The sequence below is a fragment of the Sinohyriopsis cumingii genome, chromosome 17 (genome assembly GCF_028554795.1).
Source record: "Sinohyriopsis cumingii isolate HCF-2022 chromosome 17, ASM2855479v2, whole genome shotgun sequence".
Lineage (NCBI taxonomy): Eukaryota > Metazoa > Mollusca > Bivalvia > Unionida > Unionidae > Sinohyriopsis > Sinohyriopsis cumingii.
In genome coordinates this window covers 1,494,328-1,716,939 of record NC_142977.1, presented here as the reverse complement: position 1 = coordinate 1,716,939, position 222,612 = coordinate 1,494,328, and the positions used below count along the sequence as shown (strand labels likewise).

At 37.4% G+C, this 222,612-nt stretch overlaps 1 protein-coding gene across 1 annotated transcript; it reads left to right on the top strand.

The window, feature by feature from the left end:
- The first annotated feature begins 55,108 nt into the window (after positions 1-55,108).
- On the top strand, positions 55,109-218,073 carry LOC149777643 (scavenger receptor cysteine-rich domain-containing protein DMBT1-like). The gene is made up of 48 exons (XM_089938703.1): positions 55,109-55,485; positions 84,405-84,561; positions 87,320-87,492; positions 90,412-90,568; positions 94,025-94,200; positions 96,657-96,816; positions 101,457-101,626; positions 105,204-105,360; positions 110,069-110,241; positions 112,589-112,742; positions 113,889-114,058; positions 115,360-115,519; positions 118,075-118,247; positions 121,637-121,787; positions 124,085-124,257; positions 126,991-127,138; positions 128,555-128,727; positions 130,484-130,643; positions 133,404-133,576; positions 134,526-134,682; positions 135,274-135,443; positions 136,477-136,636; positions 137,068-137,231; positions 138,942-139,098; positions 143,901-144,073; positions 147,933-148,089; positions 152,343-152,512; positions 154,075-154,231; positions 155,896-156,065; positions 157,241-157,394; positions 159,334-159,506; positions 162,704-162,854; positions 166,501-166,673; positions 168,155-168,356; positions 176,544-176,716; positions 179,120-179,356; positions 181,058-181,226; positions 182,320-182,447; positions 184,230-184,389; positions 185,290-185,399; positions 187,342-187,470; positions 190,457-190,648; positions 192,471-192,713; positions 200,186-200,389; positions 201,749-201,934; positions 207,272-207,463; positions 208,369-208,516; positions 214,789-218,073. Exons 1-48 carry the CDS (start codon positions 55,380-55,382, stop codon positions 214,898-214,900), a joined length of 7,935 nt encoding a protein of 2,644 aa, XP_089794829.1. The 5' UTR covers positions 55,109-55,379; the 3' UTR covers positions 214,901-218,073.
- Positions 218,074-222,612: the final 4,539 nt, after the last annotated feature.

Here is a 222,612-nt window from a genome sequence, read left to right as displayed (position 1 = left end):
AAATCGTGGGACACTCTACGTACAAGAAAAATTAACATGGGAATAAATCGTGGGACAATCTACGTACAAGGGAATTTAACATGGGAATAAATCGTGGGACACACTACGTACAAGGGGAATTTAACATGGGAATAAATCGTGGGTCACTTTACGTACAAAGGGAATTTAACATGGGATTTTTTTAAAAAATTTTTTAAAAAAGGGTAGGCAATGGAAAGGCTATCTCTTTTCGAGATATATGGCTGGCCCTGAAAAGGGCCTTTGGTTTATGTTAATATGCCCTTAACATAAAGGGCATTTGCGACATCTTCTTTTCCTCAAACTTCGTCTTACAGCAGGGCCATACATCAGAGTCCTCTTGAGGCAACCTTGTCTCTCTATATAGACTCTTCTTATCCACAGGCTGCTGTTGGTCCTGTGGACAACGGTCCACTTGGATCGGACATACATGAGCATGTCCGTCCTGAACATCATTGTTGACACAAGGGTTGAAGATTCAACGTCTGTCCACATGTTGAGACTCCGAGAATAGGTGAATCAATGCAGTGAACGGCGCTTATTTATAGGTACAGGAAGGATTGAAACGGATTGAGTTCATTCACCAATCCGAACACGCGTTACAGAATTCAGTCAGCTCGCATCCAATCCGAAGAGTGCAGTCTGTGACGTCACGTAGTCTATATAGATTCGCTAGCGCTTGTGTGCATTCAATCTATGCGACAGTGATTCAACATGACGGAAACTCAGAAAACGATCCATTGGGGTGCACCAGCAGGGGAGACTGCCCAAGGGAACTCGGACTTACTTTCAGAAGAGGTGAATTGGGATTTTGTGGATTTTCTCTCCTCGTAAGAATTTGTTCCGGAACCTTCGTTACCTTCTTCATTACCGCAAGTGGAGAATTTTAGACAGAGACAGAAAGAAGAATTGGAGAAATTTATACAACGACAAAAGGAAGCGGAACAGGCTTTTCTCCTACAGCAACAGCAACAAGAAGAAGAGGTAAGGAAAAAACAACAGCAAGAAGAAGTAGCAGCAAAGAAACAAGAGGGTGAAAATCAAACGGTCACGGTACTGTTGGACATTTTAGCGGAGTTAAGAAGTCTGAAACAAATGTATCAGACTTCTTTATCACGACCGAAGAGAATACGACCTTCCCGAGCTAAACACGTCAACCCTGTGACTAAGCCTACCGTACCACCCTTAGTGATTTCAACCCAATCATTATCATCATCATCATCAACATTACGCAGTCCAGAAGTAGGCCTTGGCCGTGGCAAAGGCATAAGGCAGTTAAAGTTGATTGCTTAAACTCACCCTTTCACCATGAAGAAAAAAGGACCTTTTCAGGGCCACCCACATTTCTCGAAAAGAAATACAATTTCAATTTGCCAATAACTCAAAAAAAAAACCCCACCCATTTTACCCTTATAGTACGTGTCTGTGTATGAGTGCGTGAGTGTAGCTTCTTATTTTAAAATCACAACTCAAAGACACTTACCTTTTATCATTCATTTATTCTTTTCTCCATTTTTTACAATCCAATTCACAACACAACACTTTAATAAAAAGTTCATTGACTTCTTCTTTCTCCTTGTTTACTCTCTCTGTTTTTTAAATTTCTTCACCGTCTTTTCCTCATTTTCTTCCCTTCTTCTTTTCTTCTTCTCCTGTTTCTTTGCCTCTTGTAAATAGAATTGTCTTTTTTCTTCCTCTTCTTTCTCTGAAGAATCCATCTCTTCTTCCGAAGAATCCCTCTCTTCTTCTGAAGAATCCTTCTTTTCTTCTGACTCCTCTTGTTTCTTTTTTGGGCAATCTGGAGACCAATGTCCTTTTTCTTGACAATAATAACAGGTATCTTGACTTTTGTCTTTTAGTCCCTGTTTTTGTTCGTTTTTGACGGTCTGGACACTCTGAAGACCAATGCCCTTTCTTCTGACAGATATAGCAAGTATCTTGACTTTTATCTCGAAAGGAAGGAGAGTAGTCCGTAGGCTGGTCTGAAGAGAATTTTCTAATGACCCCTCGCAAAGCTCTGACGAAACGTTCCATCTGGTTAGTCTCTTCCATCGTTGTGCTCGGCTTGAGAGTGAAATGAATAGTGAAAGGATAAGACACACACCCTTTTATATACGCTGGTCTGCTATGACTATAAAGTAGCTTATGGTGTTTGAACTTGAGTCATTTGACTTTTTGCTTTCAAGATGAAACGATCCCATTCATTCGAGAAGAAAGAAGAAGAAAGTAAGAGGCAGAAACGTGATCTATCGCCTCGTACCAGGGCTGAAATCTTGGCACAAATTCATGCCAGTGATTTTGAAGAGGACATGAGTGAACCAGAATCCGAACCCTCTAAACCAAGTTCACCACCCTTAGTCAACCCTGAAAAGTACTATTCCATTCGAGAGACGGAAAAGCGCTCCTCTAGAAAATTTAGAACCACGGCTTACAAATACACAGTGAAGTTTAAAGATTTCAAGGCTGAAGTGCCGTTAGAGAAAGCAGAAGTGTTCATCACTGAGGTGTGGGATTCTTTGCTCACTGCACTCAAGCGACAATGTCAACCCAAAGAAGACGATCGCTTGAGACTTTCCATACAACACGACGGTTTGAAATCCCCTGTTTGGATCGAGTTTAGCACCCCTGCAGAATTGACTGCTTCCAAAGTCATGGACAAGATTCAACACGTACAACAATCTAATGATCAGTTTGACATCACCGATGGTAAAGCCACACTGGACATGACCCACGTCTCTCCTCCTCAAGGGACTGGACGCAAAAAGATGTTATTGGTGGACGACCTTCGCAACACCAAAACGAGTCTCGTCCGAATTAACAACCCTCATGACCAGATGTGTTTAGCCCGTGCCATCGTGGTGGGACGAACCTATGCCAACAAGAACGACACGGTAGAATGGAAAAGAACCTGGAACACTATTCAACGTTCCGACCGAGCCAAACAACGAAACGAAGCAGAACTCCTGTTACAACAAGCCGGACTGTCCAAAGACACACCCTGTGGCATTCCTGAGATGCAAAAATTGCAAGATGTCCTAGCTCCACGATACACCTTGAAAGTGCACCCTCAAGAAATGCGCGGACCTCTATTGTTTCGAGGCCAAGATTTTAAGGACGGAAAAAACATTCATGTTTATCATCACGATGACCATTTCGATACCATTACCAGTATCACCGGATTCCTAGTATACGGTTATTACTGTGAGAAATGTGACCATGGTTATAACAATCGAGAGCAACACAAGCATTGTGGATCGAAATGCACAGGATGTTTGGCCTCTTCACCCTGTCTGAGCGAAGAACCAGTGCCTTGTTCCACTTGTCTGCGCACGTTTGTCAGCCCTACCTGTTACCAACAACATTTGAAGACGCAAGGTTCACAGAAAAAATGCGCTTGTCAACTCCTGAGATTGTGCTCTACGTGTGAACAAGTCATACGTACCAATAATACCAAGGCACACGTATGTTCAGGAAAGAAAAAATGTCACATTTGTCACCACATCGTGGATTTGGAACACGAATGCTACGTGCAAAAATACCAACCCCCACCAGAGAAAGAGGACGGTCACAAGAAGAAAGGCAATTTCATCTTTTTCGATTTCGAATGCATGCAAGAGACTGGCATTCACATTCCTAATTTCTGCGTGGCTCATCGAGCGTGCGAGAAGTGTATTCAAGAACCTATCTTCAGTCATTGCCCTCACTGCAGCAAAATTCCTGGAGGGCGTGAAAAAATCTTTCGGGGACCAAACACGTTAGCCGATTTTGCCCAATGGGTCTTAGACCCCGTCGACAAGACGTGGAGCCAAGAGGACATTGAACGTTACGGAGATTGTCATCGTCATGCCACGGTGATGGCTCACACCGGATACGATGGACAGTTTCTTCTCAGATACTATACGGAACAAGGCACCGAGCGTCCTAAAGTGACTTTGAACGGAGCCAAAATCATTTTCATGCAAGTGGGACAAGTACAGTTTAAAGATTCGATGAGTTATTTGGCCATGCCTTTGAGTCGAATGCCTAAAACGTTTGGAATGACAGAAATGGCTAAAGGGTACTTTCCACACTTTTTCAATACGGAAGCCAATCAACACGCCGTTCTACCCCATTTGCCCGAGGCTCACTATTACGACCCCGACAACATGCGTACCGAACAACGAGAAGCTTTCTACGCTTGGTACCAGATTCACGCCTCGGACCCTTTCGACTTTCAGGAAGAAATGCTAAAGTATTGTCGTTCCGACGTGGACATTTTACGGCGTTGCTGTGGAAAATTTCGAGAACTGTTCATGGAACACGGAGGGGTCGATCCTTTGAAAGAAGCTTGCACCATTGCCAAAGCGTGTTCCTTAGTGTACCGCCAACGATTCATGCCTGAAAACACCGTGGCTGTCATCAGTCCTCAAACGACCCACTTTGTCAAACGTCAATACTCGGTCAAAGCCCTACGTTGGTTACATTACTTGTGCGACAAGGAAGACAAGTGGATTCAACATGCCCGCAACGGAGGGAGCGAAAAGACCATCGGAACGTATTCGGTCGATGGCTGGGACTTAGAAAACCCCAAGATCGTGTACGAGTTTAACGGTTGCTTATTTCACGGATGTCCCGTCTGTTACCCTGACCGTGGCACTAAAAATCAGTTTTTGCAACGAACCATGGAAGACTTGTACCAGGACACTTGTCAGCGGCGCCTAAAGTTATAACAGGAAGGATACCAAGTGGTGGAAATGTGGGAACACGAGTACGATCACCGTATGAAAACCGATCCCGAGTTTAAATGCCTCGTGGAAAGTTACCAGTTCATGGACCCGCTGAACCCGAGGGATAGTTTGTACGGAGGAAGGACCAATGCCACCTGTTTGCTGTACCAAGCCGACGAAGAGAAAGGAGAAGAAATCAAATACTTGGACGTGTGTTCGCTGTATCCCTACGTGTGCAAATATTGTCGCTTTCCTGTAGGGCACCCGCAATTGTTCACGGAACACATCGACCTGAAAAACATTCGACAATACGAAGGCTTGATCAAGTGTAAAGTTTTGCCTCCCACGAACCTATACCATCCCGTCTTACCTCACCATTGTCAAGGCAAACTGATGTTTCCCTTGTGCCGTACTTGTGCCGAAACGTGCAACCAAGACCAACCTTGTCAGCACAGCCAGGAAGAACGGGCCTTGACGGGAACCTGGGTCAGCGTAGAATTGTTCAAAGCTCTGGACATGGGATACCAACTGTTAGAAGTGTACGAAATTTGCCACTTTCCCAAGACACAACAATACCACAAGGGTGACCCTACTCAGAAAGGCATTTTCGCAGACTACGTGGATGCCTTTTTGAAACTGAAGCAAGAAGCCAGCGGCTATCCGTCCTGGTGTCACACTCCCGAAGACCAAATACAATTCAAAGAGAAATACTACGAACAAGAAGGCATCGCTTTAGACCACATCGAGAAAAACGAAGGCAGGCGATCGTTTGCCAAAGTGATGTTAAATTGCTTGTGGGGTAAAATGGCACAACGACCGTGTTTACCCAAGACGGAATATTTGACAGAACCTTCCCGCTACTTCCAAATGATTCACGACAAAACCAAATACATGAAACACGTGGACGTCGTTCGAGAGAATTTGATCTTGGTCAATTACGAAGAAGATCTGGACTTTGTACAAGACGACCCTTTTGGAAATGTCATCATTGCGGCTTACGTGACAGCCCATGCTCGCTTAAAATTGTACGAAGCTTTAGAACTGTTAGAAGAACGCGTCCTGTACTTTGACACGGACAGTTGCATTTACATCCATCACCCGATTCAACATCACCCTAACATCGAAGGAGACCGTTTAGGAGCCTGGACAGACGAGCATCCCGACGACAAGATTCTAAGTTTCGTCAGTGGTGGTCCCAAAAATTACGGCTACGAATACCGGGACAAACAAGGAGAAGTGCACACGACATGCAAAGTGAAAGGACTGACTCTGAATTATCGTACCAGTCGAGTGGTCAACTTTGGGGTATTGAAAGAAGCCTTGCAATCGGGAGAGGATGGAAACTTTAAAGTGACCACTCACCAACCTAACAAGATTGTACGTTTACCCACTCACCACATCGTCAGTCGACCCTTGGAAAAAGTCTATCAAATTGTATACCAGAAGCGAGTGCGACTTCCCAATCATTTCACCTTACCGTACGGTCACGTCGGTATTGGTCTGTATATAAAAAAGGAACCCTAGGCAAGATCGATAGTTCATTGCGACTACCAAGACCGAGCGAACAAGATGAATACTTTGAAAGAGACATCGTTCCAGTTTGGGGATTGTAAAAAAGTTGTATCTTCCTCTAGTGTGACTAATATTGGATGGATAAGACCCAGGCATTGCGACGGAAAATGTCCGGAAGGAAACTGCGATTGTCCATGTGGTTACCATTGTAATTGCGTAACGGAGTTTGCAGACGAGTGCGATTGTGAGCCTTGCGATGTGTACGATGCTGTACGTTGTGACCTGAGCGATGCCGTAAAGCATCATGGGAACTTTAGTGTCCCTACCCCTATCATGGAAAGCGATGCTGTGCGTGTCAAACCTGTGGGATGCGAAAGTGATGCCGCTCGTCCTCTTGGACATTTTACAGGGTTTCGTTTTAAAGGGGAATGTTCACCTTCACGTCTACCCCCCTACGGATGTCATCCAGCCCTGAGCAAACTCCTGCCCATGTCATTCAATCCTCATCGAAACGAACCTGTGAAAGACGAATATTCGTTCCCTGTGCGTTTGTCGGAATACTGCGACTTTGAAAATCGTCTTCAATCGTTCAAAGGAAAATGGCCTAAGTATCTGGGAGGACCGACTCCCGAAGAATTAGCCAGAGCCGGATTTTTCTACTTGGGCGAAGGAGATAAAGTCAAGTGCTTCAGTTGCGGTGTGTCACTTCACCACTGGGAACCGCAAGATTCGGCCTACGTTGAACATGCTCGATGGTCACCGAATTGTCATTACTTACCTTTAGTGGGACCGAGACATTGAAATAACTTCTTACCATAATAATCTGTTCATGAATACTTTACAAGAGAACATTCGTGCTTTGCCTGTGGAGTTGAGAGAACGCATTTACCGAGAGCTGGTCAAAATACAAGTGAAACGTAAAGAACAATTGCATCCGTTACGTCACCGGTGTTTGAACCACTGGTACCTTCAGGCTATACAAGGACTGATTGAGTTGAAAGTGTTCCATTGGACAGACATTGATCAACGACCTCCTGGTTATAAAAAGGAATGGTTTGGTATTGACGATTCTATCTACTACATTGTAAACGTACTGCATCGAATTCCAGAGGAAGAGTTAACGAATTACCAACATCTTTCACGCAATGTCAACTTAGTGAAAGAGGAAACTTCTGAACGAATTGTAATGTGTAGATTAGTGGTGAAACGATTTAGATTCGACAATGAATTAAAACCATGTTTGTGCAAACAGTACATTTCTTGTGTCAGACCAAAGAGGATTTAGTATGACCTATTCATGGATACTTTACAAGAGAACATTCGTGCTTTGCCTGTGGAGTTGAGAGAACGCATTTACCGAGAGCTGGTCAAAATACAAGTCAAACGTAAAGAACAATTGCATCCGATACGTCACCAGATCTTTAACCACTGGTACCTGAATGGTATAAGAGAACTGATTCGTCAGAAATTCTTTCAATGGTCAGACCTTGTTCAAAACTTTGAGGTCGCTAATGATCGACATGTTCATGATTATGGTTACTTCGAGACTCACCTACAGCAATACATTGAGGAAGACAAGTTAAAGGATTACCAACATATTTTACGTGGAATCTGCTTAGCGGAAGAGGAAACACCTAATCGAACTCTGACGTTTCGGTTACAGTATGCAAGATTTAGATTCCCTACTGGAGAACGAAGATCTCTGGCTAGAAAGTACGTGTATTGCATCCGAAAAAAAGAGAATATAAAAACAGGCTGCCATGCCACGGTTTATGTCACATGTCATCCAACAGATTCCGTGGAAGGAACTCAATGACCATATTCAAACCGTGGATCATTACCATCGATTATTACAAGAACTGTATCCATTCAATTTGGGACGACAAGTGGTGTGTGTCTTAGTGACTTGTTTTCTGGGATTTCGTTTACCAGCCGATTCTTTGTGGACTCTTTACGATCGGTACTTACCACCTCCATGGCCTTAAATGGTCACGAAAAACTCCTTTTGCTCAAAGCCTTGCGGTTTCATCTGGATACTTCTCGACCTCAACAGGAAAAAAAGATTCGTCAACTTTTAGCTACCCAAGACGTGTATGACGATGTGTGTGTAGCTTGTGACTTACACCCTCATTGGACAGATGTTCGTGACTGGAAAAAGGGGGGTTTTGAGGCTTGGACCCAAGAAGTGGCCCAGCATGCACAAGAGTTGTTCAAGGAAAAAAGTTACTTTTCAACCTGTGTTAGTGACGGTGCCAGAAGAACCCGTCACCGAGAACAACCACTCGCTTCAGGACAGGACTGTCATGGACATTCCTGAAAGGTCATTCCGGGAGGACACTTGTGTGACAATACCTCATGTAGAGACTGTAAGAACATTACACACTGTCCCTAGGACATCTTGGTTACCCAAAACATGTTGTACAGACACTTGTTTATATTCCACTTTGATCGCTTTGCTGTGTTTTATATTCCTGTACATCACTATTTGGGTTGTATGTATTTTTGTCTTTCGTGTTCATATTTGAAACATTCAATAAACGTGTTCTGAAAAAAGTATATAAACTCTTGTCTTGTTTGTTTTTCGTGTCACAAGTGACATTTCTCACACCATGGCTACCTCTGCTGTCTCTGCTCCCTCTTCCTCTACTGTCAAAGTCATCGACGAACACTTAGATCGTGCCAGTTGGGAGGCTTTGTATCTTCGCCATCCCTTTAACATGCTCATTGCTGGACCTAGCGGTTCAGGCAAAACCGAATTCGTCAAACGTTTGATCGAACATAAACATCATTTGATCGATCGGCCACCTCAACGGATCGTGTGGTGTTACAAAGAGTGGCAATCGGCGTACAGCCTTTTGCGAGAAAGTCAAGGCGATTCCATCGTGTTTGTGGAAGGCATTCCTAAAGAAGACGACGGCATCGTCTCTGACTCCCGTCAAACCCATTAGGTCATTTTCGACGACATGTTAGGAGAAGACGAAGAAGAAATTAAATTGTGGTTCACGCGCAAAGGGCATCACCGTAATGCCAGTGTCGTTTACATCACCCAAAATTTGTTTCAACAAAGTAAAGCCCATCGCACCATCAGTCTCAATGCACATTACGTGGTCTTGTTTAAAAGCCCTCGAGATAAATCGCAAGTGCAAGTCTTAGCCAAACAGTTAGGAACGCCTTGGCTGACTCAGGCGTACGACGATGCCACTCAAACGCCACACGCCTATTTACTCGTCGATTTGAAACCTACCACTCCCGAGGATTTGCGATTTCGTACCCACTTGTTTCACCACTGGTGCCAAGACGGAGGGCCTGTCCTGTACACGTCTCCGTCCTCGACTTCATTTCACTCCCCATCAAAAAATCTATAAAAACCTCAGACCCTTTTTCGTCTGTCTCACACTCAGTGCGAACATGACGTCCCTTCAGTCGCATCTACCCGTCAAATTGATTCGTGCCTTGTATGGCATCAGTCGAGAAAAAGATCCACAAACACGAGCTCGTGTCTTAGAAGCTAGTCTCAAAGAAGTCTTACGATGGTTTACGGTGACGGCACGTCAATTACTCCAAGGAATCATTCAGATTCCTCATCAAACCAAACGCTTTTTCGATCGAAACAAAGTCGCTTTGGTCCAACTGGCCGATCCCCGCATTGACACTCAAACCAAAAAACAAATCATTTTGAAACCTGGAGGGAGCGGTACTCTAGGAGGGGTCATCATTCGCTCACTCTTAAGATGGGATCCTAATGCCCCCAAAGTTATCCCTAAGACAAAAGTTCAACGAAGCCCCAAGAAGAAAAAGAAAAAGACCAAGTCCCCAAGAAGAATAACTTCTCCAGTGGCAGGACCCTCCTCTTACCAGACACCACCCCGAAAAAAGAAAAGAAGCCCCCAGAAAAAGAAACAGAGAAAAAGTCCTCAGAAAAAGAAAAGTCCACAGAAGAAAACTAGTCGCAAGAGAGGCACTGCGGCCAGGACGCAACCTTACACTCGCAAACCACGACCTGCCACAGCGGTGACTGTGTCTCCGACAGCCTCACGTTTATCCACTTCTCCGTTGATGTCACCAGGAACTGAAGAGTACTTGGAGACGTTAATCACACCAAGAACTTCTCCGTTGATGACCCCCAAAAGAACTTCCCCAGTGGCAGGACCTTTCAATTTAGCGGCAGTGGCTGCTGCTCACAAATTACCTTCTCCCAAAATCAAAGTCCATGAAAGATCGGGCATGTTACAAAGTTTACTGGATTTGTCCAAGCAAGAACTGACTCGATTTAGTCCGTTACGTACCCCTGCACGACGTGTCATGCCTGTCATGAAGTTGATACGCCGTAAAGACAATCAGTGGCGACGCGTTCCAGTATAAAAAAGGCCTGTGACCAAGTAGGGTATCAGTGTTCTTTTGGTGCTCCTAAAGACTCAAAGATGTCACCCTCCAGAAAACCCCAAGGAAAGAAAAGGAAAGGACTGCCACCACGTTTAGCCAAACATGGGGACCTGTTATCTGTCCTGTCCAAAGCTTCTCCACCCCTACGAAAAAAACTCATTCAAACGGCCTCCAAAGAGGTCATCGATACCGTGTGCGAATGTTGTTTGAACGTTTTGAAAGGCACGACCCTTTGTCCAAACACCAGAAACAATGCTTAGGCAAACATCGTCACGTTCTTCGCCAAATGGTTCAAAAGAAAATTCCCATTCGTCAAAAAAAGATGTTGGTTCCACGTGGAGGCATTTTGCCTCTCTTGTTAGGCCCCATACTGAAAGGAGTCTTGGGAACCATGTTGGGAGGACTGATGGGAGCAAGATAAAAAGGCCTTCGAAAGTCCCAAGATCTCAGAATCGACCCCTGACAACCCCATGGAAGGACGAAAACTAGCTTTAGTGCCTTACAAACGATGGATGGAATACCATCGGTGGCAAGAACAACGCACCCCGCATTTACCTCCCAATCCCAATTTGAGCGAGATGTCCCAGTTACAACACGAATTGCAGTCCTTGATGGATCGCCAAGATTTGTCCGAAACAGAAAAATCGCAAAAGTACGGTCAACTCTTGCAACGACTGCAACTCTTTCACCAGAAAGCTTTAGACGAAACAGCTTTACCCACTCTAAAAGATTTTAAGACCTTGATGAAAAGTCCAGCACCATCATCATCATTACCACCACTACCATCCCCAAGGGTCACCAGAGATGCTACCCCACAAAGACCTGAGGAAGAAGAGATGCGCGAAGTGTTTCAAACACCGTCAGCAGCTCCCATTTCGAGTAAGATTGCAGCATCCTTGTTGACCCCGTCCCCTACACCCCAACGAGAAGAAATGAAAGCTTGGGTTAAAAAGATGATGTCCACGCCTCCTTCGACAGAAGTGAAAAAGAAAGAAGGGAAACTAGAAGCGAAAAAAGAAAAGAAGACCAAAGCCATTCCATTGCCACCACCACTACCACCACTACCTTCGACTTCTACTCCCGTAGCCCATCGGACACGTAAATCCGTTTCCAAACCACCCTTTCGACCCACACAAAGTAGCATCACCGAAGAGTGGGTGACTTATTAACACGCCAACACAAAATAAAAAATGGAAAAAGTCTTAGCCAGCATTTACTACGATCCCTCACATCCTGCAGGTTACGCAGGAGTTCAAAAATTGTATCGTGCTGCCAAAACTCGACTGAAAAGTCTCCGTTTACCTCAAGTGCAACGATGGTTACAAGAACAAGCTACCTACACTTTACACAAACCCATTCGACGCAAGTTTGCCAGAAGTCGCACTCGAGTGGAAGGCATCGATCATCAATGGCAAGCCGATTTAGCCGATGTCTCTCATTTGGCCAGCTACAATCGTGGCTACAAATATTTGTTTTGTGTCATCGACGTCTTTTCCAAATTTGCCTGGGTCGTGCCCTTGACTTCCAAATCGAGCAGCGAGTTAGTGCGAGCCCTGCAACGGGTGTTGAAACAAAGCGGTCGTCACCCTCTTCGATGGCAAACGGACAAAGGCACCGAATTTCTGAACCAAGCTTTCCAAAAAGAATTAAAGAAACGTGACATTCATTTTTTTACCACCGAGAATCCCGAAACCAAAGCCAGCATCGTGGAACGTTTTCAACGCACTTTGAAAGAACGCATGTGGAAATATTTTACGCATCACCACACTCTGAAGTACATCGACATCTTACCGCACCTGGTGCAAGCGTACAACCAATCTTACCATCGAAGCATCGGACGTGCCCCGCAAGACGTGACTCCCGACAACGAAGTGTTGGTGTTTGAGCGTCTGTTTGGTACGTCCCCGACGAGGGCTGTCCCCAAGAAAAGTGGAGAGTTGGCCGTAGGAGATTGGGTACGCATTGGCAAAACCAAACGCACTTTCGACAAAGGTTACTTACCTAACTGGACGACCGAACTGTTTCGCGTCACTGGACGAGTACATGGCCGTCATCCTGCCGTCTATAAATTGGAAGACATGAACGGAGAAGTACTCAAAGGAACGTTTCATTTGCCCGAGTTACAACGTGTCACCAAAAAAGAAGACGACGTGTACGACATCGAAAGCATTCTCGAACGCAGAACCCGTAAAGTGGGCAAACGACGTGTCAAAGAAGTCAAAGTACGTTGGAAAGGATATCCACCCAGTTTCGATTCTTGGATCGACGCTTCGCAAGTCATCGACTATAAAAAGAAGTGACCATCATGCCCTTTCACACAGCAGACGCAGCTACGTCGACCAGTCCTTCTTCCCCTAGTTCTTCTGTGCAAGATTTACAAAAACAACCCTTGTGGGTGTGGTGTGGAGAACGTGTGCCTAAAACGCAAATCGTCTTTTTCTGCCAAATCTTCGTGGTGTATTGTGTCATCGGGGCAGCCATTGCCAATTTGAGTTTGCAACAAGGAGACAAACAATTGTGGACCAATTTATTGAGCAGTTGCATCGGTTACCTGCTTCCCAATCCCTCCCTGAAATTCTCCTCGAACGGGAACGTTGTGTCCAGTGCCAGTGTCAGTCACCAGTCCAACCACAACCACAACCCCATATTGGGCGGAGACACGCCTCTGACGTCCAGTAATAACCCCTCGGACAGCCACAGAACTCTGGAATTATGAGTCACGAAAACCAATTTTACTTAACCTTACCCAGTGACAGTTCCATGGAGGTGTTTCCCCACAACAAGTTGTGCTGTTACACAGCCAAATTACCTCAAGCCATCCCGTTAGATCACGAAGCCCATTGGGAAGTGGCTTTGGTAGAAATGATTCACCCTACACAAATCCAAAACATCACTGAAACGCAAAACACTTTTGAGGTGGAAATCATGAGCGAACAATTACAAAACTACATGAATGACATCGGGTTTTCAGGGATCATAAGACCAGCCAACAATCCAGCCTTCAAAATCTACACCTTGAAAATTCCAGCAGGGTTTTATTTTAGTGGCCAACATTTGGTGGACACTATTGTGGACAGGTTCGAGTTCGCCTTTGGCAAAGCCCTGAACAAACTAACTAAACGTGTCACCCTGGAGTACCATAAAGTGGCTCGTCGTTTACTGATGAAATTTCCGGATACCCAAACGATGTCCATCAGTTTCAATCGTGACTTGTTTGATATTTTAGGTGGAGACACAAAAATGGCTCAAAATCCGAAGATCAACAGCAATATGGATTTTTACAAGTATTTTCGTTCCCCGGTAGAACTGAACCAAGGACTGAATTTGATGTTCGTATATTCCGATGTGGTGGAATACAACGTGGTGGGACACACCTCCGTACCGTTACTGCATGTCATTCCTTTCAAAGTGGATTCTGCCACGAACACTGACGAGGAAGGTGGAAACACTTACCACGTCCACCGCGAATTTGTCCATCCTCACTATTTGCCGGTCAGTAAGTCGTATTTGGACACGGTCAACATTACTATAAAAGGAGATCTGGGACAAAATATTCCATTCACCAAAGGAAAAGTCACGGTGAAACTCCATTTTCGAAAACGGTTCTCTCACGATTCGTAAGTAAGTCATGTATCCAGTGTACCAAGGGGTGGCTCGACAGCGAGGACACGGTTTAGGAGACATGTTAAAATCGGCCTTTCGTTCGGTGGCCCCGGTGTTGAAACCGATGGTGACACGCGGATTGAACGCCTTGAAAGATGCGGCACTGACGCAAGGCAAAGAATTTCTCCAAAATGTCATCATCGACAAACAAAACCCTAAAGAAGCCTTCATGAGGGCAGGCAAAAATGTCTTGCTGCAAACGGGCAAAGACATTTTAGGCCGACGAGAGACACCTATAAATGCCCTGCACGCTACCGAGTCAGGCATTCAGCAAGGACAAGGCAGAAAGAGACGACGAAGAAAACACCCTTTCACCAGACTTCAAGCTAGAAAGGCCAAGAAAAGAAGAACCGTTCGAGACATAGACGTTTTCGATTATTGAGACACAGAAAAAAAATGATGCACCGAGAGTCTTGCGCCTGTTCCAAGACGGAACTGGATCTGTTTGCCATGCCCCCCACCATGATGACCATGCAAGAATCCCAATGGGTGGAATTTCATCCCGTCTCCTCATTGACCGATTCCGCTCCCATCGAGTTTGAAATCAAAGGACAGCCCGAAGATTACATCGATCTGAATAGCAGTTACTTGTACCTGAAAGTCAAAGTTCTAGATAAGGATAATGGTACAGTAGAAGACACTGAGAATATAGCTCCCGTCAACAATTTCATGCATTCCTTGTTCAGCTCAGTGGACTTGTACTTGAATAACAAACTAGTCAGCAGTAGCATGGATACTTACCCTTACCGTGCCTACCTGGAAAATCTCTTGACGTACGGAATAGATGCCAAGGATACTCATCTCAATGCTTGTGTGCTGTGGGAACCTGACGAAGCGAATGAGTTTGACACATTAAAAAAAGACAATGACGGCTTTGTGGAAAGACAAAAGAAAATCCTAGGTGGAAAGAGTTTAGAACTGATGGATCGTTTGCATTTGGACATGTGGTTGCAAGAGAAATATTTGCTGAACGGGGTCAATATCCGCTTGAGACTGAATCGCAGCAGTACCGCTTTCCATTTGTTGGCTGATGAAACTGCTACTAAGAATGGCAATCCTAAAAGCAAAATCGAGGAGGCCAAACTCTACGTACGACGCGTGGAAGTGTTACCCAAAGTGGGTAACGACATCAGTCAAACGTTGAGCAGAACGACCGCCAAGTATCCCATACGACGCGTGGAAGTGAAAACTTTCACCATTCCCAAGGGACAGCGATCCATGATCGAAGATCATCTGTTCCAAGGACAGCTACCCAAACGTTTAATCCTTGGTATCGTCGAGAATTCAGCCTTCAACGGAGCCTTCGATCAAAATCCTTTCTACTTTAAACACTTTGACGTGTCCAAGATCGAAGTCAGTCGCGATGGCAAGACCTTGTGTACCCGACCTTTCGAACCTGACTTTGTCAACAACAATTACTTGAGATCGTACTTGTCCCTGTACGAAGCCACCGGCCAGTTAGGAACCAATACCAGTCACGGTATCACGTACGACGATTACGCAAAAGGCTATGCTTTGTGGGCTTTCGATTTCACTCCAGACCAAGGCAGCGACGAGGGACATTTCCACCCTATAAAATCTGGCCAGATTCGTGTGGAACTTCAGTTTGCAAATCCTCTGCCAGCAACAGTGAACGTCATCCTGTATGCAGAATTCGATAATACGATAGAAATCAACAGTTTGAGAGAAGTCATTCTAGATTACTAGAAACCATGGAAGACTGTTATCCCTCTTTACCTAGTGGAGAAACTTTGGAGATGGAATGTGAGGAGACCGTGGAAAAAGAAGAATCCCAAGACAAAGACGAAGAAGATATCATAATGAAGTCAAGATGGCCAGAACAAGAAGCCCATTTAGTCTCCTGTTTTGCCAAACACTTGGTCGACAAAATGACGGAATTGATCAAGAAAAATTGTTATGGATGTCAAAACGATCATCCCAGTCAAATTCAACACGATAAATGCCTGATGTTGAGTCAAGAAGAAAAATTGAACGAGTATCTGGACGAAGCTTGGAGTCTCATCTCGGACAAAGACGTGTTGCACCAGTGGTATAAAGACTTGCGTGAACATTCTTGTCCACCATTAACCATTCAAGAGATCCATCGTATCGAAGCTCTCCTGAATCAGAGTGAGGAAACAGAACGAATAACCGTTTATTCGTCAGACATTTTCAAGCAAAAAGTCAGGATCGAATTGACGACTTATTATTACCTGTGAAGAAGAAAAAAACCACACAAATGGATACCTGGGAACTTTATTACCTTTTGAACCACAGTTCGTATACGGCTTCTTGGAATCCTGTCGTCTGTGCTAAAGATGAACTCCCTCATCGCAAACCTCAAGACCATCAAGCTTACGTGATCAACACGGACGACAGTCATCTCCCAGGAACCCACTGGGTAGCCGTCTACTTTCCTCAAGAAGGCTGTGTGGAATATTTCGATTCGTACGGATTGCCCCCTTTGGAAGACGATATCATCGACTTTATGAGAAGAAATGCTCAAACCACCCGATTCAATAATGTGAAATTACAAGGCACAGATTCCTTGGTGTGTGGACAGTACTGTGTGTATTTTCTGCATCATCGCAGCCTGGGCTATTCCTTAGAACATTTAGTGACTCATTTCGATCCTCGTTCTTCTGCTAGAAACGATGTGAAAGTAGATCGATGGTTTTGTGACCATTATGCTTATCTTTTGTCTCAAGCTAGGAAACGTAGTGTCCATCAATGGCCTAATGATTTCCAACAGTGGAAATCACGATTTCATTCACAACGTTGTCAGCCCTGTTTAAAGTAGTTTGTATTTGAAGAAAAAAATGTTTGTGATTTGAAAAAGATTGCTTGATGTTATAGTGTTGGATTATTGTTAAAAAATGTTAGAGTTGTTGTTTAGTGTTAAGTGATTTTTGAATAAAAAATGTTGTGTTTTGAAAAAATGCTTTTGTGGTTTGTTTAGCTATAAGAATGTTGGATTGATGCTCTTTCATTTCTTACTATCCCTCTCATGAACGTTGCGGCTCGAAAACCGTGTGGGATGTTTTCCTTCACGTCCGCGCTTTGACTTTAAGAACCGGGGTTGTTTCCAGTCTAACCATCCATTGTCGACTCATCCTCCTAAGAAGATGTGCTCCAAACTAGCTAAACTCAACGAAGCCTACGTGAATTTGCATAGGGTCAGACACAGTCTGATACCGAAGCCAGAAGAAATAGAGAATGTGAGAATGTTAAAAATCACTGAAGACCTGATAGAAGAGCTCTTCAGAGAAGAAATGAACAGGGAAAAAGAAGAATGGACAGAGAAGTACAGACTTCAGAGACAGCAGCAACAGAAGCAACAACAGCAACAACAGCAGCAGCAACCTGAAGCTGACAGAGGCTTTGTCGATTGCCGTATCGACACTAAAGAGTTCTTCTTCTCTTTTCGAAGAAGCAGACCTATCGCCAGAAAGTCTATCCTCAGAGGACATCGCATTCTTAGAAACTAAAAAAAGAATGCCATAGCAAACAAAAAAACAGCCCTTTTCAGGGCTACCCAATACTCTAGAAAAGAAATAACGATCGATTTGCCAATGTGTGTATGTAGAGTAGTGTGAAAATAAACACTAACTCTTTTTGAAAAAATGTGACGGTATGTGTTTGTAAGTGATAAAGTAGGTTGGTGTGAATAGTAGATTAAAATGATGTTTGGTTTTTTTTTTTTGGGCTGTTTGAGGTGTATATTTGGGGTTAGATTGGATTGCTTTGCGTATGTGGATAGTCTATTGAAGTGATTTATAAAAAAATTTTACAATAGTGATGGGTAGCATAAAAAAGTGAGTGAGTGTTTCTTTTAAGTCCGCGCGTTGTTTTGGGTCATGATCTAGGTAAGATCAATTTTATGTTATTAGGGGGATGTTTTCCATCACGTCCGCGCTTTCACTATAAATTGAAACTCGCTGGGCAGTCTAGCTACCCTTGTTGATTGATCAACACAGCCAGAAGAATGAATAGCAGAATAGTGAAACTGTTAGAACTCCAGATGCACCTGGAATATGCCAGGCGCATAGTAAACGAACTATCAGCGGAGGCTATAGTAGAAGAAGCAAGAGTAAAGAAGGAAGATAAGGAGAGAAGAGAGAGGGAAGAAGAGGAAAAGAAAAGAGAAGAGAGGATGTCGTTCAATATTCCCGAGACAGAGGATTGGGGTGTTGAAGCGAATCATCCTCCCTCTGCGCTCCCCAAAAGAAAGGTGAAAGAAGACTGGGGAAGAAGATGCGTGTGCGGCGCCAGGCCAGGAAGGTGCAACCATTAGATAGGTGCATCAGGAGTTCAAAAAAACAGCCCTTTTAAGGGCTACCCAATACTCTAGAAAAGAAATGACTAATAATTTGCCAATGTGTGTAGGTAGAGTAGTGTGAAAATAAACACTAACTCTTTATTAATAGTGGAAGTGTATGTGTTTGTGTGTTTGTGTTAGTAAGAGCTGAGGTATGTTTGTGTGAATAGTAGATTATGGATTTCTTAGCGTATGTGAAGAGTATAGTTAGGGTTTTATTATATGAAAAAAGTAGGGGGATGTTTTCCTTCACGTCCGCGCGTTGTTGGGTCATGATCTAGGTAAGATCCATTTTATGTTTTTAGGGGGATGTTTTCCTTCACGTTCGCGCTTTCACTATAAGAACCCACAGTGTTCGTCGTTCAAACCATTCTGCAAAGAATAAAAAGAAGATGGCGTCAAACCAAATGGACAAAATACAAACCTTGCAAGACGTTTTAGACAACTTAGGAATAATGGAACAGATGCTAATAAGACTGGTTGAAGACCATTATTCCTATACTCCCCATCGTATAAAGATGGAAATTAACAACTTAAGAAAAGCAAAGGACAAGATTAGTGGTGTGATGAAGGAAATAAAGGAGGAGAAGGAGGATGAAGAGGAAAAGATAAGAATAAGAACATGGAACGAAAAAATTGAAAAAGAAGAAGAAAATGAGAAGAGGAAGAAAGAAGAAGAGGAGGAAGAGAAGAAAGAAGAGGAGGAGAAAAAAAAGAAGAGAAAGAGTGTTGGAGATAAAATAAGAAGTTGGTGGAGGAAAAGAAGAAATTAGAAGCAGAAGAAAACCCAAAGGCCCTTTTCAGGGCCCCCATATTTCTCGAAAAGAGATAGCCTTTCCATTGCCTACCCTTTTTTAAAAAAATTTAAAAAAAAAAAATCCCATGTTAAATTCCCCTTGTCCGTAGATTGTCCCACGATTTATTCCCATGTTAAATTCCCCTTGTACGTAGATAGTCCCACGATTTATTCCCATGTTAAATTCCCTTGTACGTAGATTGTCCCACGATTTATTCCCATGTTAATTCCCCTTGTACGTAGAGTGTCCCACGATTTTTCGCCATGTTAAATTTCCATTGTACGTAGAGTGTCCCAAGGGGTTCTGTAATGCTAATTCCCATTGTACGTAGGGTATCCCCCTTCACTACTGATATGTTAGGAAGTAGGAAATTTAACAGACTCGTTAGATTTGAACTAATTGCACAGGTGGTTAACACATTATTGGTACCTTTTATTGTCCATTAGCAAAAACGGGACTTGATTTGAAATAAGTACGGGCTGGCGTTTTGGTGAGTACTTAACATCCATGGCTGTCTTGCTGAGCACCTTTTTCCTCCTTTACCACGCTCGGACAGAAAAATGAGTGTGTGGTGAGACAATTCCCACTCATGTTTAAAGTCTTTCAGTCAGGTTGGTAAGGACTAGTTAGTCCTACACCAGAGTGGCTAAATTTAAAAATAGTCTGTGAGTACATAAAAGCCTAGGGGATGAGGCTCTCTTTCCTTCCCCAGGAGTAATTAAAAATCACGCGGTGCGTTATTAAACCAGTGATACATGCTCCATTAGAGCGAAAATCACTTTAATTCAAGTAAGCAGGCAAGCAAGTTCGGGTACCGTCTCTAGCACTCTTGATGACACCAACTGTCTGGGTTATTTTCTTTCTTGCAAGCCCCTATGTTCCACTTCTGTTTGTGATAATAACTTGTGATACTTCACATTTTCTAAAGTAGAAATCTTTACAAGCCGTACAAAATACAAAACTTATATGACTTTGGCTTTTGACACTTGCACAGACTCTTCACTTTATAAGTGTCACGAGAAAATTGTATATCCAATTTTTACCATTTTCAAAAACACGCACACACTTGCAGCTTGACCAGAAATATGTATATCTTGTTTTGTGGATAAGTCACAGACAAGTCCAAGCATATATAGGTGGTTATGAACGTTAGGAATATCCCCTCCTTTTTTCAGAAATATCAAAGCTTGTATGTGCATTTTCCCTTTTCCACTCTATATTAGTGCTTAGATTTGTTCCAAAAAAAAAAAAAAGAAAAGAAAAAAGAAACGAAATAATTTTGAAGAAAAAGAAACAACTGAATTTTGAATTCAGGTTTCTCTCTGTTTATAATTTTTTTTTTTTCAAGTTGACGGTGCATGACAGAGTACATTCGCCTACCATTCCAAAGTGAGAGGCATTTCTTCACATGTTATTGCCTTTGTTAAATTCGGTTTCATTGGTTAGTTATCGTTAATCTTTAATTTTTTTCATGCATTTCTTTTTGATAGAAGATTTAAGGCTTTCTATTGTTGTAACGGTATTTATGTTGTTTGGTCTGTTGATGAAATTATCTATAGCAAAGTGCTTAAGATTTTTTCAGTTTTTTTATTATTTCAAGCCCTACAAAAGGAGACCAAGTTTGTCTTCAAAGACGATTGAAACTCTAAATTACACGGGCGTGAAGGAAAACATCGTTGTGTTTAATCTAATCATGCTTGCCGTATCTCTTTGTGTTTTGGAGGTCATATTTCTTCTTAAGTAAATACACGCATCAATAGACAGACAGATTGGGTCATCATCCTTGAGTTTCACTGTACTTTCGGTTCTTTACTTCATACAAACCCCAAATTTATTAGTTTGAAAAAGAAAAGATAACATGCCCCTCAATACTGTAACACGTCTGTTCTGACTCTACCGATGTGAGTGTTTATGTCGAAATGTTTAAGTGAGATATAAAAAAATGGTTAGCTTGAAAACGCGAACCAATACTGTGACGCTCAGTATTTTGATGTGGTAAGAGGAAATGGTACAACACACACAAAGAGGGCTTGTAAGTTCACATTTCAGTCTGTCTGCACTGTAATGGTAACAACGCAAGAACATAGGGATTATTATGCCACACAGCCCTAGAACAAAACAATGCATCACCCGTTGTAAGCCATTTCATTGGCTATACTTATTTTCTTACCGCGTTCGCTTCGAATTGACTTAAGTAGCTATTCAGACAGTGACGAGAATGGCCATGCTTTACTGGGTCTATCCTATAGGCGATTTATATAAAAAATATTTTAAAAAATTAAACTAATGCACGAACAATCGTACCATGGGCGATCCCATGGAAATTGTGTCCGTCTTATTGCAAAATACATCAACATTTAATTTAACCGTGCAGATCGCTAGAACAAACCTCTGATAATATACATTTTGAAAAGTGTTGTGTGACACGGATCGCCATTGTCGCTTGGTGTCTGCTTTCTTGTTCGAAAAGAGATCGTTTCGTCTTGACTATAAAAATCTAATTTGCCTAAGTTTTACGCACTACTTGAACTCACACATTTACGTTGTAGGTGTAAGCCGTCGTTCTCAGTTTTCTGGAAGTTCGTTTTTGCGTTTCTCAGATGTGATACTATTTTTTATGGACCGGACGAAATTTCTTTTGGCGTGAATCGGGACTCGTGGTTTTGTGTCATAATTGGAGAGCATTGATTAAAGCTCAGTTATGTCGTCTTCGAAATCGCTGACACGGATTTGAACTAAAACTTCAGGTTTTGTGTGAGGCGATACGGTACTTCATTGCTTTTTACTTCCTCAATGAAATCGTTTCATCTTATTGCAAAATTACATTTGACTAGGTTTCATACGCAGCAGGTCCATGTATATAAGGAGAGTGTCTTAGCGTCAGAGTATTCATTCCGCTCTCAAACGATCAAGAAGATGGAAGAGTCAGCACAGATCGACCTGCTGGTCAAATATTTGCTAAAAGTCATACGAAAGCATAATTCACATGCGAAAGTGGCAACAAAACTTACTCTTTTGGTCGTTGATTTGATGAAAGTCATACGAAAGTGTGTAAGTGCTAATGAAGTTTGCTATATCTGCAAAGGTAAATGGGTATTTGTCTCCAGAATACCTGCTTCGTCTAAGAAAGAGAGACAAAAGTCAAGATACCTAATATCGTTGTCAGGAGAAAGGACACTGGAATTCAGAGTGCCCTACGAGAAAAGAGAAGAAACAAAAACAAGACGAAACAGAGAAGAGGGATTCAGAAGAAGAAGAAATTGAAGATGATGAAGAACTTGTGTCAGTAAAAACATGGAAATGGAAAAATTGACAATGTGAGCCGATGCGTTGGCCCTGATGTGAAATTACATACTACTTTTTAAATGAGAATAGACCAGAAAGAAAACGTAAGTGTCTCTTGGTCTTGACATTGTATAATAAGGATGGCGTGTTTTGTTTTTACTCACACTTTATGAAATTGTGCTCTTTCACCTCTCTCTATCCCTCTGGATCATGTTTTAGTTAGAATTGAAATGGAAGGATGTTTTCCTTCACGCACGCTCTTTAGGCATGCAAGTCCGTAAACAATAGTCAGTCTATTCGTCCATCATTTTGTGTCTTGATGTTTCCTAAATCACACACTGATGCCATAAAATAAAGGGTTAAATGGGTTTTGTAGTGTTGGGAGTGGGGGTGGGTGGGGTGTAGGTGTTTGGCAGAGTTGGTCATTGCAGGTGAGGGCTTAGGTGCTTTCAAAAAACTTTTTCTTCTTCACTCTGTGTTGATGGAATATAATGGGTTATTTTCTTCACTCTCTGTTGATAGTATATATAAAGGGTTATTTCTTCACTGCGTGTGGATAGTGTATAATGGTTTTCTTCTTCTTCCCTCTGTGGTGTGCGTGTGTGTGTGTGTGTGTGTGTGTTCGCGTACGTTGTGTAGATCGCATATTTGGTTGTTTTTCTTCTTCTTCCTCCCGAGTGTGGATAGTATATTTGCGGTTTGTATGCGTTAGCGACGTTGTGTGGATAGTATATTTGGGGTTTGTATGCGTTCGCGTACGTTTGTGTGGATAGTTTATTTGGGGTTTGTATTATCTCCCTTCTGTGTTGATAGTGTATTTGGGGTTTGTATGCGTTCGCGTACGTTTGTGTGGATAGTTTATTTGGGGATTGTATTATCTCCCTTCTGTGTTGATAGTGTATTTGGGGTTTGTATGCGTTCGCGTACGTTTGTGTGGATAGTTTATTTGGGGTTTGTATTATCTCCCTTCTGTGTTAATAGTATATTTGGGGTTTGTTTTTTCCTCTTCCCTCTGTGTGTGTGTGTGTGTGTGTGTGTGTGTGTGTTCGCGTACGTTATGTAGATCGTATATTTGGTTGTTTTTTCTTCTTCCTCCCGAGTGTGGATAGCATATTTGGAGTTTGTATGCGTTAGCGACGTTGTGTGGATAGTATATTTTGGGTTTGTATGCGTTCGCGTACGTTTGTGTGGATAGTTTATTTGGGGTTTGTATTATCTCCTTCTGTCTTGATAGTATATTTGGGGTTTGTATGCGTTCGCGTACGTTTGTGTGGATAGTTTATTTGGGGTTTGTATTATCTCCCTTCTGTGTTGATAGTATATTTGGGGTTTGTTTTTTCCTCTTCCCTCTGTGTGTGTGTGTGTGTGTGTGTGTGTGTGTTCGCGTACGTTGTGTAGATCGTATATTTGGTTGTTTTTTCTTCTTCCTCCCGAGTGTGGATAGCATATTTGGAGTTTGCATGCGTTAGCGGCGTTGTGTGGATAGTATATTTTGGGTTTGTATGCGTTCGCGTACGTTTGTGTGGATAGTTTATTTGGGGTTTGTATTATCTCCTTCTGTGTTGATAGTATATTTGGGGTTTGTATGCGTTCGCGTACGTTTGTGTGGATAGTTTATTTGGGGTTTGTATTATCTCCCTTCTGTGTTGATAGTATATTTGGGGTTTGTTTTTTCCTCTTCCCTCTGTGTGTGTGTGTGTGTGTGTGTGTGTGTGTTCGCGTACGTTGTGTAGATCGTATATTTGGTTGTTTTTTCTTCTTCCTCCCGAGTGTGGATAGCATATTTGGAGTTTGCATGCGTTAGCGGCGTTGTTTGGATAGTATATTTTGGGTTTGTATGCGTTCGCGTACGTTTGTGTGGATAGTTTATTTGGGGTTTGTATTATCTCCTTCTGTCTTGATAGTATATTTGGGGTTTGTATGTGTTCGCGTACGTTTGTGTGGATAGTTTATTTGGGGTTTGTATTATCTCCCTTCTGTGTTGATAGTATATTTGGGGTTTGTTTTTTCCTCTTCCCTCTGTGTGTGTGTGTGTGTGTGTGTGTGTGTGTGTGTGTGTGTATGTGTGTGTGTTCGCGTACGTTGTATAGATCGTATATTTGGTTGTTTTTTTCTTCCTCCCGAGTGTGGATAGTATATTTGGGGTTTGTTTTTTCCTCTTCCCTCTGTGTGTGTGTGTGTGTGTGAGTCTGCGCGCGTATGTTGTGTGTGTGTGTGTGTGTGTGTGTGTGTGTGTGTGTATGTTTGTTCGCGTACGTTGTGTAGATCGTATATTTGGTTGTTTTTTTTTCTTCCTCCCGAGTGTGGATAGTATATTTTGGGGTTTGGTTTTTTCCTCTTCCCTCTGTGTGTGTGTGTGTGTGTGTGTGTGTGTGAGTCTGCGCGCATATGTTGTGTGTGTGTGTGTGTGTGTGTGAGATCGCGTACGTTGTGTAGATCGTATATTTGGTTGTTTTATTTTCTTCCTCCCGAGTGTGGATAGTATATTTTGGGGTTTGTTTTTTCCTCTTCCCTCTGTGTGTGTGTGTGTGTGTGTGTGTGTGTGTGAGTCTGCGCGCGTATGTTGTGTGTGTGTGTGTGTGTGTGTGTATTGGTCTCTGTTTGTCCCTATGAAACTCACTTTATCCCTATCAGATACACTCTACCTACCTACCTACAGTAGCGCGTATTCAGGTCAGCCACTTGTAACACTGTTGCCGTTTATCCCCTAGTGTTCAGTACAGTGACGTCACTGACGCTGGAAATTTTGAGACTATAAATATCGACTTGGGGATTTCAACATTTTGTAGCTATACATATATACTAGAATTCATAAACAGGTACGTCTCTCAAGCTGAGGCTATAAAAAGATAGTGGGATTTTCCAAAGGAAAAACCCACAAGTTGGAGCTATAAATAGATAGTGGGATTTCATAGGAATTTCAGCTGATTATAGATACATAGGTATTTATTCACGATCGTCACAGAAGTTGATATTGTAAGTAGTTACTAATTTTATCCATTTTAGTCTAAACCATTGTAACTTAATTTTCGGGGATATGTTTATTTTCCTTTAAATTCTGGGACAATTTCGTCATTTTAGCGTTACTTTTAGTCACATCCATTTTGTCGTTGAGCATTTCCTTGATTATAGCTGTTTATAGCATCATTACAATTATGCAAATTTTTGAACACCCCAGCAAGATTTCAGGTATTGGTAATGCTTTATATATAAATCTCACGCTTGTACTAGTGTATGTATGTTTCTGTCTCTGTTGTGTTTGACCCTCTACCATCATTGTCCCTAGACAATCCCACCATGTTCAATTCCCCTTGACGCTATACAGACCCACCATGTTCAATTTCCGTATGTTCAATTCCCCTTGTCCCTAGACAGACCCAAACTCTATTCCCATGTTAATTTCCCCTTGTCCCTAGACAGACCCAAACTCTGTGTTAAATTCCCATTGTCCCTAGAGTTGCCCACGATTTTTCGCCATGTTAAATTCCCCTTGTACGTAGAGTGTCCCACGATTTTTCGCCATGTTAAATTTCCATTGTACGTAGAGTGTCCCAGGGGTCCCTGTAATGCTAATTCCCATTGTACGTAGGGTATCCCACTTAACTACTTACCTGGACCTGAATGATATTGGTGGTTATCTCAAATCCACCATAGATGAGATACTGAGTTCATGCTATCACTACTTATCACGGAAATGCCATATTGATGTGTAGTTTTTACCCAAAGATTTATTATGTTGCCTTGAAACGTTTTTTGCTGTTGATGCTTCCAAAAGAAAAGTCATATCAAAAGGTTTCGCCAGAAAATTTCTGATGGTCTTTAGTTTGTCATAAATATAAATGGCACTGATTTGATCTCCTATATAACTGTCATAGGTGTCATTTTAAAACTACTGTTGCTACATCACCTGGGTAAATGGTCCTATCACATGGTTTTAAGTCCTGAGATGAGGCGAGATCAGAGGAGTCACCATCGACTAAAAGAGGGATATGCCCATTGGGAGAACATCTCTGACGACATTGTATATCAACCAATAGTCAAAACACTGGAAGATGGAGATCCGTAAAAACCTTATGTGAGCTGCTGTTAACCAAATATAAAGGCCATTGTGGGTGGAGATGATGCCGAACAAAAGAGTATGAAATTGAAACACCTCCAGACCCTGACAAACCTGGAGGTATCACTTTTATGGATGGGGAGATGAAGGTATACTTCCTGCACATCTGTGGAGACCACCCAGTTGTAGGGTCGTGTGGCATTCATGCTCGAGGCGAAAACATCCTCCTTGAATTGTTCTTCCTAAAATATTCGTTACAGTGAAACACTGATGACGAAAGTTTCAGCCTTTTTTTCAGCTCCTAAAGTTCCTTTTTCAACTCGAAAGGATCCGGAAATAGAAACCCGGAGTTTGTTTATTTCCCCACACTTTTGATTGCTCTCTTTCACATAAATGCATGTACATATTCCTATAGATGAACCAGTTTGTACTGATGAAAGAAACTAAATGTCTGTGATAGACGAAGATGTTACTGGCATCCTTTCTTTAAAGGGATACGGATACAAACATATTCAGTCATGCATGACAATGACATGCCCTCTGAACCTTTGAGAAGAGATCTAGTTCGAGCATCTATTGGGTACTGTGGAGAGGAAGACTAAGTAGAAGAGGATGATGCAACTCTCTTAGCTTGATTTGAACACTCGACTTTCCGCGTCCGAGGCGAACGCTCTAACCCCTTAAGCCACCTGAGTGGTCTTCAACGGACTTGGAGTCACGACCAGGAACTGGTGTTGCTGGTCCCTAATCATGTGGCTTTCATTGGAGATGGGACCAACTGTTGTTTCTTCCTCGTGTAATATGGCCCTCAAAAGGTTCTTGTGTGGTCCAGCTTTACTTTACACGTCTCCAAGGCAACATCCTGCGGTGGTGGAGAACGAAGCATGCATGCTTGGACGTTTTCAGCACAGCCTCGGGCAAGCGCCACAGCAACGCTGGAGAATACAATTGCTCCAAGAGGCTAAAGGAGGCAGCCGAAAGAGATTGCTTTTTAGAGGTGATCATAATTAGGCTTCGAGCCTTACACTCCAAGGCCTTCGTTGCTTTATCGATTGACGAAGCCAGGTCCCAGCCAGTATTCCCTTTTGGGACGCTCCGATCAAGAGTCCATAAGAACCTGGAAGGAGGGGGGTGGGGCAGGTATAAAGGGTCATGCAGGGGAATAAACCCGATAAATGGAGGCAGAGACCAGCAGCCGAAATGTAGCAGAGGGGACATACGCCCCTTCTGTTGCCTGACAGACTCTTACTCTGGCAAAACTTCTGTGCGAGATTCCAGAATATGGTAGAGTGCTGGAGCAGCAAAAGATATGAACCGGAGTGGGTCATTGAAAGCCTCTCCAAATTGAAGAAAATCCTAATGTCATTAGTACCAGAGAGTTTTGGACACATGTGGGTGGGAAAAACGTCCCGACTTCCTGCTCTTCCAACACGCGAATGGACAAGGTGGGACAGAACATGTATGCAACGGCGGCACGATTTACCCAAATACACCCAAATACTGCTCAGATATACCAAATACTGTCCAAATATACTCAAATACACCCAATTACTGCCCAAATAATCTCAAATACTGTAAAAAAACAAGCACGTGATACATTTAAAACTAAGGTGATTTTTAAATTCATTGCAAAGTTAAATTCTGGGTTAAAATGAAATGCGCTAAATTACTAAAGCAATTAGAAAATCTTTGTACGAAGCGTAACGAACGTCTCCAATTACCATTTGCTTGGAGATTATTGACAGAGTCCGGGACGACATATACGTCCCTAAATTGCATACTTAATTACAGATATATATATTCTAGAATGGTGTTAATTTTTATTTGTGGGCACACCTTCGACATTTAGATATAATTAGCTATTGACATCGAGGTTGTCCTCCCTCCATGGTTCTTTGTTTGAAACATTCAAAGGCTTCTATGTGTTCGTGTTCCCACCCTCTGATATTTATGTGCTGTTTTTTTCCCCGTAAGCAATCAAAAGAAAGTTTGAAAAGAAAATGTATTTATACGATTGTTTTTGTTGCGATGGTTTCTCTTAATTTGCTACTTTATTGGATGAGTCATTCTCTGAGGTTCCTGTGTATACAGGCCCATTATTTCCTCCTATTCCAATACTTGATAGCTTTATTCTGTAAAATTAATAACTTACTATATGCTCTGTACAATCACCCATTGACATATATGTCTGTGGATAATTACATAAGATGACTCTATTTCCAGTGATCGTGGCCAACGATCTTCCATGTTTGCTATGTATATGCTGTTTTGTCTGCTATATAGTTTCTGTGTCTGGACTGGCCTTTGTGTGGTCAGATTTTGTATGTTAGTTATTCGATGTTTATTTCTCCTAGAAAAGATACAGTATCTGACCACACACACACACACACACACACATATGTATATATATATATATATATATATATATATATATATATATATATATATATATATATATATATATATATATATATATATATATAAAGTTAAATGATTAAAAACACAAACACGTACATTGTGTGACCAGTTTCGCTTAATTGCTTCAGCAGACTATATATATATATATATATATATATATATATATATATATATATATATATATATATATATATATATATATATATATATATATATATATAATGCAGAAAATTTATTCTAAATCTGAAAGAAAGATGTGATCAATTAGAGCAATCTCGGTCACAGAAGTAAACACGTACAAAGACACGCATAGGAGATTCAAAAAGGTTATTGGATGGTATTGTACTGGACTGTTTTCTTTAGCATAGCTTGTTAAGAATTTGCTACACATTTGTCTACCCGGGACTACGAACGAGGACTCTGCTTTTTAAGTCTCACAATTTTGAATTTAATACCTATCGGTAGTAGTGAAGGGGGATCTTATAGGGTCTATGGGATTTATCATTAAAAACACCCTTGGGAACATATAGGGTCTATGTAAATTTAACATGGAGAAAAATCGTGGGAACATATAGGGTCTATGGGAATTAACATGGACAAAAACCCTGGGACAATATAGGGTCTATGGGAATTAACATGGCCAAAAACCCTGGGACAATATAGGGTCTATGTAAATTTAACATGGCCAAAAACCCCTTGGGACTGTATAGGGTCTATGTAAAATTGAAACAGGGAGGGTCTCTATTTTTTTTAAAAATAAAATAAAAAAAAAAATAAAAAAAGGGGTAGGCAATGGAAAGACTATCTCTTTTCGAGAAATATGGCTGGCCCTGAAAAGGGCCTTTGGGTTTTCTTCTTCTGCTTCTAAGTTCTTCTTTTCCTCCACCAACTTCTTATTTTATCTCCAACACTCTTTCTCTTCTTTTTTTTTCTCCTCCTCTTCTTTCTTCTCTTCCTCCTCTTCTTTCTTCCTCTTCTCATTTTCTTCTTCTTTTTCAACTTTTTCGTTCCATGTTCTTATTCTTATCTTTTCCTCTTCATCCTCCTTCTCCTCCTTTATTTCCTTCATCACACCACTGATCATGTCCTTTGCTTTTCTTAAGTTGTTAATTTCCATTTTTACTCTATGCGGACTATAAGAATAGTGGTCTTCAACGAGTCGTACGAGCATTTGTTCTATCATGCCCAAATTGTCAAGGACGTCTTGCAATGATTGAAATTTATCCAGGTGGTTTGAAGCCATCTTCTATTTAGAATGGTTTGAACGACGAATACTGTGGGTTCTTATACTTAAAGCGCGTACGTGAAGGAAAACATCCCCCTAAAAACATAAAATCGATCTTACCTAGATCATGACCAAACAACGCGCGGACGTGAAGGAAAACATCCCCCTACTTTTTCATTTCATATAATATAACCCAAACTACACTCTCCACATTTGTTAAGAAACAATAAAGAAACCCATAATCTACTATTTGCACAAACTTACCTTTACTCTTACAAACACAAAACACACAAACACATACTCTCACACTATCTTAAAAAAGAGTTAGTGTTTATATACACACTACTCTACCTACACACATTGGCAAATTAATAGTTATTTCTTTTCTAGAGTATTGGGTAGCCCTTAAAAGGGCTGTTGGTTTTTTTTGAACTCCTGATGCACCTATCTAATGGTTGCACCTTCCTGGCCTGGCGCCACACACGCATCTTCTTCCCCAGTCTTCTTTCACCTTTCTTCTGGGGAGCGCAGAGGGAGGATGATTCGCTTCAACACCCCAATCCTCTGTCTCCGGAATATTGAACGACATCCTCTCTTCTCTTTTCTTTTCCTCTTCTTCCCTCTCTCTTCTCTCCTCCTCTTCTTTCTTCATTCTTGCTTCTTCTATGATAGCCTCCGCTGATAGTTCGTTTACTATGCGCCTGGCATATTCCAGGTGCATCTGGAGTTCTAACAGTTTCACTATTCTGCTATTCATTCTTCTGGCTGTGTTGGTCAATCAATACGTGTAGCTAGACTGCCCAGCGAGTTTCAATTTATAGTGAAAGCGCGGACATGATGGAAAACATCCCCCTAAAAACATAAAATTGATCTTACCTAGATCATGACCAAAAAACAACAACAACGCGCGGACTTAAAATAAACACTCACTCACTTTTTTATGCTACCCATCACTATTGTAAATTTTTTTATAAATCACTTCAATAGACTATCCACATACGCAAAGCAATCCAATCTAACTCCAAATATACACCTCAAAACCCCAAAAAAACATTATTTTAATCTACTATCCTCACCAACTTACGTTAGCTCTTACAAACACACAAACACATACCCTCACATTTTTTTATAAAAGAGTTAGTGTTTATTTTCACACTACTCTACCTACTCACATTGGCAAATTAATAGTTATTTCTTTTCTAGAGTATTGGGTAGCCCTGAAAAGGGCTGTTTTTTTGTTTGCTATGGCATTCTTTTTTAGTTTCTAAGAATGCGATGTCCTCTGAGGATAGACTTTCTGGCGATAGGTCTGCTTCTTCGGAAAGAGAAGAAGAACTCTTTGGTGTCGATACGGCAATCGACAAAGCCTCTGTCAGCTTCAGGTTGATGCTGTTGTTGTTGCTGCTGTTGTTGATGTTGCTGCTGTTGCTGTTGTCTCTGAAGTCTGTACTTCTCTGTCCATTCTTCTTTTTCCCTGTTCATTTCTTCTCTGAAGAGCTCTTCTATCAGGTCTTCAGTGATTTTTAACATTCTCACATTCTCTATTTCTTCTGGCTTCGGTATCAGACTGTGTTTGACCCTATGCAAATTCACGTAGGCTTCGTTGAGCTTAGCTAGTTTGGAGCACATCTTCGTAGGAGGATGAGTCGACAATGGATGGTCAGACTGGGAACAAACCGGTTCTTAAAGTCAAAGCGCGGACGTGAAGGAAAACATCCCCCACACGGTTTTTTCGAGCCGCAACGTTCATGAGAGGGATAGTAAGAAATGAAAGAGCATCAATCCAACATTCTTATAGCTAAACAAAAGACAAAAGCATTTTTTCAAAACACAACATTTTTTATTCAAAAATCACTTAACACTAAACAACAACTCTAACATTTTTAACAATAATCCAACACTATAAAAATCAAACAATTTTTTTCAAATCACAAACATTTTTTTCTCAATTAACCATCTACTTTAAACAGGGCTGACAACGTTGTGAATGAAATTGTGATTTCCACTGTTGGAAATCATTAGGCCATTGATGGACACTACGTTTCCTAGCTTGAGACAAAAGATAAGCATAATGGTCACAAAACCATCGATCTACTTTCACATCATTTCTAGCAGAAGAACGAGGATCGAAATGAGTCACTAAATGTTCTAAGGAATAGCCCAGGCTGCGATGATGCAGAAAATACACACAGTACTGTCCACACACCAAAGAATCTGTGCCTTGTAATTTCACGTTATTGAATCGGGTAGTCTGAGCATTTCTTCTCATAAAGTCGATGATATCGTCTTCCAAAGGGGGCAATCCGTTCGAATCGAAATATTCCACACATCCTTCTTGAGGAAAGTAGACGGCTACCCAGTGGGTTCCTGGGAGATGACTGTCGTCCGTGTTGATCAAGTAAGCTAGATGGTCTTTAGGTTTGCGATGAGGGAGTTCATCTTTAGCACAGACGACAGGATTCCAAGAAGCCGTATACGAACTGTGGTTCAAAAGGTAATAAAGTTCCCAGGTATCCATTGATTTGTGTGTGGTTTTTTCTTCTTCTTCACAGGTAATAATAAGTCGTCAATTCGATCCTGACTTTTTGCTTGAAAATGTCTGACGAATAAACGGTTATTCGTTCTGTTTCCTCACTCTGATTCAGGAGAGCTTCGATACGATGGATCTCTTGAGTGGTTAATGGTGGACAAGAATGTTCACGCAAGTCTTTATACCACTGATGCAACACGTCTTTGTTCGAGATGAGACTCCAAGCTTCGTCCAGATACTCGTCCAATTTTTCTTCTTGACTCAACATCAGGCATTTATCGTGTTGAATTTGACTGGGATGATCGTTTTGACATCCATAACAATTTTTCTTGATCAATTCCGTCATTTTGTCGACCAAGTGTTTGGCAAAACAGGAGACTAAATGGGCTTCTTGTTCTGGCCATCTCGACTTCATCATGATCACTTCTTCTTTTTCCACGGTCTCCTCACATTTCATGTCCAAAGTTTCTCCACTAGGTAAAGAGGGATAACAGTCTTCCATGGCTTCTAGTAATCTAGAATGACTTCTCTCAAACTGTTGATTTCTATGGTATTATCGAATTCTGCATACAGGAGGACGTTCACCGTTTCATCAGGGATTCGGTTTGCAAATTGAATTTCCACACGAATCTGGCCGGATTTTATAGGGTGGAAATGTCCCTCGTCGCTGCCTTGGTCTGGAGTGAAATCGAAAGCCCACAAAGCATAGCCTCCTGCATAATCGTCGTACGTAATGCCGTGACTGGTGTTGGTCCCTAACTGTCCCGTGGCTTCGTACAGGGACAAATACGATCTCAAGTAATTGTTCTGGGTAAAGTTAGGCTCGAAAGGTCGGGTACACAAGGTCTTGCCATCGCGACTGACTTCGATCTTGGACACGCCAAAGTGTCGAAAGTTGAAAGGATTTTTATCGACAGCTCCGTTGAAGGCTGTATTCTCGACGATACCAAGGATCAAACGTTTGGGTAGCTGTCCTTGGAACAGATGATCTTCGATCATAGATCGCTGTCCCCTAGGAATGGTGAAGGTTTTCACTTCCACTCGTCGGATCGGATACTTGGCGGTCGTTCTGCTCAACGTCTGACTGATGTCGTTACCTACTTTAGGTAACACTTCCACACGTCGCACGTAGAGTCTGGCTTCTTGGATGACAGTTTTGTAATCGTTAGTATTAGACAACAGATGGAAAGCGGCACTGCTGCGATTCAGTCTCAAGCGGACATCCACTTCGTTCAGCAAATACTTTTCTTGCAACCACATGTCCAAATGTAAACGATCCATCAGTTCTAAACTACGACTTAGTGCAATTTTCTTTCTTCGTTCTATGAATCCCGATAAATTTTGAGCATCCCCATCAATTGTAGTGCTGTCGAACTTTGCACCTAATGCGTCAGGCTTCCATACCACGCAAGCATCCAGATGAGTGTTTTTGGCTTCTTTTCCGTACGTCAAGAGATTTTCCAGGTACGCTCGGTAAGGGTAAGTATCCATGCTGCTGCTGACAAGTTTGTTATTTAAATACAAGTCCACTCCACTGAACAAGGAATGCATGAAATTGTTGACGGGAGCTACTCTGGACGTATCAATGAGAGGGTCACCGTCCACTTCGGTTACTTTGACTTTCAAGTACAAATAACTGCTATTCAGATCGATGTAATCTTCGGGCTGTCCTTTGATTTCAAACTCGATGGGAGCGGAATCGGTCAATGAGGAGACGGGATGAAATTCCACCCACTGGGATTCTTGCATGGTCATCATGGTGGGGGGCATGGCAAACATATCCAGTTCCGTCTTGGAACAAGCGCAAGACTCTCGGTGCATCATATTTTTGTTGCTGTGTCTCAATAATCGAAAACGTCTAAGTCTCGAACGGTTCTTCTTTTCTTGGCCTTTCTAGCTTGAAGTCTGGTGAAAGGGTGTTTTTTCCGTCGTCGTCTCTTTCTGCCTTGTCCTTGCTGAATGCCTGATTCGGTAGCGTGCAGGGCATTTATAGGTGTGTCTCGTCGGCCCAAAATGTCTTTGCCCGTTTGCAGCAAGACATTTTTGCCTGCCCTCATGAAGGCTTCTTTAGGGTTTTGTTTGTCGATGATGACATTTTGGAGAAATTCTTTGCCTTGCGTCAGTGCCGCATCTTTCAAGGCGTGCAATCCGCGTGTCACCATCGGTTTCAACACCGGGACCACCGAACGAAAGGCCGATTTTAACATGTCTCCTAAGCCGTGTCCTCGCTGTCGAGCAACCCTTTGGTACACTGGATACATGACTTACTTACGAGTCGTGAGAGAACCGTTTTTGAAAATGGAGTTTCACCGTGACTTTTCCTTTGGTGAATGGAATATTTTGTCCCAAATCTCCTTTTATAGCAATGTTGACCGTGTCCAAATACGACTTGCTGACAGGCAAATAATGAGGATGGACAAATTCGCGGTGGACGTGGTAAGTGTTTCCACCTTCCTGGTCACTGGCCGTGGTATTATCCACTTTGAAAGGAATGACACGCAGTAACGGTACAGAGGTGTGTCCCACCACGTTATACTCCACCACATCGGAGTACACGAACATTAAATTAAGTCCTTGATTCAGTTCTACAGGGAATCGAAAATACTTGTAAAATTCCGTATTGCTGTTGATCTTCGGATTAAAAAGCCATGTTTGTGTCTCCACCTAAAATATCAAACAAGTCACGATTAAAACTGATGGACAACGTTTGGGTATCCTGAAATTTCATCAGTAAGCGACGAGCCACTTTATGGTACTCCAGGGTGACACTTTTTTTGGCTCTGTTCAGGGCTTTGGCAAAGGCGAACTCGAACCTGTCCGCAATAGTGTCCACCAAATGTTGGCCGCTAAAATAAAACCCTGGTGGAATTTTCACGGTGTAGATTTTGAAGGCTGGATTGCTGGTGGATGTTGTTGTGATCCCTGAAAACCCGATGTCAGTCATGGCTTCTTGTAATTGTTGGTTCAGGATTTCGACCTCAAAAAAGTTTTGAGTTTCAGTGATGTTTTTGATTTGTGTAGGGTGAATCATTTCTACTAAAGCCACTTCCCAATGGGCTTCGTGATCTAAGGGGATGGCTTGAGGTAATTTGGCCGTGTAACAGCACAACGTGTTGTGGGGAAACACCTCCATGGAACTGTCACTGGGTAAGGTTAAGTAAAATTGGTTTTGGTGACTCATAATTCCAGAGTTCTGTGGCTCTCCGAGGGGTTACTGGACGTCAGAGGCGTGTCTCCGTCTAAAATGGGGTTCTGATTGTGGTTGGAGTGGTGTCACACACTGGCACTGGACACAAGGTTCCCGTGGTTCCCGTTCGAGGAGAATTTCAGGGAGGGATTGGGAAGCAGGTAACCGATGCAACTGCTCAATAAAATGGTCCACAATTGTTTGTCTCCTTGTTGCAAACTCAAATTGGCAATGGCTGCCCCGATGACACAATACACCACGAAGATTTGGCAGAAAAAGACGATTTGCGTTTTAGGCACACGTTCTCCACACCACACCCACAAGGGTTGTTTTTGTAAATCTTGCACAGAAGAACTAGGGGAAGAAGGAGTGGTCGACGTAGCTGCGTCTGCTGTGTGAAAGGGCATGATGGTCACTTCTTCTTTTTATAGTCGATGACTTGCGAAGCGTCGATCCAAGAATCGAAACTGGGTGGATATCCTTTCCAACGTACTTTGACTTCTTTGACACGTCGTTTGCCCACTTTACGGGTTCTGCGTTCGAGAATGCTTTCGATGTCGTACACGTCGTCTTCTTTTTTGGTGACACGTTGTAACTCGGGCAAATAAAACTTTCCTTTGAGTACTTCTCCGTTCATGTCTTCCAATTTATAGACGGCAGGATGACGGCCATGCACTCGTCCAGTGACGCGAAACAATTCGGTCGTCCAGTTAGGTAAGTAACCTTTGTCGAAAGTGCGTTTGGTTTTGCCAATGCGCACCCAATCTCCTACGGCCAACTCTCCACTTTTCTTGGGGACAGCCCTCGTCGGGGACGTACCGAACAGACGCTCAAACACCAACACTTCGTTCTCGAGAGTCACGTCTTGCGGGGCACGTCCGATGCTTCGATGGTAAGATTGGTTGTACGCTTGCACCAGGTGTGGTAAGATGTCGATGTACTTCAGAGTGTGGTGATGCGTAAAATATTTCCACATGCGTTCTTTCAAAGTGCGTTGAAAACGTTCCACGATGCTGGCTTGGTTTCGGGATTCTCGGTGGTAAAAAAACGAATGTCACGTTTCTTTAATTCTTTTTGGAAAGCTTGGTTCAGAAATTCGGTGCCTTTGTCCGTTTGCCATCGAAGAGGGTGACGACCGCTTTGTTTCAACACCCGTTGCAGGGCTCGCACTAACTCGCTGCTCGATTTGGAAGTCAAGGGCACGACCCAGGCAAATTTGGAAAAGACGTCGATGACACAAAACAAAGATTTGTAGTCACGATTGTAGCTGGCCAAATGAGAGACATCGGCTAAATCGGCTTGCCATTGATGATCGATGCCTTCCACTCGGGTGCGACTTCTGGCAAACTTGCGTCGAATGGGTTTATGTAAAGTGTAGGTAGCTTGTTCTTGTAACCATCGTTGCACTTGAAGTAAACGGAGACTTTTCAGTTGCGTTTTGGCAGCACGATACAATTTTTGAAGTCCTGCGTAACCTGCAGGATGCGAGGGATCGTAGTAAATGCTGGCTAAGACTTTTTCCATTTTTTTTGTGTGTTAATAAGTCACCCACTCTTCGGTGATGCTACTTTGGGTGGGACGAAAGGGTGGTTTGGAAACGGATTTACGTGTCCGATGGGCTACGGGAGTAGAAGTCGAAGGTAGTGGTGGTGGAGGTGGAGGTGGCAATGGGATGGCTTTGGTTTTCTTTTCTTTTTTCGCTTCTGGTTTCCCTTCTTTCTTTTTCACTTCTGTCGAAGGTGGCGTGGACATCATCTTTTTAACCCAAGCTTTCATTTCTTCTCGTTGGGGTGTGGGGGACGGGGTCAACAAGGATGCTGAAATCTTACTCGAAATGGGAGCTGCTGACGGTGTTTGAAACACTTCGCGCATCTCTTCTTCCTCAGGTCTTTGTGGGGTAGCATCTCTGGTGACCCTTGGGGATGGTAGTGGTGGTGGTAATGATGATGATGGTGCTGCACTTTTCATCAAGGTCTTAAAATCTTTCAGAGTGGGTAAAGCTGTTTCGTCTAAAGCTTTCTGGTGAAAGAGTTGCAGTCTTTGCAAGAGTTGACCGTACTTTTTCGATTTTTCTGTTTCGGACAAATCTTGGCGATCCATCAAGGATTGCAATTCGTGTTGTAACTGGGACATCTCGCTCAAATTGGGATTGGGAGGTAAATGCGGGGTGCGTTGTTCTTGCCACCGATGGTATTCCATCCATCGTTTGTAAGGCACTAAAGCTAGTTTTCGTCCTTCCATGGGGTTGTCAGCGGTCGATTCTGAGATCTTGGAACTTCCGAGGCCTTTTTATCTTGCTCCCACCAGTCCTCCCAACATGGTTCCCAAGACTCCTTTCAGTATGGGGCCTAACAAGAGAGGTAAAATGCCTCCACGTTGGATCAACATCTTCTTTTTTTGACGAATGGGAATTTTCTTTCGAACCATTTGGCGAAGAACGTGACGATGTTTTCCTAAGCATTGTTTCTGGTGTTTGGACAAAGGGATCGTGCCTTTCAAAACGTTCAAACAACATTCGCACACGGTATCGATGACCTCTTTGGAGGCCGTTTGAATGAGTTTTTTTCGTAGGGGTGAAGAAGCTTTGGACAGGACAGATAACATGTCCCCATGTTTAGCTAAACGTGGTGGCAGTCCTTTTCTTTTCTTTCCTTGGGGTTTTCTGGAGGGTGACATTTTTGCTTGTGGGTTCCGGGACATTCACCGAACAGACACTAACGTCGATGACTTAACGCACACCCTTTTATCCTTTTTTTTTGGGACTATCGCTTTGTCATAAAGGTGACAATGTTTTTCCCAAAATCGCCAAGGAATCCTCCCCTTTGTTGACGCCTCTTTTTCTTGGAACGACTGTGTCTTTTCTTAGGGTAATGTCGATGCTTGGCTAAGCGCTTTGTCGGATGACGCGTCTGCCTTTGTCTCTTTCTTTTGTGGCTTCTTGGAGGTGACATCTTTTACAAGTTCACTGATACCCCGACTTGGTCACAGGCTCTTTTTATACTGGAACGCGTCGCCACTGATTGTCTTTACGTTTTATCAGTTTGAGGACAGGCATGACACGTCGTGCAGGGGTACGCAGCGGACTAAATCGAGCCAGTTCTTGCTTGGACAAATCCAGTAAACTTTGTAACATGCCCGATCTTTCTTGGACTTTGATTTTGGGAGAAGGTACTTTGTGAGCAGCAGCCACTGCCACTAAATTGGAGGGTCCTGCCACTGGGGAAGTTCTTTTGGGGGTCATCAACGGAGATGTTCTTGGTGTGATCAACGTCTTCAAGTACTCTTCAGTTCTGGGTGTCATCAACGGAGAAGTGGATGAACGTGAGGATGCCGGAGACGCAGTCACTGCCGTGGCAGGTCGTGGTTTGCGAGTGTAAGGTTGCGTCCTGGCCGAAGTGCCTCTCTTGCGACTAGTTTTCTTCTGTGGACTTTTCTTTTTCTGGGGACTTTTTCTCTGTTTCTTTTTCTGGGGGCTTCTTTTCTTTTTCCGGGGTGGTGGTGTCTGGTAAGAGGAGGGTCCTGCCACTGGAGAAGTTATTCTTCGTGGGGACCTGGTCTTTTTCTTTTTCTTCTTGGGGCTTCGTTGGACTTTTGTCTTGGGGATAACTTTGGGGGCATTAGGATCCCATCTTAAGAGTGAGCGAATGATGACCCCTCCTAGAGTACCGCTCCCTCCAGGTTTCAAAATGATTTGTTTTTTGGTTTGAGTGTCAATGCGGGGATCGGCCAGTTGGACCAAAGCGACTTTGTTTCGATCGAAAAAGCGTTTGGTTTGATGAGGAATCTGAATGATTCCTTGGAGTAATTGACGTGCCGTCACCGTGAACCATCGTAAGACTTCTTTGAGACTAGCTTCTAAGACACGGGCTCGTGTTTGTGGATTTTTTTCTCGACTGATGCCATACAAGGCACGAATCAATTTGACGGGAAGATGCGACTGAAGGGACGTCATGTTCACACTGTGTGAGACAGACGAAAAAGGGTCTGAGGTTTTTATAGATTTTTTGATGGGGAGTGAAATGAAGTCGAGGACGGAGACGTGTACAGGACAGGCCCTCCGTGGTGAAACAAGTGGGTACGAAATCGCAAATCCTCGGGGGTCGTAGGTTTCAAATCGACGAGTAAATAGGCGTGTGGCGTTTGAGTGACATCGTCGTACGCCTGAGTCAGCCAAGGCGTTCCTAACTGTTTGGCTAAGACTTGCACTTGCGATTTATCTCGAGGGCTTTTAAACAAGACCACGTAATGCGCATTGAGACTGATGGTGCGATGGGCTTTACTTTGTTGAAACAAATTTTGGGTGATGTAAATGACACTGGCATTACGGTGATGCCCTTTGCGCGTGAACCACAATTTAATTTCTTCTTCGTCTTCTCCTAACATGTCGTCGAAAATGACCTAATGGGTTTGACGGGAGTCAGAGACGATGCCGTCGTCTTCTTTAGGAATGCCTTCCACAAACACGATGGAATCGCCTTGACTTTCTCGCAAGAGGCTGTACGCCGATTGCCACTCTTTGTAACACCACACGATCCGTTGAGGGGGTCGATCGATCAAATGATGTTTATGTTCGATCAAACGTTTGACGAATTCGGTTTTGCCTGAACCGCTAGGTCCAGCAATGAGCATGTTAAAGGGATGGCGAAGATACAAAGCCTCCCAACTGGCACGATCTAAGTGTTCGTCGATGACTTTGACAGTAGAGGAAGAGGGAGCAGAGACAGTAGAGGTAGCCATGGTGTGAGAAATGTCACTTGTGACACGAAAACGAACAAGACAAGAGTTTATATACTTTTTCAGAACACGTTTATTGAATGTTTTTTTTTAAACATGAATACGAAAGACAAAAATACATAAAAGCCAAAGGTTTAAGTACAAGGATAAAAGGCACATGATAACTATGAACGTGGAATAAACACAAGTGTCTGTACAACATGTTTTGGGTAATGTTCTAACCAGTTCTATAGTAGGGGGTAAGGTCACACAAGTGTCCTCCCGAAAGGGTCTTTCAGGTCTATCCACGACAGTCCTGTCCTGGGTGACGGGTTCTTCTGGCACCGTCACTAACACGGGTTGAAAAGTAACTTTTTTCCTTGAACAACTCTCGTGCATACTGGGCCACTTCTTGGGTCCAAGCCTCAAAATCCCATTCTTTCCAGGCACGGACATCTGTCCAATGGGGATGTAAGTCACAAGCTACACACACATCGTCATACACGTCTTGGGTAGCTAAAAGTTGACGAATCTTTTTTTCCCGTAGAGGTCGAGAAGTATCCAGATGAAAACGCAAGGCTTTGAGCAAAAGGAGTTTTTCGTGACCATTTAAGGCCATGGAGGTGGTAAGTACTGATCGTAAAGAGTCCACAAAGAATCGGCTGGTAAACGAAATCCCAAAAAACAAGTCACTAAGACACACACCACTTGTCGTCCCAAATTGAATGGATACAGTTCTTGTAATAATCGATGGTAATGATCCACGGTTTGAATATGGTCATTGAGTTCCTTCCACGGAATCTGTTGGATGACATGTGACATAAGTCGTGGCATGGCAGCCTGTTTTTATAGTCTCTTTGTTTCGGAAACAATACACGTACTTTCTAGCCAGAGATCTTCGTTCTACAGTAGGGAATCTAAATCTTGCATACTGTAACCGAAACTTCAGAGTTCGTTTAGAAGTTTCCTCTTCCTCTAAGTAGATTCCACGTAAAATATGTTGATAATCCTTTAACTTGTCTTCCTCAATGTATTGCTGTAGGTGAATCTCGAAGTAACCAAAATAATGAACATTTCGATCATTCACTAACTCAAAGTGTTGAACAAGGTCTGACCACTGAAACAATTTCTGACGAATCAGTTCTCTTATACCATTCAGGTACCAGTGGTTAAAGATCTGGTGACGTAACGGATGCAATTGTTCTTTACGTTTGACTTGTATTTTCACCAGCTCTCGGTAAATCCTTTCTCTCAATTCCACAGGCAAAGCACGAATGTTCTCTAGCAAAGTATCCATGAATAGGTCTTACTAAATCCTCTTTGGTCTGACACAAGAAATGTACTATTTGCACAAACATGGTTTTACTTCAGTGTCGAATTTAAATCGTTGAGTCACTAATCTACACATTACAATTCGTTCAGAAGTTTCCTCTTTCACTAAGTTGACATTGTGTTCAAGATGTTGGTAATTCGTTAACTCTTCCTCTGGAATTCGATGCAGTACGTTTACAATGATGTAGGTAGAATCGTCCATACCAAACCAATCCTTTTTAAAACTAGAGGATCGTTGATCAATGTCTGTCCGATGGAACACTTTCAATTGAATCAATCCTTGTATAGCCTTCAGGTACCAGTGGTTCAAACACCGGTGACGTAACGGATGCAATTGTTCTTTACGTTTCACTTGTATTTTGACCAGCTCTCGGTAAATGCGTTCTCTCAACTCCACAGGCAAAGCACGAATGTTCTCTTGTAAAGTATCCATGAACAGATTATTATGGTAAGAAGTTAATTCAATGTCTCGGTCCCACTAAAGGTAAGTAATGACAATTCGATGACCATCGAGCATGTTCTACGTAGGCCGAATCTTGCGGTTCCCAGTGGTGAAGTGACACACCGCAACTGAAGCACTTGACTTTATCTCCTTCGCCCAAGTAGAAAAATCCGGCTCTGGCTAATTCTTCGGGGGTCGGTCCTCCCAGATACTTAGGCCATTTTCCTTTGAACGATTGAAGACGATTTTCAAAGTCACAGTATTCCGACAAACGCACAGGAAACGAATATTCGTTTTTCACAGGTTCGTTTCGATGAGGGTTGGGTGACAGGAACAGGAGTTTGCTCAGGGCTGGATGACATCCGTAGGTGGGTAGACGTGAAGGTGAACATTCCCCTTTAAACCCGGTAAAATGTCTAAGAGGACGAGCGGCATCGCTTTCGCATCCCTCAGGTTTGACACGCACAGCATCACTTTCCATGACAGGGGTAGTGAGAACAAAGTTCCCATGATGCTTTACGGCATCGCTCAGGTCACAACGTACAGCATCGTACCCATCGCAAGGCTCACAATCGCACTCGTCTGCAAACTCCGTTACGCAATTACAATGGTAACCACATGGACAATCGCAGTTTCCTTCCGGACATTTTCCGTCGCAATGCATGGGTCTTATCCATCCAATATTAGTCACACTAGAGGAAGATACAACTTTTTTACAATCCCCAAACTGGAACGATGTCTCTTTCAAAGTATTCATCTTGTTCATTCGGTCTTGGTAGTCACAATGAACTATCGATCTTGACCATAGCCCCCTTTTTATACTAGTCGCAATGCAGTCTCCAGCTTGTACATCTTTCCTTTTTTACGTTTTTTATGTCTTGTTTCGGAAGGTACCGTCTCTAAGGTACCGTCAACATTGTACCGTAGTGTGATGGGTGGAAAGGCCATAGAAAGGTAAGGGCAGTGCGGAGACCATCGAGTATGTTCCAGAATAGCTGAATCTTTATAGATACATAGATCCATTCGTAACTTCAGTCCGCAAGCGAAACACTGTACCTCGTATCCCAATCCTGACTCAGGTCCCAAGTAGACAAATCCTGTTCTAGCTAAAACATGCGAAGAAGGTAATCCTTCCCTATCCGTAGGCCATTTCTGAAATGTGTCCAATCGACGGGCACAATCACAATAGTCAGGTAAGAAGACTGGAAAATGGTAGGGTTTGAACTTGGAGTTCTCATCGGGTTTCTCACTCGATTCTTGCTGTGGCGAAGTCATCTTTCTTGTGGGTGGCTATCCTCTTACAACCAATGTTTTATACCAACGTGTCCATACGGTAAGGTGAAATGATTGGGAAGTCGCACTCGCTTCTGGTACACGATTTGATAGACTTTTTCCAAAGGTCGACTGACGATGTGATGAGTGGGTAAACGTACAATCTTGTTCGGTTGATAGGTGGTCACTTTAAAGTTTCCATCCTCTCCCGATTGCAAGGCTTCTTTCAATACCCCAAAGTTGACCACTCGACTGGTACGATAATTCAGAGTCAGTCCTTTCACTTTGCACGTCGTGTGCACTTCTCCTTGTTTGTCACGGTATTCGTAGCCGTAATTTTTGGGACCGCCACTGACGAAACTTAGAATCTTGTCGTCGGGATGCTCGTCTGTCCAGGCTCCTAAACGGTCTCCTTCGATGTTAGGGTGATGTTGAATCGGGTGATGGATGTAAATGCAACTGTCCGTGTCAAAGTACAGGACGCGTTCTTCTAACAGTTCTAAAGCTTCGTACAATTTTAAGCGAGCATGGGCTGTCACGTAAGCCGCAATGATGACATTTCCAAAAGGGTCGTCTTGTACAAAGTCCAGATCTTCTTCGTAATTGACCAAGATTAAATTCTCTCGAACGACGTCCACGTGTTTCATGTATTTGGTTTTGTCGTGAATCATCTGGAAGTAGCGGGAAGGTTCTGTCAAATATTCCGTCTTGGGTAAACACGGTCGTTGTGCCATTTTACCCCACAAGCAATTTAACATCACTTTGGCAAACGATCGCCTGCCTTCGTTTTTCTCGATGTGGTCTAAAGTGATGCCTTCTTGTTCGTAGTATTTCTCTTTGAATTGTATTTGGTCTTCGGGAGTGTGACACCAGGAAGGATAGCCGCTGGCTTCTTGCTTCAGTTTCAAAAAGGCATCCACGTAGTCTGCGAAAACGCCTTTCTGCGTGGGGTCACCCTTGTGGTATTGTTGTGTCTTGGGAAAGTGACAAATTTCGTACACTTCTAACAGTTGGTATCCCATGTCCAGAGCTTTGAACAATTCCACGCTGACCCAGGTTTCCGTCAAGGCACGTTCTTCCTGGCTGTGATGGCAAGGTTGGTCTTGGTTGCACGTTTCGGCACAAGTACGGCACAAGGGAAACATCAGTTTGCCTTGACAATGGTGAGGTAAGACGGGATGGTATAGGTTCGTGGGAGGCAAAACTTTGCACTTGATCAAGCCTTCGTATTGTCGAATGTTGACCAGGTCGATGTGTTCCGTCAGCAATTGCGGGTGCCCTACAGGAAAGCGACAATATTTGCACACGTAGGGATACAGCGAACACACGTCCAAGTATTTGATTTCTTCTCCTTTCTCTTCGTCGGCTTGGTACAGCAAACAGGTGGCATTGGTCCTTCCTCCGTACAAACTATCCCTCGGGTACAGCGGGTCCATGAACTGGTAACTTTCCACGAGGCGTTTAAACTCGGGATCGGTTTTCATACTGTGATCGTACTCGTGTTCCCACATTTCCACCACTTGGTATCCTTCCTGTTCCAACTTTAGGCGTCGCTGACAAGTGTCCTGGTACAAGTCTTCCATGGTTCGTTGTAAAAACTGATTTTTAGTGCCACGGTCAGGGTAACAGACGGGACATCCGTGAAATAAGCAACCGTTAAACTCGTACACGATCTTGGGGTTTTCTAAGTCCCAGCCATCGACCGAATACGTTCCGATGGTCTTTTCGCCCCCTCCGTTGCGGGCATGCTGAATCCACTTGTCTTCCTTATCGCACAAGTAATGTAACCAACGTAGGGCTTTGACCGAGTATTGACGTTTGACATAGTTGGTCGTTTGAGGACTGATGACAGCCACGGTGTTTTCAGGCATGAATCGTTGTCGATACACTAAGGAACACGCTTTGGCAATGGTGCAAGTTTCTTTCAAAGGATCGACCCCTCCGTGTTCCATGAACAGTTCTCGAAATTTTCCACAGCAACGCCGTAAAATGTCCACGTCGGAACGACAATACTTTAGCATTTCTTCCTGAAAGTCGAAAGGGTTCGAAGCGTGAGCCTGGTACCAAGCGTAGAAAGCTTCTCGTTGTTCGGTACGCATGTTGTCGGGGTCGTAATAGTGAGCCTCGGGCAAATGGGGTAGAACGGCGTGTTGATTGGCTTCCGTATTGAAAAAGTGTGGAAAGTACCCTTTAACCATTTCTGTCATTCCAAACGTTTTAGGCATTCGACTCAAAGGCATGGCCAAATAGCTCATCGAATCTTTAAACTGTACTTGTCCCACTTGCATGAAAATGATTTTGGCTCCGTTCAAAGTCACTTTAGGACGCTCGGTGCCTTGTTCCGTATAGTACCTCAAAAGAAACTGTCCATCGTATCCGGAGAAATTGTGAGCCATCGCCGTGGCATGACGATGACAATCTCCGTAACGTTCGATGTCCTCTTGGCTCCACGTCTTGTCGACGGGGTCTAAGACCCATTGGGCAAAATCGGCTAACGTGTTTGGTCCCCGAAAGATTTTTTCACGCCCTCCAGGAATCTTGCTGCAGAGAGGGCAATGACTGAAGATAGGTTCTTGAATGCACTTCTCGCACGCTCGGTGAGCCACGCAGAAATTAGGAATGTGAATGCCAGTCTCTTGCCTGCATTCGAAATCGAAAAAGATGAAATTGCCTTTCTTCTTGTGACCGTCCTCTTTCTCTGGTGGGGGTTGGTATTTTTGCACGTAACATTGGTGTTCCAAGTCCACGATGTGGTGACAAATGTGACATTTTTTCTTTCCTGAACATACGTGTGCCTTGGTATTATTGATACGTATGACTTGTTCACACGTAGGGCACAATCTCAGGAGTTGACAAGCACATTTCTTCTGTGAACCTTGCGTTTTCAGATGTTGTTGGTAACAGGTAGGGCTGACAAACGTACGCAGATAAGTTGAACAAGGCACTGGTTCTTCGCTCAGACAGGGTGAAGAGGCCAAACATCCTGAGCATTTCGATCCACAATGCTTGTGTTGCTCTCGATTATTATAACCATGGTCACATTTCTCACAGTAATAACCGTATCCCAGGAATCCGGTGATACTGGTAATGGTATCGAAATGGTCATCGTGATGATAAACGTGAATGTATTTTCCGTCCTTAAAATCTTGCCCTCGAAACAACAAAGACCCGCGCACTTCTTGAGGGTACACTTTCAAGGTGTATCGTGGAGCTAGGGCATCTTGCAATTTTTGCATCTCAGGAATGCCACAGGGTGTGTCTTTGGACATGCCAGCTTGTCGTAACAGGAGTTCTGCTTCACCTCGTTGTTTGGCTCGGTCCGATTGTCGAATGTTCTCCCAGTCTCTTTTCCATTCTACCGTGTCGTTCTTGTTGGCATAGGTTCGTCCCACCACGATGGCACGGGCTAAACACATCTGGTCATGAGGATTGTGAATTTGGACAAGGCTACGCTTAATGCTGCGAAGGTCATTCACCAATAACATCTTTTTGCGTCCGGTTCCTTGAGGAGGAGAGACGTGGGTCATGTCCAATGTGGCTTTTCCATCAGTGATGTCAAACTGGTCATTAGATTGTTGCACGTGTTGAATCTTGTCCATGACTTTGGAAGCGGTCAATTCTGCAGGGGTGCTAAACTCGATCCAAACAGGGGATTTCAAACCGTCGTGTTGTATGGAAAGTCTCAAGCGATCGTCTTCTTTGGGTTGACATTGTCGCTTGAGTGCAGTGAGCAGAGAATCCCACACTCCGGTGATGAACCCTTCTGCTTTCTCTAACGGTACTTCGGACTTGAAATCTTTAAACTTCACCGTGTATTTGTAAGCCGTGGTTCTAAATTTTCTAGAGGAGCGCTTTTCCGTCTCTCGAATGGAATAGTATTTTTCAGGGTTGACTAAGGGTGGTGAACTTGGTTTAGAGGGTTCTGATTCTGGTTCACTCATGTCCTCTTCAAAATCACTGGCATGAATTTGTGCCAAGATTTCAGCCCTGGTACGAGGCGATAGATCCCGTTTCTGCCTCTTACTTTCTTTTTCTGTTTCTTTCTTCTCGAATGAATTAGATCGTTTCATCTTGAAAGCAAAAAGTCAAATGACTCAAGTTCAAACACCATGAGCTACTTTATAGTCATAGCAGACCAGCGTATATAAAAGGGTGTGTGTCTTATCCTTTCACTATTCATTTCACTCTCAAGCCGAGCACAACGATGGAAGAGACTAACCAGATGGAACGTTTCGTCAGAGCTTTGCGAGGGGTCATTAGAAAATTCTCTTCAGACCAGCCTACGGACTACTCTCCTTCCTTTAGAGATAAAAGTCAAGATACTTGCTATATCTGCCAGAAGAAAGGGCATTGGTCTTCAGAGTGTCCAGACCGTCAAAAAAGAACAAAAACAGGGGCTAAAAAAGACAAAAGTCAAGATACCTGTTATTATTGTAAAGAAAAAGGACATTGGTCTCCAGATTGCCCAAAAAAGAAACAAGAGGAGTCAGAAGAAAAGAAGGATTCTTCAGAAGAAGAGAGGGATTCTTCAGAAGAAGAGAGGGATTCTTCAGAGGAAGAAAGCAGACAGGTGAAGAAAAAGAAACAGGAGAAGAAAAGAAGAAGGGAAGAAAGTGAGGAGGAAGAAGAGGAAAAGAGTGTGACAGTGAAGAAATTCAAAAAACAGAGAGACTAAAAAAGGAGAAAGAAGAAGTCAATGAACTTTCAATTAAAGTGTTGTGTTGTGAATTGGATTGTAAAAAATGGATAAAAGAATAAATGAATGATATAAGGTAAGAGTCTTTGAGTTTTGATTTTAAAATAAGAAGCTACACTCACGCACTTATACAAAGACACGTACTATAGGGTAAAATGGGTGGGTTATTTTTTTTTGAGTTATTGGCAAATTGAAATTGTATTTCTTTTCGAGATATGTGGGTGGCCCTGAAAAGGGCCTTTTTTCTTTATGATGTAGGGGTGAGTTTAAGCAATCAACTTTAACTGCCTTATGCCTTTGCCACGGCCAAGGCCTACTTCTGGACTGCGTAATGTTGATGATGATGATAATGATTGGGTTGAAATCACTAAGGGTGGTACGGTAGGCTTAGTCACAGGGTTGACGTGTTTAGCTCGGGAAGGTCGTATTCTCTTCGGTCGTGATAAAGAAGTCTGATACATTTGTTTCAGACTTCTTAACTCCGCTAAAATGTCCAACAGTACCGTGACCGTTTGATTTTCACCCTCTTGTTTCTTTGCTGCTACTTCTTCTTGCTGTTGTTTTTTTCTTACCTCTTCTTCTTGTTGCTGTTGCTGTAGGAGAAAAGCCTGTTCCGCTTCCTTTTGTCGTTGTATAAATTTCTCCAATTTTTCTTTCTGTCTCTGTCTAAAATTCTCCACTTGCGGTAATGAAGAAGGTAACGAAGGTTCCGGAACAAATTCTTGCGAGGAGAGAAAATCCACAAAATCCCAATTCACCTCTTCTGAAAGTAAGTCCGGGTTCCCTTGGGCGGTCTCCCCTGCTGGTGCACCCCATTGGATCGTTTTCTGAGTTTCCGTCATGTTGAATCACTGTCGCATAGATTGACTGCACACAAGCGCTAGCGAATCTATATAGACTACGTGACGTCACAGACTGCTCTCTTCGGATTGGATGCCGGCTGACTGAATTCTGTAACGCGTGTTAGGATTGGTGAATGAACTCAATCCGTTTCAATCCTTTCTGTCCCTATAAATAAGCGCAGTTCACTGCATTGATTCACCTATTGTCGGAGCCTCAACATGTGGACAGACGTTGAATCTTCAACCCTTGTGTCAACAATGATGTTCAGGACGGACATGCTCATGTATGTCCGATCCAAGTGGACCGTTGTCCACAGGACCAGCAGCAGCCTGTGGATAAGAAGAGTCTATATAGAGAGACAAGGTTGCCTCAAGAGGACTCTGATGTATGGCCCTGCTGTAAGACGAAGTTTGAGGACAAGAAGATGTCGCAAATGCCCTTTATGTTAAGGGCATATTAACATAAACGAAAGGCCCTTTTCAGGGCCAGCCATATTTCTCGAAAAGAGATAGTCTTTCCATTGCCTACCCCTTTTTTTATTTTATTTTTTATTTTATTTTTTAAAAAAATAGAGACCCTCCCTGTTTCAATTTTACATAGACCCTATACAGTCCCAAGGGGATTTTGGCCATGTTAAATTTACATAGACCCTATATTGTCCCAGGGTTTTTGGCCATGTTAATTCCCATAGACCCTATATTGTCCCAGGGTTTTTGTCCATGTTAATTCCCATAGACCCTATATGTTCCCACGATTTTTCTCCATGTTAAATTTACATAGACCCTATATGTTCCCAAGGGTGTTTTTAATGATAAATCCCATAGACCCTATAAGATCCCCCTTCACTACTATCGGTTTTGTTGTTGTTGTTGTAGGGTTTAACGCCATTTTTCAGCACACGATAGGCTATACATGGCGGCCAGTATTGTTGTTGTTATTGGGTTTAACGCCATTTTTCAGCACACGATAGGCTATACATGGCGGCCAGTATTAATGGTGGAGGAAGAACCAGGGAAAACCCCAGAAAGAACCACCGACCCACGAGAAGCTACTGACAAGCTTTCTCACATACCCACATTGGCTGAATCCGAGACTCGAACCCACGCAGACAGAGGTGAGATGGCAGTGATCCGTAACGGAGAGCGCGTTAGACCACTCGGCTACTCGGGGCCCCTTCGGCCAGTATTAATGGTGGAGAAAGAACCCGGAAAAACCCCGGAAAGAATCACCGACCCACGAGAAGCCTATCGGTTTTACATGCATGAAAGTACTTTTGATTTCCCAATGCAAATTATTTAGCTATTAATAGATGAATCCACAATTCATTTTAAGATGTGGTGTAAGTATAAAGAGATGACAAATGAAAAAACTGATAAAGAATATCAAAACTCTTTATTGTTTACATATAAATAAAGTTAAAAAAAAGAGATTAAAATCTCTTTAATTCTTTTCTTTTAACATTTACACATAGCACTAACATGAGAAAGATAAAGAGATAAAAAAGATATAATAGATTTAGTTTAATTTTCTTTTATTTAATCTAAATACGAAGCATATACAATTTATATACAAATCAGTCCACAAATGTGCGCTGCCCGTCCCAAGAGTTTTAGAGTCAACATCATGGCTTTTCAACGAGTATAATGGTGAGGCTTTCTCACAAGACGATTTTGCCAAACCAACAGCATGGGACAGCTTAAATTTTAAATATTTGTTGTTGAAAATCATTTGAACTGTCTTTGTAGTGCCGCAACGGTAACTGAGGTAGCGCGTATGTATTTGGCTACTTGCGATTGTAACACGCGATAACACGTGCCAATCTGATAACAGTAGCACTTCACTACCCTATACCTTAAAATGTTGCATCAACAGTAAACAGTTTTTATTTATATAAATTCAATATCTTTGTATGTCTTATTAATTCTCTCAACAATTAATTATATACGTTTAGAATGTTACACGAGGAATTTTCATGGTCAGTACGAAAAAAGGAGAGAAAAGTGATTTCCCCATTTGCAAATATTTAAATAAGTAGAGAAAAGAACTATAAGGATCAACATATAGACAAATCAAACATTTCTAAGTCCTTATTTTGGATCAACTGTAAATATTTTCTAGCATTGTAAATATATAACGTCTCCGCGCCGCCTTTGCGCGTTTAGTTTTTCTAGTACTTATCATATGTACATATAAAATATATACTCACAATGAACTTTCTGCAGATGTTTCAAATAACATAAAAAAAATTACAAATAATGATGATATTCCATTGTTTTAACAAACTGCCATATTGAATATTTAACATAATTCATTACAATGTTCGGTTCAAATATATAATAATTTCCGAGCAAATGGTAATTGGAAATGTTCGTTACTTTTCGTACAAAGAATTTCTAATTGCTTTAGTATTTTAACGTATTTCATTCTGACCCAGAACTTAACTTTGCAATGAATTAAAAAAAAATCGTAGTAAATGTATCAGGAGCTTGTTTCTGGTCAGTATTTGAGAGTATTTCGGTAAATATAAAATATATAACGTCTCCGCGCCGCCTTTGCGCGTTTAGTTTTTCTAGTATTTATCATATGTACATATAAAATATATACTCACAATGAACTTTCTGCAGATGTTTCAAATAACATAAAAAAAATTACAAATAATGATGATATTCCATTGTTTTAACAAACTGCCATATTGAATATTTAACATAATTCATTACAATGTTCGGTTCAAATATATAATAATTTCCGAGCAAATGGTAATTGGAAATGTTCGTTACTTTTCGTACAAAGAATTTCTAATTGCTTTAGTATTTTAACGTATTTCATTCTGACCCAGAACTTAACTTTGCAATGAATTAAAAAAAAATCGTAGTAAATGTATCAGGAGCTTGTTTCTGGTCAGTATTTGAGAGTATTTCGGTATATTTTGGGCAGTATTTGGGTGTATTTGGATTTGGGTGTATTTGGGCAGTATTTGGGTGTATTTGGGCAGTATTTTGGTATATTTGGGCAGTATTTGGGTAAATCGTGCCACCCTGGATCCAGAATGAGATAGGAAGACATGACGCAACATGCTTTTCTGGGAACTTATTTGAGTCCACCAGAATGGAAAGGACATTGTCATCCTGAACAAGCTACTGAAGGGACACAGGTCTGTCGTCCCCGACTTCCCCTTTTGTCGATGGGGACTTATAAATAGGTAGTTTTCGTCCCTTTAACATCTCCCCTGGAAGGGGTGGGATTTGCAGGAAAATGGGACCAACGCTTCTAGTTGTCGTTCTAGACGAATGATATCATTGGCCCCTTCTTGTCTGTCATGGATGATAGGGTCTGAGATGAACAGCAGACTGTAATTCCATAAATACAAAATTCACAACCTCCTGAATGAAGAGCCACTTTGCGGTACACACGCTAGATGCTAAAACCGATTGGCAAAAACATTACTATACCGAATAAAATAATTTATTACCATACATTCCATTTTGTTTTTTGACTTATTTTAAGTAAACAAAAATGAGTATGGTAAATTTTGTTTATTTATCAGCTGAAAATGCAAGTAGCAACTTTTGAACCAATGACTTTGCACTCTGAATGTGTGCGCCTCGAAGAAACTCTTCAGTTTATAGGTTATGAAAATAAATGTCCATGGGATCATAAGTGAGTAGGGCTTTGCAAACACGTTTTTCTTAAGAGGAATAGGATTCTGCGAGCTGATACAGGCTATACGTACTTCAGCATCTATCACCGTTCTCATGTTGATGAAGTGAACGTTTCTTAGAGTTACATATATCCCTAGTTACCGGCAATCTTTAAGCACGCGCATCTTTGTCCGACCAGGCAAACGTTAGCGTAATTCTTACGTTTACGACTTGGAACTTCCGTTTGCGATGCATTGTTAAATAGAAAAAGAATACAAATGTAACAGGAGTAAAAATGGGTAACATATTGTGGCTGAATGTCTTCATGGCGGGAATAGCTGCTAGAAACGAGGTCATGTTTCAAAGGGAGTCTTTTAAAGTTACTAACCTGGTCACTTTCATAGTGTCTAGTTTCAAAACCGATCATGTCAGTAATCTAAGGAACTTTTGCCAGTATATCACTTTTTACCCTCTGGCTATTGTTTGTTTGTTTTTCAACATTAAGCTTGTGTCAGGCACCAGTTGAGTAAAGTAGGAGAAATAATAGGAAACAGTAGCATTTTCAGCAACTAAGCTTTTCGCGGTTTGCTCGGATGATGCCACAACGTAGACCTGTTAATGGCAACAATATTTAAAGACTCGTACAATTGTACAATTTATGGTTTGCGACGACTCATATATTTAAGTTACATTTTCAGATATAGTTGATCATAGGCAACATTGTACTCGAAACTTACTAACCATTGCATATACTCCATTTATACACAGAGCGTCGTGAATGGAAATAGTGGCATATATAACTGGCAAGTGAAATTCCATTAATTAAGAGTGTATCAAGTTTTGAGCGATTGTAATTTTCTTTAAAAATATATTATGTTCTCTCTGAGTCAGAAAGCTTTACGGGAACCTCTAAAACGTTGTTTGCTGCACTAATAAAGGTACACGTTGTTCGGGACCACTCCGATGGCCTAGTGGTTAGAGCGTCCGCCTCAGATGAGCGAGGTCGTGGGTTCGAACCCCGGCAGAGTCATACCAAAGACTTACAAAAATGGTACTAACAGCTACCTCGCTTGGCGCTCAGCATTAAGAGGATAGTGTTAGGACTGGTCAGCCTGGTGTGAGTATACTGGGTGGGATATCATGCTACGTGTCAGCGGCACGATGCCCCAGTGCTAGACATTACTATAAACTGCCACACTGCAGACATCGTAGCGATATGACTGAAAAATTTTTAAAGCTACGTTAAAAATCCTAATCACACACACACACACACACACGCACACACACTTCATCCTGATGTTGTCCCCATACATTTCTTTGCCTGTCAAGGTCCATTAAATAAGAGTGTATCAAGTTTTTAGCGATTGTTTTTTTTTCTTTAAAAGTCTATTATGTTCTCGCCAAGTCAATAAGCTTTACCGGAGCCTCTATTTGCTGCACTAATAAAGGTACACATTCTTCGGTCCACTTCATCCTGATGTTGTCCCCGTATATTCATTGGCCTGTCACACCTAACGCATGCTTTAACATTGCAAGAATGACTGTTTAGGGCTAACTTAACCATATATAAGATTGTGTATACAAAATAAGAGCTTTTTCATACATTTCTAAAGACCTGTTGTACTTTTATGTTTATTCAAGATAAAAGGGACTTTTTTGTCAGTTAGAAAACCAAACTGTTGGTTCGTTGACAGATACAAATTAAAATGTCGGGGTTGGGTGGGGTGGGGGTCTCGTAGAACTTAAATTCATTACAAAAGAATGTTTTGTGATATGTTACCTATGATTGACCATCTGTCCAGTATTGAAACATAATTATGCTTAAAGGAGAATCAGAGGAGTTATTACGTTATAGATAACTAAGTACCGATGGAACGTCGAAACAAAAATGGCGACTGTTTAAGATATGCGTGATGTAATGAAGGCTGATATCTAATCCTTAAACTTTGATCATAAATGTAGATGATTGAGGAGTTTCAGTGCCTGTCCGTACCCGTGAATGTTCAACCATTCACCTGTCTCTAGTTGCTTGTTATCTTCAGTCCAATGTATCTCGGTGCGGTCACAGGAAGGGGTGTGTGTCTCGGAAGCTGACTTAGACAGTTGATGTCCGAGAGCTTTCTTGATCGGCTGGACAGTTTGTGAAGGAGTCACTTTGCTTACTATAAAGTATCGTGTTAGATGCTGTCGTTCTAAGATACATACTATTTTCACCTCAGCATCAGAGTGGTAAAAAATACGCCAAGAATAACAGGGGATTAAGCCAGTGTCAGATCTGAATTCACCCCGGTAGTGGGAGGGGTATTGGACTTGAGTTTTGAAAACTGGACAGCTGTAATTAAAGATGATTTTGACTATGAAGATGGGCAGCATATTTGTCTTTGGAAGACTGCATATATTTCATATTTTATTAATGTTAGTTTTATTGGATTCCACGCCATTGATATTAGGTAAGTTACGATTTAACATCAAGCCCAATCAATACACACGCCTTCTTTTAAAACATTTATTTCTCCATTGCACCTAAGATGGATGCAATTTTCTTAATAATAATAATAATAACAATAATAATAATAATTTGCTCATGTATCATTTGGAATATGATTTTATATTAGTACTGTTCCTATATCTTCTCACCTTTCAAACTTCATGGATTAATTACATTTCAGTGGTGGGAAAAAAAGCAACAACGATAACCAAAAAGAACTCTTGTCGTGAATGGAATGTTACAATATTTGTCCATTTTCCCAGTTTGATACTTGTTCAAAGTATTTTTTATGTTGTAAACTTTTATCATTTTGTAGTTCTTATTAAAATTAAAAGAATGAAATCCCATGTAACAAAATCAACAATCTTCCCGAATTTAAACCGGTTTACCAGTCTGTAATCACAAAAGAAAAAGAAAGGACGTACTTTCAAAGCTACTCAAAAATGGATTTCGATTTATCTCAACTCATATGTTAATGTATATAAAATTTCGAATACTGAAGTTTTTATTTTCTTTCGAACATAGTATCTTCTAATTTCAATGAAATGTTATTTTAATAAAGGTCCTCTTCTAGCACACAACTACTAACCCCTCCCCCCCCCCCCCATATCCTGCCTGGACTGATTTTGTGCAATGTTAAGGTTGACATATTCATGATACTTTAATTAAAGGAGAAAGAGAATTACATGTATAAAAATTACACAACCAGCAAGATGCTGTTTTCGTCGTTCGCTTGTTTAATACTTCGATGGAGGAAAAAAATTGCTAAATAGAAACAACCAAAGGAGACAGACTAGCCCACAACAGTGAAATGGACCGTAACTCACTCAGAAACTTTATTATAATACTTGCGAACATGGTAAACTTGTCGAACAAGCAAACTCCTCTTGGTGCAATATTCCTGTGAGCTACTAAAGATGCATCCTAGCAACCATCGTACAACCTTGTTGTTTTAATTCAGTTTCTTTAATCGAATGTACGAATATCTACAGCCGAATATAATGTAGACTGTGTACAGTAATTAGGTTTTTATGTGAGTTTGTTCTTGTCTCATTTGGATAATCATCCAGCGTAACTTTGTGCCCGAAATGAATAGTACAGTGTGTGTGTGTGTCTATATATATATATATAAATAAATAAATATATATATATATATATATATATATATATATATATATATATATATATATATATATATATATATATATATATATATGTGTGTGTGTGTGTGTGTGTGTGTGTGTGTGTGTGTGTTTGCGGTTTAAGGCACCCATTGCTTTGCCTGCCGTGCACTTCAGATATGTGTGTGTGTGTGTGTGTGTGTGTGTGTGCGGTTAAGGATACCCGTTGCTTTGCCTGCCGTACACTTCAGATAACGAAGATAATATGCGATTCGCATTTTCAAACGATTTAGAGATGTTCATAAAGGACACCTTGAAATAAAGGACATATTTAGAAACCCATTTGCAAAATAAAATCACATGTTTTGTCTCTTTTAAGGACACGTGTTCCCTCACCCCCACCTCCCAAAATGAAAAAGAAAAATGGTGGTCTTTTTAGTTCTCCCTGTAGACATAATCTACTGCATTTTACCCACCAATTACAATTTCTTAATTTCAGATTTGACTAAACATGAAACATTCTCGGTTGTATGATTTTTGTACTTAAATTTGTTTTTCAAACACAAACCACCGTATTGTACAACACTTATAATTCTTTTCGGAATCCTCATTATCCTAATCAATCTCCTGATAAAGTTTCTCTTCTGAAAACTGAACTCTTCTTCAAACGTAGATTTTCCAAAATTCCTCGATAAGAAATTATTGATTCAGTAAGATAACTCTTGATAAGATGCGTGTATCATGTACTAGTAAGTTGATAAACTGTGATTATTGGTACCACACCGAGAAGTAACCGTGAACTTGTCCCTGATTAAGTTTACTGGTAAACAAATATGACAAGTGGCAGGTTCGTATCAAATCCACATTCACAGCCCTAATTCATCTATAATCCATTGTGCTATCTACATATGTATGTGTTTCTTAGCAATTCTTATTCATTTTAGAACCTGAATCAAACGTTCGCGTGAGTGATGATGATGCGTGAGTGAAGCTGTGTGTTTGTTCGCTTATGTTCAAAAACAATACATAATGGAATTCTGTAAAGTATATTTTTCTTTTCATTAAAATTTAGTACACTAACTAGGACACAAATTATTGGTTTGACTTACGGTGTCCTTGTACCAACATTTCAAGTTTGATACATGTGCTCCCGATCGTAACTGTCCCAGTCGTTGAAAATCACTGAATTTTCACTGTTTTCGCACTTTAAACTTCTTTCATTGAATGGAAGCAATCAATGAGTAACATTAAATATATTTGTTTGAAAGTGGTATGGGTTTTATTTATTTTCTCTGAAAGGGGGTTTGAGTGAGAAGAGGAATGTAATTTTTTCGAGCAAGAATATTTTATTTTTTCAGACTTCAGAGTAATTTAGTAATCATTTTCTTTTTTAACTGATACTGTTGTTTTAAAAAATGAGAGAAGAATGTATTTTTAACAATTTGGAGGCCGGACATTTTCTTAACAAAACATATATAACAACCCCAGGAACCGAACATTGAATGGTCGTCCCCTCAATGGCTAAATATAGATATTATGAAACTATCAGTATCGTAAGTTTCTTCGTGTCATCGTTTCATATAAAAATATTTGTTAAATATCGAATGCTGTACATGGACTGTCCTTTTGGGGTAAAGGCTGCATGCTACTTTCCATTTCATGATAAAATACGCTAATTTACTTTTATATTAGAATCATGTTTAAACATGTTTAAAAACGTAATCCTTTTCATAATTCAATCAGTCCAAGAAAAAATGGTCCAACTTAGAATTTATTCCGTCGCTGGTGGTTTTCGTTTGCGCAGAAAAAATGTTATAGAATATATTGTTATCGATTAACGTTTAAATAAAAGTTATGGTAGTTATTCATATTTTTAAATACAAAAAATTTATACTTTATTGATGTTTTCTATAGTCTGATAAATGAAACATTGCAAATATTGCATTTTCTATCTGTCACATCAGCAACTACATCACTTTACCTTTAAAAATAAGCATAGTTAAATTTAATCAATTATACGTATTTTAGAGGTTTTTGCGATGCAATATCATTTTGAAAGCTAAAAAAAACCATTTTCATTCACTATGTATGTTTTTTTTTTTTTTTAATTTTGTTTCAGTTTTATTTTTGTCACAGAATAACCTATAACATCCATAACATTTTTCTGTTGGTTGCTTAACAATTTTACCGTTACTAATTAAGAACTAATTAAGAAAATGTTTATGTACTACATGTTAATACTTACAAAGTAAACTCTTGTCTTCTAAACAGTTATTTTGATCGGATTTCGTTCAAAACATTTAAATACTTGACGTTAAGCTCTGACATTTAAAAATATATTTTCGAAAACGCAATTTTCAAATAAAAACGGTCTATTTGTGGCAAGTTTTGCATAATTGTCCATATGAGGCAGCAAAAACTGTCGATACATTATAAATATTCGTGAAATGATTCAAAGAGAAATAAAAAATATTAGTGTTGATATAAAAAATATAACTTCCGTAATGTATAATATACAATGAGCAATGTGAACTTCGTTACCACAGAAATGGACCTTTTGGTCTTCATCCGCCATTATTTTCATATTTGAAGGCTGAGTATGGCTATTTATCTGAAAACTTAGAAATTGTCAATTTTTCTGAGCTTTATAATTCTTTTTTTAATTTTGACCATTTTCCTGGAATTAGATGATTTTCACAACTTGGACCATTTTCCTGGAATTGGGTGATTTTCACAACTTGAACCATTTTCCTGGAATTGGTGATTCTGGCATCATTTTAAGGGTTTATTGTCGTATTTTTTTTTAATCAAACCACTGTTAAAATTTGTACATGCATTTTCAAACTTGCCTTATTAAGATTAAACTTAGTTTTATTGACCTACCAGCAGTAGGTTGTACCCCATATGCTACGGTAGGTATAAATCCTATGAAAATAATTCATCAGTTAAAAATAAATAACTTGGAAATCCAAGTAATCTAAAGCCTTGGGCTTTGAAAAACAAAACAATATTGGGTTAGGGGTTTTTTCTTCTTTTATTTTCTTTTTTTTTGTTGTTTTTTTTTTTTGTTGCTTTTCTTTTAAATAAAAAGTGCATCCCCGCGCTCCCCGTTTCAACCTAAATCGTCGGGGTCAAAGTCAGTTGCCTATATAACTTCGTCTTGTCATGATTATTAAATGAATGAATGTTATATGATGAGATCTCAAACGTTTTCAAGCTGTGTCTCAGAGGCCGATTATGTGTGGGTGGGGACAGATCCCCGGGGTCAATGTCAGTTGCATGTGTAACGTAAGATTAGTCTGGATCAGACTAGTTTATAAGCTGTGACCCAGGGACCAAGTTCTTGATGGTACTTGTAGACACCTGGGCATCAGTAGTGAAGGGGGTCACCCTACGGACAATGGGAATTAGCATTACAGGGACCCCTGGGTCACTCTACGGACAATGGAAATTTAACATGGCGAAAAATCGTGGGTCACTCTACGGACAAGGGGAATTTAACATGGGAATAAATCGTGGGTCACTCTACGGACAAGGGGAATTTAACATGGGAATAAATCGTGGGTCACTCTACGGACAAGGGGAATTTAACATGGCAATAAATCGTGGGTCACTCTACGGACAAGGGGAATTTAACATGGGATTTTTTTTAAAAATTTTTTTTAAAAAAAGGGGTAGGCAATTCAAAGACTATCTCTTTTCGAGAAATATGGCTGGCCCTGAAAAGGGCCTTTGGGTTTTATGTTAATGTATTCATTAACATAAATGGCACCGCATTGGTCTTCTTCTTGTCCTTAGGCTGCGTCTTACTGTTGGTCCGTACATCAGCACTCTTTTCAGGCATCCTTGTCTTTCGACGTAGATCCTACGTATCCACAGGCTGGTGTTGGTCCTGTGGACAACGGTCCACTTCGATCGGACATACATGAGCAAGTCTGTCCGAAACATCATGGAAGACACAAGGGTGGATGACTCAACTGTAGTCCACATCTTGAAGCGACGAGAACAGGTGAATCAATGCATTGAACGGCGCTTATTTATAGGCGGAGGAAAGATTGAAACGGATTGAGTTCATTTACCAATCCTAACACGCGTTACAGAATTCAGTCAGCTCGCATCCAATCCGAAGAGAGCAGTCTGTGACGTCACGTAGTCTATTTAGATTCGCTAGCGCTTGTGTGCAGTCAATCTATGCGACAGTGATTCAACATGACGGAAACTCAGAAAACGATCCATTGGGGTGCACCAGCAGGGGAGACTGCCCAAGGGAACTCCGACTTACTTTCAGAAGAGGTGAATTGGGATTTTGTGGATTTTCTCTCCTCGCAAGAATTTGTTCCGGAACCTTCGTTACCTTCTTCATTACCGCAAGTGGAAAATTTTAGACAGAGACAGAAAGAAGAATTGGAGAAATTTATACAACGACAAAAGGAAGCGGAACAGGCTTTTCTTCTACAGCAACAGCAACAAGAAGAAGAGGTAAGAAAAAAACAACAGCAGCAACAGCAAGAAGAAGTAGCAGCAAAGAAACAAGAGGGTGAAAATCAAACGGTTACGGTACTGTTGGACATTTTAGCGGAGTTAAGAAGTCTGAAACAAATGTATCAGACTTCTTTATCACGACCGAAGAGAATACGACCTTCCCGAGCTAAACACGTCAACCCTGTGACTAAGCCTACCGTACCACCCTTAGTGATTTCAACCCAATCATTATCATCATCATCAACATTACGCAGTCCAGAAGTAGGCCTTGGCCGTGGCAAAGGCATAAGGCAGTTAAAGTTGATTGCTTAAACTCACCCCTTCACCATGAAGAAAAAGGCCCTTTTCAGGGCCACCCACATTTCTCGAAAAGAAATACAATTTCAATTTGCCACTAACTCAAAAAACTCACCCATTTTACCCTTATGATACGTGTCTGTGTATGAGTGCGTGAGTGTAGCTTCTTATTTTAAAATCACAACTCAAAGACACTTACCTTATATCATTCATTTATTCTTTTCTCCATTTTTTACAATCCAATTCACAATTCACAACACAACACTTTAATGAAAAGTTCATTGATTTCTTCTTTTCTCCTTGTTTAGTCTCTCGGTTTTTTGAATTTCTTCACCGTCACACTCTTTTCCTCTTCTTCCTCCTCGCTTTCTTCCCTTCTTCTTTTTTTCTCCTGTTTCTTTTTCTTCACCTGTCTTCTTTCTTCGTCAGAAGAATCCCTCTCTTCCTCTGAACAATCCCTCTCTTCTTCTGAAGAATTCCTCTTTTCTTCTGACTCCTCTTGTTTCTTTTTTGGGCAATCTGGAGACCAATGTCCTTTTTCTTTACAATAATAACAGGTATCTTGACTTTTGTCTCTGTTATCCCCTGTTTTTTTTCTTTTTTGACGGTCTGGACACTCTGAAGACCAATGCCCTTTCTTTTGACAGATATAGCAAGTATCTTGACTTTTATCTCTAAAGGAAGGAGAGTAGTCCGTAGGCTGGTCTGAAGAGAATTTTCTAATGACCCCTCGCAAAGCTCTGACGAAACGTTCCATCTGGTCAGTCTCTTCCATCGTTGTGCTTGGTTTGAGAGTGAAATGAATAGTGAAAGGACAAGACAAGACACACACCCTTTTATAAACGCTGGTTTGCTATGACTATAAAGTAGTTTATGGTGTTTGAACTTGAGTCATTTGACTTTTTGCTTTCAAGATGAAACGATCCCATTCATTCGAGAAGAAAGAAGAAGAAAGTAAGAGGCAGAAACGTGATCTATCGCCTCGTACCAGGGCTGAAATCTTGGCACAAATTCATGCCAGTGATTTTGAAGAGGACATGAGTGAACCAGAATCCGAACCCTCTAAACCAAGTTCACCACCCTTAGTCAACCCTGAAAAGTACTATTCCATTCGAGAGACGGAAAAGCGCTCCTCTAGAAAATTTAGAACCACGGCTTACAAATACACTGTGAAGTTTAAAGATTTCAAGGCTGAAGTGCCGTTAGAGAAAGCAGAAGTGTTCATCACCGAGGTGTGGGATTCTTTGCTCACTTCACTCAAGCAGCAATGTCAACCCAAAGAAGACGATCGCTTGAGACTTTCCATACAACACGACGGTTTGAAATCCCCTGTTTGGATCGAGTTTAGCACCCCTGCAGAATTGACTGCTTCCAAAGTCATGGACAAGATTCAACACGTACAACAATCTAATGATCAGTTTGACATCACCGATGGTAAAGCCACACTGGACATGACCCACGTCTCTCCTCCTCAAGGGACAGGACGCAAAAAGATGTTATTGGTGGACGACCTTCGCAACACCAAAACGAGTCTCGTCCGAATTAACAACCCTCATGACCAGATGTGTTTAGCCCGTGCCATCGTGGTGGGACGAACCTATGCCAACAAGAACGACACGGTAGAATGGAAAAGAACCTGGGACACTATTCAACGTTCCGACCGAGCCAAACAACGAAATGAAGCAGAACTCCTGTTACAACAAGCCGGATTGCCCAAAGACACACCCTGTGGCATTCCAGAGATGCAAAAATTGCAAGATGCCCTAGCTCCACGATACACCTTGAAAGTGCACCCTCAAGAAGTGCGCGGACCTCTGTTGTTTCGAGGCCAAGACTTTAAGGACGGAAAATACATTCACCTTTATCATCACGATGACCATTTCGATACCATTACCAGTATCACTGGATTCCTGAGATATGTTTATTATTGTGAGAAATGTGACCATGGTTGTAATAATCGAGAGCAACACAAACATTGTGGATGGAAATGCTCAGGATGTTTGGCCTCTCCACCCTGTCTGAGCGAAGAACCAGTGCCTTGTTCCACTTGTCTGCGCACGTTTGTCAGCCCTAAATGTTACCAACAACATTTGAAGACGCAAGGTTCACAGCATAAATGTGCTTGTCAACTGCTGAGATTGTGCCCTACGTGTGAACAAGTCATACGTACCAATAATACCAAGGCACACGTATGTTCAGGAAAGAAAAAATGTCACATTTGTCACCACATCGTGGACTTGGAACACCAATGTTACGTGCAAAAATACCAACCCCCAGAGAAAGAGGACGGTCACAAGAAGAAAGGCAATTTCATCTTTTTCGATTTCGAATGCATGCAAGAGACTGGCATTCACATCCCTAATTTCTGCGTGGCTCATCGAGCGTGCGAGAAGTGCATTCAAGAACCTATCTTCAGTCATTGTCCTCACTGCAGCAAGATTCCTGGAGGGCGTGAAAAAATCTTTCGGGGACCAAACACGTTAGCCGATTTTGCCCAATGGGTCTTAGACCCCGTCGACAAGACGTGGAGCCAAGAGGACATCGAACGTTACGGAGATTGTCATCGTCATGCCACGGTGATGGCTCACAATTTCTCCGGATACGATGGACAGTTTCTTTTGAGATACTATACGGAACAAGGCACCGAGCGTCCTAAAGTGACTTTGAACGGAGCCAAAATCATTTTCATGCAAGTGGGACAAGTACAGTTTAAAGATTCGATGAGTTACTTGGCCATGCCTTTGAGTCGAATGCCTAAAACGTTTGGAATGACGGAAATGGCTAAAGGGTACTTTCCACACTTTTTCAATACGGAAGCCAATCAACATTCCGTTCTACCCCATTTACCCGAGGCTCACTATTACGACCCCGACAACATGCGTACCGAACAACGAGAAGCTTTCTACGCTTGGTACCAGGCTCATGCCTCGGACCCCTTCGACTTTCAGGAAGAAATGTTAAAGTATTGTCGTTCCGACGTGGACATTTTACGACGTTGCTGTGGAAAATTTCGAGAACTGTTCATGGAACACGGAGGGGTCGATCCTTTGAAAGAAGCTTGCACCATTGCCAAAGCGTGTTCCTTAGTGTACCGCCAACGATTCATGCCTGAAAAGACCGTGGCTGTCATCAGTCCTCAAACGACCCACTATGTCAAGCGTCAATACTCGGTCAAAGCCCTACGTTGGTTACATTACTTGTGCGACAAGGAAGACAAGTGGATTCAGCATGCCCGCAACGGAGGGGGCGAAAAGACCATCGGAACGTATTCGGTCGATGGCTGGGACTTAGAAAACCCCAAGATCGTGTACGAGTTTAACGGTTGCTTATTTCACGGATGTCCCGTCTGTTACCCTGACCGTGGTACTAAAAATCAGTTTTTGCAACGAACCATGGAAGACTTGTACCAGGACACTTGTCAGCGACGCCTAAAGTTAGAACAGGAAGGATACCAAGTGGTGGAAATGTGGGAACACGAGTACGATCACCGTATGAAAACCGATCCCGAGTTTAAGCGCCTCGTGGAAAGTTACCAGTTCGTGGACCCGCTGAACCCGAGGGATAGTTTGTACGGAGGAAGGACCAATGCCACCTGTTTGCTGTACCAAGCCGACGAAGAGAAAGGAGAAGAAATCAAATACTTGGACGTGTGTTCGCTGTATCCCTACGTGTGCAAATATTGTCGTTTTCCCGTAGGGCACCCACAATTGTTGACGGAACACATCGACCTGAAAAACATTCGACAATACGAAGGCTTGATCAAGTGCAAAGTTTTGCCTCCCACCAACCTCTACCATCCCGTCTTACCTCACCATTGTCAAGGCAAACTGATGTTTCCCTTGTGCCGTACTTGTGCCGAAACGTGCAACCAAGACCAACCTTGTCAACACACCCAGGAAGAACGTGCCTTGACGGGAACCTGGGTCAGCGTAGAATTGTTCAAAGCTCTGGACATGGGATACCAACTGTTAGAAGTGTACGAAATTTGCCACTTTCCCAAGACACAACAGTATCGCAAGGGTGATCCCAGTCAGAAAGGCATTTTCGCAGACTACGTGGATGCCTTTTTGAAACTGAAGCAAGAAGCCAGTGGCTATCCTTCCTGGTGTCACACTCCCGAAGACCAAATACAATTCAAAGAGAAATACTACGAACAAGAAGGCATCACTTTAGACCACATCGAGAAAAACGAAGGCAGGCGATCGTTTGCCAAAGTGATGTTAAATTGCTTGTGGGGTAAAATGGCACAACGACCGTGTTTACCCAAGACGGAATATTTGACAGAACCTTCCCGCTACTTCCAGATGATTCACGACAAAACCAAATACATGAAACACGTGGACGTCGTTCGAGAGAATTTGATCTTGGTCAATTACGAAGAAGATCTGGACTTTGTACAAGACGACCCTTTTGGAAATGTCATCATTGCGGCTTACGTGACAGCCCATGCTCGCTTAAAATTGTACGAAGCTTTAGAACTGTTAGAAGAACGCGTCCTGTACTTTGACACGGACAGTTGCATTTACATCCATCACCCGATTCAACATCACCCTGACATCGAAGGAGACCGTTTAGGAGCCTGGACCGACGAGCATCCCGACGACAAGATTCTAAATTTCGTTAGTGGCGGTCCCAAAAATTACGGCTACGAATACCGGGACAAACAAGGAGAAGTGCACACGACGTGCAAAGTGAAAGGACTGACTCTGAATTATCGTACCAGTCGAGTGGTCAACTTTGGGGTATTGAAAGAAGCCTTGCAATCGGGAGAGGATGGAAACTTTAAAGTGACCACCTATCAACCGAACAAGATTGTACGTTTACCTACTCACCACATCGTCAGTCGACCTTTGGAAAAAGTCTATCAAATCGTGTACCAGAAGCGAGTTCGACTTCCCAATCATTTCACCTTACCGTATGGACACGTTGGTATAAAACATTGGTTGTAAGAGGATAGCCACCCACCAGAAAGATGACTTCGCCACAGCAAGAATCGAGTGAGAAACCCGATGAGAACTCCAAGTTCAAACCCTACCATTTTCCAGTCTTCTTACCTGACTATTGTGATTGTGCCCGTCGATTGGACACGTTTCAGAAATGGCCTACGGATAGGGAAGGATTACCTTCTTCGCATGTTTTAGCTAGAACAGGATTTGTCTACTTGGGACCTGAGTCAGGATTGGGATACGAGGTACAGTGTTTCGCTTGCGGAATGAAGTTACGAATGGATCTATGTATCTATAAAGATTCAGCTATTCTGGAACATACTCGATGGTCTCCGCACTGCCCTTACCTTTCTATGGCCTTTCCACCCATTACACTACGGTACAATGTTGACGGTACCTTAGAGACGGTACCTTCCGAAACAAGACATAAAAAACGTAAAAAAGGAAAGATGTACAAACTGGAGACTGCATTGCGACTAGTATAAAAAAGGGGCTATGGTCAAGATCGATAGTTCATTGTGACTACCAAGACCGAGCGAACAAGATGAATACTTTGAAAAAGACATCGTTCCAGTTTGGGGATTGTAAAAAAGTTGTATCTTCCTCTAGTGTGACTAATACTGGATGGATAAGACCCATGCATTGCGACGGAAAATGTCCGGAAGGAAACTGCGATTGTCCATGTGGTTACCATTGTAATTGCGTAACGGAGTTTGCAGACGAGTGCGATTGTGAGCCTTGCGATGGGACCGATGCTGCACGTTGTGACCTGAGCGATGCCGTAAAGCATCATGGGAACTTTGTTTTCACTGCCCCTGTCATGGAAAGTGATGCTGTGCGTGTCAAACCTGAGGGATGCGAAAGCGATGCCGCTCGTCCTCTTAGACATTTTACCGGGTTTAAAGGGGAATGTTCACCTTCACGTCTACCCCCCTACGGATGTCATCCAGCCCTGAGCAAACTCCTGTTCATGTCACCCAACCCTTATCGAAACGAACCTGTGAAAGACGAATATTCGTTTCCTGTGCGTTTGTCGGAATACTGCGACTTTGAAAATCGTCTTCAATCGTTCAAAGGAAAATGGCCAAAGTATCTGGGAGGACCGACCCCCGAAGAATTAGCCAGAGCCGGATTTTTCTACTTGGGCGAAGGAGATAAAGTCAAGTGCTTCAGTTGCGGTGTGTCACTTCACCACTGGGAACCGCAAGATTCGGCCTACGTAGAACATGCTCGATGGTCACCGAATTGTCATTACTTACCTTTAGTGGGACCGAGACATTGAAGAAACTTTTTACCATAATAATCTGTTCATGGATACTTTACAAGAGAACATTCGTGCTTTGCCTGTGGAGTTGAGAGAACGCATTTATCGAGAGCTGGTCAAAATACAAGTGAAACGTAAAGAACAATTGCATCCGTTACGTCACCGGTGTTTGAACCACTGGTACCTTCAGGCTATACAAGGACTGATTGAGTTGAAAGTGTTCCATTGGACAGACATTGATCAACGACCTCCTGGTTATAAAAAGGAATGGTTTGGTATTGACGATTCTATCTACTACATTGTAAACGTACTGCATCGAATTCCAGAGGAAGAGTTAACGAATTACCAACATCTTTCACGCAATGTCAACTTGGTGAAAGAGGAAACTTCTGAACGAATTGTAATGTGTAGATTAGTGACTCAACGATTTAAATTCGACACTGAAGTGAAACCATGTTTGTGCAAAGAGTACATTTCTTGTGTCAGACCAAAGAGGATTTAGTATGACCTATTCATGGATACTTTACAAGAGAACATTCGTGCTTTGCCTGTGGAGTTGAGAGAAAGGATTTACCGAGAGCTGGTCAAAATACAAGTGAAACGTAAAGAACAATTGCATCCGATACGTCACCAGATCTTTAACCACTGGTACTTGAATGGTATAAGAGAACTGATTCGTCAGAAATTCTTTCAATGGTCAGACATTGTTCAAAACTTTGAGGTCGCTAATGATCGACATGTTCATGATTATGGTTACTTCGAGATTCACTTAGTGCAATGCATTGAGGAAGACAAGTTAAAGGATTACCAACATATTTTACGTGGAATCTACTTAGAGGAAGAGGAAACACCTAAACGAACTCTCACGTTTCGGTTACAGTATGCAAGATTTAGATTCCCTACTGGAGAACGAAGATCTCTGGCTAGAAAGTACGTCTATTGCATCCGAAAAAAAGAGAATATAAAAAGAGGCTGCCATGCCACGGTTTATGTCACATGTCATCCAACAGATTCCGTGGAAGGAACTCAATGACCTATTCATGGATACTTTACAAGAGAACATTCGTGCTTTGCCTGTGGAGTTGAGAGAAAGGATTTACCGAGAGCTGGTGAAAATACAAGTGAAACGTAAAGAACAATTGCATCCGTTACGTCACCAGATCTTTAACCACTGGTACCTGAAGGGTATAAGAGGACTGATTCGTCAGAAATTTTTTCACTGGTCAGACCTTGTTGAATACTTTCAGTATATGAATGATGATGGGCTAGACGTTCGTAATTTTGGTTACTTGGAGATTCACTTACTGCAACGTATTGAGGAAGACGAGTTAAAGGATTACCAACATTTGTTACATGGAATCTGCTTAGAAAAAGACGAAACATCTAGACAAACTCTGACGTTTCAGTTACAGTATGTAACATTTAAATTCCCTACTGGAGAACGAACGTGTTTGGTTAGAAATTACCTTTATTGCTTCCGAAACAAAGACACTATAAAATCAAGTTGTCATGCCACGGATTATGTCACATATCATTCAACAGATTCCGTGGAAGGAACTCAATGACCATATTCAAACCGTGGATCATTACCATCAATTATTACAAGAACTATATCCATTCAATTTGGGACGACAAGTGGTGTGTGTCTTAGTGACTTGTTTTCTGGGATTTCGTTTACCAGCCGATTCCTTGTGGACTCTTTACGATCAGTACTTACCACCTCCATGGCCTTAAATGGTCACGAAAAACTCCTTTTGCTCAAAGCCTTGCGTTTTCAGCTGGATACTTCTCGACCTCAACAGGAAAAAAAGATTCGTCAACTTTTAGCGACCCAAGACGTGTATGACGATGTGTGTGTAGCTTGTGACTTACACCCTCATTGGACAGATGTTCGTGATTGGAAAAAGGGGGGTTTTGAGGTTTGGACCCAAGAAGTGGCCCAGTATGCACAAGAGTTGTTCAAGGAAAAAAGTTACTTTTCAACCTGTGTTAGTGACGGTGCCAGAAGAACCCGTCACCGAGAACAACCACTCGCTTCAGGACAGGACTGTCATGGACATTCCTGAAAGGTCATTCCGGGAGGACACTTGTGTGACAATACCTCATGTAGAGACTGTAAGAACATTACACACTGTCCCTAGGACATCTTGGTTAACCAAAACATGTTGTACAGACACTTGTTTATATTCCACTTTGATCGCTTTGCTGTGTTTTATATTCCTGTACATCACTATTTGGGTTGTATGTATTTTTGTCTTTCGTGTTCATATTTGAAACATTCAATAAACGTGTTCTGAAAAAGTATATAAACTCTTGTCTTGTTTGTTTTCGTGTCACAAGTGACATTTCTCACACTATGGCTACCTCTGCTGTCTCTGCTCCCTCTTCCTCTACTGTCAAAGTCATCGACGAACACTTAGATCGTGCCAGTTGGGAGGCTTTGTATCTTCGCCATCCCTTTAACATGCTCATTGCTGGACCTAGCGGTTCGGGCAAAACCGAATTCGTCAAACGTTTGATCGAACATAAACATCATTTGATCGATCGACCCCCTCAACGGATCGTGTGGTGTTACAAAGAGTGGCAATCGGCGTACAGCCTCTTGCGAGAAAGTCAAGGCGATTCCATCGTGTTTGTGGAAGGCATTCCTAAAGAAGACGACGGCATCGTCTCTGACTCCCGTCTAACCCATTTGGTCATTTTCGACGACATGTTAGGAGAAGACGAAGAAGAAATTAAATTGTGGTTTACGCGCAAAGGGCATCACCGTAATGCCAGTGTCGTTTACATCACCCAAAATTTGTTTCAACAAAGTAAAGCCCATCGCACCATCAGTCTCAATGCGCATTACGTGGTCTTGTTTAAAAGCCCTCGAGATAAATCGCAAGTGCAAGTCTTAGCCAAACAGTTAGGAACGCCTTGGCTGACTCAGGCGTACGACGATGCCACTCAAACGCCACACGCCTATTTACTCGTCGATTTGAAACCTACGACCCCCGAGGATTTGCGATTTCGTACCCACTTGTTTCACCACTGGTGCCAAGACGGAGGACCTGTCCTGTACACGTCTCCGTCCTCGACTTCATTTCACTCCTCCCATGAAAAAAATCTATAAAAACCTCAGACCCTTTTTCGTCTGTCTCACACAGTGTGAACATGACGTCCCTTCAGTCACATCTTCCCGTCAAATTGATTCGTGCCTTGTATGGCATCAGCCGAGAAAAAGATCCACAAACACGAGCCCGTGTCTTAGAAGCTAGTCTCAAAGAAGTCTTACGATGGTTCACGGTGACGGCACGTCAATTACTCCAAGGAATCATTCAGATTCCTCATCAAACCCAACGCTTTTTCGATCGAAACAAAGTTGCTTTGGTCCAACTGGCCGATCCCCGCATCGACACTCAAACCAAAAAACAAATCATTTTGAAACCTGGAGGGAGCGGTACTCTAGGAGGGGTCATCATTCGCTCACTCTTAAGATGGGATCCTAATGCCCCCAAAGTTATCCCCAAGACAAAAGTCCAACGAAGCCCCAAGAAGAAAAAGAAAAAGACCAGGTCCCCAAGAATAACTTCTCCAGTGGCGGGACCCTCCTCTTACCAGACACCACCACCATCACCCCGGAAAAAGAAAAGAAGCCCCAAGAAAAAGAAACAGAGAAAAAGTCCTCAAAAAAAGAAAAGTCCACAGAAGAAAACTATTCGCAAGAGAGGCACTTCGGCCAGGACGCAACCTTACACTCGCAAGCCACGACCTGCCACAACGTCTCCGGCAGCCTCACGTTTGTCCACTTCTCCGTTGATGTCACCAGGAACTGAAGAGTACTTGGAGACGTTGATTACACCAAGAACTTCTCCGTTGATGACCCCCAAAAGAACTTCCCCAGTGGCAGGACCTTCCCATTTAGCGGCAGTGGCTGCTGCTCACAAAGTACCTTCTCCCAAAATCAAAGTTCAAGAAAGATCGGGCATGTTACAAAGTTTACTGGATTTGTCCAAGCAAGAACTGGCTCGATTTAGTCCGTTACGTACCCCTGCACGACGTGTCATGCCTGTCCTCAAACTGATACGCCGTAAAGACAATCAGTGGCGACGCGTTCCAGTATTAAAAGACCTGTGACCAAGTCGGGGGTATCAGTGAACTTGTAAAAGATGTCACCTCCAAGAAGCCACAAAAGAAAGAGACAAAGGCAGACGCGTCATCCGACAAAGCGCTTAGCCAAGCATCAACGTTACCCTAAAAAAAGACACAGTCGTTCCAAGAAAAAGAGGCGTCAACAAAGGGGAGGATTCCTTGGCGATTTTCGGAAAAACATTGTCACCTTTATGACAAAGCGATAGTCCCAGAAAAAAAGATAAAAGGGTGTGCGTTAAGTCATCGACGTTAGTGTCTGTTCGGTGAATGTCCCGGAACCCACAAGCAAAAATGTCACCCTCCAGAAAACCCCAAGGAAAAAAAAGGAAAGGACTGCCACCACGTTTAGCCAAACATGGGGACCTGTTATCTGTCCTGTCCAAAGCTTCTCCACCCCTACGAAAAAAACTCATTCAAACGGCCTCCAAAGAGGTCATCGATACCGTGTGCGAATGTTGTTTGAACGTTTTGAAAGGCACGATCCCTTTGTCCAAACACCAGAAACAATGCTTAGGCAAACATCGTCACGTTCTTCGGAAAATGGTTCAAAAGAAAATTCCCATTCGTCAAAAAAAGAAGATGTTGGTCCAACGTGGAGGCATTTTACCTCTCTTGTTAGGCCCCATACTAAAAGGAGTCTTGGGAACCATGTTGGGAGGACTGATGGGAGCAAGATAAAAAGGCCTTCGGAAGTCCCAAGATCTCAGAATTCATCCCTGACAACCCCATGGAAGGACGAAAACTAGCTTTAGTGCCTTACAAACGATGGATGGAATACCATCGGTGGCAAGAACAACGCACCCCGCATTTACCTCCCAATCCCAATTTGAGCGAGATGTCCCAGTTACAACACGAATTGCAATCCTTGATGGATCGCCAAGATTTGTCCGAAACAGAAAAATCGCAAAAGTACGGTCAACTCTTGCAACGACTGCAACTCTTTCACCAGAAAGCTTTAGACGAAACAGCTTTACCCACTCTAAAAGATTTTAAGACCTTGATGAAAAGTCCAGCACCATCATTACCACCACCACTGCCACTACCATCCCCAAGGGTTACCAGAGATGCTACCCCACAAAGACCTGAGGAAGAAGAGATGCGCGAAGTGTTTCAAACACCGTCAGCAGCTCCCATTTCGAGTAAGATTGCAGGATCCTTGTTGACCCCGTCCCCCACACCCCAACGAGAAGAAATGAAAGCTTGGGTTAAAAAGATGATGTCCACGCCTTCTTCGACAGAAGTGAAAAAGAAAGAAGGGAAACCAGAAGTGAAAAAAGAAAAGAAAACCAAAGTCATTCCATTGCCACCTCCACCTCCACCACCACTACCTTCGACTTCTACTCCCGTAGCCCATCGGACACGTAAATCCGTTTCCAAACCACCCTTTCGTCCCACTCAAAGTAGCATCACCGAAGAGTGGGTGACTTATTAACACACAAAATAAAAAAATGGAAAAAGTCTTAGCCAGCATTTACTACGATCCCTCGCATCCTGCAGGTTACGCAGGGGTTCAAAAATTGTATCGTGCTGCCAAAACGCGGCTGAAAAGTCTCCGTTTACCTCAAGTGCAACGATGGTTACAAGAACAAGCTACCTACACTTTACACAAACCCATTCGACGCAAGTTTGCCAGAAGTCGCACCCGAGTGGAAGGCATCGATCATCAATGGCAAGCCGATTTAGCCGATGTCTCTCACTTGGCCAGCTACAATCGTGGTTACAAATATTTGTTTTGTGTCATCGACGTCTTTTCCAAATTTGCCTGGGTCGTACCCTTGACATCCAAATCGAGCAGCGAGTTAGTGCGAGCCCTGCAACGAGTGCTGAAACAAAGCGGTCGTCACCCTCTTCGATGGCAAACGGACAAAGGCACCGAATTTCTGAACCAAGCTTTCCAAAAAGAATTAAAGAAACGTGACATTCATTTTTTTACCACCGAGAATCCCGAAACCAAAGCCAGCATCGTGGAACGTTTTCAACGCACTTTGAAAGAACGCATGTGGAAATATTTTACGCATCACCACACTCTGAAGTACATCGACATCTTACCGCACCTGGTGCAAGCATACAACCAATCTTACCATCGAAGCATCGGACGTGCCCCGCAAGACGTGACTCCCGACAACGAAGTGTTGGTGTTTGAGCGCCTGTTCGGTACGTCCCCGACGAGGGCTGTCCCCAAGAAAAGTGGAGAGTTGGCCGTAGGAGATTGGGTGCGCATTGGCAAAACCAAACGCACTTTCGACAAAGGTTACTTACCTAACTGGACGACCGAATTGTTTCGCGTCACTGGACGAGTGCATGGCCGTCATCCTACCGTCTATAAATTGGAAGACATGAACGGAGAAATACTCAAAGGAACGTTTTATTTGCCCGAGTTACAACGTGTCACCAAAAAAGAAGACGACGTGTACGACATCGAAAGCATTCTCGAACGCAGAACCCGTAAAGTGGGCAAACGACGTGTCAAAGAAGTCAAAGTACGTTGGAAAGGATATCCACCCAGTTTCGATTCTTGGATCGACGCTTCGCAAGTCATCGACTATAAAAAGAAGTGACCATCATGCCCTTTCACACAGCAGCAGACGCAGCTACGTCGACCAGTCCTTCTTCCCCTAGTTCTTCTGTGCAAGATTTACAAAAACAACCCTTGTGGGTGTGGTGTGGAGAACGTGTGCCTAAAACGCAAATCGTCTTTTTCTGCCAAATCTTCGTGGTGTATTGTGTCATCGGGGCAGCCATCGCCAATTTGAGTTTGCAACAAGGAGACAAACAATTGTGGACCATTTTATTGAGCAGTTGCATCGGTTACCTGCTTCCCAATCCCTCCCTGAAATTCTCCTCGAACGGGAACGTTGTGTCCAGTGCCAGTGCCAGTCACCAGTCCAACCACAATCAGAACCCCATTTTGGGCGGAGACACACCTCTGACATCCACTAATATTCCCTCGGACAGCCACAGAACTCTGGAATTATGAGTCACCAAAACCAATTTTACTTAACCTTACCCAGTGACAGTTCCATGGAGGTGTTTCCCCACAACACGTTGTGCTGTTACACGGCCAAATTACCTCAAGCCATCCCCTTAGATCACGAAGCCCATTGGGAAGTGGGTTTAGTAGAAATGATTCACCCGACCCAAGTCCTCAATGTCCTTCCCAATCAAAATTTTTTTGATGTGGAAGTTCATGACGAGCAATTGCAACAGGAGTTGGATAAGAAAGTCAACTATGACAAGAAAACTCGTGCACAAAATTTCACCACCTATCACTTGTTCATTCCCCCAGGGTATTATTTTAGTGGTCAACATTTGGTCAACACCATAGCCACCAGGTTTAATGGTGTGTTTGGGAAAGCTTTGGAGAATGTCAACAAAAGTGTCACCATGGAGTACCACAAAGTAGCTCGTCGCTTCTCGATGAAATTTGAGCGGAGTAAAATCATGTCCATTTTATTTTGTCCTGAATTGTTTGACATGTTGGGCGGAGACATGAACCTGAGAATGACCATACTCAAGAACAACGAATTACCCATCGTTTACGACAACGAGTCTTTTAGCAAGTTATTTCGTAGCCCAGTAGAACTGAACCAAGGACTGAATTTGATGTTCGTGTACTCCGATGTGGTGGAATACAACGTGGTGGGACACACCTCCGTACCGTTACTGCGTGTCATTCCTTTCAAAGTGGATTCTGCCGCGAACGCTGACGAGGAAGGTGGAAACACTTACCACGTTCACCGCGAATTTGTCCATCCTCATTATTTGCCGGTCAGCAAGTCGTATTTGGACACGGTCAACATTACTATAAAAGGAGATCTGGGACAAAATATTCCATTCACCAAAGGAAAAGTCACGGTGAAACTCCATTTTCGAAAACGGTTTTCTCACGAATCGTAAGTAAGTCATGTATCCAGTGTACCAAGGGGTTGCACGACAGCGAGGACACGGTTTAGGAGACATGTTAAAATCGGCCTTTCGTTCGGTGGCCCCGGTGTTGAAACCGATGGTGACACGCGGATTGCACGCCTTGAAAGATGCGGCACTGACACAAGGCAAAGAATTTCTCCAAAACGTCATCATCGACAAACAAAACCCTAAAGAAGCCTTCATGAGGGCAGGCAAAAATGTCTTGCTGCAAACGGGTAAAGACATTTTGGGCCGACGAGACACACCTATAAATGCCCTGCACGTTACCGAGTCAGGCATTCAGCAAGGACAAGGCAGAAAGAGACGACGAAGAAAACACCCTTTCACCAGACTTCAAGCTAGAAAAGCCAAGAAAAGAAGAACCGTTCGAGACTTAGACGTTTTCGATTATTGAGACACAGCAACAAAAAAATGATGCACCGAGAGTCTTGCGCTTGTTCCAAGACGGAACTGGATATGTTTGCCATGCCCCCCACCATGATGACGATGCAAGAATCCCAGTGGGTGGAATTTCATCCCGTCTCCTCATTGACTGATTCCGCTCCCATCGAGTTTGAAATCAAAGGACAGCCCGAAGATTACATCGATCTGAATAGTAGTTACCTATACTTGAAAGTGAAAGTAACCGAAGCGAACAACACTAACATAGACGCTGATGAAGCAGTAGCTCCCGTCAACAATTTCATGCATTCCTTGTTCAGCGAAGTGGATTTGTACTTGAATAACAAACTGGTCAGCAGCAGCATGGATACTTACCCTTATCGAGCCTACCTGGAAAATCTCTTGACGTACGGAAAAGAAGCCAAGAACACTCATCTGGATGCTTGCGTGGTATGGAAACCTGACCAGGCGAATAAGTTCAACGGCATTACACTTGCTGGGGATGCTTCAAATCCAACGGGATTTGTAGAACGACAAAAGAAAATTGCTGGAAGTCGTAGTTTAGAACTAACGGATCGCTTGCATTTGGACATGTGGTTACAAGAAAAGTATTTGCTAAACGGGGTAGATATCCGCCTGAGACTGAATCGGAGCAGTGTCGCTTTCCATTTGATGGCTGCTGCTGATGCCACTTACAAAACCAAAATCGAAGAAGCCAGACTCTACGTGCGACGTGTGGAAGTGCTGCCTAAAGTAGGTAACGAAATCAGTCAGACGTTGAGCAGAACGAACGCCAAGTATCCCATACGACGTGTGGAAGTGAAAACCTTCACCATTCCTGCTGGACAGCGATCCATGATCGAAGATCATCTGTTCCAAGGACAGTTACCCAAGCGTTTGATTGTTGGTATCGTCAAGAATTCAGCTTTCAATGGAGCCTACCATGAAAATCCTTTCTACTTTAATCATTACAATGTGTCCAAGATTGAAGTCAGTCGAGATGGCAAGACCTTGTGTACCCGACCCTTTGAGCCTAACTTTGGTGCCGCAAAGAATTATTTGAGATCGTACTTGTCCCTGTACGAAGCTACCGGACAGTTAGGAACCAACACCAGTCACGGCATTACGTACGAAGATTATGCAGGAGGCTACGCTTTGTGGGCTTTCGATTTCACTCCAGACCAAGGCAGCGACGAGGGACATTTCCACCCTATAAAATCTGGCCAGATTCGTGTGGAAATTCAGTTTGCAGAAGCTTTACGTGCAGATAATACGGTGAACGTCATCCTGTATGCAGAATTTGACAATACGATAGAAATCAACAGTTTGAGAGAAGTCATTCTAGATTACTAGAAGCCATGGAAGACTGTTATCCCTCTTTACCTAGTGAAGAAACTTTGGACATGAAATGTGAGGAGACCGTGGAAGGAGAATCCCAAGACAAAGACGAAGAAATTGTCATGATGAAGTCGAGATGGCCAGAACAAGAAGCCCATTTAGTCTCCTGTTTTGCCAAACACTTGGTCGACAAAATGACGGAATTGATCAAGAAAAATTGTTATGGATGTCAAAACGATCATCCCAGTCAAATTCAACACGATAAATGCCTGATGTTGAGTCAAGAAGAAAAATTGGACGAGTATCTGGACGAAGCTTGGAGTCTCATCTCAAACAAAGACGTGTTGCACCAGTGGTATAAAGACTTGCGTGAACATTCTTGTCCAGCATTAACCACTCAAGAGATCCATCGTATCGAAACTCTCCTGAATCAAAGTGAGGAAACAGAACGAATAACCGTTTATTCGTCAGACATTTTCAAGCAAAAAGTCAGGATCGAATTGACGACTTATTATTACCTGTGAAGAAGAAAAAACACACAAATCAATGGATACCTGGGAACTTTATTACCTTTTGAACCATAGTTCGTATACGGCTTCTTGGAATCCTGTCGTCTGTGCTAAAGATGAACTCCCTCATCGCAAACCTAAAGACCATCAAGCTTACGTGATCAACACGGACGAAAGTCATCTCCCAGGAACCCACTGGGTAGCCGTCTACTTTCCTCAAGAAGGATGTGTGGAATATTTCGATTCGTACGGATTGCCCCCTTTGGAAGACGATATCATCGACTTTATGAGAAGAAATGCTCAAACCACCCGATTCAATAACGTGAAATTACAAGGCACAGATTCCTTGGTGTGTGGACAGTACTGTGTGTATTTTCTGCATCATCGCAGCCTGGGCTATTCCTTAGAACATTTAGTGACTCATTTTGATCCTCGTTCTTCTGCTAGAAACGATGTGAAAGTAGATCGATGGTTTTGTGACCATTATGCTTATCTTTTGTCTCAAGCTAGGAAACGTAGTGTCCATCAATGGCCTAATGATTTCCAACAGTGGAAATCACAATTTCATTCACAACGTTGTCAGCCCTGTTTAAAGTAGATAGTTAATTGAGAAAAAAGTGTTTGTGATTTGAAAAAAATTGTTTGATGTTATCATGTTGGATTATTGTTAAAAATGTTGATGTTTAGTGTTAAGTGATTTTTAGAATAAAAAATGTTGTGTTTAGAAAAAAATGCCTTTGTGGTTTGTTTAGCTATAAGAATGTTGGATTGATGCTCTTTCATTTCTTACTATCCCTCTCATGAACGTTGCGGCTCGAAAACCGTGTGGGATGTTTTCCTTCACGTCCGCGCTTTCACTTTAAGAACCGGGGTTGTTTCCAGTCTAGCCATCCATTGTCGACTCATCCTCCTAAGAAGATGTGCTCCAAACTAGCTAAGCTCAACGAAGCCTACGTGAATTTGCATAGGGTCAGACACAGTCTGATACCGAAACCAGAAGAAATAGAGAATGTGAGAATGTTAAAAATCACTGAAGACCTGATAGAAGAGCTCTTCAGAGAAGAAATGAACAGGGAGAAAGAAGAATGGACAGAGAAGTACAGACTTCAGAGACAGCAGCAACAGCAGCAACAACAGCAACAGCAGCAGCAACCTGAAGCTGACAGAGGCTTTGTCGATTGTCGTATCGACACCAAAGAATTCTTCTTCTCTTTCCGAAGAAGCAGACCTATTGCCAGAAAGTCTATCCTCAGAGGACATCGCATTCTTAGAAACTGAAAAAAGAATGCCATAGCAAAACAAAAAACAGCCCTTTTCAGGGCTACCCAATACTCTAGAAAAGAAATAACTATTAATTTGCCAATGTGTAGGTAGAGTAGTGTGAAAATAAACAGTAACTCTCTCTTAAAAATGTGAGGGTATGTGTTGGTGTGATTGTGTTTGTAAGTGATAAAGTAGGTTGGTGTGGATAGTAGATTAAAATGATGTTTGTTTTTTGGGCTGTTTGAGATGTATATTTTGGGTTAGATTGGATTACTTTGAGTATGTGGATAGTCTATTGAAGTGATGGGTAGCATAAAAAAGTGAGCGAGTGTTTCTTTTAGGTCGGCGCGTTGTTGTTGTTTTTTGGTCATGATCTAGGTAAGATCAATTTTATGTTATTAGGGGATGTTTTCCATCACGTCCGCGCTTTCACTATAAATTGAAACTCGTTCGGCAGTCCAGCTACCCTTGTTGATTGATCAACAGTAAAAATGAGCAACAGACTGACTAAATTGATGGAACTTCAGATGCATCTGGAGTATGCCAGATACCTATTGAACAAGCTGACTGCGGAGACCCTTGTGGAAGAAGTGAGAATAGAACAAGAGGAGAAGGAGAGAAAAATGAAAGAAGAGAATGAAAGAAAGAGAGCTGAACCACAATCACAACAAAGACAAAGAAGACAGAGGGAAGAAGAAGTGTTAACTATTCCGCAAACGGAGGAGTGGGATAGTGAAGCCAATCACCCACCGTCTGCTCTTCAAACAAGTCATGTGAATTGGACTAATGATTGGAGTAGACGTTGTGTCTGTGGTGCCAGACCCGGAAGGTGCCACCATTAACCAGGGGTCTCTGAAGTTTTAAAAAAAACAGCCCTTTTCAGGGCTACCCAATACTCAAGAAAAGAAATAACCATCAATTTGCCAATGTGTAGGTAGAGTAGTGTGAATATAAACACTAACTCTTTTATAAAAATGTGAGAGTATGTGTTTGTGTGTTTGTGTTAGTAAGAGTAAAGGTATGTTAGTGAGAATAGTAGATTATGGGTTTCTTTATTGTTTCTAAGCAAATGTGTTGGGTTATATTATATGAAATGAAAAAGTAGGGGGATGTTTTCCTTCACGTAGGCGCGTTGTTCGGTCATGATCTAGGTAAGATCCATTGTATGTTTTTAGGGGGGTGTTTTCCTTCACGTACGCGCTTTAAGTATAAGAACCCACGGTATTCGTCGTTCAAACCATTCTACATAGAAGATGGCTTCAAACCACCTGGATAAGTTTCAATCATTGCAAGACGTCCTTGACAATTTGGGCATGATAGAACAAATGCTCGTAGGACTAGTTGAAGACCACTATTCTTATAGTCCGCATAGAGTAAAAATGGAAATTAACAACTTAAGAAAAGCAAAGGAGAAGATTAGTGGTGTGATGAAGGAAATAAAGGAGGAGAAGGAGGATGAAGAGGAAAAGATAAGAATAAGAACATGGAACGAAAAAATTGAAAAAGAAGAAGAAAATGAGAAGAGGAAGAAAGAAGAGGAGGAAGAGAAGAAAGAAGAAGAGGAGGAGAAAAAAAAGAAAGAAAAGAAGAGAAAGAGTGTTGGAGATAAAATAAGAAGTTGGTGGAGGAAAAGAAGAAATTAGAAGCAGAAGAAGACAACCCAAAGGCCCTTTTCAGGGCCAGCCATATTTCTCGAAAAGAGATAGTCTTTGAATTGCCTACCCTTTTTTTAAAAAAAATTTTTAAAAAAAATCCCATGTTAAATTCCCCTTGTCCGTAGAGTGACCCACGATTTATTGCCATGTTAAATTCCCCTTGTCCGTAGAGTGACCCACGATTTATTCCCATGTTAAATTCCCCTTGTCCGTAGAGTGACCCACGATTTATTCCCATGTTAAATTCCCCTTGTCCGTAGAGTGACCCACGATTTTTCGCCATGTTAAATTTCCATTGTCCGTAGAGTGACCCAGGGGTCCCTGTAATGCTAATTCCCATTGTCCGTAGGGTGACCCCCTTCACTACTGGCATCGAAGAGTCGGGGTCAGGGTTAGGGTTAAGGTCCAGACTAAAATTTTATTGACATTTGGGTCATTGATGACATATGCCAATTGTGAGACGGAAACATTTAACTAATGAGTTATTTGGAAATTATGTAAAATCACCTCAACAAGTCAACCTCTTACCCCCTCCTTTCCGAGGGTAGGGGTAGATTGGGGTGATACAAAGTTTTGCACCAAATTTACACTATTACACTATACACCAACGGGACTAGCTTTGGTTCAACATTCATATGTTAAGTATTTAAGGTGCCGAGGAGTTAAATAATGTTACACGCGCACGTGCGGACAGACCCACTGTAATTTTCTCTATGATAGATATTCCCGCAAACTATTGCTCACGTACGGGTACTGTAATTGTCTGTCGTAGCTATTCTTTCAATCATTGTTCATATACGTGTACTGTAATGTTCACTATGTTAGATGTTCACTCCGACTATTGCTAATATAGGTGTACCGTAATGTTCTTTGTTATTAGACATTCACTCCGACTATTGCTTATATACGTGTACTGTAACTTTATCTGTGGTAGCTATTCCCTCAGTCTGTTACTCATGTACGATTACTGCAATTTTCTGTATGGTAGATATTCACTCAAACTGTTGTTCATATGTTGGAACCGTAATTTTCTCACTGATAGCCGCTTACTTAAATGGCAATGTACTGTATCCAAGCTGAGAACTTTCTTAAACTGCATGTACTGTATCCAGGCTATGAACTTTCTTAAATGGCATGTACTGTATCCAGGCTGAGAGTTTACTATATGGCATGCACTGTATCCAGGCTGAGAGTTTACTTATATGGCATGTACTGTATCCAGGCTGAGAGTTTACTATATGGCATGCACTGTATCCAGGCTGAGAGTTTACTTATATGGCATGTACTGTATTCAGGCTGAGAGTTTACTTGTATGGCATGCACTGTATCCAGGCTGAGAGTTTACTTATATGGCATGTACTGTATTCAGGCTGAGAGTTTACTTGTATGGCATGCACTGTACCCAGGCTGAGAGTTTACTTATATGGCATGTACTGTATCCAGGCTGAGAGTTTACTATATGGCATGCACTGTATCCAGGCTGAGAGTTTACTTATATGGCGTGTACTGTATCCAGGCTGAGAGTTTACTTATGTGGCATGTACTGTATCCAGGCTGAGTGTTTACTTACATGGCATGTACTGTATCCAGGCTGAGAACTTATTTATATGGCATGTACTGTATCCAGGCTGAGATCTTACTTATATGGAATGTACTATATCCAGGCTGAGAACTTTCTGAAATAGCATATGCTAGATACAGACTAGAAGTTCCCATTGCACTTTCAGTCAGTTGATTCCTGTGAGTGTTCTACTTGTAATCACCAGTTCACAGGTCTGAACTTCGTTCTGACATTGTGTTTCAAATACCTTTCAACAAGGCACTTTGCTTTCTATATATGGAAAAACTGAGATACTCAATTTTTGCACATCAAAATTTTCAAACAAAATAACAGAAAGGGATGTGTAGGTGATATTACTACTTACATAGATTCATCAATCACCAGTGCCAGTTGTTTTAGAAGAATTTAGCCTTCCCTTGAGTGGCTACCTACTGGAACCAGTGCCAGTAAATGCCGGATATTTTAGTAGAAGTTAGCCTTCCTTGAATGTTTTCCTACTGGAATCAGCTTCCGTAAAATACAGTGACATACTTCCGTAAATTTCAGCATGGAGTCTTCCCTTGAATTGTCACCTGCTGGAACCAGTTTCCATAAGAATCAAAGACAACTTCCAGCACTGAATTTTTCAAATTTGCCATGTATCAAAATAGATGAAATACAAATAAAAACCAGAATATTATATTTGAAGAATGATTGTGTGTATTTATGTTTATCTTTTGTCAGAAAATTTTAATGCCACACATAGATGCAAAATATTTCTTGATAGTTCAAAAATTTGCCAAGGGACAATTTTGTTGAGTACCAGAGTGAAAGTTAAAGTAGATGTAACTGTGTGACCCAGGGTAGACTGGTAGACCTACCTGGACAGCTAGATTATAGTAGTAAGTTAATGATGTCACAGTCTGTTCTCATTATATTGTTATAATTCACGTGGCCACATTGATTCATATCAAGTTACAGAACAGACTTTCTGGCTGCAAAGTCATCATTGAAAACAGTGATCAATCATCTGAAATTTCAAAACTGTTTTAAATTACCGTTGATGTTGATTTGGGTTTTGTTTGGTGCTTTATGTCAGAGCAACACAAGTAGGTTATTTAGCAGCAAGTCATTTGGAGTGCCTTGCTTGGGGACACACCATGATAGCCGACCCAGGCTGATCCAATGATTAGATTCGAAACCGCACCTTCTCGGTTGCGAGTCCAGTACACTAACCAAAGCCCTAAGAATGAATACAGTAATCGCACACCCTAAACTAGACCATGTAACAAAGCCCTAAGAATGAATACAGTAACCAGGAGTTTAATGGGTTTTGAAAAAAATGTTTATAGTACATGAATGTGCTTTCTTCAGAATGTAAATTACTTTTAGTTTTAACATATATACCACTGACACTCTTAAAAAAAATTATACACTGAAATATGTGACTTGATAAAAAAAGTAATGAAACTAAATTAAAAAATAATTGATTGCAATGAAAACATTCGTATAATTTAATAAATTAGTGAGCTCAAAAGAACAACTGTAATTGTATAAAAATGTCCATATGCAATTGTAATTTAATTACGTATATTCATGCTTATGAGTCCACCTGCAGACAAAGATCCCGATCTTCCATCACATAATGCGCAGGCTGAGCGAGGTTTGCGTTCTACTGAATATTCCTAACAAACTGGACAAATCCTGATTAACCAGCGCAATGTGCAACGGCAGATCTGGGTCTGTTCAGTTTGCAGTGAACTCGAGTTATAATTAAGTATAGACGTTAATTGACCCTATGGTCTGCTACGAGTAATATTTCTCCATTATCATAAAAAGTTATTTTGTTTCTGAGGAGAAACCTCGGCAATAATTGTATCAATAAATGAGAAACATCTCAGTTTGTACATGTACGAGTTTACTTATATTTTCCACTTGCATTCATACATAGCTGGTATAATATAATTTTCCCAATAATTTTTCGTTGATACAATCGAAGCATGCAGATGAATATGTTTTTACAGGTCAAAACCAGAATCCTATGGTAAGGCTGTCAGGAGGATCAAGGCAATCTCAAGGTCGCGTGGAGGTCTATTTTAATGGATCATGGGGGACAGTGTGTGACGATAGCTTTGATAACAATGCTGCCACAGTGGTGTGTCGGATGCTTGGTTACACAGGGTAAGCACACACACACACACACACACACACACACACATTTTGTATAATGTCTGATATCAATTTAATCTGTTGTTACCTGTACTTGCACGTTTCCTCCGGCAAAAGTGAACATGACGAACCTTTACCTCGATACTGTTTTCTCTAGATGCACAACGAACAAGACTTAAATGCAAGTACTTCAAATTAGCCCTTTTTCATTTTAATAAAGATAACAATATTTTTGACTCCATATGGAGAATCGCTGCTTCTCACAATGTATCAAAGTTCTTGGTGGCAAGTTTGTTTTAGTCCAACATTAATAGTATTAGGACTCGTGATGACTCTCCAGTACACCGTTACCTTGATAAATCGCACCCTGATACCTCCAGTACACCGCTACCTTAATAAGTCGCACCCTGATACATCCAGTACACCGCTACCTTGATAATTTGTACCCTGATACACCCAGTACACCGCTACATTAATAAGTCGCACCCTGATACTTCAGTACACCGCTACCTTGATAATTTGTACCCTGATACCTCAGTACACCGCTACATTAATAAGTCGCACCCTGATACTTCAGTACACCGCTACCTTGATAATTTGTACCCTGATATCTCCAGTACAGTATGTTGGCACTTAAGATTTGTCGCCTTCAATTGTCGGAGAAACTCAAAAGTTACATAAAAGGATCAATCTGCACAGTTCTGATTGGATGACAAAGAAATTGTACAGAAGTCCAGTTGCAGAACATATCTTTTCCCGTGGCCACACATTCAATGATGTAACACTTACTGCAATTGTTCATAACCCCAACTAGAGTTCTGAAACCAGGAAAGAAAAGGAATCTTACTGGATACGCCGCCTTAGAACATTGAACCCAAGCAGTTTAAACCAAGAATACTAGAAAAAGACAGCTACGCACAAGTAAAATCATGATGTTTTTGCAGCCGGTAGATTTTCATTTAAATAATTCTTTCAATTGCATATTAATAACCCAATAACCTATAATTACTACTAATACAATGAAATATCTGGGGTATAATTTGCTGTTACGCAAATTTACATAAAACGACAGATGGAGATAAGGCCTATCGATTTATAGGTCAATATAAAATATTTTTAAGCATCAGCATGAACTTGCAGCCAACTAGTTGAAACAAAAACTTTCAAGCTTTTATTTCTGTAGAAACAGTCATGTAAAATTTGTAACCTCAACGAGAGAGAGAGAGAGAGAGAGGTGTCAAAATCTTGTTTCCTAGAACTTTTCCTTTATTCCATTCATATGTGAAACGTGTTACTAACTCGAAACCATAATTTTACCTTCTTCCTTAGGTCGTCCTAATAATACATTTGCTAGGCTGGGCATTGCATTTAAGCGCATTTTATCGTGATAAGTCAGGGTTTAAAGTCAATCTGATTGAAAATCAGATAACCACTGTCCTACGTGAAGATCTGACGACGACCGCTCAAGGGTCATGTACTGGTGACCTTTGAATTAGCTAATAGAAATGCAGCTTTTAAAAAACTGAAAGTTAATCAAATCGATCGGTACACATGCTCTTCATCCACAGTGCTCCGTCTCCACACGCGATGATATAAGACTTAAACTGATTGGTTGATAAAATTGGCGATTATGGTAATATCATAAGTTACCAAACACAAACCCTAAGCGGTTGCTGTCAGATCTTCATGTATAACAGTATAACAGTGGATATCTGATTTCAGTCAGACTGGGTCGAAAGTTAACCTTAGGGCCTAATAATTATGCGAAATACCTCCCTCCAGCCCGTACGGTTGAGGTTCCATATCTCATCTCCGCTACGGTAGCCTGACTGGTCTCGGTATGAAGGGACGAAAACGTACACAGACACGATTTTACTTATTTCTGCATTTCCTATCATTACTCTTCTGACTGTCCTGTCACTTCCGTCTTTACTTTATCTTTGAACACGCACCACCCGCTGCTTAATAGTCCAGTGTGACTGCGTCAACGTATTTATAGATAGAAGGCGAGTTGGCTAAAACGTGAAGCTGTTGATGTATCAAGTTTAGTCATTTAAAAATAACATTTATTTTTTGTTAAAAATAATATTATGTTTATGTTTGATTATTAAAACACTGATGAAATACTATTAAAATACTAAAACTTTCCCAAGTTTACTTCACCAGTTGTATAACATCAGACAGCAACCTCGAAGATAGGTTACAGTCGAAAATCGGTTACAGCTTCCTTAGCGCAGATACAGTATTATGTTTTTTTAGAAGATAAAGATTGGATAAAATGATTCCTTCTATTAATAATAGACCTGGATATGTCCTTTTATTTGATGAGTATACCTTATAAGAATGATTTCAACACCTTATTTTGTTATGTGTATAACTTTAAAAAATGATTGAGACACCTTATATTTGATATGCATACCTTATAAAATGATTGAGACACCTTATATTTGATATGCATACCTTATAAAATGATTGAGACACCTTATATTTGATATGCATACCTTATAAAATGATTGAGACACCTTATATTTGATATGCATACCTTATAAAATGATTGAGACACCTTATATTTGATATGCATACCTTATAAAATGATTTCAACACCTTTTATTTGATACTTATACCTAACAAGAATGATTTATGTTTTGATTATTATAGTTTGCAGTTATAGCTTATGGGGATATTAATCTTTTCAAATGAAATTATGTCATGAGTATTTCTCAACATTTTCTTGATTGATAGCTTAGAAAAAGCATATTCCACATTTCAGGAATTTATTTGTAGCCAGGACAGATGGCTTTTTCGGTGCTGGGTCTGGATCAATTGTGTTAGATGATGTAACATGTAATGGGAATGAAACCAGTATAGTAAACTGTCGTCACAACCCTTGGGGTCAAAACAACTGTGGCCATAATGAAGATGTGGGAGTTGACTGTCAACCGAGTGAGTAGAATGTTACATATAGATAATACAAACTGTGATGCTAATGTAGCACAGATAGTACCAAATGCTAATATAGTACAGTTACTACCAAATGCTAATGTAGCACAGATAGTACCAAATGCTAATATATTACAGTTACTACCAAATGCTAATGTAGTACACATAGTACCAAATGCTAATGTATTACAGATAGTACCAAATGCTAATGTATTACAGTTACTACCAAATGCTAATGTAGTACACATAGTACCAAATGCTAATGTAATACAAATAGAACCAAATGTTAATGTAGCACAGATAGTACCAAATGCTAATGTGGTACAGATAGAACAAAATGCTGATATAGTACAGATAGTACCAAATGCTAATGTAGTACAGATAGTACCAAATGCTAATGTAATACAAATAAAACCAAATGCTAATGTAGTACAGTTACTACCAAATGCTAATGTATTACAGATAGTACCAAATGCTAATGTAGTACAGTTACTACCAAATGCTAATGTAGTACAGATAGTACCAAATGCTAATGTAATACAAATAGAACCAAATGTTAATGTAGCACAGATAGTACCAAATGCTAATGTGGTACAGATAGAACAAAATGCTGATATAGTACAGATAGTACCAAATGCTAATGTGGTACAGATAGTACCAAATGCTAATGTAATACAAATAGAACCAAATGTTAATGTAGCACAGATAGTACCAAATGCTAATGTGGTACAAATAGAACAAAATGCTAATATAGTACAGATAGTACCAAATGCTAATGTGGTACAGATAGAACAAAATGCTGATATAGTACAGATAGTACCAAATGCTAATGTAATACAGATAGCACCAAATGTTAATGTAGTACAGATAGTACCAAATGCTAATGTATTACATATAGTACCAAATGCTAATGTAATGCAAATAGAACCAAATGCTAATGTGGTACAGATAGTACCAAATGCTAATGTAGTACAGATAGTACCAAATTCTGATGTAATACAGATAGTACCAAATGCTGATGTAATACAGATAGTACCAAATGCTACTGTAGTACAGATAGTACCAAATGCTAACTTAATACAGATAGTACCAAATGCTAATGTAGTACAGATAGTACCAAATACTAATCTAGTACAGATAGTACCAAATGCTAATTTATTACAGATAGTACCAAATGCCAATGTAGTACAGACAGAACAAAATGCTGATCTAGTACAGATATTACCAAATGCTGATGTAGTACAGATAGTACCAAATGCTAATGTAGTACATATATTATCAAATGCTAATGTAGTACAGATAGTATCAAAGGCTAATGTAGTACAGATGGTACCAAATGCTAATGTAGTACATATAGTACCAAATTCTTGTGAATATGGAGACAGTAAGGAGTCAGAAAGGAAGGAAAGTAAGAAAAGAGAAAAGAAAGAAAATGTAGAAGAGAGCAGAAGATAATATAGTAAATTTATTTAAATGTCATTCCTTAATATTTCTTTCTTATCTGACATCCTTTCTTGCAAATTGACAGTGTTATATTGTCCATGATATGATATGTAGATGTTTTTGCATTTTTAGATACAATCTGTGCCTTATGTTTTATATTTCCTTATGTTTTATATTTCCCAAAGTCTTGTCTTTGAACAATGGAACTTAAGGTTGAATGTTTGCCTATGGATCGTGACAATCTAATCCACAAGCTCCTGTAGTGTGAAAATATTCTTAGTTGTTTCCTTTAGTTTCCCCGTAGTGTTTCTACTATTGATGTGTCAGCTGGGCAAATTGGACTGGAACTTTTGTTTCCCTTTAGTGTTTCTGCTATTGATATGTCAGCTGGGCAAATTGGACTGGAAATTTTGTTTCCCCTTATTGTTTCTACTATTGATGTGTCAACTGGGAAAATTGGACTGGAAAGTTTGTTTCCCCTTAGTGTTTCTACTATTGATGTGTCAGCTGGGCAAATTGGACTGGAAATTTTGTTTCCCCTTAGTGTTTTTACTATTGATGTGTCAGCTGGGCAAATTGGACTGGAATGTTTGTTTCCCCTTAGCGTTTCTACTATTGATGTGTCAGATGGGCAAATTGGACTGGAAATTTTGTTTCCCCTTAGTGTTTCTACTATTGATGTGTTAAATGGGCAAATTGGACTGGAAATTTTGTTTCCCCTTAGTGTTTCTACTATTGATGTGTCAAATGGGCAAATTGGACTGGACATTTTGTTTCCCCTTAGTGTTTCTACTATTGATGTGTCAAATGGGCAAATTGGACTGGAAATTTTGTTTCCCCTTAGTGTTTCTACTATTGATGTGTCAGATGGGCAAATTGGACTGGAAATTTTGTTTCCCCTTAGTGTTTCTACTATTGATGTGTCAACTGGGCAAATTGGACTGGAAATTTTGTTTCCCCTTAGTGTTTCTACTATTGATATGTCAGCTGGGCAAATTGGACTGGAAATTTTATTTCCCCTTAGTGTTTCTACTATTGATATGTCAGCTGGGCAAATTGGACTGGAACTTTTGTTTCCCCTTAGTGTTTCTACTATTGATATGTCAACTGGGCAAATTGGACTGGAACTTTTGTTTCCCCTTAGTGTTTCTACTATTGATATGTCAACTGGGCAAATTGGACTGGAACTTTTGTTTCACAAGGGTAGCTGTTCCCTTCATTGTTATCCCTCTGATGGTAAATTAAGCTGAATCCAAAAAATAGATCAAGCATCCATTGATTGATTAGGTGATTTAAACCAGGAATTTTAATTCTCCAAGTTTGACTCTGCACTCATCAAGTGTTAACAGAGTAGTAGCACTTAATCAGAGATCCTACCTGTTTGATTGGGACTTGAATAAAGTGGAGTTTAAACTAAGGGTTCCAAATGACAATGGTGTTGTGGTCATCACATGTTAAATAGCAAAATTTCATTCACAGATTTAGATGCCCAGGTTCCTGTCAGACTGGTTAATGGTTCTAGTGGGTCAGAGGGGCGTGTGGAGGTCCAACATGGAGGACTGTGGGGCACAGTCTGTGATGATGAATGGGATGATAAAGCTGCCTCAGTCGTATGCCGTCAGCTGCAATTCAGCAAGTATGTGGAAAAATAGCCTGTATTCTACACTAATGATAAATTATACAGTATGGTAGTGTCAGGATGTTGTTTTGGCTGTAGCCTTTCATAGTTCTACACTGATGATAAATTATCGACTTTGGTAGGGTCAGGATTTTGTCATGGCTGTAGCCTTTCATGGTTCTACACTAATGATAAATTATACAGTATGGTAGGGTCAGGATGTTGTCATGGCTGTAGCCTTTCATGGTTCTACACTGATGATAAATTATACAGTATGGTAGGGTCAGGATGTTGTCATGGCTGGAGTTTTTCATGGTTCTACACTGATGATAAATTATACAGTAAGGTACGGTATGGATGTTGTCATGGCTGTAACCTTTCATGGTTCTACACTGATGATAAATTGTACAGTATGGTAGGGTCAGGATGTTGTCATGGCTGTAGCCTTTCATGGTTCTACACTGATGATAAATTATACAGTATGGTAGGGTCAGGATATTGTCATGGCTGTAGCCTTTCATGGTTCTACACTGATGATAAATTATACAGTATGGTAGGGTCAGGATGTTGTCATGGCTGTAACCTTTATGGTTCTACACTGATGATAAATTATACAGTATGGTAGTGTCAGGATGTTGTCATGGCTGTAGCCTTTCATGGTTTGATTTTGAGTTCTACCAGTCAATAAGAGCCTATGCAATTGCCTGTTGTCATTTGTAAATCATCTGTCTACTAGCTCAAGTTTTATAACTCAAACAATTGGAAAGATTGCTTTGAAACTTGACACACATTCATTCCACACAAGTCTAGTTGGTTATAAATGAAAATGTTGACCCTTCGACATCTAGTATAATAGCTGTCTTTAAAATGATCTTATCAATGCTTCTGTTTGAATGTAATGTCATGTAAAATTTGTTTTCATTAAAAGACTTCTTATGATTTCAGTTTGGTCCTAAGTAACAATGCCACTGATCTGACATCCAGTATGGCTGTTGTGGTGGCCATCTTGAAAAATCTTGCTGTTGCTAGTTATTGTTTTCACCAAAGACTTCAAATAGTGTCTTGGTTTTTCTAAATGAAAATGGTTCACTGGAAAATTATATGTAAATATGTCAAAGGACACATAATGTTTCCAATGCATACTGGTTTGTGACATTTAAATTAAAAACAAGTTTGTTAACTCCTAAACCACAACATTTATTTGAGTATCATTATTAAATCAATTAGGGTAGATAACCCATTTATGCAAAGTATACCTCATTAACTTATTCATAAAAGTTCAGCAGGACTCATTAACTGCACTTGCATTCATGCTATCTTGGTAAATGACAACATCACACTGGAAACTTTAGATATTGGTTTATTATAAATTCCTGTCAAAGTGCTTGTCAGATTGTTGGCAGTTCTATAACTTCTTGTGACATTGGTTGCCATATTATTGATGATTCTGTTTATTATAAATTCCTATCACAGTGATTGTCAAATCAGTAGTGGTTCTGATTATTAGAAATTCCAGTCAAAGTGGTTGCCAAATCAGCAGTGATTCTGTTTATTATAAATTCCTGTCACTGTGCTTGCCAGATCAGTTGTGATTCTTTCTGTTAGAAATTTATACCACAGTGGTTGCCAAATCAGTGATAATTCTGTTTATTATAAATTCCTGTCACAGTGGCTGCTAAATCAAGATGGATTCTGTTTCCAAATAGAAAGTTATTCAACTATATTATTTTCTCTCATAAAAAAATCCATTGTAAATAATCAAGTTGTGATGTCTTGTTGTACAATTTTTCTATTAAACACTTGTCTGGATTTTGATTGTATTTTTTTGAATTATAGCTTTAAATGAAGTTTTTAAATTTGTTTTGTCTATGGTCGTAAACTCAGTGAAAGATAAAAAAAACCCAACAAGTTTCAGAAAATTCAACAAATGATTATTTTCCCTAGCATAGAGGGTGAAAACTTAAAAGGGACTTACAGTATTGTGAACTGAATTCCAAGTTGTCCTTAAAATGTTCTATTACAAGTCCAAAAGTATAGAGTTTTCTGATTGAGTTCCAGTATTTAATGTGCTGATGTTCCCACAGTCTTGATATATCAAAATGGTATGATTCAGAAATGTCCTTGAATGAACTCACAATAATACCAAAATAGTTATTTGATCCCAAATGTCAATGATCACTTTGTAATTCCAATGAATAATTGTAATTCTTCTCAAATTGTATCTGAACACCACTGAACTGGTTCCACGAGACTGGTGTTAAATTAATAATTAATAATTCTGCTGATGACAACCTTTATGTTAAAAACTAACACACAGTAAGAGGAGCCAGATGTGGGTCATTTTCCATTCAAATGTCTAAACAAGGTCAGGTCTATTTCTTTAAATGTTAACAACAACCTGACAAACCATGTTTTTATCCAAGGAAATGCAACTCAAATCCAAGTAAACATGTTGCTTACAAATTTTCATTGTACTAAAATATAATCTACAATCATGGACACAAATTAGCTATGTAATATCTTGTTTACAAATGAGCCTTACATCCTACAATCATGGACAAAAGTGAAACACATTGCATAGATATACAAAACAAATTCTTCTAAAGAAATAATTTTTACACATTATTTAAGCTTGGAGATCATCTGTCTTTACAGTGTTTATTGTCATTTTCATCATAAACATTTTGCTGATTAATTATCTTAGGATAAATTTATTTAGTTCTTGACATGTTAACAGTTTTGATTTTTTCATGTGACTGAACTTTGTGGGTGGCTTGTGCTTGGGGTTAAGAAAGAATCTTATTGATTTCAGGGTCAGAAGTTCAAAGGTCAAGTTCACTGTGCCTAGAAGAAAAAGGGTTCTGCACAATAATTCTAGTTCTCCACTATATACAATAACCAGACTTTGTGAATGCACATGGTATAAGGAAGACACCTATTAATTTTAAGTTAAAATGGTCAATGGTCAAGACCACTAACTGAACAAGAAATATGGTTTCTGCACAATAACTCTATTTCTGCACCATCTGCAGTAATTTTGGAATAAAGAGGTCAAAGGTGAAGATTACTGGGATAGAAAGAATAAGAATAGTTTCTGCAAAACAAAATTAGCTACGCATCACATACAATGACCAAACTGTGTGCATTGCTTGGAACTTGGGATAAGGAAGAAGCCAAGTAATATGAGTTGGGGTGGTGAAAAGATCAAATGTCACAGTCACTGAAAGAAGAAAAGTTGCTTCCCCGCAATAATAGTTTTACATCACAGACTTGGAAGAATGTTGTGGATGTCTTGCACTTCGGGTATGGATGAAGTCTTTTGATTTTGGGGTCAAAGGGTAAAAGGTCAAGGTCATTGTAACTGAAAGAAAAATGGTTTCAGCACAAAATATAAGTTATCTACACATGGTAAATTTAATATTGGGTAGGTATGTAATATACTGTTTACAGTACTCTTCTTTTGTTTTGAAACAGTGTTGTTGCAATTCCACTTGGAAATGGTTACTATGGAGCAGGAAGTGGTAATATTTGGCTGGATGATGTGAAATGTCAGGGAGGGGAGGCAGGTCTAGGAGCATGCGCTCACAAACCCTGGGGTCAGAGTAACTGTGCCCACACAGAAGATGCTGGTGTGATGTGCTTACCAAACTGTGAGTACTTTGTGTGTGATTATTGAAAATTAGATTTAAAAAAAAAAGTGAAATCATCTTCCAAACTGTGAGTGTTTTGTTAGAAATGGCTCTTAAGAATTTCCTGACAGACATTTTCTGTCAATCTTTTATTTATATTCACTTTCCAGTGCTCAGAGTTGCAAGTAAAATGATGACATTGCAACTGAAAATTATCTTCTCTCTTAAATACATAAACTAATCATATTAACTCTCGGATTTTACCCCCCACCCCCTTCAGTACTCCCTAAATAATCTTCATATTTTCCAGCCATATAAATATTGAAAATAGTAATTAGGGAAGGATGCCATAAAAATTACTTCCAACAAAGCAGTAGCCACTTAGCAAAATCAGTTTCCATTAGGTGGCTGCCAAGTTACTGATTATTGACAAAGTCACTGCGGCAAAGGTACTGATTATTGACAAAGTCACTGCGGCAAAGATACTGATTATTGACAAAGTCACTGTGGCAAAGATACTGATTATTGACAGTCACTGCGGCAAAGGTACTGATTATTGACAAAGTCACTGTGGCAAAGATACTGATTATTGACAGTCACTGCGGCAAAGATACTGATTATTGACAAAGTCACTGTGGCAAGATACTGATTTTTGACAAAGTCACTGCGGCAAAGATACTGATTATTGACAAAGTCACTGCGGCAAAGATACTGATTATTGACAAAGTCACTGCGGCAAAGATACTGATTATTGACAAAGTCTCTGTGGCAAGATACTGATTATTGACAAAGTCACTGCAGCAAAGATACTGATTATTGACAAAGTCACTGTGGCAAGATACTGATTATTGACAAAGTCACTGCAGCAAAGATACTGATTATTGACAAAGTCACTGTGGCAAAGGTACTGATTATTGACAAAGTCACTGCAGCAAAGATACTGATTATTGACAAAGTCACTGCGGTAAAGGTACTGATTATTGACAAAGTCACTGCAGCAAAGATATTGATTATTGACAAAGTCACTGCGGTAAAGATATTGAGACACAGATATTGCAGAAGTTAATATAACCTCTCATAAAATTGATCATCAGGTATTTTAAGCAACATGAGAACTGGTTAGAAATGTAGAAATATGCAATTATTAAACTTTTTTTTGTGGATGAACATGAATTTTATCAAGCAGCAGAACTCCTATGGATTACCATGAAGTGGAGATCAACATGATGGGCTACTGGTTTGTAAAATTTACCATGAAGTGGACATCAACATGATGGGCTACTGGTTTGTAAAATTTACCATGAAGTCGAGATCAACATGAAGGGCTACTGGTTTGTAAAATTTACCATGAAGTGGAAATCAAAATTATGGGCTGCTGGTTTGTAAAATTTACCATGAAGTGGAGATCAAAACGATGGGCTACTGGTTTGTAAAATTTACCATGAAGTGGAGATCAAATTTATGGGCTACTGGTTTGTAAAATTTACCATGAAGTGGAGATCAAAATGATGGGCTACTGGTTTGTAAAATTTACCATGAAGTGGAGATCAAAATTATGGGCTACTGGTTTGTAAAATTTACCATGAAGTCGAGATCAACATGATGGGCTACTGGTTTGTAAAATTTACCATGAAGTGGAGATCAAAATGATGGGCTACTGGTTTGTAAAATTTACCATGAAGTGGAAATCAAAATGATGGGCTACTGGTTTGTAAAATTTACCATGAAGTGGAGATCAAAATGATGGGCTACTGGTTTGTAAAATTTACCATGAAGTGAGATCAAAATGATGGGCTGCTGGTTTGTAATATTTACCATGAAGTGGAGATCAAAATGATGGGCTACTGGTTTGTAAGATTTACCATGAAGTGGAGATCAAAATGATGGGCTACTGTTTGTAAAATTTACCATGAAGTGGATATCAAAATGATGGGCTACTGGTTTGTAAAATTTACCATGAAGTGGAGATCAAAATGATGGGCTACTGGTTTGTAAAATTTACCATGAAGTGGAAATCAAAATGATGGGCTACTTTTTGTAAAATTTCATTATTCACTGAAATGTAGCTCCATAACTGTTTCAGTAAATGATGGTCTATAATTGCTTGCTTCATTAAACGATGTTGTTCAAAACATTGAAATTAAACTTGCTTTACAATAATAAAAAAGAAACTTTGCTGCATGATGCCACAAAATAGGTCGCAATGTCACATGCAAGTCATCATGACATCATAGTACAATGATGAATTGTCACAAGTCATTCAATGTAATAATTTGTTTTATTATTTTATTCTGTATTGTCTTTTATTCAGCTACAATGTATGTTTAGTATAGTGTAGTATAATAAAGTATAGTGTAGTGTGGTGTATTGCATACATTGTATGTGTAGTATATTTTAGTATAGTGTAGTGTGGTGTATTGCATACATTCTATTTTAAGTTGTTAGGAGACCAGTTAGAATTCTAATTTTTTTTTCAGCTGGAGGGGTTCAAAATGTGGTTGTGAGGTTGACCGGAGGATTGGATACTTTCCAGGGTCGAGTGGAAATCAATGTCTTCAACCGATGGGGAACAATCTGTGATGATGGGTTTGACGATAGGGAGGCCACAGTCATCTGCAGGATGCTAAATCATCCTAGGTAACAACCTGTAATTATCCATGTGTAATGCTAAATCATCCTAGGTAACTGTAATTATCCATATGTAATGCTAAATCATCCTAGGTAACAACCTGTAATTATCAATGTGAAAGGCTCCAGAATCATCCCATGCAATAGCCAGTAATTACTGCTGATATGTAATGCTTATAAATCGTTCTCATTAATTACCTGTATGTAACTATCATAAATCATCCTAGGTAATAACTTATAGTTTACCCATATGTAATGCTCATAATTGTCATAGACTGTCACCTATAATTACCTGTATGCAATTTGCGAAACTCGCCAAAAAATCCTGCGAGCTGATAGGACCAGTAAAATAAAAATACTACTTTTCCTGTTCATAACCAACTGGTCCTACATTTTGTCACACAAGAAGACAAACTGTAGTAAATGACTCCATGTTAAATGCAGATAGGCATGAATATAACCCTTTGATATTTAAATAATGAAGAAAACACAAAATGAGATATTTATGTCATGTGTCAGATTTATTAAACTTGATTAAATTCAGCAGAACTATTTGCTGACCAGGGCAACTATTTACTGACCAGGGCAACTGTTTGCTGACCAGGGCAGTGATGATTACTGTCCAGCTGATCCATGCATAACTCATCTAGAAGTTGGACATCGTAATTAAACCACTGATGACCAATCTGACCAGTCAGAATAAGAATTTTGGTCCTCATCCATCGACTCATTATCAATGACAGTATTAGAACTTGTCTCAGCCTCCAAAGATGAGTTTGTGTACAATTCTGCTCATGAAATTAAGTCTGCAGAAAGAGGAGTTCCAGCAGTGGATCACTGGAACTAGATTAAATCCATCCATATCAGTAGCTTAGTGAATTTTTTCATCATTGTCTTGAAATTGATAATAACCTATAGTTACCAATGTGTAACATTCATAAACCATCCTTGGTCATAAGTTATGATTACCCATGTCCTGTGTTCATAAATTATCCTAGGTGACAAACACAGTCATTGCAGTAATTACCCATGTGTAGTACTCATAAATCATCCTAGAATATGGCCTATAATTACCTGTGTATAATGGTAATAATAATTCATCCAGGGTATAGCCTATAATTACCAGTGTATAATGGTAATAATAATTCATCCAAGGTATAGCATATAATTACCCATGTATAATGGTAATAATAATTCATCCAAGGTATAGCCTATAATTACCCATGTATAATGGTAATAATAATTCATCCAAGGTATAGCATATAATTACCCGTGTATAATGGTAATAATAATTCATCCAGGGTATAGCCTATAATTACCTGTGTATAATGGTAATAATAATTCATCCAAGGTATAGCCTATAATTACATGTGTGTAATGCTCATAAATCATCCTAGAATATAGCCTATAATTACCCGTGTATAATGGTAATAATAATTCATCCAAGGTATAGCCTATAATTACCCGTGTATAATGGTAATAATAATTCATCCAAGGTATAGTCTATAATTACCTGGGTATAATGGTAATAATAATTCATCCAAGGTATAGCCTATAATTACCCATGTATAATGGTAATAATAATTCATCCAAGGTATAGCCTATAATTATATGTGTGTAATGCTCATAAATCATCCTTGGTGATAAACTACAATTACCATGGGAATATTCATACGTCATCCTGGGTAATAAACTATAATTACCCAAAGATAATGTTCATAAATTATTTTAGGAGAAACCTATCATTACTTATAGGTAAACCGCTCCGGTGGCCTAGTGGTTAGAGTGTCCGCCTCGGATGCAGGAGGTCGTGGGTTCGATCCCCGGCCGAGTCATACCAAAGACTTACAAAAACGGTACTAACAGCTGCCTTGCTTGGCGCTCAGCATTAAGAGGTTAGTGTTAGGACTGGTCGGCCCGGTGTCAGGATCATGTGACTGGGTGGGACATCATGCTACATGTCTGCGGCATGATGCCCCAGTGCTAGACATCACTATAAACTGCCACATTGCAGACATCGTAGCGATATGACTGAAAAATTGTTAAAGCTATGTTAAAAATCCAAATCATATCACATCACATCACTTATAGGTAAAGGTAAAATATCATGGCAGATTCTAACCCCTAATTGTGTGTAATGCTGATAGACTGCAAACATTGTAAACCATGCTCGTTGCATAGTTCATCTTTTAGGAGATCTGGGTTCATGCTGTTTGCTTGTAAGCCTTGTTCTTTGACGTGGCATAGTTCATTTGTTAGGAGATTCGGGTTCACACTGTTTGTTTGCAATCAGAAGCAGAATTAACAGCATACAGCCTGACCTTTTAACAACATACAGCATGGCCTTCTCCCAGCATACAGCTTGATCTTCTACTAGCATACAGCTGGATCTTCTTCCAGCATACAGCTGGATCTTCTACCAGCATACATCCTGACTTTCTACCAACATACAGCAAGGCCTTCTGCTAACATACAGCTGGACCTTCTACCAGATTACAGCAGTAAATTCTACTAACATACAGCTGGACCTTCTACCAACATACAGCCTGACATTCTACCAACATACAGCATGACCTTATTCTAGCATACAGCTTAACCTTCTACCAACATACAGCCTGACCTTCTACCATTATACAGCAAGGCCTTCTGCTAGCATACAGCATGACCTTCTACTAGCATACAGCTGGACATTCTACAAGCATACAGTTCGACCTTCTACCAACATACAGCAATGCCTTCTGCTACCATACAGCTTGACCATCTGCCTTCATACAGCTAGATCTTATACCAGCACACAGCCTGGCCTTCCAACAACATACACCCTAACATTCTACTAGCATACAGCCTGGCCTTCTACTAGCATACAGCCTGACCTTATACCAGCATACAGCCTGACCTTATACCAGCACACAGCCTGACCTTCCAACAACATACACCCTACTAGCATACAGCCTGGCCTTCTACTAGCATACAGCCTGACCTTATTCCAGCATACAGCCTGACCTTATAACAGCATACAGCCTGACCTTATAACAGCATACAGTCTGACCTTCTGCCTGCTCATTATGTAATGTCTTATCTGGATCTATGCTTTGTACAGGTTGTATGGATTGTATCCTAACACTGGATCTATCATGTATACAGTTTGTATGGATTTTATTCTAACACTTGATCTATGCTGTGTATAGTTTGTATGGATTGTATTCTAACACTTGATCTATTCTGTGTATAGTTTGTATGTATTGTACCCTAACACTGGATCTATGCTGTGTACAGTTTGTATGTATTGTACCCTAACAATGGAGCTATGCTGTGTACAGTTTGTATGGATTGTATCCTAACACTGGATCTATGCTGTGTACAGTTTGTATGGATTGAATCCTAAGACCAGATCTATCCAGTATACATTTTGTATGGATTGTATCCTAACACTGGATCTTTCATGTGTATAGTTGGTTGTAAATTGTACCCAAACTCTTGATCTGTACTGTATACAGTTGTTATAGGTTGTATCCTAATCCTAACCATGGATGTATGCTGTATACAGTTGGTTGTGGATTGTACCCAAATCCTAATCATGGATGTATGTTGTATACAGTTGGTTGTGGATTGTACCCTAATCACGACCTTGCATGTATGCTGTATACAGTTGGTTGTGGGTTGTACCCTAATCCTGACCATGCATGTATGCTGTATACAGTTGGTTGTGGATTCTACTTTAATCATTACTCTGGATCTCTCCAGTGTTCAGTTGGGTGTGGATCATACCCTAAACCTAAGCAAGGATGTATCATGGGTACAGCTGGTGTGAGTTGTACCCTAACCTTTGATCTATAATGTGTTCAGTTGGGTGTGGATCATACCCTAACCCTAACCCAGGATGTATCGTGTACACAGCTGGTGTGGGTTGTACCCTAACCATTGATCTATCATGTGTACAGTTGGGTGTTGATTTTACCTTAACTTACCTTAACTCTGACCCAGGATGCATCATGTGTACAGTTTGGTGAGGATTGTACCCTAACCCTGGATCTACCCTGTGTACAGTTGGGTGTAGTATTGTATGGTTACTGATCATATAGTTTGTTGCAAGAGAACATTTGCTCTGACATTGAAGATTTTGCAAACAGGTTAAAATTTGGTGGTTCAGAATCTTTACAGAGTATTTATTACAAGCTTTATGACCTTTTAATAACATGAAATAGTTGTTAGGTGTATGGCATGTTTTTGTGTTGTAAATTATTTTATTAGTTACTATTAGCATGTTGATGCTGTTAGTCTCCATGACAATGAGTGGTAATGGTGGAGTCATGCAATGCTTTATGTTTAAAAATCAAAAGTAACATTTTTGTGAATTGTTCTATTTTCATGGCCATAATTTTTCTTGGTTTTGCAAAACAAATGTAGCTATATTTTGGTTTATACTTTAATTTACTTATGTGGTGCAGACAGAACATACATACCAAAAGATGGTTTTTTCATTATGTTGGATATTTTAACTAAATCCATGAACAAATTGGTAGCCAATGAATGAAACTGAATCCACAGTGTTTGGCTATCAGTTAGAAAACTTATATCACTTTGACTCTAATAGATTTGCACATTCATCACAGTTACTTGGAGAAAAACATGTTTTTTTATATTTATAGAGGAGGTCATGTGCTGCAAGGAACAAGTTATGCAGGTGGGACAGGACCAATTTGGTTGGATGATATGGAGTGTATGGGAAATGAGACAGATGTTCGGCAGTGTGTTCACAAGCCCTGGGGTGTTAACAACTGTGGTCATAGTGAAGATGTAGCAGTACAGTGTTTAACAGGTAGTCCTTACTGTTTTATGTGCCATAAAAACAGCTAACCTAGCATGCAAGTCTTTTTCTGGTTGATCATATCTGTGGTTAGTTAGACCATAGTCATGCATATCTGTGGTTAGTTAGACCATGGTCAATCATGTCTGTGGTTAGTTAGACCATGGTCAATCATATCTGTGGTTAGTTAGACCATAGTCAATCATATCTGTGGTTAGTTAGACCATGGTCAGTCATATCTGTGGTTAGTTAGACCATAGTCAATCATATCTGTGGTTAGTTAGACCATAGTCAATCATATCTGTGGTTAGTTAGACCATAGTCAATCATATCTGTAGTTAGTTAGACCATTCTTGTTTTTACACATAAAAGGACATGAAAATATCCTTATTCATTTTACTTTGCAACACTTATCCTCTAACATTTAAGTGTTTTCAAAAAGAAGACAATTTGTCATCTTTGTTGCCAGATATAAACTCTAGTATATAAATGTAGTACTGATAAATCTGATGTCACTGATGATACTAATATTTCACTGTTATTTTTAATGTGACACTGATAGAACTAATATGTCACTGATAATACTAATATTTCACTGTTATTTTAATATGACACTGATAGAACTAATATGTCACTGATAATACTAATGTCACTGAAAATACTGATATGACACAGTCAATACCAATATGTCACTGATAGAACTAATATATCACTGATGATACTAATATGTTACTGTTGGAACTAATAATTCACTGTTAATACTAACATGTCACTGATAATACTAACATGTCACTGATATTACTAGTGTGTCACCAAAAATACCGATATGACACTGATATTACCAATATTTCATTTGTATTTTTATATGTCACTGATAATACTAATATGCTACTGGCATTTATAATATGTAACTGATTATTAATACTGATATGTCACTGGTAATACTAATATATTGCTGGTAATATCAGATATGCCTGCATTCTCAATTTTGCAGAAGTTTGAAGAACAATTTTAGTAAAAATTTTATATTGCAAAATATTCTGATTAAATTCTGGGAAATTATATTTTTAGGGATATAATTTTTAACAGGTTCTTTTTATATGGACATGGTAGGAAGTAATGTACTTTGTCACCAAAAGGATAGATTGGTACATAATATTGACTTTGTTAAAAAAAGAGAATGGAGTTCACAATAAAAAACTTTTATTAGACTGCAAATGGTTAAAAAAATGTTGGCAGAGATGAAGAGTAAGGATTTAATTTAATTTATGAGGAAAACTAATGTTTCTGGCCAAAAATGAAGGAATCCGAGGTTCTGGAAAATACGCCATTTTTTTCTCATTGCATCCGAACTAATACTAATTTTGTGTTACGTTACGTGTTTAGGCTCGAATAAACAGTAACACAGAAAGAGTGAAAACAACAAGCTTTTTCAAATTTAACAAATAATTTATTTTTCTGGAAAATTCTGTAAAAATGAAAAAAACAGAGAAGAACTTAACGGTTTCAAGAATTAAATCCTAAAATAATCTAAGAATATACCACAAATTAAATTGCAAAAGTCCTAGTAATAAATGTTCTGATAATTTCAAATTCAAATCCTGATGTAAAATCCAAGATAAATGACGATGACATATGTTGTAGTCAGTCCTGTGCTTATCTACAGTTCCTTGTAGAAATACAAATAACGGCACTCCGGTGTTGGAAATCCAAATTAAATTTGTAAACAATGTCTTTCCAAAATTTCTGTGTGAGCACTCCTCAAAATATTTCCAGAGAATAAAGAATTAATCCTTTTGAAATCCAACTGATGTGAAGAAATATTATAGCTCAAGTCTGGCTATAACAAATTAACTTGACATCAGTATGAAAAGCCCAAAACTGAGAAATCTCTCTCAAAACAAAGATTATATTTTATCATAAGACGCAGTTTCAGAATTCCCCCAAGTTGAAAATTGGGGGGGGTCACATGATCATGTTTATATCACATACACAGAATATGGCCTTGATTAGACCAATGACTTTATTCCCAGAATAAAAGCAAAAAAGTGTTTACTTCTTAACCCACGTAGTCCCATCATGACCTTGACAGCAACCAATCATTTTAAAATAAAATAGAACTTTGTTTACTAATTTTGAATCCAGGTCAGAATTTAGATCAACACCAGCTGTTTATAAACTAACAGTCAAGGTCAAACAATTGTCTGAAAAAGTATCATCTCTAGTGAAACAATTTACATTATAATAGAATAAAAAATTTAAAACTGACAAACAATTCAATTAAAAATAAACATGATTAAATCAGATATACGTTACAGTTAATATGTATAGGTTTATACAAAGATACAATATGATTGTTTAGAAGCTTGATACTTTGAACAAATGTGTTATCTATTCTACATTGGCTTTCTAGATTATAAAGAACTGATGCCAAGATTGCTAATAGTCTTCATCATGGTTTGGTTGCTAAAATGCATAGTAATGTACAAAATCCTGAACACTTTTGGTTACTAAAACGCATAGTAATGAACACTTTTGGTTGCCAGAATGCATAGTACTGTACAAATCCTGAGCACTTTTGGTTGCCAAAATGCATAGTACTGTACAAATCCTGAACACTTTTGGTTGCCAAAATGCATAGTACTGTACAAATCCTGAACAATTTTGGTTGCCAAAATGCATAGTACTGTACAAATCCTGAACACTTTTGGTTGCCAAAATGCATAGTACTGTACAAATCCTGAACACTTTTGGTTGCTAAAATGCATAGTACTGTACAAATCCTGAACACTTTTGGTTGCCAAAATGCATAGTACTGTACAAATCCTGAACACTTTTGGTTGCCAAAATGCATAGTACTGTACAAACCCTGAACACTTTTGGTTGCTAAAATGCATAGTACTGTACAAACCCTGAACACTTTTGGTTGCCAAAATGCATAGTACTGTACAAATCATGAACACTTTTGGTTGCCAACATGCATAGTACTGTACAAATCCTGAACACTTTTGGTTGCTAAAATGCATAGTACTGTACAAATCCTGAACACTTTTGGTTGCCAAAATGCATAGTACTGTACAAATCCTGAACACTTTTAGTTAATAAAATGCATAGTACTGTACAAATCCTGAACACTTTTGTAAAGTTTAAAAATTATAATATATCAACATGCCCAATGTCATATTAGATGGAAATTAGGCAGAAAATAAAATAATGTTGGATTAATGAATTGATGTCAGATTAATAAATGAGGAACTCATAGTTTTCAAGCATTTGTATCAAAAAGAGATGCAGGTTGGGAAATTAGACTGTTGGTTAAACTTGTATTTTCAAATAAGGAAATAAAACCACTTTAATTATATTTTGCCCTATAAATGTGGTAGTTGGTTAAATGAATAAAGTTGGCCACACTGTATATACAATCATATCTTGAAGATGCATCATACACTTCACAGATTGTTCCATTATGACCCCAGGGTCACTATCTGGGGGTGGGGTAAATCTGGGGAGGTAGCTTGGGAATATGAAATGTAAAGCATGGGGATTTGTGATAGTGAATCATTGCAGTTGTTCTGGATTTTTATTTCAGATAATCTACCTAATTTACAAATTCGTCTGGCTGGGGGTCCAAACAGTCAACAGGGGAGAGTGGAGATTCAGTACAATGGGCAGTGGGGTACTGTCTGTGATGACCACTGGAGTGCCTCCGATGCTGCGGTTGCATGTCGAATGCTTGGACTTCCTTTGTAGGTTATCTCCCTTATTAATATAAGTGATTCATTGTAGTCTCAACCAGCCTGCATATGTCAGTTATGGTAGAATTTGGTAAATATTGATTCTTCATGCTAATTGCTTGCATCAGATGATATCATTTGGTTTTTCGTTCAAAGCAAATATTGACATAATCCAGTTCATGCTACCATCTAGTCATGACATCAAGAACATAAGAAAAACTGAATGCTAAATTGATCTTGCATTTTTAAAAAAAATACAGGTTTAACTTTTTTAACTCAGTTAAGTGAGATCATTGTTGTCTGTCATGCTTACAGTATGTTCCTTCATCTTTTGTACATTATTGCCTGTCATGTTTACAGTATGTTCCGTCATTTGTTGTACATTGTTTTCTGTCATGCTTAGAGTATGTTCCTTCATCTGTTGTACATTGTTGTCTTTCATGCTTACATTATGGTCCTTTGTCTGTTGTTCATTGTTGTCTTTTATGCTTACAGTATAGTCTTTTGTCTGTTGTACATTGTTGTCTGTCATGCTTACAGTATGGCCCTTTGTCTGTTGTACATTGTTGTCTGTCATGCTTACAGTATGGCCCTTTGTCTGTTGTACATTGTTGTCTGTCATGCTTACAGTATGGTCCTTTTTCTGTTGTACATTGTTGTCTGTCATGCTTACAGTATGGTCATTTGTCTGTTGTACATTGTTGTCTGCCGTGCTTACAGTATGGTCCTTTTTCTGTTGTACATTGTTGTCTGTCATGCTTACAGTATGGTCCTTTGTCTGTTGTACATTGTTGTCTGTCATGCTTACAGTATGGTCCTTTTTCTGTTGTACATTGTTGACAAAAAGCATCATGGCACAGATGTTTTTTAAGTTTATGTATCACTTAAAAAGTGGCTGCTATTACTAAAATAGAGAAACCTTTAAACAAGATTTTAAAAAATGCTATAAACTTTACTTTGCATAAGGGCTTTGATTGTTTCTGCCACATAGAAGTGCCTTTCATGGCCACTGATCGATTTGCATACAGGTACATTTGGATGCCAGTACACCATCTGCATAGAAGTTCAATTCAATGTCTGCAATAAACATTGGCTATTTTGAGTTGTGTAACCTTCTGTGAAAACCCCTGATTACAAAATGTTGGCATTGAGATCAATGAATATTACATTACATCATGTGGTAGCTATTGGAAATAAAGTCGTAATCTGCTGTTTAAAGTAACTAGGTCAGATTTTCCATCATAACAAATGGAGGCCATGGATTTTGTTGAAATTGAATGGATCAAATGATATACAGCATAGGTAGTTACTATAGTTACCAGATGGACTAAATCTTTGCTGATGTACTAATTAGTGGATTTTTTTCTTCTTCTTTCTCATTTCCCTATTGAAGCAGTGATAAACAAAGTAACATGTTAAAAAAGTTCAACTTCCTTTAGAAAGAATACTCCATGACAATGTTTGAAAGTCCTGGAAATGTTCTTGAACAACTCTCTGAGGCCGTATGGACCATGGAACTGATTCAAACCTGTCAACTCTCGCACCAGAAGAAAAACACCACTTTTAGGATCATTCCAAACCTACCTCTGAATGTCATGATATCTCCAAATTTTCGCAGAGAACTCCTGATTATTACAATATTTCTGTTGGTTTTCATTTCTTCCAATAACAACAGCAAAAAATTTACCTCAACAATAAAATTGTCAAAAATTATTTTCAATCCCAAGAATGATTACTGTGAATGCTGTGTAATTTTCTCTAGAAACAAAATAGCATCTCCATTCCCACCAAAGAAACTTTCATTAGTATACACCTGGCATTATTGTACCATATATATAAACATTACTTACCATCATTAAATAAATAATGACATTAGCTTGAAAAAGAAATATTTTCTTTTTATTCAAATAAACTGCTAAATCATAATACCTTTGGAGAACCTCCTTTACCTTGCAAGTCCATCCCTGTCAAGCTAAAAGATGTTTAGCTTTGTCAAGTAGTGATTGTTTTCCAAATATCTTATGATTGGTTATGTATTAAAGAGGAAACATTTTATTTCCCAAAACTTTCTTCGTGATGTTCATTTGCACTTCAAAATTACCTGTTGAAAATTGGCGATGGGCCCAAATTTTGCCTTTATGAGTAAATGCCATATATGTGACTGATATCAGAATTGGGAGATTTGCAAACATTGGGCAGGAGTTTTGATTTCAAAAGAGGGAGGATTTTCAATGAGAATGATAAACATTTCATTGTGGCACATGTCTTTGAATTCTTATCCCGATGAGGACCCAAAGCTTGGATCAGTCGGAGTATTCATCTGTTTGTATGACTTGTTTTGGGTGACTCGGAGTATTCATCTGTTTGTATGACTTGTTTTGGGTCACTCAGAGTATTCATCTGTTTGTATGACTTGTTTTGTGTTTTTTTCGAGTAAAGGAACATCATTTGACTACATCTAAAAAATGATCTACTACCATAAACAGTAGATTATGTTTGGCTATAAAGTTGGCAAACAGTGTCTCAGCATAAAGTTGACAAACAGTGTCTCTGCATAAAGTTGGCAAACAGTGTCTCGGCATAAAGTTGGCAAACAGTGTCTCGGCATAAAGTTGGCAAACAGTGTCTTGGCATAAAGTTGGCAAACATTGTCTCAGCATAATGTTGGCAAATGTTGTCTCGGCATAAAGTTGGCAAACTTTGTCTGGGCATGTATATCTTTATCCACATTTAATGCAGGTTCAGCAAACAAGGATTTCAGTGATGGCATATTTGTTGCCATGTTTAGTATTATTTTGTGAGATGTGATTTATGCATGACACACAATGTCATTCTTCTTTTTCTTCCAAGTAAGTGTTTGGCCTATATACAGGTATAGTCACACTGTGATGAACTATGTACATATGTGAAGGAAGGCTGTTTGTACAAGTTAAAAACAGGATAAAATAACACATGGTGTACATGCAAAGACATGGGACATGCAGCACTGATGTGGACCTTAAAAGTATCAACAGAAGGTGCTGTAATGGCAAGCAGTTCCAAAGACGAATGCCTGTGGGGAACAAGGAGTTATTATATGTGTCCACGGAACAGTATGGTATCCTATATGTGTTGGCATGGCTTCTGGGGATCAAGTGCCATCTAGTACATCATCATGACCTTGTTCTGTTGTCGTCGGATTCTCGGGTCTTCCCGCTGATGGTCTTTCAGGATGATTGTGATGCTTCTGGTTCGTTGGTAGTTGCTGTGACAAAATCTTGCTGCCCACTTTTGGACTATTTATAGTTTGGCTGAATTGGTTTAGGATTGTGGGTCCCATAATGTAGAAGTGTATTCACGCTGTGGGCATATAAGCGTCTTGTAGCAGCAAGCCTTGATGTGTTTTGGGCAGGATGACCGGTTTCAATGCAGAAAAGATGTCATCTGATTTTTTTTTTGTTATGAAGTCTGTGTGAGAGTTCCAAGATAGTTTGCTGTCCAAGATGACACAGAGGTACTTGGCTCTGTTGATCACATTCAAAATTTGCTCATGGATAGAATAGTAGGTGTTAATGACCTTTTGCTTGTTGATTTTGCATATGTTTCACACTTGGACGGGTTGAAATTCATTTGCCATTTTATTTCCCACTCCTTTAACTTGTTGAGGTCTTCTTGTTGTAACACTACGTCTTGTTGTGAATTAATCACACTATAAAGTAGACAGTTGTTGGTTAAGAGTCTAACTGTGGAGGAGGAAACACTTGATGGCAGGTCATTGATATCTCTTAGGAATAGAAGAGACTCTAGCACTCTTCCCTGTGGTTCACCTGAGGTCACTGGGGAGGTTAATGAAACAAACCCGTCAAGCATGACTGTCATTCTTTCCAGTGTGGTGGATTTTGAAATCAACTTTATGGGAAAGATAGAAGGCATATTCATATCCTTTGAACTTGATTTCAACCAATGAAATTCACAGTTCTATTCAACACTTAATTTTATGTGATATTTTGGTTGCATAGATTTTTGGCATTTAAAGCGATGGGGAGAAATCATGCTTAGACATATTGACAAATTTTAAACATTGAATCCAATTCAGCTTTGTTTTATGCTATTTGAGCTCCTTAATAATCCAGCCAGTGTCAGTTAATGTCTTCAATCCTTTTGGAACTACTTCTAATCATACATGAGACACTGAAGCCAACCAAGACAGATTCAGCGGGATGTTAATTGATATTAGCGATTACATTGTCTTTCTCTGCTTATTTAAGGCAGAATATTTAAGGTAGGAAACATTATTAGGTCTTTAAGTTTGTTCTTGCAGTCGAAATAAATGAGTTTTGAAAGCCCTCTTGAATGTGATGTGTCTTTGTGTCTAAGTTCAGTGGGCAATTCATTCCACGTTGCTGGGCCCTGGTATGCAAAAGAACGTTGTCCATATGACTTTGTTTTCATACTTGGAATAATGAGTAAACAATTGTCAGAAGAGGAGTGTAAGTATCTTGCTGGTGTGTACACATGGGTGAGGTCAGAGAGGTATGTTGGACTAGAGTCCGACAGTGACATGTCATTGCTATGTTTCAGTGATGGGGCAGTACCTCTTGGCCTGGCAGCCTTTGGTAATATTATATCAGTAAATATGACATGTCATTGTTATGTTTCAGTGATGGGGCGGTACCTCTTGGTCTGGCAGCCTTTGGTAATGTTATTTCAGTAAATATGACATGTCATTGTTATGTTTCAGTGATGGGGCGGTAGCTCTTGGCCTGGCAGCCTTTGGTAATGGGTCAGGACCAATCCTTATGGATGATGTAGAATGTGTAGGGACAGAAGCTACTCTTGCTGCATGCCGATTCTCGGGTTGGACCATCAGTAACTGTGACCATACAGAAGATGCATCTGTCATTTGTCAAGCATGTAAGATATCACCACAAACACATTTATTTATTAATGAAGGCACTTTCATTTTGAAGTTACTATATGCGCTCACTTATAAGTCAGATTTAGCTGCAAACTACATAGGTCCATATCTGTCATTGCATAATGTGTCAGCAGATCTGGGTCTGTGTAGTTTGTTATTACTAATCAATAGACCCTGATCTGCTGTTTGTAGTTGGACTAAACTTATATATATATATAGATTACATAACTAATCTACTTTGAGGCCTTCTATCCGTTATGTACAATATATACAGTATATACAACATGATGCCTTGAGGCCTTCTATCTGTTATGTACAATATATACAGTATATACAACATGATGCCTTGAGGCCTTCTATCTGTTATGTACAATATATACAGTATATACAACATGATGCCTTGAGGCCTTCTATCTGTTATGTACAATATATACAGTATATACAACATGATGCCTTGAGGCCTTCTATCTGTTATGTACAATATATACAGTATATACAAAATGATGCCTTGAGGCCTTCTATCTGTTATGTACAATATATACAGTATATACAAAATGATGCCTTGAGGCCTTCTATCTGTTATGTACAATATATACAGTATATACAACATGATGCCTTGAGGCCTTCTATCTGTTATGTACAATATATACAGTATATACAACATGATGTGAAGAATCTGACTTGACACTAGATATTGATTTTAAAAATCAAAGTATCAAGCCTGGAACATATGCACAGGCATCTATGATATGTGAACACATAAACATATATAATATACTAAATATCATCCTGCATTGAAAAATTCCAGCTGTGAAAATGATGTAAAATTACAGAAGAGCAGGCAGTATTTATTGTACTAGAACTGTTCAATTGCCTAAAGATTTCATCCATTGGAGACATTGATTATGAAAAGAAGAAATGTTTGAAGCCTGCCTTATGTCACTGGGAATGTTCTCTACCAGTGGACCAGTATAATGAAAACTTTTTTTAAACAATTCCTTCTTTGGCCTTGGTATAATGTAATTTTTACTTCTTATGGACCTTAAATTTGGAGTACCATCAGCATCTCTTTGGTGAAAGATATTGCTTAGATAGACAGGAATGTCTTTTCTGGATACTTTATACATCAACTTGGCCTTTCTAAGAAATATTCTTTTATGTATTGTTAAAATCTTTATATTATTTATTGCTTCTTGGAAACTAGAATTAAATGGCAAGCCCTGTTTGGAGTCTTAAAAGTGTTGTTATGTTTGAATTAGAGGTATTACCTCAAATTACATTACAGTAGTCCAGATATGGCTGAATATAACTTTTATAAAAGATGACCCTATACTGAATAGGTTTGTATGTTTTAATTTTCCTCAGTAGCCAAAGATAAGATTTAACCTTTTTTGAAACACGTTTAATGTGAATAGACCAATTAGGATTGTTATCTATGAATACACCAAGAATTTTATCCTGAGAGGTCATATTAAGGCTCACATTGTCAAATAGAAACTGGAGTTTGTCGTTTTCTAGCCTCGCCCATTTTTGTTGCTGTGTAACTAGTAGGGCTTTCGCTACTTCTGTATTTCTGATCTTACTGTTTTCCTTGCACCATATTTGAAGTCTGTTGAGAGCATCTTGTAAGTTATTTTCATGTACCATATATATATATATATAAAGTGTAAAATATGTTTCACAATGAATTTTCTTCTGGATGTACCAAGATATCCAGTATTCAAGTATTTTGGCTTAAATATATCAAGTGGACTTTACAAAAATGCTGATTTCAGTCTCTCATGATCAGACATATTGCCAGCAAGGTTATGCATAGTTTTATTGGAATTAGAACAAGATAAACATATTTTTCAGATCAACTTGCTTTGGTTAGACTCCAAAGCTCATTTGATTCATGAATATTAATTATTTAAACAAGAAATGCAAAGAAAATAATGTGCAATTTGCACATGACATCATTGTGGTTTGTAAGCTTTGTATTAGGTTTCTGATGCAACTCCTGCATAATGCCATATATTGTTTTTACATGTGTTTGATTAGGGGTGGGGTGTTTGCATAGGCAAATGACTTTAGACACAAAGACATACATAAATGCAGACATGCTGAACTTGTGTAAATGTAAGGAGAGGAAAGATTTCCTGTGATTGTGAAATTTAAAAGAATTTGAAATGTATATTATTTTGCAGCATATAAAGCACACTGTGAACATTATAGACCTGGATCTGCCCTTAAATAAATAATCCTGTTTGGTTGGTGCATTACATGATGACAGATCTGGGTTTATACTGTGTGAATCTTGGTTCATGTGATACATGTATAACCATATAATGTTCTTCCCATCAGCCACAGCCACTGTCCAGATCCGACTGTCTGGAGGCAGTGGGCCATACGAGGGTCGACTGGAGGTTAACTACAATGGGACTTGGGGCACAGTCTGTGATGACAGCTTTGATACCAAGGATGGAGCAGTTGTATGTGCGCAGCTGGGATATCCTGGGTAATCTTTCATGTTATAATGGTTGTTCGTTTCCATGGTTGAAAGCAAAACATGAGACCCAAATGGGTTGAATTATTCACATGGCTTATATTGGCAAATTACATTGTTATTGTTTATTTCTGATAGTCAGATTTTGAATAAAAGGAATGAATTTTTTTTCTAAAAATGTATTTAGTGTATTGATCATTTCATGTAAGAAGAATGTTTGACATTTATGGCAGGGCATTTTCAAAACATCTTAAAGACTCTTAAAAATCTCTACTTTGGTCTTTATAAGTCTTCCCAAGAAAATTAGTGATCACAAATAGAATAATTTAGCCATTTAAATATTTAGCCATTAACTTTCTTGAAAGGGATTTCTACCATATATAGGCATCTTACGTGAGATATTTTGATTGTTTATTGAGAAGTACAGAGTTCAAGGTCATCTTGGAGCACAGAGTACCTGAGTTTTAATGGACATTCCATTTTACTGAAATGGGAGTCTCATTATTCAACAAGGCAGTGCTGCGAAATTGCAATCTTCAAAACTGACCTCTTTTGTCTTGATGTGTGAACATTACAGTTGTTGTTTTCCATTTATCCATCCATCTGCCCATATGGTAAAAACTTTGTATAAAGTATGCATTTGAATTTTCTCCTGTTTTCCATCTATCTGCCCAGATGGTTAAAACTTTTGTGAAATGTATGCATTTTAATTTTTTCCATTTATCTATTTTTGTTGTTGTCCACATGGTCAAAATTTAGTATCATGACTGCATTTGCATTTTATTTCCATCTATCTGTCCACATAGTCAAAATTTAGTACGATGTATGCATTTGAACTTTTTCCATTTATCCATCTATCTGTTCAAATGGTCAAAATTTGGACTAGTTTGTTTTAGACTTTGCAGAAATAAGCATTGAAGTTTCAAGAAAATAAAATTGTCTGAATTTTAAAATTAAGTGATTATTATTATGATATACCGGGCTCATAAGACAAGCCAAAATATGGCTTTCTATTTTATGAAGAAATTACATCTGTATGGATTAAGCATCAAGAACATGTGTAAATGAAACTTGTCAAACCCTGTCATGACCATTATAATGATGTGAATGACCATTTCTTGTAAATAAAAACTACATATTTGAATTGTTTTATTTCAGACCTGGAGTAATAACAAAATCTAATGCATTTTTTGGGCCAGGAAGTGGTCCTATTTGGCTTGATGATCTGGACTGTACTGGTCTGGAGAAAAACCTTGTCAGGTGTGGACATAGAGGCTGGGGAAGGAGCAATTGCGGTCACAGTGAAGATGCCTCAGTTATCTGCCCTTGTGAGTTTTCTCCCTTTGTTTCTCATATCTTAAATTGTTTTGGGGTTTTTTCTGTGCTAGAGAAACATAAAAACCATCTGCAACATTTTGCATAATTGAAGAAATTGTCACAAATGATCAGCTCTCATATAGGGTGAGATGGTTCAGTGTCACCCATAAAATGTCATTAATTCCTCACTCTTTGTTTTTGTAACTGCATTGGATAGACTTAAAGTCTGAATAAAAGTGATACATTGAAAACAAAATGTTTGACAAAATCTGCTTGTAAATCTCCTTTGTTATTATTTCCTTTTGGTGTTAATTATAACTAACTATGCCTTGCGTGCGGCGGTTCGAGTCTAAGATTCAGCCAATGTGGGTATGTGAGAAAGCTTGCCAGTAGCTTCTCGAGGGTCGGTGGTTCTTTCCGGGGTTTTCCCGGGTTCTTCCTCCACCATTAATACTGGCCGCCATGTATAGCCTATCTTGTGCTGAAAAATGGCGTTAAACCCCACAACAACAACAACAACTATGCCTTGCGACCCAATTCTAAGCCTTTATTTAGGAGTTATCTAAGAAAGTTTGAACCCTTAACATTATTGATAATATGAAAGTTAGTGGCATTGATCAGAAATGGTGATATTCCTTTTTGAAGTACAGGATTCTTATTATATTTGTTCCTTCTTTAAATGGAAGTTATAGCATGAGTAAGAAGAATTTACATCATTTGTGAGATTGATTATTTATCCACTTTTTCCTGGATATGGCAAGCTCTGTAAGAGATGACTGTTGGACGTGTGTATTTTATCTGTCAGTAAAGAGATTACTAGGCATGCATATATTCTCTGTCAGTAAAAAGGTTTTAATAAACATACATGTAGTGAAGAGATTACTGGACATGCATATATTATCATCTGTCAGTAAAGAGATTACTGGACATGCATATATTATATGTCAATTAAGAGATTACTGGACATGCATATATTATCATGTCAGTCATGAGATTACTGGACATGCATATATTATATGTCAATTAAGAGATTACTGGACATGCATATATTATCATGTCAGTCAAGAGATTACTGGACATGCATATATTATCTCTCAGTAAAGAGATTACTGGACATGTATATATTATCTGTCAGTAAAGAGGTTTTGTTTAGAATGATTACATCTGATTTTATTCTTTTGAAAAGGTGATAATGCCAAATGTTGTGATTTAGAGACTTTTGTTTGCAGAAAAGAAATGATGGAACATTTGTGTATTTTTACTCAACTACTCACCTTCATGTCATATAATGCTTCTCTCAATTTTATTTTAGTTTCTGGTGCTTCAAATGTGACTATTCGGCTAGTTGGGGGTAGTGTACCTTCAGAGGGTCGAGTTGAAGTATTCCACAGTGGACAGTGGGGAACTGTTTGTGATGACTACTTTGATACAAAGGCAGCCCAGATTATCTGTAATATGCTGGGCTACCCAAGGTAAATATGCAAAGTTAAGACATAACCATTCATACATACATACATACATACATGCACATAGATGCACTCACACATGCACATATACATACACACACTAAGTACAGAGGTAGTTTTCACAGAGTTTCTCCACTGAACTTTCAAATCTTAATTTCATCTCACTTGTGAAGCACAGGCAAGGTGTAGACTGACTTTCAGATCCAATTTTTGTCTCACTTTTGAACACTGGCAAGGTGTAAATAGACTTTCAAACCCAGTTTTTGTCTCACCTGAGAAGCACTAGCAAGGTATGGATATCACTTATTTGATGGCATTGTCATTGTTGGTATAGGCATCAATCATTTCGTTCAGTTTCTGTGGCACTGTTACGTATAGAATCATGATGGGTGTGTTCTACATGGAGTGTGTTGTTCATCTCATGGCATACTTTTCTTGTGTTGAAACCTCTCAAACCTTATGTTTTTTTTTAATTCACATTCCTTCAGAAATTGGTCATCTTGTAAAGAAGGGTGATTTGTAGTGAAAATCAAACAATTTTAAGTTATTATAAGACAAGTTATTATAAGACAAGTTAGTATAAGATACTCAAGTATTCAGCATTAATCAGTGCCTTTGCCCCATTTCCATGGTCTTCTCAATGGCCAGTCATTTTTCAGAGGTCCCTAGGTAAGTCATGTCCTAGCTGATGGTGTGGTCCCTAGGTAAGTCATGCCCTAGCTGATGGTGTGGTCCCTAGGTAAGTCATGCCCTAGCTGATGGTGTGGTCCCTAAGTAAGTCATGCCCTAGCTGATGGTGTGGCCCCTAGGTAAGTCATGCCCTAGCTGATGGTGTGGCCCCTAGGTAAGTCATGCCCTAGCTGATAGTATGGTCCCTAGGTAAGTCATGCCCTAGCTGATGGTGTTGTCCCTCGGTAGGTCATGCCCTAGCCGATGGTATGGTCCCTAGGTAAGTCATGTCCTAGCTGATGGTGTGGTCCCTAGGTAAGTCATGCCCTAACTGATGGTGTGGTCCCTAGGTAAGTCATGCCCTAGCTGATGGTGTGGTCCCTAGGTAAGTCATGCCCTAGCTGATGGTGTGGTCCCTAGGTAAGTCATGCCCTAGCTGATGGTGTGGTCCCTAGGTAAGTCATGCCCTAGCTGATAGTATGGTCCCTAGGTAAGTCATGCCCTAGCTGATGGTGTTGTCCCTCGGTAGGTCATGCCCTAGCCGATGGTATGGTCCCTAGGTAAGTCATGCCCTAGCTTATGGTGTGGTCTACCATTTTGGATGCCATTCTGGACAAGTTATCTTGGGAGAGTTGTTTTAAAATCAGTGAATATTTGAATTTCTGAAATACAGTTGCCACTCTCTGTAAAGTACATTTGTATAACACAATACAGGCATGGTCATAGATCCCATTATACAGGTAGAATTATATTTTTCCTTGCCATGTACCTCAGTGTAAGATTACCTCACTTATGCCATGTACCTCAATGTAAGATTACCTCACCTATGTCATGTACCTCAGTGTAAGATGACCTCACCTATGCCATGTTATCAGTGTAAGATGATCTCACCTACGCCATGTACCTCAATGTAAGATGACCTCACATATGCCATGTACCTCAGTGTAAGATGACCTCACCTATAGCACAGTACACTTCAAGAACTTCATAATAGCACTACTGTGTTGGACTACTGTTGATATCTGAGTATGTATTCACTATAGTGAGGGACCAATTGATATTTGAGTGTGTATTCACTATAGTGAGGAAACACTGTTGACATCTGGGTATGTATTCACTATAGTGAGGGACCACTTAATATTTGAGTGTGTATTCACAACAGTGAGGGATCACTGTTGACATCTGAGTTTGTAATCACTATAGTGAGGGACCACTTAATATTTGAGTGTGTATTCACAACAGTGAGGGATCACTGTTGACATCTGAGTTTGTAATCACTATAGTGAGGGACCACTTGATATTTGAGTGTGTATTCACTATAGTGATGGACCACTGTTGACATCTGAGTGTGTATCCACTATTGTGAGGGAACACTTGATATCTGAGTGTGTATTCACTATAGTGAAGGACCAATGTTGATATGTGTGTGTGTATTCACTATTGGGAGGGAACACTTGATATCTGAGGGTGTATTCACTATAGTAAGGGACTACTTGATATCTGAGTATATATTTACTATAATAGAACCACTGTTGATATCTGAATATGTATTCACTATAGCACGGGACCACTGTTGATATCTGAGTATGTATTCACTATAATGAGGACCACTGTTGAGATCTGAGTATGTATTCACTATAATGAGAGACCACTGTTGATATCTGAGTATGTATTCACTATAATGTGGAACACTGTTGATATCTGAGTATTCACTATATTGTGGGACCACTGATGTTGGTATCTGAATGCATATTCACGATAGTGAGGGACCACTTTTGATATCTGAATGTGTACTCATTACAGTGAACATGGTGAGTTTAGGTCAGGAGTGTATTGGGAATTGAACATGGTGACTATGATATGTTAGCAGATTACTTATTTTTTTATTTTAGCTCTGGCGCTCAGCCTCGGCCAAAGGCCTACTATGGCAATGGTACAGGTCAAATCTGGCTGGATAATGTGCAGTGTGCTGGAAATGAGAGCAGAATTGACTTATGTCGACATAACATCTGGGGCATAAACAACTGTGACCATGGCGAGGATGTGGGGGTTCTCTGTGTTTCAGGTATATTGGATGACATTACTATATCTGCTGAAAGGGTAGGATCTTGTTCAGTTGTAGGACATACTAATCAGTGCACCTCAGCATATTCAAGACTACAGGTACATCAACAAAATCAATATTAGAATTTATTTGGAACACCATTGTAATTTGGTTGGAACTTTATACATTTCGTCTTGGGATAGAACTTTTAGGACTATTTGGTATTAATTCAACATATTTGAATTATTTTTTTTTTAATTTTCACTTTATATTATAAGTAAATAAATTATTTGTTAAATTTTACAAAACTTGTTGATTTTTGCTCATTTCTGTTACTTATTTACTACCATAGAGTCGTAACTAAAATGATGTATCTTTCGCACCAGTAGCTGCGTTAAGTGAAACACTCTGATTGTATATAGTTAGGTCTAAAATTTATTATTGTATATAGTTAGGTCTAAATTTATGATTGTATATAGTTAGGTCTAAATTTATGATTGTATATAGTTAGGTCTAAATTTATGATTGTATATAGTTAGGTCTAAATTTATGATTGTATATAGTTAGGTCTAAATTTATGTTCTGATATGCTGGAAGTTCCTGTCCTGTCTCATGTACTTAAGCACAATAATGGTTCATCATTGTGAACAATGTAAAAGTCTTGTGTTTAAGCTATGGTATTGAATGAAACATGACTTATACATTTGCTCCTGCATTCAGCTGAGGCTTTGTGATAATATTGCAATAGGTGTAACATTCATGTGGTATAATATTATGACAGGTGTACAGTTTATATTCTGTAATATTTTGACAGGTGTAAAGTTTATATTCTGTAATATTATGACTGGTGTACAGTTTATATTCTGTAATATTATGACTGGTGTAAAGTTTATATTTTGTAATAGTATGACAGGTGTAAAGTTTATATTCTGTAATATTTTTACAGGTGTAAAGTTTATATTCTGTAATATTATGACTGGTGTACAGTTTATATTATGTAATATTATGACAGGTGTAAAGCTTATATTCTGTAATATTACAACAGGTGTAAAGTTTATATGCTGTAATATTACAACAGGTGTAAAGTTTATATTCTGCATTATTACAACATGTGTAAAGTTTATATTCTGTAATATTACAACAGGTGTAAAGTTTATATTCTGTAATATTACAAGTAAAGTTTATATTCTGTAATATTACAACATGTGTAAAGTTTATATTCTGTATTATTACAACAGGTGTAAAGTTTATATTCTGTAATATTATGACAGGTGTAAAGTTTATGTTCTGTAATATTATGACAGGTGTAAAGTTTATATTCTGTAATATTACAACATGTGTAAAGTTTATATGCTGTAATATTACAACAGGTGTAAAGTTTATATTCTGTATTATTACATGTGTAAAGTTTATATTCTGTAATATTACAACAGGTGTAAAGTTTATATTCTGTAATATTACAACATGTGTAAAGTTTATATTCTGTATTATTACAACATGTGTAAAGTTTATATGCTGTAATATTACAACAGGTGTAAAATTTATATTCTGTATTATTACAACATGTGTAAAGTTTATATTATGTAAATATTATGACAGGTTCTGTAATATTACAACAGGTATAAATTTTATATGCTGTAATATTACAACAGGTATAAATTTTATATGCTGTAATATTGCAACAGGTATAAATTTTATATGCTGTAATATTACAACAGGTATAAATTTTATATGCTGTAATATTACAACAGGTGTAAAGTTTATATGCTGTAGTATTACAACAGGTGTAAAATTTATATGCTGTAATATTACAACAGGTGTAAAGTGTATATGCTGTAATATTACAACAGGTGTAAAATTTATATTCTGTAATATTACAACAGGTGTAAAGTTTATATTGTGTAAATATTATGACAGGTTCTGTAATATTACAACAGGTATAAATTTCATATGCTGTAATATTACAACAGGTATAAATTTTATATGCTGTAATATTGCAACAGGTATAAATTTCATATGCTGTAATATTACAACAGGTATAAATTTCATATGCTGTAATATTACAACAGGTATAAATTTTATATGCTGTAATATTACAACAGGTATAAATTTCATATGCTGTAATATTACAACAGGTATAAATTTCATATGCTGTAATATTACAACAGGTATAAATTTTATATGCTGTAATATTACAACAGGTATAAATTTCATATGCTGTAATATTACAACAGGTATAAATTTTATATGCTGTAATATTGCAACAGGTATAAATTTTATATGCTGTAATATTACAACAGGTATAAATTTCATATGCTGTAATATTACAACAGGTGTAAAGTTTATATGCTGTAATATTACAACAGGTGTAAAGTGTATATGCTGTAATATTACAACAGGTGTAAAATTTATATTCTGTAATATTACAACAGGTGTAAAGTTTATATTGTGTAAACATTATGACAGGTTCTCTAATATTACAACAGGTATAAATTTCATATGCTGTAATATTACAACAGGTATAAATTGTATATGCTGTAATATTGCAACAGGTATAAATTTCATATGCTGTAATATTACAACAGGTATAAATTTCATATGCTGTAATATTACAACAGGTATAAATTTTATATGCTGTAATATTACAACAGGTATAAATTTCATATGCTGTAATATTACAACAGGTATAAATTTCATATGCTGTAATATTACAACAGGTATAAATTTTATATGCTGTAATATTACAACAGGTATAAATTTCATATGCTGTAATATTACAACAGGTATAAATTTTATATGCTGTAATATTGCAACAGGTATAAATTTTATATGCTGTAATATTACAACAGGTATAAATTTCATATGCTGTAATATTACAACAGGTGTAAAGTTTATATGCTGTAATATTACAACAGGTGTAAAATTTATATTCTGTAATATTACAACAGGTGTAAAGTTTATATTGTGTAAATATTATGACAGGTTCTGTAATATTACAACAGGTATAAATTTTATATGCTATAATATTATGACAGGTATAAATTTTATATGCTATGATATTATGACAGGTATAAATTTTATATGCTATGATATTATGACAGGTATAAATTTTAAATGCTATGATATTATGATGTGTCAGGAGTTCCTGTTTTACATATTCTCTACTAAAGCATTATGTTCAGTAATGTAAACATTTTATCATAAGATTTATGACATGCAAATAAATGCAGATAGGACATGCTGGGTTTCTCAGATTTATCTATCATTTAGATGAAAAGCAACAAAACCCTCCCCTCCAAAATCTAACCCTAACCCCTCCCCACAAAAAAGGCAAACAGTACAATGAACAATGATCCTCCTTGATTCACCTTGTGGCTATTTTGTAGTAATCCCTCTTTTTTGTCATCTAGCAATCAGTGTGCGAGCCAGGTTGACTAATGGTTCTTCTACATCAAATGGCCGTTTGGAACTGTATTACAATGGAACATGGGGCACAGTCTGCGATGATGGGTTTGGCAGTCAAGATGCCCAAGTAATTTGCCACATGCTGGGTTTCCAGAGGTAACCAATGCTGTAATAACAATACATTTCAATTCTAAATACTAAGCAAGCATTGCCACATGCTGGGTTTCCAGAGGTAACCAAGGGTGTAATAACAATAGATTTCAATTCTAAATACTAAGCCAGCATTGCCACATGCTGGGTTTCCAGAGGTAACCAAGGGTGTAATAACAATAGATTTCAATTCTAAATACTAAGCCAGCATTGCCCATGAAGCTACTGTATGTCGGATAAATACAACATGAATGATAAATTTCCATTCAGTATACTAAAATATTGTTCCCCATCAAGCCATTGTAGATTGATAATGAGAAAATCTAATGGCAAGAGCTGAAAATATGCCAGACTTGTTACATAAGCCTTCATGGCAGATGTGGTTTTACTATTCTTTCATAAATATTTACTGTTGTTTGACTTGTGATGCTTTGATATATACTCTAGGCTGGTCCACATTGTTTTCTGTTAATGATTTCTCTAATCAAGTCAAAATTTAGAAATGTGACCTTATATTGATTTATGAAAATTTCATAAGATTGAAAATATACTGCTAAATTCTTGAAAATTGTGATTATGTGACAATTCATGTACAAAAAACATTCCTTATATACCATAATCATGATGGCGTACTTCTTGTATGCTAATTCAGCATAATAAAGGGATTGATATATACCACTGATTGACACTAATTCCAAAACTCAGACCATAATGTACTATGGAGACCACTGAGTGACACTCATTCCAAAACTCAGACCATAATGTACTGTGGAGACCACTGATTGACACTCATTCCAAAACTCAGACCATAATGTACTATGGAGACCACTGAGTGACACTCATTCCAAAATTCAGACCATAATGTACTATGGAGACCACTGAGTGACACTCATTCCAAAACTCAGACCATGATGTACTATGGAGACCACTGGTTGACACTAATTCACAAACTCAGACCATAATGTACTATGGAGACCACTGAGTGACACTCATTCCAAAACTCAGACCATAATGTACTGTGGAGACCACTGATTGACACTCATTCCAAAACTCAGACCATAATGTACTATGGAGACCACTGAGTGACACTCATTCCAAAACTCAGAGCATAATGTACTGTTGAGACCACTGAGTGACACTCATTCCAAAACTTAGACCATAATGTACTATGGAGACCACTGGTTGACACTAATTCCAAAACTCAGACCATAATGTACTGTTGAGACCACTGATTGACACTCATTCCAAAACTCAGACCATAATGTACTATGGAGACCACTGAGTGACACTCATTCACAAACTCAGACCATAATGTACTGTGGAGACCACAGATTGACACTCATTCCAAAACTTAGACCATAATGTATTATGGAGACCGCCGAGTGACACTAATTCCAAAACTCCAACCAATACTGCTATTTTCTATAATTCTGTTTGAAATGGAGTAGCTAGAGTTTAGAATAATCCTCCCACCCTTACTCCATTTTGTTTAAATTTGTTAAGAGTTTGGATTTGAGTAGCTAGGGTTTAGAACTAAGTTGTTTAATTTTATGTCATCAGAATATTAGCTTGGTTATGGTCAAGATTTACAGAAGTTTATGAGACAATCTTATATCCAGTTGCCTGAGATTAATTATGATCAAGATTTACAGAAATTTATGAGACAATCTTATATCCAGTTGCCTGAGATTGATTATGATCAAGATTTACAGAAGTTTATGAGATAATCTTATATCCAGTTGCCTGAGATTGATTATGATCAAGATTTACAGAAGTTTATGAGACAATCTTATATCCAGTTGCCTGAGATTGTTACCACTTAAGGACTGACTTTAAACTGGATTTTTCTCAAGCTTGTTAAATATCTAACATCATCATAGTCATAGAGAGGTTTTATCTGTTGATAATAATGAGATGACCATGGATCTGAATGACTGAGCTTGTTAACTCTCCAGAGAATTATACTTTTTGAACAAGTTAAATAAAACTTGGTCTTTTGGTTTACATTAACATCCTGGATGAGTATGAATGTTTGTAAGAACTATTCTTATTATAAATTATGTCTGTATTTTTGGAAATAATTTTTCAGACTAGTGAAATAAAGTATATAAAATTGACATAATACAAAGGATGGGGAATGGTTTACATAGAGTATTGTTCTTACAATGTCACAGAAGTCTGCATATCGAAATGGTCAACTGTTATGTAAGTCAGATGAGCAATATCAGACTCATTTAGGCCTCTTCTTCTATGTTATTTTATGTAAGATTGAAGAAATTAAAATTTTGTTTGCATCCATCTAGGACAAACAGTATAGCATTATCAGCAGCACCATATGGAAGTGGAACTGGTCCAATTCTCCTTGATGATGTACAGTGTCTTGGATTCGAGGATAACATAGTACAGTGCCGTAACAAGGGGTGGTACACTACCAACTGTGACCATACTGAGGATGTTGGAATTGTTTGCAATGCAGGTAGGTAGTTCTGTGGATAATGGAATACTGTGTTTCTGCTAGATAAAAAAAAAAAAACACAGACAGAATACTGAGATTGTTTTGCCTGCTGTTTTTGTCTTAGTGGGAATTATTACTCACAAACCAGCAGCATGCTGTCTGCTCTCAGTTACTAAGAATTGTTTGTATTTCTAATAATAGTCACTTTTCTGTATTTTGTTTTATTGGACTTTCAGTCATTGAGCTATGTAGATATAACTCAAATTTTAATCTTAAGAGGACATATTTTACTCAGTGGTTACCTCCCTTAATTTTACCGCTGTACAGTTAATTTAACATGAGATGCTTATTTAAAGTCATTAAAGTATTTTTTAGCAAGATATTTTATGAATGTTTTCAATTCTGCAAAGAGGTAAAGAGAAGAAAAGAGAAAAAATACAAATTAAGATTGTTTTCAACAGGAATATTTGTATTTTCCTAATAGAAGAAAAAACCTGTAAAATTTATCAAAATTCTTTCACTATTTATGTTTATCCATTTGATCATGTTTAAGGTCCACTATTTTGATTAAACATCCAAGCCACCAGTATTTTCAATATTTGCTTGTGTTGTACATTTTATGTGTAAAATGTTGTTTTCCTTTTTTAGGATTTTTATAGAAATATTTCCACTGACTTTATTATAAACATAATGTCACCTGTTTTGAATCTAAGCAAATTATATTAACAGATATTTTAAAATGTTTATCGCATGCTTATATTATTAAACACAATAGTTATTTAGTATTGCAGAATATTTATATGCTGAACATTGAAAATTTTATTTTAATCCTGAAAATTCATTTAATTTTGTTGGTATCAGATTGTGTGGTTTTGTGAATAATTGCATTTTTATTGATACATTGTGAACATCCGATGGGATTATTTCCATGGATAGGGGATGGGATAATTTCCATGGATAGGGGATGGGATAATTTCCATGGATAGGAGATGGGATAACTTCCATGGATAGGGGATGGGATAATTTCCATGGATTGGGGATGGAATAATTTCCATGGATAAGGGATGGGATAATTTCCATGGATAGGGGATGGGATAATTTCAGTGGATAGGGGATATGATAATTTCCATGGATAGGGGATGGAATAATTTCCATGGATAGGGGATGAGATTATTTCCATGGGTAGGGGATGGGATTATTTTCATGGATAGGCAATGGAATAATTTCCATGGATAGGGGATTGTGATAATTTCCATGGATATGGGATACGATTATTTCCATGGATATGGAATGGGATTATTTCCATGAATAGAGGATGGGATTATTTGTTTGGATTGGGATGAGATTATTTCCATGGAAAGGGTATGCAATTGTTCCACAGATAGGGGATCAGATTATTTCCACAGAGAGGGGATGGGATTATTTCCATGAATAGGGGATGCAATTTTTTCCACAGATAGGGATGGGATTATTTTCTTGAATGGAGGATGCGATTTTTATCCACAGATTGGGGATGGAATAACTTCCATGAATAGGGGATGGATGAATTTCCATGGATAGGGGATGGGATTATTTCCATGAATAGGCAATGGAATAATATCTATGGATAGGGGATGGGATTATTTCCATGGATAAGGGATGGGATTATTTCCACAGATAGAGGATGAGACTATTTCCACAGATAGGGGATGAGACTATTTCCACAGATAGGAATTGAGACTATTTCCACAGATAGGGAATGGGACTATTTCCACAGATAGAGGATGAGACTATTTCCACAGATAGGGGATGAGACTATTTCCACAGATAGAGGATGAGATAATTTCCACAGATAGGGGATGATAGGGGATGAGACTATTTCCACAGATAGGGGATGAGACTGTTTCCACAGATAGGGGATGGGATTATTTCCATGGATAGGGGCTGGGATTATTTCCATGGATAGGGGATGGGATTATTTCCACAGATAGAGGATGAGACTATTTCCACAGATAGGGGATGAGATTATTTCCACAGATAGGGGATGAGACTGTTTCCACAGATAGGGGATGGGATTATTTCCATGGATGGGGGATGTGATTATTTCCATGGATAGGGGATGGGATTATTTCCACAGATAGAGGATGAGACTATTTCCACAGATAGGGGATGAGACTATTTCCACAGATAGGGGATGAGATTATTTCCAGAGAAGGATGGGATTATTTTGACAGATAGGCGATGAGATTAATTCCAGTGAAAGGGAATGAGACTATTTCCACAGATAGGGAATGGGACTATTTCAACAGATAGGGGATATAATTAAGATAATAAGATGCCTTTTTAATACTTGCATGCTGCAAAATCAGAAATATTCATGGGATAAATTGATGGTTTAGGAGTAATTGGAATGTTCCATTGGGATAAAATTTGCAGTGTCACACCATTTGCTTTAAAACCTAATGTAAAATACATGTATTTAATTTCATTTTGAATTTACTTTTTTGATTATTTGTTATTTTTTGATGCAAAATTGAAAGTACTGTCAAGTATTGTTTATACAGCTTAGGTTTAGTTGACAAGTGATATGCAGTGCCATGATTGAGAACAATATAATAAACATCATTTTACATTTATCTGTGTATTTGACAAGCACTTGTATTCAACACATTTAGAAGGAATGATTTGACAAGCACTTGTATCCTACAAATTTAGAAGCAGGGATTTGATTGTATATGTATCTTATCACTTATAAGGTCCTTTCTTTGTCAACAGCACCAGCAGCAATGCGACTGGTAAATGGGACTGACCGATTTAGTGGACGAGTGGAAATATTCCTTGCCGGTCAATGGGGAACTGTCTGTGATGATTTCTTTGATAGCAATGCAGCAAAGGTTGTCTGCAAGGCTCTCAGGATGCCATAGTAGGTGGATTTGCCATTTTACCTTGTTTTTATATCCAGCATTTTGATGAAACAATCATAATATCATGATCTACCGATGTCTTATTCATAGTTATTTATAATCTGATTAGGCTGTTGACTCACGTGACCATGTGAGTTTATGCTGGGACGTTTTGTCAGTTATCAATCATGTATTGTGTGTCATCTGTCATTTGTTTACATGTCCTTCATTCATCATGTATCATATGTCATCTGTCATTTGTCCACATGTCCATCATCCACCAAGTATTTTGTGTCATCTATCATTTGTCCATGTGTCCATCATCCATCATGTATCATGCGTCATCTTTCATTTGTCCATGTGTCCATCATCCATCATGTATCATGCATCATCTTTCATTTGTCCATGTGTCAATCATCCATCATGTATTGCGTGTCATCTTTCATTTGTCCATATGTCCATCACGTGTTGTGTGTCATCTTTCATTTGTCCATGTGTCCATCAAGTATCATGTGTCATCTTTCATTTGTCCACATACCCATCATCCATCATGCATTGTGTTATCCGTTATTAATACAGATCAATTCTATTTAAATTCTTCTCATTGGACCATCCAGCATTGCCCAGACAGTGACAACATTTAGTTTTACACAAAGTTTACCAGCATCTTGCACTATAATTTGTTTATAATTATCTCTGTTTGGACATAAGGGAAATCTTTTAGTCCTAGATAAAATTTACTGTGTCAATGGTACATAGTACTTGTTTATGTGATTAAGAAATATGATAACTTATAATGCATAATTTTAAATTAGAACTCTTCCATGATATTTCATGAGTGATCAAGTCTATATACCTCATTCTTGATAATTCATGAGTGATGGAGTCTATACACCTCATTCTTGATAATTCATGAGTGATCAAGTTTGTATACCTCATTCTTGATAATTCATGAGTGATCAAGTCTATATACCTCATTCTTGATAATTCATGAGTGATAAAGTCTATATACCTCATTCTTGATAATTCATGAGTGATAAAGTCTATATACCTCATTCTTGATAATTCATGAGTGATCAAGTCTATACACCTCATTCTTGATAATTTATGAGTGATGGAGTCTATACACCTCATTCTTGATAATTCATGAGTGATCAAGTTTGTATACCTCATTCTTGATAATTCATGAGTGATGGAGTCTATAACCTCATCCCTGGTAATTCATGAGTGATGGAGTCATAACTTTTAGATAGGGCCAGTGATTCTTCAAAAGCTTAATACCTTAAGTTAACCTGTGTTCAGCATACAAAACATTTATGGAGTACTGCATTTTGATTTGGGCCTTGTTGGCATAAGTTGAGACATAATATTGTTTTTCCTTTTTTTCTTAGATTTATCAATATTATTTAAGAATGTTTATTGCTATTTATTTCCAGTATGAATGCTGTACCAGTGACAGCAGCAGGGTTTGGTCGTGGAACTGGTAAGATTTGGTTGGATGACGTCAGGTGCTTTGGTAATGAGACTGAACTCATAAAATGTAGAACTGCTGCCCCAGGAGTTACTAACTGTGAACATTCAGAAGATGTGGGAGTCATGTGCAAAACCAGTAAGTACTAATTTATTGCATACATACTAATAGTTCCTGGATGCTTTTTATTTAGGTATTTAGCTCATCAGAAGTTGTTTATTATTCCTGCACTTTAGCATCAAGTATGGGGGATATTGTAATACCATCTGTATATCCATCTATCTGTTGCTTACTATATCTCTTGAACCATTGGGTGGTAATTTGCAATACATATCTCTTGAGCCATTGGTTGGTAATTTACAAAACCATATATCCTGAACCTTTGGGTGGTAATTTATAAAAAAAAACTCTTGAACCATTGGGTGGTAATTTACAAAACCATATATCTTGAACCATTGAGTGGTAATTTACAATACATATCTCTTGAGCCGTTGGTTGGTAATTTACAAAACCATATATCCTGAACCTTTGGGTGGTAATTTATTAAACATATCTCTTGAACCATTGAGTGGTAATTTACAAATTCATATCTCCTGAACCATTGGGTGGTAATTTACAAAATTATTTATCTTGAACCATTGGGCAGCAATTTACAAAACCTATATCTTGAACCAATGAGTGGTAGTTTACATAAACATACCTCTTGAACAAATGGGTGATAATTTACAAAATATCTCTGGAACCAATCGGTGGTAATTTACAAAACATCTCTTGACTCATTGGTTAGTAATTCACAAAACATATCTCTTGAACTATTGGCTGGTAATTTACAAAACATCTCTTGAACCATTCGGTGGTAATTTACAAAACATCTCTTGAACCAGTGGGTGGTAGTTTACACAACATATCTTTTCAACCATTGGGTGGTAATTTACACAACCATATATCTTGAAGCATTGGGTGGTAATTTATGAAACATCTCTTGAACCAATCGGTAGTAATTTACAAAACATGTCTCTTGAACCAATGAGTGGTAATTTACAAAACATCTCTTGAACCATGGGGTAGTAATTTGTAAAACATGTCTCTGGAACCAGTGGGTGGTAATTTACAAAATATCTCTTGAACCATTGGGTAGTAATTTACAAAACATATCTCTTGAACTATTGGGTAATAATTTACAAAACATGTCTCTTGAACCAATGGGTGGTAATTTACATAACATATCTTAAGCCATTGGGTAGTATTTTACAAAACATATCTCTTAAACCATTGGGTGGCAGTTTACAAAACATCTCTTGAACCAAATGATGGTAATTTACAAAAAACTCTCTTGAACCAATGGGTGGTAATTTACAAAACATCTCTTGAACCATTGGGTAGTATCGAGCAGGTACCTTTGCGATTCACCATTACTAATTACTTTATAGTATTTATGAGGAGTTTGTTTATTCACAATTACTAATTACTTTAGGGTATTTATGATGACTTTGTGATTCACCATTACTAATTACTTCATAGTATTTATGTGGACTTTGTGATTCACCATTACTAATTACTTTAGGGTATTTATGATGACTTTGTGATTCACCATTACTAATTACTTTAGGGTATTTATGAGGACTTTGTGATTCACCATTACTAATTACTTTAGGGTATTTATGTGGACTTTGTGATTCACCATTACTAATTACTTTAGGGTATTTATGAGGACTTTGTGACTCACCATTACTAATTACTTCATAGTATTTATGTGGACTTTGTGATTCACCATTACTAATTACTTTAGAATATAAGGATAGTATCTCAGCAGGTACCTTTTCGATTCACCCCAACTAATAGCTCTAAAGTAATGGGATAGTATGAAGAAGGTAATATGTTATCATTCATTCAGTTGCACCAACAACAAACATACAGTACCGTTTGGCTGGGGGACCATCAAGCAGTGAAGGACGCCTGGAGATATATTATGCTGGACAGTGGGGAACAGTGTGTGATGACAGCTTCAATAATTATGCGGCAGAGCTGGTTTGTCAAGCTCTGAACATTCCTCAGTAAGCTGACTTTTTCTAGCAAAAACAAAATTGTTTAAATTGTTTGAAGCCCTTTATTTTAGATGTACATTGAATGCAAAATACATTGTCCAAACTTGCTCTAAATAGCTTTTGTTTTTAATCCTTGAATGTGGTGGCAGGAAAAGACTTCTTAGAGTAGTTTCACTTAGATGAGATCATTTCATTTGTATTTTGTAAGGCATAATGCAAAAATATGATTCTTAAAATAAAGAATGATGGGACTTATTCATTGTGGATTTTAATATAAAAAATGATGTGTCTTATTCATTGTGGATTTTAATATAAAGAATTATGGGACTTATTCATTGTGGATTTTAATGTAAACAATGATGGGACTTATTCATTGTGGATTTTAATATAAAGAATGATGGGACTTATTCATTGTGGATTTTAATATAAACAATGATTGGACTTATTCATTGTGGATTTTAATATAAAAAATGATGTGTCTTATTCATTGTGGATTTTAATATAAAAAATGATGAGACTTATTCATTGTGGATTTTAATATAAAGAATGATAGGACTTATTCATTGTGGATTTTAATATAAAGAATGATGCGACTTATTCATTGTGGATTTTAATGTAAAAAATGATGGGACTTACTCATTGTGGATTTTAATATAAAAAATGATGGGACTTATTCATTGTGGATTTTAAAATAAAGAATGATGGAACTTATTCATTGTGGATTTTAATGTAAAAAATGATGGGACTTATTCATTGTGGATTTTAATATAAAAAATGATGGGACTTATTCATTGTGGATTTTAAAATAAAGAATGATGGGACTTATTCATTGTGGATTTTAATATAAAAAATGATGTCTTATTCTTATTTGGATTTTAATATAAAAAATAATGTGTCTTATTCATTGTGGATAATGACTTTTTCCTAAAAACGGCATTATAATTACTGTGTTTGTAAGATTAATTTGATGTCACAATTTATGTAGCATGCATTGCATTTCACACAAGTCAAAACAATACAAAGTATCTGGCACACCATTTTCAGACCCATCTCTGCTGCAGACTCAGTGCAACCCAAACTTGATTAGGTATACATATCCCATGTCCTGGATCTATCTAGATCACCAGTTGAGGCTCCATTGCCGCAGACTCATTTCAGCCCAAACTTGATTAGGTGAATACATGTCCCATGTCCTGGATCTATCTAGATCACAGTTGAGGCTCCATTGCAACCCATTATAAGCTCTTACAATTTTCCTTACTCAGTGACCTGATACACATATCCAACAGAGAAAGACCAATGTACCATCATTTTATCTCCTTTCCTACCTTCTTGCACCAGAAAATGACACTGTACTCATGCTTCCTTTTTAAATGTACTGGCAGGAGGAAGACTTTATAAATGCATCATAGACAAGGTCAGTGAATATGATTCACAACACATTTACACCTGGATTCAGCTTTTAACACAAACGAGAGTGTAGCCTGAGATTTAAAAAAGAAAAAGTCTGGTCTACAAATCGCTTAAAAAAATATTCTTGCCTTGATTTGTAGAAAGAAAGAACTAATGATATCAGTTATATTAATTGAAAAATATCAATTATCCCAGTTTGAATGAAATACAAGACCTAGCCTCCCTCCAATTATATGGCTTGACCATTTCACCCCTGTGATGCATGCTTTCATATTCCCATTTGTTAGTCTTCTCAGTAATTCATGAGGCTTGCATTAAGGTTTCCTGCCATAAGGACCACATTCACACCCATATCCACATTGTATTTTGTTGTTGTTGTTGTTGTAGGGTTTAGCGCCATTTTTCAGCACATGATAGGCTATGCATGGCGGCCAGTATTAATGGTGGAGGAAGAACCTGGGAAAACCCCGGAAATAACCACCGACCCTCGAGAAGCTACTGGCAAGCTTTCTGACATACCCACATTGGCTGAATCCACGACTCGAACCCACACAGACAGGTGAGATGGCAGTGATCAGTAACGGAGAGCACTTAAAACCATTCGGCCACTCGGGGGCCCCCATGTTTTTTGTTGCTTTGTATATATTTCTCTTGGGTTCAGATGCCACTACTTCTAGTGTGTAATGTAGTGAATAAGTTACAGTTAGTTCTGATTAGTGGTTATTGTTTTACTCAAGGCTTGAACAAACAATACCCACCAATCAGAATTGAATGCAACATATTTCACTGCATGACACATCATAAGTGTTCAGTACAAGCCAACATAATGTGATTCAGCAGTGAAACTTCATGTAAAAGTGGTAATAATTAATCAGTAAAGTACTTGAATCATACAAGGGTAGTAAATCTGGAACATCTTTTCATTATTGTATGTTATCAGCAGCTGATCTTAATGAATGAATAAAATAATCAACATGGAATCGGTGAGGGGAATGGCAGATTTCAAACCATACAAGTTAGTCACCTTGTGTTTGCTAATTTGTGCAAGACGTGTTTTCACTAATTTTACTTTGATACTGACATAAATAAATGTGTGTGCTTGCCACTTCAGTCTCAGATGAATTCTCAGTTTAAAGAGTAAAAGGTAAATGATTTATAATTATTCATTATTGCTGAAAGTAAAACATTATTTACAGGTTAAGTAGAATTTTGAATCAATTCACCTCCCGTATCGATATGAGTATCCATGTAGAAAAAATATTGATATATTGATATATCAATTAAATGTTTCACCTTTACCAGTAAGTGATGTAAAGTTCTTGATTTTTCAAAATTTATTCACTGTAATATTTACAGCATTCGGTCAGGAGCAGTACCAAATGGTAAATATGGACAAGGCTCGGGTCCAATCTGGTTGGATGATGTCAATTGCCTTGGAAATGAGACCTCTATTTTAAACTGTGCTCATTCCGCTTTTGGCACCAATGACTGTGACCACACTGAAGATGTAGGCGTAATCTGTGACTCAAGTATGTACATAAGAGATTAAAGTGTCTTGTAACTAAACTCTCTTCAGTTGTAGGACCTCAAGAAAAAAGATTCTGAATTCAGACATTTGACAAAAGATCAGAAAGTGGTTCTGTCTGTAACACTGTTTTTGGAGCCATGAAATTATGCCATAATATGGCCAAGACCAGAATATACTATGATACATTACGTGGAAAACTAGAATTCAACTAATAGGATGGGAATCATGTCAAGGAGCATGTCATTGTTGGGGACTGTGTAATAATGAGGTGAAATGTTGGGGACTGTGTTATAATGAGGTAAAATGTTGGGGACTGTGTTATAATGAGGTGAAATGTTGGGGACTGTTATAATGAGGTGAAATGTTGGGGACTGTTATAATGAGGTGAAATGTTGGGGACAGTGTTGTAATGAGGTGAAATGTTGGGGACTGTTATAATGAGGTGAAATGTTTGGGACTGTGTTATAATGAGGTGAAATGTTGGGGACATTGTTATAATGAGGTGCTTTACATTGAGCACAACTCTACTTGTAAGAGTCTCTTGTGCAATTTCATTTGGAGTTGTAACAAAGGGATTGTTACAATGTGATGTTTTATTGTTGTACTATAACGTTTTGCCTCGGAACAAGTAGGGATCTGATCTACATGGAGTGGTTAAAAGTTAGATATTTGTGTAATTTATCATTTGTCTCCCACTGTGTTACCATGCAGATCTGATTTCAGGCCATTTCAGAACCTTTTTAAAAATAATCTGATCAAATTTTCATATGGTCATGGCAATACTTCACATTTTTTCTAACTATTTTACTTAGACTTTTTAAACTGCATGTCTGTAGTGGCACATAAATATGGTACTAAGACAATTATAGTTTTGTATATTCTTTGATCTGATGCCATGAGTCTAACAAGACTACCAAGTGTATGTTGTACACTGGTGTTCCTACTTTCAGCTCAGTCAACATCACTCCAGATTCGACTTACCAATGGAACATTACCACGTAACGGTCGAGTTGAGGTCTTCTACAGTGGTCAGTGGGGGACCATCTGTGATGATGGCTTTGGAGTACCTGAGGCCAAAGTTGTTTGTAGAGAAGTGGGATATGCAAAGTGAGTGATTCTAAAATTGTGTCATGAATTTGTCTGTGGAAGAATATTAGTAATGTAGATCTGTAATAGTTGTATTAGTACTGAATTAATTCTTCTTGGCCTCCATCATATCGATATATCCCGATAAGTATTTTCTGCGCATCATAAGTTAAACATGTGTTATTTTAGAAGCTTTCCACCACCAATTTTCATATCTTTTTAAAGTAAAACTGGCCATGCTGATGGAAAGACATAAATATACCAATCAATTTAAGATTTATTAGTGGCATTGCAAGTTCAGTACCCACCCAGGCTAGTCTGGGAGGAGTGGTATTCTTTCATTGGGAAAGCTCCTATTTTCTTGGCATGATATAATGTAATAATGTACTGAAAGTGAAGTTAGAAACCAGGCAAACAAGCAACCAACAAACCAATCAACCAACCAACAAACCAATCGACCAACCAACCAACCAATATCATTAGTGGAAAGTAAATTATTTTGTAAAGTCCATGAATTAATTCCTAATGAAAATTAATCAGCTAATGTCTCTGACACTATAAATTCCACGAGTCTATATTTATAGACTTTTTTTCTGCTATTTTTCATTGCAGTGTGATTGCTGTTCCTTTGACCAATGCATACTATGGGTCTGGCAATGACCAGATTGTGATTGATCAGCTGGATTGTATTGGAAATGAGACAAACATTGGTTTTTGTTCCCGTAAACCCTTTGGTGTCAATGATTGTGACCATTCAGAGGATGCTGGTGTCATGTGTTTACGTATGTATATATCCGTAATGGGTAGGTTATATGTCAGTTACTGGTGGTCGCAATACATTTTTGAATAATTGAATATTCAGATGTACCATTTTTAAATTAACGAATGGAAGATTCCATATTCTTACCTGAAATATCAGCATGTTCTTCATACATAGCAAACTATATGAAATGCAAAACATGATTCCACACTTTAAACCTCATGTTCCTTGTCACAAAATCTGGGCATTTTTGAGGTATGCGAGCTAATAAAAATCTTGGAGTTTTTTGTGTGACTATGGACTATTTAAAATCATGAAGAGTCTTAGGGAATAGATTTTTAGAGAATGTGGGCTTTTAAAAATCTTTTTTTGGAAGGAATATGGGTTATTTAAGATCTTGGATTTTTGGGGGGAATGTTGGCTATGTAAGTCTTTTAATTTTGGGGGCTATTTAAAGTCTTGGAGTTTTGGGGGCTATTTAAGATCTTGGAGTCTTGGAGAGAATGTAGGCTGTTTAAAATCATGACGTTTTGGTGGCTATTTAAGAACTTGGAGTTTTGAGGTCTATTTAAAATCCTGGAGTTTTGGGAGCCATTTAAAATATTGTTGTTTTCAAGGGAGTGTGGGCTGCCTAAAAACTGTTGGCAGTATGTTTCAAGTATTATATTTTTTCATTTACCATATTTTGTTTTTATACATTTTATTGGCCTTATACATTTTACAGAATGTTAAAATCTTTATCTTTTATTATGTATTACTTATATTTATTAAGTACGGTTTATGTTCCAAAAGTTTTTGTGCAATTCTTCATTTTTACATTTGAAAACTTTACATTTACTTGGCACTTTATTGCCATTTTTGTACCAAGCTGTTGAACCCTTATACATATGTACCTACATAAGTATGTATATACATACATATTTACCTTATGTATGTACATACATACATACATACAAATACACACACACACACACACACACACATGCATACATACATACATATATACATACATACATACTTTTTTCAAACATTTTCTAAATTCATGTTTAATTCAGAGCCTGGTCCAGTTGCTGCTGTATCAGTCAGATTGGTTGCCGGACTGAGTCGATCACAGGGTCGTGTGCAAGTCATGTATAACCAGGTGTGGGGCTCGATATGTGATGACTCATGGGATAACAGAGATGCTGCGGTGGTGTGCCGAATGCTTGGCTATACGTAAGTTGTCATGACAGATGGATGGACATGGGTTTAATTTTGAATTGTTGATATTTGTCTACGTGTGACAAAGGTTGTGAATTGATAACTAATTTTTAATATTTATTACTATAATGACATGTTACATACTTATTACATGCCTCCTCTTTTATTTTTAACTATAAAGTGTGCATGGAATTAAAAGCAAATTGGACATCAAAGAATATCAACACATGATCATAAGTGAAAACACATAAATGGGTGTGTGTGACATAAATACAGATTGAATATCCATATCAATTGTACAAGATTAAATGCATATGTGATACAATATAAATGGTGTCTTGTAATAATTTTTTCTACTGATGTATCCACAGTGCCCTTTTAGAATGCCAACTTCCTTGCTAAATGTTCTTCCTCTCTTCATGACCCCATCTGTTTACTTGTTCTAGTGGAGGTAGGGCCATTACTGGGATTGGTACCGGGCGAGGGCCAATATGGATGGATGATGTTGAGTGTACTGGGTCCGAGTCAAATATTGCAAACTGTCCGTTTAAGGGATGGGGTGAACATGATTGTGACCATACTGAAGATGCTGGTGTCTACTGTAATGACAGTAAGTTTTTTCCCCAAGCAGTTACTGTACTATGTTTCCAGTGTCTGATTGTTATACGATTTCTCCCTCCCTTTTTAAATAATTTTAAAAGCAGTGATTCCCTTTCTTATGGGACCATCCTGTTTGCACTCAGTTGGTAGAGCACTGGACTTGTAACCCTAGGATTGCTGGTTTGATACCTGCCTATACCAGCCTAAATTCAATTCTCTACATGTATCCTTGGCTGTTAGTTCCCATTTCCATTGTATAATGTATCCTTGGCTATTAGTTCCCATTTCCATCACGTAATGTATCCTTCTCTATTAGCTCCCATTTCTATTGCATAATGTATCCTTGGCTATTAGTTCCCATTTCCATTGCATAATGTATTCAAGAATGTGTTTAAAGTGCCTTTAAAAATCAACCATACAACATTCTTTCTGCATTCCAGATTTCGTTTAAGTATTATAAATTTTCATTAAAAGTTCAGTTTTCCAAGTTTTAGTTGATCAAATTTATCTTCTTGGGGGAGAATATTTTCAGTATGTTTTTGAAATGAGGATATAAACAGTACTTTAGCACACAGATTTACAATGGAAATACCTCTGTTTTCATTGTAATATTGTACTATAAACAGTACAATAGCACACAGATTGACGATAGAAACACCTCTGTTTTCAATGTAATATTGTACTATAAGCTGTACTACAACACACATATTTGCAATGGAAATGCCTCTGTCTTCATTGTAACATTGTGTATAATAGATAGACTGGTTTTCACAAAGCAGTGTATCAACCAAAAATGCATAGTGCAGTCTACAGTGAACAAATAAGCAAATAATGCATGTAAAAGAAATCATTTTGGTGGCTTTATTTTACAAAATCAGAAAATGTTAAGTGCAGTATTCATCAGATAATAATGTTTCTAGTCACTTTCTCTGTTCTAGCAAATGATACACAGTCCAGTACCTTTATAGCTTTTAATAAGCTAAATCACATTACCATTTAGTCTTTAATCTGTTCACGTGACTATATTTCCTTCTATTTTCATCATTTTAACTGTCCTTTTTGACTGTACAAGTCATAGACCATAGTCCTTATTATTGCCAGACATCCATCATCCATTATCTGTTCACACGCTAGCACAGATCGTCATCATTTGTCCACCCACAATCACATGTCCACACTGTAGCACAGATCGTCATCATCTGTCCACCCACTAGCAGTTTGTTATCTCTGCTTCTCCAAATCTACTCGGAAGATTGCCATGTAACTCTGCACACACATTCATCCCAAGGTCTAGTTGGCCCTACGTGTAAATGGTGACACTAAAACATCCATTATGGCTACCACAGTAGCCATCATCAAAATTTTGTTATTGTTATTCATCCTGAATTACAACATCATTATAGTAAGACCAACACCTGAAGAAAGCCAACCAAAATTTTTCTCACTTGCATAACATATATAAACTTTAATTCAAGTGGGTACATAACTGAAATTTCTGTACCTTGTTATTTGCATGATGATACAGAAACATTGAAACTTGAACTCATTTTAAAATATAGCATTCATTATCAGTTGGTACATGAGTAAATTATCATATTTCAAATGACTTTTTTACAAAATGCTTGGAAGGAAATTATTTTAGTTGAGTATATACCATAGTTGAGAAGTTTTATGAAAGTGGGCCTTCTTGCCGCTAAAATAAAAATAATACTTCTTTCAGCATCTGTGATAACCTACCAGGCTCGGCTATCTAATGGTCCAAGTAGTATGGAGGGACGACTGGAGCTCCTATATAATGGACAGTGGGGGACAGTCTGTGACGACAACTTCAATAATGCTGATGCTTCTGTTGTATGCCGTATGCTGGGATTCTCAACGTATGATATTATGGGTGGTTAATTGTGTTGTATGCCGTATGCTGGGATTCTCAATGTATGATATTATGGATGGTTAATTGTGTTGTATGCCGTATGCTGGGATTCTCAACATATGATATTATCCATAGTTAATTGTGTTGTATGCCGTATGCTGGGATTCTCAACGTATGATATTATGGATGGTTAATTGTGTTGTATGCCGTATGCTGGGATTATCAACGTATGATATTATCCATGGTTAATTGTGTTGTATGCCGTATGCTGGGATTCTCAACGTATGATATTATCCATGCTTAATTGTGTTGTATGCCGTATGCTGGGATTCTCAGTGTATGATATTATCCATGGTTAATTCTGTTCTATGCCCTATGCTGGGATTCTCAACGTATGATATTATGGATGGTTAATTGTGTTGTATGCCGTATGCTGGGATTCTCAACGTATGATATTATCCATGGTTAATTGTGTTGTATGCCATATGCTGGGATTCTCAATGTATGATATTATGGATGGTTAATTGTGTTGTATGCCGTATGCTGGGATTCTCAACATATGATATTATCCATAGTTAATTGTGTTGTATGCCGTATGCTGGGATTCTCAGCGTATGATATTATGGATGGTTAATTGTGTTGTATGCCGTATGCTGGGATTATCAACGTATGATATTATCCATGGTTAATTGTGTTGTATGCCGTATGCTGGGATTCTCAACGTATGATATTATCCATGGTTAATTGTGTTGTATGCCGTATGCTGGGATTCTCAATGTATGATGTTATCCATGGTTAATTCTGTTCTATGCCCTATGCTGGGGTTCTCAACGTATGATATTATGGATGGTTAATTGTGTTGTATGCCGTATGCTGGGATTCTCAACGTATGATATTATCCATGGTTAATTGTGTTGTATGCCGTATGCTGGGATTCTCAATGTATGATATTATGGATGGTTAATTGTGTTGTATGCCGTATGCTGGGATTCTCAACGTAAGATATTATCCATGGTTAATTGTGTTGTATGCCATATGCTGGGATTCTCAACGTATGATATTATGGATGGTTAATTGTGTTGTATGCCGTATGCTGGGATTCTCAACATATGATATTATGGATGGTTAATTGTGTTGTATGCCGTATGCTGGGATTCTCAACATATGATATTATGGATGGTTAATTGTGTTGTATGCTGTATGCTGGGATTCTCAACGTAAGATATTATCCATGGTTAATTGTGTTGTATGCCGTATGCTGGGATTCTCAATGTATGATATTATGGATGGTTAATTGTGTTGTATGCCGTATGCTGGGATTCTCAACGTAAGATATTATCCATGGTTAATTGTGTTGTATGCCATATGCTGGGATTCTCAACGTATGATATTATGGATGGTTAATTGTGTTGTATGCCGTATGCTGGGATTCTCAACATATGATATTATGGATGGTGAATTGTGTTGTATGCCGTATGCTGGGATTCTCAACATATGATATTATGGATCGTTAATTGTGTTCTTTAAAGCAGAGACCAGATATTTTGTAGTGTAAATGTAAAGAATCAAACTGAAAATTATTTTTTATTTTTTAAATTAGTGATCTTTTTCAGTGAGTGGGGATACTTTAAATTAGAACTTATCAATTTACAAAAATAACCTGTATCCAATTTTCATGTAAGTTATATCATTTTGAGAAAAATTTAGAAGCATTATGAACATTCAAAATTAAAAACAGTAATTTAAAATAAAAAACAGATTAAGAAAAGGTCCCAATTTAATGCTGTTCAGTTATGAAACTAAAAGAAGTACAAAATCTATACAAGACCAAAAGTTTTAATTCCCAAATTACTGGATATTTCTTTTGCACTGATTTTTCCAAAGAATTTTTTCTGAATGCTGGACCTTGTGTCAAAGTTTGAATACTGTGAATCAGAAATTTTGTGTGGAACCAATTTTTATGGATTTTGTAAAAATGGCAATGAAGTACCAAAAGCCATGAATTTAAAGTTCCATCGATGTGGAAAGAGTAGAACCTCTCCGCATTTCATTACTATAAAGACCCAACAATGTGGAGAGAGTGGAATCCCTTCTAACTGCATTAGTTGTAAGACCCATTTATGTGAAAACAATGTAAAGTCTCCCCCTAATTCATGCATTAAAGATGCAATAATGTGGAAACAGTATAACCACCTCCATGATTGATGAATTTAAACACCCAACAATGTGGAAACAGTATAATGACCTCCATGATCTATGAATTTAAACACTCAACTACATGGAAACAGTATAAACAATGCAAAAACAGTATAATGACTGCCATGATTGATGAATGTAAACAACCAACAATGTTGAAACAGTATAATGACCTCAATGATCTATGAATTTAAACACCCAACAGTGTGATCTCACTCCAGTCCTTAAATTTAAAGACCCTACACTGTGGAAACAGTGTAACCCCACCCAAATCCATGAATTTAAAAACCAAACATTGTGGAAACCATGTGATTCCTATGTAAATCATGAATTTGAAAACCCAACATTGTGGAAACAATGGAACTCCTCCCTAGTCATAAACTGAACAGCCAGAAAGAGTGGAAACAATGGAAGTCCTCTGCAATTCAAGTACGGAAAAAATGTTAGTTTCAGCATGGTTGAGATAAGGGAGCCTCTTTGGCTAACATTTTTTAGCATGGTGAGATAGGAGAGCCTCTTTGGCTAACGTGTTTAAGCAGGGTGAGATATGGTTATCTCGTTTAGCTTCATATAGTAACCTAATTTTGGATAACCTCCTGGTAAGCCTCTTTTTAGCTTACCTGTTGAATCGTGGTAAGATATAGTTATCTCTTTTGGCTAACCTGTTTAAGCATGGGGAAATATAGTGGTCACTTTTTGGCTAACCTGTTTAAGCATGGGAAAATATAGTGGTCACTTTTTGGCTAACCTGTTTAAGCATGGGAAAATATAGTGGTCACTTTTTGGCTAACCTGTTTAAGCATGGGGAAATATAGTGGTCACTTTTTGGCTAACCTGTTTAAGCATGGGAAAATATAGTAGTCACTTTTTGGCTAACCTGTTTAAGCATGGGGAAATATAATGGTCACTTTTTGGCTAACCTGTTTAAGCATGGGAAAATATAGTGGTCACTTTTTGGCTAACCTGTTTAAGCATGGGGAAATATAGTGGTCACTTTTTGACTAACCTGTTTAAGCATGGGAAAATATAGTGGTCACTTTTTGGCTAACCTGTTTAAGCATGGGGAAATGTAGTGGTCACTTCTTGACTAACCTGTTTAAGCATGATGATATATAGTAGCCTCTTTTTAACTTACCTGTTTAAAAATGGTGAGATAGAGTCTGTGTCAGCATTGTTGTTAAAGATCTATGTTAAAACTGTTGAAGTCAGAAACTAGTTGTACTGACAAGCATTTGGTTGCAGGTAAGACAACAGCTTCTGTAGAACATGTTTGCAAAATCTGAAAAGGTGAAAAAGTTTCCACATCATCATCATCATCATCATCATCATCATCATCACAATTGTCATAAAGACACCAAATTTTTTTCCTCTTTCAAAAGCACTTTAAACTTCCTGATCCTTTGATAATTGTTGATGCATGTTAAACTTTGAATGACATGCAGTAATGTGGATGGATGCCCTACATTGAATGGCATTAAGTAATGTGGATGGATGTCCTACATTGAATGGCATTAAGTAATGTGGATGGATGTCCTACATTGAATGGCATGCAATAATGTGGATGGATGTCCTACATTGAATGGCATTAAGTAATGTGGATGGATGTCCTACATTGAATGGCATGCAATAATAGGGATGGATATCCTACATTGAATGGCATGTAGTAATGTGGATGGATGTCCTACATTGAATGAAATGTATTAATGTGGATGGGTATCCTACATTGAATGGCATGTAGTAATGTGGATGGATGTCCTACATTGAATGGCATGCAATAATGGGGATGGGTGTCCTACATTGAATGAAATGTATTAATGTGGATGGATGTCCTACATTGAATGGCATGCAATAATGTGGATGGATGTCCTACATTGAATGGCATATAGTAATGTGGATGGATGTCCTACATTGAATGGCATGCAATAATGGGGATGGATGTCCTACATTGAATGGCATGTAGTAATGTGGATGGATGTCCTACATTGAATGGCATGTAGTAATGTGGATGGATGTCCTACATTGAATGGCATGCAATAATGGGGATGGGTGTCCTACATTGAATGAAATGTAGTAATGTGGATGGATGTCCTACATTGAATGGCATGCAATAATGGGGATGGATGTCCTACATTGAATGGCATGTAGTAATGTGGATGGATGTCCTACATTGAATGAAATGTAGTAATGTGGATGGATGTCCTACATTGAATGGCATGTAGTAATGTGGATGGATGTCCTACATTGAATGAAATGTATTAATGTGGATGGGTATCCTACATTGAATGGCATGTAGTAATGTGGATGGATGTCCTACATTGAATGGCATGTAGTAATGTGGATGGATGTCCTACATTGAATGGCATGTAGTAATGTGGATGGATGTCCTACATTGAATGGCATGTAGTAATGTGGATGGATGTCCTACATTGAATGGCATGTAGTAATGTGGATGGATGTCCTACATTGAATGGCATGTAGTAATGTGGATGGATGTCCTAAATTGAATGGCATGTAGTAATGTGGATGGATGTCCTACATTGAATGGCATGTAGTAATGTGGATGGATGTCCTACATTGAATGGCATGTAATGATGTTAATTTTATGCAATATAGAGACGGAGCCATGGCAGTAGGTCAAGCTACATATGGACAAGGGACTGGACCAATTCTTCTAGATGAGGTCAGTTGTGTTGGAACAGAGACTAACATTGGACAGTGTCAGAGTAATGGCCTGGCTCTTAGTAACTGTGGTCACAACGAGGATGTTGGAGTACGGTGTAATGCAGGTAAATATCCAGCATAGTAGAGTGTAAATAGGTGTAATACCAACAATAATAATCTGGTTCTTTAGAACTTTAGGCAGAATGAAATCATTTGATTAAAATACATTTTCATGTAAAAGCTGTAGATTTGTTTAGTATCAGAACAACATGTTTACTTTCTTACACTGTAGTGATATTGATGTAAACTACTTCTTAGATAGATATTCATTTATTTAACTTGTGCACAGATTTAATGTGTCACAGTAGCATGCAATCTAGGTATTAAATCAGTTTAAAACAGTGTAGACATGTCTAATGACAAAATAACATTAAGACGTTTGGTCACAATGAGGATTTCAGAGTGTGGTGTAATTCAGTACGATATTCAATGAAGTGCAGTACAAACAGGTCTAATATGAAAGTAACAATGTGGGTGTAATTCAAATAATTATTCAGTTTAGTAGAGTGTAAATAAGTGTAATGTTGGAGTAATAATCTGGGTCTTCATTACTGTTGTCACAAGGAGGATGCAGTTTGTTGTGATTCAGGTAAATAGTGTAGTATTACAGAACAATCAGATCTAATATGAAAGTAACAATGTGGGTGTAATTCAAATAATTATTCAGTATAGTAGAGTGTAAATAAGTGTAATGATGAAGTAATAATCTGGGTCTTCAATAATGTGGTCACAGTCATGATGTCAGAGTATAGTGTAATTCAGTTAAATAGTGTAGTATTATGGTACAAACAGGTCTAATACCACATTAACAGTCATAATTTTTTGTACTATGATGACAATAAGGCTGTCAGAGTATGGTATAATTCAGGTAAATATTCATTGTTCAGTAACAGCCCCCCCCACCGCTTTATATAGCCAGAATCTCTTGGCACCAATGAGCATGTGTTCACAAGTATCACTAAAGAACGACCACTGCTTCAGTGCTTTGAGTGGTTGGCATATTAGTGCAAAACTGTCAAAGAGTTAGAATTCATGTAACCCACATCAGTATTTGGAGAAGCTATGTCTTATGAAAGCCAGACATTCCATTTTTTAAAATATACAGTGAAGTATGCATGTAATGTCAAGATAATATTCAAGTTCTTCAGGAATATGGTTACAGTAAAAATGTAGAAGTACATTACAGTTCAGATAAATATTCAGTTACAATTTGGCTCTTCATAACTGTGACCACAATGAATGTAATTCAGGTGCCAATGTAGCACAGTGTAAACACTTTAATAAATTAATTATTGGGTTCTTTATAACTTAGGTCACAGTATGAACATTTGGGAACACTGCAGTTTGGGTGTAGTATGGTGTAGTTAATTTGTGTTCATCATTGGTGTAGTTAATTTGTGTTCGTCATTGGTGTAGTGTGGTGTAGTTAATTTTTGTTCATCGTTGGTGTAGTTAATTTGTGTTCATCATTGGTGTAGTGTGGCGTAGTTCATTTGTGTTCATCATTGGTGTAGTGTGGTGTAGTTAATTTTTGTTCATCATTGGTGTAGTTAATTTGTGTTCGTCATTGGTGTAGTGTGGTGTGGATAAGTTTAATAGCAAATTTACAGTCTAGCTTTTAATAGAATTGGTCACATTGACAGTATGAGATTACAGTGTAATTCATGTAACACACTAGTGTAGAAGAGTTTAAACACTTTAATAAATTATCTGGTTCTTTATAACTGGTCACAGTAAGAACATCTGGGAACACTGTAATTTGGGTTCATCATTGGTGTAATATGGCATGGAAAAGTTTAATAGAAAAGTTACAGTCTAGCTTTTTATAGAACTAGACACAATGAGAACATGAAATTACATTGCAGTTCAGACATGAAACAGTGTATTATTATGGTGTAAACAGTTTCTAGCTGTTTGTAACTTTGGTCACTGCAAAAACACTGGAGATAAGTGTAGTTCAGATCAATAATCAGTGTACATATTCATGCCAAAGATGGAATTGTTTTCGGAAAAACTGGCCAAAATGAGGAGATGAGATTACAATGTAATTCCAGTGAAAATACCTAGGGTAGTGCTTTGCCCACATGTTTAATTACAAAAGTTACAGTGTTGTTTATTTGAACTGTAGAGACAGTGATAATATAGGAATCCAGTGTAAAACAGGTAAATAGTAATTGTAGTAAAGTGTAAACTGCAACCAGAACAAAGATGTTTGAATCTGATGTAATATTGATTGGTGTAAATTTACATTATGAACATGTGTAATGACCAAATGTGTTAATTTACATTTTGAACCTGTGTAATGATCAAATGTGTAAATTTACATTATGAACATGTGAAATGATCAAATTTGTAAATTTACATTATGAACATGTGTAATGATCAAATGTGTAAATTTACATTATGAACATGTGTAATGATCAAATGTGTAAATTTACATATGAACATGTGTAATGATCAAATGTGTAAATTTACATTATGAACATGTGTAATGATCAAATGTGTAAATTTACATTATAAACATGTGTAATGATCAAATGTGTAAATTTACATATGAACATGTGTAATGATCAAATGTGTAAATTTACATTATGAACATGTGTAATGATCAAATGTGTAAATTTATATTATGAACATGTATAATGATCAAATGTGTAAATTTACATATGAACATGTGTAATGATCAAATGTGTAAATTTACATTATGAACATGTGTAATGATCAAATGTGTAAATTTACATTATAAACATGTGTAATGATCAAATGTGTAAATTTACATATGAACATGTGTAATGATCAAATGTGTAAATTTACATTATGAACATGTGTAATGATCAAATGTGTAAATTTACATTATAAACATGTGTAATGATCAAATGTGTAAATTTGCATATGAACATGTGTAATGATCAAATGTGTAAATTTACATTATGATCATGTGTAATGATCAAATGTGTAAATTTACATTATGAATATGTGTAATGATCAAATGTGTAAATTTACATATGAACATATGTAATGATCAAATGTGTAAATTTACATTATGAACATGTGTAATGATCAAATGTGTAAATTTACATTCTGAACATGTGTAATGATCAAATGTGTAAATTTACATTTGAACTTATGGAAGAAAGCTGTAAATTTGTATTATAAACATATATAATAAAGGTGTAAATTTATGTTATAAACATGTAATAAAGATGTACATTTATATTAAAAACATATGTTATATAGGTGTCAGTTTATGTTATAAACATATGTGTAATAAAGATGTCAATCTATATTATAAACATATGTAATAAGGTGTCAATTTATGTTATAAACATATGTAATAAGGTGTCGATTGATGTTATAAACATATGTAATAAGGTGTTGATTTATGTTCTAAACATATGTAATAAGGTGTCAATTGATGTTATAAACATATGTAATAAGGTGTCAATTTATGTTATAAGCATATGTAATAAGGTGTCAATTTCTGTTATAAGCATATGTAATAAGGTGTCAATTTCTGTTATAAACATATGTAATAAGGTGTCAATTTCATCATAACCTGAGTCATGAGAAGAATATGGGCATTCTGTTTAAACAGTTTTCGTGGACATGAATGCCTTGCCACATCATCACTGTAATGAAAATGGTGATGCTATAGTCCAGATTAATGTAAATAAAATATTTAGTATTTTAAAACCTAAATTAATTAAGGAAATAGATATGTAATGAAGTGTTACACATGAAGGAAAAACAAAGCTAGATTAGAGTCATCATGTATTAATAAAATAGTTCAGTCGTAATTATGTATGAAATTAATAAGTAAAATCCCATTTTTAGTACATGAAACCTCTTGTCTTTTTGTGACTAGGAATTTACAAACAGTAATTATTCAGTATTTCTTTTTATATTGTGGTCTTGTGTTTTCAGGCATTGTTACCAACTTGCAGATCCGCCTCGTTGGGGGTAGTAACACAAATGAAGGTCGTGTAGAGATATTCAGGAATGGAGCATGGGGTACAATCTGTGATGACAACTGGGACAATAATGCTGCCATTGTGATTTGCAGACAGCTCAATAAACCAACGTAAGAAGATTATCTTCAGCTTAATATCATTGTTCCTCCTTTTAGTTGGACTCTGCTGGTCATGGATCAGTAGACCTTAAATGATGGCCTGTCATCTGATGTCCATTCATTAACACAAGATTATTATTGTTAAGCCTTGCCTTTCATTGGTTGTCTGTTCATTAACATGCCTGACCTGTTGTCCATTTATTAACACAGGATTATTATTGTTAAGCCTTGCCTGTCATTGGTTGTTAACATGCCTGACCTGTTGTCCATTTATTAACACAGGATTATTATTGTTAAGCCTTGCCTGTCATTGGTTGTTAACATGCCTGACCTGTTGTCCATTAATTAACACAGGATTATTATTGTTAAGCCTTGCCTGTCATTGGTTGTTAACATGCCTGACCTGTTGTCCATTTATTAACACAGGATTATTATTGTTAAGCCTTGCCTGTCATTAGTTGTTAACATGCCTGACCTGTTGTCCATTTATTAACACAGGATTATTATTGTTAAGCCTTGCCTGTCATTGGTTGTTAACATGCCTGACCTGTTGTCCATTTATTAACACAGGATTATTATTGTTAAGCCTTGCCTGTTATTGGTTGTTAACATGCCTGACCTGTTGTCCATTTATTAACACAGGATTATTATTGTTAAGCCTTGCCTGTCATTGGTTGTCTATTCATTAGCATGCCTGACGTGTTGTCCATTCATTACTACATGATTATTATTGCAATGCCTAATTAAGTACCAGGATGATTGCCATGAAACTTTGCCAACACAAGGTCTAATTAGTCCAAAAGAAAACTGGTGCCCCTCATTGACCATCTTGAAAACATTGTAATCTCCACTTATACTGATCACATCGACATTGGATTTTCATTAAAAGACTTCTTACAATGTTTTGTTGGTCCTAAATTAAAATGTTGCTGATCTGATATCCAGTATGGTCACCATGGTGAACAGCTTGAAAATCTTATCACAACTTCTTCTCTATAGATGGTTGTATCAAAATTGGTTGGCAGTTGGTTAGTATAGGTTTATTTTGTCCAGTATAGTAGGCACTTGGTCAGTATGGATTCATTTTGTCTAGTATATAAGCATTTGGTCAGTATAGGTTTATTTTGTCTAGTATAGTAGGCAGTTGGTCAGTATAGGTTTATTTTGTCTTGTATAGTAGGCACTTGGTCAGTATCGGTTTATTTTGTCTAGTATATAGGCAGTTGGTCAGTATAGGTTTATTTTGTCTAGTATAGTAGGCAGTTGGTCAGTATAGGTTTATTTTGTCTGGCATGTAGGTAGTTGGTCAGTATAGGTTTATTTTGTCTAGTATAGCTAGTATAGTAGGCACTTTGTCAGTATAGGTTTATTTTGTCTAGTATATAGGCAGTATAGGTTTATTTTGTCTAGTATAATAGGCAGTTGGTCAGAATAGATTTATTTTGTCTTGTAGGCAGTTGGCCAGTATAGGTTTATTTTGTCTAGTAAATTAGGCATTTGGTAAGTATTCGTTTATCTGGTCTGATAAAGTAGGCATTTGGTCAGTATAGGTTTATTTTGGTCTGGTAGTGTAGGCAGTTGGTCATAATAGGTTTATTTTGGTCTGATTTGCATAGGCAGTTGGTCATTACAGGTTTATTTTAGTCTGGTAGTGTAGGCATTTTGTCAGTATAGGTTTATTTTGGTCTGGTAGTGTGGGCAGTTGGTCAAAATAGGTTTATTTGGATATGGTAGTTTAGGCATTTGGTCAATATAGGTTTATTTTGATCTATAGTGTAGGCAGTTGGTCAGTATAAGTTTATTTTGGTGAGGTAAAATAGGCAGTTGGTCGTATATGTTTAATTTGGTCTGGTAAAGTATGCTATTGGTCAATATGGGTTTATTTGATATAGTTAAGTAGGCAGTTGTCAAAATAGATTTATTTGGGCTAGTAAAATAGGCAGTTGGTTAATATGGAATTATTTGGTCTAACAGAGTAGGCAATTGGTCAGTATATATTTATTTGTTCTTGTAAATTAGGCATTTGGTGAATATAGGATTATTTGGTCTAGTAATGAAGGTGGTTGGTCAGTATAGCTTTTTTGGTCTAATGATGTCGACATTTGGTCAGTATAAGTTTATTTGGACTAGGAAAATAGACAGTCAGTATAGCTTTTTTGGTCTAATGATGTCGACATTTGGTCAGTATAAGTTTATTTGGACTAGGAAAATAGACAGTCAGTCAATATAGCTTTTTTGGTCTAATGATGTCGACATTTGGTCAGTATAAGTTTATTTGGACTAGGAAAATAGACAGTCAATATAGCTTTTTTGGTCTAATGATGTCGACATTTGGTCAGTATAAGTTTATTTGGACTAGGAAAATAGACAGTCAGTCAATATAGCTTTTTTGGTCTAATGATGTCGACATTTGGTCAGTATAAGTTTATTTGGACTAGGAAAATAGACAGTCAGTCAATATAGCTTTTTTGGTCTAATGATGTCGACATTTGGTCAGTATAAGTTTATTTGGACTAGGAAAATAGACAGTCAGTCAATATAGCTTTTTTGGTCTAATGATGTCGACATTTGGTCAGTATAAGTTTATTTGGACTAGGAAAATAGACAGTCAGTCAATATAGCTTGTTTGGTCTAATGATGTCGACATTTGGTCAGTATAAGTTTATTTGGACTAGGAAAATAGACAGTCAGTCAATATAGCTTTTTTGGTCTAATGATGTCGACATTTGGTCAGTATAAGTTTATTTGGACTAGGAAAATAGACAGTCAGTCAGTATAGCTTTTTTGGTCTAATGATGTCGACATTTGGTCAGTATAAGTTTATTTGGACTAGGAAAATAGACAGTCAGTCAATATAGCTTTTTTGGTCTAATAAAGTAGGCATTTGGTCAGTATAGGATGAAGACCTTTCAAATTAGCACAAAAGATGCTGAAACACAACCAGATATAGTCAGCATTGCTTAAAGTCTGACTTATTCTAAACAAAATGCTCATCAGAAAATTTTAAATATTTTATAGAAAGCATCCTGGCTGTTGTTTATTTTCCATCAAGGATAACTAGAAATGTTTTTGTTCCAGTGTGTATCCCACCAACCACTCATCCCACCATTATTTCATCAACATTGATACTGTCAATTAACCAATCAGAAGTCATCAAAATATTTGGCTCTTAACCCTAATCCTAACACTAACTCTTACCCTGACTTTTGAAAACACTATTTTTGCTCTGATGTACATAAGTAAAAAGAATCTATTATATCCATCAGTTTAATCTGTTATATTCATCAGTTTAATCTATTATATCCCACAGTTTAATCTATTGTATCCATCACTTGAATCTGTTGTATCCATCACTTGAATCTGTTGTATCCATCACTTGAATCTATTGTATCCATCAGTTGAATCTATTATATCCATCAGTTGAATCTATTATATCCATCAGTTTAATCTATTGTATCCATCACTTGAATCTGTTGTATCCATCACTTGAATCTGTTGTATACATCAGTTGAATCTATTATATCCATCAGTTGAATCTATTATATCCATCAGTTTAATCTATTGTATCCATCACTTGAATCTGTTGTATCCATCACTTGAATCTGTTGTATACATCAGTTGAATCTATTATATCCCTCAGTTGAATATATTGTATCCATCACTTAAGTCTATTGTATCCATCAGTTGAATCTGTTATATCCCTCAATTGAATCTATTATATCCCTCAGTTGAATCTATTAGTCCCATGGATCACTGGTTCTTCCCATTGTTTTCCTGGGGGTTTTCTTCCACTAGTTATATACCGCTCCGGTGGCCTAGTGGTTAGAGCGTCCGCCTCGGATGCGGGAGGTCGTGGGTTCAATCACCAGCTGAGTCATACCAGAGACTTAAAAAATGGTACTAACAGCTGCCTCGCTTGGCATTCAGCATTAAGAGGTTAGTGTTAGGACTGGTCGGCCTGGTGTCAGGATAATGTGACTGGGTGGGACATCATGCTACATGTCTGCGGCATGATGCCCCAGTGCTAGACATCACTATAAACTGCCACACTGCAGACATCATAGCAATATGACTGAAAAATTGTTAAAGCTACGTTAAAAATAAAAAATCACATCACATCCACTAGTTATACTGTCCACCATGTGTAGCCTATCATGTGCTGAGAAATCAACAATTACTTGGATCATAGTTTATCTAGACAGTGTCTGTGTCTCTCAGATGGTCAGGATAATCAACATTCTCAAATGGAAATATCTTGTATTTAGATATCAAGCAAGAGCACGGACTGCTTCATTCTTTGGGCATGGTACAGGTCAGATTTGGCTGGATGATGTCACCTGTAATGGGAATGAAACAAGCATTGTAGCCTGTGGACATCGTGATTGGGGATCCAGTAATTGTGACCACTCAGAAGATGCCGGTGTTGTATGTGGAGGTGAGTTTTTACAATATTACTAGTTCAGCTGAATTGTTTTGAGCAGTGATGTATAATTCTAGGTCCCTCTCAGGTCAGAGATGACCACACACACAGACACAGAGTCAACATGATAAAGAATCTCTGATATTCCATGACATCTGTTATCTCCCTGCCAATGTTGTTGGGTTCGATTTGTATTGTGTCTGTTCATGTTTATTTTAATTATATTTTCATTTTCTTGCCTACTCATGAAAATTGGTATGTGGATGCATCCCAAAAAAGTATAACTCAACCATACAAAATAAAAAAGTTATCAAACTGATTTTAAACAGTTTATAAGGAAGTTTTCCTTCTTCACTCACAGACCAATATCTTGACCATATTGCGACCGATGTGATCTAGGTAGGGCCAGATAATGATACCAACTGGATGTAACCAACACTAACACATGAAGGTAATGGGATGTTAGCCTGGAGTCTCTTAAGTTTATGCAAGTTCTATGTCATTGTCCTTTTTAGGCAACATAAATAAAGGACTATTTTTCATAAGTTTTAGTCTTTATGAGCCTATCCTTTAACATTCTGAAGAAGCACTTATGATACTATTGTGTCATGTCTTACCAGCAGGTGGAGAGTAATAGATTGGTGTAGATTTTCTTGTGATAATGTTATGTAGAAAATGTGTAGAGACTATGCATCATCTTGAGGGAAATTGCATGGAGTATGCATTTTCATGTGGGAAGTGTGCATGGAGTATGCATTATCTTGTGGGATGTGTGCAATGAGTATGCATCATCTTGTCGGAAATTGCATGGAGTATGCATTTTCATGTGGGAAGTGTGCATATAGTATGCATCACATTGTGGGAAGTGTGTGTGGAATATGCATCATCTTATGGGAAATATGCATGGTGTATGCATTTTCATGTGGGAAATGTGCATGGAGTATGCATTATCTTGTGGGAATTATGTGTGGAATATGCCTCATCTTATGGGAAATATGCATGGTGTATGCATTTTCATGTGAGAAATATGCATGGAGTATGCATTGTCTTGTGGGAATTGTGCAGGGAGTATCCATTATCTTGTAGGAAAGGTGCATGGATTGTGTATTATTTTGTGAGAAATGTACATTGAGTATGCATTATCTTGAGGGAAGTGTGCATGGAGTGTGCCTCATCTTGTGGTAAATGTGCATTGTGTATGCATCATCTTGTAGGAAAGGTGTAGGGAGTATTTATCATCTTTTTGGAAATGTGTATGTAGTATGCATCATCTCTCAGGAAGAGTGTAGGAAGCAGAGCCAACAAGAAGGGGGGGGTCAGCCGGGGATATATCCCCAGGAGGCTGGGCCCATAAGGGGCCCCTGGGCAGACAATACTTTTTAATTTTATAAAAGAAACATTTTGTTTGAACAAGAATTAGTAGAGGCCGGGATGTTTCTTACCCCAGGGCCAGTGATTGCTCTCTACGGCCCTCACAGGGAGTATGCATCATTATGTGCTTCATTGATAAGACACTACATTCTAATGTCACATAAAGTGAACAATCATCAAAATTATTTTTTGTCTCATATTCTTAGTTGCCACTACACAGAGTCCATTGCGTTTAGTTGGTGGATTGGTACCAACAGAAGGGAGGGTGGAGGTGTTCCATGCTGGATCATGGGGAACCATTTGTGATGACTTTGCCAATCAGGGAACAGCTCGGGTCATTTGTAGACAACTTGGATTCTCAACGTAAGTCTGAAGACCTCTTAGTGATAATTTACAGAAATGCTAACCATTCAGAGTTTGGTGGAATCATTCTGATTTGTAACCTCAATTTGCCCATTTGAGGTTGAACACGAGGCCAGAGACTGAGTGTTTAAAGAATGAGCATGAGTTCAAAGGTTAAGTTAAAATAATTGAGCACAAGGTGAAAGGCCAAATGTAAAGATATTGAGCACAAGGTGAAAGGCCAAGTGTAAAAAGGTGAAAGGCCAAGTGTAAAGATATTGAGCACAAGGTGAAAGGCAAAGTGTAAAGAGATTGAGCACAAGGTCGAAGGCCAAGTGTAAAGAGACTGAACTCATTGTCAAAGGCCAAGGCTGAGTGTTTAAGACTTCATATGAGGGCAAAGGCTGAGTGTTCTGATATTAGGTATGAGTTCACAGTACTTCATCAAATTTCTTGCACATGGCAAACCATTAATTATTGTTATTTTTACATAATCAGTTACTAAGTACAAATATGTGACAAAAATGAGCTTTTTAAACAAATTAATTTTTTTTCTCTCAACTAATTCTGATGTTTTAATACACATATGCTACAGTCACATGTGTCATACCAGCCTTCCACTTTCAGAGATGATGTGATTCTGGCATCACTCAAACATGTCAACCATTATGCAGTTTGGAGAATTATGAAATTCCAAAAAATCAAAAAAAAAATATTGTAAAAATTTGAATTGGAGTTTTCCACGTGGATAAGGATAGATAGATAAGTACTTAGCAACAGTATGATAGACTGGTAGAGTTCTCAATGTAAAACAAGACAAAACAAAAGAATATAGATGATAAGAAACCAGTCGATTAGACTAAATAGGTAAAAAATGGTGGCAGAGATAAAGCAATACAGAAGATTAAAAGAATGATGAGGAAAAGGAATGTTGATAGTCGTTTTTGGGGGGAAAAATATCAAAGGAATTCAAGGCTGTAAGAATTATAGGAATGGATACACCATATATTTTCTCTGGATTTTAATTGTTACTGTGTACAGGTATATATATATATATATATGGGTTCACATAGACTGGCTACCTTGATTCTATAAAATATGTATATAAAATTGTATCACTTTTAATGAACATGTTGTCCAGTCTAGACTGGCTACCTTGATTTTATAAAATTTATATATATATTATATCACTTTTAAGGAACATTTTGTCCAGTCTAGACTGGCTACCTTGATTCTATAAAATTTGCATATAAATTGTATCACTTTTAATCATTATCTCTTTGTCTAAAATATTCCTCTTTTTATAATAATAATTTTGTGACTTAATGCAAAATTATTTATTTCTGCAATTTTTTTCTTTCCGAAATTGAGTTTCTTTTGTTGTTATTTTAAACTGTTAAATATGTAATTCTTGTTGTAGGCATCAGCTTTGTACTGTGACTTTGCTCACATTCAGAATGAGACTTGAAATTTTGAAAAGCGAATTGGTTATTTTAATTCAACCTAATTTCTGATTTAAACATTTTATCACTTTTGAGATTTTGGCAGTCTCTGACAATCACTAACAATCAATGACAATCTCTGACAATCACTAACAATCACTGATAATCACTGACAATCACTGATAATCACTGACATCAACATGGCTTAATACACTTCATTTCTCTATATTTTTTTAACATTAGGACCAATGCAGCAGTGAAGAGTGGCTCATACTTTGGAGGTGGTAATAATACCATTTGGCTTGATGATTTGAAATGTACTGGGGATGAAGCTGCAATTGACAATTGTAACTACCGCCCGTGGGGCCAAAACAACTGTGACCATAGTGAAGATCTCTCTGTCATATGTAGAGGTTTGCAACTTTTATCTTTAGTAGTCAGTCCATATGACAGTGCCGCACACACACACACATACACACACTTCTTGGAAGTTGTGGAAGGATTTTATCAGGGCTAAAAAATACTGTCTCATTAAAAGATATTACTGAAGGACCAGACTTACCCTAACCCTATAAAATATTGGTCTTTATTTTTTAACTCTCCCCAGTTGTACTACCCCTAACATCAGCATTACCCATATAAAATGGTGTTGACATGGCTGTATACATTACTTGTAGATCCAGGCTGTGTAATTATTGATTACATTCTGGTGTTGACATACTTGTAGATGCAGTCCGTGTAATTATTAATTACATTCTGGTGTTGATAAGTCTGTACACAATACTTGTAGATGCAATCCATGTAATTATTAATTACATTCTGGTGTTGATAAGTCTGTACACAATACTTGTAGATGCAATCCATGTAATTATTGATTACATTCTGGTGTTGACAAGTCTGTACACAATACTTGTAGATGCAATCCATGTAATTATTGATTACATTCTGGTGTTGACAAGTCTGTACACAATACTTGTAGATGCAATCCATGTAATTATTGATTACATTCTGGTGTTGACAAGTCTGTACACAATACTTGTAGATGCAATCCATGTAATTATTAATTACATTCTGGTGTTGACATGTCTGTATACAATACTTGTAGATGCAATCCGTGTAATTATTGATTACATTCTGGTGTTGAAATGGCTGTACACATTACTTGTAGATGCAATCCGTGTAATTATTGATTACATTCTGGTGTTGACATGTCTGTACACAATACTTGTAGATGCAATCCGTGTAATTATTGATTACATTCTGGTGTTGAAATGGCTGTACACATTACTTGGAAAGTTGAAAATTCTCTTAGAACCAAAATTTTGAATGCAAACTTGAATTGATGTGTGTGTATGTTTGTATTTCCTAAATAAAATGTAAATTTACCAGCAAAATTTAAATGTAGTGGAAATTACTTTAACAAGCTCCTCTCTAATCTCAGCACACTGACCACTTATTTTAGTTGCAAGAATTCCTTTCTGTGACATAATAAACTGCTGTATACTGGACACCTCTATAAAACAAATTATTTGGTCACAACAGTGTCCAGTTTTGGGAAGTTTCACTGTAAACGTCAATCTATTTTTAGTTCCTAACACCCCAGTGAGGCTTGTAAATGGACAGGGCATTCCAAGCCAGGGACGAGTGGAAATAAACTTGAATGGAACTTGGGGCACAGTCTGTGACGATAGTTTTTCTTCAGCAGCAGCTGGAGTTGTTTGTGTTCAGCTCGGATATGCTAGGTATGTTTGTAGATTTCCATGGTAACGTAACTGTTGGTTTAGGGGTTAGACTTTTAAATTTAAAAGTACTTACCACATCACATTTGATTTCTAAATTTAAAAGTACTTACCACATCACATTTGACTTCTAAATTTAATAGTACTTACCACATCACATTTGACTTTTAAATTTAAAAGTGCTTACCGCATCACATTTGACTTTGAAATTTAAAAGTACTTACCACATCACATTTGACTTTTACAAATGGACTTAGCTCCAGAACAGCTCTTTAAACTATTTCCATTTGTAGATGTCAAATAAAAGAAAGAAAAATTAAAACTTTCTTTATTCACTTTTTCAAACCAGTTTCTGCATGTGTATATTAAGTATGCCAGAAGCTGGTATATCAGCCTTACAAGGCACTTGTTCAAGGGATAGGCAGTTGAAACCTTGTTGTCCCCTTAACATAATTAGTTTAAATTACCAATTGTATACACCAAAGTTAAAATCAAACTCTGTGATATGGTCATGCCATTTATGATGTGGAAGTTGATTTCATTTAGTGAGATCAATCTCATTTGGACCCTGAGTATTCAAAAGTATTCCATTTTAATGGTCAGTCTGGTAAAAATGTTTGGTCTCCAGGATTGAACATATTTCAAATTTAGATGGTGGACCAGCAGGGTACCAAGAAAAGAACTTTGTAGCCCACTTTACATTTAGTCACCCCAAAAAGGCACTTGGTTATGAAAGTAAAAGCTTGTGGGCTACTGGAATTATCAAGTTATACCCTTTCTCATTCTTATATGTCATTGCAGTTATCCTTTGTAAAACATTTACGTAGGTATGTTTTCAAGAAATAAAATGGTTGGTTTGCCTTTAACACATTGGCCATACCATGCCAGGGAAATGGGAGCTAAGTACCTTTAACACATTGGCCATACCATGCCAGGGAAATGGGAGCTAAGTGCCTTTCCCTTGGACTCGCTGAGACAGCTGACCCAGAATTGTTGAAGAATGTTCTTATGGTGTAGACACCTTGACTACATGACTTAAATATAAGCTAGTCCAGTCCAGATGAAGCATTCAGATAGCCCCTGGTCTACATGACTTAAATATAAGCTAGCTCAGGTGCAGCATTCTGATAGCCCTGGGCTACAGGATATCATTATAATATAGCCTAAGGCAGCATTCTAGTAGTCCATTTGCTACATGACTTCATTTTATGGTAGCCCAAATTCAGTATTCTGATTGTCATTGAGCTACAAGATTTCATTATATTGTAGCCCAAGTGCAGCATTCTAGTATCTCACTGGGCTACTGGACTTCATTATGTTGTAGCCCAAATGCAGCATTCTGGTATCTCACTGAGCTTCATTATATCATAGCCCAGATGCAGCATTCTGGTATCTCACTGGGCTACTGGACTTCATTATATTGTAGCCCAAATGCAACATTCTGGTATCTCACTGAGCTTCATTATATCATAGCCCAGATGCAGCATTCTAGTATCTCACTGGGCTACATTATTTTGGTAGCACAGATGTAGCATTCTGGTAACCCCTGGATAACTTAAGATAATTTGTTTGAACCAGGTCTTTTTATGACCCAAATTAAACATGTTCACCATATGCTGATGTTTTATTCATGCCAAGAAACTTGTGATTTTTTGTGATTTTTTTTTCTTTGATTTTTGTTGTTGTTATTACTGTTTTTATATTTATGTAATTAACAATTACCAAAGTTAGTGTAGTTTGAAAATGTTAAATATTGTACAGCATTGAATCTTGTTCATCCAAGCCTGTGTATTTAACTATAATTTGTAAGTCTGATATTAAGTATTTATGAGAATTTATATTTAATAAACAAGAATAAATCTTGCTCACATTTTGCCAAATATGAAAATCACTAGTATTACCAGGATTTTCCTTTAACATAGTAATAACCATCCTGTTTCAGAGATGGAGCCATTGCCAAGGGTACTGCATTCTTTGGTCAAGGTTCAGGTCCTATCATGCTCGATGATGTGACATGCATGGGGACAGAAGTGAACCTGCTGCAGTGTGACAGCAAGCGACCGGGTCAGAGCAACTGCGACCACACTGAGGATGTAGGGGTTATCTGCCAAGTGTGTGAGTGAAAATGCGGAGTCCCATGCTTCAATAGATTCTAATGAATTTATGCTGAACTTGTTACATGCTATAGAATTCAACTCTATGGTCACTATTTTAACACTGTGTTGTGACTCTGTGGTCACAAACTAAGTAACTGATTGAAGCAAAACCAGCAGTTCTGTAAATGCACTTTCTACTTCCACCGAACAGTCAAAAAAACAAATGGGTTTCTTATCAGATAATATTCAAGTACAACATAAAACATGACTGCAGACTTACAACAGGAACACATGAAATGAGAATTACTCCAAATTTGAAATGAAACTGATTGCTAAGTTCACTCATTATATACGTCTATGATGACTATATTTTGCAATAGACCCCATGTGATGGATCTTACTACTCACTTTGCCTATTCATGTGACCTAGCCCAACCAATGGGAAGTTACTGAATGCTTTCAGAAATGTTGAATCCCTATCAGCCAATGAGAAATTAATCCAAAGATGCCATTAACTCATTCAGCCCCAATCCCGCTTGTAGGCATGATTAAGCTGTATCCTATTTCCAAACTCTGCAGCATCAAGGTCATTTAAGATACAACAAATCGGGTGATATTACAAAAAAGCAGACAGATATAGCTCTACAATCATTCCAAAGAATCTGGAAATTCTAGGTGCACTACAAAATACAGAGGGAAAAACCTCATTTTTTTTACCTGTTTTTTTTAAAACCTTAAATTCGCTTGTGGTCGGAATGTGATTTTGTGTTCAGATTTTAGACCTTTTGGCCTCACCTTTAAGGCAGACCAATCTGAACTGCACACAGACAGGTGAACCTTTGCAAAAACCTGGATAAGGTGGACATTTGGAATAAAGAGTGTTCTCCATACGAAAATGACAGGTCCATTAAGCAAAAAAAAAATAAAGAACTCCAACTTTTAGACTTCTACTCATGCGCAAGCAAAATAACCAAGGAAAACGATGTTTCTAATACAACTAGGCATTAGTCTCATGGAAAATCTGTTGAAAGCCGATGTATTATGATGTATTCAGAAATAGCCCCCAAAATGTCTTTCCTACTCGCATTTCAGGCAAAAATGACAAAAACATCCAGGGCCAAATCAGTTTAGTCTTATTATTAAGATTGTTATTAGCAACTGTCAACACATATGTCAGTGTCTATTTATAGATAATATGCTCTCATGTCACTTTGGTAAAAATCTAAAATAAAGATGTTATGTCCAATTAATGCCAATAATAAAAATTACAAAAATTTATAAAAATCATGTGCCTGGAGTTACCAAAAATATAGATATAGAAAACAACTGTTGTTCATAGGAGTCATACAGGTGACCTGCATTGTAAGTGATAGAGTCTTTTAATGAGGGAGATTATAACAAGGATACGCCCTAATAGTGCTTTTATACACGTAAAATTTACAGAATATTAGATTTTACAAAATACACACAAATCGAATATTAGATAATGTAAAATACATCCAAATAGAATATTGGAGTATGCAAAATACACACAAATAGAATATTAGATAATGTAAAATACACACAAATAGAATATTGGAGTATGCAAAATACACACAAATAGAATAATAGATTACACACAAATAAAATATTTGATTATGTAAAATGCACACAAATAGAATATTAGATTATGTAAAATGCACACAAATAGAATATTAGATTATGTAAAATACACACAAATAGAATATTGGAGTATGTAAAATACACACAAATAGATTAGATTACACACAAATAGAATAATAGATTATGTAAAATACACACAAATAGAATATTAGATTATGTGAAATACACACAAATAGAATATTGGAGTATGTAAAATACACACAAATAGATTAGATTACACACAAATAGAATAATAGATTATGTAAAATACACACAAATAGATTATATTACATGCAAATAGAATATTAGATCATGTAAGATATTAGACAAATAGAATATTAGATAATGTAAAATACACACAAATAGAATATTAGGTCATTAAAATACACACAAATAGAATATTAGGTCATTAAAATACTACACAGATAGAATATTAGGTCATTAAAATACACACAAATAGAATATTAGGTCATTAAAATACAACACAAATAGAATATTAAATGATGTAAAATAGTACAAGAACAAAATATTAGGTTACACACAAATAGAATATTGAGTTACACACAAAAAGAATATTTGATTACACACAAATAGAATATAAGATTATGCAAAATACACACAAAAGGAATATTAAATGATGTAAAATACTATGCAAATAAAATATTAGATGTTGTAAAAATCATATTATAATTAGTTGCCATGAGCCAATGAGCTAAAATAAAGTGAAATAAAAAAATAGGAACGATAACAATTTTGACATTTAATGAGATCCGTGACAATTCCAATGGCATAAAAAGGGCCATGGAAATAATAACTTTACTGGTACAGTTGCATGACAACATTTGCTATGGAAATAAGAGCTAATTATACCATTGGAAATAATCAACCGTACTTGTACATTGCATATGAACATATGCCATGGAAATAATGACTTTACTTGTACAATTACATAGCAACATTTGCCATGGAAATAATGACTGTACTTGTACAATTACATAGCAACATTTGGCATGGAAATCATGACTGTACTTGTACAATTACATAGCAACATTTGGCATGGAAATCATGACTGTACTTGTACAATTACATAGCAACATTTGGCATGAAATTAATGACTGTACTTGTACAATTACAAAACAATATTTGCCACGGAAATAATAACTAATTTTACCATTGCATAGGAACATTTGCCATAGAAATAATGACTGTACAATTGCATAGCAACATTTGATATGGAAATAATTCTATCGACATTTGTGGAAATATGATTGTTCATGACAGCTTGATAAAAGGTTATGACTTTTGGATCTAGCTCCAGGGAAGAAGGGACTGGAGGTCAAAGGTCACATTCTTTGTAACTTGAACTCTAGTGAATGAGTGAGGACAATAATATTTTGTTGTTTTACAAGGATACATTGTTGACAATTAAGGTTTCAAATTGTTAAGAGCAGCCCAAGGGGATGGGAGAAGAGGTTATGGGGAACAATATCAGAAATAAAAATGCTAGGATGTTTGAAATGGTTTAGTGGAAAGCACTGTGTCCTGCAGGCTTAATGCCCTTTCTCTGCTTTTTAGCAAGTGGCAACAACATCCGACTGGTTGGAGGCAGCACTCAGTATCAGGGCCGTGTCGAGATCTACCACAACAATGTTTGGGGAACAGTTTGCGATGATTTCTTCACCGATGCTGCAGCTAAAGTTACATGCAGAATGATGGGATACCCATTGTAAGTCAACAGTTTTGGTTACATACAAACACATATTCCATACCTATTGTAAGTCAACAGTTTTGGTTACATACAAACACATATGGGATACCCATTGCAAGTAAACAGTTTTGGTTACATACAAACACATATGGGATACCCATTGTAAGTTAACAGTTTTGGTTACATACAAACACATATGGGATACCCATTGCAAGTAAACAGTTTTGGTTACATACAAACACATATGGGATACCCATTGTAAGTTAACAGTTTTGGTTACATACAAACACATATGGGATACCCATTACAAGTAAACAGTTTTGGTTACATGCAAACACATATGGGATACCCATTGTAAGTAAACAGTTTCGGTTCCATACAAACACATATGGGATACCCATTGTAAGTGAGCAGTTTTGGTTCCATACAAACACATACAGGATACCCATTGTAAGTGAGCTGTTTTGGTTCCATACAAACACGAAAGGAATACCCATTGTAAGTGAGCAGTTTTGGTTCCATACAAACACATATAGGATACCCATTGTAAGTGAGCAGTTTTGGTTCCATACAAACACATATGGGATACCCATTGTAAGTGAGCTGTTTTGGTTCCATACAAACACATACAGGATACCCATTGTAAGTGAGCTGTTTTGGTTCCATACAAACACATACAGGATACCCATTGTAAGTGAGCTGTTTTGGTTTCATACAAACACATATGGGATACCCATTGTAAGTGAGCTGTTTTGGTTTCATACAAACACATACAGGATACCCATTGTAAGTGAGCTGTTTTGGTTCCATACAAACACATACAGGATACCCATTGTAAGTGAGCTGTTTTGGTTTCATACAAACACATATGGGATACCCGTTGTAAGTGAGCAGTTTTGGTTTCATACAAACACATATGGGATACCTGTTGTAAGTGAGCAGTTTTGGTTTCATACAAACACATATTCCATGTATCATGTTTTTATTCAGTAAAGCCACAAAAGATTATTGCATAGTTACACTGAAGAACTGTAATTCATTTAATTTTTCTTACCTTCTAATTTTTTGTTCACTATTCATTATTAAAAATCAAATTAATTATATTTTTTTGAACACAGAACTTATATTTTTTCATGAAATCCTTCAATTTCTTGTACCCAAAAATTTCAAATGAGAAGATTTAAATGTACAAACAAATAGAGCCAATTTTGAAATCATTATTATATAAGATGTTGTTTTAAAATTTGTTATCTTCCTACTAATTTTTTAACCTCATTTGAGGGGGCGGGCCTAATCAAGTGGAGAAGTTCATATCTCAAATGGCTTTGACAAAATATCATATAATTTAGATACAGTTGAAGCAAGGAGATATTGGTTAAAAAGCATATGTTTGATAAAATCTCATGAAAATCACATATTTGCTAAGTTTAGGTAAGTATTAAATGAGACATTAAATAGACATGATAGAAGAGGCAGGAAATATAATTGTTGCAGTGTTGCACAATTATATTGAATGGATGCCTTATTTTAAGAAATATAACATCATGACTTCACTCACAATGTCACTTGTGATGCTGTGTGGTTTTATTACTAACACAAATTCTGATCTGTATAGTTTATTTGTTTTCAAAATTGTGTTTCACGTAGAAATATTGCCATAATATTACAAGGTATCAAATTATCAGTGTTTGTTTATATAAGTTACACTACTTTATCAGTGTCTGTTTCTATAAGTTACACTACTTCATCAGTGACTGTTTATATGTTACACTACTTTAACAGTGTTTGTTTATATGTTACACTACTTTAACAGTGTTTGTTTCTATAAGTTACACTACTTTATCAGTGTCTGTTTATATAAGTTACACTACTTTATCAGCGTCTGTTTATATAAGTTACACTACTTTAACAGTGTCTGTTTCTATAAGTTACACTACTTTATCAGTGTCTGTTTATATGTTACACTACTTTATCAGTGTCTGTTTATATAAGTTACACTACTTTAACAGTGTCTGTTTCTATAAGTTACACTACTTTATCAGTGTCTGTTTCTATAAGTTACACTACTTCATCAGTGACTGTTTATATGTTACACTACTTTAACAGTGTTTGTTTATATGTTACACTACTTTAACAGTGTTTGTTTCTATAAGTTACACTACTTTATCAGTGTCTGTTTATATAAGTTACACTACTTTATCAGCGTCTGTTTATATAAGTTACACTACTTTAACAGTGTCTGTTTCTATAAGTTACACTACTTTATCAGTGTCTGTTTATATGTTACACTACTTTATCAGTGTCTGTTTATATAAGTTACACTACTTTAACAGTGTCTGTTTCTATAAGTTACACTACTTTATCAGTGTCTGTTTATATAAGTTACACTACTTTATCAGCGTCTGTTTATATAAGTTACACTACTTTAACAGTGTCTGTTTCTATAAGTTACACTACTTTATCAGTGTCTGTTTATATGTTACACTACTTTATCAGTGTCTGTTTATATAAGTTACCCTACTTTAACAGTGTCTGTTTCTATAAGTTACACTACTTTAACAGTGTCTGTTTCTATAAGTTACACTACTTTATCAGTGTCTGTTTATATAAGTTACACTACTTTATCAGCGTCTGTTTATATAAGTTACACTACTTTAACAGTGTCTGTTTCTATAAGTTACACTACTTTATCAGTGTCTGTTTATAGAAGTTACACTACTTTATCAGCATCTGTTTCTATAAGTTACACTACTTTATCAGTGTCTGTTTCTATAAGTTACACTACTTTATCAGTGTCTGTTTATAGAAGTTACACTAATTTATCAGCATCTGTTTCTATAAGTTACACTACTTTATCAGCATCTGTTTATATAAGTTACACTACTTTATCAGTGTCTGTTTTTATAAGTTACACTACATTATCAGTGTCTGTTTATATAAGTTACACTACTTTATCAGCGTCTGTTTATATAAGTTACACTACTTTAACAGTGTCTGTTTCTATCAGTTACACTACTTTATCAGTGTCTGTTTATATAAGTTACACTACTTTATCAGTGTTTCTATAAGTTACACTACTTTATCAGTGTCTGTTTATATAAGTTACACTACTTTATCAGTGTTTCTATAAGTTACACTACTTTATCAGTGTCTGTTTATATAAGTTACACTACTTTATCAGTGTTTCTATAAGTTACACTACTTTATCAGTGTCTGTTTATATAAGTTACACTACTTTATCAGTGTCTGTTTATATAAGTTACAATACTTATCAGTGTCTGTTTATAAGTTATACTACTGTGTTTAGTAGATTGTAATTAATGATTTGTCTTAAATTTTTAAACATTTGATAATTAATGTGACAACTATTATGACTTGCTTATAAGCCATGTCCAGCTGTACAAACCCAGACTGACCTGCCATCACATAATGCGTCCACAGATCTAAATATACACAGTTTATTAAGAACAATCTGTATAACAGATGGTATGGACCCAGATCTACCAGTGACTTATGTGATGCCTGATCAGTGTCTATGTTCTTTGCAGTTGGACTTGACTTATTAGCAAGTATATACAATAAGTGCTATTTTCACTATATTATCTACAAGTGCAATGAAAAACCTTAAGGTACTTGAGGGAATATTTGAAATCTTACATTGCAGTGCCGGAGCAAGTGCTAATGGTCGTGCTGCTTATGGACAAGGTACAGGCCCAATTTGGCTAGATGATGTCCGATGTACAGGCAATGAAACCAGTCTGCTCCAGTGTTCCCATACCAACTGGAATGCTAGCAACTGCCAGCATGGAGAGGATGTGGGTGTGGTCTGCACAAACAGTAAGTTCAAGTCTGTATGTCTTTACAAAATGTATCAGTTAAAAATTTATTCATATGCAACTAGTATAATTATTTCTTTTTCTTCAAGATGATGACTTGTGAATTGGCAATTACATGAACATGTAGGTAGTGATCAGCTTATGATCTGAGCCTATGTTAATCAAATTTTTGTTTCAGAGATGGCTCCCTAGCAATGTGTAGCTTCCATAAGAACCATACAAAGAACCTATTTTCAGCTTCTCAAGACCAACCATGCAATTTTTGATAAAACTTGAATTTTTCTTAGGACATACTTATTATAAGTTTGTTTCTGTTGCATTTCTTTATTTCCTTAGCAACCAGGTGGGAAACTGGTTAGACTCCATCGCTACAACAACTGAAACATTTTCAGTCTTTCTTAAAATAAACCAATCAAATTTGTATTAACATAGCTTCCTTAGCAGTAATGTGGTTTCCATAGAAACCCTAACCCTATCAACTTCTTCCTCACAGTGGCCTAGCCAATATTAATCAGACTTGGTATAAATGTTTTGTAGAACACATTTTCTCAAAGATTTGTATGAGTGGTTTCCCATAGGATCTGTGGGAAACCTATAAGTAATACTTATCTCCAATCAAGTTTGGCTAGCAAAATTTTAATATGTGCAAATACCAGATATGATTGGTAAAATCCTAACTTGAACACCTTTCACATTCATGCTGAAGTTGCTAGTGGACCATCTTGTCTATCCAAAATCTATCATGTCTATCCAAAATTACACAAAATTGTTAGTGGCCGAGTGGTCTAAAGCGCTCTCCATTACGGATCACTGCCATCTCACCTCTGTCTGCATGGGTTTGAGTCTCGGAATCAGCCAAAGTGGGTATGTGAGAAAACTTGCCATTCACTTCTGGATGGTCGGTGGTTCTTTCTGGGGATTTCCCAGGTTCTTGTTCCACCATTAATACTGGCCGTCATGTATAGCCTATTGTGTGCTGAAAAATGGCGTTAAACCCTAAAACAACAACAACAAAATAGTTAAACATGTCAGTATCACATATTTCTACCAAAGAGCTAGAAATTATCCAGACATGGGTGTCTTTCAACCCAGGGCACATGCCTTATTACTACATTTTCCTTTTAAACTAATTTGTGTCCTGTGAGTGATTTGAGGCTTCTTGTTAATTTTTCTTCATACAAATTTACTAGTTATGGCATTCGGCCAATGTGGGTATGTGAGAAAGCTTGCCGGTAGCTTCTTGAGGGTCGGTGGTTCTTTCCAGGGTTTTCCTGGGTTCTTCCTCCACCATTAATACTGGCCACCATGTATAGCCTATCGTGTGCTGAAAAATGGCATTAAACCCTACAACAACAACAACAACAACAACTAGTTATGGCTATGATGATATAGACAGATATTAGATAAACAGATTGTTTCATTACCATGGCGTTGATCTTATAAATACAATCATACACTAAGGCCTGGTCGAAATCATTGCAGGTATGACAACTGTCAGTACAACACGAACGGTTCCCTCAGCAACGCCAAGCCCATCATCTGTGTTTGTACGACTAGTAGGGGGTCAGAATGCATATGAGGGACGCCCTGAAGTTTATGCTTTTGGAGAGTGGGGAACAATTTGTGATGACCAGTGGTCACCAGCTGATGCAGGGGTCATCTGTAGCATGCTTGGATACCCAAGGTTAGTTATAGCACAAAAGTGGGTAATATTGTGCATGAGGTAATGTGGTCGAAAAATCTCTACAATAGAAAGTTTGATCTTAGGCTTAAAATGAAATTTGATCTGCATGTTTCTATCCATTTGTGGATGGCCTGATTGTCACTCTACATGTACGGTATTTGAATTATATATAGGTTGTTTTTGTGTATGTCCACCATTTTTATGTAACATTTTATGCTATGACCAGCACATATGTACATTAACTTTTCCTGTTCTGCTTCAATAATGTCAGTTCTAAAACAAATACCTCCACAAAACTTGATAACTTGCACTTAGGGTAAGGAAGAATCCTGTCAATTTTGGATTCAGAAGGTGCAATGTCAAGGTCACTTGGTGAAAGAAGTACAGTTAATGCATAATAACATTAGTTCTAAATCACCACTGTGGACCAAACCTTGAACATGGACCAAACCTTGAAAATGGACTACACCCTGCAGATGGCTTGCATCTGAGGTAAGAAACAATCTTATCTATTTTGGGGGTGAAGAATAAGGCCAAGGTCATTGTGACTGAAAGAAGAGCAATGGTTTCTATAGCTATCAAAATTTGTGGATGGCTTGCACTTGAAGGAAGGAAATGTGCTGTCAATTTGGGGATCTAAAGGTCAAAGACCAAGGTCACTGTGACTGAAAGAAGAGCAATGGTTTCTGCATATCTATAGCAATCAAAATTTGTAGATGGTTTGCACTTGAAGCAAGGAACTGTTCTGTCAGTTTGGGGATCTGAAGGTCAAAGGCCAAGGTCACTGTGACTGAAAGAAGAGCAATGGTTTCTGCATATCTATAGCTATCAAAATTTGTGGATGGCTTGCACTTGAAGCAAGGAAATATGCTGTCAGTTTGGGGATCTAAAGGTCAAAGGCCAAGGTCACTGTTATTAAAAGAATAGAAATGATATCCAAACAGTAACATTAGCTCTTACATCACATACTAGGACCAAACTTTGTGGATGTCTTACATTTGGACATTGAAGAACCATATTGATTTTGATGTTAAAATCTCCAGTACCAAGATCATTATGATTGAAAGGAGAATAAAATGTTTTTGCGCAAAATGTTTCGTCATCAGTAATGTACTCTGAACAGAATTTGAGGACGACTTACACATTGGGTAGGGAGCCACAGTTGCTCATTGTTTAGTGCACTGGACTCATGATCAAAAAGGTGTTAGGGTTTTAAGCCTAACTTTGGATCAGCATGAGTCAGCTACCATGGTGTGGCCTTGGCCAGTGCACTTTACTCCAGTTGCATATAAACTATGTAACCTTTTGTGTTGCTGTGCGGTAAAGCAAGAAACGAAAACTAAAAATAACACATTGGGTAAGAAAGAAGTCTGTTGGTTAAGGGGTTGAAAGGTCAAGATAATTGTAACTGAAGAAGAAAAATGATTTTGCACAGTAACCTTATAGATCGTGTGTCTTGGCCAAAGTTTGTGGATGGCTTGTATCTAAGAACTGAAAAAGCCTGTTGACTTTGCAATCTAAAATTTAACAATCAGGATCATAATGGCTTAAAAACAAGTGGTTTGCAGAAGAATTTGTTTGGAGTAAGTTCTTTGACCACAATTTTTGGATGACATACACAGAGGGTAATAAAGAAACCTACCGAGTCTGTGGTTTAAAGGTTAGAGGTCATGGTCATGATGAGTCAGATAAGAAAATAATAGTTATGCAGGTTAAGTTTAGCTCAAAATTGCATACCATGACCCAAGGTTGAGGTTATTGAAATCCACTCAACAGTAATCTCCAAGCCAGCTATCCCTCGCTAAGACCTGTCTGACCTGTCAGGTCAGGTCCCTTGACTTTGGGGGTGAGGGGAGACCAGTGGCATGTTAATAAAACACTAAGTCATTTTGCAAACTACTGTTTATATCTAATATACACACTCTAAAGTTCTGTCCACCTCTCCAGATTCTACACTACTGTTAGCTACATGGTTTCTTAATATTGTCCTCCACTCAAAATATATATTTATCACTCCAATATATCTACACCGCTCCCTCGATAACTCGCGCCCGGATAACTCGTGATCCCGCTTATAATGCGGTGTCCGTCTTGGCTCCCGATTTTTTCCAGAGAAAATGTATTTAAAATGTCTTTAAAATATGCTGAACATGAAGAAATTACGATAAGAATTGATAAATTAAACCTTGATACATTGCTCGTTTTATCTTCAAAAATGGTGATTAATGCCCTTAAAAATATGATCCATACTTTGAAATTTGCAAGTTCTAAAGAAGAATTAATTTCAGAGATCTCGAAAACGCTTTATTACGCGCATTTGGATGCAAATTTTTGATCTGGGACACAGAAAATCACTGAGGCGGGAGTCCTCCATACGCATATAATAGGTGCGCGTGAAAATTCAAAGATTTGCCGGTCCTGTTTCAGCCACCTGCTTTGTGGGAAAATGTGTTGATCAGTTAACTGTGCTGATATTTACAATGACAGAATTCAGTGGCTGAAAGACTCTTTGATGTACTGTTGCCATTTTATAAGAGTACATTAAAAAAAAAAAAGAACATGATGCAAGAGCTAGGCAGCTAGTTCAAAGGCTTTGACTAGCAGCCGAGTGAGAAAATGTACTGATATTTAGTGATAGACTTCAGAGGCAGAAAGACCCAGTTTTAAAATCCTAGCGAGACCTCTGTTTAATGATATCATATATTATGTAAGTTTTTATGATAAATAGTTGTCAGTATACTGTAAATAAACAGTCTGGTGAAATAGCTATCAATGAAAACTTCTGGTAAATGCTAACAGGTGGCAACAGAGAATGAAATAAACACCAGTTAAACGTCTTCCTGTGTGAAAGTCACGTTCTAATCCTTTAATTCCGTTTCAGTGTAAACATTATAATCACAACATATTATGTTCATTGAAAATATGAAAAGAGTCAATCGACCGTCACATCGAAACCCGTGAGTACTTCTGTGAGAACCTAATTACATGTACATGCCGCTTTGTTTTGATCAATAACTTGGGGAAGTGTTTGTTGCATTAAAAATAAAATCGATTACAAGAGACCTTGGGTGCTGGATTAAGGGTCTTGGAGCTGCCTTTGACGTAAAGCAAAACAGTAACAGAGACAATGACGATGATAGTGACTTCGAATGTTTCAGTGAAACTGATGTCATTAATGCCGAGGCTGTTTGGGAAAAATTCGTACAGACTCATGGTCCTGAGACGGGCGTTTCTCTGGATATGGAGGAGTGGATTTGTGCTGACAATGATTGCCCCACAGCCGAATACATGTCAGATGAAACTATAATTATTTCTATAGCGAACAGATTTGCAGCAGAAGACGATTCTAACTGGAGTAACACAAGTGTTGAAAGTGATGCAGACGCAGATGTTGCACGCGTGGGGGTGGGCCCTCTGCACAGGAAGCAATCAAATATTTTGATATTGCCATAAGGTGGCTGGAGAGCCAAAATGTTGACTACGTAAAGCTCATGCAGTTGAGAAATCTGAGGGATTTTGCTCGGCAGCAGAGAAACCAAGGAGTAACACACACACAAAAACAATAACTGATTTTTCAAAAAGTGAATTGATATTTGTCAAGCGTGGCACAAACGGTAAGTATTAACTTGTTCGAATTTACGTTGTTTTAAATTTGTAGACCAATTAAATATGTCTGTACTGATTAACCCTTGTTATTTTTGTTTTCCATTTTACTTCTATCACATTTAAAAATATTTATCTATCTATCGTTCGATCGACACTGTTTCTCGAAAAGAGTCGATCTTTTGTATATAAAAAAACGTATAATTTGGATCAAACAATAAAACTAGAATGTATCCAATTCAACATAAAAATTAGTGACATAGTACACAATGTGTGAAGTGGTACACATGTTAAGTGAACGGAAACCACGTGGAATAATGTTTTCGATGATCGCCTCAATATACTTTAATTTATCCTGAAATTAATGTTGTCCTATGAGGAAATAATAAAGTACACCGTTGTGAAGAGATATTTATTAACATTTAATCTCAGAACGATTATAAAGTGAGTATTCAACAGTATAATCTGCCAAACCCGCCCCCCCCTTATTTCTCCATTATGTCGTCAATCACTTTATTGGTTTTGGGCTTATTTTATAGGTCCCTCGATAACTCGCGCCTCACTTTATAGTGCGGTCGATGTTTCTGGACCCCGATGTGCGCGAGTTATCGAGGGAGTGGTGTATTAAGTATTCTATCTCTCTCTGTTTCTTTTTATGATTATCACTTTAAATCCATTTCTCTGTTAACTTCCTATTTCATGTATGAAACCTGTATCTTGTTTTCTTCTCTTCTCCTCTCACTATAATCTATCTATCTATCTATCTATCTATCTATCTATCTATCTATCTATCTATCTATCTATCAATCTATGATTGGCTAACCATTACTGTTCTGGTATTTTCTGCCCATTCAGACTTGTACATGTTAAGTTTTTCCCACACTAAAAGTCCCTCTGATCATACCTGTACAGTAGACTAATACTAATACTTGTACAGAAGACTAACACCAATATTTGTACACTAGGCTAACACTAAGACTTGTACAGAACACTAACACTAAGACTTGTACAGAAGACTAACACTAATACTTGTACAGAAGACTAACACTAAGACTTGTATAGAAGACTAACACTAAGACTTGTACAGAAGACTAACACAAAGACTTGTACAGTAAGACTCGTAACACTAATACTTGTACAGAAGACTAACACTAATATTTGTACACTAGACTAACACTAATACTTGTACAGAAGACTAACACTAATGCTTGTACAGAAGACTACACTAATATTTGTACACTAGACTAACACTAATATTTGTACACTAGACTAACACTAAGACTTGTACACTAGACTAACACTAAGTCTTGTACAGAAGACTAACACTAATACTTGTACAGAAGACTGACACTAATACTTGTACAGAAGACTAACACTAATATTTGTACAGAAGACTAACACTAAGACTTGTACAGAAGACTAACACTAAGACTTGTACAGAAGACTAACACTAATACTTGTACAGAAGACTAACACTAATACTTGTATAGAAGACTAACACTAATACTTGTACAGAAGACTAACACTAATACTTGTACAGAAGACTAACACTAAGACTTGTATAGAAGACTAACACTAAGACTTGTACAGAAGACTAACACTAATACTTGTACAGAAGACTAACACTAAGACTTGTATAGAAGACTAACACTAAGACTTGTACAGAAGACTAACACAAAGACTTGTACAGTAAGACTTGTAACACTAATACTTGTACAGAAGACTAACACTAATATTTGTACACTAGACTAACACTAATACTTGTACAGAAGACTAACACTAATGCTTGTACAGAAGACTACACTAATATTTGTACACTAGACTAACACTAAGACTTGTACACTAGACTAACACTAAGTCTTGTACAGAAGACTAACACTAATACTTGTACAGAAGACTGACACTAATACTTGTACAGAAGACTAACACTAAGACTTGTACAGAAGACTAACACTAAGACTTGTACAGAAGACTAACACTAATACTTGTACAGGAGACTAACACTAATACTTGTATAGAAGACTAACACTAATACTTGTACAGAAGACTAACACTAATACTTGTATAGAAGACTAACACTAATACTTGTACAGTAGACTAACACTAATATTTGTACACTAGACTAACACTAATGCGTGTACAGAAGACTACACTAATATTTGTACACTAGACTAACACTAATATTTGTACACTAGACTAACACTAAGACTTGTACACTAGACTAACACTAAGTCTTGTACAGAAGACTAACACTAATACTTGTACAGAAGACTGACACTAATACTTGTACAGAAGACTAACACTAATATTTGTACAGAAGACTAACACTAAGACTTGTACAGAAGACTAACACTAAGACTTGTACAGAAGACTAACACTAATACTTGTACAGAAGACTAACACTAATACTTGTACAGGAGACTAACACTAATACTTGTATAGAAGACTAACACTAAGACTTGTACAGAAGACTAACACTAAGACTTGTACAGAAGACTAACACAAATAGTTGTACAGTAGACTAACACTAATACTTATACAGTAGACTAACACTAATACTTGTACAGAAGACTAACACTAATAGTTGTACAGTAGACTAACACTAATGCTTATACAGTAGACTAACACTAATACTTGTACAGAAGACTAACACTAAGACTTGTACAGAAGACTAACACTAATATTTGTACAGTAGACTAACACTAATACTTGTACAGAAGACACACTAATACTTGTACAGAAGACTAACACTAATATTTGTACACTAGACTAACACTAATACTTGTACAGAAGACTAACACTAAGACTTGTACAGAAGACTAACACTAATATTTATACAGTAGACTAACACTAATACTTGTACAGAAGACTAACAAAGATGGAACTGGTAAATAATGTCCTGTTCACAGTAGTCTTTTAGCAGAAGAATAAAATCATATCTTGATCTTAACAAGTCCTATCCACCAGCCATATTCTGTGTACATGTAGATGACTTTATTAGATTTCATACACATACATAGATGACCTAATTAGATTTTATATTCATACTTAGATGACCTGATTAGATTTTACATTCATACTTAGATGACCTGATTAGATTTCATACACATACATAGATGACCTGATTAGGTTTTATATTCGTAAGTAGATGACCTGATTAGATTTTATATTCATAAGCAGATGACCTGATTAGATTTTATATTCATACTTAGATGACCTGATTTGATTTTATATTCATATGTATATGACCTGATTTGATTTTATATGCATATGTAGATGACCTGATTACATTTTATATTCATACTTAGATGACCTGATTAGATTTTATATTCATTGATAAGTAGATGACCTGATTAGATTTTATATTCATAAGTAGATGACCTGATTACATTTTATATTCATATGTAGATGACCTGATTACATTTTATATTCATACTTAGATGACCTGATTTGATTTTATATTCATATGTAGATGACCTGATTTGATTTTATATGCATACGTAGATGACCTGATTACATTTTATATTCATACTTAGATGACCTGATTAGATTTTATATTCATAAGCAGATGACCTGATTAGATTTTATATTCATAAGCAGATGACCTGATTAGATTTTATATTCATAAGCAGTTGACATGATTAGATTTTATATTCATAAGCAGATGACCTGATTAGATTTTATATTCATAAGCAGATGACTTGATTAGATTTTGTGTTCATATGTAGATGACCTGATTAGATTTTATATGTAGATGACCTGATTAGATTTTATATTCATATGTAGATGACCTGATTAGATATTATATTCATATGTAGATGACCTGATTAGATTTTATATGCATACATAGATGACCTGATTAGATTTCATATTCATACTTAGATGACCTGATTAGATTTCATATTCATATGTAGATGACCTGATTACATTTTATATGTAGATGACCTGATTAGATTTTATATGCATACATAGATGACCTAATTACATTTTATATGCATACATAGATGACCTAATTACATTTTATATTCATAAGCAGATGACCTGATTAGATTTTATATTCATAAGCAGTTGACCTGATTAGATTTTATATTCATATGTAGATGACCTGATTAGATTTTATATTCATATGTAGATGACCTGATTAGATTTTATATTCATATGTAGATGACCTGAGTAGATTTTATATTAATACTTAGATGACCTGATTTGATTTTATATTCATAAGCAGTTGACCTGATTAGATTTTATATTCATATGTAGATGACCTGATTAGATTTTATATTCATATGTAGATGACCTGAGTAGATTTTATATTAATACTTAGATGACCTGATTTGATTATATATTTCATATTCATATGTAGATGACCTGATTAGATTTTTTATGTAGATGACCTGATTAGATTTTGTATGTAGATGACCTGATTAGATTTTATATGCATACATAGATGACAGCTTTTATTGTCTGACTTGTGGAGTATTTTATTCTTATCTTTCGGTTTTTAGTGGGGGCATGTGTGTTTTATAAAAATAAACATTTGTTTTAGTATGAAAATGTACAAAATGGCAGGTAATTTTATTGCAGAGTTGGAGCCTCGGCCAAGCAACAGGCTGCGTATGGAGCCGGAACGGGGCGTATCTGGCTTGATGATGTCACATGTCAGGGCTCTGAGACTGGCATATATAACTGCCCAGCCAATGCATGGGGTGCCCACAACTGTGGCCATAATGAGGATGCTGGTATTGCCTGTGCCACTAGTATGTTTGTATAAATTTTTCTTTATCTGGTAGTTTATATTTTTACATGCAATATTTACATGTCAGTGAAATCTTACATGGCACTTGTACTTTTGGTGAAATTATTAGATTTTAAAGAAAAGAAAGTCTTCTATATTTTTTATATGATGAGATTGGGAAAAATATATATATAATCTTAGCCCTATCAAAGTGCTGGCTAAATTATGAGAGAAAATTTTTTTCACTAGGATATTCAGATATTTTGTGTGTTTCTTGCTATTCATAATTATTTTGGTTATGTTTTCATGATGTCATTGTTTCATTATTCATACATGGTCATTACCCATACACAGATCTTAATGCAGTAAATTAAACTGAATGTGTGTCAGTTCATTGCTTAGTAAATTCAGCAAATTTATGTCTATTCATTGCTTTGTAAATCCAGGACATTTGAGTCTGTTTGTTGCCTTTGTGCATTCAGAAACTTTGTATTCTATTCTTTGCCTTGCAAATTCAGCAAATTGGTGTCTATTTATTGCCTTGCAATTGTGGCAAATTCGTCTCTGTTCATTGCTTAGCAAATTCAGCAAATTTGTCTCAGTTTAATGCCTTGTAAATTCAGAAAAGTTGTATCTATTAATTGCCAAGCAAATTTGAATATATTCCTTGCCTAGCAAATTTGACTATTCATTGCCGAGCACATTTGACTCTTTTCATTGCCTAGCAAATTTGACTATTCATTGCCTAGCAAATTTGACTCTATTCATTGCCAAGCAAATTTGAGTCGATTCATTGCTTAGCAAATTTGACTGTATTCATTGCCTAGGAAATTTGACTGTATTCATTGCCTAGCAAATTTATGTCTATTCATTGCCCAGCAAATTTGACTGTATTCATTGCCTAACAAATTTGACTATTCATTGCCTAGCAAATTTGACTCTATTCATTGCCTAACAAATTTGTTTCTATTCATTGCCTAGCAAATTTGGCTATTCTTTGCCTAGCAAATTTGACTCTATTCATTGCCTAGCAAATTTGACTCTATTCTGCCTAGCAAATTAGACTATTCAATGCCTAGCAAATTTGACTATTCATTACTTAGCAAATTCAATAAACTGTTTTCTCATTAAGCAGTCAGTGTGCAGATAAATTTTTTTCTTCTGAAAGCACAGAGGCTATCAGAGGATTGGATCTTGGCAATGATATATTGTTTTAAAATAGACCCATGCATCATTTATACAACCTTGAAAACTCCTTGAATTTGATTGATTAACTTGAAATTCCCTGATTTTTAAAATAAATCATTAAGAAGTCCTTAAATTTGCTGAAAACCTCTTTGAATTTGGCTCCTTAAATGTGTCAGAGAAAAGAAAGCATTAAAATGGAATACAATGTTTTATGTTTTCAAAGTAAGAATTTGCCATTTATATATTGTTCTAAAGTAATAAACAAATAAATAAAATTGGAAAACATTTTGGGCATTAAATCACAACAGACTAGTTTTTAACAAAGTTATATCTAGATATTAATAAAAAATAAATAGAGGTCCTTGAAAATTTCATGCCAGAGCTATTCAGGCTGTGTGAATCATGAGTAGCTGTACAAACCATGCAGTGGGCTACTATTATTATTTTTCATGCAGTGGACTACTATGATTAATTTTCATGCAGTGGCTACTATGATAAATTTTTATGCAGTGGCTACTATGATTAATTTTCATGCAGTGGGGCTACTATGATTAATTTTCATGCAGTGGGCTACTATTATTATTTTTCATGCAGTGGGCTACTATTATTATTTTTCATGCAGTGGACTACTATGATTAATTTTCATGCAGTGGCTACTATGATTAATTTTCATGCAGTGGGGCTACTATGATAAAATTTTCATGCAGTGGGGCTACTATGATTAAATTTTCTTGCAGTGGGCTACCATAGGATTAATTTTCATGCACTGGGAATACTATGATTAATTTTCATGCAGTGGGCATCTATATGATTAATTTTAATGCTTTGGGGCTACTATGATTATTTTTCATGCAGTGGGCTACTATATGATTAATATTCATGCACTGGGGCTACTATGATTTTTTTTCATGCACTGGGCTACTGTATGATTAATATTCATGCACTGGGGCTACTATGATTAATTTTCATGTAGTGGGCTACTATATGATTAATATTCATCACTGGGGCTACTATGATTATTTTTCATGCAGTGGGCATCTATGTGATTAATATTCATGCACTGGGGCTACTATGATTATTTTTCATGCAGTGGGCTACTATTGGATACATGATCATGCAATGGCTACTATAGGATTGTATATTTTTCAAAATATATCTATAAAATAAAAGATGCAGCTTATCTGAACATTTATGCTTTCTAAAATGTTTTTATAAAAAAAATTGTTCTTATCCCCAGCTGACTTGCCTGACAACTTCCTTCTGATTACGGACACAAAGAACAAGACAATTTATCGCATGGACATGACTTCAAACAGTTACACTAGCATTCCTCTTCAAAACCAGAACAACCCCATTGCCATCGACTATGACCCGATAGATGGTCGTATATTCTGGACTGATGTGGGTCTTCGACAGATTTTATCAGCGCCGATATATGGAAATAGCCAAAAGACTATACGCCTATTAAATAGCTGTGAGTTTTTACTGATGTTCTTTCAGATGTTAATTTTGTGTTGTTGGTACTTTGATTTGATTGTAATATGGTTTTATATGTCTAATAGTTATGCGTCCTTTGATGTCTAATTATATGTTCTTTGGTGTATAATTATGTCCTTTGATATCTAATTGTTACATTTTGTTTGATGTCTAATTGTTATGTGTCCTTAGATGTCTAATTGTTATGTGCCCCTTGATGTCTAATTGTTACATTTTGTTTGATGTCTAATTGTCATGTGTCCTTAGATGTCTAATTGTTATGTGTCCTTTGATGTCTAGTTGTTACATTTTGTTTGATGTCTAATTGTTATGTGACCTTAGATGTCTAATTGTTATGTGTCCTTAGATGTCTAATTGTTATGTGACCTTAGATGTCTAATTGTTATGTGTCCTATGTCTAATTGTTACATTTTGTTTGATGTCTAATTGTTACGTGTCCTTAGATGTCTAATTGTTACATTTTGTTTGATGTCTAATTGTTATGTGTCCTTAGATGTCTAATTGTTATGTGACCTTAGATATCTAATTGTTATGTGTCCTTAGATGTCTAATTGTTATGTGTCCTTAGATGTATAATTGTTACATTTTGTTTGATGTCTAATTGTTATGTGTCTTTAGATGTCATATTGTTATGTGTCCTTAGATGTCTAATTGTTATATGTCCTTAGATGTCTAATTGTTACGTACATGTGCATATGCAGTTTGCCTTATTGTCAGGATAAATTCAATTTGAGTTTGTTATGTCATTGCAAACTGTACAGACCCAGATCTACCATTGCATTATTTGACAGCAGATTAGGAGCGTTTGCAGTCTCTTAGAGTAATCAGCAGAACAAAAATCAGAGTCTATGTTATTTTAAGCTGGACATAACTTCTAGGCAAGTATATATGGTACTTATTATTATAAAACATATTTAAAAAGACGTTTGATGACATTATTGAAATGGCTGATATCAGTGATGTATGTTACAATTTTCATGTTACATAGTTACTGTGTACACACAAATTATTTAGTCGCAGGTTCAGAAATCTGCCAAGTCATGCCAAAGACTTATAAAAATGGTTCTAGGTGCACAGCATTAAGAGGTTAGTGTTAGAACTGGTCAACCTGGTGTCAAGATAATGTGTCTGGGTGTAACAATTTGCTACATGTCTCCAGCATGATGCTTCGGTAGTAGTCATCATTATAAACTGCCACACTGCAGACATTGTAGTTATATGACTGAATTTTTTTTAAAGCTTTGTTAAAAATCTAAAACACACACTCAAACACACACACAGATTATTAAAATTGAATTTAAAACCATATACCTACATACATTTTCATGTCATAAGTTACTTTGTGTCACACAAATTGTATTTACATTGAGCTGAAAACCATATACCTATATACATTTTTGGCACCTGATTTCAGACTAAATAACATTCTTGTCAGTCTTCAAATTAGTGCTTGTATAATTTGTATCAAAACTGAACAGATATTTCATATTTCTATACACAAATGGTCACAATTTGGTTTATTTGGTGTTCTATAAGGATGGAAGGTATTTTTAGACTAACTTTTTTACAACCTTATTATAGACTGTCAACACTCTACAGCTTTGAGCATAAAAAGGATATTTCTTTATCGTAAATTATTTTTAAAAAAATGTTTTATTATTTATTGTTCTAATTTTAGTGGCTGTACCTGATGGAATATCAGTTGATGCATTGTCCCGAGTCCTGTTTTACACAGACACAGGAAATGATGTCATTGCCGCACTCAGTTTTGATGGCTCAGTGCAGAAAGTAGTAATTAATAGCAACCTGGATGAACCACGTGCGATTGTGACAGATCCAGTCAATGGGTACTGATTATTTTCTGTGTGTTTGTGTGTGTGTGTGTTTGTTGAAAAATGTTTTGTTGTTGTTCCGCCTTTAGTGTAAAGTTAAATGCAAAAATATTTATTCATTATTTTATTGAAAATCTTAGTAATCAGTATGAAAAAGACAAATGTTAATTTCGTCTTTTACAAAGAATTAATGTACGAACATGTTCTAGTACTTAGATTGTGGAGAGCAAGGTTCGACTGATGTGGGTCAAGAGTGGGGAAACTCCATAAAATGTTCAAGTCAGACCAGTCATACATTGTGTGTCAGGATTACATTTGGGAAGATATGCTAACTTACAGTTTTACTTTATGAAATTTTAATGTGAATAAAATTAATAATGTTGCACAACTATATCACTTCCACGGCAAAGATTGACTGACATGTTGGAAAGTCTTGTTCGTTGTAATCAGTTCAGAACTTAACAGTCTGTTTATTGTAATCAGTTCAAAACTTAAAGGTCTGTTCATTGCAATCAGTTCAGGACTTAAAGGTCTGTTCATTGTAATCAGTTCAGAACTTAACAGTCTGTTCATTGTAATCAGTTCAGAACTTAACAGTCTGTTCAATGTAATCAGTTCAGAACTTAAAGGTCTGTTCATTGCAATCAGATCAAAACTCAAAGGTCTGTTCATTGTATTCAGTTCATAACTTAAAGGTTTGTTCATTGTATTCAGTTCAGAACTTAAACGTCTGTTCATTGCAATCAGTTCAAAACTTAAAGGTCTGTTCATTGTAATCAGTTCAAAACTTGAAGGATTGTTCATTGTAATCATCAAAAATTGAAGATTCCTGGTCCATAAAAATACTTTCTCATTCTAGTGTTTGTTTTTACAGGTTATTTTAAATATGTGATCACCTTTGTAGGGTAGAAAAAGACTTAATCAGAATCATAATTTTGTGCAAGTGATGCTTGTATTTTACTTTTTCTAGCCCCCCCCTTCCAAATGTGTTGCATCTTTTAGTGTAAAAATTTTTTTTTAATAGGCATTTTTACAACATGTTTGATTTCATTATGAATAATTGTTGTAGTTATTATTTTGAGCTTGTTTTTATTGTTGTTTTCTTCAGCATCATCTATTGGACAGATTGGGGGCGCCGTGCTAAGATTGAGAGCTCCAACTATGATGGTACAAACCGACTACAGCTTGTCAATACTGGACTTACATGGCCTAATGGTCTTGCTGTGGACTTTCAAGGTTAACTTTGTTATTCTTTATTATATCATTTACAAATTTTCCTATTAAAAGGCAGTTACAGAACTAGTGTTTGAGATGTTTCATTATCTCATTCATTTTCAAGAAAGGGTTTGGGGTATTTGAACTTGCTGGAATGCCTAAACATGAACAATTTTATGAGTAATATCTCCTGCTGTCATTAAGATAGACACTTCAAAGCTGTGGATATGATTGGGGTGGTGTTCAGATGTTCCTAATTAAAACTGGATATGATTGGGGTGGTGTTCAGATGTTCTTAATTAAAATTGTGGAAATTATTGGGGTGGTGTTCAGATGTTCTCAATTAAAACTGGATATGATTGCGGTGGTGTTCAGATGTTCTTCATTAAAACTGGATATGATTGAGGTGGTGTTCAGATCTTCCTTATTAAAACTGTGGATATGATTGAGGTGGTGTTCAGATGTTCCTAATTAAAATTGTGGATATGATTGGGGTGGTGTTCAGATGTTCCTAATTAAAACTGTGGATATGATTGAGGTGGTGTTCAGATGTTCCTAATTAAAACTGTGGATATGATTGAGGTGGTGTTCAGATGTTACTAGTTAAAATTGTGGATATGATTGGGGTGGTGTTCAGATGTTCCTAATTAAAATTGTCGATATGATTGGGATGGTGTTAAGATGTTACTAGTTAAAATTGTGGATATGATTGGGGTGGTGTTCAGATGTTCCTAATTAAAATTGTGTATATGATTGGGGTGGTGTTCAGACAGATGTTCCTAATTAAAATTGTGGATATGATTGGGGTGGTGTTTAGATGTTCCTAATTAAAATTATGGATATGATTGGAGTGGTGTTCAGATGTGCATAATGGTTTTTGAATTTTGAGTGAACCCATGAGGGCAGGTGTTGGTTGCAAATAAAATTCATATGACTAGTATTGTTAGTCTTCCATACCTAAGAATGGACATGCATGTTAATCAATCCAGGTGTTAATCTCATCAGATAAAACTTTAAAGGAGATGAATTATCCAGCATTGTACTAAATATACACATGAATATCAGTATCCAGCATTGTACTAAATATACACATGAATATCAGTATCCAACATTGTACTAAATATACACATGAATATCAGTATCCAGCATTGTACTAAATATACACATGAATATCCATATCCAGCATTGTACAAATATACACATGAATATCAGTATCCAGCATTGCACAGATATACACATGAATATCAGTATCCAGCATTGCACTAATATACACATGAATATCAGTATCCAGCATTGTACTAATATACACATGAATATCAGTATCCAGCATTGTACTAACATACACATGAATATCAGTATCCAGCATTGTACTAATATACACATGAATATCAGTATCCAGCATTGTACTAAATATACACATGAATATCAGTATCCAGCATTGTACAAATATACACATGAATATCAGTATCCAGCATTGCACTAATATACACATGAATATCAATATCCAGCATTGCACTAATATACACATGAATATCAGTATCCAGCATTGTACTAATATGCACATGAATATCAGTATCCAGCATTGCACTAATATACACATGAATATCAGTATCCAGCATTGTACTAAATATACACATGAATATCAGTATCCAGCATTGTACAAATATACACATGAATATCAGTATCCAGCACTGTACAAATATACTCATGAATATCAGTATACAGCATTGTACAAATATACACATGAATATCAGATTACATATAGGATATCAAAATGAAACTTTAATGAATAAATATTTCCAGGTGGAGTTATGTACTGGTGTGACGCCAGCACAGACAAAATAGAGAGAGCTAACGTAGATGGTTCCAATCGTCAGCCTGTCTATCAAGCAGCACAGGCGGCTCATTTCTTTGGAATTGTTCTATATCAATCATTTCTCTATTACACAGACTGGATGAAGGGGTAGGTCACACACTTTTTTTTTTACAGCAGCACTCATGAGATGAACTGAACAGGAGATAATTCAAATACAAATGTAATCCATTTCCCAAATGATTGGAAATTTGTATGCATTAACTAAAGTACTGAATCTTAATTTTTCACCAAAATCATCGCTTTATGTTATAAATTTTCCAGGTGCAAAATCAGGAATATATTTTATTTTTTAATTTTAGGTACACAAGTAACAAGGTTTATTGGAATATGCAGTAAAACTACACTATTGCAAACACTGTGCTTGGATATTTCTTGTTCAGGTTTTACTGTATTACATAGAGATTATCTCTGGATGTTGAAAATATACCGGGAGAGATTATCTCAGGATTATGAGGATATAATGTAGAGATATTATCTCTAGATTTTAGGACTATATTGTAGAGAGATTACCTCTTGATTTTGGGAATATATTGTAGAGAGGGTATCTCTTGACTTTGGGAATATATTGTAGAGAGATTATCTCTATATTTTAGGAATATACTGTAGAGAGATTATCTCTAGATTTTAGGAATATATTGTAGAGAGATTATCTCTGGATATTGGGAATATACTTGGAGAGATTATCTCTGGATTTTGGGAATATACTTGGAGAGATTATCTCTGTATTTTGGGAATTTATTATAGAGAGATTATCTCTAGATTTTGTGAATATAGTGTAGAGAGATTATATCTTGATTTTGAGAATATACCTGTATCATCATTTGTCTGTAAAATAAAGGAGATTTAAAGTATGTCTCTTGGTTTTTTTAACTTTATAAAGCTTGTCATCATTATTGTCATCACTGTTATCATCATTGTCCTCCTCCTCCTCTTAATCATTATCATCTGTGTGCCATACTAGATGACACTATCATGATTATTCTCCAGGTCTGTAATGAGGATTAATACAGATGGCAGTGGACTCACCCCAGTTGGACCCCCCACATTTGGACGCCTTAATGACATACATGTACACAAAAATGGATATGGACCACATGGTGTGTATTAGTTATGGAAATCAGCAGCAGTTACCATCATTAGTAATAATTATAGAAATCAGCAATTACAGGCATTAGTACCAATTATATAAATCAGCAATTACAGGCATTAGTACCAATTATAGAAATCAGCAATTACAGGCATTATCAACAATTATGGAAATCTGCAATTATATTCTTTAATAAAAATTATAGAAATCAGCAATTACAGGCATATTAACAGTTATAGAATGCAGCAATTACAGGCATTATTAACAATTATAGAAATCAGCAATTACAGGCATTAGTAACAATTATAGAAATCAGCAGTTACTGTCATTAGCAACACTTATGGAAATCTGCAGTTATATTCTTTAATAAAAATGATAGAAATCAGCAATTACAGGCATATTAACAATTATAGAAAGCAGCAATTACCATCATTAGTAACAATGATAGAAATCAACAATTACCATCATTAGTAACAATTATGGAAATCTGCAGTTATATTCTTTAATAAAAATTATAGAAATCAGCAATTAGAAGGATATTAACAATTATAGAAAGCAGCAATTACCATCATTAGTAATAATTATAGAAATCAGCTGTTACTGGCGTTAGTAACAATAATAGAAATCAGCAAATACCATCATTAGTAACAATTATAAAAATCAGCAATCACAGGCATTAGTAACAATTATAGATGTCAGCATTTACTGTCATTACCAACAATTATGGAAATCTGCAATTATATTCATTAGTAAAAATTATAGAAATCAGCAATTACAGGCATAGTAACAATTATAGAAATCAACAATTACCATCATTAGTAACAATTATAGAAACCGGCAATTAAAGGTAAATTGTTCATAAACATGTATAACATGATTTATAACATGAATAATTCTGGGTTTTTTAATTATGTTTAAATTTAATGAGCCATGCATGAGTGAGGGTGTTGGTATACAAAAAAATCTGTATAATGTAACTATTGTAACTCAGTTATAAGTGGAGTCCATCTGTAAACTTCACAGATCCAGATCTGTCATCACAGCACACTGACAGATCTAGGTCAATGCAATTGTTATAAGTAATCAATAGAACAAAGTTATCCTGATCTGCTAATGCAAATTATGCTATGCCAGATCAGGTCAGTGTTGTTTGCAGTTGAACTCAACTTGTAAGTTGGTATATATGGTAAGGTCTGTGTAGATATAGCTGGTATATATGGTAAACTGTGTAAGTTGGTATATACGGTAAACTCTGTAGATATAGCTGGTATATATGTTAAGCTCTGTTTAGATAAAGCTGGTATATATGGTAACTGGATATAGCTGGTATATAAGGTAAACTGTAGATATAGCTGGTATATACGGTAAGCTCTGTGTAGCTATAGCTGGTATATACAGTAAGCTCTGTGTAGATATAGCTGGTATATACGGTAAGCTCTGTGTAGCTATAGCTGGTATATATGGTAAGCTGTGTAGATATAGCTGGTAAATATGGTAAACTGTGTAGATATAGCTGGTATATACAGTAAGCTCTCTGTAGATATAGTTGGTAAATAAGGTAAACTCTGTAGATATAGCTGATATGTATGGTAAGCTCTGTGTAGCTATAGCTGGTATACACGGTAAACTCTGTATAGATATAGTTGCCATTGATTTAATTTGATCCTTCTAGGGAAATGATTTGCTGGTGAACCATAACACCTGATCATTCAACCTGTTGGTGTTTAATGGCTGTAGAGTGGGGTCAGACTAATTGGCCTGCAGTACATTGTATACAGGTAGACAACAGGTAGCTCTACCTGTTTGATTAGTTACAACTTGTGCAGCTGATATCATACTTACTCATTGTGGAGGGAAGTTAGTTTTATATCTTGGCCTTGAAGCCATGCAAATCTCATCTGATATATAGGGATTGTCACTCTCATTTCTTATGATATTTATCAATATTGCAGGAATAAATGGCTGTTCTAATGGACGTGGTGGTTGTAGCCATTTCTGTTTCCCACGGCCAGGTGGAAGCAAAGTATGTGCCTGTCCTGATGGTATGACTCTTCAACCTGGTGGTGTAACCTGTGGAACATGTGAGTTATCTGCCCTTGTTATGTGTTTCTTAGACTTTCATGGATACAAAAATTATTTTAAGGATGATGAAGTAGTTTAATGTTGTGTGTTCATACGGTTCATATAATAGAATTATCTTAAGATCATTTTTTTGATTAGCATAGAAAATCACTAGCATAGCTAGCTTCAATGACCTCTCAATCAACTAATTTCATTATTTAATTTACATTCTGTGCTGAAAGCATTATAAAGCCTAAATCTTTCAGTCCATTAGTACACAGATCCTTCAGAAACATGACTTTCTCATTAAATCTGGAAAAAGTTCCTGTATTTTTGGTTGCCTTGTCGTACTGGTATTGATTATTGGTTGCCTTGTCATATTGGTATTGATTATTGGTTGCCTTGTCATATTTGTATTGATAGTAATGAACAAGCAGATATAGCAGCCAAAGCTACACTGCAGTCATCAATTTCTAAATGGTAGATTCCATATAGTTACTTCAAGTTTTTATCAGCATCTTTTGTCAACTTTGCCAAATTGTGGAGTTTGAATTGCAGTCAAAACCAGATATTAGCTTGGTTTCACAGTGGATTTAGTGGAGTTTGTCAGAAAACCAAACTAGCTTTGCAGGAGTACCTCCTATGCTTTTAGTCTGCCCATGTTTTCCAAGCAAAATACCTGCATGATCACGGTTTTGCTTTTTCATTACAGCACCACATAGATATGCCATCCAGCAAATGAAAATATTTTCATTATAGCACCATTGAGAAATGTCATCCAAAGGGCAAAATGGACATTCAACCCCTTAGAAAGTTCAAATGATCAGCACAGAAATATAAAATGGAATATTCAGATTCTTGGTTGTGCTTGGAAATAAGCAGGAAAGCAACAATTACAGTTGCTGGACAATATATTGTGTTGATTTGAGTATTGCCCATGGTAGGCAATATGATTGCTGTATTTGTCATTATTCACACATATATTGTTGTTGTTTTGGGTCAGACCCAATTTTTCAGCACATGATAGGCTATTCATGGAAGCCAGAATATATAGTTGAGGAAGAACCCAGAAAAAACCTGGGAAGAACCACCAAACCATGGGAATTAACTAGCAAGTTTTCTTGCATATCTGTGTTGGCCGAGCCAATACTCAAACCAACATGGACAGATGTGAGATGTCACTGATCTATACAGCTGAGTGCCAGGGGCACCAAGGGACATTTGTGTGTGTATGTGTTTGGTGATGATATTTGACAAGGCTAAATCTGCAAACTATTTTATGTTTTGTAAGCTTATTAAATGCTTCAGACAAAAAATATATGGAATGTATAGTTATTTTCTATAAGCTTATGTGAGTAGATAACTTGTATGGCATTTCTTTGGGAGAGATCACACACTACACCCACCCCAGTCATAAGAAGGCACTTTTTCAGTCCTGAAACCCCTCAAGGCTGACTGTGAGGTTGGCCCTTTAAAAACACTTTCTCATTCCTAAAAAAGCCTCAATGCTGACTGTGAGGATGGCCCCTTGAGCTCTAAGAACACACTTTTTCAGTCCCAAAACCCGTCAGTGTTGACTGTGAGATTAGCAGGGATTATTTTAAATAGATTTATAGTTGATCCTAAATCAATAAGGTACCACTCTTTCATTCAGTATGGCTGCCATGATAGCCAGCTTGAAAAACGTTTGAGTCCAAGTGTTGTAAAGCTTTAGTACAAGTGTGCTGTAGAATTAGAGCCCAGTGTTGTGAAGTTTGAGCTTGAGGGCTGTAAAGTTATTTTGACTCTATGGTATGAAACTAATTAACTGAAAGTAAAGCAAAACCAAGTTTTGTAAAATTAGCAAACAATTACTTTCCATAAATACAATGTGAAAATTCAAAAGACACAGTATTTTGAATTAAATCCCAAATAATCCAAAATGTTATATCACAAGTCCAAAAGTTCAGAATGTTCAAAATTAATTCCAATAATCTAGAATGTACTAATGTACCGATAGCCTTGCTGTTTCACGATAATATAACGCAGAATGTCTTTGAATGAATGCTCTGGGTGTAGGTTATTTCTAATGAAACAATTCCAAAATATTGTCAATAAGTTTACTTCCAGAACATTCTAAGGTCATAATCAAAGCTAGGTCTTGAACTCAGGTTCAAGTAAGCATACTAAATAAGTGACAGTAGACAGGTAGGCCAAATCTCTATCCTCAGTCATGGACAAAGATCAAGCACACAGTATAAATTAAATATATATAAAATTTCAATCCACGTTTTATCAAGTTTCAGCCTGTGTGCTGAAGTACTTTAATGTTTCATCCCAATAATGTAGAGTTTGAGCCCAAGGAATTGCCAGTTTAACAGTTTAATCTTGAATGATTTTATTCTTGCATAATAAATTTTCAAATGAATACATGTCACAAAATATCAATGAAAATGAGTTTAATACAAACTAAACAACCTTTTATATAAGCGTAACTTACAGTTAAATTTTTTGTTAGTGCTGTTGACATTGCTACAGGCTTAGAAAACACTATACTCAAACGTCACATGCAATTCCAAGGTTTAAGCACAGCTGACTTCAGTAAATCTCCTGTGCTCAAACATCACCACATGCAATTCCAATGTTTGAGCACTGTTGACTTTCACTAAAGCTTGCAAGTTAAAACAGCTGGAATCATTCTGATTGTGCAAGAATAAATAATTGAAATGAAAGACAGTTAATAATGCTGTAATCCTGTTTCTTTTTCTTATAGCCATCCCCTGTCAGGCTCTTCAAACTACTATGAATGGTCAGATATCTCCAGCCAACTGTACTACAAACAGTTCTATACCTGGGGCACGGTGTACAGTGACATATAATTCTGTTTCTTTTTCTTGTGGCCATCCCCTGTCAGGCTCTTCAAACTACTATGAATGGTCAGATATCTCCAGCCAACTGTACTACAAACAGTTCTATACCTGGGGCATGGTGTACAGTGACATATAATTCTGTTTCTTTTTCTTATAGCCATCCCCTGTCAGGCTCTTCAGACTCCTATGAATGGTCAGATGTCTCCAGCCAGCTGTACAACAAACAGTTCAACACCCGGGGCACAGTGTACAGTGACATGTAATCCAGGTTTCGTTGCTGATTTATCTTCCCTCACCTGCTTGAGTAATGGCCAATGGAGTAACTATGGGGCACCAATTTTATGTAGAGGTAAGGTATATTATTCTCACCTAAATAAGCAGGTAGCAATGCACAGGTATTCATTTTGCTACGGCATTAATAATTTGTATGTGATGAATGATTTGAAGACAGACAATGAGGTAGCAATTGTGCTCTGTGTGTTGCATTAAAAAAAAGCCAATGTTTTTGCTTCAAAACCAATTACTTCTCTTTTCTTTTCTTTGATGAAAGATTGACAGCGAGGTCATGATTGTGCTGTGTCTAGCATCCAGAAACTATGTTATGTATTTCAAAACCTTTCTATTTTATTGTCAATGTTAAATGTCCTGAATGAAAGACACAGAGATCATGATTGCTCTCTATATTTATTGTCCTTCTCATTTTGTCTGAAACCAATATTGTACAAGCCTCTTGGTATGTGTTAACATCTTTCTAATGTAAGCTGATTAAACTTGACAGAGTTTATATGGAATGCATTGCTAATTGAAACTAATTAGACTTGACTGGTTTTACTTGGAATAAATTGTGTGCCTTCTAATGGAAAATAATTATACCTGACAGATTTTACTTGGAACAAATTGTGTACCTTCTAATGGAAAATATTTATATTTGACAGGTTTTACTTGGAACAAATTGTGTACCTTCTAATGGAAAATAATTATACCTGACAGATTTTACTTGGAACAAATTGTGTACCTGACAGATTTTACTTGGAACAAATTGTGTACCTTCTAATGGAAAATATTTATACTTGACAGGTTTTACTTGGAACAAATTGTGTACCTTCTAATGGAAAATATTTATACCTGACAGATTTTACTTGGAACAAATTGTGTACCTTCTAATGGAAAATAATTATACCTGACAGATTTTACTTAGAACAAATTGTGTACCTTCTAATGGAAAATAATTATACCTGACAGATTTTACTTGGAACAAATTGTGTACCTTCTAATGGAAAATAATTATACCTGACAGATTTTACTTGGAACAAATTGTGTACCTTCTAATGGAAAATAATTATACCTGACAGATTTTACTTGGAAAATATTAAGCATTTGATAGATATTATGGAAACTGATTAGTCATCTTGATAAAAAATACTTTGGATATCCATTACAGGAAAGCTTGAGAGGTTGCTTGATTAAGCTTGCATAATGCTTAGGTCTACACACTGTATCAGTTGCAATTTCTAATCATGCTTGTTTTTCAGAGGAAATTGAAATTTTCACAATCAAATAAAGCATTCATTGTAGTGTCTTCCAAAACGTTTTGGAAATTCATGGAAACTTAATACCCTTCTATGCACAGATCTATTAAGACACAGATCCATATGACACAGATCTATTAAGACACATCCATTAAGACACAGATCTATTAAGACACAGATCTATTAAGACACACATCCATTAAGACACAGATCCATTAAGACACAGATCTATTAAGACACAGATCCATTAAGACACATATCTATTAAGACACACATCCATTAAGACACAGATCCATTAAGATACAGATCTATTAAGACACACATCCATTAAGACACAGATCCATTATGACACAGATCCATTATGACACAGATCTGTTAAGACACATATCTATTAAGACACAGGTCCATTAAGACACAGTTATATTAAGACACAGATCCATTAAGACACACATCTATTAAGACACAGATCCATTAGGATACAGTTCTATTAAGACTCTGATCTATTAAGATATATATTAAGCATATAAATAGAGAAACATAAAGATACATTGAAATATAAATGGTTGATAAATATTATCTATTTGATATTAACTTCTGGCTAGGTTGCAGGGAATGAGTGAATGTAAATATTTTTGTTTCCAGATACACAGCCACCCACTCTGACATGCCCTCAGAATACAAATGTAGCTGTACCAAAAGGAAAACAAAGTGTCCAGGTAACATGGACTGCTCCAACAGCCACAGACAACTCTGGACAAGCAGTTACACTTTTCCAGACAATGCAGAGTGGAACAACGCTAACAGAAGGGACATATCCTGTCACTGCAGTGGCCACAGATTCTAGTGGCCATACTTCTAGTTGCAGCTTCACTATCACTGTCACAGGTAAGTCTCCAGACAGACAAACACATAAACAAGCAAAGGATATAAAAGTAAAAAGGTGTAGACAAACAAATGAACTAAATGGAAGCTGATGTATCATTATTAGAGGCACATGTAGGTGTACAGATAGGTATATGAACAATGTGTCTGTTTTGCTTGTCTGAGTAAAGTGTACAGATGGGTACATGAACAATGTGTCTGCTTTGCTTGCCTGAGTAAAGTGTACAGATGGGTATATGAACAATGTGTCTGTTTTGCTTGTCTGAGTAAAATGTATAGATGGGTACATGAATAATGTGTCTGTTTTGCATGTCTGAGTAAAGTGTACAGACAGGTACATGAACAATGTGTCTGTTTTGCTTGCCTGAGTAATGTGTACAGACAAACAAATAGACACAGATATACTGTGATTTCACTGTAATTGACATGAATAATCATTCAGACAGACAACTTAACATAAACATCACTATTGCTGTCACATGTAAGCATTCAGACACGTGTAAAACAGACAGACCATCATACAAATAAATGACATTTTTTAGATGTGGCAGCAGTACTTGTACAGAAGGCTACATTATAAACACTGGATGAAGTGCACTAGTAAGCACATTGTCCATCCCTCCAGCTGTGTCATTGATTTGTCTGTCCAACCATCCAGCTATGTCATTATTGATGTGTCTGTCCATCCATCCACCTATGTCATTGATCTGTCTGTCCATCCATCCAGCTATGTCATTGATTTGTCTGTCCAACCATCCAGCTATGTCATTATTAATGTGTCTGTCCATCGATCCACCTATGTCATTGATGTGTCTGTCTATCCATCCATCTCTATCATTGATCCGTCTGTCAATCCATCCACCTATGTCATTGATTTGTCTGTTCATCCATCCAGCTATCTATATGTCATTCATCTGTCTGTCTGTCTATCTGCAATGTCATTGATTTGTCTGTCCATCCATCCAGCTGTCATTGATCTTTTCTGTCCATCCATCCAGCTGTCATTGATCTCTTTGTTCATCCATCCAGCTATCTGTGTCATTCATCCATTTGTCTGTCCATCCACTATGTCATTCATCTGTCTGTCCATCCATTCTGCTATCTGTATGTCATTCATCTGTCTTTCCATCCATCTAGCTATGTCACTGATCTGTCTGTCCATCTGTTCAGCTATCTGTATGTCATTCATCTGTCTTTCCATCCATCTAGCTATGTCATTGATTTGTCTGTCCATCCATCTAGCTATGTCATTCATCTGTCTGTCTGTCTATCTGCTATGTCATTGATCTTTTCTGTCCATCCATCCAGCTATCTGTATGTCATTCATCTGTCTTTCCATCCATCTAGCTATGTCACTGATCTGTCTGTCCATCCATCTAGCTATGTCATTCATCTGTCTGTCCATCCATTCAGCTATCTGTATGTCATTCATCTGTCTGTCTGTCTATCTGATATGTCATTGGTTTGTCTGTCCATGCACTATGTCATTCATCTGTCTGTCCATCCATCCAGCTATATGTATGTCATTCATCTGTCTGTTGGTCCATCCACTATGTCATTCATCTGTCTGTTGGTCCATCCAGCTATCTATGTCATTCATCTGTCTGTTGGTCCATCCACTATGTCATTCATCTGTCTGTTGATCCATCCAGCTATCTATGTCATTCATCTGTCTGTTGGTCCATCCACTATGTCATTCATCTGTCTGTTGATCCATCCAGCTATCTATGTCATTCATTTGTCGGTTGGTCCATCCACTATGTCATTCATCTGTCTGTTGGTCCATCCACTATGTCATTCATCTGTCTGTTGATCCATCCACTATGTCATTCATCTGTCTTTTGGTCCATCCACTATGTCATTCATCTGTCTGTTGGTCCATCCACTATGTCATTCATCTGTCTGACTGTCCATCCAGCTATCTATATGTCATTCATCTGTCTGTCACAACTTTGGTTTCCAGAGGTGCTTTACTGATATTAGTTAATAGGATCTTGAATGTATTACAGTTAGTTTGATGTGTAGCTTTATATTGATGAGGTCTTAGATGTGTTTAATTTTATATTGATGTGGTCTTACATGTGTTTAATTTATATTGGTGAGGTCTTAAATGTGTTTAACTTTATATTGATGAGGTCTTAAATGTGTTTAATTTTATACTGATGAGGTCTTAGATGTGTTTAATTTTATATTGATGAGGTCTTAGATGTGTTTAACTTTATATTGGTGAGGTCTTAGATGTGTTTAACTTTATATTGATGAGGTTTTGATGTGTTTAACTTTATATTGATGAGGTCTTAGATGTGTTTAATTTTATATTGATGAGGTCTTAGATGTGTTTAATTTTATATTGATGAGGTCTTGATGTGTTTAACTTTATATTGGTGAGGTCTTAGATGTGTTTAACTTTATACTGATGAGGTCTTAGATGTGTTAAATTTTTATTGATGAGGTCTTATATGTGTTTAAATTTATATTGATGAGGTCTTAGATGTGTTTAACTTTATATTGATTAGGTCTTAGATGTGTTTAATTTTATATTGGTGAGGTCTTAGACGTGTTTAACTTTATATTGATGAGGTCTTAGATGTGTTTAATTTTATATTGATAAGGTCTTAGATGTGTTTAATTTTATATTGATGAGGTCTTAGATGTGTTTAAATTTATATTGATGAGGTCTTAGATGTGTTTAACTTTATATTGATGAAGTCTTAGATGTGTTTAACTTTATATTGATGAGGTCTTAGATGTGTTTAATTTTATATTGATGAGGTCTTAGATGTGTTTAACTTTATATTGATGAGGTCTTAGATGTGTTTAACTTTCAGACATATACTTCTCATGAAATGTATTATAAGTTTACAATATTATTAATTAATTGAGTGATGGCTTATTTTTTCCCATCTGTGGATTTTGCAAATATACATGGGCTACTGGATGAATCATCCATTATTAATAGTTCTAAGTTATGTAGCCATATATGCAGGGTCTAACTGGAAAGACTTTTGTCTAGTTATGAAGGCATGTGTGGGCCTACAGACCTTTTTTTTTCATTTCCATGCTGGTAAATAGAAAGGTATATACTTCGGCACTTTGGATTCCTATCTTCTCTCATGGTCACAGCTGGCCTTTGACCAAAGTTATTTTCCTTCTGTGTTATGTATATAATTTTTATTATTGTACTTTTGTTATTATAACTGACTGGCTCACTTTTGTGTATTAATGCAGTAATCAGACAAACTTATTGGAAGTAAAAAAATTTTACTTGAATGGTGCTTCACATTACACTGTGTACCTTGAAGTACAGGAAGTTTAAACAATCTTTACAGTTTTTTAAGCTTTAAAGTCTTCCCTTTATCATCAACATAACTTCCAACATTCCAAAGTAAATCAGTAGTTGAACTCATCATCCAACTTGGTGCTCTTTGCTTGGAATAGGTTCCTGACTTTTTTGAACTGCAAGAGAGCTGATTGTGGTTTGGGCCATGTAAGTTTATAAACATACAGACACACTAGGTCATAAGATTTCTATCTCTATAGACATACAGACACACTAGGTCATAAGATTTCTATCTCTATAGACATACAGACACACTAGGTCATAAGATTTCTATCTCTATATACATACAGACACACTAGGTCATAAGGCTTCTGTCTCTATAGACATACAGACACACTAGGTCATAAGGCTTCTGTCTCTATAGACATACAGACACACTAGGTCATAAGATTTCTATCTCTATAGACAGACACACTAGGTCATAATATTTCTATCTCTATGTACATACAGACACACTAGGTCATAAGGTTTCTATCTCTATATACATACAGACACACTAGGTCATAAGATTTCTATCTCTATAGACATACCGACACACTAGATCATAATGCTTCTGTCTCTGTAGACATACAGACACACTAGGTCATAAGGCTTCTGTCTCTATAGACATACAGACACACTAGGTCATAGGATTTCTGCCTCTATAGACATACAGACACACTAGGTCATAGGATTTCTGCCTCTATAGACATACATACACACTAGGTCATAAGGCTTCTGTCTCTATAGACATACAGACACACTAGGTCATAAGGCTTCTGTCTCTATAGACATACAGACACACTAGGTCATAAGATTTCTATCTCTATAGACAGACACACTAGGTCATAAAATTTCTATCTCTATAGACATACAGACACACTAGGTCATAAGGTTTCTATCTCTATATACATACAGACACACTAGGTCATAAGATTTCTATCTCTATAGACATACCGACACACTAGATCATAATGCTTCTGTCTCTGTAGACATACAGACACACTAGGTCATAAGGCTTCTGTCTCTATAGACATACAGACACACTAGGTCATAGGATTTCTGCCTCTATAGACATACAGACACACTAGGTCATAAGATTTCTATCTTTATACACATACAGACACACTAGATCATAATGCTTCTGTCTCTATAGACATACAGACACACTAGGTCATAAGGCTTCTGTCTCTATAGACATACAGACACACTAGGTCATAAGATTTCTATCTCTATAGACAGACACACTAGGTCATAATATTTCTATCTCTATAGACATACAGACACACTAGGTCATAAGGTTTCTATCTCTATATACATACAGACACACTAGGTCATAAGATTTCTATCTCTATAGACATACAGACACACTAGGTCATAATATTTCTATCTCTATAGACATACATACACACTAGGTCATAAGATTTCTATCTCTATAGACATACAGACACACTAGGTCATAATATTTCTATCTCTATAGACAGACACACTAGGTCATAATATTTCTATCTCTATAGACATACAGACACACTAGGTCATAAGGTTTCTATCTCTATATACATACAGACACACTAGGTCATAAGATTTCTATCTCTATAGACATACAGACACACTAGGTCATAATATTTCTATCTCTATAGACATACATACACACTAGGTCATAAGATTTCTATCTCTATAGATATACCGACACACTAGATCATAAGATTTCTATCTCTATAGACATACAGACACACTAGATCATAATGCTTCTGCCTCTATAGACATACAGACACACTAGGTCATAAGGTTTCTATCTCTATGTACATACAGACACACTAGGTCATAAGATTTCTATCTCTATAGACATACAGACACACTAGATCATAATGCTTCTGTCTCTATAGACATACAGACACACTAGGTCATAAGATTTCTGCCTCTATAGACATACAGACACACTAGATCATAATGCTTCTGTCTCTATAGACATACAGACACACTAGGTCATAAGATTTCTGTCTCTATAGACATACAGACACACTAGGTCATAAGATTTCTATCTCTATAGACATACAGACACACTAGGTCATAAGATTTCTGTCTCTATAGACATACAGACACACTAGGTCATAAGATTTCTATCTCTATAGACATACAGACACACTAGGTCATAAGGTTTCTATCTCTATGTACATACAGACACACTAGATCATAAGATTTCTGCCTCTATAGACATACAGACACACTAGATCATAAGATTTCTATCTCTATGTACATACAGACACAGTAGGTCATAAGGTTTCTATCTCTGTAGACATACAGACACACTAGATCATAATGCTTCTGTCTCTTTTCTTGTGTCAAGTAGATACATTGCACATGTTTGTGGATGGACATCTAAAGTTAAAGTTTGACAGTCACAGTTGTAGGTAAAATTTCAGACAAAAGCATGAATACACCAAGAGAGGCTTTATTATTCCTCTATCTCTACAGAAACAGTGTATATATGAATCCACATCTCTTTCTGTCCTGTCTACCTCTGTAGAAGCAGTATATACAGGAATCCTTATTTTTCTCCATCTGTCCACCTCATCGGAAGAAGTGTATATAAGAATCCTCAAGTTTATCCTTCTGTCTGCCACTACAGAGACAGTGTATATAGGAATCTACATGTCTTCCGTTCTGTTCACTTCCAAAGGAACAGTGTATATAGGAATCTACATGATTGTTTATCTGTCCACCTCAAAGAAACAGTGTGTGTAGGAGACTGCATGTTTGTCCAAGCTGTCCACCTCTGTAGAGACACTATATATGTATATATAATAATCTCCATGTTTTTGTCCATCTGTACATCACATAATCTTGTAGATAAAAATAGTCTCACAATATTTGATGCATTGCCATGAAATTTGGTAGATGATATGGTCTGTACCTAAAAATGTGCATAAAGCACTTTCATTGCATCAGTTTTGTAAGAGTTATCACCCTTGTTTACTTGTAGCATGCAGTGTGACAAAATCTTGTGAACATTTTCAGTAGATTAGCATGAGAAAAAAAACATGGTAAATGTTGTGGTCATCAGACAGAAACATGAATAGACAGACTAGGCATGTCTTTAGTATCACTGTCACAGATGAGAGTTCAGTCAGAAATATTTATTGCCAGTAAAGGTCTTGCTTTATTGCAAATGTCACAGGTGAGTATTCAGACTGATATAAAAAAAAAATACAATCCTGCTGGGATAGCTTGCCTGTTTCTGTCATAGGTGAGTGTCAATGCAGACAGGATTTACCATCTCACTCGAAAGTGGATATTAATGTTCTACTCGGAGCCATACAACTTGGTGAAGACACATCTGGACCTTTATCACAAAAGAAGGCCATAATGATCCATATTTCATGCTTCACTGATTTTGGTTAACTTTGGTATTTTCTCAAACTCTGTTAATGCAGAATCCTCATGCTAGATGTATTTCTATTAGTACTACACATTTACAGCAAAAGAAAGTCACTGTGACGTACATTTTACATTTTACTGGCATAGGTTAAGTTATTTAATGGATAACCACATTGGCTTTTTGCACCCTGTTTCCATGTTGATTTATCTGTAAGGATAGAATTTGGTGAGGGGATGCATCTTAATAAGAACAGCCTCATAACAAAAATAGGTCACTGACCTATATTTCATGTAGGTTTAGCTTTTGTATTAAGTTTACTGTTCATGCAATAATCATCAAATTAGATCTGGATCATTGTCTGCACCTCTAATAGTACTACACCTTATAACAAAAGAAAGTCACCATGACCTACATTTCACATTTTAATGGTTTAAGTTAAGTTTTGTGTTTATCTTATTACTGTGTAGTTTTTTTTTCACCCTGTACTGTTATATATGGAATCATGACACATGGCAAGATGATGGATGTTTAATGGTACTACATCCCATGACAAAGTAAGACATTGATCATCATTTCATGCTTCACTGACTTTGCTTAAATTGTATGCTTTTGCTGTCAATGCTAGAATCATTTAACTAAATAAATGTACATCTCTATTAGTACCACACATGTAAATAAAAACAAGGTTGATATGACCTTCATTTTGTGGCAGAAATTGAACCAATGTTTGATTTCAGTATTAAAATCTTACTGACTATCCTGATCTATATCTTTCAGTTACACACTGTCCACAGTACACACCACCTTCTAATAGCTATGTCATTAGTGGAATGTGCAGCGATTATTATGGAGCTGTCTGCCGTATCACTTGTAATCCTGGCTACCAGCTGACAGGTGGAGCGACCAATCTGGGGCAGATTACTTGTGATATTGATGCCAACCAACGCCCTCTTTGGACACCCAATGGCCTGTCTTGTTTAGGTGAGAACTCTTTTTTACTGAGTGACTTTATACTTTCTGAGCATGTGAAAAAACTATAAAGGATTTGCTGATCTTACATAAATTCAAGAGATATCATGACTTTAAGTCATCATTCCTCAGTCTATGATATCAAGAAACTATAAAGGATTTGCTGATCTTACATAAATGCAAGAGATATCATGACTTTAAGTCATCATTTCTCAGACATAATATTATTGTCATCAGGCTGTGATATCATTGTTGTAAGGCTGTGATATGATTGTCATCAGTCTGTGATATCATTGTTGTAAGGCTGTGATATGATTGTCATCAGTCTGTGATATCATTGTTGTAAGGCTGTGATATGATTGTCATCAGGCTGTGATATCATTGTTGTAAGGTTGTGATATGATTGTCATTAGGCTGTGATATCATTGCCCTCATAGTATGTTTTATTAGCCTGGTTATTTAGGTTATATTATTAAAAAGAACACCTTTGACACTTTTATGTAAGGCTGTAGTGATTCAGTGTAAATCAGATTTCAAATTTTGTAATACAGTTACAGTGTTTAACTATTTTCAAGCAATTGATACATAGAGGATATGTCACTTTTGATTGATAAGGCAGGGTTTGAAAAGACTGTACAGATCTACTTACCACTAGTCCAAAAAGTACAAAATAATTTTAGTTGCCCAATCAAAAAAGTACTAAATGTTTTTACTTTCCTTGAATGAACTCTTGTTCAGTTATCTATTTTAGAAATAAACATACATTAAAGGTAGTGATGTTGATTAATAAAATATGATTATGTGAGAGTTTGTTTTCCTGAACAAATATTGTGAGCCTTCTATAACCAAATGTTAGTAAATATGATTATAAAATGAGACCAGTTCCTAACCCTAATCCTAACCAATTGTTAGTAAATGTAATTACAAAATGTAACCAGCTATATAAACAAGCCATTGATAATAATAATAATAATAATAATAATAATAATAATGCTTTATTTATAGAGGGTGACTCAATAGTCAAGGACTATTCTCCCTTGAGGCCCTCTTAAGGAGAGTATAACAATGCAATTTATATGAAAGAGAGCAATAATTACTGTTTATTTTTTTATGTTCTATATAAAGTTTTAAAAACAATTTATTATGTTTGTGTTAAGTTATAAAAACAACCCATTATGTTCTGTAGGAAGTTCATCAACAAATACATTATTCCTGGTAATAAAAACTCTTTGTTCTGGAATCTCCCGTTTCTGTTCCTAAACTTGAAGTATTTGAAACTGTGTTTTTAGTTTTGAATGTACTAAATTCCAATTTTTAAAATGTCATGGCTCCTTTTGAAACTGTTTATTTTTTATGATTTGTTCTTTTTAGCATTGACCTGCCCACAGCTGACCCAGCCCCCTAATGCACTGTTAACAGGATGTACAAGTCCATTTAGAGTTGGGAGTGTCTGCTCTCAACAGTGTCAGGTGGGATCCACCCGGACCTCTGGATCTGATTCCAGAACTTGTCTTAATGATGGAACATGGTCTGGACAACCAATCCAATGTAGCTCTCGTAAGTTCTGTGTATAATTAGTAAAGACCCAACACACTCTCTGTCTCTGTCTGTCTGTCTGTCTGTCTGTCTGTCTGTATGTATGTGTGGGGGGGGGGTTGGTGTGTGTGGGGGGGGTTGCTGTATTTCTTCCTTGTCTATACAATCTGATTAATAATCATTCCACTACTTTTCAAATCCAGCCCTCCAAAGCAAAAACAGTATTACGACACTACGTTTCAAATCCAGCCCTCCAAAGCAAAAAGAGTATTACGACACTACGTTTCAAATCCAGCCCTCCAAAGCAAAAAGAGTATTACGACACTACCTTGCAAATCCAGCCCTCCAAAGCAAAAACAGTATTACGACACTACGTTTCAAATCCAGCCCTCCAAAGCAAAAAGAGTATTACGACACTACCTTGCAAATCCAACCCTCCAAAGCAAAAAGAGTATTACGACACTACCTTGCAAATCCAGCCCTCCAAAGCAAAAAGAGTATTACGACACTACCTTTCAAATCCAGCCCTCCAAAGCAAAAACAGTATCAACACACTACCTTTCAAATCCAGCCAACCAAAGCAAAATCATTATTAACACACTGCCTTTCAAATCCAGGCCTCCAGAGCAAAAACAGTATCAACACACTACCTTTCAAATCCAGCCCTCCCAAGCAAAAACAGTATTAACATGCTACCTTTCAAATCCAGACCTCCAAAGCAAAAACAGTATTAACACGCTACCTTTCAAATCCAGCCAACCAAAGCAAAATCATTATTAACACACTGCCTTTCAAATTCAGGCCTCCAAAGCAAAAACAGTATTAACACATTTTCACTACTCAGCAACTTTTTCAAGTAAATGATCATTTATTTTTAGTAATTAGATCATTTTTGTAATTTACTTAGCATTTATCTAATTTTTTTATCCACTTCATGGTAAGCTTAGTTTAAAACTCAACTGAGTTACCCTGTATATGCCATGTGTAACAACTCAACCTTTTTACCCCCGTATAGGCCTGGTGTAACACTTGAATGATTTTCCCTTTATAGGCCTAATGTAATTGGCTGAGTTTATCTGTATATGCCTAGAGAGACACTTGACTGAGTTTCCCTCTGTATGCCATAGTTTTCTTCTCTTTAGTTACAGGAAATGATTGGCAGGATTATATATCAAAGGTTTAAGTTTGTCTGATGTTTCACTCCCCTGCATTACCTGTGTTGAGGGTGAGTCAGACCATATAGTCATATAAAGTCTTCTCTAAGTGGATGGGAGTACAGATGGATGACTTTGTTTGGGTTAATATCTGTCTCAGGCTAGTGAGAGCCACAAAGTGAGAGCGACAGAGTGGTCTTCAAAGGGTGCCAATACCATGAGTCTTCCCACCAAATGTCACAATCACTTGCGGCCAGTAAGTTTCAGACGAAGAAAAGGGTTCAGGCAGTCTTTGCTACTGCAGACCCAGCTCACAGCTGCAGAATCATTGTTGCCATTTTGCCATCACTCTCCTTATTTATGCCAGCATTGACCAAACTATAGGGCCAGTATTGACGTGGTATGAGAACCAAACACTACACAAATATCCTGATACTGGCTGTGGTGATCTATCCCTTGATAGCTGGTGCTAGGCCTCTGGACCTGATGTCAGCAAGCATCATACCATGCCCTCGCCAGTTCTGGTAACATCTTGACTTCGACCAGTTTCACTTTCCCAGATAACAAGTACTCATATCACACTTTCAGTGATATTCAAATCCTTTTTCTTGGCAAGTACAGACTCTTAGCCTCATGTACTATCCTCAATAACCTGCTTCCATTTCAAGAAGAAGCTTCTCCAACATGTCTGACATTTAAGATGTTCACAAACCATCTTTTCTCACTCAATCTGACAGTTTCCAGGGAAGACTCTGCCATCCATATATCCATTCATAAAGTCTTCAGGCTACTCCCTCCAGAGTTCTGTCCTCCTCCAGTCATTCCATCAATTACCACTTTTAGAATTCTCACATCTGTTGAGATTTTAACCAAGAAAGGACAATCTTTCTTTAAATAGTTACCATAGTCTGGTCATGTCAGTTACATCTTGAACCACTTTGAAAGGCAGCTTCATGACCCCAGCATCAACAGGCTTTATTTTGTAAAACAACAACTTCCACATAATTTCAATCTTACTCTTTTCAAAACTCACTTGCCAACTTTCTGCAACAATCCTGGGGATGGTCAGAGCCATCTTCCCCAGGCATAGACTGGATACATTTCCGTGACATTTCCACAGGCATAGACTGTATACATTTCCATGACATCTTGTACAGGCATAGACTGGATACATTTCCATGACATCTTGTACTGGCATAGACTGGATGCATCTCCATTACATCTTGTACAGGTATTGACTGTATGCATTTCCGTGACATCCTGTATAGGCAAATAGTTGATGCATTTCGATGACATCTTGTACAGGCATACACTGGATGCATTTCCATGACATTTCCATAGGCATAGACTAGATAAATTTCCATGACATCTTGTACAGGCCTAGACTGGATGCATTTCCATGACATTTCCATAGGCATAGACTAGATACATTTCCATGACATCTAGTACAGGCATAGACTGGATACATTTCCATGACATCTTGAACAGGCATAGACTGGATGCATTTCCATTACATTTCCAATGGCATAGACTAGATACATTTCCATGACATCTTGTACAGGCATACACTGGATGCATTTTTCCATGACATCTTGTACAGGCATATATTGGATGCATTTTTCCATGACATCTTGTACAGGCATACACTGGATGCAATTCCATGACATTTCCATAGGCATAGACTAGATACATTTCCATGACATCTTGTACAGGCATAGACTGGATACATTTCCATGACATCTTGTACAGGCATAGATTGGATGCATTTCCATAGGCATATACTAGATACATTTCCATGACATCTTGTACAGGCATAGACTGGATACATTTCCATGACATCTTGTCCAGGCATTCACTGAATGCATTTCCATGACATCTCCATAGGCATAGACTAGATACATTTCCATGACATCTTGTATAGGCATAGACTGGATACATTTCCATGACATCTTGTATAGACATAGACTGGATGTATTTCCATGACATCCAGTACAGGAATACAGTGGATGCATTTCCATGACATTTCCATAGGCATAGACTAGATGCATTTCGATGACATCTTGTACAGACATAGACTAGATAATTTTTCATGACATCTTGTAGAGGCATAGACTGTATGCATTTCCATGACATTTCCACAGGCATAGACTGGATACATTTCCATGACATCTTGTACATGCATATACTGGATATATTTTTCCATGACATATTGTACAGGCATACACTGGATGCATTTCCATGACATTACCATAGGCATAGACTACATACATTTCCATGACATCATGTACAGGCATAGACTGGAAACATTTCCACAACATCTAGTACAGGCATATACTGGATGCATTTCCATGACATTTTCACAGGCATAGACTGGATACATTTCCATGACATCTTGTACATGCATATACTGGATGCATTTCCATGACATTTTCACAGGCATAGACTGGATACATTTCCATGACATCTTGTACATGCATATACTGGATACATATCCATGACATCTTGTATAGGCATAGACTGGATACATTTCCATGACATTTCCAGAGGCATAGACTGGATATATTTCCATGACATCTTGTACATGCATATACTGGATACATTTCCATGACATCTTGTACAGGCATATAGTGGATGCATTTCCATGACATCTTGTATAGGCATAGACTGGATGTATTTTCACGACATCTTGTACAGACATATAGTGGATGCATTTCCATGACATCTTGTACAGGCATCTATTGGATGCATTTCCATGACATTTTGTACAGGCATAGACTGGATTCATTTCGAAGACATCTTGTACAGGAATAGACTGGATGTATTTCCATGACATCTTGTACATGTATTGACTGTATGCATTCCCATGACATCTTGTACAGGCATAAACTAGATACATTTCCATGACATTTCCAGAGGCATAGACTGGATACATTTCCATGACATCTTGTACAAGCATATAGTTGATGCATTTCCATGACATTTCTGCAGGCATAGACTGGATACATTTGCATGACATCTTGTACATGCATATAGTGGATGCATTTCCATGACATCTTGTATAGGCATAGACTGGATGTATTTTCACGACATCTTGTACAGACATATAGTGGATGCATTTCCACAACATCTTGTACAGGCATGGACTGGATACATTTCCATGAGATCTTGTACAGGCATATATTTGATGCATTTCCATGACATCTTGTGCAGGCATAGACTGGATGCATTTCCAAGACATCTTATACAGGAATAGACTGGATGCATTTCCATGACATCTTGTACATGTATTGACTGTATGCATTTCCATGACATCTTGTACAAGCATATAGTTGATGCATTTTTATGACATCTTGTACAGGCATCGACAGGATGAATTTCCATGACATCTTGTACAGGCATAGACTAGATGCATTTCCAGGACATCTTGTACAAGCATTGACTGTATGCATTTCCATGACATCTTGTACAGGAATAGACTGTATGCATTTCCATGGCATCTGGGTACAGGGATAGACTTTATGGTTGTGAGTTTGTACTTTATGATGAGGAGCTTATTTTAGGAAACACATTACATAGTTTCAGGATAGAAGTAAACATATTGATGAGATGATTCCAGGTCATGAGTTTTCTTGAAAACAAGAATGACCTAATTCCAGTTTGCCTAGCTGATAAAGTACTTGACCTTGTTGACAAAGGATGATCTCAAAACAGTTATTCTTCTTCTGAAATTGCATCTTATTTTTTATGTAAGGGTTTGCTGAAAATTAGTTATTCCTAGCATAAATATCAGTCTTAGATTTAATTTATTTCAATGATTCATTGGAATTACAAAGTGCTCAGACTTTAGGATATAGTAGCTGTCTTGGAATTACTGTGAATTCATTTAAAGACATTTTGATTATATCATACATAAAGACTATAGGCACACAAGCACAATAAATTGGACTTTGTTTGGAATACCACTGGAACTTATTTGAAATACTCAATACTTTTGAACCTATGAGAGAAGTTTTAGGACTATATAGGATTTCATTCACCATTAAGTTATTTTTAATTTTTCACTTCCTATGTTAGGGAAATAAATTATTTGTTCAATTTTACTAAACTTGTTGCTTTTTCTCTTTTCTGCTACATATCATAAGACCATAGAGTTGTAACAACAAACATAGCTATTTAAAGACCGGGAATTTTGGCTTTTTTGCAGAACCTTGCCCTCCCCTGATACAACCAGTCTCTGGGTCAGTGATGCCCCAAACATGCACTCAGCAGCAGCAGAATGTGGGCGTGATTTGCAATATCACGTGTCAGGCAGGCTTACAATTAATAGGTGCATCTCAGGTTACATGTCTAGCCAGTGGACAGTGGAGCAATTTAGGAGTTCCAATTCTGTGTACTTGTAAGTATGTTAATATATTATAATTGTGGTAATTTCTGAAACATTTAAATTTTACAAAGTTTTCATTTAAATAAATTTTATAATTTTATCACTTCATTTTATTCCAAATTTTTTATACTGAACTTATTTTTCAAAATGTGACCTTGTTGGAATAGTGTTATGAAAACTATATTCTTAATTTAAATTTTGTTAAACTAAATTACATGGAAGCATTGGCTTGGTGTTATCATTACTGAATATTTTGATAGGATATATGCTGAAGATGGCATATTTTAATTCCAAAAGATAAATTACCATTGTGTGTTGCTGATATCATTAGGTAGACATGGCAGCAAATTGATATTTTGATATAAGTTGTGGTTATTTCTACATAATCACATCAACACAATGTAATCGGTGACTTGACTTGACATAAAAATATCATGAATCCTATAGAAATATCTTGTCAAGATGATGTCACAATCACGTCAACACAATGTAATCAGTGACTTGACATATAAATATCATGAATCCTATAGAAATATCTTGTCAAGATGATGTCACAATCACGTCAACACAGTGTAATCAGTGACTTGACTTGACATATAAATATCATGAATCCTATAGAAATATCTTGTCAAGATGATGTCACAATCACGTCAACACAATGTAATCAGTGACTTGACATAAAAATATCATGAATCCTATAAAAATATCTTGTCAAGATGATGTCACAATAATACAACCATAATGTTCACCGAAATTTATTGATTGTTATAGTGTTATATTTTCAATATTGTCTTGATGTTTTGTACTTAAAATATCAGAGTTTTACAAAAATAAGCTTTATGTTGTACAATTTACTAAATGTTTTGACTTGTATAATTTTTAGTCCTTTAGAAATTTTTTTCTTTTACCCATGCCAGCATCAGGTGCTTATAACTCTCTAGGCCAAACAAGAAGTGGCTCTGTGGCTGACTCGACAACAAATACAGCAGTGGTTGCAGGCGTTGTGGTTGGAATAGTCCTTCTTGTAGTTATTGTTCTTGGAGCTTTTCTCTACTACAAAAAAATGTGAGTCCATATGGATTTTTGTCAAGATTATTGCATGTGAATGGGTGGTTAATTGATGTGATTGTTTTAGGTGGAAATATGTATGAAAAGAAAGCATATTGACATTATGTTAGTCAGCTTCTAAGAGATGTCATGAAAACAGATGACATAGTTTGAGAGCTGTCAATATCTGCACACAAGACAAAAGATGATGTCAATATCTGCACACAAGACAAAAGATGCTGTCAGTATCTGCCAACAAGACAAAAGATGCTGTCAGTATCTGCACACAAGATAAAAGATGCTGTCAATATCTGCACACAAGACAAAAGATGCTATCAGTATCTGCTAACAAGACAAAAGATGCTGTCAATATCTTCCAACAAGACAAAAGATGCTGTCAGTATCTGCACACAAGACAAAAGATGCTGTCAGTATCTGCTAATAAGTGTTGCAAGGAAAGGTTGCTGCTGTTGTTGTTGTGGGTTTAATGCCATTTTTCAGCACACAATAGGCTATGCATGGCAGCCAGTATTAATGGTGGAGGAAGAACCCAGGAAAACCCCGGGAAGAACCACTGACATTATATGCTACTGGCAATCTTTCTCATATACCCACATTGGCTGAATTCTAGACTCAAACTCCCGCAGACAGAGGTGAGATGGCAGTGATCCATAGCGGAGAACGCTTTAGACCACACGGCCACTTGGGGCCCCTGCAAGGAAAGGAGGCATCTCACAGTTGGCATAAAGTAATATTTTCCAATATTTTCCAATGCCACTCAGGTTATTATGACTGGTGAAAACCATCTATATGTGCAGAGAACTAACAAAGAAGCTTATCTACCTGGGTGCCTAGGACTACATGGAAATAATGTCATAATAGCTATGTTTAAGGGCTGTACTATGTGTCTTGGAGTAGGTACCTGGGGGCTTAGGACTACTTGGAAATAATGCCAGAATAGGTGCTATGTTTAAGGGCTGTACTGTGTGTCTTGGAGTAGGTAACTGGGTGCCTAGGACTACATGGAAATAATGCCAGAATAGGTGCTATGTTTAAGGGCTGTACTATGTGTCTTGGAGTAGGTACCTGGGTGCCTAGGACTTCATGGAAATAATGCCAGAATAAGTGCTGTGTTTAAGGGCTATATTATGTGTCTTGGAGTAGGTACCTGGGTGCCTAGGACTACATGGAAATAATGCCAGTGCTATGTTTATTGTCACCTGATCTAACTAACATAATTGTGGCATATTAATAGCAGATTTCTGTAATTAAGCAATTCAGTCTCAACCATATATAGCGAAGGATGTGAAAGTTATTTGGATATCAGTCACTATAGATATGTCTAAGTTTCATACAGCATAATTTCTTCAGAGACTCCAAGAAATTTTAAACTCCTGGGGCCATATTACAAAAAAATACTGAAACCCCATGATAACATCAACATTGGTTTCCGAGTTATTCTGTTTAAATATTAAGTGCTCATGACATTAACGTCATCAGTTGTGAGTTTCATCAATAATAGCACTTCACTGTACATTAATGAGTTTGATCTATAATGGCACTTCACTGTACATTAATGAGTTTGATCAATAAAAGCACTTCACCGTACATTAATGAGTTTGATCAATAATGGCACTTCACCGTACAGTAATGAGTTTTATCAATAATGGCACTTCACCGTACAGTAATGAGTTTTGTCAATAATGGTACTTCACCGTACAGTAATGAGTTTTGTCAATAATGGTACAGTGTGACCCTGCTATAACATGGTAGTTGGGAGCCATAGAACCCAACCGTGTTATAGGTTGAACCATGCTATAAGCAGCCAGGTCAGTTAGCTGAAGAAAATTATGCATTCACCAAACACAAATTTGTGGGGAGGGGGTGTAGGTAATAAATGTGGGAGGTAAAATATGTGCTTCATCGGCACAGTTACCATCTTAAATAGATGCATATTAAATGAGAAATACACCTGTAGTGAAAATAGAGAAGACATATATAATAGTTTTCTTTATTTAGAGAACCACGAATTGGAACATATATGTGAATACTGTTTATATATACATGTCTAATGTATAGCATGAATAGTATCAACACCGTGTACTCAGCTGTGAATCTCATCATATAGAATCCACAATACAAGTGATTCCATCGAAAATATGCACACACGCAACTTTAAAATATTCAATAATTTTGTCACAGGTCATATTGGTCTGAATTCAGTGGAAAAATATAGCACAATAACGTAACAAATGATGAAGCACATTTACTTTTCAGTATGTCCCAAGTCGGTAAAAGTTAGTTTGCGTTTTAAGCTGTCATTGGTAGCATTCGTAAGCATAAACTTTTTCCCTACAAAAAGAAAACTTTCATGACACAGTTAACATGTTCCAGTCATGATGGAAAATGCAAAAATCCATCAGATTCCATCATTTTCATTTAAGTTTGGTACTGACTTCCTTTGATGAAAAGTTCTTCATTTTTATGGAGAGATTGTAGTCGGCTTTCTTTGATGAAGGGTGCATGCGTTATTGAAGTCACCGCTAAAGGACAGCTATGGAGAACCAAACAAATGCCCATTTCTTATTGCAGTGGCAACATCAAATAATTGTATTGCATGACTGAGACCGATTTTTTTTTTCATTTGCTGAATAAGTTTTTAGAACAATCGGTGCTTCAAAAGATAATCTGTTTCTTTTGAAATTTCAGCAAACTATTTTATCTAGGTTCATTTTTAAAAAGGAATTGGCCATCGTTTGGACTATTCTAGTTACTGTCCCTCCACCATTCCTATTGAATAAACCAACAAGTAAGATGTAGTCCCTTTTTTTTTTTTTCATTTGTGGTAGCAGCGTGATGCTGCCTTGCACACATGCATCTGAAAACTAACAAAGGGTCAATGGACGATAGAGATGCAGGTGTTCTGGTTTGATGACAGGGATTATTACAGAAAACGTGAGTGTTCTGAAAGATTTAATTCTGAGTGAAAAGAAGAGGAATTTTACTTACCATCCACATAAAAATGACAGTCTTTGTAAATATATTAATTATTAGCGCTAGCGGCCAAAAATCCAATGAAAGATAGATTACAAGATAATACCTCATCTGGTTGATCTCCGTTACCTGAAATGTCAACAGCAAAAAAGCGGACATTTCACAAGATACGGTACTCATGCTAGATGTCATGATAAGCGGATTGTAATATAGCAGTGCACTGTTTAGATGGTTTTTCAATATGGACAAAGAATTTATTTATGTAATAATAGATAAATTTCAGTGCATTTTGTATCCAGTTTGCGGCTTCCTTTCATGGGGCCTCTGAATTTCTTCACTCCAAACCAACAGTTGCATATAAAAGTTTAAACAGCCAACAGCGTCGCCAGTAAATAAAAAATCGCCACATGGTTTGTTTTGCTGCCAGTAAGGAAAAACAATCCAAATTTGCAACATTTGCGAAGACTACGTGATCCCAGAATAAACTTTTATGCGTTATTTTTCGTACTTTTAAGAAGAAAAAAATACTTTTTCATGTACGAGAAAAATACATACAAAATTTCAGAAGCCACGCCACGATCATCTTGTATTATTCATGCGCGATCTTTTCCCCCAAAATGATAATAAAGTTTTTATGTTTTTTTCATACTTTTATAAAAATGATTTTTTTGTGTACAAGAAAAATACATGTATATGAAATTTTGGGAGCCACACCACGACCACGTTATATCCGAATTCGTGTTATAACGGTACATTAATGTATCACGGTACATTAATGAGTTTTATATAAAAAAATGGCACTTCATCATACAGTAATGAGTTTTATCAATAATGGCACTTCACTGTACAGTATTGAGTTTTATCAATAATGGTACTTCACCGTACATTAATGGGTTTTATCAATAATGGTACTAAATCGTACATTAATGAGTTTTATCAATAATGGCACTTCACCGTCCATTAATGAGTTTTATTAATAATGGCACCTTACATGAAAAATTATGATCAGTTTTGTGCTTTTACTATAGACTTATTGTTGATTTTTTATCTATGATACTGTGTATACATGGTAGGTATTTGATCCAGACAGGCAGTTTGGAAGCAGTATTTATTTCATATTTTCTACAGAAAATAGCCTCAAGTGGACCAGGTTACAATTATGGATTCATTGAACATAAAACCACAACATTTTAGGTAGATTTGAAATGGGTGATGGTTCTTAGGAAATGTAGTGAATTTTAAAAAAAGGTGAAAGTCCTGTTTTGAGTTGATGAAAGCAATCAGTTTACTAAGTGTCTGTCCACATACTTGCTATCTCCCACCCTCTACTTGTATCCCCCACCCTCTATATCTATCCCCCACCCTCTCCTTCAGACTTTAAGAGATGCAACAGTTTTAAAATGTTGCTCTATCAGGGTTAGGTTATACTGTTGGATATATTTACAATAGAGTCAGAGATAACAGATCAAGGAACTAGAGAAATACATAACTAATCAACAGTTAAATGTGATGATTTCTAATTGTTTTTTCTCAATGATGATGTACATTCAAATGAGATAAATATTAATTTCTAATTGTTTTTTTCTCAATGATGATATAGATTCAAATGAGATAATATTGATTTCTGATGGGTTTATCTCAATGATGATGTTGATTCAGATCAGATAATATTGATTTCTAATGGGTTTATCTCAGTGATGATGTAGATTCAGATGAGATACTATTGATTTCTGATGAGTTTATCTCCATGATGATCTTGATTCAAATGAGATAATATTGATTTCTGATGGGTTTATCGCAATGATGATGTACATTCAGATGAGATAATATTGATTTCTGATGGGTTTATCTCAATGATGATGTTGATTCAGATGAGATAATATTGATTTCTGATGGGTTTATCTCAATGATGATGTTGATTCAAATGAGATAATATTGATTTCTGATGGGTTTATCTCAATGATGATGTTGATTCAGATGAGATAATATTGATTTCTGATGGGTTTATCTCAATGATGATGTTGATTCAGATGAGATAATATTGATTTCTGATGGGTTTATCTCAATGATGATGTTGATTCAAATGAGATAATATTGATTTCTGATGGGTTTATCTCAATGATGATGTTGATTCAGATGAGATAATATTGATTTCTGATGGGTTTATCTCAACAATATTGTTGATTCAGATGAGATTTTGATTCTTACTGATTTATCCCAAACATGATGTTGATAATAAACTTATGGACAGTAAATGCATTCACAGTTTCAGACTATGACTCATCTAAAACTTCTGATGTCCATTCAGTTGCCAAAAAAACATGCTATATTAGAATTTGGTGCAGTTCCCAAAGATAACTGGTTAAAGTCTGGGCCCAATGTACATTATAATCATGAGGTCATTAAATTTAATTTATTCTTATTCTTATCCAATTATGAAAAATATTTTTAAAAATTGATATATGTGTACATAATGAAATGTACTTTAAGTTTTTCTAAATATGGAAGAGTATTAATTATTATGTACCCACAGTCTTTGTCATCATTTTAAATATGGAAGAGTATTAATTATTAGGTACCCACAGTCTTTGTCATCTTATGGAAGAGTATTAATTATTAGGTACACACAGTCTTTGTCATCATATGGAAGAGTATTAATTATTAGGTACCCACAGTCTTTGTCATCTTATGGAAGAGTATTAATTATTAGGTACCCACAGTCTTTGTCATCATTTTGAATATGGAAGAGTATTAATTATTAGGTACCCACAGTCTTTGTCATCTTATGGAAGAGTATTAATTATTAGGTACCCACAGTCTTTGTCATCATTTTGAATATGGAAGAGTATTAATTATTAGGTACCCACAGTCTTTGTCATCTTATGGAAGAGTATTAATTATTAGGTACCCACAGTCTTTGTCATCATTTTGAATATGGAAGAGTATTAATTATTAGGTACCCACAGTCTTTGTCATCTTATGGAAGAGTATTAATTATTAGGTACCCACAGTCTTTGTCATCATTTTAAAGAATTTTGGCTCCTGTCTGCTTATCCTATCCTGCATTTATTTTTTACAACAGAAGTTCATGTATTTAAGGCCCATTGCAGATTGTAGCATCTTCTGTACTGCACTCATCATCTTGCTCTAGTTTAATTTTCTGTTACAAGTTAATTTCTTGTTTACTATCGATCATATGCCAAATATGATGGCCATACTTATGAAATGTTGTGTAGCTAATTCAGTGTAAGTTTATTCATCTTTTGCTCACATTTTGTTATTCAATTATTTATTAGGCAAATGACATTGTTGATGACCAGTGGAGGTATTCCCATGCAAACCATGTCCAGTACCAATGACGCTGGGATGGTTAATCCCGTGTACCAATTTGGAGACAACGATGCATAGGCAGATGAATAAGGTTTACATACTCACATTCATGTGTATTTCATGGTACTGTCAAACTTTGTTAATAAGAGACATTTTTGCCACCTTCACTTTCATATGACTTAAAGAGGAACCACTAATGACTAGCTCCAAGGAATAAAAAGCCTACTTCCAGAAATAGACATGTCTGCCTAGTATGGTGACCATCAATCAGCTGTCACATAACAGAAATTCCAGTAGATGGCTGACCAGTCTTGCCTTGCCAAATCTGTTTCACCACATGTGAGTTGGTCATGTCTATGAGGATTTCCAGTGGGTTATAAATGTGAATTATATAACAATGCTATTTATGACCATGATTATTTTTGGAGAAAAATCCTGATTTAAAAAGAAAAAGGTATATAAATGTGTAGGCAGAGTATTGTTGTGGTCAATTATTATTTGGCCCCTGTATTATAGAGGTCAGTTATTATTTGGCCCCTGTATTATAGAGGTCAGTTATTATTTTGCCCCTGTATTATAGAGGTCAATTATTATTTTGCCCCTGTATTATAGAGGTCAGTTATTATTTGGCCCCTGTATGATAGAGGTCAGTTATTATTTTGCCCCTGTATTATAGAGGTCAATTATTATTTGGCCCCTGTATTATAGAGGTCAATTATTATTTGGCCCCTGTATTATAGAGGTCAGTTATTATTTGGCCCCTGTATTATAGAGGTCAGTTATTATTTTGCCCCTGTATTATAGAGGTCAATTATTATTTGGCCCCTGTATTATAGAGGTCAGTTATTATTTGGCCCCTGTATTATAGAGGTCAGTTATTATTTGGCCCCTGTATTATAGAAGTCAGTTATTATTTGGCCCCTGTATTATAGAGGTCAGTTATTATTTTGCCCCTGTATTATAGAGGTCAGTTATTATTTGGCCCCTGTATTATAGAGGTCAGTTATTATTTGGCCACATGCAGATTAAAAGAGTTCAGAAGTATTAAGGCTTGACTGTACAGTATTTCTTTACATTGTAATATTAGGAAGATTTGTACAGAATTAATACGTAATAAGACCAGACTGTACAGTATTTCTTAAGATTGTTTTGTAGTAAGATTTATACAAACATTTAGAACTCCAAAAATAGATGAAAAAGAATTCTTGCTAAATAGAATTGCTAGAAAAAATATGTTTGTGGTAAATTGTTTGTACCAACAATGTTTCATTCATTTTGATTTTATTCCAGTTATTTATTCCAGTAATATGATTTGTGCCAGTTGAATGAATGTGGTGGTTGTTGTAACAGAGTTCATTATACTGCAGTTTCTCCATTTATTGGGGCTTCAGTTTTGTTAAAATTGTGTAATTGTACAGGAATGAATTTATTGTGTGATAATGATACTGCTTGAATTGTATAAAAAGAATCCTAATAAATATTATATATCTTGTAAGATGAAAAATGTGCTGAAATCAAATAACAATTGATGATTCCATAGCTCTCCTTTTAGCATGTACGGTCAGTCATTGAAACAAAATAAAAAAGCATTTAAGCATAGACCTAAGAGTCTGTTTTTAATTCATGTTATGATTGATAAAGTGTTGAATTTCAAAAGGAATGGCATATTGTTTTAGTTGTAACTTCACACATAGCAAGCGTGTTGTGTTTGACTACAATAACAGTTTAATGTTCTTTTTTTATAACTTCCATAGTATGCTTGTAAACTAGAGTATTTTGCAGATTTTTGAATCACGTGGCTGATTTCATGAATGTCATGTATACATAGCAAACAAAATGTCCTCATGTTATGGGAGTAGAGCAGTTCATATGCAAACATGAAGATCATTTAGTTTTTAAAGATCCATCTTGCTATGATGTCCATCCATCCTTCTGTCCATCTGTTAGCAATTTCATTTCATGCAATAACTCGAGTTCCTCACCCTCAACAGTGATCAAACTTTGTGGTAGGCTTGGTCTTTAAGTATGGATGGACCCTATCAGTTTCACTTTCAAAAGGTCAAAGTTCAAGGTCACTGACTAAAATAGTAATTATTTCCCCCTGTGCAGCAACATTAGGTCTATATCAGCACTAAATTTTGTGGATGTCTTGCACTTTGGGCAATGAAGAAGCCTATTGATTTTGGGACTATTAAGCTTAGGGCAAATGTATGAGATTGGGACTATTATTAACACAGGGCAAGTATATGACATTGGGACTATTAAACACAAGGCAAGTGTACAATTTTGGGAAATATGATACACAGGGCAAATGTATAATTTTGATGACTATTAAACACAGGGCAAAGTTTACAATTTTGAGAATTAATATGCACAGGGTATGCATATAGTCTTGGGGACTAATAAGGACAGGGTAGTTTTATGATTTGAAGACTGCTATACACAGGGTATGCATATAGTCTATGGACTGTTAAGGACAGGGCAAGTGTATAATGCGCTATATGCTATTGCGTTTAGTGTAGACGCATTCCCTTGTCCACCATTGCAATAAATCATAGACTAATTCCACTTCCACTTGAAGCAATTGCAATGTCATCTATTTCTTCAGACTACAGTATCCATCATTCTTAGGACTTTACTAGAAATGTCGGTTTGGTATTCATACACTTGGCTCTGAAATGTGCCATTTTCACCATGGAGACAGCCTTCATCAGTTGTAGATTTCAACAAATCAGGCATTTACAATCAATGAATGTATTTATAAAATTATTATATATTTTTGGATTTCAGATTGCATATAAATTGGAAGTTTCATAAATTTTCATAATTCTTGTAATCTTCACTAACAAGGTTCAATACATGTATAATGAAATCCTTTCCTCATAATAATGTACATATATCTGTTATATAATTGTCATCCATTATTGTTTCAGAGAGTTAAAATTATTTATTATAGTAATGATTAAATGGGGTATCCTAGTGGTACAATCTATTCTCTGACCTTATTCTATTGGTATAATTATAAATGTGTTTAATTTTAATTCTCTTATTTATAATTGTTCAACTCATTGGCAATATTTTTATCTCAAATGAGGATTTATAATTCAAACAAGGGGTACAATGTTTAAAAGGTTTGTTTAAGCCATTTTACTTAGATTAACAAATTTATGTTTCTACATGTTTTCGTTAATAATCACAATGCAGTTCAGTTTTATTTTTGCAGTTGCCAATAATAAAATCACAACACCTAATATGTTTTGTTTTTCTTGCTTCCTAATGAAGTTATAAATTCCACAATACATTTAATACAAGTTTTCATGAAATAGCAAAAATAAGAAAATGAGTTGAATTATAACATGGACTGTTATATAATAATTGTTGTTAAATGAAGATGGGTTTTAGATATTATTTATCATTGCTACAGTTTAAACATTGTTTTATGTAATTAGTTTGCTGCATGTTATGTCATACCATGGCATATGATGTTTATAAAATAACATGACACTAATAGCTGTGAGGTATGGCATATCAGGTATATAACATGACATGAAAAAGTAATAGCTGTGGTATGGAATATGATGTTTATAAAATGATATGACACTAATAGCTGTATGTTTTGCCATAGTATGGCATATGGTGTCTATAAAATGACATGATGTAAATATCTGTGTTATAGCATGTCATGTTTAAAAAACATGACATAAAAGTATGATAAAGAATAAAGATTTCAGCAAATAAACCAGTTAACGCAAAACAGTCGAATTGCAATAACTTTAAGATAAATGGCATAGCTGGGCAGAACAGATCAGTAAGATTTCAGTGACAACATTGAAAACATCAAAATCAAACATTAGGTAAAACTTTTCATTATGTATAGCGGATGGATTTGGTAAACGTTTTAGTAGTACGTGGAGCCGGAAACAGTGGCAGACATGGATGTTATGTTGGTGGAAAAGACAGCACAGTTATTTGCTGACAAAGTAAAACAATTCATAAATATATTGCGAACTATTCATTTGTTGTTGTGTTATCCAAAATAAAAGGTAGCAGTTCCAGGAATTATAGTATGACATATGGTGTTTATAAAATGACATGACATAACTATCTATGTTGTGGCAAATCATGTTTATAACATGACATAAAAGTAATAGCTGTATGTTATGCTTTAGTATGACATATGATGTTTATAACATGACATTATACTAATAGTTGTGTCACAATCAATATCACACACAGCAAAAGCTATTTAAAAGGTAGAAAATATTAAGAATAAAAATATTGCTCTGACTGCAATGCTGTTTTTAACATGAACTCTTGTAATTTGAATAATAGTAAAGTTGAATAAAATGACGGAATAAGCAGAAAAGTTGAAATAGATCTTGATCTGTACAGGTTGCATCTTCAGCCTATCTTCCACCTCCACTCCCCAGCACTCCACTCCAGAAGTCTTCCACAACCTGTAGAGGATGTGGTTGTCAGTTAACATGAAATTGTCATTTCTACCATAGGAAATAGTTTTCTTTAACTGGCATTCTTCCCAAAATAATTACCAGTATGTTAGCATCCCCTTTTGCCTTCATATCAAGCACAATTACAACAAAACTATAATGGAACAATCAGTGTACAATGGCGCTATGGTACAATCAGTGTACAGTGGTGCTATGGTACAATCAGTGTACAATGGTACTATGGTACAATCAGTGTACAATGGTACTATGGTACAATCAGTGTACAATGGTACTATGGTACAATCAGTGTACAATGGTACTATGGTACAATCAGTGTACAATGGTACTATGGTACAATCAGGGTATTTGGAAGTCACTTTTATGTATAAACTAGCCATGTTATTTCAAGTTTAATGTTGTTTGGGGTGTTTGTAATACAATGATGTGTTGGATTAAGGAATTTAACTCTTTGTATTTCATTTTCCAGCTTTTGAAGTGTTGTGTATTTACCATTAGTTGCCATAGTGATAATAGTGATGCTGTTTTTATGCTGCAAAAACCAGTAAGCTATATGCAGAGTAATATCCATAACAGATGTCTTGAATGTGTTATTGTATTTTACCATTGATTTGAAGGCTGGTAGAAATCATTTAGTTTTGACTGCTTTGGTTTGTTAGCTTAACCTTGAGTTTTGGGTGAGTTAAGGGATATAACATTTCTTTTCAGTTGTTCAAGTACTGTGTCATAAAAGCTTGTTCTCCCAATCTTTCATTAAAGTAAATACTCTGCATTAACTATGTTTTGATTTAACACTGCAGTTTTCAGCTACAGTTCTTCCTTACCCTGGTTGGTCCATATCAGCTTCATTCAGATGTTTAGACCTGTAGCCATTGCACTATCAATGACAATTCATATTTTAATACTGATGCCAGGTTATATCTGGCAAGTATTCTGACAAAACATTTTATCTTTAATCCAACCTAAATTACTCAGTTTCAGTTATGACTGAGCAAAAGTAAATGGAATGTAGTTAAATCCATAACTAGTGTTCAGTGTTTGAAACATAATTTTAGCATTGAAAATTCTAGTAAATTTTGTACAACAATATAAAATTCATAAATTAATATTCATCTGGGTTTTGGATTGATGGTTTATCATCAAACTTCTTTTTGTACTGACTGATATGATAACTCTGACGGGGTATTAATTTTAGTTGTCATCTTGCTCTTCAAGTCAGTAATTTCAAATCATATATTAGCTACTTAGATCATTTTGTTTGATTTTGTTGTTTAATGTTTTCTGTATTAAAAAAATCCAAATGAGGATGAACAGTGTTGTAGTCTCCAAGAGATCATTATCCTCCCCATCCTAAAGCACCTAACTCATGCTTTATCCGCTATTCAGTTGGTTGTAAATATTGTTAAATACTTCATATTTCATCAACTCTTTCTTGAACTGTTTCTAAGACTTGTATTTCTAAGACTTGTATTATACTAATTGATTACTTTGGAAAGAGCCAACAGATCACATCAGCAATTTTTTAATTAAGTTAATTTGATGAGATCACCAAGATGTGTGAGATAGTTATTTCGGTTTAAGTAGATCAATTTTATTAATAGAGTTACTTTTCTGGGGGTTTGTTTTGGTTGCAGGTAAATCCAAGTCACTAGGACATCTTAATGACACCTATCCCATCATGCATGTTGTATGCTATTTACTTTACAGCTTTTTGGGTTATTGATTTGGCTAAGGTTCAAAATTTGGGGCTTCAGAAACTAAAAGCTTCATTTGAACTTTGAATGCTATGCCACGATCCGAGCACACCTCCCAGCTGCTCTGTACCCTACACTGGCTATCCATTCGATCCAGAATCAAACACAAAATTTATTTTCTGTGCTACATTTCACTGTTGGACTCTAGTCCAACATACCTATCCGACCTCACCCATGTGTACACAGCAGCAAGATAATTAGGTTTCTCTTCTGACAATCGTATACTCATTACTCCCACTATGACAACAAAGCCATATGGACAGCGTTCTTTTGCATACCAGGGCCCAGCAACATGGAATGAATTGCCCACTTAACTTAAACACAAAGACCCAATGATCCCACCAAAGAGTGCTCTCAAAACTCACTTATTTTGACTGCAAGAACAAACTTAAAGACCTAATGTTTCCTACCTTAAATATTCTCAGCATGTTTTTCTTTTATGTTTTCCAATTTCATGGTGTTTGTTTTTGTAATCATATCATTATATGTTTTTTTATGTTATAGGTGTTGTCTAATGTTGTAAAGTGCTTACAGCGTCTAAAGATTAGGCACTATACAAAGTCCTGATTATTATTATCATTATTATTATTATTATCTCTGCTTATTGGATCCTAACAGTTTAGCAATGAAGTTCATTACATACACTAATTGTTAATCAACAGTAATCTGAATTGGATTTAAGACATTCAACATCTTCATTGTCAGCAGCAGCAGGCATTTCTTCTCTGAATTTGTTAATTTATATTGAATGTTTGTGAAATCATCCAGAATTAGACAAGGCCTTGGTTGTGATGTAGTGAAATGCAATATCTCTCAGCTTACTGGAAACATGAAACATCATATTACCCAACAAACCAGTCCTTTATATCATATTACCCAACAAACCAGTATGCCCTTTATATCATATTACCCAACAAACCAGTCTGCCCTTTATATCATATTACCCAACAAACCAGTCTCTTCTTTATACTGTAATGGATTTTTTTTTGTACTGTTGAGATTAACTGTTCTTTCACTAGGCTTTATATCAAGTAACTGTACAATGACTTTTCCTGTAGCCCAGAGTTAATGTTTTATGTTAAACTTTTTGTTGTAAAGATGATTATAGTCCTTTTGTTCAGTTGTTTTCCTTCAAATTCTGTTCTAACTTCTATTTATTTTAAATTCCTCTATTTCCTGGTATTCTATATAATTGTATTTTCTTTGTGCATTTTTTCTATCTGTTGCACTTGTTCATGATCAATATGAAGTCACTGTGTTTGATTTCGTTATCTGTAGTTGCTGTCTTTATTATATTTTATATAATGTTCAACTTATTATTAGAAATGCTACTATTTCATCATGTCCCAAACATTCTTATTATCTTGTCTAACAATGTTACAATGTCTAACAATGTTACATAACTAAAACCCATTAAAAGGCAAAGAAATAACTATGCTATTTCTCCAGGACCTGTTTCAGCTACTGTTACATCCATGCCATCTTAAACTGTTGCAATACTAACCCAGACCTAATTGAGGATGTTTATTTCTCTCACACTTCTATATTGTTTGATGTCTTGAAATAATTT

What these genes read in the sequence shown, in the direction of transcription:
- LOC149777643 (XM_089938703.1), top strand. Translation starts at nt 55,380, where the DNA reads ATGATTTTGACTATGAAGATGGGCAGCATATTTGTCTTTGGAAGACTG. An exon ending in AGGGGTTATCTGCCAAGTGT is followed by an intron (nt 159,507 to 162,703) that starts GTGAGTGAAAAT and finishes TCTGCTTTTTAG; the next exon opens with CAAGTGGCAACAACATCCGA. An exon ending in TGGTGTAACCTGTGGAACAT is followed by an intron (nt 187,471 to 190,456) that starts GTGAGTTATCTG and finishes TTTTTCTTATAG; the next exon opens with CCATCCCCTGTCAGGCTCTT.